The 226,357-nt window shown below is 40.0% G+C and overlaps 8 protein-coding genes across 10 annotated transcripts; 2 read left to right on the forward strand and 6 right to left on the reverse strand.

Annotated features, from left to right (window-relative positions):
* Window positions 1-5,899: 5,899 nt before the first annotated feature.
* On the reverse strand, window positions 5,900-83,173 carry rabgap1 (RAB GTPase activating protein 1). Of its 2 annotated transcripts, XM_030742169.1 has the most exons (27): window positions 83,048-83,173; window positions 73,379-73,614; window positions 71,157-71,186; window positions 69,721-69,976; window positions 69,198-69,411; window positions 68,874-69,048; window positions 64,796-64,956; window positions 63,442-63,552; window positions 62,589-62,655; window positions 62,403-62,505; window positions 61,840-62,009; window positions 61,298-61,466; window positions 59,378-59,471; window positions 57,183-57,333; window positions 34,214-34,327; window positions 31,699-31,773; window positions 30,790-30,915; window positions 30,342-30,485; window positions 29,736-29,777; window positions 28,291-28,419; window positions 25,048-25,140; window positions 22,691-22,801; window positions 22,286-22,390; window positions 18,124-18,207; window positions 12,542-12,613; window positions 9,675-9,875; window positions 5,900-8,940 (listed from the first exon to the last, which is right to left on the reverse strand). In XM_030742169.1, the coding sequence occupies exons 2-27, from the start codon at window positions 73,529-73,531 to the stop codon at window positions 8,818-8,820; spliced, it is 3,273 nt and encodes a 1,090-aa protein (XP_030598029.1). In that variant the 5' UTR covers window positions 73,532-73,614; window positions 83,048-83,173; the 3' UTR covers window positions 5,900-8,817. The 2 variants fall into 2 exon arrangements, with proteins under 2 accessions (XP_030598029.1, XP_030598030.1); XM_030742170.1 differs by lacking the exon at window positions 71,157-71,186.
* Window positions 45,099-46,503, reverse strand: LOC115789024 (probable G-protein coupled receptor 21). Its single transcript, XM_030742171.1, has one exon. It carries the CDS (start codon window positions 46,501-46,503, stop codon window positions 45,286-45,288), a length of 1,218 nt encoding a protein of 405 aa, XP_030598031.1. The 3' UTR covers window positions 45,099-45,285.
* A 1,488-nt stretch (window positions 83,174-84,661) lies between the features above and the next one.
* rc3h2 (ring finger and CCCH-type domains 2) lies at window positions 84,662-110,847 on the reverse strand. The gene is made up of 20 exons (XM_030742605.1): window positions 110,575-110,847; window positions 103,493-103,820; window positions 103,251-103,368; window positions 102,467-102,700; window positions 101,576-101,751; window positions 100,034-100,234; window positions 99,728-99,860; window positions 98,269-98,387; window positions 98,017-98,129; window positions 97,531-97,839; window positions 97,123-97,325; window positions 96,702-97,015; window positions 96,473-96,619; window positions 92,652-92,789; window positions 91,111-91,266; window positions 90,746-90,995; window positions 90,482-90,557; window positions 89,163-89,370; window positions 88,836-88,990; window positions 84,662-88,691 (listed from the first exon to the last, which is right to left on the reverse strand). Exons 2-20 carry the CDS (start codon window positions 103,721-103,723, stop codon window positions 88,550-88,552), a joined length of 3,423 nt encoding a protein of 1,140 aa, XP_030598465.1. The 5' UTR covers window positions 103,724-103,820; window positions 110,575-110,847; the 3' UTR covers window positions 84,662-88,549.
* A 4,748-nt stretch (window positions 110,848-115,595) lies between these two features.
* Window positions 115,596-117,698, reverse strand: LOC115789729 (zinc finger and BTB domain-containing protein 26-like). Its single transcript, XM_030743241.1, has 4 exons — window positions 117,542-117,698; window positions 116,901-117,215; window positions 116,293-116,573; window positions 115,596-115,911 (listed from the first exon to the last, which is right to left on the reverse strand). Exons 2-4 carry the CDS (start codon window positions 117,207-117,209, stop codon window positions 115,596-115,598), a joined length of 906 nt encoding a protein of 301 aa, XP_030599101.1. The 5' UTR covers window positions 117,210-117,215; window positions 117,542-117,698.
* A 7,962-nt stretch (window positions 117,699-125,660) lies between these two features.
* Window positions 125,661-157,697, forward strand: jak2a (Janus kinase 2a). Its single transcript, XM_030742261.1, has 24 exons — window positions 125,661-126,030; window positions 140,283-140,550; window positions 142,873-142,996; window positions 143,100-143,220; window positions 144,540-144,685; window positions 146,172-146,466; window positions 146,595-146,714; window positions 147,138-147,295; window positions 147,396-147,507; window positions 148,041-148,227; window positions 148,915-149,039; window positions 150,406-150,540; window positions 150,643-150,730; window positions 151,370-151,497; window positions 151,613-151,751; window positions 151,943-152,094; window positions 152,300-152,450; window positions 152,560-152,693; window positions 153,255-153,444; window positions 154,164-154,288; window positions 154,451-154,623; window positions 154,832-154,949; window positions 155,174-155,287; window positions 156,135-157,697. Exons 2-24 carry the CDS (start codon window positions 140,304-140,306, stop codon window positions 156,240-156,242), a joined length of 3,390 nt encoding a protein of 1,129 aa, XP_030598121.1. The 5' UTR covers window positions 125,661-126,030; window positions 140,283-140,303; the 3' UTR covers window positions 156,243-157,697.
* A 495-nt stretch (window positions 157,698-158,192) lies between these two features.
* rln1 (relaxin 1) lies at window positions 158,193-159,720 on the reverse strand. Its single transcript, XM_030742262.1, has 2 exons — window positions 159,239-159,720; window positions 158,193-158,788 (listed from the first exon to the last, which is right to left on the reverse strand). Exons 1-2 carry the CDS (start codon window positions 159,432-159,434, stop codon window positions 158,442-158,444), a joined length of 543 nt encoding a protein of 180 aa, XP_030598122.1. The 5' UTR covers window positions 159,435-159,720; the 3' UTR covers window positions 158,193-158,441.
* A 38,342-nt stretch (window positions 159,721-198,062) lies between these two features.
* Window positions 198,063-206,364, reverse strand: plgrkt (plasminogen receptor, C-terminal lysine transmembrane protein). 2 transcript variants are annotated; one of them, XM_030742878.1, is made up of 5 exons: window positions 206,267-206,364; window positions 205,819-205,907; window positions 199,929-200,059; window positions 199,695-199,804; window positions 198,063-199,165 (listed from the first exon to the last, which is right to left on the reverse strand). In XM_030742878.1, exons 2-5 carry the CDS (start codon window positions 205,897-205,899, stop codon window positions 199,038-199,040), a joined length of 450 nt encoding a protein of 149 aa, XP_030598738.1. In that variant the 5' UTR covers window positions 205,900-205,907; window positions 206,267-206,364; the 3' UTR covers window positions 198,063-199,037. The 2 variants fall into 2 exon arrangements, with proteins under 2 accessions (XP_030598738.1, XP_030598739.1); XM_030742879.1 differs by having other exon boundaries at window positions 205,819-205,950; window positions 206,267-206,340.
* A 4,615-nt stretch (window positions 206,365-210,979) lies between these two features.
* On the forward strand, window positions 210,980-218,312 carry LOC115789730 (programmed cell death 1 ligand 1-like). Its single transcript, XM_030743242.1, is given in 12 exon segments — window positions 210,980-211,063; window positions 211,863-211,923; window positions 212,107-212,363; window positions 212,686-212,782; window positions 213,108-213,374; window positions 214,603-214,713; window positions 216,070-216,138; window positions 216,266-216,316; window positions 216,428-216,449; window positions 216,493-216,525; window positions 217,645-217,878; window positions 217,880-218,312. Coding segments are annotated over 11 exon segments (1,431 nt in total). The 5' UTR covers window positions 210,980-211,063; window positions 211,863-211,868; the 3' UTR covers window positions 218,115-218,312.
* The last annotated feature ends 8,045 nt before the right edge of the window (window positions 218,313-226,357 follow it).

Below are 226,357 nucleotides of genomic sequence, written 5' to 3' on the forward strand. Positions count from 1 at the left end.
TCTGTATGCAAGGTGCAGACTCACACACTGTGGAGTGATAAATGACCTTGGACTGCTGACAACTTTTGGGGATGGCCTGTATTGTATTTCAGCTGGTAACAAGAAACGGCAATATGCTCGCAAATCAGATTAATTGGACAGCACTCATTCCTCTCCTCCTGACAGAGGACGTCAGTGCCTGTTTATAGATGACAACATTGCTGGTGAAGCTTTAACAAGGCCAGCAAACAGCTAAAGCCAACACAACATCAAATATCAGATCTACTGTACATTTAGAGGAGCTATTTTATGTGAATGCCACAGTAACACATTTAAATGCACACAATTATACCTTACCTGCCAAGGTAAACGATCTGAAATTAGTTTGTTTTACCATCTCTGACATTTATAAATCTCCATTTTTCTCAATCTATTTCCCAAATGTGAGCTCAGTGCACCGCAGAGAAAATCAAGTACGGATACAAAGGTGCAGATTTGGTGGATTTACCTACTGAGACTGATGTGGGAAGGAACAGAGCCCATCTGATAAACTCATGAATGTTTTTGAAAGGAAGTTCTCATTATTTTCCCTCAACAATCCAAATTGGACTCAAAAACCATGATAATCAAATGTCATGGCTCTCAGTTTCCCCCGAGAATAACCTCAGGCTTAATTGTTCATTAAGAAGGAAAAGATAGCAGAGTAATTGGCCACAGCAGAGATGTGTGAAATTTTCACCGAAGCAAATATGTTTCCCGAAGCGGTGGAGGGTTTACGTTGTTCACACCCCTCACCTGAGCAAATGAGGTAGCAGAGATGAGACTAACAAGATTCGATGCTCGGGATTTTCTCCTTTTCACCTGTAAATATCCAAACATTCCCACATCATCCATGAAGCAGGAGGGTTAGTGTTAAATGGAAGAAATGAGATCCTAACTCAGTGGGAATAATTGCTCATACCTTGTTCGATGTAAACACCACAATGTAAACAAATAAAAGTTACAGATGAAAGGCACAGTTTGAACCCCTGAAACCCCTCATCTGTTCATCAAAATTAACATGCAAATCATTACTCCATGCATTAAAAAATATATAAATTCCGCCCTCCTCCCTCCTTGCCTGCAGGTGTTACCTGCTGAAGCTAAACAAAACTGTTAGAACTCATTGGGGGGCTTTTATTTTACATAATAACACAACACACTGCCACCAACTCTACTAACTGTATATTCAGTTTCCAAATATATGCGACTTGTATGTGATCTCCTGTGTGAACTGCAAACGAACCTAAAAGTGTCCCGCATGCACAGTAAAGGACGCAATAAGGTCCCAGATAGCGAGCACGCTCAGTGTTTGCGGAAGTAAACATGGATCAGGACGCAGAATAGTGATGTTTGTCGAGTGTCAATGACGTACAGGTCAGATGAATGCGACGTGGCCGTACAGACACAGGTCACATTTGAAAAGATCAGATACATATCAGATTTGGGACCACATATCCAAGTGGCCTGGGTCGCATTTGAAAAAATCAGATCTGTGTTGTTCAGATACAGGTCACATAAGGGCAAAAAAAATTGGTCACTTCAGGCTGCAGTGTGAACGTAGCCAAAGTGGGGGTTAGCGGATGCTGAGGCACATAGTGCACAGAGGTCACCAATGTTATGCAGAGTCATTCACTGCAGACAAAAGTGAATACTTCTGGCAATATAGTGACTCTGCTACCCTTGACATAACCTAATAACAGTGCCCTGGATATAACAATCCAAAAAACAAGTTACAGTCATTTTCACATATTTATTAACTCTCTGAAGCAGACTGTGCTGCAGAGCTCAGCCAGTGTTCCCTCTTTTCCCTGTTCAGAGATTTGCAGATGTGGGTAAAAGAGAGTGCAAATGCTGCTCTGCATAAAAGTCTGTCATCAAAGCAGACTGTTTTCAAGGTCTGACATGTAGGATTCTGCTGTAATGGAACATTTATTTATTAGTTTTTAAAATTTACAGCATTTTGTGCAGTTTAAATTCGAAATGATTTCTATTACATATTAACATTTCTATTATGCACTGAAATTAAGTGATCGAGAGGTTGTTCACACCGCCCCTCTTAGGCACATTCTCTCAGAGACAAACACAGTTTCATCCCTGACTCAAACATTGACGACGACTGAAGCCCAAGACACCATATATCAGTGCTCTCAGTTGCATTTTAGTTTGTTGCTGGGTGCCGGTTGTTTACAGTCCTGTATGCAGGACAGAAAAAGGAGGGGCGAAAGGTGTGAAGCAGATTGTGTAATGCTGACATTTGTTACCTCCAGCAGCTCCAGGTATGCTACTGGCTTTCCAACTTTTCATGCCTGCTTCTTTGCAATCTGCAGCTGCAGAGCCAAGATCCCCATTGCCGTCATCACTAAAGGTGCTAATTTATTGCCTAGATCTAAGTTATAAACACTCCGAATGATATATGTAAGACCGCCAGTTCAACCTGTGCACATTGCACATATCACACACTGAAGCCAAGGCAGAAAATAGCTCATGCCTGACACAGATAACAATGCACCCATCATTATGAGGCATGTTTTCCGAGGGAGAAGATGAACGATAGAACTGGAGCCAAAGTGAGTACAAGCGACAAAGAGCTTTTCATGCATCTCGAGGGAAAAAGCTTGTTTAAGTCTGACAGATAGGCTGTTTTCACAAGACATAATTAGCCAGCAGAAACAGGTTTATTTTCATCTTTAAAACTCTCAGAACCTCCCGAGAGGACACGAAGAGAAGTCTCATTATATCAACATCATGGGCCTCTTTTATTTCTCTCTTCTTCTCAGCTTCAATACGAGACACTGGAGACGAAAATGACATGTAAGCCTTTATTTTAATGTTTTGTCCCCCCGCCGCCCCACCTCAAGAGACTGATAGAAGAGCAAAATACTAAGACGTTTTAGGTTTTAAGCTTTAATTTGTCTTGTGGCTTCTTTAAAGCTTTAAAAGTAAATTATTCCTTTCTTATTAAAAGCGATGGAAGGAAGATGTTGAATGTGGGCAAGCAGGGTCATAGTAGCATAAAAGCCACCAAAAGGCACCAAAAGGCACCAACAGCACAAACGCAGTGGAGAGGTCCAGTTTAGTGACCCCAGTTAGTGGAGGTGAGGACTAGAAAACATACTAAACTGCCAAAAATATTCTGTCATCTGTCTTCACACACATATGAACTTGAGTGACATCCCATTCTTAATCCATAGGGATTAATATGATGTCGGCCCACCCTTTGCAGCTATAACAGCTTCAGCTCTACTGGGAAGGCTTTCCACAAGGTTTAGGAGTGTGTTTATGGAAATTTTGGGCCATTCTTCCAGAAGTGCATTTGGGAGGTTGGATGAGAAGCTTGCAGTCTCTGCCCTAATTCATCCCAAAGGTGTTCCATCAGGTTGAGGTCAGGACTCTGTGCAGGCCAGTCAAGTTCTTCCACACCAAACTCACTCATCCATGTCTTTATGGACCTGCTTTGTGCACTGGTGTGCAGTCATGTTGGAACATGAAGGGACCATCCCCAAATTGTTCCCACAAAGTTGGAAGCACGAAATTGGGGGGAAAAAAGTTTTGGTATGCTGAAGCATTAAGAGTTCCTTTCACTGGAACTAAGGGGCCGAGCCCAACTCCTGAAAAACAACCCCACATCATAATCCCCCCCGTCCACCAGACTTTACACTTTGCACAATGCAGTCAGACAAGCACTGTTCCCCTGGCAACCACCAAACCCGGACTCATCCATTAGACTGCCAGACAGACAAGTGTGATTCGTCAAACTCCAGAGAACACGTCTCCACTGAGTCCAGTGGTGGTGTGATTTACACCACTGCATCCAACGGTTTGCATTCTGCTTGGTGATATAAGGCTTGGATGCAGCTGCTCGGCAATGGAAACCCGTTCCATGAAGCTCTCTACGCACTGAGGTAATGTGAAAGCCACATGAAGTTTGGAGATCTGTAGCAATTGACTCTGCAGAAAGTTGGTGACCTCCACACACTTTGCACCTCAGCATCCGGTGACCCCACTCTGTCATTTTATGTGGCCTTTACATTGCTGTCATTCCCAATCATTTCCACTTTGTTAAAATACCACTAACAGTTGACTGAGGAATATTTAATAGTGAGGAAATTTCACAGCTGGACTTGTTGCAGAGATGACATCCTATCACGGTACCACACTGGAATTCACTGAGCTCCTGAGAGCGACCCATTCTTTCATAAATGTTTGTAGCAGCAGTCTGCATGGCTAGGTGCTTGGTTTTATACACCTGTGACCATGGAAGGAACACCTGAATTCAATCATTTGGATGAGTGAGTGAATACTTTGGCAATACAGTGAGTGTGTATGTGAAAACCTGCAGATCAAAGTGGCCACACCATTAACTGCAGGTAGAAGAATGAGTGGAATGATTTTTTTAAATCCACAGATTCCAAAAATGTTCTGTATATAAGGCTGTAAATATGCTTAAGCTTTTTAGCATGCCAGACTTTGGGGATTGACTGGTTTTTGGAGCCCTGGGACCACTAGAGGAATTGCCCATTGTCCCATTTTGTCCATTTTTTAATTAACATTTGAAACAAAGGTCAGCAAAATAACGGACTAAAAAATCACAACAAAAATCAGAGTTAAAATTGTTCATGTTTCCCTAAAAATTTTTTGAGCATATATACTCAAATGATGGTGTTTTTTTTCTATGGGTCCATCTTATGGTCTCTCAAAATCTCTACATTCACAATTTCGATGTCATAATTTTTGATCTATTATCTATTCAGCCTGTCTTTCCAATAAATGACAGTAATCTTCCAACAGATCTCTTCTTAGTGAAACATGAAGTTTAAAATCCCCCTTTCAGTTATTTATAGAAAATAATTTGGGAATGTTTCCCTCTCTATCTAAAATGAAAGATGAAAATGCTTTTTTTCATTTACAGAACCAGTCCTAACAGGTAACAGCTCTGGGTCCAGATCCTGGACAAGCCCCCATTATGTTAGCCTAGCTCAAAAAGCTGCAATACAAGAAAGAATGACAAATGCCATTTATCAAGAAAAGACTAAATAAAAGTGCAAACAAAAGGGTCTCGGGTGAGAGAGTAAGAGTAAAAGAGTGAGCTGAGCAAGAGACTGCTAAAATCATTTAAGTCTTGAAAACAGACTCAAGGCGCCTGTAAAGACACAGAACACACACAAGCCTCATTTACTCATTCACACATGCTCAAGGGCTTTTAACCTCAATCAAACCACTGACTTTTCAATTAGTGGATGACCTGCTCTACCTCCTGATCCACAGCTGCCCCCACTAACCAAACTGTAGCAATGACAGAGTGACCATAACATACCATCACTTGAAGACTTAAATATTTATATATTTTCTGTCAGTGTACAAGTTAGAAAATTTTGACACGCATGAAAGTTAATCAGAGGGGGAAGGCGATACTTTTAACTGCCTTTTTAAGATATTCGGCTCACAGTCACATAAAACAAAGATGCAGCAGTTTCTCTCATTTGGAGTTCAACTTGAGTGCAGATAGTATTTGATACTTTTGCTTAATGATTATAAATGTTCACTAAATTTGTTTTCTGATCATCTTGTTTCAGCTCCTCTTACTATACAAACACAATTACTCTGTGGCACCCCTATGATCACAGCCCCATCTTAATCTTTCTAAAATCATAAAGATTTTCAATATACAAAATAATGGCCACAAACTGAACGTAGCACCCAGGATAAAGTGTTTTTTTTTTTTTCCACATCATTAACAGTTGACATTTCAAACCACAAAATCATAAGACTTTAACACTTTACCACTGTGCTCCTGGAAGTTTTCCTGTTTTTCTTTTTATGTTTTGTTTTTAATTAAAGATGAAAAATAATAGAAAGAGACCCAGATATTCTTCTGTTGATAGCTTTATATTGAAATTCATGAAGTATACACAATGCATTCTACACTATTACAATTTGCACATGTTGATAATGTTTTTGTCGTTGGATGATAAAGCTACGTTTTGGCATTTAATTAACCAAACAGCAGTCTGACTGAAAAGCTTGGAGCAAAAAAGGCCCAAAAACAAACAAATAAAACGTTAAAACATTGTTGTGGATTAAACGGTAACACGGCAGCAGGTGGGTGGGTACAAGTAGGCAACATTAGTTATAGTTATCGAGTAGAAAATCATAAACAAAAACTCCATATTTATTTATTTTTAATGTTCCTTATGTACAACCAGTGCCTTCAGAAGAATGGCCCTTAGTTTATTTCAACCTCATGCAGACTCCTCCTCTGACATCACTAGAATACAGCCAATCAGATTCCATCTCTCAAGTTAGAATTTATACAATTTTACAGTAACAGTTTGAACTTTTCCTCCGTTTTCTCAGTCTTATGTAGTAAATTATGAATAGAAACTGGAATATTTATGAGCTCCCTTTTTTGTTAGCTAAATATGAAAACACACACAAGCACTTTATTACATCTGACACCCCCTGCCCCCATGGACTGATGATTCTGGTGTAACTCCTGTGATACTGCCTCACACTTCAGCCGATGTCTTCATGTGTGTGGCCTTCCTGCCCTTAAATTCACAACAGTGCGTGTCCACATTCAGTCGCCACCTTAACGTTTAAGTCTCCTCAGCACTAACGTCTGTTTCTGGATGATGAATGCTCCGAGGCATGCACTCATCGAGGTGTCGGGAAACGTTTCACCGGGATTTTGCTCTGCGCTGGTTTGATAACATTCATCAATTCCTGCAGATTTTCTCTGAGCTGTGAGATTTCTGTGTTATGGTTATCCAGCTCCACCTCATCCCAAAAGGTGCACCTACTGAGTCGAGCGCAGGCATCTGGAAAAAGTACACGGTTGTCCAGGAGCCATCTTTAGGTGATGCTTTGTCACGTGGCCTGGAATGACCGCAGCAATGGTTTTGTACACTCTGGCATTCATGTGACTCTAAGCCAGTAAAGCCATCTAATCACCAGATCCTTCCTCTGACTCAGAGGATAAAGGACTTCATACCAGAGTCTGAATTCTCCATCAGCATACAACAACACAAACTTTTAATTTCATGCATCATTAAGCACCCAGTTTTGGTGATCTGATGTATTATCTGAAAGTCGCCAGCATCATAAACTCTTTCTGCACTGTGCTGTTCACTGCTCTCACCTGCATCCTTGTGGCCTTCCTGTTCGTTTTTGGCCTGACCTCTCTCGCCAATAGGGCATGACTTCAGCTGCCGACTGCACTCTTTTTCTTTCTTCCTATCCCACCTTTCATATTTTTCTGACCTTCTACAGATATTTGCAGTGCATGGGTGACTAATTTTAACAAGCAGGCGTGTCTCATAAATTTTTTTTTTCCTCCTTTCTATCTGCATTTTTGTTCAGTGTTTCTGGTTTAGTGACAAAACTAACCCCACAGACGTGATTGAAATGTGTCTGCCATGCTGCTCAACATTTGATTAAATATGACCCCGCCAGTCAAGGTAAAAGGTCAATAACTGGAGAGCGGCTGGAGCCAGGGGAGGAGGGAGGCGGGGCTTAAAGGTGGGTTTCAGTGCAGTAGGAATTCAAATGTTCTGTGCTTTCCAATCAGGCTTTACACTTCCCCTAAGCAGTGCATAAGCTTTCTGGCAAACATTGCATCACTCTGGGTTTCAGCTATCCTCACACCCTCACAGTATACTTATGCAGCACACACAGAGGTTTGTATGGTTTTGAACGTTTCTTTGCGCTGGGTGATCCAAACCAAACAAACCTCAACTCAAGCCTATAATCTTATGTCTGAGATTTGACATGAGGAAAGTTAAGCTGTTGGTTAATATTACATCAGCTTTGATCATAAATTACATAAATCATACCAACCACCTTTATCAACCTTCAGATCAAGGCTTTGTCAGCAAACCTCTCTTTAGCATCATTCATATATACATGTGAACATTAAAGCAGACTAGACGAACAGCTTGCATGCATGCGGGCACTCACAACCTTAGTGCTTTTTCTTTCCCATGGGCTTTCGCACACTTTCTCACTGTCTTTGAAACACAGTTTACACGTGATTTCAGTCAAATATTTATCCGTTCAAACATCACCACAGTCAAAACAAACAAAAAAAAATAGCAAAATAACATGTGCTCTTACACTCACACATACGTTTCCCCTTTATATAAGCACATTTCACAACATACATAGAAAAACAAAACAAAAACAGGGAATTGTTCAACGTAAATTAGAAAAAGCTCATTTTTGAAAAGGCATCTATTAGCTCTCGTACCTAAAACAGAACATTTACAGGGACTGGTAGTTTTGTGCCAGTAGTTTTAGACGGGAAGCGCATACAGAGCGGCAAGGAAGGACGGAGTGTTTTCTTCTCTATCCCGTAAGGACAGTGACAGTTCTGATGTCCTTACCTTCCTTCTGTGGGTCTTTAATATCAGCAGTACAAAGACAGAAATAATTATGCATTTCTCTCTTTTTTTTTTTTAAACAGTTGTCTTTATGTGACTGGTGGAAGCACACGGTCTCTGTGGGGCAGAGAGTGGTACTGTTGTTCATCTCATGTTTTCAACCCCTTCTCATCAGCGTTGGTTGGCTGCAGTCATTCGGGATTTGTGCTGGGCAGATTAGATCAGGACGGGGGAAACACGACAACATTGTTGATAAGAGGAACACAGTCTGCAGTCAAGTGATCCTGGGATTTAATTAATGTTCATGTCAAAGTTATGGCCCGGTGGGTTACGTTAGAGGTCCAGAGGTTTCAGCGTGATGAGTTGCACTGAGTTTCAGACATGGCCGGTTAAAACTGGGTGGATAGGGAATGTTAGGTTAGGTGGTCTCCTTGCCCTGCGTACCAGTGACGGTTTTGATGGAGCTGAGCGTGCGGTTGAACCAGGTCTTCTTGGCAGCCTGCACCTCATTGAGAGCCAGACCCAGGTGGTGCTCCAGGTCCTGAATGAAGAAGAGATACAATTTACAGCCTGAAAAAAAGCAGCCTGCAGCTTTGAGTCCAATATGAAATCCTCAACCTTCCTCATCATCACAGTAAACCTCTCACAGAGCACTTGGTTGCAGTCAGAAACTTTAATGCATTTTTTCCCCTTAAGCCTCTATTAGAAACAAAACCTCAAATTTTTTACTGTGCTCACAAAGATATTTTAAAACACTTAACACAGCTGTGTTTCAAAGCAATGCTCTGTTCTAATTCCATTACACATTAATGCTGATTCAGAGCCTGTGATCACAGCACTGTCCTCAATTAGTAAATTAAATCAAGCCATTGCATAAAGCTCACTGTTTCTATAACTATATGTTCTTGAAAGAAAAAGTCCTGCTTTCATTTGTTTGGCCTCTCCTGCAGGTCTGTTGCTGTTGTGCCTGCTCAGGGGTGATAAAGTAATTAGAGCAGAAAGGTGGCCTCCTTTTTTCCTTTCTATTCAGGTGGCAAACTATTTTACATAAAAGCTGGTAGCCCAACTTTTATGAAACATCCCATGTCAGAATAATGAGTGGCCGACACTTAACCTCTTAAAAGCCAGCAGTGTCCTCTAAACATAATGAAATGTTTTAAAGGCTGTTAAAATCCAGGTACACTATGATTCTGTATAACCACTTTAGTGTTTGCTCTCTTCCTGATTTTCTTAGCTTTTTAGTTTTATAGAGTAAAAATTCATGTGTTAGTGTACCTGGATTTTGCACTCAGCCTCCACCAGCTGCAGTTTGGTCTGAGCTAGTTCCAGCTCCATCTCCCTCAGCTGGTTTTTCAGAGTCTCCTTCTCTTCATCCGTCTCCTCAGCTCCCCCGGCAGATGCTGTGGTCACAGCGACCCGTACCCGGCCTTCTTTGTTGAAAAGACTGCTGCATTTCTCGCAGCCTTCAACTTTAGCCTACATACGAGAGGAAGAAAGAAACAAATAGAACGGGTTAGAGGACACTTCCAGCTGGAGAAAGAGAAGGAGTGAGATAAAGAAAACTTTAACAGAACAGGAGAATATCCAAAATATTTTTTTCTTCTTAAAAGCAGTAAAGATGCTTTTATAAAGAAAAATGAAGCCAAAAATAGCACGCTCTCGAATCACCACCTAGGCTGTGTCCAAAAGCTAGTAAAACCCTACAGACTCCCATGTTGAACAGATTTACAACCTGCTACAAAAACATGTCCCCTTACAGAATAACTGCAGGAGGACGATTTTTTAAAAAATAATTCACCTTTTACATTCATCAAGGTTTAAAGTCATGGGCGGGGCCATTTTGACTGACAGGTGGCTGTAGCAGGTAGCTTTCTCCTAGGCTTCATGTCCACCAATTCAAATCCCTCCATTTGGAACAATCAAATATCAGATAAATTACAGGTCTTGTTGTGCTGCTGATTGTACCGTACAGCCACTCAATGAAATTCATGTATTTATTTGTTACCTAGCACAACTTATCTGTGTGTGTGCAATGTGCCCCTACTGCCTATAGGTGCAATTTGCTAGCCTAGCTGATAACTCCACCCTCTTATTCAAATATAGTAACTTCTAAATCAAAAAAGAAAACAGGATGCTGACAGGCATAAAATCTAAGTTAAGGTTAAAAATCACGACTTGCAGAGCAGCAGCTGATGTAACACTGATAATGTTCTTGTTTTATATACCAACTATGGAACAAATAAAGCTCTGTTCAGTCAGCTTAGCTCATTAATGCATTCACCTTGATGTGTACTCTGTTCTGTTAGGGCTGTACTCTGTTTAGTAAATCAGCTTGTTTTGGGGTCCCCATGTATGTGAAGTGCCCTAATAGGGTACATAACATGTTTCGGCAGCAGGAGAAAATCAGTGGCAATTTGACTGATACACAGCAAAGTCAGAAACTTTCTTTATTCCTTAAATTCCTTGTTTTTGCTGAAGGAGTATGAAGTCTGCTCGAGCAGATGAACTCAAGTAAGAGTATTATTTACTTGATTTGCTCTTTCTAAGTTTGGCTCAGGACAACCAGACTAGTAGGGCGACTCCTCTGAGATTATTCTAAACAGATTAGTGCCTGAGTTAGCACCAGCATGCAGCACTGTCTCCAGGCCTTTACAATCAAGGCTGTGTGTCTTAGGAACAGCCGCCGACTAAGGCACTCGGTGGAGACATTTCCTAAAAATGAATATTTCATTAGAATATTTAATTTGGATTTAACTGTTGCCGGAGTTTTAAGCTGAATAGCAATTATATGTAACGCTTCCAGTCTCATTGTTGCAGAAGTGGCCTTAGTGAAGCAGCAGAGTGCTTGAGCTGTGATTGTTACTCTTGTCACTTCAAATCCAATTTTAGTGAGTCGCTGTCAGTCTGTTACTTAAAATATCTAAATCAAACTGTTGTAACTTACATTTATACGTCATGCACTGCACATCTGTGTGCAGCTACAGCAGTTGCTGACTGTTAATGGAATAGCTGCACCATTACTAGCAAAGAAAAAAATGCACAAGAGCAAACTGCACAGATTTACCTCCACACAGGCAGTGAGGTCCTGCTGCAACCTTTACTTGACTTGACTTTGGTGCACTAAACATTTTGTGAGCTTTCTGCCCAAACTGCCCTTTTCTTACAGCAGCTGCTGTTTGAACACTTTACTGCCTGAAGTCAGGTATCGAGCCACAGCTCCTTGGCCTAACTCGTTACTCGTCCCACAAAAGACTTAATTTCACTGTTTTTCAGGGCAAAAATTTTCCATCCATTTTTTATTTTATACTGTTTTCATTTTATACTGTAAGTTTACCTGGAGGTGACAGGAGGATTTTGACACTGATTATGTGCATCAATCCAGATACTTAGTGGAAGGCTGTTTATCTCTGTTCTCCATATTTAGAAAGGAGCTATGATGTACCAAAGTGTTTTCACAGGTATTACTGGGGTCGGCCAATTTGGGTGCTTATTAAAGGTATCAGGAGACTTTGAAAAGAAGACGAGTCAGCATGAGGATGCTCCTCTGATCTTGCTCTGGTGACTTGTCGGATGAGTTAATCAATAATTAATGTGAAGGCTAGAGTGGACCTCTGTGCTGGGGTGCCAAGGTAACAAGAGTTGATACAAATTTAAAACATAATTGATCAGAAAAGCAACATGTTATGTATTTTCATTACATTTTATAGCTCATTTTGCATGTGGCCAACTTTATGCCATTGATAATATATACACAGGTGGAGCATTGCTATTGCTAAGAATCACAGCAACATTTTCACTCCTCACTTAATAACTACTTGAAGGAGATACACATATACAGCAAATTCCCATGTTTATCATTAACTGCTTAATTATAAATCCTATAATTTTGTGTGGCTATGGCTCAGATGGTCAAATGGGCTGTCCACTAATCAGAAGAATGGCAGTTCAATCCTATGCTGAGGAGTCTTTAAGCCAGACACTGAGCCTTGAGTTGAACCCCGATGACAGGTGAGCACTGTGGATGGCAGCCAGTGGTGTAATGAGAGGTAAAAATTGTAATGCACTTTGTAAACCGCTAAGGTCAAAAGGTTAAGCCTGGTTTTTAATCAGTTACGTTGTGTGGGTGGGTGTGTAAAACTCACCCGGATTTTCTCGAGTTCTCCTCGCGTAGCTGTCTGTTGTTTCTCTAGTCGTTCGCTCAGCTGGGAGCAGATCTACGGGGAACAGATCGACAGTCTGGTTTGTTCACCTGCTATGCAGCTATAAGTTAACCTTGATCAGCAGTTCAGTCATAGCAACTTTTTTCAATTTACATGAAAACATTGTTGCAGCCAATACCAGTGCTTTTAACTGGACATAGTTAATTAGACATCTTAGCCTACAGGAACAAGAGGGAACAATAACATAAAAATAGCAGTGGTCCTCACTATCACATAATATAACACACTAAGCTGCACAGACATACCTTCACTTGGCTCGTGTGTCTGAATAGATAAACAGTTCTTATAAACAGTAACAGAATATCTGAACTTAAAGTCGAGCTTCATCTTCTCTGGTGCTCCTTTGTTAGTTTTGTCCTGAAAAAAAAAACATTAAACCAGCACTGCAACAAAAGAGCTGTGCCCAAAACAAAAACAACCCCCCCCCCTCCAACAAAGTTTACATTTGGCACAATGCAGCCAGACAAGTACCATTCTCCAGGCAACCAACAAATCCAGACTCATCCATCGGATCGCCAGAAGGAGTGTGATTCATCACTCCAGAGAACACATCTCCACTGCTCTAGAGTCCAGTGGCGGCATGCTTTCACACCACTGCATCCAATGCTTTGCATTATGCTTGGTGATGTAAGGCCTGGATGCAGCTGCTCAGCCATGGAAACCCATTTCATGAATATCTCCATGCGCTGTTCTTGAGCTAATCTGAAGGCCACATGAAGTTCGGAGGTCTGTAGCGACTGACTCTGCAGAAAGTTGGCGACCTCTGCGCACTATGCACCTCAGCATCCGCTGACCTAGCGTCCACTTTGGAAGTGATTGGGAACGACTACAAATACCACTAACAGTTGACTGTGGAATATTTAGTAGAAGCAGTTTGAATGCCCATGTGCTTGGTTTTATACACTTGTGGTCATGGAAGTGATTGGAACACCTGAACTTAATGATTTGGATGGGTGAGCGAATACTATTGGTAACATAGTGTATATTAAAATCTCATTTTCCCATTCCAACAGCTACAAGCATGGTGAGACACACACACACAAATTTTTCCTGTAGCTTGCAGGTGAACAGAGAAATCTACTTTTACTCTCATTCTCTGTCTTATATACAGTATAGTGGTGCCCCTCACCTTTTTTAGAGCAGTATATATACATTTTCACTACATGTATAATGCATTTATCTTTCAGCCTTTATTTGATGCCATCTATCTTTACTATATACACCTTTCCTCTTGTCCTCTTATCTCTTTTTTGAGCTTTTGACTGCACTCATAGTGTTTTACTCTCCCTGCATCCTTTTTTAAATTGTGCAGCATCTGCTTCTTTTTTTTTTTTTTTTTTTTTTTTTTAACTCAAGCTGCTCAGCCTCAAGCTACTCTGTCTTCAATCCCCACGTTGGAAGCAGGCATTTTACTCTCCTTCGGTTTTTTTTTTTTTCCTATAATTAGAAGGAGGACTCTAACAGGGACATGGTGAGAGGGACAATATGTTCTGATGGGATTTCAAGCCTGTGAAAGATGGGGTACTTGTCAATCTTAGGGCAAGAAATCATTATCACTGTACCATCTGCAAGCAAGCAGTAAATGATTATTTTGCTCATTTAAATTCAGGATGACCAGGGTAGTCATTTTCTCCATCCTTGTTATGAGTCTTTTCTGCACCACTGTGTCATAGTAATAATGGATTTTGCACTTTTCTCTGAAGGCTCAAGACCCAGAGGGCATTTTTAAAAAAATGTTTTTATATTCAATTTATCCCTACAAAACAATCTCAGTCTTATTTATTTTAAATATTTTCACTTAATAATTTATTCGCCCCCCTGTAGTAACTTCAATGCCTGAGGCAGACTTTGCTTTCTTTCTATTGAATAATGCAGGTAAACAATACGTATACTTACAATGCAAGAAGTGCAAAAACACGCAGCTTTAATTACTTCATCATATTTTAACTAGAAGCAGATAATTGTGATGATACGCCCAATTAAAAAAATATCTTGGAGATCATTTATTTTGGGCTATGTCCAGAATTAAAACAGGTTAAAACCTTTAAAAGTAAATAAGAACAGATTTATTTACTTATTTATTATTATTGATTTTATTTAGCCAAAATTGACCAAAACGCTGTACGCACCATGAGACACGCAATCAGAAATAGAAATAAAAAAATAAATAAAGTAATGCTAACAGGCTCTGAGACACAAAAGCACTGGCACATGTTGCTTTACCTGGACAGCATCCAGCTAGCTTGCATCTATCTACATAAGCTCCAGTCCTAGAGAGGGGATTACAATGCAGCACTTGACACTGTTTTTAGCTTCACCATTAACAGACGCGTCTTTGTCCTCATGTGCTAGAGGGGCAATTAGCACGCAATGCTTTTTTGACTATATTTACACACACACACACACACACACACACCCCTCGGCATCCACAGCCAGCGAAATAGCAAATTGCTACATGAAGAATAATTTGAGTTATCTAGCTTGTAAACAACGCAGGCTATTTTGGGGAATTCCTCAACATGTCAATCCCAGCGGATTGAATGGTGCCATCCTCCCTCTGCTCTCCCCTCCACAGACTTTATTCATTTTCTCCCTCTCTCCATCAATCACCCCATTCCTTCCTGTCACACTTCAGTCTGCTCAGCACAGCTCTCAGCCGCATGCCAGCACACAAATACACACAAAAACCATCAGGTCCTGTCTCCTCTCCTCTACGACACCTTCGGTAACCAGTTTTCACATCTGCCGTCAACGTCAGTCGGCTGTTAATATTTTTAGTCTCAGGTGAAGTTGAGGTCTGTTCCTAAATTAGTCTTCTTTCTATTTCTGTTTTCCTGCACAGAGAGGGATAGGAGTCGGTCTGTTGCATAATGTCCCTGCGCTGATGGTAATAGCACTTGATCTGGGTGAGTTTATATTTAAGCACGAAGTGACAGGATGAGATCCGAAGAGGAATTCAGACAGACGGAACTTAAAATATGCTTACAGACTAAGCCATCAAAGGCTCGGGGTTCAGTTAAGGAACATTTCTGCTTCAAAAACAAGATAAATTAAGGAAAACAGAGCGCTCTTAAAAAGTATATTATTTTTAAATATTTATGAGTGGTCCTGCCACAATAATGGCTCGATCAAAGCTTAGATATGAATAGACGGGCCAAATAAGGAAAGATAAGTGGTGAAAAGGGTCTCAAACGCTTACTTTCAAGGGATTCAGAACTCAGGATGAGGCACATGAAATGCACATCAATTCTCACAAAAAACAAAAAAAACAAACATAACTATAACCCAAATTTGATCAAATGTCCTGTAGTCTGTATGAGGCTGCTGATGCTACTTGAAAAGAGTAAAAAGCAGAATCCTATCAATAATGACAGCCAGGAATATGAAGAGTCAACAAGAAACCAGAGTGGCTTTAATTTGCATTGTGCTGCGAGGTATAAATTAACTAAAACGTGACAAACATTCAAGCACTGGCTCAAAGTTATGTGAAGACTGCCAACTGCTGGCAGCTTATGCTCTCTGAATTTTTATCCCATCCTTATGAATTATTCCTTTTTGGGTCACTCTGAGTCTTCACTGGATTTCAGCCCACAAACATTTAACCCTTAAATGCTTTCATCAGTTTTCTAACACTTTTCCATTCCTTGGAATTAGATAAGATTATACTATATTGTGTAATACCAGTGATCTTTCCAGATGATAGAAATATAGATAACAAGAAACATGTTTTGGACCTGATTAGCAGTTAGTGAGACCACCTCCGCTGTATTGTGTGTAAAGGGCCAACTTGCATTCTTAAGATCCAGCATATGTAAAACAGTGAAAAAATTCTGGATGCTGCAGTTTTGATTTGTAGACCATGTGTAAAGTCCATCCCTCCCAGAGTGGCAGTGTGTTACTGTGCCAACCCCAGATGTGCAATACAAAATTCTCCAACTATATGTGAAGTATGTGTGATTACAATGCTCCTGTCTGTATCTTATTCTAAAATTTCTCATTTATTTCTTTAATGGAATCTCCTATTAGTTCATACATTCCTTATTTTTGTATTTCCCAGCTGGTACACAATACACTCACTGGCCACATTATTAGGTACATCTGTGCAACTACTCATTAATACAAATTTCCTCATCAGCCAATCACGTGGCAGTAACTCAATGCATTTAGGCCCACAGACATGGTCAAGATGCCCTGCTGAAGTTCAAGCCAATTTAAGTGACTTTGAATGTGGTATGGTTGTTGATGTTAGGTTGGTCTGAGTATTTCAGAAACGGCTGATCTTCTGGGATTTTCCCCCACAACCATCTTTAGGGTTTACAGAGAATGGTCCGAAAAAAGAAAATATCCAGTGATCAGCAGTTCTCTGGACAAAAAAGCCTTGTTGATGTCAGAGGAGCTTGGAGCTCATAAGAAAGCAACTGTAACTCAAATAACCATTCGTACAGCCAAGATATACAGAAGAGCATCTCTGAGTGTCCAGCACACTGAACCATAAAGCATACGGGCTACAGCAGCAGAAGACCACACTGGATGCTTCTCCTGTCAGCTAAGAACGGGAAACTGAGACTACGTATAATATTCACAGGTTCCCCAAAATTGGACAACATGAAATCGGAAAAATGTTGCCTGGTCTGATGAGTCTTGATTTCTGCTGCAACATTTGAATGGTAGGATTAGAATCTGTAAACAACATGAAAGCATGGCTCCATCCTGCTTCTATCAACAGTTCAGCCTGGCAGTGGTGGAGTAATGGTGTGGAGGATATTTTCTTGGCACACTTTGGGCCTCTTAGTACCAACTGAGCATAATTTAAACACCACAGTCTATCTGAATATCGCTGCTGACCATGTACATCCTTTTATGACCACAGTGTGCTAATTTTTAATGGTTGCTTCCAGCAGAATAACACGCCATGCCACAAAATAGAAATCATTTCTAACTGGTTTCTTGAACATATCAATGGGTTCACTGCACTCAAATGGCCTCCAGAGCCGCCAGATCCCATTCACCTTTGGGATGTGGTGAAACAGGAGATTCAAATCATAGATGTGCAACTGATAAATCTGCAGCAGCTGTGTCAATATGGAGCAAAATCTCTGAGGAATGTTTCCAGAACCTTGATTACTCTATGCCCCCAAAATTTAAGGCAGGTCTGGGGGCAAAACGGGGTCCAACCCAGTACTAGCAACACAGACCTAATTAAGTGGCTGATGAGTGTATATACACACTTACCTAAATATATCAATAAAGTATACAAATAAAAATGATCTTTTTTGTATCCCTGTGCTGGATGGTGTGTTGAGCACACTTTTTATGCTCCTGTCTGTGATGGTGGGATGTCTCAGGGGTGTCTCGTTTCACAGTTTTTTGCTTCCCTAAAATAAACTTTCCTATGCATGAAAGTGGAAGTTATCAAGACTGTTGTTAGAAATGTTAATGTAAATATATGTGACTTTTGCACACAGCAAATTCAAAAGTAAAAGTTTCAGGTGTATAGTACATACCTGCTTATATTCTCCAATAATGGACCCATTCTTCTTAATTTCGGATTCAGACTTATCGAGCTCTCGCCTGCACATCTCCTTTAGCTGTAGGAAAAAACAAAACAAAAAAAAAAACCACACATACAGACACAGTTAGGCTGTTACATGGTACAGAAACCAAGGACAGAAGCAGGGCCCCAGAGACTCCGTGACTGCCATGAAACGTAAAGAAGACATGGAAAGGTACTGACAGACTTGAAGCTCATGGCCTCTATGCAACCTCTACTCAGGCACATGAAATCACTCAGCGTTCCACCTACAAACTCAACAACACAGCAGACATTTGGAGGACAACGCTAAACACACATGGGAACAGAGGACAGCAGATCTGTCCACTCCATCAAAGAGAATCTTCACTGAACCTGAGAAAATAAAAATCAAAGTCTGACTGACGACCTTTGACATCTGAGGTTTGACTATAGTGGAATGTGTGAAAAAGAGACAAAAGAAAAAAGTAGATTATATATTTTTCTTACTGAAACTGTTATTTAATTTTTGTAGTCATAGATACAGAAGATGACTTGGTCAGATTAACATTCAAACTGATTTTCTACTAACTATTATTAAATATGAACAGTGCTGAAAGTAAAGATTTATAGTACAAAACATTAATATTCCCAAAACATTAGTTTCTACTTCTATCCTACTCCTTGGTAGGCACATAATACTGTCAATCTGCATGTGTAACTCGGCTAGCAAGGTGTTTGACAGTTCAACAGGGAATTATTTGCATTATTTTGAATTTGTGTGGAAAAAGAAAAAAAGAACCACAAATGAAATGCAAATATTGTTCAAGTCACAATAAGGGTCTGTCAGCTGCAAAGAGCTCTATTTTAAATTTGATTAAGGGCAACTGCAAACCAACACTAGTGGCCTATTAAGGAGGAAAAGATACCAGTGCTAAAGCTTCAAAACAGCAATAGCTACCTGTTTGGTTTGGCTAATGCTAGAACTACAATATCAATGCTTTGTGAGGTAAAGAAGAGTCACGCCTTTTGGACAATCAAAGTAGTCAAAGAAATTGACTACTAGCAAGTGCTATAGCATAATGGATTACTTTTTATTAGCAGTAATTTTGTAATTCAAGAACTTACTTTTAAATGTAATGCCACCTAGCACTGTATAAGACTATTATACTGTCCTGTGAAAAAGAAAGTTTTCATAGGGCTCTATGCAGTCATGTGGAGAAACCAAGTACACCCCATGATTCAGTAGCTTGTAAAACCACCTGTAGCAGCAATAACTTGAAGTAATAATTTTCTATATGCCTTTATGAGTCTCATTGTTATGGAGGAGTTTTGGCCAACTCCACTTTAAAACATCACTTTAGTTCATTGAGATTTGCAGGCATTTGTTTACAGGCAGCTCTCTTAAAATCCTGCCACAACATTTCAGTCAGGCTGAGGTCTGGACTGGGCCATTGCAGCACCTTGATTCCTTTCTTTTTCAGCCATTCTGTTGCAGAGTTGATGCTGTGCTTGGCATCACTGTCCTGCCACATGACCTAGATTCAGCCAAGCTTTAGCTGTCAGACAGATGGTCTCACATTTGATTTTACAATACTTTGGTATACAGAGGAGTTCATGGCTGACTCGGTGACTACAAGGTACCCAGGTCCTGTGGCTGCAAAACAAACCCAAATCATCACCCCTCCACTGCCATGCTTCACAGTTGGTTTGAGGTGTTTGTGCTGATATGAATGTATAGAGTCCTGTGAAAACGTTTTTCACATAACTGTAAGCAAGATATGCTGCTACAGGTGCAGCTGGATAGTGTAATAGTACATTACTGTCTTTGGAACAATGGATCGGGGGGTTCCAGTAAGGGTCTCCAGGCTAGACCTCCCATGCTTCCCAAGCCTACCTTGGAATATGAATGAGAAAGATATAACCGAAGCCATACAGTACCAGCTTGGATGTGGCCTGGATTAACAAGGCCAAAGTCAGGTGTTAAGGAACCAGGGCATTCTGACAATAAGTGGTCTACTGGAACAAGGATACAGAGTAAGTGGCCACAAGATATGAATCAAGAACCATTGGATTGCTACTACACATCTAATCCCAGTGAAAAGGTTACATGAAGAGGATGTGGGACCTATGGACTCTTCAACACTCAACATCCAGAATGATATCGAAAAAACTCGTAGCTCAGTGTTCCAACATCCACAAAAGGAACTGCAATTGCAACTAGAGATTGAATGTAAAACATAAATGCAACAGCAAGGGGGAGCCAGGACATCAGGTCAGGAGGGAGATATCACCATCCCCACACTCCAAGATTGGGTACCAAGCCTCAGAACAAGGCAGCACGGAGGGAAGTTAGCCAGCTATCAGAGCTGCAGAAATGTGTGATGAAGAAACAGGTGCCTAAGAAAAACATCAAGCTGTCCATACTTGAAGCTTTAGAAACTGCCAAGCAAAGACTCAGAGCCTTGTCTAACCACTTGAAGAGATATACCAGAGAGACAGAAGCCAGGGAAACAATGTGAGAACAATACCCATCCCGAGGCTGAAGATAGAGCCATACTGGAAGAGCATATGGGAGAAGGATACAACACGCAACACCAATGCTCAGTGGCTAGTGGATCTAAGAGTACACCACAGTGACCTCCCTGAACAGGCTCCAGTAATCATCACAGTGGCAGATATCCAAGAGTCTCATATATGAAGGGTTGGACAGCACCAGGCCCTGACATGATACACACCTACTGGCTAAAGAAGTAGACTGCACTCCATGAGTGTCTGGCAGCCCAAATGAACCAGCTGCTAAAGGCTAAGGAACACACCGAATGGCTGACAGAAGTCTGGACAACGATGTGGAAGGTGAAGGTACCAGTGGTCCCCGTGGTAATCAGAACACTCGGGAGCAGTGACCCCCAAACTGGCAGAGTGGCTCCAGCAGGTTCCAGGAACAACGTCTGAGATCTCTGTCCAGAAGAGTGCAGTCCTAGGAACAGCTAAGATACTGCGCAGGACACTCAAGCTCCCAGGCCTCTGGTAGAGGAGGCATTGCTCTGATGTTCTGTGCACCAACTATTGTGCTGTGCCACAATAACAAGCACTGTTTTTTTTTTTTGTTTTGTTTTTTACAAAAAGTATATTTTTTAAGTCCAAGTATAATATTAATCACTTAAAGATATTTCTCTAACTGAAAATAGAGACAATTAAGTGCATTGTGTGGCTGTGGCTCAGGAGGCAGAGCAGGACATCTACTAATTGGAAGGTTGGTGGTTCAGTTCCTGGCTGCTCCAGTCTGCATGCCAAAGTATCCTTGGGCAAGATACTTAAGTGTGTGAATGTTAGACAGAAAGCACTTTGAAAGAGAAAACAGTGCTTGTATGAATGCGTGTGTGAATGGGTAAATGCAAACGTGTTGTATAAAGCGCTTTAAATGCTCAGCTAGAGTAGAAAAGTGCTATATAAGTACTAGTCCATTTAACATTTACCAGACAGACCAACTGCATGTAGAAAGGTCAGCCAGTTTTTCTGTATGAAGAGCAAATATACAGGCAGAAGGACATGTACAAACAGATGCCTGTGCTGAACATTTCCCATGAGTCTGACGGGGATGTAAAGGCATCAGGTATGTCAGGGCTTAATTCATCACATAATGGCTGTTTTGTAAAGATTTGAGGTGAGAAAAAAAAAACTGGCCTCATGCTCACTATAAGCTGTACTTCTAGCTCAGGAAAGTATAAATTGCAGTCTTGTTTTAAAGAACAACAACCCTACACAGGCTGTCACACTCTCCAAATGACAGAGACAGATAACTTCATTGATTGAGTGTAAATCAGCTGATGCAGCTTTTCATTTGAATTAAAACCAGCACAGTCCTGGGCCTGCCCATAATATAAACTGCTTGGTCATAACCTGTCACATTAATATTTTGACCTGGTCTCCCCCTTGGCCCCAGACCAGAAAGTTTAAGCAGCATCTTTAACCTGAGACTTTCTGTTTCAACAGTGATTTCCTGGTCATTTCAAGGAAAGACATACACCTTGGACTTCATGAACGGTTTTCCTTCTGACTTAGTTTCACTCTAGAAGAAAGTGCCTTACTATTATTATTATTATTATTATTATTATTATTATTATTATTATTATTATTATACTGTATGCTCTAACCTGTGCAGACTCTTCCTCCAGTCGTCTCTTCTCGTCCTCTGACTCAATCAGTTTCTGTTTCGTCAGCAGCAACTCTTTATTTAGGGCATCTGCTTTCTCCTCGGCCTGATACAGACATACACAGACACACAAAAAACACCATAACCCAGTGCTGAATAGGTCAATGACAGTCAGACTTGGCCTACTTTCTTCTTAGTTTTCTCTCTGGCAACTCTCTTTTTTAAAGAAACTTTTAAAAAAATTATTAGTTTCTGTTAAAAAAAAAAATGCTATCACTGTGCTTCTTTTGATTTCAGCTCTTGCAAAATTGCCTTCACGTATTGCTTTTTGTTACATGTGACCACTGACAGTTTAACAACCACCCCACCCATTCTCACACACAAATATAGTTTTTCTTTGACTTACATTGTCAAGGTCTTTGCGCAGGGCTATCTTGCTGCTAACTAGTTCATGTGCCAAGTCGTCGTTCTCCTGCTCCAGACGCATGTTGGCCTCTTGCAAACGCCGATTCTCCCGCTAGATGAACAAAAGAGAAAAAGAGGGAGAGAGGAGAAGAAAAAAAAAAGAACAGGCTTTAGTGGGGGAAAAAAAAAAAAAAATCACAAAGCAAGACAGAAATTTTAAGTTCGAAACGAGAAAGAATGTAACAGCAAAACAGACGAGATTCTGAACACGGAGAAGTGAAGATCCATGAAACAGGAAGGAAAGCGAAAAGATAGCTGAGCAAGGAAATCGAGTCAAGTATGATTGTGCAAACATCTCTTACGGTTCAGTAGTTTCCAGAGCAATGCAACAACACACATATGCAACTGAGAGTATAAAGGTTCACTGCGATCAGGTGAGAATGTAACTGCAAAGTAATGTTTAATGTAATGTTTAACGAGACATAACCTGTTTGTACATCATTAACAGCAATCTACAGCTGTACTGGGAAAAAAAGTAGGAACACTCAGGATTCAGCACAATTTATTCCCTTTTCATCCGTTAGTCTCTTAGTCACCTGTTTTTTCACCTTTATTAAAATATTTGATGTCTATATATAAATCCTGCCCTATTTGGACATGGAATTACATATGCTTGCATATAAAATGTGGAATACATGAATAAATCAATAATTCCAGCTCACCTTTTATTGACACTACTATGCCGATTTTAATAAATAGACTCAAACTGATGTAAACTTCCGATGTTACGTTGAGTGTATAAAATCCTCTTATACTGCAAAAACAGAAACACCCCAAGGTCAAGACGTGTCTTTTGACGGACACACAAAAAAATAGGGGATGGATGATCTTGTGGTGTACAAAACTGACTTGTTACCCTTGAAATGATGCCATGTACAGGTTTATGGCTTTCGGGGGAATTTGTAGTTTTTGTTTTCTGAAGGACTGCCAAGGTCTGCATCAAATATAGATTTACTTTGTCACGGAATATGGTGTCTAATTTACAACTGTGGTAATCATGGAGACAAAACATAATCCATAATTTACATACTGTGAATACTGAAATAGTTAAAACCAGCCAATCAAATCATATTACCATATAAAAATACAGACAACAATACAAAAATAAGTTAAGAAAGATCTGCATCAACCTAAGTCATGCTTTGTAGTATGAAAAACTTTTTTTTAATAATTATTATTTATACAACTGAAAGGTTTTGTAAAAAACACAACAAAATTCATTTAGTAGACCACCACAAACACATTTAAATACTAATGACAACAGCTAAATGATAAAAGCATGGAACAATGATTCAAAAGAGGAAATTTTGCTGAGTTGGAGCTCATACTCAGACACTGAATAGATGCCTCAGATTAATATATTACAATGATCAATGTGAACAAATGTAAACCTGCCAAGTCATTTAAAAAAAAAAAAACTATCCCAGACTCATTCTTTCCTTCTGATTTTACTATACACAACCTCTGTCTATGTGCGTGTGTGTGTGTGTGTGTGTGTGTGTGTGTGTGTGTGTGTGTGTGTGTGTGTTTGCTTGGCCACTCATTTCTCCTACACAAATCAGGATACACAGGTACCTTACAGGTATCTTAGGCCCCTGAAGGTTCTTATCTATATCAACTATTATCAATGTGATTAAGCATATCAGTTTGCCAACAAGAGAAACAGGCCAAACAACACTGCAGCATGGGCATGTATAGATACTTTCAGTTGCTCCCTTATTTCCCATGGGGTTGCCACAGCAGATGGATAATCATAATCCTATTTGATTTGGCACAGAGTTCACTCCAGATGCCCCACCTGACGTAACCCTCCAAGGCAAATATGTTAACCACTACACCACAGAGCCAAAGCATGGGTGACGTACTGGTGCAATAAATACACAGAGCCAAAAGAAAATTAATGGTTCTCTGTATTTGGCAGTGCAGAAAGATCAAAACATTTTGGGGAAAGATGAGAGTGACACGTGACACAAAGCTAATACCTTTTGTTTTTGGAACAGGTTTTTGGGCCCCTTTTTTAAATAAAGATTTGGCCCTAAGAGGAAGTCCATGAGAACAATAGTTAATTGTGAACCATGCAGGTTTTTTGTTTGTTTTTTTTTTTTTAATTAATGCACTGTGCTGGCCCTTTTTATCTAGAGAAGGGAGAATGTGAAAGAAAAATATAGTTCTTCTTTTTTTTTTTTTAAATGGGCTGTGTGGGCGACTAAATTGGTCCAACCTTTAGAAGATGTAGTGCTTCAACAAGAAAAGAATTTAAAATGTTCCAGATCTTGGTTTTTTTGAAAACCCAAGTACCTCATATCTCTCGATGGGGGCCTCCTGTTGCTCCTGCTGCTCCCGTATGGTGTGGTACTCTTTTTCATATTTCTTCAGTTTCTTCTGGCTGATCTGTTGAGCAGCAAGATCAGAAAAACAAATGAAGAAAGGAAATATATCTAGCTCACTAAGCTTTGGCTGATGCATTTAATATGACCGCCAGTGGAGAGTTTTTCTAGTCTTTTGCAAACAAAGACAAGATTTTTCATCCTTACTCTTAACACAGCATACGATTGAGAAGCTGTATGATTAAAACGTATGATGTAAGCATGATTAAAAATTGATGTCAGCACAGTTTAAAGTAACTCACCACCATTATTTAAAAAATATATAGCAAAAAGAAAGTGACTTTGAATGTGCACGGTTGTTGGTGCCAGACGGGCTGGCTGAGTATTTCAGACACTGTTGAGCTACTGGGATTTACTGGATTGTGTTATTCAAGTGGAATTTAGGGCATTCATACTACTGATCAGTCTTACTGTGAATTCTGTGTGGCTGACACCGAGCATGACAGAGAGAACTGCACCTACATCTACAATCTAAGATGGACCTGGGCATTGTATGGTCCTCGGGCCACATATTGGATAAATTAGACAAACTGGAAGGCATTACAACCGACAAATGTCAGACTTTTGAAGTGGATGCAATCACAGACAGTTTATTGCTCTTTTGAAAGAGCGTGAAACTGAACATGGTGACATAGGCTACCACGAAGCTAATCAAGTTTCTTAGCGTGGGAAAGTGCTAAGAAGAGTATAAGACCTGAGAGCACACATTCAAGACTTCTGTGAGGAGAAAGGAAAGGTCATTCCAGAGCTCTCAGATACACATGGAAGGCAGATTTTGCATTTGCTGTTGAAGTGACTGTCCATCCAGAGACTCCAGATGAAGTAATTAAACTATTAGCTAAATAACAATAGCACTCTGTTAAAAGTCTTGGAAATTTTGCAAAAACACACAAATTTTGTTCACAATTGTTTTGGGAATGTGAATTAAATAGTGATAAATTGGTGGTATTTTTTTTTACTATGCCTATTACATATTTTCATTGCCTAACTGTAACATCGACTCTTACCAATAACAATTTATAAACAGATAAAATTAACATTGAACAGAACTGCGTTCAGCTCATTGATCCAGCCCTCCACAACAGTTCCAGTTTCTCAGGCGTGGGCAATTAATTGGGAAAAGTAATTGCCCACCCCTGATCTAAGACATCCAGTCTGTGGATTTTCAGTGCACCTCATTAAGATTTCACAACCAATGCACTGCAGTGTGCACGTCTTCTATGCATTTCCATGTTGTAATCTCAACATTCATCACCTAATGATGTTGGAAGAACTGGGGTTGCATGACCTTCATGCTGTTTATTTAAGCATTCAGTATGTGTCTTTCTGCAGTTCCCTTAGTATGTTTGGTTGCACACTGTGGACCACAAATGGAAAACAGGAAAAAAGGAAGAAAAGTACAGGAGGTCATTCAGGGCAGCAGTTCTCTAATGCATCTCATCTTTTATTGCTTTTTTAAAAAAAATCTTTTCTCTCACAGCTTTGACAGACAGTTGGTTCTCCAGAAGCTCCTAATTAGAATGCCAATTAGGAATGTGGAGCATCCACGAAACTCCCAAGTTCAAAGTATTTTATGAGCATAAAATATTTCTTGCTTTAAAAGACTTGGATCAACTACAAATTACAGCACAGCAGTATGAAAGCTAATATTACATGTAGCTGCAAAAAAGATACCTATGCATACATGCTCATCTGTGCTAGGTCAAAAGCAGAGAGCAAAAAAGTAGGCATCAGAAATTTTAAAAAGTGCTCACAGGAAAAAATTCACACTTTTATGGTTTTCATTTAAATTCCTGGGGTAATTTGCATATACCAGCTTTCGAAGTCAAAAGGTTGGCAGACAAGAAGGTGAAGTAGGTATAACAACTGCACACTGAGACAACATGAATGACCTGGTTTGACCCTGAGATTATCTCCTGAATACATTTTAGGAACTGGCTGTAGATTATAAGTGTTTGTCTCTTATTGACTTTAAAAATCTAAAAACGATAATGACCTTTGACTGCAGTTAAGAAATAAATGGTTTAAAGCCTCCCAACTACTAAAACTCACAAAGATACTTAGCACTGCCGTAACTAGAATGTAAGTTATGTAGATAAGATAAATATTACTATTAAAATTTTATATTATAAATATTTTTTACACCTACTTTACCCTCCAAATAAAACAAAAAAGAATGAATATGTGACATGGATACCACAGTGCTGTTGCTGCACTTGGAAAAAGATCAAATCTGGGGTAAAATTGCTAATATAATTTAAACCCATAACAATTTGTAGTCCAATCAGAAGCCAGTATCAGTCATTTCAGGTTAGTTAGTGATACAGTGAGTTATTCCCCCACAGTGCTATCCAAGCTACAGACTGTGACTCAGATTTAATTTCCAGTAAAATCATTACAGTAATCAGTGACATCAATTTGCAAAATGATTCCTCTGAATTATTTTCTCTTGCCAAATAACACGCTTGGTACAGAGAATCCCTAAAGAAAAAAAAAAAAGAAGTACAGATGAGCATAATAATCAAAGAAAGCATAGAAGTCAAATTAGCCAAAAGTAGCATAAACTAGTGGTTATGATTTAAATTCAGAAGCCATGCCTCTGAATTATTACCAATGGATTTTTCTTTGCTGAAGATCACTGCGTGATCTCTCTGCTGCCCAGCTGTCTGACAACCAAAAACCTCAAATCCCGTGGCCTGCTGGCTCCTTTACAGCAGCTGGCTCCTTTACAGCAGCTGGCTCCTTTACAGAGTCTGTATTAATAAATATCTCTGTCCAAAGTTACCTTGAAAGTCAGGTCCTTTAAACTAGGCCAGACTGTTCAAAACAGGTCAGCACACAGGTGTGAGTGTGTCTGAGATATTGAAGGAGATACATGTGTGTTCGTTTTATCTGTTAGGTTTGGGGTAAAGTTCAACAGTGACACCTACTGGTATTTGAGCAGCACTGCTTGAAAAAGTCCTTCACATTTTTGCCTAATGATCAAGTATCATCACTCCTTTGCTATATATTGTTTAGCATTTCACAGCTCAACTGAGTTTGAAGTTTTCTTTGTACTTTTAAGGAAATTAACTTCAGTATATTCATTGTTTATACAAAATATGACAACAATGCTGTGCAGGTATAAGTACTGCACGCTCTGCTTTAAACTAACCTTCATGCTACAGGCCAGCTCCATCAGTTTCTTTGCGTTTTCCTCAGAGCGGTACCTCTTCGGAACTGGGACACGAAAGAATTTGAGAGCACCCTCGAAGTCTGTTTGGATCAGATCATCTTTTGATGTCTGGGGGGGGGGGAAGCAGAGAAAGGTAAATTAGACATAACTTTACAGTACCAAAGCCAAGACAGCCTGTCAAGAAAAGATTCATTTCCTTTTTTGTTAAATGAAGAAATATAAATCTTAAGACAATGTTCTGGGTTTGGTTAGGAACATATGAACGATAAGATAAAGACCAGATCTGTGACAAAGACTATAAATCTATACCAAAATAAAAGTTGCTCCAAATATTTCTTTTTTTATGGATGGAACTGTGCTTCTCCAGCAAAACGTGCCCTTAACAAAAAGCATGTGCACTGCTTTTGGCACAGAACAGTGGGGTAAGACTGCATATGTCTCACATGTGCAAACTTTTTCCAAAGTCTGAGCTTCCGTTGGCACAACCTCTCCATTTCTGTTTCCACTCAAGCGGTCTGTGTGTGTTTGTGTGTGTGTAATGCTACAGTCACACTAGGAAATACAGTGATTGGAGACTACGGCGCGACCAAATTTCCTGCAACCGTGTGCAATGAACTTGTGATCTTCTTACTTTTGAAAAACAGCTGCAGACACAGGGACCGGGTCTGCAACCACTCGCAGTCAGCTGCCATCTTCAGTGCAACTTTGGTGCATGTAGATGGCAATAAAGCAGCAATACGACAGAGTCAACCTGCTACTGGTTTGCAACTGAATGGGGTCAATTCTATGCAATCTGTATTTGTCATAATACAGCAAAATTGCAAATTTGTTGCCATCTGTTGCTGTCTACATACACAGAAATTCACATTGACTACTTAAATATAGAGTCCAGCCAGAACCTCGTCAATTTGAAATTAAAATTTTTAAACAGAAGCAGTGTAGTTGCTGCAGAACAGTGATTTAACAGCAAAATGACAAAGGTGCTTGGCAACTTTTCTTTTTTATAGGAATATAACCAAAATCTAACCAGCTGGCAACCAGCTGAGTCAAGTCTCACGTTGCAAAGCGACACGTAACAGACAACTTGCGCTCACTGGTGCAGACTGACTCAGACTGATTGTAATGTGTTGGCAATCTGTGTTTATAAATTGGACAAAACTTATTTTCAAACCTTCGCCAATCTGCCTGAGAGTGACTGCGTCAGACTGAGTAGGACTGCAACTGTTTAAAGACAGGTTGGCCAGACGTTGCGGGTGCTGCACGCTCAGCCTCTGAACAGTTAGTACTGCTTGCAATCAGTCGCCAAAGGCACAAAAGCAATCAACAGGCAACCACAGAATTTTCCTTGTCACGAGGATGTTGCCGTCCTATTTTTACTCTAGTGTGACTGAGCCATAAAATCATTTTTGTTGAAGCTTTCTTACCTTTAGAAGTGCCAAGGCTACATTGAAGATTACACTAATGCCCTGAAAAAAAGGTCAGTGTATTAATTAGTTACTGTTGCTCGATATATTGATCTTGAACTGACTGACAAAAATCAAGACACAGAAGCTTTTTTAGATTCTTAAAAATATAAAATAGCCAAAATGAATTTATAATAAAACCCCATATTTTACTTTTACCACATTTAATCATGTGGATAAGCACACTTTCTGCTACTCTTCTTCACAGATGATCTGTTAAAGCTGTCTTTATATCACTCCACAGGATCTGAAGACAGATGCTCAGTTTGGACCACTAAGCTGGAAGGTCAAACTTTACCATGTGTGTGTGATCTGAAGCAGGGCTCCCTGGGTCTGTTCAAAAAATTCCTAAATCTTGAACCATGTCCCAGATCCTGCTGCTTCATTGCAGCATCACAGGAATGACATAATTCAGCTGATTAATGAAACAAGGGTAGTCCTATATTTAGAGTTTCATTCCCAGGCCAAAAAAAAAACAAACAAAAAAAAAACATCTTGGTGTGATGAGTTAATAAGTCATTACCTCTGTGAATTGCAGCCACTAAAGTTTGTGTTTTTATTACGAACCTCACACAGCAGCAGGTCAATTATATGGAAGACCATGTAGAGAGGGAACTTGGCCGTGAAGAGAGTGAGGAACCACTGGGAGGCGTACATGTGAGCCTCCAGGCCCACATTCAGGAAATGGTTGTACAGGTCTGGTATATATTCCTGGAAAAGACGGGTTGAAAGCAAGAAAACCAATAAAGGAACGAGAGGAGATGGGGTTAGGTACGCAGATTGAAGAATGTGGAGGAGAAAAAAAAGATGTAATAAAGAAAAAAGTATATGGGGAAAGAAGAAGAGGAGCAAGTGGGGATTTCAATGCACATCAGGCTTAATAAGGTCACTGAGCGAAGACAGAGCTGCTGATTAGACGCCAAGTAACAAATGTTGGTCTTTTTATATTACATATAATAGTGTATATAATAGTATAAATAAAAAAAGTTTAGATCTGCAAATGCAATACACAAACCTGCATAAGTCTCTCAAGCTGAAAGAACTTGCAATGAAGATCTTCAAAGTTCTGCTTGAAAAGATCCCTGAGCCCATAATCAAACATTATCTTCACCAAGACACTGAATGCTTGCTCCTCGGGCATCTAAAGAAAACCAAGAGATTTATTAACCAGAGCCTTATGCCAGTTCATACCCCCATAACAAGTGTTTCATATGAAGCTAACTGCTAAGCTAAGTTAATTTTACACCTCTTTAAAAAAAATGGGCAATGTTTCTACACTAGGTGGCACTGTAGGCATTTCTCTGGACCATAGGGGAGCTTTAAAACGAGCTCCATTAAGGTTTCAGATGATCAATGTGATGATATTGCACAACATTAAAGCCACTGACAGATTAAGTAAACAACACCATCACAGGACTGTGCCGAGTTCTGCCATTAAAACTTTCCCCAGAGACATCCACGTGTAGGTTACTGTGACATATACTCCCAAACACAAGATGTTGACCTGGAATCCAAACATCTTAGAGCCCAATGAGCATATCCCAGTGTAGGATATGCTTGATGCCAGACAGCACAGCCCATCCCCAGAGGAGACCTATTTATTCCCCAAAGGGTCAGAGCTGTTTTGGCAGTACAAAGGGGGATCTACTCAATATCAGGCAGGTGGTTTAATGTTGTGGTGTACATGCCACAAACTAATAAAATCTCTCAGATTTCCTTTTATAAGTACTTACTGGCCGAGTTCTGAGAGGCATTAAACATTAGATTAAAGATGATAAATTAAGCCAATTAAGCCAATCCTCTTAATTTATCTGAAGGCTGAAGGATATCTATGCCAAAGGATTTAAAACAGTTCTGCTCAGCTCTTGACACTTTTGGAAATGCTTGGATTTTCTTTCTGGACATTGCTGATATGTAAACTCACGTGTAGCAGCAGCACAGCGGCCAAGAAGGACTGTCCCTGGCAGTACCCAATCTCCTCATCGTAAACAGAATAAGCCTGACGTGGGGACAAAAAAACAAAACAAAAAAAGATTAAGCTATATATTGAGTTATTTGAATACAAATGCATGCACATTTTTCCTAAAGACCAACACTGAAAAAAAAATTGTAAAAGTTGATATTATACTGCATTTAACAGATAGGAAGAACATTTTCTGTATATTTATATGTTTACAATAAACAGAAAAACATATACAACACATAACAGAGGAGAAAATGAATTAAACATTTGTTTGGGGGGTTTTAAATCACGCTCGACAGGCTTGTTTGGTTACAAAGAGCTTAAACTACAGTATGCAGCACAAGCAGAAAGTCACTGCTGGTCATTTATTTAGAAATCCTGAGCAGTAATGCATATGGTTAGGCATCATGTGTATGAATAACAATGAACAGGACCTAAAGAAATGGAGTCTAACTGGACAAATTCAGAACAGAACAGAAAAGCAAGAAAAAAAAAAAAGGTTTGAGAGAAACACTGGTATAAATGTAATGGATTAGATCGCTGAGGGAGCTGGGGAGAAAAATCAAGTGAAAGGGCTGTAGTGGCCTACTGAGCTACAAACACAAATTATGAGCATGAATCAAACGGACAAACTGTGGACCAATCCATACACACAGGAGAGGGAGGGCCCACTGAATTATTTAAACACACCTGAGGAGGTGGTTGTCTGGGAAGAGATGGATGCCCTCACATGAGTTATACATAATAAATGAAATTAAACTGAAAACTGCAAACACACTGCAGTCAGGACATTCCTGACTAATTATGAAGCTACAGCTTTAGATATATGTATGCATACTATTGATGCATATGTTCATATTCAATGAGAAAGAGCGCACAAATGTTTGATGACCAAACACCAAAGTTTTGAATCGAACGCACATCAAAGCGCGCGTTCGATCCGAAACTTGTTTTGCTCTTCAAAACAGGCGGAGACTCTTATAAACTCACTGAACCACCCAGTAACCCAGTGGCAGCGTTAATTAATGAGCGGTTGATTTTAGTGTTGGCAACTTCCACTACTGCTCTACAGACCTACTGTAGAGCCAGTCATTTACATAGTAATTATATCGTATTCCAGAGAAACGTGACTCAGTTTCACATGGAGATTATTTTTATTTCTAAATCATTTCTGGTGTCAACAAAGAAAATGACTGCTAACAAACCAGCTGTTTATTTCTCACCTGTAATGTTACAAATCTATGTCAGGACCAAACCGTCTACCAACCACTGAACCTACTGTAACCACCTGAGAGACACAATTTACTGTGTTAATTAACTACATGAGGGATTGCTTGTACTGTATGTGATGGCCAAATGTCCAAATCAGCCTATTAAGCTGGCTTTTACCAGTGACCATTTCCAGTCATTTGTGCCACATCAGTTTTGTGGCTACATGTTGAAACAGACTGTGATAAAGATTTTATACTGTTAGATAATTCTATCCTTTTTATCCCTCTGGCACAGAGAGGTAATAAATAGCATAGTATCATAGCAAAAATGTTATTTTCAGCATCGGCTATCAGCAACATTGTTACTGTAAACATCTGCATTGGTATAAGTCCAGACTTTCACAGCTTGTGTCTCCTTAGGATAAGAATTTTAACTTAATACAATTCAAGTTTATTGAGCATAGCAGTTGCCTCATGGTGCTTTACACTGTAACAACAGTGTTAGAGAGAAAACCAACAATCAGATGATCCACAAAGAGCAGCACTTGGCAACAGTGGGAAGGAAAAACTCCCTTTTAACAGGAAGAAACGTCTTCCTGTTAAAAGGGAGTAGCCATCTGGGGCAGCCATTTGCTCTGACCAGTTGTGGATGAGGGAAAAGGGAAAAGGAAAAAAAGAAAGCATAGGGAGACAGGACGAAATGAGGGAGAAAGAAACACAGCAGAGGTGTATAAAAACCTGGGATTTGAAAAGAGGTGAGTGAAGAAGGAAAGAAAAAAAACAACAAAAAAATTCAGGCACACAAATACTACAAATGCTGCCTTTTAAAAGCAGCAAAGTAACTGGCAGATACATTTTAAATGCAAACATACTGGATCACCCTCAGGAGTGCGTATGGAATACATTTAGACTGCTAACTAATACCAAAGTTTAACATTAATAATAAGTAGCAGTTATTTTAATTATCTGTACTTGAACCACTGGCCTGACATCCTTGAAGAGCGCTGTGTACTCCTACCACTATTGTTCTTGACCCAGTTTAGCGCTCCCTATCTTTTCTTTATTATGTGCATTTTGTGCGGTAAATTTACATGGCGGGAGTCGATGTGGGAGAGAGTGCTGCCCATTTGTTGCTGCATTTCTGCTATCATTTGGTCGCAGCGGCTTTGTGCACTGTGTGAATCCATTTTAATGATTGTCTGGATAATGCCCACTACTGACTTCAGAGGAAAATTAACCTCCTTCTTATGTGTTAAGTGTCTCACCTTGCAGATCTTATAGAGGGAGTCTTGTCCATCTCCTCCAGTGTCTTTGAAGTAGTCATGAGCTGGGAATGTCCTGTTAATGTCCCTGGTGATGGCACTGTCCTGAGGAGACTCCTAAAAGTAAAACAAGAGACATGAGAAAGAGGTTAAAATAGATTGAAAGAAGGTGGAGGGAGAGAGGCAGAGTGAAATTGAGTAACTACAACATCCAAAGACATTTTTATTATTGGGGAAAAAAAGGATCCACGGAGACCCAGCAGTGGTCAGTGCTGTAGAGTATGTGCTGGCCTCACACATTACTGAGATTTACAGTATGGGGAGGGAATAAGAACTGGTAGGACAGAGTGTTCCCTTCTACCGTACAGATTGCCCACAGCTCTGTGTCTTTTGTCTGTATCTGCCAACCCCATTTCTAATCAACTGCAGAACATGTGTACTTCTTCTTATACATAACACCAGCACTACTCACTGACAGTATGTATGTAAACCACAGGCACAGGACACAAAACACAGAGATTGTGATTTACTCAGTAAACATGCTCAGTGAAACAAATAATACCCTAACAACAATTTCTAACAACATGAACAATTTTATATGTAACAGTTACATATAAAGAAAACTGTTTATAAATAAACAATTTAGCTTTAACCAAAAGTGGAAACTTAACATTAATTTAATTTGTGACATGACGCTTGTAACTACATACATTTCAATTCTAAGATTAAATTCTTGGTTTGCTGACCTACTTCACAGTGATGTCAATGGTCATTTGAGAAGAAAATAAACTGAGACTGAAATACTTTACTACAACTATAAACTAAATTTAACAACAGCATCAAGTCTAAGACATATTGTCAGTAGAGAGGAATAGATGGACGGCTTTAACAGACAGCGATTACCGTGCAAACTTCCATCTGCACTGAAGATTTTGCTATCTTAATGGTGTGACTGTAAGAAAATTTAAAAAAAAGTCTACAGGCTTAGAGTTAGTGAAATACTAATTCTATCATGCTATTGTAGTATTATGGAGTTCATGTAGTATTATGGAGTTGGTCTTTGAACTATTCAGTTCAAAGACCAACAGTTTGGACAAATTCACATTTTTTATCCAGATAATTTTGCTAGAAGAATTCAGAGGGCCACCAAAAAGATTCTACTTTATAATGAACTGGACTAGAACAACTTTCATAGGAAGTTTACATAACTGGTAACTGTTTCACTAGAGGAAAATGCAAGGGAGATCAAAAACACGAACATGAATATATGTACATAATTTTCATGAACCATATAGCAGCCCTGGTACATTTCACCAACGGACTAACTTTGCCCCCCTGTAATTCATCCCCTTGCACGGCTGAAGAAAAACAAAAAGAAACAAGATTATTCAGGGTCAGAATTCAAACACAGAAGTATAGGAGCAGTCTGGCAGTAACATACATCATGTCAAAAAGAAAGTTTTTGAAAAAAGAAGAAAAGAAGAAGTCCACCCTTACTGCTTCAAGAGAAATTAAGATGGTAAATAGCAGCCAGGTGCTGCTATTCAAATGCACTTGATTAATCAATCATCAACGAGTGTGAGCACCTCTATAAAAGCAGACGTTTTGGCAGTTTTATATATATTAATATATATATTATATATTATATATATTATATATATATATAATATATATAATATATATATATATATATATATATATATATATATATTATATATATATAGATATATATATATATATATATATATATATATATATATATATATATATATATTATATATATATATATAATATATTATATATATTATATATAATATATTATATATATTATATATATATATATATATATATATATATATATATATATATATATATATATACAGTCCTGTGAAAAAAGTTTCCACAGGACTGTATGTGCCTGGGGAAACACATTTCTTTGTCATATCCCTCCACACATACAGATCAGTGTATACTCTAAACTAGCACTGCTTTGCAAAGATTAATCACCACTTTATTCATTATTCATGATCAGTGTATTTCAGAGTCACAGCCTCTAAATAACAAATTTAACTCTGTAGCTCTCTATTTGTCGCACAACGAATCAAACACCCTTTAAAAGATAGCTTCATATAGCTTCTGTGAGCAAAATAAGTATAAAGATGAGACTGTACTGGGTGATGTTCACTGAACTTTGCGGTCTGGTGCTGGGTCCCCTCTCTCACGCCATCAGTGGATAATGAGGTCGTCAGCATGATCAAAGAGGGGCAGTCTTTCAGTCAGCGGTGAGAAGCTATAATGTCTCAGCCAAAATCGTGTTAAATTAACACGTTATTGTGAGACTCCATTCATCCATGTAGGAAAATGTTTCCATCACATGCCGGGAATTCAGAAACTACACCTAGAGCCTTTCACCACTGCTGAAGTAAGGTTACTTTTGCAGGACTAAACCTTTATTAATCCCTCCAGGGGATCGAATTCTGTCCAAGCAAATAATCCTGTAGCCCCCATCAGCAAAGTAGACATAAACTTAACCCATATATTAAAATAAAACCCTTCATTTAAATCACTAGCGTTTTCAAACTGCTCTCGTTCCCTTTGTAGCTAATTATACCTTCTTGGTCACTTTGTTACTGTACCCATCAAGTCCCTCCTTTTTCCGAGGTTTCTGTTCCAACTTCCACAAAGGAAGAGAGTGAAACAAAAATAATGCAAGTATGAGAAGAAATGCAGGAAGAAAGGCATATTTAAACAAAGCAAGCTAATGGGGATTAGAGACCAACAACAGTGGTCCACTCCACAACCTACACCACACCCTGAAACACACCGACTGTGTGTATACATGTATGGCAATTTTTGTACAGACTGATGTGAATTTTAGACCTTGGGAATGAAGACATTATGTCATCCACTTTCTGCTTTGCCTTTAAAAGACTGTTTGAGGGTTATTAATTAATTTTAAGGTTAAGGTTAGAATTATGCTGAGATGAGGGTTAGGGTAAGGATTAAGCAATTAGTTGTGATGGTTAGGCTTGGAACATTAAGGGATTAAGTCAGTGAGGGAAACTGATATAACTAGATACACTTAAAGAGTAATTTTGGTCACTACAGTTTGTTTTTTGGTTGTTACACAGATGGTGTTATTTGAATTATACTGTACCTCTCCTGTAATATAACATATACAGTAACAATCTAATGATCTGATATTGTTCACTTTTAAAAACATCCTAACATCCCCACCAGCTACTTTATTACGTAAACCTTGCTAGCACAAGGTTGGGCCCCCTTTTGCCCCCAGAACTGCCTTAGTTTGCTGCCTTAGAGATTCAACAAGGTGCTGGAAACATTCTTCAGAGCTTTTCGTCCATACTGTCATGACACCATCACACAGTTGCTGCGGATTCGTCCTGTTCCACCACATCCCAAAGGTGCTCTGTTGGATTATGATCTGGTGACTCTGGAGGCCATTTGAGTGCAGTGACCTCACGATCATGTTCAAGAAACCAGTTTGAGATGATCTGAGCTCTGTGATGTGATGCGTTATCCTGATGGAAGCAGCCATCAGAAGATGGATACACTGTGGTCATAAAGGGATGGACTTGCTCAGCAATAGCACTAAGGGGTACAAAGTATGCCAAGAAAATATCGCACACACCATTACACCACCGCCACCAGCCTGAACTCCCATTTGGCAACACAAACTGAGACTCGTCAGAACAGGGAATGTTTTTCGAATTTTCTATTATCCAATTTGACAAACCTGTGCGAAATGTTCTTAACCAACAGGAGTGGCACCCAGTGTGGTCTTCTGCTGCTCTAGCCCATCTGCTTCAATGTGCATTGCGCACTCAGAGATGCTCTTCCGCATATCTTGGCTGTACAAGTGTTTTTTTGTGTTACTGTTGCCTTCCTATAAGCTGTCTTGCCATTCTCCTATGTCAGAGGCAGTTCTCTGGCATTTTTACCTAGAGAACTGCCGCTCTCTTTTTCAAACCATTCTCTGTAAACTCTAGAGATTGCAGTGTGGGAAAATCCCAGTAGATCAACAGTTTCTGAAAGACTCAAACCAGCCTGTGTGGCACCAACCAACCATGCCACATTCAAAGTCACTTAAATCTCCTTTGTTCCCCAGTCTCAATGGTCAGTTTAAACTTTAGCAGGTCATCTTGACCATGTCTGCATGCCTAAATATAATGAGTTTCTGTCATGTGACTAGCTAATTAGTTATTTGTGTTAATAAAAAGTTGAACAGGAGTAGTACTAATAAAGTGTTCTAAACTTGGAAAGACCTTGCCATAAAGCACATCAGCAAAATCCAAATTGATTAAACATTTAGCCTCATGGCTATTATAAACAAATAAATACAAACATCCCTTATGCCCCAGAAATCTGTTTATCCAAAGAGAAAACCAGTGATACTGTTGATTTTAGAGTGCACACTGCACCCAGTGTGATGGGCACATTACACCGAATTACAATCTCTCAGTGAACGATAATCATCCATGTTTATACAGGTACCACTTAGCCATACTTATCTTAAGTGTTGAGAGCATGCACAAAGACTTCTGACATAATGGCCAATTAGCTTCCTCCCTGTCTGTCAGCTCAGTTAAAGCAAAGTTTAGAATTAGAGTAGCGTGAGAGGAAGAAAACATATTCAGTGTCTCAAGATAATGTACGGAAGCACGAGAGGAAGTTAACGGGAAAAAAAAAAAAAACAGAAGAGTACAAAGAGAGAGAGAGATAAATTACATCTGTACTTGGGATGAAGCTATTCAAAAAATTATTAATAGAATCAGAGTACTACAGTGGGTTGTTGGGGGCTAAATCAAAACTATTTTTCTTTAGGTTTGAGCCTGATGGATTTTTAAGGCCAATACCAATACTGATATTTAGTGATTAAAAAAAAAAAAAAAAATCTGATATTCACATATATAAGTCGATAAATTTTTTTCTTTCAGACAAAATATAAACAGAGTTTGCTAAAATTTGTTATGTTTTGTTATTTGTTTACTTGTTTACACTCTGCCCGACTCTGCTTGGATACATGTGGGGGAGTTGCAGAGTGCCCTCTGGTGGACAAACTGTACAACATCAACACTTATAACCTGGTTGAAGGGTGTTTCTACAGTCTCTTCCTTCCTCTTTAAATGTTCATTTATTGACCGTTGTAAATGCTGATACCAACAGACTGGCAAATAGCCAATATTGGCTGAAAATATGTGCCCCCAGTTGGTCGGTCTCTATTTTAGACCACCCCTTCCCAATAAAAAGGACCTCTTATGCTAATTTCCGGCTTTGCTCTGCACAATTCACAACATAAAATAATTCTTATTCATCTTACACTGGGCCTCTGTGCAGTTCCTCCCTGATGCCCGTTCTAAAAATAAATAAATATTTAGCTTCCTTTCCTCTCGCTTTAAGCCAACTTTCCTCAGATGGGAGCTGTGTGTTCTGTGATGACCTCATCAAGATAGCCACTCTCACTGACATCATACAGTTCCCAGATCAGAAACACTGTCTGAAAACAACTGTTATCTGTCTCACGCAATGGGGTTGCACATACTTCTGACCTAACTTTTTGAAACTTTGACCATGTTTAATATTAGCATTGTAACTGTATGTATTTATAGTGAAAATAAGAAAAATATTGCTTCCCTTTTGAAGCAGCACCAATTCTCTGAGGCGGACTCAGCAGATAGGTTATTCTAAAATTCTTGGAGGACCTGCCACAATTATTTATTCATTAGCATTTAGGCGGTTCCAGGCACCTAACCTGAGACAGCCTTTCCTGTAGAAAGTTCCCTCTAGCACACCAGTCTGTTTCTGTTTAAATGTCTTCCCAAACATTAGAGATGCATCAAAGCACTTTCTACTGTCTGTAAAAAATACTGCTGGGGATGTTTTTTAAAAAACGTCTATAAAATGAATAAAGTCAAGGAACAAAACACTTTCTGACAGAACACCAATAAAATCTCTTTACTGGGGGGGTGAGTCAAAAATGGCAGCTCTACAGTGCAAGTATGCGTGCCTGCGTGTGTGCACTCGCATGTAAAGCTTGGAGTAAAGTGCTAGAGTAGAGCTTCTGTGAGAATGCTGAATAGCTAACTCTCTATTGTTTATGTCCCCCATTTTCTCTGACTCAACACAATAGCTGACATGTCATTCTGTTATTCTTTCTCTGCTCCTTAAAGGACCCTTTTGAGACACCGAGAGAACATGGGGTGATATTTATCAAGCCTGCCATAGACATTGCTGCCTCAACTAAATAACCCAAGGTGCCAAATTTTGATTATTTAACTGGATTGAAATGTAATTTATAACAGAAATGGTGAATCTTTTTAATGTCATGTAAGCTTTTTTTCTTTAAAAACAAAACAATGTAAATATAACCGAGTTGAATTCAGTCACTCCTCCTCTTTTCTTTGTAATAACTGGTAACTGATGCATGCTTAGGCTACCCACAGTGCAGTTTCCTCACCTTAGCATCAGCCATAATTAAATCTTAATAGTCTGTCTCATGCCCTAGTTTCTGTGCCATTTATGCACTGGTTTTACTGCCTCAGCACAAGGAGAGCAGGCGAAATATGCATCTCATCAGAGTAGGAATGACAAAAGGAGAAGTAATGTTTTACATCAATATCACTGGTGTGCAAATTCCGCTGAATAATTGCAAGCAGAAATGCGGTGCTGCTGGAGAGATCTGGTAAATGTATCTGACTAGTGGAAAAAGTTGAGAAACCAACAACAAAATTAAAAATTTAACCTTGATACTCCTTATTTTGAAGGTTTGGTTAGTTTAGATTCTGTTGAATAGCCTGTGATATCACCACATTTATTTGCTCAGATACACAATATGTACGCCTTAAAAAAACAACGCAGGTCACAAAGCATCGTGTGAATGAGAAGACTCATAAGAAGACAGCAATATGTTTGTTTAAAAACCATTTACATTATCCCAACATTCACAATCAATGAAAGCAAACATCTCACAAAAATCTCATCACAAATTCAACACCTTTGGGCACATGAGATATTGTACATTTTGCCATTTTTTTAAATTGAAGTGGTTCTATTTTCTCAATCTAAGGCTTACAAAGGCCCCACTGTAATTATGTGCATTTTTCAGTGTTCGTTGTGGGCAAGCGTGAAAAATCTCGTGTTTAAACGCTTTCCAGAGTACAGCTCACTTACGGTGTTCAGGCTCCTCTTGTGTATTTGAAATAATCAGCTGCTCAGCTGCCATTAATGATATTGCCTGTTTAGACTAAGGCTGGGCGATAAAATGATCTTGATCGATTCGGGGGGGAAAAATACCTTCCACAACAATGACGATAACAGATGAGTAATTTATGAAGGAAAAAAAATGTGTTCTGAATTTGGGTCAGCCATAATTTCCCTATCAGACTACCAGAGGGTAAAATAGATGACAAATGTAGGGCCGAATGAAGGAAAACAAAAATACCAAGCTAGCTCAAAGAGACTCCAAAAGCACTACCAAGATCAGTAAATTCTGGTAAAGAGACATTTATGAACTGGAAATCAACAATTCATCTTTTCAACCATCTCAAAAAGTAGCTGTACTCCTCACTAAATACTGTATAAAGAGACCAAGTTGGATAACCTAACATGCTAACACTATCTTTGCCTTTTCAGTCATAGCTAAATATTGTCTGATTCCTCTCACAGAAACATTGTTTGTCACTTTATAATTTACTTTTTTCCCATAAACAATTAGTTTAGAGCCTCACAAAAAACAATTAAGAAAATCTAATCCTCACAGAAAAAAAGTGAATTACACTTTTATCCATTAAAGTCAAATGAAGTATGCGACTTCATTAGGACAAAGGACAAAGAAGCGGCATACTCTTAAAGACATTTCAATTTATTCAAATGTGCTCACAGATTACAGTCAAAGAGAGGGGCATAAGAGTACGGATGTTAGGGGTCATTTTTAGTCTTCCTTCTTTGCATCAACTGCATATATTTTTATGACTTTTCTGAGTTTGCTAATCAATCTGTTGCAGGTGTAGTATGTGCTCATTTACTATTGTGCCCACCAACAATTCTTTTCCTCTCTCATAGAAAAATGCTGCATTTGAGCTACAAATGACTTCCTAGACCAGCTGTAGCAGCCACATTTCCTCCTGTTCTCTAAAATCCTACCCGGCACCGCATAGTTGTTCCTCACAGTCACCAGTGTCATGTCCTTGAGAACGTGAAGGTGATTGTTTTCCCACAAGACAAAATGAATGTGTGTACATGTCCACTAATGTGTCACCATGACGTGGTATAACACTTTCAAAAGACGCTTTGGCCTAAATCTTACACGTTGAAATTTAAGAAGCTGTACCTTTAAGATTTATATCTTTTAACCTAGCGAACTTTTTACCTCAAATTTAAAGGCATCAGTCTTTACAAACAGTTGTTACAACAGAAATACCAAAAAAAAAAAAAAAAACTGTATCTTTATAAAGACATAATTTCAGTCTTTTTAAATCAGAAAGCATGCTGCTAAACCTACCTAGATTGTGCAACATTTATCACTTTACAAGAGAACAGGAAAAAAAAAAGGAGTGGAAAATAAATTTGTATAATGTGACAATCAGACATTCAATACGGCAATTCTGTACACTGACAACTGTCCAGAGTGTGAAACAAAAACAGGAAAGATTACGATATTTGGCATTGCTTCACAGATTACAGTATTTAAAGACAACGTGTGAATCTAACTACCATCACCAAAATATCATACTCACATACACTCACAATGCACAGGGAAACACTTGAGGGAAGTGCAGCTAATAAAGCAAAAAGCAGGCAGGATAGCTTCAATAGCACCCCTGCTAGAAAATTTTAAACAGTCCAAATTCAGCCAATGGTCGCATCATGACACTTCTGTAAACTCACACACACACACACACACACACACACACACACACACACACACACACACACACACACACACACACACACACACACACACACACACACACACACGAATGAATACATGCAAAATAAATAAAATAAAATAACAGTTCTCAGTCACGTTTTCACTCCTGGTTATTTTTCGGCTTTACAGAATAGAGTAACAATGAACTTGTGAAGAAGAGCTTAAATATAAGTTGTAATTATATTTCACAACACGTGTGGTTCAGATTATTCCACAGTGAATGTGGATTCAACACGTTTCATCTCTGTACACGTGACAGTCTGTGCCCTCCAAAAACAGCCGTGTGTTTATAAACTGAGCCCTCTCTAGCTGTTAGAGGAAATAATTTCCCAACAGTTCAAATTCATGTTTATATCAAGGCAATGATACATCTCAGTATACTGAGAAACAGTCATATTCATGCACATAAAGAATCACCGATCAAACCCACTGCAGTGGACCTCCCAAACAAACATTGGATAAAACCTACTAAGCATTTATCTTCATACGCTGGAGATCAGGAAAAATATCATAATCCAAGAATACCTTCTGAACTCTCTTTGGTAGATTAGATGAAGTGTATAAAGCTAGAATTTCTGCACCTAAACAAACATGTGACATAGATCAACGTAAAAGTATTTTTTCACAAATTTAGAGCTTAGGACAGTATGTACACTTGGATTCATTGGCAGAAGATAATGAAAACAGTCCCTCTTCTTGTTGCCGCACAGAGGTAAGCCTGCTGGCAGAGTGAAAGGGCTATTTGTCTGTTCGGATTGCATGTGATCCCTGTTTGTGTGCGTACACGTGTACTACTGTAGTTCCTAAATGCAGGCACAGTAATGCAGTCACAATACAGCATACGCACAAGTTTGTTTAAAAAAAAAAAAAAAAAAAAGTCATTTTGTGAACTTTGGGGGTTCACCTTGCAGCAGTGAAAAATTTTGATGGTTGAATACTTCCAGCATTTCAGTCAGTTGGTGTCAGTTATCTATCAAAAATCTTTAAGGTGTGCTACAAGAATCACTGTAGGTCATTAGTAACAGCCCAAAGGAATCTTTTAGTTCCTTAAAAAAAAAAAAATAAGGTTCCTGGAGTTCAGGGTATTGTGGTTGGGAATATAGGTATTTTTACCTCTGATCCAAAAAAAAAGAAAAAAAAAAAATTTAAGTAGCCCAAAGATGTACCAATAATTAGTATAAAATAAGTGCAAAAATACATCCTTCCTCGGCCTTTCGTTGCTCTGGAAACACAAAATCACATTTGCTACATAATCATAACAAAGGTGCAATGAAATAAAGATTTTTAAAATATTACTTGAAAGAGAATTACACTAAGAATTACATTTGCATTTTGTCAGGTTAACAGTCATATGCCAAAGCTGGGCAGCATACCACATTACAAAGAACGGGTGCAGTGTGCAAACCCACAACTTATTTAAAGACCATCAATAAATAGGCTAATCTAAAATTCAAAGTTCATGAATAGATGTCTTGAGGCAAACAAATCATAGTAGTAGTAGCAAATACAAAAAAAGAGAAAGAAAGAATAAACCATAATTAAAGAGCTGGCTATTGTCAGTTAGCTTCAGTACATCATTCCTTAATCACAGCATTCACTTGTTGTGCGCTGCATTCAACATTCTTTGTATGATGATGATCTGGCAAAGGAAGTGAAATCACATTATTTCACAAACAGCAGATTTAGTTTTTCAATACAGCTTTCTATTACGGTTTTTATTATAATAATTTAAAGATTCACTTTAAAAAAAAAAAAAAAAAAGGAACATTGCTAGAAAAACACTTCCTCAAGTGTTTTTCCTTCTCCAAAGACCTTCAGATACTTTTTGTCCTTTTTCTCCCCCCACACCCTCCACCTATCACGCCTGTACTTGACCAATTTAAAACACTATGAAGATACTTTTTTTTAAAATTTTCATAGCTTTACTCTTGACTCGTTCTTTGTATTTGCCAGCTATGGCTTGTGCAGAGAGGACGCCTGTGTAACCTCTGACTGCAACAGAAACAGCAGAGGCGTGATCAACACCTTGTTCCATCTCTTTGCAGCGCATTTTAGCAGCATTTTACAGCAATCACTTCAGGCGTTTCTTACATGTTCAAATGCCAATTTGGCAAAATTGTTTGCACTACACATGACATGTTGTACCAATTCTCATTTCCCCATGACCATATCCATAACCCTGCCCTGCACATCCCTTTTCAGCAGAACCAAAAAAAGCCTTTTTGGGGTTTCTAACCCCAAAGTCACTGCCGCCACGCTGTAAACAGAAGGAGCAGAGGCGTTTGAGGCCCTTCCTGAAGGCAGAGTTGGAGAGGCTATAAATGAGGCAGTTACAGAAGCTGTTACTGATAGCCAGCCATGTGGTAAGGAATGATGCTGCAGGGTGGTGGTAGATCCCTCCACTCTCCAACAGAAAGTAGAGAATGTAGGGCAACCAGAGGATATAAAACACACTGGTAATGCGAAACAACACCATAGCATAACGCTTGTCTGGGTATGCTGATGTGGACTGCTGATAATGTGGCTGGGACAAGTGTGGCAAATGTCCTTGTTCTATTGTACCCTTGTCCTTAACCACAGATCCAGCTGCAATTCTTGGGCCCTGCAGCTGTTGAGGTCGATAACGCGCATGGCGCTCGCTGATCTCCCGGGTGTGCTGTCGGCAGATTTTGAAGATGTTGGCGTAGGTGAAGCAGACAGTTAGAGCAGCTGGGGCGTAGAGCAGTGCAACAATAAAGGCTGTAAAAGCTGGACGCGTCCTCCACTCAACTGCACACCACTCCACAACATCGCCATGATAACCGGGTTTCCCCCATCCGAGAAAAGATGGGAGAAACACCAGAGCAGAGTAAAGCCATATCAGCACAATACAGCACCGCACTCGCCAAGGCGTCACTAGGGATGCATAAGTCAGAGGCCGTGTGATGGCGATGTAGCGGTCTACACTCACACATGCTAAAGACGCCATTGAAACTGACTTTAAAACTGACACCATGTACCCAAACACCTGGCAGGTGAGTTTGGGATCGAAGCTCTGGAGATGATGGAGTAGGGACAGGGAGGGGAAAAGGCAGCTGACTCCCACCAGCAGATCAGCATATGCCATAGTCTGGATGAAAGCACTGGTGGTGTGCTGGCTAAGCAAAGGGGCACAGTGAAATACAAAAATCACCACCAGATTACCAGAAATAATGAGAACAGTCAGGAGAAGTATGATAGAAACTTCAAGGAGGCAGGTGGTGAACATTTGGGAATAACCTATCTCAAGTAAGCAGAAAGGAGCAGACGCGTTTGACGAGTCAGCAGAACTCTGGTTCAGTGGATCCAGTGAGGAATTCATCATCTTGGGTGGGAATATATGTCCGAAGAGCTCTTCAAGGATGCACTAAATCCTAGAAGCCACTACTTTGCCCGGTAGCTGGGTAGATCTCAAAGAAGCTGTGTGGTTTCAGTTCAAATGCAACGCTCCATGCTGCACTTCCATGACGAGACTGCTGGCGTTCAACATTTCAAATGAATTAAATGACATACACAAAATATGGATATTCCTTTTTTTTTTTTTTTTTCCTCTTTCGGTACAGCAAAATTCCCAGCTGAAGGCACAAAGAGGAGCAAAGAGACAAAAATTTCGACTTTTAAGGAATTCCAGTCCGAGTTATGATTGAAATGCCTCCACTCCCTATAAAGTCTGAGATGTCATCAACATCTGCTGCAGCTGCAGAAATCCCAGACTGAATCTCTCTCTTTTCTGTCTATAGTCCACAGAGTCACAGACGGCGCTTCCACTGAGGAGACATTACTGTTTAATGCGCTGCATACATAATTTACATGAAAGATTGAGGATCATGTTTATTCAGTCCATTAACCTGTTTATCTTTTTTTTCCCCCCCTCTTTCTTATCCTTCAGGTCTGATTTCTTGCTGCCGTTCCTGGCTCTCTTCTTGCTCTTGCCTCAGTTTCTGTCTAGTCCTTCGCAGAAAGATCACAGAAGAATGCCGTGAGCTGAGAGGTTGAAGAAGGTGTGCGAGGTGACTGATATTCAAAACATACACACACCCACCTCAGCAGCTATTTCTGTTAGGAAGAGCATCACCTTTGTCTGAAGTGGAAATCAGGCAGGCATACCGATGCTGGGAGAACCCCCAGTGTTCATTTATCCTCCTTTGCTGTCCCTTTCTCACACTCCTCGCTCTCTCTGCCCCTCTCTACAGAAACAGTGGCACTGAGGCACCACCCCCTTCCCAGTGGTTCCAGCCAATGATCAACCGCGAAGACACGAGGCTGCCTCCTTCCCCTGCCCTCCCACTCCTCCCCATTTTTTTTTTTGTGCCAGTGTTTCTCATAATCACCCCAAGACTTAAACATGATGTTTCACACTGCTAAAATTAGAAACATTCACTGTAACACAGAACTTGTGAATTTGACTTTTAAAATCTCTCATTCCCCCCAAAACAGGGATACTCTGGCTGTAACACTGCGACCAGTCTCTTTCTGCAGACAAGTGGACAGCATTTGTAAAGTACTGCTGTAAGTACAACAATAGCCACGCTTTAGTACAGCACACAGGAAATATTTCTATTATTAATCTAATAGCAGTCCACACAGAAAAGAACAGCCAGTCCCCTATAGTTGAAATACGGCTGTACAGGAAGTGCACATGTTAAAGCAGGGTTTAAAATCTGCTGTTACAAAGAAAAGACAGAGGACAGAACTGTGTTAGGCTGAGTTAAAAGGATAGTTACTTAACATTCAACATTTATTATTATTATGATTATTAGTAGCAGTAGTAGTATCATCAAGTTCACCAGAGAAGCTGTATCTCAACCAGCTATCTTCTAGCTTATGTTTATATCTGCATTATGTGCAATAATATAACGCAGCAAGTAATTCCATAATCAACAACTGAGTATGACTTCTGGTGCAAGATGCAAAAGTACAAGAAACCGAATGAAGCAATTCAACAGTGAAGTTTATATAAGAGGAAAAAAACAGAGTAATGCTAAAATACACATTTACAAAAGGCTAATTTGATTGTGGAAAGCCAGTGTGGGAAAAAGAAGTTCAAAAAACGAAAACGTGGAACGTACCACATCGTACCAGAAAATTTTTGTTATGCAACCACATATAACAGTTCTGATTTTTAATCACGTACTTGAACATAAGACTACTAAACTGTTTACACACACACAGGAAACAAAAAACAACAACTTTACTCTGTAACAACCCCAAACGAGCTTCAGCTGTGATACAGGTGTATTTCCTGCCTTTACAGCTGAGAAGAAAATACGGCAAAGATATAAAACGTGTCTTAACAGTCAAGAGAAGAAAAGATTTCCTTACACCAAACAAGCAACGACTCATAATTGGTTTAAAAAGAAATTTCAAGTTTCCAAGAGGCAACTGGCACCATGATATGGATGTTTAAAACTCATGGCACAGGAGTAAAGTATTAGCACTGGCTCTAACAATAAGGACTGCAACTCAAATGCACTCCCAAGTCAACCAAAGCTCAGAATAGTTTCTGGAAAGTCTTAATGACCACCAAAGTTATTAGATTAGACTGTCGTTAGAAGCAGTGGCAGCAGAGAAACAAACATCATAATTTGGAAATTTCTGCACATAAGGGAGAGGGCTCACAAGAAACTCCAGATAACCTCCTGAAGTCATAAAGGTCACAGGTCAAATCCTATTATCCTAAAATACTGACTTTCAGAGATGAATTATTTTGCTCATGATGCTTTTTTGAAATAAATGTATTAATGTATAAATGTATCAGAAAGCTTAAAATTATGTTCTGAAAGGCTACTTTTGCTTATAATAATTTTGATTAGAAAACTGGAATCGAATGAATGCTTAATGTTATTTCAGATTTAATGTTCATGTTTTACAACAAAAATGGGGCTTATTAGTACATTGAAATTAAAATTCTATCATTGGGTTTAACAGTGATGTTTGTTTGTACTAAATAATTGAATTCTTAAGTCATCTATACTAAAAACTGAGAATGTATAATGTCAAAAATCTCATGGTAAAAAAAAAAAAAAAAAAACTAAATTTGGCAAGTTAATGACAACAATCATCATAATAAAACCTTTACAATATTAATACATTAGTAAGAAAAAAACATTAAAAAAAAACACCTGTATATGTGAACATATACAGGTGTATATGTATATGTTCACATATTTATTTATGTGACACAGAAAAGCAAAAACATGTCCAACTCTCCTGGATCCACATAAATAAAAAGTGTCAACTATGTTTTGTGGCTAAAAGACAGGAGAGAGAGAAGTACAGAAAATCTACAGTGCTACATGGCAACAACTTAATTTCTTGTCACATTTTTCAGGCCGTATTCATACTGTACACATTTCTGAATGTTTGCACCTTGAGTGAAACTTTGCCTGTGAATTTGTGCGTCTCCTGATTCTGCATACACGAGCAGTGAGTTATTTTAAACCACATAATATGAGGATTAAATCGAATTACTCAATATAGTGCACTAAATTTAGCAGCTTCGTTAGGTAGTAATTACTGTCATATCTAGCCCAGCATTGTCAACATCCTATTCCTAATGGCTTTCTGAAGACTGCAGACTTTGCCTCGTGGTTGGCAATTTAGTGTAGCGTGATGGAGACCCAAACATACCCACACAGTCTCACACACACACACACACCAGCCTGCACCTTTCTCCCCCGCAATCCAGACACACTCCCATGCTTTCACGCACCTCTTCTGCTCACCACACGAGGAGCTAAAAATAGACGACAGTACGACTAAGGGGCTGGAAGGAGGAGTGGAAGGGGAGGGAAAAGATGAGGATGGAAGTCAAAAGAAAACACAAAGCTTAATAAAGATGAGAGGAGGAAGAGGTGGAGGAGAAAGATATGCAAAACAGCAAAAAGCTAAGAGCTGTAAATATGAGTACAATATAGTGTCCTGTGGTGTGCAAGCTAAGCACATCTCAGTCCTGTCAGCTGTCTATATGATGACGCCTCCCTGCTTAGCAACCACCCAAGGACAGCTGTTCAGCAGCTGACACACACCTGACAACAACCCAAACTATGTGCAGTCTGATACCTGAGACCAAGACAAAAAAAAAACTGACAATAACAGTCCATAATGATAAAAACAACATAAGAACACATTACTAATAACTATAATTTGGCTTAGATTATGTCATAATCATTTATTTGTATTGCAGGATTTTTCCTCCATACATGCAATTTTCACTTATTTATTTCATGTATTTATTTCAAACAATAATAACAAAACAAATAAACAAATAGGAAGAAAACCACTTAAACAGAAGCCTAGCAACAATCTGCTCCTTAAATTAAACACAGCAAACAACACTGTGATATCATGTCATTCCATCAGCAGTTCCTATCATCATCATTTGAACAGGTATTTGTGGGGGTCTGGTAAGTGAATTATACTGTGGATATTTAAAATGAAATAGATTCATATTAAGTCTAAAACCCAGTGCAGTCTGTCCAGAACAAATACACTGCCAACATGAAGCACCAAACATCCATTCTTCCAAAAAAAAAAAAAAAAAAAAGATTGTGGATGTGATCTTTTAGTCTCCTCTGACAGGTTTACTAGCCTCAGGTTGCTCAATTGGCTCCAGTTTATGCTGCAAAGTTTCCCTTGTGACACCCATTCAGAGCAGTGCCTCATCTCCTTCCTCATCTCTGCTATTGCTGCAGTAAGTCTACCCAGGTTAGAGAAAAACAAAGACTTCATGGCATGAATCGCTGCCAGGATGATGCCCACTTCTCCACTTTCATCCGCTCCTGGGCTCCATTCGACTTCTTCCGTGTAGTTGCTAGCTCGTTAAGCTAAACTGTTAGCACCCAGTTTTCTGTTTTCTTTTTTCCTTGTTTGTCTTGCCAAGAGCGATTCTGAACCAGGCAAATTCCAGTATTGCTGTAGGCAGCTTTATGTAATTATGCAATTAACACCTAATGTTGCTAGTGATCAAGGCAACATTTTGTATTTCTTTAAAAGAAATAAGACCACGTCTCCAGAATGCCAGCTTGTCTTCCGACTTAGCCTCTGGCAGTAACCGCTGGTTTAGCCAGGTTTCTGGGCCAAGATTTTCATTTTTGTCCATCAGTCATTGTTCAGGAATGCAGATAAATGAAAATAAATAAAAGCTTAAATCTAATTCCGGTGGTCTCAAGATTCCATTTCAGCAGAAGTCCAGCCTCATTTGCTCTCCACAGAGACCGTTTACCTACATACAGCCAAAGCTTGCTCAAATATGACTGGTCAACAGCACTAGGACTACAAGCTAACTAAAAAGGGAAACCAAAAAGTTTCTGATTCCAAACATTGGGAGTCTTGATATATATCCATATGCAGAACCTGTTTAAAGAGATTACCTAACTTCCTTTTGAATATAATATGGCATCTTAGCTTTTTGTTAATAAAAGAACAGCGCATCAGGATACATCAACATCAACTCGATCATCTCTTTCCCCCATAAAGACAACATTTGACAACAACTCTAACTGGCATCCGAGGGGGAAAGAGTTAACTGATTTAAGCATAAGGAAAGAGCGGTGTATTACACATTAGACACAAACACTGCAGAAACCAAAATAGATTCACAAAAAACTGAAAAATGCTTTAATCAGACTTTCTGAACCTTCTGGGGTTTGCTGTGTAAGTATTTCAGTTTCTGCCAACAACAAGTCGGAACACCATAAACCTATGGGACAGAGATGCATACAGTCACACAGAAAAAAGAAGAGGCAGATCTGCTAGGATGACAGGACAGCAGGAGAGGAAAGAGAAAAAGGCACGATGACAGTGTGACAAATCACAAATGAGGATCCAGGCAAAGAAGATGCAGGGAGACACATGACTTGACATGAGCACAAACAGGTCTGGGTAGAAGCCAGAGAGTGTCAGAGTCAGGTGTACACAAATACAAATGATTATAAAGACACATAAACAAAGAGGCAGGCAGACAGGTCATTATGTGGGTCGAGCAGAGACATTCAGGCAGACAGGTAGTTAGACGTGCTTGTTTGGCTCTCCACAGGAGGCTGCTGCAGCAGGTCTGAGGATCACTGCCTAAGTTTATGAATGCTTGAAGGAAATTTTGCCCATTTTGTCCACCTGAGAGAAGGTTTACAAGATGGCAGTGAGACCTGCTGTGATCTACGGTTTGGCACTGACTGGAGGCAGCAGATTCGAACATGTTAAGAATTCACTGCAAGTGACCAGAATGGACTGGATTGGAAATGAGTATATCAGAGGGACAGCTCTGGTCTGGTCACTCAGATGGTTTGGACATGTGCAGAGCAGAGACAGTGTGTGTGTGTGTGTGTGTGTGTGTGTGTGTGTGTGTGTGTGTGTGTGTGTGTGTGTGTATTATATATGACAAGGGATGTTGACTATGAAGCTGCCAGGCAACAGAAAAAGAAGAAGAGGAATCAGCAGGGATTTTAACACAAAAACATTGTTAGGGTTTACAAGGAATAATCTGAAAAACACGTTTAATGAGCGACTGCCATCTGTCCAAAACTAGCTTGTTATAATAGAAGAGGTCACAGAAGAAGAGCCATTCTGGCTTAAGCTGATAGAAAGAGTGCCTACTCAAACTGTGCTTTTACAAAATAAGGCATGAGCCACGAAGCATTTCTGTTAACATGAAATGGCACAATTGGAAACTCAGTCCCTCTGCCAACACATTTATAACTCTTGGACTCGACGTCGTGTGGGAATTTATTACACAATTACCCCAATAGCTGTTTATTAACCACAATAGTAACCCCAATAACTGTTTATTAAAACCAAGTTATGCAGAAGATCATCTCTAAATGCACAACACCTTGAACCTTGAAGCGGGATGGGGCAAAGCAGCACAAGACCACACCGGGTGCTACTCCAGTCAACTAAGAGCAAGAAATGAAATGGGCACAAGCTTACCTAAACTGGACAATGGAAGACTGGAAAAAGTTATCTGATCTAATGCATCTCAATGCATCATTTCAGACTGGTCCACATCACTGTTATCAAGACAAATCCATGCATCCACTTTCTTCCAGCTTTCAGGGTCACAGAGGGCGGTGGGGAGCTGGAGCCTATCCCAGCTGCCATAGGGCGAGAGAGGCAGAGCACACCCTGGACAGGCTGCCAGCCTGTCAATAGGGCTAACACAGAGAGACAGACAACCAATTCATCCTCACATTCACACCTACGGCCAATTTAGAATTACCAATTAACCCCACCAACTGTGAGAGAAAGCCAAAGTACTCAGAGAGAAGCCATGCAGACATGGGGAGAGCATGCAAACTCCGTGCAGAAAGGCCCCGGCCAGATGGTGGATTCAAACCCAGGACCTTCTCGCTGTGAGACAACCGTACTAACCAAATACAGTCTATGAGAAAATGCTGGAAACACAATTTAATTGCATACAAAATAATAATTTCAGTTTTTACCATAAGACTTTGGCTTACTGCATAAAATGAAAAATACAATATGTTACGCTATAATGTGGTGGCACTGTTTCAGCCCTTCAGCGTAATAACAGCTCACACTCTGCCAATATACGTCACGCTGTCTTTCGTAACATCCTCCTGATTAAAATCATCTGGCAGTGAACCTGAGTGCTGCTAAACCCAATTATTCATTTACCAGACTTAGTTAACTCTGTCAGTGATTGGCTTCTACTCACTATAATTTATGGTGCTAATGCAAAATATAATGAGTTTACTGTACCACTGTGGAGTTCTAACTAACCCTCATACGGGGGGGAATTCACTGGACCTCATTACAGAAGTAACAGGGTAAATTTCTAAGACTGCTTTCCTCAATACCCTGCTTTCACATAATGTGGACGAACACCAAGTTCAGATGAGGTTAGGGAACAAAAGATGGAACCAGCGAGGACATAATGTGAAGACAGAGCAACAAAGCATAAAGAGATACACATAAACAAACTGAATACCAAACGCACACTGAGAAAATTAGGAGCTGGCACATGACTGTGGGATGTATAAAATTATAAATCATGAGCCAAAAGACATCAAAGAATGAATGAACCTCAGGAATACATGTGACAATAACAGCAACATGAATTCCCTTCCTAATTTTTATATACAATGCAGAGTCCCATTATGCAACACATTTCAATAACTGCATAATTTGTGAGATACTGTATTTAAAAAAAAAAATGTTTTCTTTTTAAAGCGTTCTTTAAAGTGTTCTTGTGTAATTCACAGAGTTTGAAGAAGTCTAAATAAAACATAAATCCTCTGACAGTCACATATGACTGCATGTATTCCCCTCACATTTCAGTGGACTCATGGAAAACCCTGGAATGCTGTACTGCTTGCGTAATAAATTCCAACACAACAGCTATCAATATGTTGATCGGTTGTTGAGATTCCAATCATACCATTCATGTTAACATAAATGCAGCATGGTTCATGCATTACTTTCTAAAAGCTCTGTTTGTGTAGAAGCTCTTTACTTATCGTTTACCCACCTTCCATTTACCTAGCTAGAGCAAAAGTACAGAAAATACTTACAGGTGGCAGTAGGGATAGTAGAAAGGGAAAAGGTGGGTTACAAAAAGTAAAGTCAGAGGGGAAAGAAGGACAGGGGGAGGGACGGCAGGATGCAAGGCCAACATCTTGTCACCACCTGGGACCCAATTCACTGCCCATGGATTGCTGCCTTTACATAACAGCAGCAGACAAAGCTGGGGTTAAAAAAAAAATGACATAAACTAAGGCACTGTTGTCAGTGCACAAAGAGGTAACCACGTAAAGATAAAGCCACTAAGAAATGCCACCCCCTGCCAGCTCACAGCCAGTTTCCCACCACTAGCAGCCCGCCTGTCTTCTCCTGGGGTGCATCTACTTTCCATTACTGCTGCGCTGCATTTACCTCGGAAGTCGTAGATACGAGTGACATCGCTTCCGAGTTGAGCGCGTTCCAGTAACAAAGTTGAAAAAGAAAGGGAAAACAGGATTTGTTTTCCTCCGTAGCAAGCCAGAGCCATTCGAACATCCCTAGAAAAGCGTTGCTGCAGCCTGTTCACAGATGGAGACTGCTCAGTGCTCTGCGTATGGCTTTTTTACAAATACACTATTGCCACAATAATACAACACACAACAGTGGCAGCACAGATTACATGTTCTGCAGTTTTACTAATGTTGATGTTATGGATTGTTAAGTCAGGGTTGGTGGGGCTGCTCTGTCTTTCCCAGTTGGAAGTCTGAAGGAGCCAGTTGAGGTGGTTTGGGGATCTGACTAGGATATTTCCTGGGCACTTCCTGGGTGAGGTGTTCCGGGCACGTCCTACTGGGAGGAGGCTACTGGGAGTTTTAAAAATGTAAAACAGATGGATAAAACTTTATAGTTGTTTGACCTTTTTGACATTTTGTATCGCAAATCACCAAAACTGTTGCTAGCAAACATTCCTTCATTCATTCATGTTAAATCAAATCTACTAAACAAATATGTAAAAATTAAAAAAAGAAAAAAAAATCTTCCACACAATCTTCCTCACACTGTCCAAGAGCAGATGTGGTAGTTATGTCTGATATTGGTACTACTTTTTTTATGTATTGCTTGCTGAGATGTTTGATTTGTGACTTTTTCTATAAGGTTACAGTTTAATATTTTTATTTATTTATCCTGTCACAGCCCGACTCAAGGGAAGGACAAAACTGGAGAAGGCCACGCATCATAGTAACAATAAGTGCTTATTTAACTTAAAAGAACTGACATAACCAAAGATATGTCAATCAGTAGTGTGTGCAATGCCTGGGTGTGTGATACAAAATAATTAAAAGAACCAAAACCCCAAGGAGAGCCCTTCAAGTCTGATGCTGGCAGTTTGAGTACAAAACAGCCCGTTCCCCTTACAGTACGACCTCTCCAATGAGGAACCAGTCCAGAACTCACAGGGTGTCACAATCCTATAAATGCCTTTAAACCACACTACTGCGCAAAGGTCTTGAGCTGCCCCTTGTTTCTTTATATTTTGCTTCCAAGGAGCCAGACTTTGTTGTTTTGTTTTCTTTAACACATCTTGAGCAATAATTCTCCAGATTTTCTGTAGATCTTGTTTGTTTGTTAAGCCACTTTAAAAAGGAGGGTTAAATTACCTCTGAACCTTCCACACACGCTCACACAGACAGACTACACATGCACACTGTGGTTCTCTGACAACCTGACACTAAAAGGCTAGCTGAATGCTGAACCTATATAACCACTGCAGATGTCAAGAAACGAGACACACTGGCAGAGGAAATAAAACGCCCAAGATGCAATCAGACGAAACAGTCTATATGTAGCTTAAGGTAAATTTCTACCTCATACAGGCTCAAAACTTCATTATGTTTTCCTGCTTTTGATGTTTTCCATGAATTCTGAAAACAACACAGCTAATTTCTTAACATACGATTCCCTTTTTAAAATGTTTCATATGCAGTTACAGAGTGTAGATATTGTGCGTCTGTTAGTAAAGGTCCCCATTAACAAATGAGAAATGTTTTCTCGAAGAGAGAGAGCGAGATAGGTGTATATACACACATAACACAAAGCGTTATCATCTTGTTTGATCTACAGGGCAAGGGTGGTTATCATCACAAGGTTGAAGCACATGAGAGAGAAACTTATGACACTGGGGCATTGGTGGCCTGTGGGGTGTACTTTCAAACTCCTAAAATTTAAAAACGACTACAGCAAAAGAGGAAAACAGTAACACATTATCTGGAAGCACAAACCAAAAACAAAATAAATCAACTAAATGTTTTCATTTAAAAGATCAAGACATAATATTTTGGACCGCATTAAGAAATCTTAACAGAAAGGACAAACTGGTACAGGTAAAAGTCTATCTTAGTAACTGTCGAAGAAATCCTCAGAGGGAACGGCTCACTGAGGAGTCCTGACTGACCGTGTTGAAGGACAGCTTTTTTACAGTAATTACTATGTCACCTGAATTACAGGTGTTTTCTAATCATCAGCAATACTTTTATGAGGTCTTACCTTTGTAATGAGAGTACGGTACTCTTCTACCAAGTGGTCATTGTTATGGCAGCCTGCCAGGAGCTGCCAAACCTCGCCACGGAGTGCTTCAGGAATGCCGCTCCGCACCAAAGCTGGCAGCTGTCTGGGACGCACTGATAAGTTCATATGCCTACCGTGGAGGAAAAAAATATTAGTTTACCAAATATATACTCAAATAAAAGTATTAGTATACAGATTAGTATTAGTAAAGTGTGGAAAACCCTCATCATATTTAGCAATCTTATGCTTGCACCTGCCTACAGTATCCCCAAAACAAAGTTTTTAATGGCCCTTAAAAGTGATCCAGCATCATCTCTACTGACGGCTAGCTGGGCCAAGGAGTTGTATATGAAAGACAGGGAAGAGGGTTACTGATCGACTGATTTAATGTCAGAAATCTAAATTTAAACATGATGAACTGATACCACTGACTGGCCCTCATGCTCCCCTGACCTAAATCCAAGAGAACACCTCTGGGACTTTATGTTTCAGTCCATCTGAAGTCGCCAGTTTGCACCTCAGTCTGTTCAGGAACTCAGTGATGCCCCGGTCCAGATGTGGGAGGAGATCCCCGGGACACCATCTGTTGTCTCATTAGGAGCGTGCCCTGACGTTGTCAGGCATGCATACAAGCATGTGGGAGCCATTCAGACTACTGAGTAACATTTTGCGTTGCTGCAATGAAATATCAGCAAAATGGACTAGCCTGCCGGCATCATTGTTTCACTTGGATTTTCAGGGTGTCTGAATTTGGCTCTCTGTAGGTTGATAATTTTCTTTTCCATCAAACGATGTGGCTTCCTTTCATTCCTAACACATTACCCATCCATATAAGTATAGATATCAAGCATAATTTTTTCCCCATTAAGATCTGATGTGTTTTCAAAGTGTTTCTTTAATCTTACTGAGCCATGAACGAGCAAATTTTGTACAGTAAATGCATGACACTTTACTTAAATTATTTTTTAATGTTTCCCTCTTTTATTTTATCCCCATCTTATTTTATCATAGTGAGAAAGCAGACAATAAAAGACAATAATCCAACAGGAAAACAGCAATTTTTGTTTCCTTCTTTATTTTCACATTTAAGGTCTGCCGAAAATGATACACATGTATCATGCATGTAGAGTCCAATTAGAGTTAGAGATCCAGAGAAAAGGAGAAGGCAAACTTGGAGGCACAGCTGTACCTAGACGCTAACTATCGCCTGACTGAAGCTGACAGAAAATCCCCGAATCCCTGATGATTCTCTCACTTTGCCCCTTTCTTAATTCATCCCTCTCTATTTTTCTGGGTTTGTTTTGTTTATTTGTCCCGGGCGTCAGGTTATGCAATACGTGGCATTTCTACTGAGACTAAGAAGGGAAACTGTGTACATGTGTGTGCATGCATGTGAGAGTGCATGTGATGTAAGTAATGCCAGGCCTGGTCCTCAGGGCATAAGATTGTAAAGGGCTCTCTGTGATTTGCTTCTCTGTGCTCCATTCCACAATGCCACAAAACACACACACACACACACACACACACACACACACACACACACACACACACACACACACACACACACACACACACACACACACACACACACACACACACACAGAACACGCAAAGGAAGCCTAGTGTTATGACCTGTTAGTCTTATGATTCCTCTCTTTATTTAGGCATTGTTTTTATCAGCCAAGAGACGCAAACACATAAAAAAAATTAATCGCTTTAATGATCCAACAGTTGGTAATTCTCAAAGGGGCATCATAAAACCCAAATCTACAAAAGTAAAGATTTGGAATATTAAGATATTAACTATAAAGTAGAAATACTATGTACTATAACAATTTAAAGTACATTTTACTGTTGCACTAAAAAATACACAAGAACAGACAGGGACAAAGCTGAAGCTGCACGCGCGAGTGCGTGCATGTGCGTGCATGTGTGTGTGTGTGTGTGTGTGTGTGTTAAATTTACAGCCAATGAAAGTTTCATGTAGTTTCTGTTCTGCTCATCATAAGCTTTTGATTAAAAACGAATTCAGTACTTGAAGAAAGAAATCATCTTAATAAGCTGCTTATCAACAACTGCTGCCTGCTGCTCCGTCTTTCACATAGATTACACTACATCTGAGCACAATGACTTCAGCAGTGATGGAAGAAGAGGACGAAGGGAAAAAACCTTACCACTTGGATAACAAATCTCCCCAGGTCTCCAGAATCTTCTCTGCACATTCCTTTGAAACATCACCGGACCCACTAAGTAAGGGCTCGTCATTATCTGTGCAGACACAGAGGAAAAAAGGTGATTCATTTTTGTAAAGCAGCCATGTCCTTCGCTTCTTAAACATTTACCAACGTAAGTACAAATCACCAAATGATGGTGCTTAAGTTGTACAACCCTGTTTCTAAAAAAACAAAAATGCAATTATTGTCAGCAAATCATTTAAACCCTACATTTAAGCGCTAAAATACAGCATAACTGACAAATGGTGCTTTTTTTAAGGATTTATGCTTTTAAAAAACAGTTTGAGGAACAAGGGACACCAACTTCCGTAGTTTTGAAAGCAAAATTTTTCCTCATTCTTACTAAGTCTTATAATTTACGTGGCTCAGCAGTTCAGATCCTCCTTTTTCATATTGTCACCTTGTTAAAATAATGGCCTTTTGTTCAGGTTTTTCAAAAAGACAAAAAAACTGAATGAAACATTGAAAATATGATGATTTAGGCAAAAATAAAACTTTTGTTAAAAAATTACTTTATGTTAACAAGGTGACAAAAAGGAAAAATGGTTTCACTGTGTGACAGATCTGGACTGCACTCAGGTCAGTTTAGCATCAGGACTCTTACTACAAATCCAAGCAGTTTGAATATGTGCCAACATAGATTGGTGATGTCTTACTGAAAAAAAGCAAGGCTTTTCCATAAAAAGACATAATCTGAAAAGCAGCATATATTATTCCAAAACCTGTAATTAGCAACTGTGCTAATGCACACCTATCCCAGAGGCTACTTTTAGCACTGTGTGCTAATAACAAGCCTGATGATCATCTCCTCTGTAGCCTGGAGGAGGAGGAGGTGTCCATGACTGCCAAGAAGAGTTTCAAATTTTGATTTGATAGCCCACAACAATTTTCCACTTTGCAACAGTGCGTATTACAGTACACGAGACCCAGAGAAACAACATTTCCAACAATTTAATATTGGATCTCAGCCCGGCCCCTTGTACACAGATATTTCTATTGATTCTCCGAAACTTTTAAAGATACTACTTGTTGTAGATGATGCAACACAATTCTTAGCATTTTTATTTCTATATTTTTGAAACATGTAGCTGGCATCAACATCAAAATAAGAAATTCATCTTCAAATAACAATTTAACTAATGGACTAGTGCTGACTTATGCTAATCAGTTTTTCATGATTGTTCTGAAGTGTATCTACGCTGAATAAAAACACTTTTGTCTAAAAGGGTGTAAGTCACATTTATGTGTATTTTATGTATCTAAAAATGGCTTTGTTAAATATGTTAAGGGCAACAAGGTAGCATCACAGCTAAACAGATGGTGGTGTGGGGTCAAGTGAAGCTACAGTACCAAAAAGTTCTGTAACATCACAATTAATCGCTCGCAGTCTCAGTCTGAAACTTTATCACTTTAACTGCTTTGAGTCATATCCTGAAAATGATTAAACACTAAGCATTTTGGAAGTATGTGGGCTACAAACAGCTGGGCGGTATGTTGGTAAGCTAGGTAGTAGACCCGTTATTGCATGCTGGAGGTGCCAGCATCTAGAAGAGGCCGGGCCTGACAAAGAGTAGCAGAACGACCCTTAATGAAGTTAATGTTGTTATATAGTTTAGCTGGACCAGTTTATTCTGACTTTTGCACAGTGATATTTGTTAATAACACTTTTCTATGGTCTATACTGTATATAGAGAGAGAGCATTTGCAAAATAAAAAAGTTAATTCTATTTGTATTCATTTATTTATTTCTTTTAAATTGTAAAACACTTTGGTTTTAAATGTACTATATAAATAAAATGTATTTACTTGCTTTTATAAAGCAAAGATGAATTAGCAAAAAAAAAGTAAGCATCCAATCACCTTCCTCTTCATCATCCTCAGGTGGGGAAGGGACGATACTGCCAGGCCCAGCTGGCAGGATACTGGGACTGGCTGTGGTCTTCCTTTTTTCTCTCTCGGTCTCACTTTCCAAACTCACCACCTCATAGAGTGTGTCAGAGGCAGGGCTCTTACGCTCTTTACGCTCCATCTGAAATAAGAAGATGTGTTTAACCACAGCTGTGGTGTAGAGAGGGACTCGCTTCAAAAACTTGGTCCCAGCAGGTGCAACTTCTGTGAAATTATGACAAGACTGAGAAGATTAACTGTCCTTTGAATGCACAAAATTTGCATATCAGTGACTCATACAACTACATTCATCTTTCTTTTTCCTTATCATCCTCTGACTGGCTGCTAAAACATTGGTTACTTATTCTCTTTTTTCATATATTACTTAGTAATGACAAAAATCCAACATATATTAAATGAAAATATTGCTCTCTGCCGCTGCAGGTCACAGCTGACATCTAGTCGCCTGGCTTAAATTAAACACAAATGGAAAATTGTTCCATGATTCAACAAACCTGCCGCAGTTTAAGGTAGAAGGTCTCAGTGTAGCTACGCTTGCTGAAGGGCCAGAACAGTCTGTCATTTGGGGAGCACACTCTGACCCTCGTCTCCAGCAGAAAACGGACCGGCTCCTCCACCTCTGTAATCACCAGGTCCACTGCTGTTGTCATGTACATGAATTTATCTAGAAAAACGAGTGAAACTTACTGACTGACTTTCATTTTCCATTTACAAGTAATAAATCCACTCCACTCCAAAAGTATTGAAACAGTGAGGCCTGTCCCTTTAAACCCAAATGTTTTCAGTCTACAGCAAAAAAATGCTTTTCAAAGGGAATGTATATCAAAAGCAATTATTATTAAATATTTATTATAACCTTCATTTCACCACAAGCAGCTTCTCTACAGCTTGGCTTGGGAAAGTTCTGACAATACTGCCACACTCAAATACTTCTGTCATATACTGATGTGAAAAATGAGTGAATAAACAACCAGTAAGCCAATAAATGAAGGAAGTAATAACTAGAGAAAACTATTTATGCTTTATATAAATCTTAGACTGATTTTTTGGCTCTTACCTTTAGGCGTCTCCTCATTCACAGCCTGGAACTGAGGCGTGTTGGGGTTCCAACTTCCTGTGATGATGTAAGACTTCCCGTCTGAGCTCTTTCCCATTGACTCCTGAGGGGGCAAAAGTCGCAAGAAGTTAGCAAACACACAGAAACACACACCCACACACACACACAAGTGAAAAAGTGACCCACCAGGTCTAGCAAGTGCATGTCACTGTTCTTCACATTTTTCCCAGGGCTGAGCAGGAGTCCAAAACACCTGAGGAAAACATGCACATATACACGATGTGATGGCAAAGAATGAAAAAGGTGCTACGAAGAGGATTACATAAGAAAGAAAAGGAGAAAAGAAAAGCACTACAAGAGCACAAAATGAGGCACAGGACAATAAATCTCTGAAAAAAGAAGAAAAAAAAAAAAACTGTAAAAAGATCACGCTACCAATAACAGCTTCCTGAACTGATCCTCTAACACAGACCAGAGCACAAAGAATGATAAACATGGCACTAAAATCCTCACCTTCACTGGGTTCACAAATCAATAACAAATCATGGTGAGAATGGAAGTCTGCAAGAAGGTAATGAAGTGTTTAAATTTCAACTGATTTATTAAAGGGTGGAAAATGAGGAGACTCGGAGACGGGCTGCCCTCGATCACTGCCTAACAACTGTCCCTGACACAGGTCGACACACGGATGTGAAGGTGTTCACTGCTGTGTGTTTATCATTACAGAGTGATTTACTTCTTAAGAATGTCTGGTCAAAGTTTTAAGGTGACCCATACCATCTGTATAAAATGAGGAGATAGTGGTCAGGCTGACTCATGTGTACTCATGTCCCCTGAACTTTTATGGTCACTTACATTCACACTTAGATGGTTTCTAACTCCTTTTTATCAAGTTGAGAAACATCAGAGATGTTCTCTCAACTAATTCAAAACAACTTCAAACAAAAGGACCTTGAATACTTTTGAACACATTGTCATCATTTATGAGAAATGTTGATTTATCTGACCACTGCATCTTATTATTAATTCTTTATTTTACCTCTCAATAGCCAGTTCCTTATTAGAGGTTTGCTGAACATAAATCACGATTTTCTTGTCCAGGCCTGCACGCAGCTTGAAGCTCTGCTTGTCCTTGTCTTTTGCCACAGCACTAAATGTGGGAAAAGAAGAAGAATTTTTATCCAAATTCCTGACAGAAAAATAGATATAAATTTTGGGGGAAAAAACAGGCATATTCAGGCAAATCATGTAGCAGACACAGTGTCAAATTTGACAGCAGTACAGTAAGGCAGATTTACTAACAGTTAAACCTTTACATTAGATAATTACAGAGTGACCACAAGCTGTATCTATACTGCTCTGCAGTTTTTTCTTGCTTATAAAATAACTCAAAATGACAGGTGCTTTTTTTGACTGACTCAAAAAAATATTAAGATTAAGTTTAAAATCTTTCAAACACGCTCTGCTTCTTTTCCTGCTCTGATTTCTGAGCAGGAAAAGAAGCAGGTTTTAGACAGAAACATTAATCAAAACTGCCCAAGCCCTCACTGGCAAATTCCTGAGGAAACACTGAAGAATGTTAAGTAAGCGGAGTATGGAAGAAAAGACATGAATCAGTTGGAAATCAACTGCAAATATTTAAAACATGCTGTGAATTTCAGGCAGTGCACATATCATAAAATACCTCTATGCAGATTTAATGGTTACACAGATCTTAGTACACTAACGACAGACACTCTGACTCCAGATTGATGGGCCTTTCATTGTTACAGATAGGCAACTTTACACAGCTTCTATAGCGGCTTGATAATTAAATTTTATCGAGGAAAAACAAAAATGTGCCATGTGCTGCTGTATGGAAAAGCCACTGGAACACTAAAAATACGCTAATAAAGAGGGAATACAAGCCGGCTAAAAATATTCACAAGCATATTTTTGTTTGTTTTATTTTGTTTTCCAAATAAGCCGAGTCTTAGGCTGTTTGTCATCACACAGAAGTGGCTTGGGAATATGGGAATAGAAGATAAAAACAATCTGGGAAGAAAGACTGATAAAAAAAAAACAAAAACAGGAAATTTCTGGTGTCTTATCTGTGGTAAAAGGTGTGTTTTCTTTTGTTTTTTAAAATCAAGGTTCCTTTAACCAGTTAGGTGACGTGTCACCCAAAAAAGTGCTAACTTGATCCTTAACATTAGGGATGCATGTTCCTGTATTTATATGCATCACACATGTATTTTGGTTAGTAAAATATTTTACACCCTAAATCAAATTCAATGATGTTTCTATATATTTCCCAGCTGTTAAAAAAAAATAATCGACAGCTGAAGTTGCCTTATACGACGGGTTTCGTGCTCTAAAAATTGGAACACATGATGACTGAATGTGAGTCCCACCTGAAAGTACCCTTCCCATCATCCTCCTTGATCTCCAGGCTGACAGTAAAGGTAAACAAGTCACTGTCAGGGGTGAGAGGAGGAGCCTGCTGAGACGACAGAACTGCCTTCTTAGCTGACCGCCGAAAGGCTGTGGCAAAGCTGTACAGTATCCTACTCACCTGTGGGAGAAAAGTAAACACACACAATGAATATCCCAAAAGCCGCTGTAATGTGAAGGTCTTCTAACATAGATATACAATTTAATATTCAGAGTTTGAAAAAAAAAAACAGTATAAAGACAAGGTAATAGTTTCAGAGGGAAAAAAAGAAAGCGTTAAAGAGAAACAATACTAACAAGCTTAATTTTCCAGCCAATAATTTGTGTTTCCTGTGCTGTAAACATAGACAATCAGCGGGAATAGTTTTAGTGGTGTGGAATCTGTCCAGTCACATGTATGAGAAGTCCTTTGTTCACTACATCAGCTTTGTTCAGTAGAGAACATTCTTTATAAGCATCTGTTAATTTGACCATTTTAGTAGCACTGGCAGCATACATTTATTAAAACTATTTTTCTGTTCTAATCCCCGTCCCTCCTCCGACAAAGTAATAGTGGAAATCCAACAGAAGGCATCCAATGATGAGATATTAAAAGGCTAAATCCTCCTGTGTGTTTGTTTGAAGTTTAACAGCTCCTGTAGCAAAAATATTCCATGGACCATAATGATGAGTTTTGCAAATCAATTTATAACATTATGTAATGAGGTTTTTTTTTTTCCCCCTGGTTTTTGCTTGATGTTCTGTCTCTCTCCATTAAAATGAAATTAACATAAAAATTAAGAGACTGCTTATTTCTTTGGAAGTGAGCAAACTGACAAATTTAGCAGGGGACTCAAATAATTATTTCCCCCCACTGTATAAGCATAAACCAATCACTGAGGAACAGAAGAGACCTTCAACACATTAACCATTCTGAATTACAGTACCAGTCAAAAGTTTGGACGCTTGGACTGTATATTTAGCTTTGAGTGTGGAAGTGCTGTTCCTGTTAACATAAAGCAAGTCCTACCAGAAGTTTGCCAAGTCTCAAGAGGAGCAGAACTGGAGGGACAGCTTCAGACTGCCAAGTGTGAAAACACAAGGTGGTAATAATTTATTTAACATCTCTAAATGTGCTTTTCCGCTAAGGAGACTAAATGTATGGGTTTCACAGTGAGCAAAACAGGGTATGCTTTTTTTTTTTTTGTTTGTTTTCCAATTATTACTAAACAGATGTGTGGGTGATAATAAACAGAACTCTCCCCTAACTAGAGGACCACAGCAAAGTGGTTTTGGATCATTTCTAATTTGGGTAAACAGCACCGTTTTTGAGGGGGGTTAGTGACTGAGAGACGGTGTGGGGGAGACTGCTGCTATCAATAAATAACAATGCTCTTCTGCTTTTTCACAAGACCAGAGTACAAAGCAGCTTCTAACCTCTCCTACAGAAAGCCTTTGTTTTATTCCTGGTATAGCAGAAGGATGTTTGGGGTTTGCAGAAGGTTTATTTATTGAGCAACAACACTGGACTGGATGTAAGTGATGGGGGATGAGTAGAGCTAGATGGGGGGTTACCCCCTGTATTGATAGAATTACTACATCTAACACAATGGGACTTTTGTTCTATGCTGTTTAAAACTGATCAGCTTTCAATGTCTCCAATAGGATTTTTTTTTTTCCTTCATGTGCAGCATGAAGAAGCTGCAGTTGTTCTGCAGAATTGATCATGCAGACAGACTTTAGCCTGATCCTGAGTGCTTGTTGAATAAACCCACACAAGCTAAAATAGCATTAAGGTATTACCATCTAATAACACCTTTTCTCTGCAAAAAAAAAAAAAAAGTGTCAAAAACAAAAGAGTAACTAATTTACACTTTATCACAACAACTGGAGATTCATTCAAAGGGTCTGTCTCTGCTCGCCGCTCAAACTTGTGAAAATCAATTACATAAGACTTTTGGACTCAATCTTTATCTAAAAAAAAATGCAGCCTTTCAAGATGTGGTGCATACTAAATGCCTTGTTATAGTGTTTTTATTTCCATCCAGGATGTTTTTTTTCACACTTGGCAGCTTTCTCTTTATGCGTGTACTTTATGTGTGGCACGAAGCTTTGAGACGTTTTTAAAACTGATGTCACGGTAAAAATCAGCTTCAGTGGCCAACTTGGGTTTCTCTTTGATGCGCTTAAGTTTGTTAGGAGCCTCGAATACTTATGTAAAATGAATCTATGGAAGCTGAACTGCTGTGAAATACATAGCAACAGATATACATCTCTGGATGGGAGCAGCAAGTTTATTAGTCCAGTGGGTTTGAGACTCAGGAGGGCTCTGCATCGCCATCAGTGTCAGAAGAGTGGAAAGTGTTACAAACTAGCCTCTGGGCCAGAATGGGAGGTCTGGCACAAAGGGGGCAGAGAAGAACTGAGGAATTGTTGTTCTTTATGTATGAACAATGTTTTTTGTAGCTTTCACCAAGCTAAATTCAAGACTGTTTAGCGCCCACATCGACACTGGCAAAAAGACATGATAGCATATTATATAATATAATATGCATGGTGGTCAATTTTAGAAATGTCAGAGTCAGGAAACATGTTCAAAAGTACAGAACATCTACAAAACATATATAAAACAGATATCCAAAATGCAGAAGTTAAAGAGGTCTTAAGAGTTGTTTACTGTGAAGTTGAGGCTGATGTGAGGAATATGACAAGAGCAGCTTTTTCCTAAAGAAAGAAGCAACCAATGGGCTGAGTCTAAGTCTGAGGCTACAGTCTAATAACACGAATGGGAGGCCAAAAAAAAAAAAAACACTGTAGACTGTTTGTTGCTATGGCACTGGAAGGAAGACAAGGGTGGTGCAAGATGAAGCTTGTGAAAAAGAGAAGAAACAGACAAAGATATCCAGTAAATGCTTTTTTTTAAATTTTGGATGTGAATTTGTGTGAGTTTATATGCATTAGTGTTTTAGTGCGTATGTGTATTACAGATGAGAATCTTGGAAACTGGATCACAGGATGAGGTGTCTGGGGGCTCGCTGTGACATTGAAGAAGGCTGCTTTCATGACGAAGAAATCAGGTCACTGAACATTGAAAGCAGGGCTTTAACCCAGTTTCATGAGTGGGTACCTTCTTCTTTTACATTTCTGCTGAACCCTACTGCATACACCAATCAACCATTAACACAACTGAGAGGTAAAGTGAATTCCATTGGTCATGTTTCAAACACATAAACAATATTGCCATACAGTAAGAAGTAATAGCACGGTCTAAGAGCAGGGTCATACCCCAGCCAATGCAAAAAAAACTGGAAAAAAAAATGCTTAAGAATGACTCAAATAACATTGCACAGAGGTCAAGACTTTGAGCAAACCCCCAAATTCTCCACTGATTGAGCTCCTGTGGGATGCACTGAGCTCGAGCGACAATGGCCCACAGGACCCAAAGAAACTAGTGTCTCAGTGCCACAGCAGGACACCCCCAGGGATCCCACGTCCATAACTCGAGGGGTGCTACACAAGGATGTAGGCAATGTTATGAAGACTTCCATTTTAATGTTGTGGCTGATGGGTGTTTAAGTAATGCCAATTCATCTACCCTTTACTTAGGGTTTGGACACTGTTTATGTGTTGTGCAAGCAGTCTGCACTGCAAGGAATGATCCCTAGGGATCTTTGGAAATACTCCAACACTGACATCAAACCCTGAGGGACAGGCTACAAGGAGATCGAGAATAGAAGACAAGGTCAACAAGAAAACACTGCCAACCCATATGTATGCACATGTATTTGTACTTGAAGAGTACAAAAGTGTGACGAGAAGAGAGCTTTTACTACCCTCTTTTGTTCACTAACTGAATAGCAATTACATTGCCTGTAAACTTTTTTACTTTGGTTTTGTATTTTCTGTCAAAATGTGGGTTTCTTAATGCATTTTCATGTGTATTCCTATTTATATGTGGCTCTGCTGCTGTTTTTAAGACCTTGGCATAGAAAGAAAATAAATAAATAAAAAAGAGTGCTTTGTATACCATATATTGCCATTAACAATTAATTAGCTCACCGCCTCTTGGATTTGACAGCGGAAAACATGGATCCTGAAGATCTCAGCATTGTAGTGGCTCTCAGTGAAGGCAAAGCAGTCACTCTCCGGTGTGCCATCATGGCCTCGTACACAGAACAAAATCTTATAGATAGGGTAGTTGGCAATCTCTGTATTGTTGTGTGGATCCAACAACCTGTTAGAATAACAGTAAAATTACTGCTGTTTGATGTCTTAAAAGCAATTTTTGGACAAATGCGTTTGTGACATGCAAGCACTGAGTGTTCAATGCATAGAACTGGAACCAATCCACATAACTGACCAAATATCCATATGTCTCCCTACCTGACAGTTCCCTCAGAGACACCTGGCACAGACACTGTGACATCCAGGGGGAGTTGGCACTGCCCTCTGAGGATACTCATCATACGAAGGGCCTCCACCTCACTCCGGGGGGCATTGACCGAGGCACATCCTAGATATGTCAGCTGGCTGAACACAACACTGTCCTCATCTGGGATAGGGCTACCAGGACTACCTTCTGATGATGATTCATCTGCTGCAGTGAAGAATATAAATAACGGAGGTGAAACACAAGGATAATATTATGGCATCCATTATAATTTTACAGTTGTAAATTCTTGTCTGAGAGGCACCTGAAAAGAAAGAATATAAGAGGAGCTTGATGTAGACAGCTGAGAAAAACAATAAAATTAATCAGTAAAATTCAAGGCAAGCAAGAAGAAACTGGCAACAGTCCTCATGCTCTAGAATATAACAAAAGAAATGAGGACACAGGATGGCTTAAAACATATGATTTAGAAATCTGGGTATAAACATGATATAACTTGATCTCATCCTGATTTACCTCTGTAGGACCTCTCATTCAGCTCACTCTCTTGGCCTGTCTGAACAGGAAGCACCATCTCCAGCTTGGGTGGGGGTTCACTCAGAGGGTCAGTGCCTGGGGGTACAGGTGACACTGTGGTATAAAGGAGATGATCGCCCCTACCAAGATTGTCCATCCTTGTTTCTCCTCCGAGCCCAGCGTCGGCCACTGATGGGTCCATGAGGACATCTTCTAACTCCCTTTGGAGCTGCTGCTCGCTTCCATTGCCTACAATCTGATGCACACACCGAGGTGTACAAACACGTGCACACACGCACGCACGCACGCACGCACACACACACGCACGCACACACGCATGCACGCACACACGCACGCACGCACGCACGCACACACGCACGCACGCACGCACGCACACACACACACACACACACAGAGAGAGAGCGAGAGAGCGAGAGAGAGAGAAAGAGAGAGAAGCATGCACACAACCACAAAAGAAAGCACAGAAAAATAACTAATTTAGACCCAAAATCAAATGCATTACAATTGTGTCTTGCAGTGTGCAGAAACATGCAGTTGTTTTGCCCCTAACAGAGATTTATTAAGTCATGTTGGCCATTAAAGCTTTATCTTATTTATATTTCATCTAATACATTAGTAATTAGTAGTTTAGTAAGTTTGGGTGGGCGTACAAGTATCAAGACCCTAGAGTCATGCCAACACTGATTATAAATGAAAATACCAACTGCAGCTTGGAGCTTGGCCAATCGGCACAAAGTGAGGCAAATCCCCCCTTTGCCTGCCTGCTGTGGCAGCGGTCTAAAGTTGGGTAAGAAAAGGAGATGAGCCTGAAGGAGGCACTGCTCTACTGAGCATTAAAGGATAACAAAGGTGATATATGCGATTACTTAATGGGTGAACACTGAGATAATATTTTTCCAAGGAGATATAACTAGACAAAAATAATTTATGTCCTTGGCATAGAAGAATAAGGTAGTATGTCCAGTGCTGCTGGACTTAATTATCTTTGCAGGATGGATCCTACAACCGCAGCATCAGAGCCAATTGCCCTAGTGTTATAGGACTATTAGCATGACTTTAAAAAATAAATTCTTTGACAAAACAAGTGTAAGCCTGCTATCAATTATATAGTTACATTCACACTTCTGACATTATTTTGACACTATGCAGCCAGTGGGCCTTTATAGGAAGTGCTAAAAGCCTGGGAAGCTGTTGGGTAACTACAGCCTACAGTCTATTTCTACCATTATTGAATCCACAGTATTAAAGAGCTAAGGCCATCGCTCAGCAGACGGCAAAAATACAGAAAGCACAAATAATCACAGACAAAATCACCACTGAATCACATCACAGGAAGATGGAGGAGAAATATATACAAAAGCAAGAGAGAAAGCGAGAAGAGAAGGAAAGGAAAGACAGCGAGAGGAAAGACTGACCTTAAAGCTGACCCCTTCCTCAGAAATCACCTGCATAACAAACAACAAGTTTAGACACACTGACTCCTCTGCTGACTGGATGGGCTGACTGAGAGGGAAATGTGCACAAGAAAGTGTCGGCAAAAAACCAAAACATGATATCGTGATGACCGTGTGCCTGTGGATGGAGTGATTTCAACACTATATACTGAGAACACAAGATGCGTGTCACGTACTGCTTTTTATCCATCTGACAGTAGGACAGACAATGGCAAACTAGGCAGCACAAAAACTCAACTTTGTTGTCTATAAAAATAACTGTGATGCTTTAACAGATACTGGTCTCATGAAATCTGAAAACTTATTTTTATCTCCAGAGACAGAAAATGACAGAAAGTCAAAGTCTAACATCTTTCTAGGCGACGGCTATGCAACGTCCATGCTCTGCTGGCGCCATCTTCTGGTGCCTGTACAGCATAACTTTCCTTTACAAACAAACAGGTATAGGAGTGACATAAACTAACAGACATAATGTGAACATGTGAGCCAGCTACTTGAGTCAATCCATTAATAAGAAATATGTGATAACAAGTAAAGTAAGAGACACATGGACAAAATGTTTCCTGTGAAGAGATAGAGTGGGGGAGGCAAGGAGAGGTAACCTAAACCCATCAGGGACACACACAGGATAGCGGCCGGTAGTCACAATTATTCCCTCAAAAGTCTTCATACTGTGAGACGAGCCATACCCACACGACAGTGCGCCAATTTTTTTTTTCCCCAACAGTGGGCCAAAGCAAGGTTAAAGCTCCATCACCACAGTATCTGGATATCATTCAAACTTGAGCAGTGAATTCAGTCACAGAAAACATACTGCATGCCAGCCACACTATAGCACAATATCATATTATGCATACAAACAGACGTAGCTGACTGACAGCAGCTGGGAGATGGTTTCCCAAAGTTAAGCAGGATCCAGCTTATTGACACTCAATAACAACAATATCTGACTTTTTCCTTGAGCCGTTTGATTTGTGGATGCAGGAATGACATCCTTCATCTCCCACTTTTCCTTCCAGCCTAAAAAGCAGTGGGGAAACTAGATAATTTACTCTCAGTTTATATGGATGTGCATAAATCATCAAAGGCTTTAGCATTATGAGTGGCAGACACAAGCACAATACACCAAGACCAACTGTGACCAACTGTGAGCAAAAAAGGCAAAGTGAGAATGAGGAAGCAAAACGGGAAATGTTGATTTATGGTTAAGAACGGGAAAATAACAAACACTGTTAGATGTTTAAAAAAAAAAAAAAGATGTCTCTTAAGGATGAAAATAATATGTTTGCGGTTTTTAATGTTTAATGTTACACTGCTAACAAATAGATAAAGATGAATAAGCATCAAAGTGTTTTGGTAAATCATGGGTTGTGAGATGCATCCTTAAATCAGATTGAATTAAAGGGGCCTTATAATCACACAAATTAGCCTGCAGGACATCCTACCTGGCTTCCTACTTGATAGTGTATATATAGTTCATCATTCTTATGTGATCTGGCCAGATTGACTATTATCATTACTGACTCTACTAATAGTCAAAAGCACTTTGGGACTGGATTTATTGGTCATTCCATTAATTTGCTTTAACTTGTTTTAAGCAGCAATCTATTCCACGTGGTCATATGAGACTTAAAGTTTCTGTTTCTCTACATCATAGCTGTAAAACTGGTGCAGTTTTGCCATTGAAACTATGCCATACCCCATCATTTTGATGCCGTGCTGAAAAACTGTACTCAACAAAAACAAGATTTTGACCTTAGATTGTGACACTTGGAGTAGATTTAAAATTGATTTGGTTCCAGTTTTTAACAGAGCATAACTGTGTTTTTCAGCCCTGAAAAGTTCATTTGGCAAAATCCTGTACGTTTGAAATTATGAAGGCTCAAAAACACTGTAAATATGAGGTGCCTTAGAAAGCCCAATATTCAGAACCACCTCTATGCACCTTGAGACCCTCTAACTCTAAATTTTAACAGTATGAAAGTAAACTTTGCAAGCATTTATTAAATATGCTAAATAATAATGTTATTATTAAAAGAAAAAATTAACTGAGGCACAGACTGATTTTTCATTGAAAGACTCTTATGCCTGGTGCACCTAATCTCCAACAAGACTAGCACAGCTCTGAGGCACCCCTTCTCTACTTTGCACTTCCATTCATACCTATACCCAGCCAACCTTACCTTCAGTCCTGTCTTTTCGTCATCACTACCATTATTAGTTGAGGAGGGTGTCTCGTCCCCCAGCCGGGACACGAGGACAAAGTCCTCACTGTTGAGAGTGGACACTGAGTCCGAAGACACGCTAATCTTCCCCACCGAGCCCTTGTCATCCATGGCTGCCGCTGTTAAATTCAGCCACGCTGCTCATGAATGGAAGACGGAAGGCGGAAGTGGTGGGAGATGATGAGCAAAATCCCCTAGAAAAACATAAATCAAAGAAAGAAGCAGAAAACAGTCATGATGAGATGAAATCCATGAAAAGCATCTTATAAAAAGCCAAGTGGAACCTTAGCTGTCGGTCTAAAAATGGTAAACGTACTTATGATTCACTTTTAGAGGTCTTTTTGAACACCTCAAGGAAAGTTTGAGAGATTTTTACTGAGAGAGAGGGATCATAAGCACAAAATAAAGGGTGCAGATCCAAGTCTAGTTCAAGTGAAGGTGATAGACAAGAGCATAAAATGAAGCCGCAATGAAACCAGAAAGATCAGAGAAAATGCATCTGTGGGTCATTTGGAGCAATTTTGTAAGCTTCAACAGAATAAAGTAGAATTGTTTGTGAAATAGCTTGATGTGATGCAAAGCCATGCTGATGCAAATGAAAGTGAGGAAGTAAGGAATAAGTCAGCTTGCTACAACAATCCATCTAATCCATGTTCCCTTTGCAAAGTGTAAACTGTGGTTTCACACTACTGAATCACATGTACACAAAAATACATTAAATACCTTCAGCCACAAAATAATCTAACTGCATTGCACACTCTGCTGAATACAACACAGTTACACCAGCAGGGCTCCACAACCACAAATAACTTCTTTGGTCCCTGCTGGTAAATTATGACCACAGGATGCCACTGTGTAGGTTCGCACTAAGATAAGAATTAGTATTAGACTATGGAAATTCAAGTAAAGCTCTATCTTTAGACATGAGGTAACTTCTAATCAACAGAGGTGTCAGCAAATGACCATAAACATTCATGGCTGTTTCCTCTCACCGCTCCTCCCTTTCCTTTTCCCTCTTTTACTTCTCCTTTCTCCTCATCACTCACCCTGCAATCTATTTTTCTCAACATTTTGCTGAGTCCTCAATTTTTTTTTTTTAAAGGTTTCAGTTGTTGGTCCTTCCCTGTCATTGACTTACACCTGTCTATTCAAAGCAGGTTTAACAATGGGGAAGTACATGGAAAAGGGTCAAAGCAGTTAATAATGTGGATTACAAGAGATAAAATTGCCCCACTGACCCAAAATAAACTTCTATATTAGTGGTTACATGGTTTTGTTGCTTTTTTTTGGGTTGACCATTTAAGACCCTGCTGTAAAGAGATGCATCATATACAAGTGGTGCTTATCAGTGCAGACTGACAGATTGATCTGCATTTATAAAATAGACAGCAATTATTGGCAAACCGTCACCAATCTGTCTGAGTGTCAGTCTGAGTTAGACCGTTTGGAGGAAGGTTGCCTCCCAACAGGCAATTTGTGCAATCGCCAAGAGTTGGTCAACCTCTTGGTAGTGGCAACTACTTGCAATCAGTTACCAAATGTGACAAAAAAATCAATGCAGCTACCAGGCAATTGATTTTTCCTGGTTGCAAGGAGGTTGTTGTCCTATTTTTACATTAGTGAACAGTTTTGGTGACTGCCACCCTGCGTAAAACAAAGACCGTCGGCTGACAGAGAATTATGACAACCTTTAGTGGATACATATCTTGAGTAATGTCAAGCAAGTAGACACAATGCTTCATCCACTTTGTAATGAGGAACTGCCACAATATAAATCACAGACAGTACCAGTCAAAAGTTTTGATATAATACGCAAACATACTATAGAGAAGATTTAATGATAACTTTCAGTCCACCAGCATGGGTGTTGTTGCTTACATTGCCTAACAGGTAACAGGAGTGCATGTGTGTCTATAGACTGTGCTTGAGTGACAGCTTATTTATTTTGCTGATAGCTTTGTTGCACTTTGCAGGGCAGGTCAGTTTAAACCATTATCACAGCTTTTATTTCATGCACAGTTTGTTGATTTTCTAATCCCAGCATATTTCAATGGACCTTAATAAGACAAGTTATTAACTGTGTGCACAACTGGCGCTTTTAACCTAAAGCAGAATTAATACAGGTTTCTGCTGTATGAGATTTCATTGTCGTTTTCTGTGCTGTGATGTTTAGTCTAGCAGCTATCTTGTTCCATGTGAAATAATATTAATCGTAGGGAGAATCTGACAAAAACAAATACCAGTCCAAAAGAAAACTCAGCATCGGACTCAGCAGCATTCGAAGAAGGTCATTTGCATCAATTCTTAGTCTCTTTCATGTCTGCAGGCTTTTAATCTTGAGGAGACTTTACAGATGTTTACACTATTTTGGCTCAAAGACAGCTGCTTTCTATTTTTAGCACACTTACCCTTTGCATGTGAGAGAGAGAGCCTGCAACTAATGCACATAAAAGGATGTTCAGCTGAACAGGTAAAACAATATTAAATCATTCCATTCATCTGGTTCTTTATTCCTTTTTTAATTTAATTTTCAGATTTTAACTTCATTTTTCAGACTGTTTTTATAATGATTATTTATGTAAAGATGGCTAAAAGCAACTCAGACTGTATAAAAAAATGGCTATAACTACAGTGACATCACTCTTTCGTTTCTGAAGTCCTGTTATGAAGCCTCAAGTTGAGCGTTTTCACCTTGGTCATCTTGGTGTTTTGAAACGGGATGTGAGGAGCGAGGCGGACCTGTGAAACTGTATTTTCACTTGTCTGCTAGAAGTCATTACCTGGATATTCCTCATTCCTGAAACTCTTTCATAGTGTCTACGGTCAAGCCTTCTGCATGCTGGACCACGAAGTGCGTTTTCTGCTTTTCTTAAGGAACAGTCGGGGACTGTTTTGATTGCAGGGAGCACGGTGGTGTGGTGGTTAGCATCTAGAAGGTCTGGGTTCGATTCCACCTTGGCCCGGGCCTCTCTGTGTGGAGTTTGCATGTTCTCCCCATGTCTGCGTAGGTCTCCCAAAGACATGCAGTTAGTGGGGTTAGATTAATTGGTCACACTAAATTGCCCATAGGTGTGAATGGTTGTTTGTCTCTCTGTGTTAGCCCCCCTACGCTGGCAACCTGTACAGGGTCTACCCTTCCTCTCGCCCGATGTCAGCTGGGTTAGGCTCCACCGAACCTGAACGGGATAAGTGGAAGAGGATGGATGGATGGATTTTTTGATTGCTTGATACTACGACTTTGAGTTTTAGTTGAGAAAGACAGCAGTTAGACGAAACATTTTTGTTTTAAGTAGCAAAGACAGCAACCTCTACCAACCTTTGAAGTTAAAACTACGAACACACACCCATACATACAGGAAATTTAAAAAAAAACCTTTTGTGCTGGCTGACACATACCCTACAAAACACACAGGCAGCTCTATTATGAACACAAATAGGCGCTCACTCAGAACCACGTGCATGCACACACAAACCTAATACTCTGACTAGCGGGCAGCTCCAAAGACTTATAATGGTTGCCTTGTCGCACCAGTTTCCTTTCTAGCCTCAGCAACAGATCTCTGCCTGCTCCTGCCAAGATACACTGTTCCTTATCAGCCTTTTCAGTGCCTTGGTGCACTTCCAAAAAGACATACAATCACTGCCAGTCAGTCAGGATACTGACCATTAAAATTATCTGGGTTCTAAAAAGGTCTTAAATTGAAGGTCATTTCTAAGCCATTCAGTGTATTTAGCAAATTTAAACTAATTTGTTCAGTTGGCTTTAATTTTTGTCATGTCATGACTGTATGCCCATGGCTTTCTTTGTTTTGAGTAGAAGGATGAAGAGAAGAGATCCAGAGATAAACAACTGAGACCCTGGATCCAAAAAGACATACATACAACATCTTAATGTTCCTCATATCGTAATGTTCATTTATGATATCATAATTCCAATTTTAATCTCTCACAATGGTAAAGAATCGTTTCAAATATTCCATCCATTCATCTATTTTCTTCCGCTTATCCTTTTCAGGATCTTGGGAGCTGGAGCCTATCCCAGCTGTCGCAGAGAGAGAGGCAGGGTACATTTGGAAAGATCACCAGCCTGTTGCAGCTAACACAGAGAGACAGACAACTGTTCACACTCACATTCATGGGCAGTTTAGAACCACCAGTTAACCTAACCCCACTAACTGCATGTCTTTGGACTGTGGGAGGAAACCGGAGTACCTGGAGAAAAGCCACACAAACAGGGAGAACATGCAAACTGAAAAGTCCCAGCCAAGGTGGATTCGAACCCACGTCCTACTTGCTGTGAGGCAGCAGTGCTAACCACCTTTCAAATATTCCTGTATCCCAAACAGAACAGTTACTCACTTATAAGTTTGTTCAAGCCCCGCCTCTGGTAAAAATTGAATGAAAAGCCATTTATAACAAGGACACATTATTAGCAAGGCTACACGGATGATGACTATTAATGACTAAACAATCAAATACAGTATTTGAACTGCTTCAGCATTATTTCATAGGTTCATATGGATATGAAATGGCAACAGCTCTTCCAAAACTATTGAACTTGGTTCAACATGAATATTGTGCATTTCAATGAGATGCTACAAGTGTGAAGTTACATTTTGTCTGTTAAGGACAAAATTAAATTAAGCAGGGCTGCAACTCTCTATTATTTTAGTAATCGAGTAATCGGATAAGAAATACTCGTCTTATTAACGGTTCATCTGCATATTTTAACTTACTTAGCTTACTTAGCTTAATGTTGTAATGCTTTTTATTCACACATGTCCCCCAACCGGGGGGTTTCCCATCATTACCGAACAATTGCTAGTGCTAATAGTGGCGCCTGCTAGCAAACTGTGGTGATAGCGATCTGTTCCGGTAGCAAACATATGAAATTCTCAGTACAGTGAGCACAACACACACACACACACACACACACACACACACACACACACACACACACACACACACACACACACACACACGGCTGTAGAGAGCAGTGGAGGCATGGAAAAATGTTGGTGTTGGTGAAAATACTCTGTGTTAAAGGGTCGTTTTCCCAAATGACGGAAAGTGATGGAGAACTTTAATGCTGCTAATGTGAATGAAATGCTCGCACTTACATGGAGTCACTTGAGCTGCAGCATTTAAACGAAGCACCAAAGCAACACATTTGTGTCAAGGATTTTTTTTTATTTTTTTTTTTTATAATTGAATTATTCGAGTTACTCGAGGAATCGTTGCGGCCCTAAAACGAAGCTCACATTTAATGATAAGATGAAGTCAGGTCCATTTTGAATGTTTTCTTTCAAGATTACTACCCAAACTGACTGATAATTTATCAACTATAAATCAACACAAAGCAATAACAGTAGTTAGGTAGTGTAGTGTGTATCACCTTTAATGGCTTACACACAGTAGTTGTTTTTTGTTTTTTTAAATTAATGATTGTTTAACTGTTTTAAGTTGAAAACAGGAGCACAGTATCTGAATCTGTAACAGGCAAGTCTTATGTCAGTCCATGTGTAAAAATATGTACACTAGAAATGCATGCCTGCTTTTTTTGTTTTGTTTTGGGGTTTTTTGCGCTTCCTACTGCTATCCAGCTGAACGGGCTGTTCTGGGCTGCCAGCTGGGCCCTGTGTGCACCTCATGAGGGAGAGGAAGACACAGCCAGACACAGCCAGAGCATTCAGGCTTGCAACACAGCCCTTTTCAACCCGCCTCACAGCACTGATTTCAGCCAGGCAGAGAGGAAAAGGAACAGAAGAGCTCACCTACTATGACGAGAGTATAACAGTACAGTTCAAAATCAAAGCAATACAAACAGAAACAGTATTTTATTTGCACTGTGTGAGCATCTAATTACCATCTTCATTCAGATCCACTGAGCAGAGGCCCCTAGTTCGATAACAACATATGAATACTCTCAAAAAACTCACACTCAACAACAAAATGATCTCACATGACAGAATTAAAAACGCCAGGCCTGCAAACAGAGCACTGATTCCAACCGTGAAAGCTGCAGCAGTGATGTGGCTATTCACAGATATTTATCTAGCGGTGGTGTCTCTCTGAAAAACAGGGGTATGGCTTTTAAAGGAAACCTGACACTCATCTGTATGTGTGCACAAAACGTGCATGCAACAACAGTTATGTGTGACTAAAGAAAGTGGAACTGAAAGTGGCTCATAGCCAGATATTAAATTAGGGAGGCCACATTAAAACAAAAGAATTTTAATTTAATTTAATAATTTATTTAAATAACTGAACACAAGTTCTTAATTTTGCATTCCTCCTTTGGTCAGTGACGAAGCTGCATCTGTCCAAAATAAAATATGTACGTTTACTTGTTATAAGTTAGTTGCAGCACATGGTGCTTATCAAGAAGCACCAAGACGTCAACTGTTCACATAGCTGTATGGCAGCAAATAGTTGTGAAATAGTTGAGCCCAAACATAAAATACTCAAAACAGCCTCACTCAGAGACAGGAGCTGAAACTCACAATGAAGCCTGCAAATGGTCTGTGTGTAAAAATAGAGAGGTTGGTACAAGCCTTACAAGACAAGCAGCTGAAATGTCAAGATTGAAACCTGTGTTTAACAAGCAACAGAACTTTCTGTTTTCAGGTGACTTAGTGCTGACTGCTATTTCTGGATCACACAGCTAAAAAATGTGTGTGTTTGTTTAACATCAAAAAAAATCCCTCTCTTATTCACTGAGTACCAAGGGGGGGGGACACTCTCGTAAGCGGTTATGAGAGGTCAGCAAGGTGTATCCAATGTTCTCTTGCAAGCGGCATAGATCTGCATACTGATCTGAGCTCTCGGTCTGTGGCTGTGGATGAGATGTTGTTATCTCTAGCTACAGGGTCTGAGGGCGTGGAAGTGGACTGAACAGTGTGTGGATCCTAATTTATTCAGTCTGTCCCTGCTGGGCAGCTAATACTAACCAGCTGTCTGCAGATATCAGGCTGATGTCTTCTCAACACAAGCAGCCCACATGATTGAATGAGCCCACTTTTAGTTTCTGCTCAGTCTGTGTTCATTGTTGATGTTGTGCGCACCTTGGTGATGAGACAGATTTCATTAAAGTATCAGAAGTGATTTATGCAGTGCTGGTATTTATCTAATGCAACTGAGTGATTAAGAATCAAATAAAAATCAGCTGCAGCCGTACACAGCAGAGCTGGCTTATTATTATTATTATTAGGCTTTACAGCAGTCTGCAGACATGCATTCACCAATGAAATGCTTCACTCACAGTTAATAAGAAACCATCTAAATGGAGGACTGAACTATAAGGTAATCCACTAATCAGAACCACTGGATCAGTCCACATATTGAAGTATCTTTGGGGAAGGTACTGAACCCCTAATTGCCCCTGATGCATCCATCAGTGTGACGCAAACAAGCTCAATAACTCCATAAAGCTCTTAAACTTTCAAGTTCAGCTCAAGGCCGATGCAGGCCTGACTAATCCTTCCAAAAACATTGTTTCCTCCAAACGAAACCATTTTTAAACACCCGGGAACTTTTAAACTCCTATGGATTGTCATCTCCTTCTTTAATCCCCACACAGTCGTCTCGTCATCTCGTCCACAGCAACTGCACTGACACACTAATCCACAACAGTTGGTGTCCTCACCATTCAGTCACCATCAGTTCTCCAAAAACAGGTGTGTGTGAGAGGTGTTGCTGGCATTTCAGTCGAAAGCTGGATATGGAAAGAAGAAATTCTACCAGCAGTAATAGAGAGAGGCACTAATGTCTTGGTGAACCTTTTTTTTTTTTTCTTTAGATAACACATCAGAGAAGTATGCAGGCCCAACTTCAGCGCCTCCTTTAAGTTGTTCCTTAAGTCAGCATAGTATTATGCTGATTAATATTAGTAAATTGACAAACACAAATCATTGATTGTGAGGAATGAAGTGGTTCCTGATATTCTTCACACTGCATAATTTAACTATCATGAGAATCACCATATAGTGGTCTGTTTATCTGATAAATAAATTACTTTGTCATGCATAAGAACCTGTAGTAATGCTGCAGCATTAAGACTGCACAGTAGTAACAGTATTCAATTGTGTAATGTGGAGGAAAATACATCATGCACAGTATAGGACTTCCCTAAGGTATAGCTGTAAATGTATTGGCCTTCCTCCTTTTCTAATATAGTTGCTAATGGTACAGCAAATATTTGCATAAAGTCAAATTCAGGTATTTGGTGTTTGTTTTTGTTTTTTTGTCCACATGCGAATGTGCTAACTGCATTATCTGCAACAAGCCTTGCTTTGTAATACTGGAGTTTCAGGAAATGGAAATGGAACAAACAGCTGACTGACAGAAACTGCTCAAGCTCACAGACTGTAGTCGCTGGCATTAAAGTGAGAGGAATACAGAATATAACTTTTGCTAAGCTTGTGTTTGCAAACCTTGTCTCATTGAACAACTGACAAAGCTGTGCAATGTTAACATACATGACAGAACAAGGGGGAAGCTGTAACACAAATATTCAAGCATACTGAAATCAGAATCGGAAGGTAATTTAAAAGGCTGAAGGCAACTGTTTTGCAAAATAAGGCATTAACAAAATATTATTCATGTATTTGACCAACTAGTTTTGTTTTAAGGTTGAGTTTTGGTAGCATGTTTGACGGTTACTGAGTCCTGCAGGGCCGACTGCATAATATGTGAATGATTGAAAACATTAACATCGAGTTCATTCAGACAAGACTTCACAGCCTTCCTGGTTACTTCCTTGGCACATGACAATAACAGGACAGCAAATACTTGCAGGACATTCTGTATTAGCTGCTATAGCTGACGATCTTTTTCAAACAATCAAGCATAGGAGGCTCCTTAAAAGAAGCCTGAGCACAAATCTAAATCGCCGGTGATCTTATGAAGCTACCCACTCACACATATATATGCCTTTTCTACATGCTTGACAATTTGAACTTTATTTATGAAGTCCACAGTGCATTTAATAACAAACCTAAGGACTGATCTGATAATCAGTGCACTGACAGGCATAATACATGCGCATATTCTGCACTAACCACTGCATCCACTACACACGCCTGGCACGCTTAGCATGCACAGTAATTGGCTCTTCCATGTTGATACACGAAAACCAGCTACCTGTCAGTGTAAGCTACTAAACCACACCTGGCTCCAGCATATTACTGAGCAAATACCAATCTCTTTTTCTCGATAAAAATGTGCGAAGCTCGCTAGCTCCAGTGTTCACTTATTGCTCCAGTTAGCCCTCACCAACCTGCCTAACGTTAGCTAACACAGCTACAGCAGTTATCGCCTCAAAGTCACACCAAAATGTTTAATCACACAGTGAACATTTTCCCCCAAACACTTCCGTGAGCATAACACATTCAGTGCAAACTCTTATGTAAATGCGTTGCAAACAACTTTGATAGAAATGCGCTGCCTGGCCCTGCGATGGACAGTGTTCATATAGGCCATTACAGTATTATGGCTGGATAGCTAACGCCTGCTAGCCATACTACTCTGGCACTTCCAACCAAAAAACGGGTATATTTCTTCCTAACCAAGAGGACAGCCACACTCAGCCTCGAGGATAAATGCGTGCGCAAGTGCAAAACAGCTTACCTTTGTTCCCACTGTTATTTTTATTCCAACGGTGGCTGGCACGACATTGCACTTCCCAAATAACATCAGCAGCCAACAGCATCCAGCCGAGCTGTAAACACAAGCCCAACCAACCCGCTGACAACCGCACTGCGCATGCGCCTGTCAATGCTCCTCCGTCCGTGCAGAGAAGAGGCACCGGTCACAGCGCAGCATTTCATGATAATTTTAAATAGCAGGTCTAGTGTCGTTGGGGCCAAGCAGGAGTCGGTTCTCTAAATAAAGGCAGTTGTAAGTCCTGTAAGTGTCTGTGCTGAAGGTTTTTTTTATGGTTTATAGGTTTTCATATCTATATGATATCTGATGTCAGGTGAGAAGTTGGGTGTAATTATTAAATATTCAAGGTGTGCAACTACACACGCTGTTGCTTTGTTCTTGGATTCCGCCAGCTTGTAACACTTTAATGTTTAATGCTTTTCGCGAAAAGACAAACAGGTGTTTCATAGAAGTCTTAAGTCTGAGTGAAGTTCACAAGTTTGCAGCCCGGCTAAGCTTTCGGTGGGAAGACTGATCCTGTTGCTATAGGTTTTCCATCTTTATTCTTTTCCTTGGTGATCTGAACACATCTGCACTTATGCTGACCAAATCGATCCTTTAACAATGGTTCAACAATTAAATAGCTGATCCAATCATAAAATATTTATAATGTTCTCTCTCTTGCACGTCAGTATTTTTTTTTTTAAATGTAGTTCATGTACATCTTGTTCATTTCCAAAAGACGTCCTTGAATCAGCCACCAATCCACTGCCATCAGTTACAAGAAACACACCTATTGTTCTCATTGTGTTGGTGCCATGCTGGCTCTTCCTGCCCAGCCTGTTGTTTCACGAGGAACATGCAAGGTAACACAAAGCATAATTCTCCATTTAAATATACTGAAAACCAGGTCACCACATCACACACACTCTTAGAAAGGTTGTTAGGAAGTAAGAGATTTATAATTACCACTGTACAATAACACTGATTACATCTTGTTGAAGTCCACTCAGAGAAAATTTACTGACACTTTTAGCATCCCCTTTAATTTGGCCTAATTAGATTTAAATGCACTGCAACAACCACACAGGAAGAAATGTGTTTGAAGCAACATGGATGTAGCATGTGGATGTTTTACTAAAATAGACAATAAGTGGCCAGCATAGCAGTGCATAAGTACTGTTGCCTCACAGCAAGAAGGTTGTGGGTTTGAATCCAGGTTGGAGCCTTCCAGTGTGGAGTTTGCATGCTCTCCCCTTGTCTGTGTGGTTTCTCTCAGAGTACTCCAGCTTCCTTCCACAGTCCAAAGACGTGCATGGGGCTAGGTTAACTGGTGATGCTACAGTAAATGGACTTTAGGTGTGAACGTGAATGTGAATGGTTGTCGGTCTCTCTGTGACAGACTGGCATCCTGCCCAGGGTGTACCCTACTTCTCTACCTGTGACAGTTCCAGCCCCTCTGTCGTACAACCCACAGAACCCAAAGGATTCGCTGTCAGGTCAGAGCTGTTAGCTGATTGGTGTAAATACACTGCAGTGTCTAATGTCATAATAAGAAAACTCAAAACAAGAATCACACAAACGGTACTGTTTGTTGGTTTATTATAGCATGCAATTTCATGTGCTGAAATCTTCCTTTTCATAACTTAATGTCTCAGTGCAACACAGAAGCAGTCTGCCGCTGGGCCAAGCTGTCTGTAAGTCATTGTAACACATTTGAACAAGCCAGAAAATGCACCAGAAGAATCAGTCAGTAAAACAAAACTCAAACAGTTTCATACATTATTAAGAGCACATAAATCATCACCACCATAGGTTAGACTTTACTCCAGCCCTGCATTACTGCACAGTTAGTAAAAGGGAAACCTTTCACAAAGTGATATTTCCAAGGAAATAAATGGAATACATAACAGTATTATTCACCTTGGGGACCTTTTGGATATACTGTCTCTTAAGGATTGTGTTTTCCTCATTCTGAAACATTACACAACTGCCCCAATGACTTAAACATTTAACTCTATCTGATTATCACAGGTCGTATAAATGAGCATCTATACTAAAAGTCCATCTAATGATGGTGCCAGACTGTATACAATGACGGATGTGTACCATCTCTTAATAGTTTACATTTCAATCGAACAATAGATTCGCAAATAAAATGTCTAATACAGACATGAATAGTCAGAAAACATCAGTTCATATGTTTCACAATCAACAAACAGGCTTTACCCCCCCCCATATAATATAGAATAATGAGACACTCTTTTCTAATAAAAAACATTTTTAGCAAACTCTCATATTCAAAAGAAGCAGACTTAGAATATACCAAGAAGAAAAAAAAATATCACAACAACCAAATGTGGTTATAACAATAATAATAATAATATAATCTCTATTAAACAATAATTGATTTTCATGAGCAAGCAATTAAAATGCTGCAAGCAAACTTCAGCACTTGACGTGGCCACACAGTGGGCATGTGCAGAACTCTTACAGCGCTGGGTGTGTTGTATCACAACTACAGAATTGTCATTACTCCTCTGCCATCACAAGAGGGATTAGATTGCATGCATGACGCAGGATGCAGGGAGGACAAAGGTGGAGGGAGTGAAGGGAAGCGGGAAGGGGCACTCACTGGGAGTGACGGGGGAAATCAGTGCAGTGCAGTGCAGTTAGCCACTACAGCAGTGCTCCGGACACTTTAAAGGAAGCAGGGAGTATCACTTTGACATTACTTCAATACTCACAATACTGTTTTTACATACAGTAGTGCCCAGCCCTTTCTCATGTGAACACAAATAGCAAAGCCAATACCAATACCGAGAGGCAAAGAAAACACTGGCAAAGTAAACATTGGCAAATAATATAATCTGTGTTAACACTTTAATCCATGTATGCTTTGGGTGAAAGGGTCAGCTATGGGCAAGTGAAATCCAGGTAAATACATCCACAGAATATTCAAAGTGATGGATATAGAAAAAGCCAGAGTGGCGGAGCAAATTAAGACTTCCCTGAGCAATTCAAAACAGACACGGGTCCACTAGCCCCCCCTAATGGAACGAAGCACAACTACGAGAGAAGTATCTCACTCCTCAAGTTGACAGAGCCTCTCCCTCCTCGCACAGTTTACAGGGGAGGAATATTAATTTCAGGGACTGATTGTACTGTACCCAACATGGCACTTGACATTATTATGTTGTACTTCAAAGGTGAAGTTGTAAACAGATGCAGAGTGACAGTAGGTAGCTGAGCTGATTTAATAACTGTCTGGAAGCAGCTAAATCCCTGTGCCCGCCCTTGGCTTTCACAATCAGACAAAACGAAAATAAAATAAATTAAAATAAAAAGAATATCACATCAAGTCGCAATTAAATGTCTTGTCCAATTTTTCAACTCCCTTGGCTCTCTCTTTTTTTTTTATTTCTATAAAATAATAATTGTTTTTCAAATAGGTACAGTAGCCTGGGTAAGAGAAAATTAAAGCAGGAGCTTGAAACACTAGAAAAATCTGTTAGCCCTCCCCTCCTGATTCTGCATAAATCTCATAAGATTTAGAATTAGATGTAAACAAACCTCAAAACTTTATATCCTGTATATATAAGGTGGGTTCACGTTTTTACGCTATTAAGTCACTAAGAAAACGTCACTCATGACAAGAAGCCTCATGTTTATAAAAGGAGTGAGGCACCGCAGGGCTGTATGGAAATCACCCATATGAAACAAAGCCACAGAGAAACAGCAGACAGCAACGTGACACAGATAAACACACCAGACAACAGGGGTCAGTCTAACGTGATGTAAAATGCGAGCAATAAAACAAGAGTGACAAAGATCCTGATACAAAATACCCCAACAAACAACTTCACAGAAGTTAGTTAAATGAAACTAACCAAAACTTTTCAAAAAGTAAAACAAAGCTTTAGCCTGAACAGGCGCACAAAGCCATCTTTCTCTGACCTTTAAACATGCAGAGCCTGTAAATATTGTTTACACAGCACACCAAAAAAAAGAAAAACAGACAAACAAACAAGCAAACCTGACGGGACTGGAAATCACACATCGTGGGCGTTTTTTCAAATGTGGTTCGTTTTTCAGATCACACCTGTGTCCAATGATACCTCTGAAATGAGCAGGAACCAAAGTCGCTGTAGAGCGCATGCTTTGCTTTAGACCACACTAAGGAGAGAAAGGCCACTGTATTGCGTGAATGGCAGTCACATGTCAGCGTGACACTCTTTAACTTACTATGAGTAGTTGATCAGTACCACTGCAGGCACACAAAGATGAAAGTGGTTTTTTTTAAGTTAACTCGGCTTGTAGAGAAATGGATTCGTTTTTTTTCTACCTGCTCCTCGAACTAGAAAGTCTGTTCCAAAAATAAAACAAAGAAGAACAACTTTTTTCTCTTCTTTATGCATCTATAAAGCTGTTAAATCATGGATTTTTTTTTAAAAAACTGACCTCCGGTGATTTGAAAGTTTATGACTGTGGTATTGTGTCTCTGATCCCATGACAGGAGTGGAATTCAAAGGCCAACAGATCATAAAAGATCATATGACACAAAAAACAGAGGCTTGATTCACTATCAGCACTTTTTTTCAAAGACCTATGCTGTTCTTTAACTTTCTCAAAAGGATGGCGTGCCCTTCCTATTTTTGGTCTCAGTATAAGTACCATCTATTTATTAACCATTTAGGGAAAACTTGAAATGAAATGTCAGTATGAAACATAAGGCTGCTCAGAGAAGGCATTTCTTATAGCCTAACAAGACATGGAAAAAAAAATCATTGTCAGATAGCTTAAAATAATGGGACAAATAATCCCACTGTTTACCCTTTAACAAAGTTATGTGGGCCTTGACTATAAACCAGTGCCTGTTTTGACACATTTGGAAACACATTTTCCAAGGCACAAGCTAAAAGCAAATTACACACAGCAAATTACTGTCAAAGCATTAAATGTATAGGAAAGGCATAAATAAATGGAGGGTCTGCTGCAGCAAATGACTTCTGTTTAATTTCCTGTGTACCTAAATTCAGTACTGGGAGAAAGGGTCTCAGTAAACTTGGCAAAACTGAAGAACATTCATTTACCATATTGTCACCCATAAACTTTTGCTATCATGTTGTTTGCTATCAAATAACATGAAAAAAATACTAATGAATTCAATCCTAAGTGACCAATCAGATCTGAGCTCTCAAACCCTCCTCCGAGATGTGACCAGCCTTAGAGCAGCAAACATGGACAAGTTCAGCATCTACTGTAAGGGAAAATTGGTCATTTAGCTTCCTAACCATAAACAGTGAAGTCTCTGATAACTAGTACAGTATGTTTACTCTTGACCTTGCAGCGTGCCTGTTGACCCATATCTGTCAAAGTTTCATTTAGGCATATGATTCATGTAAATGAAGGCTGGAATTAAATGGTTTTCCATTCAACCACGATGTGGCACTCGGCTGTAGCTCTACGCAGGTCAGTGACTGACTTTTAGCTTCCATTGAGCAGCATCTCTGGCCCTGGTATTTCAGGGCAAGCCCGGGTGGAAGTGTCACCCAATCGAGGAGGTCCAGCCTGGAGCTTCCCGATGCCCAGACCTCCTGATACCAACCCTGCGGGAGACAGAGACTTCCTGCAAAACCAGAGAGAGGAAGGATGTAAGACAGGAAGAGAGGGAGGGAAGAAAGGAGCAAGAACACAGGCAGCGTGTCACTTAAGTCAAAAATGACTCAGACTGGGGGCAATCCTGTGAACAGTGATTACCATGGTAATTCACCTGAAGGCCATCTTTTTCAACAGGTGAGCATCCATCTTTTCTGACTCTGTTTGTGGGCGCTCCTCTACAGAAGATGAGAGAAGGGTAGACGAGCGTGGAGGTGGAAGGAGACGGGAAGCATCCTGAGACTGCGGGGTGACCAAATCTAACGACTCCTGTGAGGCAAAGATGATAGAAAAATAAATGATAAAGCACCTCAATGTATTATAATTAGACTGTTCTGTTTTTTACTTGAGAGTGCTCCCAGTTCAGAGTTGGATAAATTAAACTCCAGCCTCCAAAACATCAAACTAGATATAGAGTCTGCGTATACACAATCATACTGACCTGAGACTTTATCTCCTGCTGGTCTGAATCTTCCATGTCTAGAGCACGCAGTTCAAGCTCAATGTCTCGATCTGGATCTGGCTCGCTCTCAGCTCGGTCCTGATCCTGACTAAAGGCGGTCTGGTGAGCTTGCAGATCAGACACAATTTTCTCTCCACTGCCTACTGAAGTTCGACGGCCATGCAGCTCTGATGCACAAAGCTGCTCACTGAAGCAAGCACAGACAGTCACAGGTCTTTTTTTTTTTTTTACAAAGATTATTATGTGTCATGTACAGTAATGTGAAAAATAAAGTTTTCACAGGCCTTTAGCAGCATTAACTTAAAGTAATTGTTTTCTGTATGAATTTATTACTCTTTCGCATCATTGTGGAGGAATTTTGCCCCACTCTTCTTTTATAGCATTGCTTCAGCTCATTGAGGTTTTCAGGTATTTGTTTATGCACAGCTTTCTTAAGGTCCCGCCACAGCATTTCAATCAGGTTGATGTCTGGACTTTGGTCCATTTCAACATTTTGATTCTTTTCTTTTTCAGCCTTCTTTTGTAGATGTGCTGCTGTGCTTGGGATCATTTTCTTGTTGTATGACTCGGTCTGGGCAAAACTTCAGCTGTCAGACAGATGGCCTCACATCTGAGTCTAGAATACTTTGAAATACAGAGGAGTTCACAGTCGACTCAATGACTGTAAGGTGCTCAGGTCGTGTGGCTGCAAAACAAACCCAAATAATCAGCCCTCCACCACTTGCTTGACAGTTGGTATGAGGTCTTTGTGCTGATATGCTGCGTTTGCTTTTTGCCAAATGCAGTGCTGTGCATTCTGGCCAAACATCTCCATATCTCCTCTCATTTGTCCAAAGGAAATTGTTCCAGAAGTCTTGTGGTTTGTTCAGATTAAACAAACTGAGGTCTGTAGAGTCTGAGAGGTAAGTCTTGGGTTTTTTGCAGCTTCCCTGATCATTGCGCTGTCTGACCTTGGGGTGAATTTGCTGGGATGAGCACTCCAAGTCAGACCATGGACCATTGTGTTAACACACACCTGAATGCTCCAGACCAGCAAACTGTCTAAACATCTGCTTTTATAGAGGTGCTCCAACTTGCTGATGATCAGTTAATTGAGTGCATTAGATTATCAGTACCTGGCTGCTTCTTACTCTCTTAACTCCTTTGGAAGCAGTAAGGGTGTACTTAGTTTTTCACAGGACTGCATAGAGTCTTGTGAAAATGTTCTTTTTCACGTGACTGTATTCAAAATCAGCTAGAAGCTAGGGGGGGGGGGGGGGGGGGGGGGGGGGGTTGCAATTTGAATGTGAATGTTTTACCTTTCCAGGAAACTGGAGTGGCTGGAAGAGTCTGATCCTCTGGAGCTCCACCTGTAGTCATGGTGAGGGTTGTAATCTGTGAGATAATGAAGAATTATAAAGTAAAACTTTTGTACAAACAATGATATTAAAAAAAAAAATGTAAATAAAACATTAGCATGGTTTAAGATCAATTGTGATTTCATCTTATTTTTAAATGTCTCTTAAAAGAAGATACTCTTCTTTCCTTTCTTCTTTTCTTATTTCTTTTTTGTCCCTCCTCACCTTTGAAGTTGATGGGTGTGGTACTGGCACTCCCTTGGCAAGCCGTGGCTTGGACAGGGTCGGTGGTATGGTAGCCTGTGCGGGACGCCCTGGAAATGGCACCCCACTTAGAGATAATGGGCCCCTCACTAAAGGGAATGATTGGGTCTTCATCTTTCAGGCGACGGTAGTTGTCCAGTGAATGCAGCCATCGCTTCCCGACACCACTGTCCCCAACGCCACCAACTCCACCATCGTTACTGTCCAACTCCTGCGTGAGGTAAACATAGGCACGTTCAGAAAGAGATCACACACATCTACACAAAGCCAAAGATTCTGTGTATTTAAATGAAAATTCTGTCTCTTATATGTGTGAAGAGCCTTACTGAACGATCAGAGCAGGTGTGAGATGAGGCGTGTGCGAGCGTTTCAGGCTCAAAGGGGCTGAGGCAGGGGCCACAGGACCACGGAGAGTAGTGCGCTAAACTTTCATCACCTCTGAACCTGCACCCCACACACTGACCTCCACTATTTTCCACATGCTGAAAGAGAAAAAAACAGGTAAAAATGATGGTGAAATGACGGTAGGTTATATCTGTCTAATATTAAAATTTGTTTGATAATCTGAAACATGTAAGTGTGACAAATTCCCCGTTTGGTTAAATACTGCCATCTTGTCAAAGTGGCTGGTGTCTCAGATTTATGCACAAGGTGTCCTGTGGCGCCGGTGCTGTGACACATCTGGTTATGGTGATAAACAACTCGTCACAAACACATTCTTGTTAAGGACCCATTTAAAAGCCCTAGGTAGCCTTAAGCCTCATTTTTAAATGTGAGCTACAAACACTGTAGAAAAGCATATTTTAACACAAACCTCAATCTTATACTAAACCTGGCAACTGAGAGCAAAATGAGTGAAAACAAAGTGCAAAACACAAAGGACAGAAACCCCTGTTGCTGGCAAGGAAACTGGTAAACGAAAACCACAGCCACCCTTTTTGCTGCCTTATATGGTTGCTGTCGCTCCCTAAACAGGACCGTTATCCCCCAGCATACAATACTGCTGCAGCCGGTGTGTCAAAGAACCCTTTGTTCATACTGTAGCTCAGTAACCTGACAGGACGGTAGTATTTAACACCCTGGGATGAGAGTGTGTTGGTCATCCCTGTGACAGATTGGCTCCAGTTCCTTCAAGACCCCGCACAAAGTAAGTATGTATATAAAGAAATTAATGTCTGTAATATATGAGGCTCATACTCTAACCCACCAGCCTAAAGGTAAGTCAGTAATTGGAATTTATGCACTTGCTGCCAGTGCAACAATCACTGTGGCAACAAAGCATCTTAAATATAACCCGCCAGTCTTTTTGCTTTGCTTATTCTAGTTATGCAGTGTCTTCAAAATCTTACTGAAGGTGTCAAATAAGCAATTAAGAAGTTGTAGTGTTGTGATGTACTTAATAAGTGCTCGATTTAATCATGGATGTTTTCACAAAGAGATATCTGCCAAACTGTTAAACAAAGCTTTACTCAGCTGAATGCCTGAGTCACTGCTTGGTGAAGTCTTGCCTTCCATTTCTCTCTCTCTCTCTCTCTCTCACACACACACGCCACAATCGTGCATTGCTATGGTATCTTCCTCCACAGTTGCTAAGCAACAATCTCTCACTTAAATAGCATTGGACACAGCTGAAGTGTAAGCTTTTGGGATAGGAATTAAAAAAACAACATAATTTAAAACTGTTAAACTACATAAGCAATTCACCCGTCGTAGCTTCAGCCACCTGGAGTGAGCGCGTTAAAAAATAATTAATAGGACGAAGGTAGTTTTAATTGTCATGCTGATAAATAACCCTAAAAATGCAGTGTGTGTGTGTGTGTGTGTGCATATGAGGATAAATGGGCATCTCTCTTATTTGTTTTGCTACCTCTGTTCCAAAATCAATTGTGAAGATGGGAGAAGACTGGGAGGGCCTGTTGGCATTGTGATGATGGTGATGATGAGCCCACTGTTCCTGCTTTCTTCTGAACAGATCCTCATAACCTAGAGCAACACGTCCATAGTCCTGAGGAGGGAACAGTGGGCAAGAGGGGAAACATCAGAAGAGACATTACAGCACAATTACAATAATACTATGAATAATAACACATCTGAACCCATTAACAGTTTAGTACTATTTAGTGCCATTCAGGACCAAGCAGTAGTGTTGACAGAGCCCTTGCAGTCTGTAAATAACTAGACAATATAATTCAGTGTCCTCATTTAGACGGTGTCAGAGAAGTGTTCATAGTGGTGGTTTTATTGTAGTTGTATTACTTCTCCTCACAATATGTATATGCAAGGAGGGTTACTGCATTGAATTGCACTAAGTGGATTCCTTGTTTCTCTTGGAGCAGGCTTACAGTAGTGCTTAACAATTCAATGTTGGATGGGATCATTTTTGTCTGTTACTTGCAGATTCTTTATTATTATTTTTTTTTTTACACTGGATTTCCTCATTTACACTTACATTTGAGCAATTAATTCCGCAAATATGCCCTACATCACAAGTCTTGTTATTTATAACAAGTAAAGAAGCCACACACAGCACACACTGTCGCTAAAATGCGCTGTACCACTGCAGCAATATTGCTGGTAATGCTATACGACAATGTGAGAAGGAGACAAGTGAGTGGGAGAAGCAGAGACATATTTGGGTGAGAAGTGGGAGGACTATAAAGGAGGTTGAAGCTCCATACCGCAGCTCTGTGACTGAAGGGGAAGGTAGAGGTGAGATTATATGTGGGTGTAAAAAGAGTAAGAGGAGGCAAGGAGATGTTGCTGAAAAGAATGCAGCAATAAATCTGTTCAGTGTAAGACCGACCACCACCAATTAATATAGGTGGTATAATGTTATACACTGGATCTATCAATTACCTGTTATTTTCCTCAGCAGAAAACACTATTTTTAGTTACAGTATGACTCAGTCAATTCTCTCTCTTATTGTATGCCTACAAATCAATAATTCAAATACATCTCTTTCTCTCTCTTTTTTTTTTTAAGAGTTACGCACTTTAAATGACCTAAGTGGGAAATGATGCCGTCAGCGCTGGAATAAATGCCATGGCCCTCTCTCTAAGTGTCACACTGTAACTAAGTGGGATGCTATTGTTAAAACAATTTTTTTTCTAGCTAATTAGAAGTGAGTATTGCCCTCAGCCATGCTTAAGATTCTGATAAAGGCCCAAACGCCAAAAACTGCAGTTCCTCAAATGGCCACTTGGGGCTGGATCCAAAAGTGTGTCGATTCCAAGAGATGCCCATGTTAAATATTTCCAGTTTGGTTCTATAATTTATTTCCCCCCCTCCATGACAGCTATACAGGCGATGGGATATGGGGTGTTGGGGGCAAGATTTCTTTATGAGTCCTCATTTAAAGTGTTTTAAGGATTAAAGTTGCATATTAGCGGCGTGGCTGCTTTGAGTGACAACTAGGTGCTGACTAGCCTTTACCTCAGCTAATTCAAAATCAATAAACTGAAGCTCAAACGTGTTTGGGGTGTTGATAACTTTTTTAGAGCATCGTTATCTGACAGATACCATGACTTCCTGTGTGGTTAACAGTACTAACAGCCTATACAAGAAGCCCATGCTTCACTTTTGGTGACTAAATTCTCACATGTGATGTGTCTGAATGTGTGACATGATGCAGTGACTACAGTGATTAGTGGACAACTTCTCAACCTCAACCACAGAGGGATCACTTAGCGCTGAGGTGCATGAGGCGTAAAAGTCACCAAAGCTCTGCTGACTCAATAACTGCTCCAAACCTCCTGGGGGATTACTATCAGCTCAAAAACTGTGCACTGGGAGCTTCGTGATATCGGTTTCTTGTAAGTGTAATGTGTAGGTGACCCAGCAGTACTCTTGTCCATATAGTGTAACTATAGGAGCTTGCTGATATAACTTGCACTGGCTTTGTATGAGGTAAGACCTATTTTTAGCCAGTTGGAATGATTTTAGCATTTTATTAGCAGGTCTTGGTTAAAGAGCCCTTCAGTATAATACATTACGCTATGTCTCTTTTGGCATTTCTGGATCCAAATAAAAAAAAAAAGAGGAAAAATAATAACTGACTTCACAGTGGCTACATCCAATTTTTCTGTGGTTGTTTCTAGGGATGCGCCGATCCGATATTCAGTATCGGTATCGGTCCGATACTGGCCTAAATTCCTGGATCGGATATCGGAAAGAAATAAAAAAACGTAATCCGATACATTAAATAACGTTTCGCTCTCATTAGCTGCATTACAGGGCTCAGTCGTCTTCTTCTTCTTTTGGGTTTGCGGTTGACCAAACCAGCTTAGAGCTGCATTACCGCCACCTACTGGAATGGAGTGGGGGATCAGGAATTAGAAAACAACCCCCTCAGATCCTCCGTCTCTGCGACGGATTCCCTTTGACACTGAGCGATCATCGCTGACATGTTTTTCCGCCTCCACCGCTCTCTGCCTTGTTTGTATGTTGTGCTCGCTGTGCTGAGAATCAGCTGTTATTTTTTTCTCTACTTCAGCTCCCGGACATACTGCTAGCGAGCGCAGCTATTAGCACTAGTGACCGTCCGGTACCGGAAGAACCCCTTCCCCGTCAAAATATTTTTGATACTTTAATCCCTGATTTGTGACTAAATATAGACCTGCAGTAGAAACGTATTTAGGAGAATGCTTGTAAATATAAAGCATTACAAGATTGCGCTCACGCAGCCCCTAGTTTTTCACGTGAACACTGATGACGCAACAGCAGCAGTCAGCTGATTTACGTGCAGTCTGTCTGCACAAGCAAAGAGGCGGAGCCGGCGCGCTCAGATGGAGCAGAAGGAAATGTTTTTCTAGTGTCCAAAAGAAGCCTTTTCGTCCCTGTAACCTCCATTAAACCTTTACTGGGAAACAGTTGGAGATCCTTCATCAACCACCTGATCAGTAAGTGAAGAAAACTTTGTAGCTGCTCCATCCACCCTGTTTCTTTCACACAGGGAAAAACTGCAGTACGGAAGTTAAAATATGCAGATGAACTGTTAATATGAAAAAAAGTATTTCTTATCCAGTTACTTGGGTAATCAATATAAATAGAATAATTGCTAAAATAATCGATAGTTGCAGCCCTAATGAAATTTGCAACAAGCATCACCTTCTCACACAGAAGCAGCAGGATTCAGGTGATAGTTATTGTTGTAAGTAAGTAAAGTTTATTTATATAGCGTTTTTCACAGACAGAAAAGCGCTGTACAATAATTAAAACACAATATCACTCCCCCACCCCCAGAAAACACTATGTTAAAAACATAATAACATTACCATATTAAAAGAAAAAGAATAAAAATAAAGTCAGAAACCAGAAACCTGGTTAAACAGAAAAGTTTTCAACTATTATTTAAATGATGCCACAGAGTCAACTAAATGGAGCTGGAGTGGTAAACAGTTCCAGATCTGGAACTGTTTACCACTCCAGCTCCATTTAGAGCTTTGGTACCACTGCCTGAAAAGCTCTGCCCGCCCTGGTCCTTAGTCTTGTATGTGGGACAACTAAAAGACTTTGATTTTGTTGTGTGAGAGACTGTTGACTTTTTTTTTTTTTTTTTTAATGTTTTTAAATGCCTGGATCAATTTTAAATATCGGATTTATATCGGTATCGGCCGATATCCAAATGTAAAATATCGTTATCGGACATAAAAAAGTGGTATCGTGCCATCCCTAGTTGTTTCACATACCCTGTGTAGCCCTGCATGATGTTCGGCTCCAGAACAGTAGTTGCTGTCTAGAGAGTTGAACCTCTCCCTGAGTGGAGGCTGGTAGACAGAGGAATGCAGCACCTCTGGAGGCAGTGAGTTACTCCTGGCATCCTCTCTGTGGTACAGCTGCAAAAGTAACCATCATCATTATCAACAAAGTTGCAGAATGATCACATTTTATGGTAATCAGAAAGTCGAGACTGCTCACCTGAGGCCTCCATACTCTCCTGCTGTCATAAAGGGGAGCATAAACTCCATGGGCAGGGCCCAAGGGCCCATACTGAGGCTGCCCTGGATGGGTATGGAACGTAGGAGGTCCCATTCGATCTCTAGGCGGGTGTGGTGGGTATCCCGAGGAAGAAGAAGAAGAAGGTGGGTGTGGTGTTTGAGGGTCATTTGGGTAAGAAGACGGAGGGCCAATGGAAGGTGGCAATGAGGATTCTGGGACATTGGACGATCTAAGGAACCGAGCCATACAAGGTTTGTGAGGAGGATGAAGAGTTGATGGGTAGTAGGAACCTGCTGGAGAGTAGGAGGAGAGAAGAAACACAGAAGCTTTGAGCACTTTTCAACTATTGCACAGCAGTATTTTAGCAGCTCATTTAAACTTCATTTAAAACCAGACTCACAGGTTGGCTGATAGTGGGGCGTGTCATATGTAGAATGGGGCTCCTGGTAGTACAGCTCGGATGCCTGAGAGGGATGGGGTGGACGCAGAAGAAACTGACCATGTTTGGGTATAGGAGCACCACCATCAGCCCGTCCGACTGTGGCCAAGGGAGACATCACTGATGAGTGGCTCACTGGAGTCCTGGGAGGAGAGAGAGGCTTCCTAATGAACAGAATGATAACACAGACAAGAGTTAGCACATGATTCAGGCTGACTTGGAGATTCAAATGGTTCAAGAGTTTTCACTTCTAATTATTCTCTACGACACATAAATGGCTTTGTTACACTTGAAGCAATAATAACATTGATCATGGAGTTAAATGACAACAACAAAAGATGATGTGAACAGGTGAAGAAACAGCCTTACTGTTCTGTAGACCCAGATGTGGTTTTGTTGGAGCTTGACACATTTGCCCCACTGGTTCCATTTAGCACAGCTCTCTTAGGTTCCTCCTTCACATCAACCCCTCTGGAGATGAGCTGGGGGTGTGTCAGGCTGGGAACTCCCTCTGCCATGGTCGCTGAGTTGTCCCCAGTGCCTTTAAGCCCCTGCCCAACTCCTCCAGACACATCAGTGTGAATACTACCCTCCATGGTGAATTTTTTATTCATAGCACCTTGCGCTAAAGGGAACGGATGACCCACACTGCTGCTCTTCTTGTTCCTCAGTCTAAATCTGTAGAATAAAGGACGCAAGGTAGGAATAATCACTACAATGGGGAAAATGTCAGAGGTGCTCAAAAAAAGAAAGTCTTAGCAATATTTAACCCACTATAGTGACAAAACTAGAAGATCAGCATTCTTGTTTTACAAATTTTGGAGAGAAAGGGAAGTTGTGTGGTGGCACACTCACTTCTCCAACTCATCCTGCGTGTGCGCAAACGTACAGCTGGTTCCCCGGGGACAGCCTCCCTGCTGACGCAGATCTCGGCACATGCTGGTCTTATACTTGCTGTTTGCCTGAGGCTGCAAAATGCATAGACCCAACAATTATACTAATGCATGTATGTAATTGGTAAACCTACAAATATTAAGTTAATGATCTTTTGCAAATGTGCAGCACATCCCATCTCATGTATTGTTGTCTGTTTTACAAATGGGATACCTGCGGAGTGTCGTGGCTCTTCTTGCTGAAGTTCTGTATGAATTCCACCAGACCATGAACCACCAGCTTTACAGCCAGCATCACGCTTTCTAGCTCTTCCCATGATGGCGCGGGAGCATCTGCACATAGATCGACAACACGTGGTTTGCTAAGTAGTGTTTTATTCCTAGAAGGCCTCAAAAATTTAATCTGTTACAGGAAGCCAGAGTAGAGTTTGACTGAGAAATTTGGAGCATAGCCCTCTGAAAAAATAGAACAAACCACTGAGACCCTGATGCCATTAAGCTTGGGTAAACCTCTCTATCTGGAGTTACCACCATCTTTTTGGATGTTGCTACACATTTATCTACATTAATACAGTCTGCTAACTAATGATAGGAGGAATGCTAGAGCTAAATGCTCACACAATGCAATGTCATGGTAATGTTTACAGCCTTCATCAGCTTAGCTTCGCGTCATAGCATGCTAAGATTTGTTAATTAACACTAAACATGAAGTACAGCTGAAGGTCATGGGATTGTTTTGGCTGTAAAGCAGTTTCTCTTAGAGGTTGCACAGCAGCAACGCTGCAGAGGGATAGCATCCTACATGACACCAAAGGAAGTATAGCCGCGTGCATGTATAATATATTGTCTGATGATTTGTCATATTGTTGGAAGAAGGTTTAAGAGAGACACAGTGCGGTGCAGTTTCTCTGTGCTGAGGGAATATTTAAAAGTCAAATAGACATCAAACACTTCATCAGTGTTGTTTTGATTATTAAATGTTTAACACACGAGATAAATCATAACTTTTCTTCTGTCTTGCACTTGCAATTTGCATTTTGGTAGGTAAGTGCCACTTTTTCTTCACTTAACAATCTTTGTGAAATCCTTATTAATTAGACCCAAATGAATATTGTTAAACCAGCTGTTCTCTGTGAGGCAGGCCCCACCGATGAGGCACTGAGTTACTGTGGGTGAGGTTGATGGGGATGACTAGGGGAAAAAATATGAAGTGAATTAATGAACAAAAATATATACTTAAAAAGAAATACAAAAATGTCATTACTCTAGGCATAATAAACAAAGTTAGAGAGGCAAGGCTGAGATGTTTGGGCATGTGCAGGGGAAGGATACTGGATATATTATACAATAATTTTGAATATGGAGCTGCAAAGCTGGAGGAAAAGAGGAAGACCACAGAGAAGATTCATGGATGTTGTGAAGGAGGACGTGCAGAGTGTTGGTGTGGCAGAGGAGGATGCTAGGAATAGAGTGAGATGGAGGCAGATGATCCGTTGTGGTGACCCTTAAAGGGAACAGCCAAAAGATGAAAGGAAAATAAACAAGTGTTTCCCGACGTTATCATGCTTGGATCGTACTTTCTTGTTAATAAATTATACTAACTGTGGGGTGTGGGGAACGTCGGGAAAGGCAGATAAAGCTTGAGATCCACAGCGTTAAACTAAGGGAAGTACCTGGGTTGTGGTCGATGTTGGCTAATAGTTCTAGGTGTGGTCTAAGGCTTGTGAGGTTGGCAGGGTCTCCTGTCCTCTGCAAGACAATTGTCAGCTCCTGAATGCTCTTTGCAAATGACTCGGGGGACTGTAACTAGAGCAGATGAAAGAAGACGAGAGTCAGTTTTCAAAGACATTGTTGTATTTTTCCTTTGCTTCTGTTCCCCAGACGCTTGTTATAAACACCATTTGAAATTTTAAAAGCAAATTCACACAGTCTGGACGAAAGAGAGTTAACAGTGGCAACCCTATGAAACTTAACGGTACCTTGTCAATGATGGACTGCATATGTGACTTGTGGACCAGATCTCCGTACAACAGAGAGGACCACTGCTCAGGTGAGATTCGCAGGCCCGCTTCCATCGCAATGTGGACGATCTGAGCGTCATGTTCCCTCCTCAGAGCCTCGTATGTGCGAAACTCCTCCTTGAGCTGCATCAGTGAGGAGTCCTCATCACGCTTTGTCACCTAATGATGAAGATGGATCATTGAGAGACGGCGGGAGAGACAGAGGAGTGAGAAGAAGAGACAAAGACACAGATGACTTTTGGCTCCAATACGATTAAACAGATGAAAAATCAAACCCTAGCATGATTTCAAAATAAAGCTTCATGCACTCTTGTTTATATTATACATACAGTACATACTGTATCACAAAATAGTATTTATGTTTGCATGTTCAGAAAATATAATATTAAGGCTACCACTATCATTTTGGGCCAACAACGGAATCAACTTGTTATAACGCATTTATATGCTACATAACTTCTTTGGAACAACGTCACAATTGTGCCTGTTTTAAATTCCCGTTAGTGCAAATAAAATACATTTAATTCTGGGAAACCTCAAATACTGAGGGCTGTGTTTGCAATTAGCTTTGTAACTGTAACAGAGCAGTCACTTTGTCAATATGTGGTGTCTTCAGACTCAAAAACTCAAATTCAGATCACACAAGGGGACTCTCCCCTTCTCAGAATCTGCCCTATGAGTAATCATCATAAGACACCGACGCACTCACCGCCAGCTGTTTACAAATATAAAACACAATCATATTTCACGAACAGTCGAGCTCTTGATGCTTTGTCTTTACTCCTTCATCTATCTTTCTATCGTTTATCTTTCTGTGTATCTCTGTGATGTCTTTCTCTGTCCTGCAAGGCGGGGTGACAAGAGCAAATATAGACTGCAATTACATCACAAGCAGATAGCTGGCATGTCTGCCCTGCCAGCGATGTCTGTCATCAAATAACAGGCATAAAAATACACACCGACACACACACGCGAAAATATATTTACAGAAGCTCACCTTCTTAATAAAGAACTGGCCTTTTATGAATTAATAGTACCAGTATTTAAGGTGTGAGAATGCATACTGTGATTTATTGGAGCACGCTCATTTGAAGATCAATCCACAGGTGAAAGGGAGTTTTGCAAAGCTTTCTCAGACACTATGACTAATTTTAAGACAATCATCATTTTTTATTTTTTTCTGGAAAACATTGTACTGACGAGAATGTCAGATCTGGAAAGTACCTATATAACCCATGACATGAAGGGGATATTAATCTCAAAATTTTCAATAAAGAAATCTGTGGTCATACATGAGAATCTATTTAGGTACCCTCCATTCATGAGGTCATTTATGTGGGCTTTGGGATAGCACCAAACTGAGGTACTTTTGAAAGGTTTTACACAGAATAAATTCAGTGATCTCTGGTTTGCTTGTTTCATTCATTTAAATGCAGAACTTGTCAGTGCAGCTTGTTTACATGCTATTGTATGTCTATAGCTTATTCATATTGTCTGTACCTTGAAGCAGGAAGCCCTGTAGAGCAGCTGCACAACGTGGCCTATGCTGGTTTTGGAGGCCTGGGGGAACCGAGCTTCAAGCTTCTGGACTACAAACAAAACCAGCACTTTCCTAGACAGAGCTGAACCATCCTCCAGAGCCAGTAAGACAAGCTTCAGTGCATCTTCTTGCATAGCTGATGAGGAAGAGTTGGAGAGTTACACAGGGATAGAGAGATTGACAAAAAGGTGGCCAAGGAAGGGGGAAGTCAGAATGAAAGTAGCAGTATATGAAGAGGAAGTGGGGAGAAAAGAGAGAACTCTTCAGCACACATTCAGTGACAGGGGAGCATGCATATGCATGTCACCACTGCAAACAATACATCTTCGATTTCTTTTTACACTGTTCAAAGTTAGACTAAACAAAGGGTTTTGGAGGTGTCCTCAGACTTACAAATGAACTCATTCTGTTATCATGATGAGAAAATCTTTCCCAGTCAGAATCTGCCCTATGAGTAATCATCACAGGACACCAGGTTCCAGCACCAGCTTTGATGAGACAGTTTGAACAGTTCTGGACACAATGAGTCCAGTTACTTGAAAAAAGATGTCAGGGTGACAGAATTTTGAAGTTTAACAGTATGAATCACTGCTTAACTTCATTCCTCTTTAATCTGTGCCACATTCATTGACATATTTCAGGTCAGTAAAGTTAAAGTGAACTCTTTAACTGTATTGCCTCAGTTCGCAACAGATGTATAGTGATGGTTACAAGGCAATATGCGCATTTAAGCTTAAGTATGCCTCACAACACATTAAAAGTAGCTGTAATTTAACTGTGAGTCAGAAACTGCCTTGCCTCACAGGTATGAGTAAACTGATATATTTATGCCAAAAGTCATGCACACTCACCAGGTCCCAGAAACTGGCACCCCCGTGCCCTCACCGCAGCCCAGAGGTTTGCAGAGAGCTGCTGGGGGTTCTGGTGCTGCAGTATGAGCTCAGTGACTGTCCGTTCCCCCAGAGACCGGCCTGCCCGAACCGCCCGCACACGCCCCTCCTCCTCCACAAGCTGGCAGTTCACCAAGGTCACCAGCTTCCTCTGCATGGGCCTGCTCAGCACACTCGGGCTCAGGTTTGCCACACCTGAATTAAGTGACAGCACTGGAGTTGAAGTCATTGTCTCTAAAGCCAACTAATAATTAAAGCATTTGCTTTAGTTATCAGATATTTAATGATATCTAATATTATCTTTATTCTCCTACAAAAAACAAACAAGCAAAAAAAAAAACAGCAGAGCAGCTTTCTTCTGTAGGTGGATTTAAAGGCCATTTTAAAAAGGGTTCATCATGCATCTAACCTCCAACCAAATCCTTGGTTTTCCTTCTTAGCAAACCAGATATAACACTTTATTAGCAAAATGATGAATGCAACCCCAATTCCCTAAACCGGAACTGTACGAACAAAGAACTGGCTTGTTTCAGTAATAAAATCTTTTTTATATGGTCGCTTAGAGAATTGAATGTTCCTTCAGTCTCATAAAAGCACAGAAGCTTCCAGCAACATGAGAAGTGTGAGAAGTAACAATGCCAAGTTACGCAGGCAACCCAACTGCAGCCCCCGCACACTAAACATAAGGAGCTTAATTCTTTTTCACAACTGCCCAAATGTACCATACAAAGCACATATACAGTACCTTTTGCTCCGCTGATAGGCTTTAGGTAGAGAGCCAGCTCTTCTACACACATCCTGCAAACCTCATAGTGTTCAACCTCTGCTGCACTGCTCAGACTCACAGGTTGAACCTCGGGGACCTAATATCATACCAAACACACACACATGGCAGATATTTAAACACATGAAGTTTCAAGTCTTTCCCAGTGTGACAGCATCACAATCACTCATCTAAACAGGATTTCTCTCTTTTTGTTGCCTCACCTGAGCGCCGACCAGCTGCAGCAGGGCGCAGTTGACGGGCAGCAGGTCGATGTCGGTGCTGATCGGTGTCTGATCAAAGGGACAGGCCTTGCGGTGCAGTTTATGTAGGCAGGTCTTACACACCGTGTGGGAGCATCCCAGACTGATGGGCTGGTGGCCGCTGCTGTCAAACTCATTGTAGCAGATGGGACAGGACAGGAACTCTGTCCACTGGGCTGCCTGCACTGGCATCCTGCCACCACACCACCGAGACAGGCGACGCCGAGCTCAGGTGGAATGCATGTCAACGACCCCGACAACAGCACCTGTTCGCCAGTGCCAACGATGACTGTGAGGAACAGGACATAAAGAGGTGCATTAACAATTTAAGGAACAATTAACTTGCTCTTAATCGCCTTGATTTAACTCTGATTGATTTAGTCATCAACAGTTGAAGCTGTGAAGCATTCATAACTGGATCTAAGCACATAATAAAAAAAAGTGCCAGGCTGTTGCTTCGTCTCACTTGTTGCAAACAATGGCACCGTATATCTCATTTGAACTGATGTGCATACACGGAAGCAGGGTTAGTGTTTAAGTTTTATTTTGCAAAGCAGAAAGGCACCCCCTCTTGTGTCATAAAAGTCAGATATTTATTTGCTCTAATGTGGGCAATAAAAGTGCGCACACACTCTTAAAAGAAGTAGCTGCCAAATTCCCCAACACACACTGCAATAAATGACACCTCCTCAGTGTGAACACAGTTTCAAGTCCAAGTCTATAATTCACTCTGTACTCATTACCAAAGTAACAAAAAGCCAGTCAAACACATGATAACATTAACGGCAAGTAGAAAACAGAATTTAATAGAGTTATTTGTGAACCGTAGCCTGTTATGAGAGTGCGAGAGGTACGATTATTTCTTAGTAGAGAAACCAAAAATAAATGTTTGACATTAACTTGAGAGCGAGATCAGGCGTGCAGAGTCTTCCCGGCTTGATTTTTATAGCATGCTGAACCTTCTGTTGTCTTATATGAACATCAGCATGCAGACAACTGATAAACACAGACAGTTATGCACGTTCAGCTGAATGGTACCAGAATCCTGTGTTGGTGAAAAATTATGAAACATACTCTTTATTCCATGTGAAATGGTCCCAAACATCTTTTACAACTGACTTTATTATTATTATTTATTTTTTTGTGTGCACAATTTCTAAGGCTACACTTATAGACATGGAGTATCATGAAAAGTTAAAGCACCAGATAGACTGAGGAAGCAAACAATTATCCTAGCATGATCAATAATGTTTATTTTAAAAAGCATTTTTTACGTGACTTAATTATACATTTTTACAAATATTTTAAATAACAAAATGCAGGTTTTTTGGAAATAAACTGAAAGCCTGTGATACTGTGGTAAAATATGCTTTATATAATGCTGTTTAACATTCTGGTGTTAATAAAATACTGCTGTGAGTCACTGAGAGAGAATTTACTCACTGTGTACAGCATGAGAGGGTATTGTTTTTTTTTTTAATTAATAATGGATGTTTACGGGATGCAAGGGCGTAGGAACGAGTTTATTATTGGGGGTGACACATATTGGAAACCTGACAGATCCGTAAATACTCTGAGATGGGACAAATGCGCCTGTCTCCAATATTGGGGGGACACACGTCCCCCCATCCCCGTCCCCGTCCCCGGTTCCTACGCCTATGACCGGATAAAGTGATGGTTTTATTTTTCTGTTGCTTTTTTCTGTGTCATTATATTACATGGATGTGTTATTTATATGTAGTATAGTTAGTATATTTCAGTGATGTTACGACTAATCTGAAACTACAATTAAAAACATCCTATCAGTATATGATTCCCTTGCCCAAAACATCCATGCACTCATCTGTTTTGTTTTTTCTTTCATGGTAAGGTCACTAGAGCCAAGCTAAGGAGGAGAGGTGGGGTAGACCCTGGACAGGTGGCCAGTCCATCACAGAGCTGACAGGCAGGGAATCAACTGACAGGCACACATGCAAATTACTTATTATTTATCTAAAAGCCTTATGACTAAGCCTCTATACATAGCTGGGTATTGACCTCTTGCACGCTATCTGATGCATCATCCCATTGACCAAAACCTTTCATAAAATAGACACAGCCATTAAAAAAAAAAAAAAAAACACGATCCTTTTGTCTCTATTATGCAAAATGTTTTGGACACTGCCTCCAGACAGTGAGCACCTGTTGCTTTCATAGTCTGTTACATCTGCTCAAAGTACAGTAATCACCAAAATAACAACAGCTGGCACTCTCACAGCGAAGCTTCCACAAAAAAAAAAAAAACTAAAGATAATCTCCTCAAACGGATTTGTAGACACAGCAAAACAGCTTCAACACGCACATAACGATTGAAAGAGACGGAGATTAGAGAGAACGGTTAACCGGCAAGACCGGTTTTTATTTGCGCGTGCAGCTCCACCATACACCAGACTAACCGAGAAGTATTAGCCAAACAGTGGTCTGTCAGCCAGGAAGAACCGCTAGATTTTTTTTAAGCTTGATGAAAAGCAAGTGACACAATGAGAACGTTCCAGCAGATAAAGCGGAAAAGAAAGCATCACCGTGCGCATTACGCACGTGTTGTATTCCACATCAAATAGCAAATATACACAAAACGTCGCCACAAACTGCATAGCCATATAAAATCATATTAGATACATGGCAGCGTGCAAGATATACTGCAAAACAAGACATACGCACCTTCCAAACGCTCCACGGCTCGCCTCGGTGGCGCTCTCTCCTTGGCCGCGTGGACAGCTCCGCACTGTCCTCGCGCGTCATATTTCCTTCCGCGAGAAACCCAAATATAACACCGCTTACAGCTATTGTAGCCCACAAACTGCTGAACTAAAGTCTGAGGAAGAGTGAGGTAACACTCATGTGATGAACCGGCTTCTGGGGGCTTTTTTGGAAAACCAAGAAGGTGGGGAGTTTTACCCCGGCGCGTGAGTCGGATGAACTCTTCCTGTGAGTGCCTCGCAGATAAGGGAGTGGTGCAACCTCTGGGGGGCAACTGTTAACCGTGATTCACTGGCTGTAGTCACGTTGACAGCCACCTGTTCTTGTTCTGACAAACTGCAACACACCTCATTTTACAAACGGAGTAAAATAAGCCTGGCCTAATCCACAGCACAGCTAACCTTGTCAGTGCCCGAGTGTCCCTGCACAGATTGCACAATACAAGTCTACGCTATCACAACACTATTGAATCAATAAGCATGAGCACTTTACATCACAAGAGGAGCAAAAATATCACCACATACACAAGATTTTCATTTCTTGCATGAATGGATCACTGCTGCATTAAGGCAAGCATGCCACATGCACACACACACACACACACACACACACACACACACACACACACACAAAGCCCACACAGTCATGAATACTTCCAGTCTTGTGACAGAAAGAAGTGGGTGTGCATACAGTAGACCACAACTTCCTCAACGAGGTCCTCTCCTTTTCTGATTACTCTAAAAAAAAGAGGGAAATTAACCTATGAGCAATGATATTTGTTTGTTTTGCTCATAGCCAAAGTTTAACTTGAGTTGTCACTTGAGCATGTGACATTTTGACTGTGCATTAAATGTATAATTTTAAGAGGATGATAAATGTGAGAGTGCTTTTGGAGGCTAAAGCATTTTTTTTTTTTTTGGTCATGGGGGCAGCTGAGCTACCCACTCTGCTGAGCTGAGGATGAGAAGTACATTGTGTCTTTACAGCCAACAGTTGGCGAGCTATCATCTGGCTCTGAGTCCTCGCTTGGCCCCCTCTGGGTGGGGGAGGGCATCTGGAGTTTCCTTTGGCATGTCTCAGAGAGAGAGACACACACACACAGAAAAAGACTGTCTTTAGAGAGAGAACTTGAGGTAATACTTCTACAGCAGCCATTTAGCTCATCACATTTCTAGGGTACTTGCACTTTGCTTTAGGCTTAGAAAGACAGCTATGATTGGATTAAGCTTGGATTAACACACAGTTGATGCTCTTGCAAAACATCATGCCACATAACTACAGCGTTGTGAGTAATGCACATTTATGATGCCATTTTGCTGCACACTAGCACATAGCGGTAAAAATGCTCAAGCCTTTGTCACAGTGGTTTTTCTTACAAACTGAGACCTAGGTGTTGCTGCTGAAAATGGCAGCACATTTTAAAAGGAAGAGCAGAAGGAAGGAGCAAGCGGCAGACAGCCAATGAGAACACACCCGCTAGCCACCAGGATTAGGGCATAGCTGGAGTAAGAGCTTACGGGCAAGTAGTAACAATGGACGGGTGAATCTGATATGCAGGCTTCACACCTTACGCGTGCGTCTGTTGCTGCCAGGGATTCCTGAATGTGTTGGGTCATGATGTTTTTAACTTTGACTCCAACTTAAGTATTTCTGTAGGCCCAGTGGAGTGAGGTGGCACCCCCTCTATCTGCAGAGAGAGACCTTTCAGGGACAGCAATACTGTTCTGTGTTATAAGAAGCAAATAATGCATGGTGTGCAAAGCAAAATATTAGTATTTCTTTTGTTATTATTTGAAGGCAACCATCACATCAGCTTATGCAAAATTGGAAAACACGTTTAAACCTGTTATGCTGTGTTTAGAAAATCCAGTTTTAAATCAGTTCTGACAGCTGTAACTTTTTACAGGCCTGCGTGTGGCTTTATAGCCCAAGATGCTCTGTAATGTCCCTAAACCAATTTCTGACATGATGTATTTAGATGCATGTCATCCGCTTTTCTGTCAGTTCATGTTTCCTGTATCTAGGATCCACCATACAATACTATCACTACAAGTCTGCAGTAATTCATCACAATATCTGTCTAACATGAAAAGAAAAAATACCCCCAAAATGGCAAAAAGCAGTAATTATCTATTTATTCACTGCACTGTGGTGTTAATGTCTGTGTGTATTATGACTGTTGCTGAATAAGGCACCACAGTCAGTCACAGCAAGAGGGTCACAGGTTCAAACTCTGCACTTTTTTTTTTTTTGGAGTGTGTGTGTGTGTGTCTGTGGAGTTTGGATGTTTTCTCCACACAGGGCTTCCTCTGGGACCTCCGGCTTCTCCCGCCATTGAAAAACATTCTAGATGCTGCTATGAAGGCCAAGGACGTTCTCACAAAACAGATCGCTGATCTCAAGAGTTTCACTTCCTTGGTTAAACTGGCCTTCCTACACTGTGCCTCATTTTCTTCTCTTTCACCAAAAATTAATTAACCTGGCAGGCGACCACTTTTTAATCCCACATGTTGTAAATATCGATATAGTATCTGGCACCAGTGCATCAATAACGTATTGCAAGATTAAGTGGTACGATATATTGCTGAATCAATATAAACCAAAGGAATGTAAAGTAGGAAAGTAGGTGCAACAACATGCACATAACATGTTACCATAACAGCGCTAGAGACACAGATTTACACCTCACAACACCTCAGATGATAATCATTAAAGTCTCGATCTGTGAGTTCAAAAGCACATTTTGATCATCATCACAGCTCCAGCGTATTCATATGAAATCTGCCTGTGAAATCTGTCCACACAGGATTTGAAGGAAAAAAAAAAAAAAAAGTTGAAATATTTCTCAATACTCACAATTTCCATCACTCTGTAAACGTGCCAGTGACCTATTAAATTCACCCTCACAAATACCACAGCCAGACTTTTACCATCCACTCATTTGTAGATCCGTCAACACAGGGAACAAAGAAGCACAACAAGACTGAAACTTTACACCCACCATACCAAAAAAAAACACACACATTTTTAATGGTTAAATATTTACATTTTAAAGCTTAATGCAAAATTGTAAAATCCAAAATTGGAAAACCTCACTTCAAAGTGACAGGGTTTATATGAATGAAAACTTTCTAGTTGAGTTGTTTAGGAAGCCGCACCTCTCTGCTGTAAAGTTGAAACAATGAATGCAAGTGAGAGTCAGCAGATAAACGACAAAGAGAAAGTTAAACTTTAACACAGAAATGATGTGCTGGGTAATTGTTTGCAAGACTCTCGGTGGGCACAGAAAATCCAGTCTGCAGCACAGGAAGTACGGAACACTGATGCACTATAAAAAATATAACATAAAATCGTACAATATACTGGCATTACCCTACAAATCATTTAAATGTTTTTGTACAGCAACACTAAAAGGAGTCTTCTTAAGATATTGTTATTGATTCATTTATTGCACTTGTTTCACCGTGTCTTCTCACTTATTTTTCAGTGTACAGTGGGGTTATGTGGGCTTGTGTGATTATTTATTCATTATGACTGTCATCACAGTGTGTGGGGGTAGTGTCTGCATGGGAGGCAGGGCACTCATACATGTCACAAGCTGCTGTTTTATACACCGCACATACACTGTGCAGCATAACCTGTTTCATTTTGCCTGTGATTTGGGTTTGCTGCACCTTTTGTTAATAATGTTAGAATACAAGGTCGCTTCCAGATGCAAATCAGCAGGTTATACAGTAACCTCCCTGCAGGGCAGGCTGCTGCACGCTTAAACTTTACGATGACAGCGGCGGCAGTAAATAATATGCAACACCTGAACTTGGAAACTGCCCTGCTACGACTCGGGAGCCGCTCTCTCAGCAACAGCGTTGTTACTCCATAAATTTCATATTTGCTTGGACCCGGTCTCAGCGCACAGGAGCCAACATTGAGCAGTCTCCACCATTACAGCAGCACATCTACTTTCACGCTGCTTCATATTGCTACTGAGTGCTTCTACTCTTTCCACAAAAAAAAAAAACCTTGTTTGTGTTCGCAGTTCACTAAAGTAAGGTCACTCCATTTCAAGTACAGCCCGCCTTCTTATAATGTAACACCAGTGCCAGTGTCAGGAATGAATGCGCTAGGAGCCTAATGGTTATTACATAAATTATATAATTTTTCAGCTTACGAGCCGCGATACAATCTCTCATTTGCAAACGAGTTGAAAAAAAAAAACAAAAAAACATGTAAACAGCTCCAAGATTTGAAAGGCATTGCACACAGAAAATCTGAAAGTAGCGCGCACCTCTGGATAAGTCACTTACCTCACGCGCTACACCAGAACACCGGAACAAACATATTCATAGACATCCACATAAACATGTCTTCAAAATGATTTTTAAAAAAATCTTCATCAGTTGCAAAAGAAGCGCGGCAGAAACATCGTTTTTGATGCGACACTGACACTGCACGGCATCCCAGAGCAGTAGAGACAGGTGCCTCGGTCCGGTTTTAAGCCTCTGCCCCGCTTTTGGAGAGTACGTGACAGATACGCTCGCTCCGCTCAGGTACAGAGAGCCACACACCCTCTGCTTGGCAAACCGAAGCTGAGAGGAGATGGTGGTATTGCTCCGCCGTTGATGGTCCCTGAACTGCGCCTCATCGGACTCACCACCTACTGTGGCTGCACAAGCAGAGAGCCGCCGCGCGGCTACGCATCGTGCACACTCCTCCCCAGAGACGATTTTCCAAACGCACCACGATTCGACTTATAACGCTGGTGCGTAAGTGTCCGCGGAGCGGTGTGATGGGGATGGCACTATTTTAATGTTGTGAGCAAGGATAAAAAGATGTAAAGGGGCAAGCCGGAACAAGCCGCTTTTCGAGGCGTGGGCTGTTTGGTTTTAAAGGAACAGACCGAGAGGCAGAGTGGCAGAGGATGCGCATCGACAAGTGCGTCTGCGAAGAGGAAGTTCACACACGAAAACACAAGCAGTTCCCGCTTGCTGTTGCAACCCTCTTCATAGAAGTGGAGGGGCGAAAGAAAAAGCATGCTTTAACATAGTTGCCTTTCCCACTGTATGCAATGCTTGCAGATCCACAGCCGTGTTTCACAATGCTGAAAAGCTGAAGTAGGTCCTATGTGAATATATTAAGTATTTAATGTAGAATATGATCTATTTATATTTTTGCTGTAGACCAAAAACAGCAGTCTGTGAGAGCATGTCAATAAGTGATCAATAAGTCATCATCATAATTGTAATCCTCGTTTATAATGGGCTTAATCTTGCATATCAGTAGCATTTTAGATGCTCATTGGCCACATTGCTGTCAATGTTTATATCTGAATGGCACTGCTCTAATAACTCAGGCTTTTCCCTCAGTGAATCTGATGTTTACTGCAGGAGAGGTGAGCCTACTCATTATGATTCATACTGGAAAGCTAAATCTGTTCCAAAACACATTTTGAGCTGTAAACATGTTATCTTTCATATAGAATCAGATTTTCTTATTGGGCCCGAAAGTCCTTGTTGCACAATTTTCTGTAGGCTGAAACCTTTTACAGTAAATACTACAATTACTTTATTGTGAGAAGCAAAAGTCTTTCTGAGATGTGTTTTGGTTGATGTGCAAAAAGACAGTGGCACACTGAGGCTAAGGATGTTTGATCAAAGACATATTTGGACCCCCAAAACTCCACCTTGAACACTTTTATTTGTACATAAAGCAAAAGAAAGGAACAAAATAATGTTTAACACCTTACATTCAAACCAAACCCTAATAAAACAAAGTAGCAAAGTGCCACAGTTTTCAAGATACTGTAATAGTAATACTGTTGTATTGGAGGTATTCTCCAATTTATTAAAACTATAGGAATCTAAAATTCAACTACTTTTTTGTTGAGAAGGCTTGCAGTGCTGTGTATTTCCTAAAGGGTTGCAGAAAATGAAAGGTAAAATGAAAAAAAAAGGCTTTATTTGTATAGCACCAATTCACAGCAACAGCCATCTGAAGGTTCATTATACCATGATGTAAGGATTATACAAAATTAAAGAGAAAACCCCAATAAGCAAGCACTGAGGGGACAGTGGAGAGGAAGAACTTCATTTTACCAGGAAACCTCAGACAGAACCAGGGTAGCCACTGGGTGAAGGGAAAGAGTAGAGAAAAAAAAAAAAAGCAATCCCACATAAACAATAAAGAGGACAACCACTGACAATATGTAACAGTGGCATCAATGTCACCTGATCCAGCCCTAACTATAAGCTTTATCAATAAAGAAAGTTTTAAGCCTAATCTTAAATTTAGAAGGGGTTTCTGTCTCCAGAATCCAATCTGGGAGCTGCTTCCACAGGAGAGCACCCTGATAACTGAAGGCGCTTCCTCTAGTTCTACTTTTAGAAGTTCTAGAAACCACATATATGCCTGCAGTCCGAGAGCAAAGTGCTCCACTGGGACAATATGTTACTAGGAGGTCTTTCAGATATGATGGGGCCTCACTCAGGACTTTGTTTGCGAGAAGGTTTTCTAATTCAATCCTGGATTTAACAGGGAGCCAATAAAGAGAATCTAATAAAGAAGAAATATGATCTCTCTCCCTGTCTCTGGTCTCTGTTGGTACTCTCACTGCAGAGGTTTGGATCAGGTTTTTCAGAGTGCTTTCAAAACAACCTGATAATAATAAATTACAATAGTCCAGCAGAGGTGACAAATGCATGGACTAGTTTTTCAGCCTGACTCTGAGACAGGATGTTTCTAATTTTAGCAACATTGCACAGATTAAATAAGGCGGACATAGATATTTGTTTAAGGTGTGAGTTAAAGGACATCCTGGTCATGACTCCAAGGTTCCTCACAGTGTTACTGGAGACAAGGTAATACAGTACCATCCAAAGTAAGTTATTACAGTGGTGGTGGTGGACAGACAATCACTCACACTCACATTCATAGAAAGAAAGGCCCAGACCAAATGATGGATTTGAACCCAAGACCTTCTTTGTGTATAATATTTAACTATGCAAAATAATTCCCTCTAGGGATGGTCCAGTGTGAAATATCTTAGCATTGGGTGGATTTAATGAAAATTAATATTCATTAACAGACATTAATTGTCTCCAGGAAATGTAATTCACCTCCAACTTTTCATTTAGCGTCTCCGTGAGGATTCCATTTATGATTTTGCAGTAAAATGTGTTGAATTACATCCAATTCACTGTGGAACAAATATCCAAATCATTCCCAGAGGATGAATTATAATCAGAAAACATAAGGGCTTCTGTTGTAAGCAACAGAGTTTGCATTGTGATTGTAAAGATGTTGAATGCCTCCTCTTTATTGCTTCTTCCTTGTGCCTTAACTTGACATCCTGCCAGAATGTGGGCACGGGTGTATGAAAACCAGCTTTTCCTGGTATAGTCATGGGCATGTGATCATGGATATTGTATCATATTGTACATTTCCAATGATAAGACCAAAGAAAGTACTTTTCCTTAATATAATTACTTTTCTTAATATTATTACTCTCTTCATCCCTGTCACTGACTCTGCTGCTACTCATCCATCTTGCTTGATGCCTTCATCCTCCCTGCTATTTACCTCTTAGCTTCTCATTCATAATGGAGGTGCTCCAAAACCCACATAACATGGATTGTGTTTATGTGTGCAACGGTGTGTGCAAACACATGTGCATAGTGTATTTTGACCTACTTCATGGAGACAACACTGGATGCTGCTGAAGAGAATTTTATGATGATTTAATTGCACATAAAGATTTGCTTAAGTTCACCCGCTGTTGTTCAGCTATAACTCGTTGTTTTATGTGCATGCAAGTGGAAGGAGGTGGATACATCTCTTCATCATATCTTCAACTATATTTATGTGCATTCTCTGTCTTCCTTGGTCACACACAAACACTCATTTACATGAATTTCTAAACTGAATGCCTGCACCAAAGCCATCCATTCACTGTTTGTCTGCACACAGAGCCAGTGGGCATCTCAGACACCCACTGGCTAGGGTTCCATTCAGCAACATGAGTGGCGATGACATTTCTGGGCCAAAAGGATAGCTGAAGGATAAAAGTAGACATGTGTAGGCAAGGGATGGAGTGAGAGAGCATGGAAACCCTCTCTGCCAGGCGGGAGAGCCCACTCGTCGAGTCATGCTCAGTGAGCTGCACACAATTTCAAAGGGGTCAAATGGTGAAGCAGTTGCTTTTTTTCTGTGAGCTCACTCTACCCACTGTCTCTCAGAACACTAAAGGGTTTCATCTGCTCAAAGTTTACTCTAAAATTTGTTGCAATCATTAAAGCATGCTCAGATCATTAGTGTTATTAAACCTTACAGCTTACATAGTTACATATAGATTATTTTCTTGCTAAAGCTAAACTTGTTCTACAGGAAGCACTGGCACACATTTCACTTTGATATAACAGTTGCTAAAGCAGAGGTGTTGGGGAACCATGTGCACTTACCATCTGGGAGTGTAAACTATACATAACAATAGAGTTTGTATATTCTTTGCACACATTGACCTGATGTTACAGTTCAAAGATATAAACTCTGATTCTGTGTAATTCTGTGTGTTACAGCATTACCCCAAATGCTTTTTTTAATCACTGTAAGAATGAATAATAGTTTCACTGTTTACTCTGTGAAACAGCTGAAAATAGGTTTAGCTTAACTCTGAATATGGAAGACCTAAACTACCAATGACACACTTTGAATTTGCATATGGAAGCAGAAAAGAAATAGAGGAAAACCAAAATTCCCAAAAAGTTGTGACGCTGTCTAAAATGTAAAAAGCCAAATGTAATTTGTTGCAAAGCTCAAAAACCCATATTTTTCTTCTCAGAAAATCTGCCTCTCTAAGATCCTCTTTTTATACCCAGTCATATTACTGACCGGTTGCATAATGTTCCATTGTTAATAAAATATGGGTTTATGAGATTTGCAAATCATTGCATTCTGTTTTTATTTACATTTTGCACAGCTTTCCACCTTTTTGGGAATTGGGGTTAAAAATGAAGGGGGAGGAAAATAATGTAAAGATGAAAAAGTAACTTTAACAATGAAAAATTAATAAATACAAAAATAGATGAATAAATATCTGCAATTATTTTTAATTTGGTGCATTTAAGGATATTTTTTAATGTCATATATTTCTTTATTTAATTTGACATTGTGTTGCCTCCATGCCAGTTAGAAAAGCGTGAATTAAAACTCATGCTAACGCTTCTATTTTAATGGCAGTCTACATGCTCCTCACATTTTGCAGCCAACTCTTACCATAACCCCCCCTTAGGTGGCACCAGAGGGGTGACTTTAGTGCAAAGAGCACAGCACTTTATACTAATGGGGCCTTCTCCCCTATGTGGAGATTGAAGTGGTGTTGCAGCATGGCCTTCTGGGTAAATGTCATGTGGCACAGAGGGCACCTAAAAGGCTTGATACCAGAGTGGACGCGTATGTGAGTCAGGTTATTCTTGTGAGAAAAGACTTTTCCACAGACCAAACAGAAATACTGTCTGTGCTCTTTCAGGTGGCCCACATAGCTCTCAAAGTGCTGAAAGACTTTTTCACACTTCCTGCACAAGTATGGCTTTTGAAACACTGCGCTGTCTGAGTTATCTGCAGTAAAATGACTTTTGGACAGATGTCTTCTAGAGAGGCAAAAAAGATTGGAGTTCGTTAGCTTTTCACCTCGTTGCAGTTGACCTACCAGTGGCAGGCACTTCCTTTCCCCCTCTGGTGGATCTTCAGCTTCTTGTTCATGTTGATTTTTCGAGCTCTCTATCAGTCCTGTATTGGCTGCAGAACTGCTTGTGGTGGCTGTGGAGGAAATGTGATTGTTTGAAACTGCAGCAGGGTGTTGCTTACAGTTAAGAGTACCTGCATGAAATAATGGGTCGTTTGTCTGAAACGGCAGAATATCTCCTCCTTCTGACTTCAGGGTGTCATGACAGCATGCTGCATCTTGAAAAAACTCCATTTTATCCCTCAGTCCTTCAGTATCCAACTTGGCTTCTTGTCCCAATGTTAACCTGGAGTGTATCATGACTGTTCCAGCTTCCGTGGTATTTGCTTTCTGGAAGCTAGTGGCGGGCAGGGCCGCATCCCTTTCCTTCTGATTTTCTAAGCTGGAACTCGGCCACCTGCTGTTAAGCTGCTGGGTTTCCTTCTCCTCTGAACGTCCAGCCAGATTCAGGAAAGACATGGTGGGACTGAGGTAGTGAGAGATAGCCTGGATGCACTTCTCCACCACCTGGCTCATCTGGAGTACACTGGCTGCAGTCAAGTAGCTCACCAGCTCTCGCAGGGGGACCTGCTTAGCAGGAATAGATGAATAAATAAAGAAAAAGAACCAACAGTAAAAGAAAGGGGACTTTCATGCAAAGCTACTCTAATAGAATCTAGTAATAAAACTATGGAGCTGGAAAATTAGCATAATAGGTTCCCCCTTAAAATAATCTTCCACTTGCTCTCTTTAAATGTGCATGCCATTATGGAACTATATCCAGGACTTTTCATGATAGTACAGAAATGACTCATTATGCAGTAAAACAAACACTGCCCCTGAAAAGAGTTTCCAAGTGAGATAAATTTAGATACATGACTATATATTCTGCTCTATGATCACTAAGTGCTGCACCTCTAGGAGCCCAGTGTAACAGGACAGGAGTAGTGTCTTGGCAACATTCACGCTGGAAACAACAGCCATGCTCAGCTCTGATCGGCCTTTGTGAAGCAGGAACTGATCACGCAGGAAGTCTGAGGAGGCTGCAAGCACCACTCGGTGACCTTGGAACTGGAGAGGCTGGACAGCAGAGTCCTGCGGTGCCCCCAAGATGAGTGTGATGTCACAGAAGCGACGTTCTTCTCTCAGATCATTCATTTTGCTGAGCATGGAGTCCCCATGGTTGGGCAAACTAAACTGCAGAGTCTCAGTTGTACCTGGCATGATGGCCTGTAAGAGCATAGTTCTGTTATAATGTAAATGTAAGGGTGAGCCGGTTAGATTAATTTTAACTTTAATTTTTCATATTCTATAAGTAGGCTTTAACATGTCGCCAATGTTTTTCATTAAAATACATTTTCAAATAGGCTTCGGGCCTTATGTAGATGAGCTGGGTGAGTATATTGCACATGTGAAATTTAAAGAATGCAATATTGGTAGTAAAAGTGGATGCATTAGGCCTACATAAAGCGATTTACTGCCAAATAGCAATTCCAACACATCAAAATCACTGAATATCTAGACGAGTGCAGAGTGACACGATGATCCAACCCCACCTTGAACTGCAGGCTCGTTCCGTGATAATGGTTCCTGGGTGAGGAAGGATGCTTTGCTTGGTCGAAAACCACAAATAACTTTGAGGAAACAGTGACTCTCTATTCCTCACGACACTTTACTGCGATCACAGATGCAGGAGGATGCGATCCAGACTCCCAGTGGCTTTCTGCTGAGGAGGATCGTGGCAGCAGTGCGCGTGTGTGTGTCCGTCTGTGTGCCTGTGTGTGGGTGCGTGCGTATCCACGTTATGCAAGAGGACATGGACTAATTAACCCCGTCAGTGCCTTTAATTCAACCTGATTTTTTTTTTTTTTTTTTTAATAAAAGCAGTCCTAAAACAATGTTTCTAAACCAGAAAAACAGTTTTCACCAGCAAGAGAAACACAAAATATGCGCTTGTGCAATGCTAAAAATAAACCACATGGTGGCGATGCCGCTCATTCCACTTCCTCTTCTGATTTTTCAGGGCGCATACCTGAGAAGCCAAAGACTTTACACATTTGGGAACTGAAAATTAAACACATTTGATTTATGTTTTATTATTTTTTAATGGCCTTTTGTTACTGTCTATATATTGTGAATACCATTTGCAGCCTTGAAGCAGAGTGAACAGATGGACTGAATTAATTGTTTCAAATTACGTAGCACACCTATCGTGCTTTTCTTATTTGGTCATTTGCTTTTCTTGATATGGTCATCTCAAATATACAGCTCTAGCCTCGAGCACAGCAGATCCTCCCACCTGCTGTTCAAACCTTCTTCTTGCTGGGCAGCCAATCGTAATAAAGTTTTTCTTAAAGGGAAGGTGGCCTTAAAGGCCAACAGTGAATGAACTGAGGGGCTATGGGAGAATCTACTGTATCTCTGAATATCTAGAAAAATGTGTTGTGATCAGCTGTGAAATTTACTTGACTGCTTTCAATAATGTGCACACACAGTCTTGCATTCCAGAGGCGATAACAGTGCAAACAGACTGAAGTTGTTTATCTATGTCGACCATCTCAAGGGATAAAGAACCCGTGACTTTGAGGCTACACATAAAATGTGCATTTATTGAATTAACCCAAAGGAAAAAAAAAAACAAAACATGCATGTGGGTCAAAGCATGTGACTGGGTCAGGCCTAAAGAGCTAATAAATTCTAATTGGTTGCGGCACTGCTCTGATTTGTGCCAGAGGATAATATTTTTAACTTGTTCTTTTTAAGTGTTACACAGGTGATGAGCAAAGGGACTTCATCCAAAAACAGAGTCTTGGTAAGAGCTCCATTTGTTTTTGACTTTGTAATATCAGCCATTCATCAAATTACATTTTCTTCAGTCAGGTAAAATTTAGAGTAAGGAACTATGACCACCTGCCTAATACTGTGTTGGCCCCCCCGTTTGCTGCCAAAAAAGCCCCGACCCCTGAAGGTGTGCTGTGATATCTTGCACCAAGATGTTAGCAACAGATCCTTTAAGTCTTATGAGTTGTGAGGAGTGGCCTCCATGAATCAGACTTGTTTGTCCCACAGATGCTCACTTGAATTGCAATCTGGGGAATTTGGAGGCCCAGTCAACACCTCAAACTTCTTGTCATGCTCCTCAAACCATTCCTGAACCATTTTTGCTTTGTGACCGGGCGCATTATCCTGCTGAAAGAGGCCACAGCCATCAGGGAATACAGTTTCCATGAAAGGGTGTATAGTTGAAACCATACACTATATAAAAAGACATATGCATGTTTTTCCTCTTTCTGTTTGACATGAAATCAGAATAAACCTTTCCTGTTTTAGGTCAATTAGGATTACCAAAATTATTTATATTTGTCAAATGCCAGAATAATCAGAGAGAGAATTTTTTTAAAAGCATTTTTATTACTTTCTGCAAAGTCAAAAGTTTACATACATTTCATTAGTATTTGGTACCATTACCCTTAAACTGTATGACGTGGGTCAAATGTTTTGGATATCCTTCCACAAGCTTCTCACAGTAGTTGGTAGGAATTTGGGCCCATTACTCCTGACAGAACTGGTGTAACTGAGCCATGTTTGTAGGCCACTTTGCTCGCACCTGCCTTTTCAGTTTGCCCATAAATTTTCAATAGGATTGAGATCAGGGTTTTGTGATAACCACTCCAAAACACTGACTTTGTTATCCTTAAGCCACTTTGTAACCAGTTTGGCAGTCTGCATTGGGTCATTGTCCATTTGGAAGACCCATTTACACCCAAGCTTTAACTTCCTGGCTGATGTCTTGAGATGTTGCTTCAGTATTGCCACATAATGTTCTTTCCTCATGATACCATCTATTTTGTGAAGTGCGCCAGTCCCTCCTGCAGCAAGACAACCCCACAACAAGTTGCTGCCACCCCCGTGTTTCACAGTTGGGATGGTGTTCTCAGGACTGCAAGCTTCTCCTTTTTTCCTCCAAATGTAACTTTGGTCATTATGACCGAACAGTTCAATTTTAGTTTCGTCAGACCACAGGACATGTCTCCAAAAATTAAGGTCTTTGTTTCTGTGTGCATTTGCAAACACTAATCTGGCTTTTTTATGTTGCTTTTGGAGTAATGGCTTCTTCCTGGCAGAGTGGTCTTTCAGCCCATGTTGATACAGTACTCGTTTCACTGTGGATAAAGACACACTCTTACCATCTTCACAAGGTCTTTTGCTTTTGTTCTTGGGTTGCTGTGCACATTTTGGACCAAACCACGTTCATCGCTGAGACACAAATCCCATCTCCTTCCTGAGCAGTATGATGGCTGGACATTCCCATCTTATTTGTACTTGCATATAATTGTTTGTACAGATGAACGAGGCACCTTCAGGCATCTGGAAATTGCACCCAAGGATGAACCAGACTTGTGCAAGTTCACAATCCTCTTCCTGATATCTTAGCTGATTTCTTTAGACTTCCCATGATGTTACACAAAGAAGCAGTGTGTTTCAAGTGTGCCTTAAAATACATCCACACGTGTGTCTCTAATTAACTCAGATGTTGCCAATAAAGAAGCTTCCAAAGACATGACATCATCATATGGGCTGTCCCAAATTGTTTAAAGGCATAGTAATCTTAGTATATGTAAACTTTTGACTTTACAGAAAGTAATAAAAATGCCTTTAAAAATTCTCTCTCTCATTATTGTGGCATTTGACAAATATAAATAATTTTGGTAATCCTAATTGACCTAAAACAGGAAAGGTTTATTCTGATTTCATGTCAGACAGTGAGAAAAACATGCATATGTGTCTTTTTATATAGTGTATGTAAACTTCTGGTTTCAACTGTACATGGTCTGCAACAACAGGTAGTACATGTCCATATGGATGTCAGGACACAAGGTTTCCCAGCAGAATATTGCCCAGAGTAGACTAGGCCACGTTCTTCCATTGTTCTGTGGTCCAGTTCTGATGCTCATTGTTGGTGCTCTGACCAAGTAATCTAGCAATCACAATTAGCCCCTGTCAAACTTGCTCAAATCCTTATGCTTGCTCATTTTTCCTGCTTCTAACACATTGACTTTGAGGACAAAATGTTCCTTTGCTCCCTAATACTGTACCAGTAAAAAGTTTGGATACACTCATCGTGAGTGTATACCCCACCCACTAATAGGGGATAAAGTGATGATCTGTCATGATCCTGGGCCTTGTGCCCAGCATTTTGTGTTTCCACCCTTATGGTTCTGTTTCATTGTGTTTCTTAGTTTGCTTATTTAAATTCATAGTTTTTTTAATGTTTTGTATTTGTTAGTTATGGTTATTTATATTGATTCCCTGCTGTGGTGTGGTACTCCAGTGTCTGTCCTGTCCCTTGGTCATGTCCCTGGTCTCATGTGGTGTATGTCAAGTCCGCATTCCTGTCTCCAGCTAGTTCTTTTCTGTTTTATTTTGACAGTCTTCTCGTCCCTGTGTGTTGTGTTCTTGTGTTTGTCATTAGTATTATGTTGTTCACCTGTGTTTCCCAGCTGTGTCCACTTCCCTCATCAGCCCTCATGTATTTAAGTCCTGCGTGTCCCCTGCTTGTTGTCATGTCCTTGTCTGGGTTGTCATTGGTCTTGCTGTTACCAACTGTTCCTGCTGTGGGCATGCATGTCATGTTTCTGCCCATGTTCAAGCTAAGTTGTTAAGTTGACTCAAGTCAAAGTTTTATGTGAGCTATGATGCTGCTGGCACCCGACCAGCTCTGTTATGTGCTTTGTTCAAGCAATAAAAGCTGAAGCTTAAGTTTAATTCATGCCTCCTGAGTCCTGCATTGGGGTCCTTCTCCTTGCCTGCCACAGCAGTACATGGCATGATCAGTGTTGTTCACTTCACCTGTCAGTGGTCAGAATCTTGAGTGGTGTATTATACACTGCTTAAAAAAATAATAAAGGAGTGCTTTTATTCAGAGTATAGCATTGATTTTTTTTTGCATTCAGTTTTGGGTCAATGTCACCACTGGTAGCACGAGTCGATACCTGGACCCTACAGAGGTTGCACTGGTAGTCCAACTCCTCAGGATGGCACATCAATACATACCATTGCCAGATGTTTTGCTGTGTCTTTCAGCACAGTCTCAAGAGCATGGAGGAGATTCCAGGAGACAGACAGTTACTCTATCAGAGCTGCACAGGACTGTGGAAGGTTCTTAACCCATCCGATATCTGCATGCATGCATACAAACGTGGGGGCCACAAAAACTACTGAGTACCATTTTGAGTTGCTGCAATTAAATTTTGGCAAAGTGAACTAGCCCGATACATATTTTTTTCACTTTGATTTTCAGGGTGTCTTTGACTTCAGCCCTCTGTGGGATGATAATTTTCTTTTCCATCAAAGGATGTGTCATCCTTTTTGTTCCTAACACATTACCCAAGTCTATTCTCTGGAGCTTGAAAAAAGGTGACTGGACTTCTTTAAGTTTCTTGAAGATGTTTCATGTCTCATCCGTGAGGCGTCTTCAGTTCTCAAACCAAATAGTGGACAGTCCTAGGTATGTAAACCTTAGTGGAGGCTGTCCCCTGGAGGAGGTTGTTGACCCACTGTTGTTCATTTCAATAACCGCATGTGTGAAAAAAGGTGTGGGCCATTATAATCAGTGGTTTTGGTGAAAACAATGTGGGACTTCACCTGAAGGAAAAAGTGCATGGGGTTTGAGGCACCTAGGAAGGGAGTCCAGGATTGTATTGTAGATGGGGGATGGTTGGTGTCTTAATCCACCACCTCTGTTCAGTGATGGTTGTTCATAGTGGACATAGATGGCTTCTTTAACTTTAAATTCTTTCAGATGAGAGGTGAAACATCTTCAAGAAACTTAAAGAAGTCCAGTTGCCTTTTTTCAAGCTCCAGAGATGGCAGTGACACGGAGCATAGCTTCAGCATGATTTTTTTTTTCTTCTTTTTTTTTGTGATTTTGCTTTTATGTCTGATAAAACAAAGAATGGGGCAAACATGCCTCATTTGGACAGCATTAGACTGCATGGTAAATAGACTGATGCTTTCATTCAAAGCCCTTTTCAGGGTCCTTCATTTCCACCTATTTTATCAATGGACTGATTTGGGGCAACTTTTTTGCCCAAGGACAGGAGGAACTGTGAATTAAATTGTCTACCAGCAACTTGTCCTACCTCTTGTCCCACAGGTACCCATACTGCTGTTCAAGGTCACTGCTTCTGGTGGCTGCTTCTGGCAGGATAACATGTCATGTCACAAAGAGTCACATCATGAATATGCAGCCGATAAATCTGTAGCAAATGTGCAGAGGTGGCAAAAGTACTGACATTCTGTACTTAAGTAGAAGTACAAGTACTTATGTTAAAAAAACTTTAGTAAAAGTCGAAGTACTGGTTCAACTTCTCTACTTAAGTAAAAGTAAAAAAGTACAGGCTCTGAAATGTACTCAAAGTAAGAAAGTAAAAGTAGTTCTTTGGAGGATGTTTCTACCTGCTATTTTTGTGTAAAACAGACCGAACCTCATTATATATTATTGTAATAACATAAAATAATATTACATGAGAATACAAATGTTATTCCAATCTAAATTTTAATCCTAATGAGTGCACTCAGCTTGAAACTGTTATGTAGACACAAACTGTTAAAGGGAATTTAAACACAGCTCTGTTCTCTGTGTCCTCCATAGTAGAGGGTGACTGTGCCTCCACCTAAACACCAACATGAGGATACTCAGGGGTTACAGTGGGATTCAGAAGCTGGAGGAACCCTAAGATCAGCTGTAGTGGCTCTGCATGGGGAGAAGAATCACAGCTTTCTATTGTAGCTGCAGTAAATGATGTTGGTGTGCAGGCTGTGATCAGCTGACCTGCTGCTGCTGCTGCTCTGAGGTTTACTGCTCTGTGTGGATGAAGTGAACTCACAAAGATGTAACCCAGTATTTCACAGCTATCTGAGCTGATCTCCATCCCCTACACTGACAGCATACAGGCTGTAGAAATGTTGGATTCAGTGAATGAATCTCAGCATCAGCAGCTTTGATTCAAACTCATCTCTGCTGCACTGATGTAACCTGTAACTCTGACCATGAACACAGACACTGTGCTCCAGTCCAACACAGAGCTTTACTGTAAATACAGTACAACAAGCTAACCTATTTATTACACACTAAACTGCAGTATTTTCATACAATCTTTGAGTTACACAAAGTCAGCATACTTCAGTTTATTTTCCAGTCCTTACCTTTAATTCTAACCTCTCTTCTTCCTCTCCTGTCCTCTTTCTCCATCTCTGAGTGAACTTCTCTCTCTTTGCTCTCCCTGAAATACAGCAGCTCTTCTTTTAGCTAGCTGTGTGACAAACTGCACACACTTTGTGTGTTTGCTGATATTTGTTGAGCATTTAGAAACGTTGCATTTACCTGCCACATGTTACTCCCTTCATGCTCGCTCCTCTTCAGTAGCGCTAGCTAAGCTGTTTATGTGCCGCAGCGCAACTTACGGACTCGGTCCGGCCCGATTATAGCGCTATAAATGATACATTAATTATATGGGTTTGCGTATTTAATCCCTTTGTACGAGATCAGCCCCGATGATGGAGGATACGCCAGTACAATTGTCTCTTATGTGTTATTATTCCTCCGTTTAGGCTCAGATCGTTTGATGTTTGACGGCGCACTGATCGGAAATGCAAACTTCTCTCTGACGTGTTAAAAAGTAACGAGTCTGTTTGAAAATGTAAGAAGTAGAAAGTACAGATACTCGTGTAAAAATGTAGGGAGTAAAAGTAAAAAGTAGTCAGAAAAATAGATACTTAAGTAAAGTACAGATACCTGAAAAATCTACTTAAGTACAGTAACGAAGTATTTGTATTTCGTTACTTCCCACCTCTGCAAATGTGTGACGCTATCATGTCAAAATGGACCACAATCTCTGAGGAATGTTTCCAGCACCTTGTTGATATTACAGTATGCCATGAAGAATTAAGGCAGTTCTGAAAGCAAAGGCGGTCCAACTTAATAATAGCAAGGTGTACCTAATGAAGTGGCTGGTGGGTGTATGTCAATCACCCAGTTGGAGATAAGTTAACCCCATGACGCACTCTGTAAAAGCAGGCTAAAAAAAAAAAAAAAAAAAAAAAAAAAGTGGTGAAAATTAAAGCAGTGGTGAAAAAAAGGGAGAAAGAAAAAAGGAAAATATATTTTGAAAGAATTAAAGGCTAAATTAATAAATAAATGCATAGGAAAACTTAAATAATATAAAAAAAAATAACATAAAAGACTAAATAAATGGATAATAAATAAATTAAATAAACACTAGTGTTTATCGAGTCCGATTTTTTTTTTTTTTTTTTTGACGTTCTGGTCCTCATATATGACAAAATTGAGCTTCTAGTGATTTGCGGAAGCCTGAATGTGTAAAGCGCATTTTAATGTTGTTGCTGGGGGTGATTTTTTATGCTCAGGACCCTGCAAAGTGGCCTGAAGCTATATTGTCATATGAACTGAAATGGAGCGCAGGTATAAAGGGCCATTAAACCTAATTAATTATGCACTTTGAAACTGTGCAGCGCAGCACTTGAGTACATTTTTCTACATCAAACGCGGAAGAAGCGAAGCCACGTAAAGCCGAGGTCAGAGAGACTTAAAGCGAAAAAAAAAAAAAAAAAAAAGCGTTCAGCGGCATCCTGCTCCGCCCTTCGACCACCATCACTCGCTCACTGCCGTCAGTGTGTCCGCTCTTAGCGAGAGCTCTCTGAGCGACAATAAAGGCACTTGGAGGTGCTCTTTTTATCTAACCTAAAAACAGACATGTCCGGTTAAAAAACAGATACGGAACGCTGACCTTCAAGCTTCTCCGTGCGGAGCGTAAAACGAAGCAGGCGCAGGGAAATGTGTAAAGACCGACGGGATGGCAGCTGAAGCAGCGGATAACGGAACCACGGTACTTGTGTTGACAGCTACGGGGAATCGTTAGGCTTGTAGCTTAGCCTTAGCCCGAAGCTGACCCAGCGCTGGACTGCAGAGCAACCCGAGCGGACGGAGAGGAAGCTGAAGCGGCCTTAACACATCGGAACGAGAGTAAGTGCGAGAGAGAGATCCGGATGATGCTGATAGCTGTCATTGTTGTGTCCTGTTAACTTACAGTTAGCTCAGTAAGTTTGCTAGTAGAGCTGGGCGAAATCAGTTGGTGTGTGGCAGACTTGCTAAACTTTCAATTTTACGGAAAGTTTTGCTGAGCATGTGGCTGCCATACTTGTGTTTACATGGTAAATATGAAGCGGTAGCACAAAAGACAGAAACGGGGAATTCATAGGACCTATCCCGTTACTGAGAAAAGCAATTTACAAGTTAGACGCAGTTTATAAGGGACATCTATCTGAAGATACCGCTTACATATATCATGTCTCCAATGATTACTGATTTGGATCAGGGTTTTATTACACCTGACACACACTGTTAAACCCTTCTGCCAAAAGCAGTCCAGTATCAACCAGTATTTCCAGTTTTGAATCCATAAAGAGATAACACTTACTCAAATCTTAAGGAAAAAGCTGACATTCAGGAAGAACCCTCTGCAGAGGGCATGTTTGTTGACAGGAATAAAATCTTGAAACTGGGCGATGTCAGCTTGTTCCCGCAGTAAGTGCTGCCTTTAATTATTTAGTCATGTATTTTTTATTTTTTTTTTTTTTACCTTTGGGCATTCATGAACTAATTCACAGCAGAGCTGCATCCCAGAGTTATTACAGTTTTGTGTCCTTTAATTAGTTTCTGTTCTTGGGATTCAGGTTAGTTTCTGTTGAGGATTTGCTCATTTCACTTTTGTTTTTATGGTCTCAAAGTGTTTAGTTTTAGTTCAGTTTTTACTTGTTTCAGTCTTAGTCATAAGTGTTTTATTTATTATTAGAACATGGAGGCTATTTATCGGGAGCGTTTGTTTTAGAAGTTCAACATAAAACACTTCTTTGATGGCACCGGACTGATGGTCACACAAATGCATCATCAAGCAGGTTGTGTGTGACACATTTTGCCACATTAACAAAGACTAAAGCTAAGGTATATTTTTGTTGCATTTTAGTTACATTTTGCACTTGTACAATATCGTTTTAGCTACTTCTCATTTTTCCTCGAAAGCCTAGTCTTTATTTCAGTTAGCCTTTCATACCTAGTTTTGGATTTTACTTTCATAGGGAATACCTTCACATTAAAGTGGTGTGATCAGCGTGTCCTACTGCTCTGGAAACCGATACAGTGGAGATTTGTCCGGCTGCTTACTGCCTTCTTTCGAAGTCTCCGCTGTTTCCTTTTCGTCCACACTTTAGTGAAAAAGTTTGGCAGATCTTATTTGTTGGATATGTTTTAAACCGTAAGCATACTTTTACTCCTTTTACATCATGGAGGAGAGGCTCCTGACCCCTCAGTGATGAGAAACCATTGAGTGAAACACAATAAGAACAGGATACTTTTGCTTTCCCTACTGGTTATTTAATGGTTGCAGAAGCTGACAGCAGTAATCAGTGAGCAACATATATAAATGCAAAGCACAGAAATCAGTCAGTCTTTGCATACCATCTTATTCTGTTTTCCTCATGACAACCTGGGATTTTGCGAAGCACAGCTGCATGAAAGTTAGGGCCAAAACTCTTGAAAGCAAAAATATGTCATTAGCTTTTGCAGATGACCCATAAAGAAGGTAAATAATTAGACTCTTCTGCATGGGTGAAGAGTGTTTGGCCTGAACATGTATTTGTAACAGGCCACTCTTTTTATCTGTAAGGATCTGTGTATAATACAGACCAGTTGAACAGGACCATAAGCAGGAGCATAAACTGCATAACAGGGTGACAGGAGCATAAAAGGTCGCTTGCACCCAGTTCTTTAGTATTAGTATTAGATTCTTTCATTAGTAAACGGGGATTTCCTCGTCATTTAATCAACAGCGCTCTCAAAAACCTCAAAACAAAAAAAAAAAAAAAAAAACCCAACCTTGACTCTTGGTAGGATTTATTACAAACCTTTTGTATTACAATGCTAAATACATGATTTCAATGGATGCTTATAATACCGATGATTAATTTTGCAAGCCTGTACCCTTGAGAACAGTCACTTTCCAGTTCAAGCTTTATAATTTTTGAAATGTTTGAATCATCTGTCACCACTGATATTAATGATGATTCTGCTTCTGACTGTATACCATTTGAAGGGAACTATTGGTGAGTAAGTAAAGAGGGCTTTAGCTATCATAACCCTATCTATCTATCTATCTATCTATCTATCTATCTATCTATCTATCTATCTATCTATCTATCTATCTATCTATCTATCTATCTATCTATCTATCTATCTATCTATCTATGCTCTTATTTTACCTTCAAAACAAACATAAGTGATCCTGGTTAATGCAGTGTGTCAGTTGTACATGTAGACAGTGCTGATTCAGTTTTCAAAGTGCTCACAGACAAATTAACAGTTTTATTTACTGGAAAGTCAAAATCACACAGACATTGTTATGGGGAAAGTACATTATTCTTTCATCAGTGTGTGCAAGTTGTATCCAGGTCATGTACAAAGAAGTGCGCTATCAGTTGCTGCAGAGGAGAAAAATGAGTTGACTTGTTTAAAAACGGGGCGGTAAAGTGAGAGCTTCTTGTTGCTTCATGACACAGCTTTGCCAAAATAACCATTTTTAGGAGCTTCACATCACAAAGAGACTTGTGGCAAGATTGGAGCTGGATCCGAGGAAGAAAATACCCCACTGATGTAGGGTTTAGTGTAAAATGCAATGTGAAATTGCTCTTTTAATTCTGATCCTATTTTTGAGTAGCTTAACTGTCTTTTTCACTTGTGACTGAAAGTCTGTTCCAGCATGCTTCACAGTTAGTAACCTACTGTTTATTGTTGTTTTTAAATAATAAATAAATTCACATGATCATTTATTGCATATACATGTCAGAACATGTAAGTTTTAGAGTTTTTAGTCATTCAGCATACCATGTGTCTGTGTGTCATTACAAAGCGTTACTGAGCACTACCTTCTTTATGATTTGATGGGTTGACCATCACTGACCACCCACAGGAAACAGCATTGTTCTATTGTTGTCTATAAAGTTATGTTGGGTAAAGTTCCAGTTCACCTCTGTACCTTTCTCTGTCTCTGCTGAAGTAGTTACCATAGGTCGTATAAAAGATGGACGTAGCCACTGCAATGTCACCCACTGGTTTTAGGCTTTCAGTACTGAAGCTTTAATGAAAGCATTTGGTGTAAGAAATTAGCATATTTGAGGGAAAGGTTAGAATGCTAAGTGCTTTCATGAACTGTGTGTGTGCAACACGCAGCCCCACTTATCTGCTAATTCATGCTTAGTAACCGACTAATTAAATAGCACAAACTTCTTGGATGGGCTGTATCACACAGTAAACCATAATATTTCTCAGATAAGCCATTAAAATGTGCCAGTAGACATAGACACAGTGGAGAGGTCCAGTTCCGTGACTCCAGTTAGGAAAACTGAGGCCTAGCTGACCCCGGTCAGCTTTGGCTGCCTCTGTCCGGATGCCTGTTTGTCAAATTGGCCACACCCCTAATGCCAATATCCAGGTGGATGAGTTATTACAGAAAATTCACCCACCTTAGTGTTGTTATGAAGGGGGAAAAGCATATCATTTTGTACCAGCCCTTAAACTTGCCTTTTAATGCTTTAAATGTATGTATTTTAACACAGGAAACTATGAGCATTGGCTTCATTTTTCAGCTGCATATCTTGCCACTTGGATACCAGCTACAATCTTCCAAACAATGGCTTTTTAACATACCCCACTGGTCCTGACAGGTCTGGGAACATTTTGCCACTCTGCACTTTGAATATGGAAAACCTTGAGTAAAGATCTTAACTTAACCATGCTTATACCTACTGCTGAATTTAAAGTGCTGTTTTTGTTTGAGTGTTTTTATGTGTCATTTTACTTTGTATTTGTAGCATTTTTAATATGCAGTTTGTATGGCTGCTGCCTGGCCTTGGAATCTTGTTTAAAAGCGAGATAATAACGAGATAATAACGGTATATAGATAAATCAGGTAGGGATATACCGACCTGACTTTTTCCAGTTTTAATTCAGTATTGATACCCTACCTTTGGGCTGTCTGCAGATACCGAGTACTGATCTCATACCAGTGTTAAATGAATAAGATGTAGTCCTTAACGTGAGGCTGGGAATCATTCTTTATGTGTAAGGCAGTATAAGACTTTTAAATGTAAACGTTCTGGCTAAAACATCTTTGGTGGGTAGCAAAAATAATACTTTATTCATGTAAAATATTTGCCAAATTAGGTGCCAATCCATCTAATACTGACCCAAAAAAGCTGGATTGGATATCTGTGATAAAGCGCCGATGCCTGGTCCGAACCACTCCTGTGTTATCCTGCAGCAGCTGGCAGCAGAGCAAATGTAACACAGAGGGAGCGAACAGCAGAGGGACAGCATTTTGGAGCTATTTCACACTGTAGATCAACAGCTTCTGCTTGTATGCTTGCAAATGTTTTTAAGCTAACTGCAAACTGTGGTCAGAGTGACCCAACATGAGTGAAGAAATGTGATGATTATGATGTTTTTCTTGCTCCCTTGTTTGCTTTCATTCTCGTCATGTTCGGTCAGAGACCTTATCTAAGAAGGCAGAAGGATGTTGGTTTGGTGTAACACTTGTTGGTAAGCTTTAATTATACTTATGGTAGCATAGCGTGTAGCTGTCAACAATGCCTCCTGTCAGCTCCACATCTGTGCGTGAGGAGAGAGAGTCCCAGTCTCTTCGTCACAGTGAGAAACACATAATCTTAATTTAACAGTGGTATTCGATTGGTACTTGGTATCAGCAGCCAAGGTAACGGTCTCAGATAGGAACCAGAAAAAGCTGGATCGAGCTGTGCCTGAATTCTGTAAGAAAGCATCAGTAATGGTAATAGGATTACAGCAGGAAATTGTGTGTGAGACAGATTAGCTCAGGTTTGAGAAATCATCACATGTTTTCATCCATCAGAGTCATCTGAGCTGGGGTGGGGTGGTAAGTGATGATGCGCTGGACCTGTGAGAAGTCTCGTACACCAGTGAGGCTTGAGGAGACGCCAACATGGAAGGCATTTCAGTCTTCTCCACTCTCTTGACCACAGTTTGCATTTAAGTCAGAAACGGTTGCAAACATGACCTTTTGCTATTAGCTTCCACTATGGCATCTGAGCTCTCCCACTTGCAACTGGTGCTGACGTGAGGCATTGCAAACACAGAACAGCACAAAATTAAAATGAACAGATCAGCCTGTTGTCATCAGTACTCATCTCTCTTGCTTTCTGACATAACCTGGTATACCATCCAAACATCAGAAATTATGCCATCCATATTTTTCAGGTCATTTCTTGTTTTCATACCATTAGGAAATCATTTTTTTGCTCTCATCATTTTTTTAGGATGTTAATGATAAAACAGAGGCCAGTACTGTTTTCTTAACTGCTGGCTTGAGATTTCTTTGTGGGATGCTTCTCTAAGTTGGTGTTTTTCTTCATACATAGCAACAGAAGTAATGTTGCAGAGGTGCGCAAACTTGCAGCCCGTGGGCCGCATCTGGCCCCGCCCCCCCTTCTGGTCCACGAATTGATGTCAAAAATAACATACAGTTTGGCCCTTTAAGTTATTTTTTTGACATCTTGCTTAACCCACTTAATTGGAAGGGAAGGCAAAATGTCAAAAAAGTAACTTAAAAGGCCAAATTGTATGTTATTTTTGACATCAATTCGCGGACCGGAAGTAGGGGGTGGGGCCAGAAGCGGCCCGCGGGCCGAGTTTGGGCACCCCTGTAATATTGGTATGTATGTGTGCTGTACTTCAGTAGAAAGAAAGTATCTACTGCACTTTTTTTTTGCTTAATTTCTTTCACAAAGAATATGCGCTGCCCCTCTATGTTTTGTAGATGTTTTTGGGGAAGTGTAAACATGTTAAAACAAACACAGCTTTGCATCTATATATGGGAAGTTGGTGAACAGTGACATTATGAACTTCAGACACAACTCTGACATTGTACTTTTGTCTCAGTTGCTAATTTTATATTCCATTGTAAAACCAGGCCTTTTGGTAACATTTTCCAGTCTTTTTCCAGAGATAACAGCAGCACAGTTTACTTGAGCGGCAAACTCCGTGGAGGAGGGTAAAGTATGATAAAGTTTATTTATCTTAAATGCTCTGTTGCAGCCAAAACATTACAGACAACCTATAAAAAGTAGTTGAAATAAAGAAGAATAGCTCAAAAACATGGCAAAATGAAATGGCACGATAATGTCAAAATAACACAAAGATGGGTTCAGTGGATACAAATCAGAATATCATACAATAAAGAGTTTAATAATTAAAAATGTGAAGAAAATCAGTGATTTCTTGATTTCTGCCCTTGTGGCACTAAGTGGTGCAGCCATTTAGATGTTCACTGTGGCCACAGTCATTTAGATAAGCTCTGTGTCAGCTGATGAAGGACATGAATCAAAACTGTTAAATACAGGTATAAGAACAAATAGTTAAGATTGTTACACGGTATCTGCCACCTGAAGTTTCCAGTTAGTCCACCATTAGTGACTCCAGAGAATTATACGGCACCAACAACCCTCTGCTTGTAAAGCCAGAATAGTTTCTTTGATCAAAGCTACATATTTGTGGTGTGTGTGTGTTTGCATTTTGCACCTCTGTAAACTTTAAGAATAAACAGAGCATTTTTCTACTCAGTGAGTCAACACTCTACAACTCGTGAAATACTGCACGGCGACTGAGACGAGTACAGCTCTTTTTTTGTTTTTTTCCTTCCCCTCAACAGATCTGGGGTGGGGTGGTAACTGAGATGTTCTGGACCTGTGTGAAGCCTCATAAGCCAAAGTTAGCAAACATTCTGTTATAATGAATACAAGGACTCTGCTGTTGTTACACATTACTAAATAAGATGCACTCAGAGAGCGCAGACCTCCACCAAGGCAGCTCACAGTATTGTCGTTTTCTTGGTTCTTTTTAGACGTGCTTTAAGAAGTTTGGGAAATCTACAAGTGAGATTAGAGATGATATTTGGATTCAAACTATAATGTGATATTTAGAATCCCTAGATACCAGTTGTCATTTCTTAAATGTTGCTAATACAAACAAAGGCAGTAGACTTTTAAGCATAGTTTTAAAGATAAAATTTATGAAAGTATATGAATTTTATGGAAGTTTGACCTAATAAAAGTGTGACCTTACTTGGCCTTGAAGAACAGGTCAGAGTTAATGTGATATTTACAAGGCCCATATATCATTCCCTATATGCCTATATGTTGGCAGTACAAACAATGGCAGTAAGAAACATAGTTTTAAATAGCTCTATATAGCATTATTATTACTTTGACTTTCAGATCAATCTGACTTTGAAGGAGAGGTCAGAGGTCACATGTGAAATGATATTTTAAATCTAATATATGGTACTTTCTATATATTGACAATATTTGTCAATTTTTGACCAATAAATCATTAAGGTGACCTTGAGAACAAATTTTAATGGATTGCTGACATGACCCCACTCTGCACCCCGACAAAGTTTTATTAGAATTAGTTACAAACTCTTCGAGCTCTTGTGTTTACAGAGAGAATGACAAGCTAACGCTACCAAAAACATAACCTCCTTAGCAGAGGTAATAAGTGATTCTAACAGCTAGCTTTGACAAACTGAGTAAAGGTTTTTTTTTTTTCCCATACATCCATTTTCTTTTGCTTATCCAGTTCAAGGCTGTGGTGGGGCTGGAGCCTATCCCGGCTATCTTAGGCTGAGAGGCAGGGTACATCCTGAGACCTATTCTACGAAGCAGGATTTTTGCTTATCCAGGATTTTTAGCTTAGCTTATCCAGGTAACTTCAGGGTTAACTCTGGGTTTTCTGTACAACAAAGGTGGCTCTCTTCTTACCACGGTCCATTGCCATCGTAACTATGTTGCAGGTTCCAGATTAGAGATCAAGAACTATGAAATCACCACCTCCTGACCAATCAGTTCTCAGGAAAAAAGCGTCACTCTGACCTTTGCAGAGAAAATTGGAGGGTCTAAAGTTTTTCTGTGTCTCAAATCTTTGGTTTCTCTGATGAGCATCAGTAATAAATATAGATTCATAGACGCAACTTTATTCCTTAATTTTGTTTTGCTTTTCTGAAACCACTGATCGAAGCACAAACTGTGTGTCGTATTGTCACGGGAAAGTGCGTGCATTAATGTGGTGATTTAGGAAATGTCGTATAAATGTTGCTCTACTTGATTCTAATCTGTTGCTGTTGGAATTGCAGCTACTAGAACACAGAAAACAAGAATACCTGTTCAAATTCATTTCACTTTGATCCGCCAAGAAACTGAACCGATTTCCACATCGCTAAATCTGCAGATTTACAGTTTGCCGCCACATTCATTTTACTTGTATAATTTTATGTTATTTATAGATATGTTGAGCTTGCGTCGAAGCACAGGGTCCTGGAATCACCAGTTAACCTAACAAGCATGTCTTTGGAGTGTGGGAAGAAGCCAGAGTACCAGGAGAGAGAGAGACTTCCTCAAGCTTAATATACATTTTTGTTCATTAAATGGCCCAGAATAACACCAAAATGTTCATACTTCTACTTTACATAAGGTAATGCAGATTCTTGGTCTAAGTACATGTGGATGAGTCATGCTTACTTGCAAAATCATTTCTCAAAGGCGCCAGGAACAGCGCTGGAGTATTTAAATTATAGCCATGTGGGAAATCTTTGGCAGCATGTAGACCAAGGATGGGCAGCATTTTTTCCCCGAGTAAGCAGAGGGAAAACAAGAGCTTTCTGTTTAGAAAATGCTGACTTGTCTAGCTGTCATCCTGAGGTTCGGCAGCTCCGCCGTCATGGATTGCAGCTAGTGGCAGCAGTCCTTATGATGCTCTAAAGATGCTCTGCAAGCTGGAGGGTCTCTCTAACCCATACCTTAATCAGGTGGAGAGCAAGTTTAAGTGTCAATATTCCAACCTCACCAAGTCTGCAGAACAGAGCAAGGACAATCATCTCTAACTGTAGTCCAGACACTCAGTCTAGACACAGCTAATATTTGTTTGCTGCTGAAAGTCTGAACCTTTCCTGGCAGAATCACAGCCATGAATCTGCATTTCATTTGAAGGGGAGGGTTTTCTCTCTCAGTGATTTCACTGTGTGATGATTTATTTGCTGTGATAAAGTCATCACAGCATTTGCTCTACAGCTGTTTATACAAAACATGATTTCTTGTAACTTATTTTCACTTATGTTCTCAGTGGAGTTTTGATATTGTATTCATTTACGTTTATATTGTTATTTAGTAGTGATTATTTTGCCTGGAGTAAATTTGTGTGAATACTTTTTATGTCCCTTTTTTATTTGTGTATAATGTTTTAAAGTAGTGCAGTTGTATCTAGGTTACCAAATGTTGCAGCCACAATACACAAATCAACAAGCTAGTAGTCTACTGCCAAAGTAGCACCTAACATTTCCCCATTTTCACAGCTCAGCCGGTCCTTGCATATGTTTGTCTTCTCTCTTTTATGGACTGCAGTCATATGAACTGACCCAGAAGAATAATGTTTTTACTATCTCAGGAACTCACTATTTCATAAACATCAGGGGTAATATTTTTTTACATCCATCCATCCATTCGCTTATCCTGTTCAGGGTCGCGGGGGGGCTGGAGCCTATCCCAGCTGTCATAGGGCGAGAGGCAGGGTACACCCTGAACAGGTCGCCAGCCTGTTGCAGGGCCAACACAGAGAGACAAGCAACCTTTCACACTCACATTCATGCTCTCATTCACACCTATGGGCAATTTAGAGTAGCCAATTAACCTAACCCCAGTAAGTGCATGTCTTTGGAATGTGGGAGGAAACCGGAGTACCCGGAGGAAACCCACGCAAGCACGGGGAGAACATGCAAACTCCACCACACAGAGAGAGGGAGAGGCCTGGGCCAAAAATATTCGTTTTGACTTCACTGGTTAGAATGTGCTGGTCCAAGTTTAAGCGTCCAGGTCACTGTCCTGGCTTCAGATAAAATAACCATTGTTCTTCAATGTTTATAAGCTTCCACTAAGACACAGCCTACGCAGCACAGTCGCTGTATACAAAGAAATATGCAAAAACTAGTGGTTTGAAGGTGTAGTTAGAGCCATATAAAACATTTTAGCTAAAGGAGGATAATTAATTATGAGTTGGATTGATTAAGAGTGAGAGGAATATAAGAGCCTGTATTCTGGAGCAGTTGTCACAGAGATTAAAAAAATGATTAAATAGTCTGTGTTACATTAAAGAAAAATATAGAAATAGAAATAAACATAAATAAAAGTTTCTAATAAAGTAAGTTACAGATATATGTAGAGGGTTAGTGTTGAGGTAATGGTTAGCGTTAGGTTAGGGGACCAAGGAAAGAAGAGATAAGTGGTTTACTTAAAGACATTTACAATTAGATGAAGCTGAAAGGAGGATTGCAGAGCAAGAGGAGGCTGCAAGGACAAAAAGGAGAAAAGACAGGGTGTGGAAGAGAGCCTGAGATTAATAATAACTAATGAGTCAATGCGGAGTGGTGTAAAAACACAGAGTGAAAAGCGAAGAGCCAAGAAGAAACACTCAGTGCATCATGGGAAGCCCCCATCAGCCCAGGCCTACTGCAGCATAACTAGGGGAGGGTTCAGGGTCACCTGATCCCACCCTAACTGTAAGCTTTATGAAAAAGGAAAGTTTTAAACGTTAATCTTAAAAGTAAGAGAGGGTGTCTGTCTCTTGAGTCTGAAACTCATGACCGTAACACTGAACTGTACAACATAGCCAGTAAATATAGGTTCATCTTCTTTTAAAATCAGCTGCTGTTGGTTATTTTAATTGTCCCAAAAAATATAACCCTTTTAATCCCAATTTTGAAAAAAGCCCAGCAGTCTACTGTAGGCTGATCGAAGAGCTAGCATTAAAACCAGAAGTAAAACAGAGCGGTTATAAAGAGTCAAATATGGGTGAGCTGATAGCTCTGACCTCAACTTGTACCGAGGCCCTGATAAGACACGGCAAGGAACTGGTGCAGCTCTGCGTGTGTGTCTGCTACATGATAAACATTTTGGGTGTGTAAACAGAGCTGTGTTTTTTCTGCTCTTGTTAAACGTGTAAAAAAGAAAGTCCCCAGCTATCTAACAGTAAGAATAACATCAATAGAGACATGAAACAATTGAGGAATATTATTGCAGCATTTAATAAGCTGGAACTGTAAAAATAAAGTGTAAGTCTCCTTTATCAACGTTATGCCTCCAGCTTCCACTTAATGCAGAATAAAATAATAATTAACTATTGCTGCTGGCTTTTACTGTCAATTTGCATTGAGCCCTGGTCACGGTGAAGCAAAACCCCAGATAAATGCTGAATGTGCTGGAGGTCAGTGGCCAGAATACAAATGCTACGAGTGAACAGCACTTAATGAGTAATCTGTTAAACCCAGAGCCGCTTACAGCCCTGCTGGCACAATCTTTGCCCCAGTAATAAAATAGGGAATATCCCATTAACTGAATTTAGGTCATCTAAGATTTAAAAGTTAAATGGTAGTTTCAAAGATATTTTGAAAGTATGGTCACTCAAATATTGTGAAAACATAAATAAATACTCAGTACTCATAGTAGTGTATTGGAGGATAAATAGGCAGATCTAACGTTTTCTGTAACCATGTAGATATCCATGGCCAGACAGCAGTCAGATTCTGTCTGAATCAGGAAGGCTTATCTCAGTCAGTTGTGATGCTTACTGTACCTAACTGACTGTGTTCCAGAAATAATACGATAACTTTGTTTGCATAGCAGTTTTTCAAAAACGCAGTTACAATATGGATCATAGTTTGGATAAAAAAAACAAACAAACCCTAAAGGCCTGTATGTAATTTAAAAGCATTGGTATGAAGCAAAGTCAAAAGGAAAAAACTAAATTATAGAAATAAGTTTTCAGGAGTTGTTTAAAAGAAACCACTGAATCAGCTGATCTGATGGAAGGCTTTCCCGAGTTTCATCAGAGGGCGTTTAGACTTCATTCCTTTATAGTCAAATTATATTTTTCTTACAAAGGAACAGCTTATTTGTCAAGTGCAACCACAATGTTTTATCTCATCAGCGTGTATTTCTAATGAAGTTTACCCAAACTTGCTGGTTCTTACATGAAACCCATGTTTTTGTATTGTCTGCCAAAAATTCTTGTTTTCTTTGTTGGTTATCTCTCAGCAGCATTTGTGCAGTTTGTTTATGTCATTTTTGTCATCATCATTATACTTCCTCTTGGTTTCTAACAGTCAGTAATAACACCCTTGTTTGTGCGGGATGCTGTCAGTGTCTTGCTGATGTTGGTAATTGTTGTAGTTGAGGGTGTAGAGCTGTCATTCTTCTTCTTCTTCTTCTTCTGTCGGGGGTGGGGTGGGGTGGGGGGTATTGGAATTTCATTACGGAGAATACTATGAAAATTGGAGTCCAGAAAATACTGTTTATTTTGTGCCCTGCAGCTCATAGTTTGGAGATTAGTTCTGCTGAGAGCAGACCAATTTATGGGCTGAACGTGTTTCTCCATTGGCAGTTCATTGGCAAACCACAGGGAGCTACAGACAGCCAGTATCCAAAGTGTGGGGCTACTCTTGGTTTTCATATTTTTTTTTTCCCTGTTATTGTTTGTTCACACTTTCCCCTGTTCTTGGTGAACTCCTCTGTCACTCCCATCCCTGTTCAGGCCCACTTGTCAACCAGTCAGCATGCTTTTGGGTTTTTGAAGAACTGCATAGGAGCATCTTTGTGTAGGTTGAAAACCCCTCTCCAAAGGCTCTTCAGAGGGAAATACCTATGCAAACTGACAAATGCTTAGCATTAGTCTGTAAACTGGATTGGTCTATAGAGTGGCTCCATGATGTAGTGTTTGACATGTTTGTCTTAAATGTGAAAGATCCCTGGTTTGGGAGTAGGAGGAGATACCAACCTAGCCTCAGGGGGTTACAAGCTAATGTTTGTACTTCCAGTGCTGATCCCAAGCCCACATTGACGGGATGTTTGTTTCAGGAAGGGCATCCGGCTTAAAAATCGGTGCCAAATCAAATGTTGCTGCAACCTCTTGGGAAATAAGGGAGCAGCTGAAAGTACCTAGCACTGAACTGGTCCGCAGTTTATCTCATGTTATGGTGTTATGTTTATATAGATGTTTAAGGCTTCTGAGTGAGTCATTCCAAATAGCTGTAGCTTGAAAAAAAATGTGCCAGTGTGTGTAGTGTCAGTGCTTCACTTGTTGATTAATGCAGCCATCAGTATTCATGTTTGTGCAAATTAAAGTTAATAAATTGGGAATAAATGTTTTACTCTTTAGCTTTTTCATCTAAGTGTAAATGACTTTATTGTAAATGAATGGTTTCTTTTTTTTTTTTTTTTTATCAGGAGCTCTGCAAGCAAAGGAAGTTTCAGCTGAGATGCACAACACAGTGCTGACTATAAATATTACTGGTACAGGTTTATGCCCTCACTTAGACCCTTCCACATTGGATAATTATGACTAATTTCTAAGTAAGTTTCCTAGTCCTGCAGCCTGTCGCTCTCTTGGACAGACAGAAGTGGTGCCGATTTGTGTAATTATGTTGACCTTATGTATCTGTAAAGAATCTGTTTAGTTATTCTTTTTGCTCTTTTTATGTTCTGTGTTGGTTTTATGTAAATATTCAAGGCAGTGAATGATCTCAGTTAGGGCTGAGCCAGTTATTGAATACATAAGTTTATAAGACTTTTTTGTAAGTATATTGATGTATTTTCAAATGCAGCGAGATGATATAGAGCTGTTCAGTGTTGCATTACATAACCTGTTCCTTCCATAAAGTGTTTTTTATTGTTAAGTTTTTGCATCGCTCCTCTCTAACACTCTTTCTGCAACCACACCACCACTAACTCACTGCAACAAAGCTCTGGCCTAACAGTTAAAAATACTGCAAAGTTTGGCGGCACACGTTAACTTAATATTGCAACTGCAACAATTTTTGATTTGTAGAATTAATACTGTAAGAAGATACTGCAGGATAAACAGTGGGGCTCCCTCATGCATTTGCAGTATTAGGTGCTGGATATCAGGATATTAATAAGGACAACAGGACTGCAAAGATGCTGTTTGCACTGCTTGTAGCTGTAACTTGTGAGGTTTAATTTCCTGATATGTCTATACTGACTGAGAGCTGTTTCCTGTGTACATTAACACAGTTTTCTGACACAAAGTCAGTCCCTCCTTTCTCATTTTTAATGTCTTTCTCCATACAGGTGCATGCTTTTAAGCGGCACATGGCCTGTATTCTGCTGACAAACATGGACCCGCCCATCACAGAAAATCAGAACGGTCTCCCCCGAAACCTGGACTTGGCTACTGGACCGAAGCGGGACGTGAATGCCACCGGTCTGAGTGTCCACCGTTACTGTGAGAGGAAGGATGGAGGAGAGGGCGGGGCCAGTTATTCAGAAAGTATGCTCACGTTTCCACCTGGAGAGTATGTAGTGGAGGAACTCTGCATCTCTGCAGCGAAAGCATGTGGTGAGTCACAACAGGGTTTCAGTTCACATGTTTACCCACACATGCAGAATATGGTTTCATTTACATGTGACACTTATTTGTCGAGCAGTTTTCTGACCCTCAGCTTAAAAAAATATATATATCAAATTTTTTAAAGAAAGCAAGAGCTGCTAATCTGTAAAATACACACAATTCATAAATTTGTGTTCAAGTATTCTTCAAAACTTGGCTGGTTAGATGGTTTCTTTGTTATCAAATTTCTTTCTGTAAAAACCCATATGAATGAGCTCTAAATTGGTCACAGCGCCGTTAAGGATTGATATTTTTTATAGTCAGGAAATCTTAACTAAACTTGTACATTCTGTACAAATGCAAGTGAATTTTAATAAACTAACAAAGAGATGAATCATTGAACGATGACAGCTGATTCTTTCCAGATTGCATTTTGTAATGCAGTTTCTTAGGAGGGGGAATTTCATTCTTTTTTTTCACAAGAAACTGTTTGACTATAATTTGAAGATTTCTCCATCCCAAAACCTCTTTCAGATGATTGTGCATAATTGTGGTAGACTTGTGATATACTAATTTAACTGTCAGAATCTGTACTGGACAGCTATTTTTTAAACACAAGCCCCAGTCCTGCAGGCCTCGAGACTGGTCAGCGACCTCCTGGCAGCCACCAGTCACTACGGAAAAATATGTATTTACCAACGTGGACGACCCAGCAATTGAAAATTTGAGGTCTTGTCTGCAAATGCTGTCTACTTATATGCAGATAATCAGATTATGAAGAACTCCAAGCAAACGTACATATTCAGATCATACCTCCCATGCACAGCACACTAAAAACAAGACATGCTGTAGTTTATACAACTGACTCTTCATGTTCTTGTGAAACTAAATCAATAAAGCCCACTCCACCAGATTAGGGTATATATTTTTAAAAAGGTCATTTAATCCCCACAATAAGAAAAGCATGCCAATGTTTAAAAATTGTTCTTTAAGATAGCATTTTTTAATGCCAGAATTAGGCCACTTAGGCCAGTTTTCATTTTGTGAAACAGAACTAAGACGTTCAGGCTGCTTTCTTGTCTTCTCTTTCTAGAAAACTCAAATGAGGAAGTTGTTCCGTCTATTTTCCCCAACGCCCTTCTTCTATTTTTTTCTGCACCAATGTCCTGCAGCCTTTCTCCTGAAACTCTTAAATGAACAAGTCCTTTTTTTTTCAATCCAGTCTTTCTGTATTTCCCTACTTTTCTACTTTCTTTGTCTATTCTTAAAGATCTACTTTACCTTCTGTTTGTCTCCTAAACTGTTTCTTTCATTGTTTAATGAAAGTTGAATCCTGTCGCTCTGGGCATCTTATTGGGTGGTTTGCTACTAGCATATGATTTATCAAAGAACCAAAGAGGCTCATTTAAGTGGCTAAGGCAGGACATCTCATTCCTACCAGGGAGTCAGATATTTCTGCTTTTCATTCCTCACATAGAAATAAGTTAAAAAGTACTGGATCTTAAATACTAAGATGTTCTGCTTCATTGTTCAGTCGCCAAATAAAGACATATGAAGCCGTCAAGTCTAACATACAGTACAGTACGAAGCAGTATTTTACTCTGCAGTGTATTTTGTTACTGAAGCATTTTATGCTGTTTTTATTGTAATAAATATCGGAAAGTAGGGCTTGCCTAGACATTAACCTTGTTAGCACTTTAACTTTACTTCCCTTGTTGTGGTTGAACCCATTTCCTCAGCAGCGCTTGTGTACTCATGCTGTTGCTTCACACGTGTGAGAGCTTCCGCATGCATGATGACATTTTCTGCCCTGTAAGTGCACTTGGCAAGGCTGCAAAAATATCTTATTTATGTTATGTTCATGGGAATTTTTGCATGTCAGCATTGCAAACAGCTGTAGCCTGACCCAGAAGAATGATGTTTTTACTATCTCAGGAACTCACTATTTCATAAACATCTGGGGGAAATTTTTTTCAGATTTGGCAAAAATATTTGTTTTGACTTCACTGGTTAGAATGTGCTGGTCCAAGTTTAAGGGTCCAGGTCACTGTCCTGGCTTCCAGCATATTCATGATATAGTACATCATTACCATGAACAGCTCAACGGGGGATTTTATCAAACATTAACAAGGATGAACTAATCAGATGTGAAAAAATCATATTTTGGGCCAAATAAAGTTCTGAGCTCTTTTTATATTTTTGGGGCCTTTCTTATAACTTTTATTATGGTCTTGAGCAATAACTCTCTAGGCTTTCTAAAGGTCTTTCAAAGTTTTTCTTTGGCCACTGGCTGTTTGTTTGTTTGCCCAATATATATATTCCTCTTTTCAGGGATTGGTCCGGTGTACTGCAGCTTGTTTGGCCTAATGAGGGAAAGTGACCGGACATGGTTCGCTCCTAATCATATCTTTAAAGTGGACCACTCAGCCAGTGAGAAACTGCACTTCAGAATCAGGTAGTTAAATATTTTAATTTATTTATGTTTTTTTTAAATTTCATTAGTATGTTTTTTCAAGTTTTATTCCTTCTCCTACTCTACTGTCACCCCTGTTGTCTAGATATTATTTTCCTGGCTGGTACAACAGCAACAATTCATCCTGTGCTCATCGCTATGGTTCGTCCAGAGGGATGGAAAGCCCTGTGATGGATGACTGTGTCATGGCATACCAGTTTTTTCAGGTTAGTCTTAAAGCTGTACACCTCCTAAGGAAGGTAAGTCAGTCATTTTCTTTGTATAGAGCCATATTAATTAGGTGCATACTTAGTCTGGTGTGCAGAACAAAGAACAGGGTCTTTTTAATGCCACCACCCTGTCTTTGTCCTGTATGTGTGTGTGTGTGTGTGTGTGTGTGTGTGTGTGTGTGTGTGTGTGTGTGTGTGTGTGTGTGTGTGTGTGTTTTGGGTAACACTGTTCGACAGAAGATAAAATGCGCTTGTTTCTCTGTCTCTTTGAGTGCCAGTCTGTCTGTTCTGCCAGCCCAAGTTGAGAAAACAGGAAGTGGGGTAGTGAGAGTGTTCAAGAAGCACAAAATGGGGAACATGTCCGGGTTCTTTCTTTGTTTATGTCTGTGCACGCACACGCCTGTTTGTGTGTGCATGTTTTTAAAATAGTTTCTCAGTTTTTTTCATCCTGTCATGTTAGTTCAAACCTCACTCACAGGGGCCCTTTGTTCAGTTTTGTTTTTGTCACCAGTGTCACCAGAGGAGCTCGGCATGTTTTGGTGCGCATGTGCAACAACAAGGTTACTTATGAGTTTGTAGATGAAATGGTGAACAAAAAGGGTTGTGCATTAAAAACAATTCTAACTGTAACATAATTAGAGCTTATAATCGTAATTTCAGAAAATTGGGTTGATCATTACGATGGTAACCCTTTTGTTTATTTGTTTGTTTTCTGTTGTTGAGGCTGCCCCTCCCTCAGCCTGCTTTCTGCTGCAGATTTCTTCCTGTTAAAAGGGAGTTTTTCCTCCCCACCATCACTAAGCACTGGTTCACAGGGGATTGTCGGGTTTCTCTCTGTAATGTGCAGCATGGTTTGGTGTCTACTTTTGAAGCTTAGTGCGGCTGGGTTAGAGGCATGGGTAATTGAGTAAGTTTGACACACAGGAGATGCTGCAACTGTTGGAAAAGATGAGAAAACTGAAACTTCATCACCACTGAAGCTTTTGGTTTTTTTTTCTGAGTTGTAACCCTCATTTAGGAGTGAACTGCAGCAAGTCGAACCCTCTAGAAGTGATAGTGTAAATGGTTGTAGGGCTGTGTTAATGTCATAGTTCTGCAACTTTATATTGTGGGGTTTTGACAACATAAAGTGCCTCTATCTCTTGTTTTGAACTGGTGCTGTTTAAATACAACTAAACTGAAGAAATTATCATTCTGTATATTTACATTAATTTAGCTGCTCTGTTTAAGAGATACCTGGTTTATGTTGACCTTCCTGCTCCTAATCTGATTCCAGTCATATTTCCTTTATGCTTTGTTATCTTTTTCTTTGTCAGTGGCGTAGTGACTTCCTGAATGGCTGGGTTGATATTCCAATCAGTCACGAGGCCCAGGAGGAGTGTCTGGGCATGGCTGTGCTGGACATGATGAGGCTCGCCAAAGAGAGCGGTCAGTCAGCAGTGGACATCTACAATGATAAAAGGTAGTTATTACCAGTATTGACTAAATGTAATATCAAGATCCCGATGAACAGCATGTCATGATCTGGTTTTTTTTTTTTGATTGGTCAGTCTGCTTAAAAAGTAAACTTAAAAATTTCTTAGACGACAGCGTCTCAGGGATCTTCTGTGGCTATACTCACCTAATATCTAGCAAGACTTTCTGAATTATGTTTTTTGCACTTGTACCTGACCCTGTTGAGTCAGTCATGAGACTCATGAAGCGTTTCCTTCTTCTTTGTAAATTTTAAGATAAAGTTATTGCAATTGTTGCTGCAATTACATTGTCTGGGTAACCTAACTGTTCAGAGTTGATTTTGTCAGTTGGACCTTTGTACTAGAGAGGTATTTATTTATTTAAATTTGAATTTAATTACTCAAATTAAACATCTATATAATCAACAGAAATGCCATGATTGCAGATCAACAGAAAGACTCCAAGGCAGCGTCACAGCATGGTTTAAAGTTTTTATTTCCAAACTAGTGTTTAAGTAACAAAGGCAATCAAACAGCTAATCTATGTTTTGAGGAGTAGCGAGGCAGGTACGTTTGCAAGAAGCTCACAGTCTTTGGCATGTCTGAGTCAATGAAGCTGCAAGTTTCTCAGCTCAAACAGAAGTTAGTCTGCGAGACAAGAATCCAGTTAAACAGCCAACTGCAGTGCAGCAAACCGGGGAATTCCTGGAGAGAAGACAAATCTGGACATTTTAACTTGGAGCCTGACATTACCACTTGCAGCCAGCTGAACAATCTGGTAATGATTGAGGGAAAAGCCTGTATTTGTGTATTGTAGAGATGAAACTATAACACTCAGCTGTTCAGCCCCTGACTGTGCCTGACAGAAACCCCAGTCACACAAAAGCCTGAGGTGACCTGAGGAGAGAGAATCAAATTGATTTCCTCAATTAGTCCACGTGTGCTTTGTGAACTTTGAGAAGGCAATCGACTGTGGTCCTCGGGGTGTCTTATGGGGGTTTCTTCAAGAGTATGGTCTGTCGGACCTGTTGCTGCTTTTCATTTTCAGCTGTAGTGAGAGGTTGCTTCACATCGTTGGCAATATGTCAGACTCATTCCCAGTGGGTAATGAACTGTGCCAAGACTGCTTTCTGTCACAGCTGTGTTCACAATTTTTGTGGAGAGAATTTCTAGGTGTAGCCAAAGTGCACATGGTGTGTATGTGGTGCAGCTTATGAATAACAATATCAGAGTAGTGTGACAGACTCACAATGAGCATCGTGATAATTTCATAATGTGTGTTCATGCATTTAAATGAAATCTGTCTGTAAAATGTTTCAGTTGAAAATATTTGAGCAGCACTACGCTTGATCGCAGTGTCCATAATTGATATATAATTTCTATCTAAATAAATTATTAGTATTATTTATTATTTGTGAAGATTTCTGACTGATTTGCCTGAAAGTTAAATGACTGTTGTCTCTCTGGTTGTGATTGCTCTCTCCCTGCTTATAGCTACAAGTCCTTCCTGCCAGTGTGCATGCGAAGCCGCATCCAGGAATATAACATCTTGACCCGGAAGAGAATCCGCTATCGCTTCCGGAGGTTCATTCAGCAGTTCAGCGAATGCAAGGCCACAGTGTGTAACCTCAAGCTCAAATACCTGATGAGCCTTGAGATGCTGCTGCCCCCTCTCTACTCTGAGCGCTTCCAAGTCACCGACACCTCCTCAAATGAGGTCACCATCATTGTCATGGGAAATAAGGGCATCCAGTGGTCCAAAGGGAAAGATGAGGATGGAGCAGAGGAGGTGAGAATGAGTGCATTACATGACCTGTCATTGTTTTTTAACAAGTACGCATGCATGCCTCTTCATCAATTAAAAAAATGAAAACAAAACACAAATCACTAGTTTGAACTTTTCTTGCGCGTCTGTAGGAGCTGCAGACATACAGTGATTTCTCAGAGGTGATTGACATCAGTATCAAACAGGGCAACAAGGAAGGGTCTGCAGAGAGTCGCATAGTTACCCTCACCAGACAGGACAACCAGATAATGGTATAGTAAACACTTCTGCTATCATTGTGAAATTTTGTTTTACATGTATTTAACTTTCGTTGCTGTTGGGTTACTAGATTGCCTTTTATGGTCAGTATCAGGAATGTTATTCCTAAGTGCCTTGTGTCCTCAAGTTGCTTGTCACAGCAGCAGGATTTAAGAAGGGGCAACATCTGTTCTTATTCGCTTGATTCTACAATCAGCTCTAAGTGGTGTTTCTGCAAAGCAACACCACTAAATACTAAACGCTTTACCTTGTCACGAGTAGCATTTACTGTGCTTACTTATTTTAACTGTTTACTTAAACAAGTCTAAAAGGTATACATTTCTAACAATAAGTAAATAAGTATCATTATTATGTTTAGACTGATTTACATCTAAAATCTTTATTTCTGTATCCCTCTGCATCGTCTCACCACGAAGGAACTGGAATTTCACTCGCTCTCAGAGGCTGTGTCATTCGTGTCGTTGATCGATGGGTATTACAGACTGGTCGCCGATGCCCATCATTACCTGTGCAAAGAGTTAGCGCCGCCACGACTACTGGAGTGCATTCACAGCCACTGCCATGGCCCTGTGTCGTGAGTATCACATACATGCATAAATGCATCACATCCCATATGCACACTCAGTTATAGACAGTTCACATCAACAAAAACTTCCTGTCCTCTGTAATTGCAGGATGGACTTTACAGTCAATAAACTGCGGCGCTCTGGTAACCATCAAGGCCTGTACATGCTTCGCTGCAGCCCCAGGGACTATGACAAATACTTCATGTCGTTTGTGGTGGGGGTAAGTAGCATTAATGTTCAATCTTAATCAGTGTGAAACACAGTTTCTCACATTACTTTATGCAGAGGCCAGCGTTTAAATAAATTTTAATACTGCAATTCACTTCTTCAGCCTGTGACTGTATGCATCCAGGCAGACACAAAATAAGAAATAAGATGTTTAAAGTCACTACACTGAAAGTGCACTGCTGTTTCTGAAAGCAAACCATGTTCACAGGTTTTCAAAGACCAGACAGGCACTGTGCACCAGTCTGCACACCAGGCCCTCTTAAATATTGATCATATTTTTAGCCACAAGAGGGCGCAATAAGGCTTGGAATTTACTTGAAGGAGACAGTCTTTATCTCCCTGTAGGTCACCTTACTGTGACAGACTGGATATGTCTTCTGTGTTTTACTTTATTAACTTGTTAGGCTATTTTAAAATTGTGATAAAGAGATACACAGACATAGATACACAGGAAGCATCCTTTGTAATCAAATAATAATTACCCATTCAGAGCAACTCTTATCATTTTTTTTTTTTTATTTTCAGTATGAAACAATGGTGGACTATAAGCACTGTCAGATCACAAAGACCGAGTCGGGAGAATACATTCTGAGTGGAGCCAAGAGGAGCTTTGGTTCACTCCGGGAACTTCTGCATTGCTACCAGAAGGAGGCGCTCCGCACAGATGGGTACACATTTCAGCTGATCAGGTGCTGTCCACCCAGTCCCAAAGGTCAGTGTTCAAATCCAGAACGTGTATGCACATATACTGATTAACAAAAGAGCACCTTTAAAGTGAAATACAAACAATTCTAAGGCACAGTAAAAGCATTCCCATGTGTGTGGGCCTTAAGTAACCCGCCAGTAACCTCAAACTTGTAAATCCTGTGTCAGTAGCACTGATAAATCCTGTCTTAGCGTGCCAAAGAATTTCCTGGCATTTTTATGTCACTGTTATCTTGTTATTTTGTAAATGTTTGTGTATCAAATCTTTTGAATTCCTGCTGCAGTTGATCACCTTCAAGTTTCTGCTTTTATTAGATACCTTGAAAATGAATTGAGACCATTTGAACACAATGGAGACTGCACACTGGTGTGCATTTATTGATAGGCTGGATGTGATTAGATTGTAAGCCTTACAGCAGATCATACAAAGGTGAAGTGCGAGTGTTACGGAGAAATGTTTTGCTGATAGCGATTTAGCATATTACAGCTTCACAAAACAAAATCATGCAACTGTTTTCTTTAATGCTCACATTCATGATAAAAAATTTTGACCTGAACAACCCAGGTTTAATTTCCTATTAGATTGGTTATTTATCAGTGTCACTCACTGAAAGTGATAACCATACTCGAGCAGGTGCAGTGTGAAACTGTGATTGGGTGAAATGAAACCTTGTTTATCTCTGCCTTTCTTCAGATAAGTCCAACCTGCTGGTGTGTAGAAACAATCAGGGGTCTGAGGTTTCTCTGTCTCCCACGCTCCACAAGCACACCATCAGCCAGATGGTCTTCCACAAGATCCGAAAGGAGGACCTTGTAATTGTAAGAAACCCGTTTCTGACGCCTTTCCTTTCACTAGAAAACGTCACACAAAAAAGCATTTCTTCATCTCATTAGTTTGTATTCGTCCGCAGGATTGCACATGCTGTTTCTCGTATATACTGAATACGTCAAACAGTGCTGAAAGGCCTCTTTTCTTTGCAGTGCACAGATAAAGTTTAGATATAAAACACATAAATCTGGATAAAACCTGTGCATATTTCAGAGGCTGGAGCCTTTGTGAGTGTAAGCTTGTGTGAGTGAGAGTACCAGAGGAAAGAGGAAAGGCTTGTGGGGTCAGCCACGGTGCTACATGCAGTTTACAAAAAGACTTTCTAAAGTGATCCGTCTGCTGTATCTCAGCATCAATAGCGGTCACTGTTGTCACTGAAAGCCCAACATGTTGTTTTATCATTCATCACAGACTAAAGATATTATCTTAAGGCCTGATGATAAATCCAATTTATCTGATCTTTAGTAACTCAAAACCAGGTGGTCGATAACATTTAGCTGCCTGGGTGACAGCTCAGGCAGGAGCACATAATATTTCATTTAGTTCCTGAGCTGCGTGTGTGGAGGCTTGGAGATTTATTGGAATAGTTACTCTTCACTTCAGAAATTCTGCAAAAGATCCCAACTTTAACTATGAATTAAAAGGCAAAAATGAGAGATCTGGATAAACCTCTGAGGTGGTAATGAAAACGTTAGGTTTTCATTAAGAAATGCTACAGTGATTTGCTGTTGGTGGATAAAAATCAAAGTTTGTATCATCTTTTTCGTGTGTCATACATTTTGTTTGAGATGACAAAATACATTAAATTGCCAAAAGTAGTCACTCACCCATTCAAATGATTGAATTCAGGTGTTCCAGTCACTTCCATGGCAGTGTACCCAGGCATGCAGACTGCTTCTGCAAACAATTGTGAAAGAATGGGTGTCTGACTGCACTGTGCCAAGTGTAAAGTTTGGTGGAGGGGGGGGATTGTGGCATAGGGTTGTTTTTCAGGAGTTGGGCTCGGCCCCTTAGTTCCAGTGAAAGGAACTCTTAATGCTTCACCACACCAAGACATTTTAGGCAATTTCATGCTCCCAACTTTGTGGGAACAATTTGGGAATGGTCCTTTTTGTTCCAGCATGGTATGAATCAGAGCTGAGACTGTGTTAGTTTGTACTTTTGAGCGTGCTGTTCGAAATGATGTAAATTGCATTTTTTTATCAATATAAAGTCTGTTTTGGCTGCATGACTCTGTGTGACGCCTGTCATAAATTCTTGAGGAATTTATGAGGAGAGAATATTGGCCTGGGAATGGTTTTGAGTCAGAAAAACGATGTGGTTTTTAAAAAATAAATTGGTAAAATTGTGTTGCAGAAAGAGAGCCTGGGTCAAGGAACATTCACCAAGATCTTTTGCGGAGTGAGGAAGGAGCTGGGAGACTACGGAGAGATACATCAGATAGACGTCGTTATCAAGATCCTGGACAGGGCACATCGCAGCTATTCAGAGGTTAGATTGTTAAAGGAGAATTTGTGTGACACTGAATCTTATTGCTCAAACAAGTTAATGGGCTCAAATTAAAATTCTCCTCTCTCGTTTTCTTCCTCACAGTCATTCTTTGAAGCTGCCAGCATGATGAGCCAGCTCTCCCACAAGCACTTACTTCTCACATATGGCGTGTGTGTTTGTGGAGATGAAAGTAAGTTTGCAACACACGCACACCTCGACTGTTTAAGATCTTACGTGTGGATGAAATGAGCAGCAAAAAGTAAATTATATCAGTCAGGCGGTCAGTCTGTGAGGAATGGATACACATCGGCTCCTGGAATAGAAAAAGAGGTTGTTCACACATTAAACGAGCACCAAACAGAGTGAAACTGTGTCCCTGTGGGCTGCTGAGACAATCAAACAGAGAGGTCAGAAGGTCCCTGACCCGTCATTCAGACTGGTTTAAGCCCTTGGGATCAACAGGTCACTCAAGGGCTGCTGTAGTTGTGGTCCTTAAAGCTGCATACACGTAAAGCAGTGTATCTAGGAGCTCTCTTCTTACATGTAATGAATGGAGAAATTTGTGTGTGGGGGAGAAGTGTTCTAATGAAGAAACCTTTAAGTTTCCAAATCACAACAAGAAGTCATCTTAGAGACTTTTGCTTTACCTTCAGGACCTCTGGGTAAGCGCGGGAGTGTTACAACCCAAAACAAGCTTCAGCAAACTAGTGACTGGTTAATTTATTGTTTTATTTCACAGTTTTGGTGAAACGAGTTGTACACGGATAGAAGTAAATAAATAGATGTGTCAGTTTTAAGTGAAATGATCTCATCTTTATTTCCCTGTCAGACATGATGGTGCAGGAATATGGTAAATTTGGCTCGCTGGACACCTACCTGAAGAAGAACAAAAGCTGTGTTAACATCACCTGGAAGCTGGAGGTGGCCAAGCAGCTCGCCTGGGCAATGCACTACCTGGTAAGACTACCAGGAAAAGAGAAATTCCCACAGCCAACAAGGAAATTAACCAGTGGAGCCTTTAACTGGGACTTTCTTAATGAATTTATGTTGTCCCTGTTGTATCTGAATACAGGAGGATAAAAACCTCATTCATGGAAATGTTTGTGCCAAGAATGTTCTTTTGATCCGAGAGGAGGATCGGAAAACAGGCAGTCTGCCCTTCATCAAGCTCAGTGACCCCGGTATCAGCATCACTGTGCTGCCCAGGGAAGGTGAGAATAACAGGCTTGCACCTCACACCTGTGTGAGGTGGGAACAATGTTCACTGCACGGTTTTTCCGTGGTGTGATTGTCAGAACCTTGTCCGCGTTGCTTCCTTGTTTTCCCATCTTTGCTCTGTGTTTCTAATGTTTATTATGTTTCTGTATCTCTTTTTCTGTTTCTCTACATGTCTGATCTGTAGTACTAGTGGAGCGTATCCCATGGGTGCCCCCTGAATGCATTGAAAACCCCCAAAACCTGAGTTTAGCCACAGACAAGTGGAGCTTCGGGACCACTCTTTGGGAGATTTGCAGCGGTGGAGACAAACCTCTCAGCACGCTGGACTGCTCAAAGGTCCCAAAAAACCAAGATGCATTGATATATTTTGTGAAATATTTAAGTGTTTAATGTCCCAGTTTTATTTTTTACACTTTGGTTTTGAGACATATTGACATAAAGGTGTTTATTAGTGAAGCTTAGATTTTTACTTTTTTATTTATTTGTTTTTTTTACTGTTTTAACTTTAACTTTTTTTTTACATTTTCTTCCTTCTGTGCAGAAAAACTTGTTCTACGAGGACAGACACCAGCTGCCAGCTCCCAAATGGACAGAGCTGGCCAATCTGATAAACAGCTGTATGGACTATGAGCCTTTACATCGGCCCTCCTTCAGAGCAGTAATCAGAGATCTCAACAGCCTCTTCACACCAGGTATGAAAAGAATGGAGCCGTGTCTGTCAGAGACACCTATTACACCTATTCCATCATGCTCTGTATTTTATCCAGATGTTGCTGAAAGTCACACTGGCTCTTGTTGTAGACTATGAGCTGCTGGTGGAGAGCGACGTGGTGCCCAACAGAGCACGAGGCTTCGGCTTCCCGTGGGCTTCCGAGAACCAAGATCCATCGCAGTTCGAGGAGCGGCACCTCATCTTTCTCAAGCAGCTGGGCAAAGTGAGACGTGCACTACGTATACGCCACACATTTTTAAAGTTTGACTCTCTTTTCAGGTCCTTTGGATAATGTCTTTACAAATGCATATTCTTTGCATTTTATTTTTATATTTACTCTAACCTCTTCATCTGTTTTAACACCAATATTTGCTCATGGTAAAGTATACAGGATGAGCTCCACTGAAGGGACTTTGGTGCTAAATGAATGAATAATGGAAATGCACATTGAGAAAATGATGTTCAGTGGCAAAAATTAAAACGCCCATGACTGGTGGACCTCTTCCGCTATCGTGACGCATATTCTCGTATTTTCCAGGCAGCCTGATGAATGTCCAGAAATACTTGATGTGAAAGAAAATCATTTCTGAACAGCTTTTTTTATTCAATTATTGTTTTCCTTCTGTTATTCAATATCTCACTTATTCCATTCCAGCTGATCCAAAAGCATCATTATGTCCTAATTATTTATTATAGATGAAATCACAACTTTGTTTTCCTTTTTTTTTTTTTTTTTTTTTAAAAAAATGTGTGTGTTTCTCATCTGTTTGATCCCACACTCCAGGGGAACTTTGGCAGCGTGGAGATGTGCAGGTACGACCCCCTGCAGGACAGCACAGGGGAGGTGGTGGCTGTGAAGAAACTCCAGCACAGTACAGCTGAGCACCTGAGGGACTTTGAGCGGGAAATTGAGATCCTCAAATCACTTCAGCATGAAAACATTGTCAAATACAAAGGAGTGTGCTACAGTGCAGGTATGAACACATTGTTTGATGTCTGTGGATCATCTCCATCAGATTCAAGCCCGGCATTAGATTAGGCCACTTCAAAACCTTCGTTTTGGTTTTTTTGAGCCATTCAGAGGTGGACTTGCTGGTGTGTTTTGGATCATTGTCCTGCTGCGTAACCCACGTGCTCTTAGGCCTCGTTTATGTGAGAGCGTTCAGATGGAAACGCTGCAGTTCCCATTGCCAGGCCACAAGTCGGCAGTGTGGATATTGGAGCTTCAACCATTGTGCACATGTGGCAGTAATGACGCCAGAGAACTGATGGTTCCATCAGTTACAGCACTGTGTATGTGCAGCTAGAGATGGTCAGAAAGTCACAGTTATCAGTCTGATTCTTTATCCTCATCTCAACTCTCAATAAATTGTATTATAACAGAAACATTAAACAATATTTGTCTTATTTCAACTTTAAAATAAGATAATCTTTTTTTTTTGGTTTGTGTTTTTTGCCTTCCTGCAAAATACCATGAGCTGTTTGTTCCTTGATATGATATTACCACCCCAGCACATTTTCTAATGCATTATGCTGTTTTCCACACATTTGCTGCCTAGGGCATCAATGACCATGCCCAATGAAACAAATAAATCTGAATTATCTCAGAAAAACCACTTTAGGCGAAGCCTCTGCTCCACTACTCAAGTCATATTCTCGTTCTCTACTGAACTCAAAATCCTTCTTTCTGCAGGACGAAGAAACCTGCGGTTGATCATGGAATATCTCCCCTATGGCAGCTTGAGAGATTATCTCATCAAACACAAAGACAGATTTGATTCCAAGAAACTGTTGCACTACGCGTCACAGATCTGCAAGGTAACAGCGCTGTCTGCTGTACATTTACCTCACTGTGCCATACAGACATTCTCGCAAAGCCAATCCACGAAAACGGTTCCACGGTTCTTTCTGGAGCTGCTGTGTCCTACAAATTGCATGCTTTTTGTGCAGTATTTGTTGTAACACATGGATTCCTTGCAGGGAATGGACTACCTTAGCACCAAGCGTTACATTCACAGAGACCTGGCCACTCGAAACATTCTGGTGGAGAGTGAGATGAGGGTTAAGATCGGTGATTTTGGTCTGACCAAGGTGCTGCCTCAGGACAAAGACTACTACACCGTCAGAGAGCCTGGGGAAAGCCCCATCTTCTGGTGAGGACCACACTTAATATTTTTAAGAGCTCAAAAAGTATTTTACTCCTGTTTTAGTGTTTTAATCCGGCAACTAATCTCAAGTCGAGACTTCAAAATGTGGCCTAACTGTGGCTGCGTCCATCTTTTACACGCAGTCTGTGTATAGGCTGTGTTATATATACGCTTGTTATGTAGCGTGTATTTAAAGTGTTGTGGTGTCTTGCAGGTATGCTCCTGAGTCACTGACTGAAAGCAAGTTCTCCGTGGCTTCAGACGTTTGGAGCTTTGGGGTCGTCCTCTACGAACTCTTCACTTACAGCGACAAGAACTGCAGCCCACCAGTGGTACTCTGTTGTTTTCTAGTTTTAAGCATTTTACTTCTCATTTCTTTGTCACTTGTCTAGACTGCTCCATTAATTTGGAAAACAACCATTAGTATAATTAAGCTGTTGAGTGCCTTAAAGAATCAGTTGATTAAGCACTTCTCTGCTGCACAGTGATTTTTTTTATTTATTTGAAGCATACTACAGTTTCTAAACCAAACCAAATGTATTTTCTTCTCTTCTAGGTATTTATGAATAAGATGGGGAATGAAAAGCAGGGCCAGATGATTGTCTACCATTTGATTGACCTGCTGAAACAAGGATATAGGCTGCCTGCTCCTGATAACTGTCCTACAGCGGTCAGTGACTTTCTGCATACTTCAAAAGCTGCATGCTGTTTCTTTCTATATGTTTTAATAAAAATATCTTGTGGTTCAAGGCCAGTGCAAAGATAACTTGCTTGTAAAGTTTAACACTCTGGGTGTCACATAAGAGATTAAACTGAGGCTGCAGCCCATCTGCTTCAGGGTTCACCGTGTTGTGCTTTCAGAGATGCTCTTCTGCATACCTTGGTTGTAATGAGTTGCCTTCCTCTGACCTCTGACATCAACGAGGCATTTTCTTCCAGAGAACTGCCGCTCACTGGATATTTTCTCTTTTTCAAACCATTCTCTAAACCCTAGGGATGGTTGCGAGTATTAATACTCATGCCACGTTCAAAGTCACTTAAATCACCTTTCTTCCCCATTCTGATGCTCAGTTGGAACCTCAGCAGTTTTTATAAAAATGTGTTGCGATTCAAGGCCAATACAAATATAACGTGCTTGTAAAGTTCGACAACCTGGATCTCACATAGGAAATTCACGTGGAGTAAAGAAAGCATCACACGTCTACATGCCCGAATGCACTGAGATGCTGCTGTGTGATTGGCTGATTAGATGTTTGCGTTAATGAGCAGCTGAACAGATGTATGTAATGAAGTATCCAGTGGGTGTACACCATCTGTTTTCAACAGATTCTTTATTTTTTGTAGCACAAGTGGAACAGAGTAATGCAACAATGTACATAAAAGTTAAGTCGAGCCTTAATCTTCCATAGCTCGCCCCTGAAACTGCTTTGTTCTTCCAGAAGAATGCATCAGTTTCACTTTCTTTCTTTTGTTTTGTTAAAAGTGTGTAAATAATACTGTCCTGGTGTCCTCCTCAGATTCACAAGATTATGATGGAGTGCTGGAGCAGTGACCCGAGACAGCGGCCTACTTTCAAGACATTAATCCACAGTGTGGATACTGCACGAGACAGCGAGGATAGATGAGCAGCATCGATCCGTGAACCTTTGACCTTTAGGTGTCAGCTCGCGTGAGTCAGTCCTCGCAGACCTGAACAGAACAACAAACTGTCTGATTTACTGCAACAATTTGGAGTTGAGGTGATGGTGAGGTTCTTCTTTCTATGGTCACATGAAGTATTCACACGAACTGATGGTTGAGTACACTACAACTCAAGATTATGCCTGGTGCTTTCAGGAACATTTCACCCTGGGATGAATTCTTTGACGCATTCACGCATGTTGTGTTTTACAATTTGAAATCAAAACAGGGATTGACTTGGGGAACGCGATAAAATCAAAGATTCAGTGTTGAAGCCAGTTTTCTTTCCAAAAATGTAAAGATCAACACCGAGCAGCCGTTACTGTGTACTGTTGAAGCTGTAAAATGAGCAGACAGTTATTTTTTGCACAAGCAAAGAGACCACAGGGAAACAAAGCTCTGCCTTATTCTTCACATCACTGAGTCACCTGACACTCAGTGCACGTGCTCGTGAGCGGCTGTACTTGAATGAACAGGTTTCCTCCTGCTGACACCCAGGCAGACTGTTTTAGGGTGCCAAGCAAAGTCGACTGTTAGGAGGGGGGGCCGGCCATGAAGATCTTTATGAGAGGTTTTCAAGTTAGATTTTACTGCTACAGTGGAAGTGAGTTTTACACGTCTGCTGCATGCTGGGAACCTGTTACTGAGTCCTTGTTTCTGAGGGTCAGGCTATGATAAGTCATTGAGGTCAAAGTTTAAATTTCATGCAGCTTGGAAGAAAAAACGAAGTATCATCAACTCACAACATTAATATTCTTGTTTCAGATCAAATCAGCTGTTTCTCTGTAAATTCTCTGTAATTGATCAGGTGTGTTTTAATAATGCAGCATGAAGTTTGAAGGCTGTGCTGTTTGTCGATACCTAAAGTGAAGAATCTGAATCTCTCATTTTTGCTGCACCTGGAGGGAAAGTAATGATGGGAAGTGTCCTTATTTTCTGCAGGAGTCGTGTTGCCAGTCATGCTTTTATTTAAAAATTGATTTGATTTTTGTTCTTTGTTTCATGGCTCACGTTTTACACGATTTCTTTTTATTTGTTGACGACAGCATTTCTACTCAATTTACTTTGAAAGACAGACCATGCAGATGTATTGTTAACAGTGTGTGTGTGTGTGTGTGTGTGTGTGTGTGTGTGTGTGTGTGCGTGTGTGCGTTCTTTAACCTCTTTGTGGGCACCCTGAATATTTCTTAGATGATCCTGTTTATGATTGTCAATTTATTACAATTTTGTTCTGTTTTTTTTTTACTGCAAAATGTTTTGAAGGTATTATTTTTTCCATACAAGTATTATTGTGTATACAGTATGTGTATTCCCGTGTGCCCTTTAAATTTGATTCTTTATGAAGATTGTATCATTTTGTATCCAAAGATTTATGCAAAAGATTTATACAAAAACAAAAAGTCAAACGTTGAGCAAGTTTTTTTTTCCCTCATTTTTTTGTAGCTCGCAAGCTGCCTTTTAAGTTCTATTCTACATGTTTACACGCAAACATTTAAAGATATTAAGTGTGTACGTGAGATATTTATGCTGTTTTTTTTTTTTTTTAGTAGACACATCGTGCAATAGTAATAGCTGCATCAAAGTTAGTGTGTAAACTCCATAGACGCCAGCAGGCTTGTGAGTGATTAAGATTATTTTATTGAGGTTGAATGGGTTTTATTTGGGTGTGATCAGGTTAAAAGAACAAAAAAAAATAAAAATCCTCTCATGTGCAGGATTATCCTCGGGGTGTTTAGAGATAATCTTCAGGGTGGTTTAATGTTGTGAATAAAGCCAGCAATAAGTTCACAGCGGCCCACATTAATGACATTAATGTGCGATGTTGTGTTAGTGTGAGTGTATCTCATGAATTTAGTCAAAATATGGACAGAAAAAATATGCTGCTTCACATTTCATATAATTACAGTATTTAAAATTTATTGACAAAGATGCTGACATACAATACGTACGGCTGTTTTGAACAAAAAAATCAAACGAGACAGAATGAAGAAAACACGAAGCCGGAGGGATGTTTTTCCTGTGCAATACAACATGAGTGCAAACAGCCTAATCAACAGCAGGTGTTTTCTGTACACTGTCCATTACTGCTCAGTGGGCCCATGAACGAGCCTGCTGCCATCAGCCCACCCTCCGTGCTTCCTGCCTCAGCACAAGCGTCCGATATCATTCTTGGTGCAGCCCTGGTTACAGCACATCCCCGCCACGCCACGAGAAAAGTTCCTCTTCTTCTTGCTCGTCAGGTGCCAGTCAGCCGAACCCGGCGTCTCATCTTGCTCACCTGCAATCGTGGACAGCTGCAACTCCTCGAGAGGGGCCGGGAGACTCAACGGTTGCTGCTGCTGCCGGTCTCCTGACCCATAAAGAGCCAGGATGTCTGCCAGGGAGGCGGTGTGAAGAGGAGAGTGGTTTTCTGCAAGCTCTGCACCACGCTGCCAGGTATGCTGGCTCTCCTCCACTTTAACATCAGGGAGGGAACTCCACTGGAAAGGGTCTGGAGACAGGAAAAAAAAATAGAAATGACCTCAAAAGCAATCAGGAAATTAGTGCAGAGACATGTACTGTAGACCAGAAAAGGCAAGGAAAATAGAATAATGGAAAATCGTGCCTAAAAGAAGCTGACTGTGGTGCTGAAATTTCATACTATACATGTGTCGGGTATCATCTCCTAATGAAAACAGCCTGAACTCATTCCAAAGTGCCATTTGTCAAAATTTAATAACAGGAATTCTTTCCCAGTCCTCCACCTGTGGACACTTTACCTCATTTTCAGTCATCATCAGTTTCTCACACTCTTCCTGCTCTGGTTCTCTCATAGTTCACTGCAGGATTTTTTTTATATTTTGAAACATGCCTGCACACGATGGGCATTTTTTGTGACTAATTTCTCTAAGTAGCACACAAAAATTAAGCAACTAATTCAAGTGCAGCAGCATTAACTTACCCAAGAGCCCCTCTGTGGATCGTCTCCACCGGGAGCCGCCGCAGGTGAAGATGACCGCTCTGATGAACTCTCTCCCGCACAGTTTCACCCCATAGTCCCTCGGTACCATCAGCCTGCTCATCACATCAGCCTTCTCACAGCTGCATATGCTGCCGACACACACCACAGCCACGGCGAGAGTCAGTCTCCAGAGCATTGTTCACCTGCCCTGAAATTAAACTGCCTGGTTCGAGTTGCACCGGTGTGGGGGTCAGCGGAGTTCCACCTCAGGTCTGAGGAGTGCTGCAGGTCCTCACTTCCTTGTTTCTCTCTCAGGAGAACTGTCTTACATTCAAACTATGAAAGATGCTTCTATCAGTCTGCCTTGTGTTCTCGTCTTCTTCTCTCTTTGAGAGTGGACCTTATGTAGCCCTAGACACTAGTTCCCTCTTCAACTGGCTCAACCCCAAACCTCCTCCCTTCCTCTGTCTCACACACGCACAAGAAAACACGTCATCATCTTTCAGATTGATGACGATGACGTCCTTGCAGTTATTTCTCTTGTGCAGTCATATTAAGTTTGAGTATGTACTCATTACTCACACATTATTTCAAGACTAACGTTTAACAGTGACAGTGATTATTGTGAAAAACTTTATAAAAACGTTAAAAACATTTTGCGTATTGTAAGATTTTAAGTGTTTCTTATTTTGGCTGATATTGACACAATGTTACAAAATGAGGTAGGTCATTGGCTTTACAGCTTTGCATTCAGGGGGTTACCTTTGTCACAAAAGAGCATCTGAAACACTGAAGTTTTAAAAATATTTGTTATTGAATTTACAGCTTTTAAAAAAAAAAAAAAACTATTTGCAAACACAGAAGATAGAAACTGGACAGGTTAAAATAAACAGCTTGAATTTACAATGGACACAAGCATGCACACGCACGCACACGCACGCACGCACACACGCACACACACCTGAAAAGGATAAGCGGGAAAAAACTGAAAGCTCAGGTGTGGTTGTGGTGCCACCTATAGGTGATTCGTGCCTTTTGGCACACTAAAACTTAAACTTTATGTGACTGCTGTGTCTAACACTTACAAAATGTCTCACACTGAGCTGCTTTGGTAAAGGCCACCGCACAAGAAAGTGTGATTAATTCAATGAAGATGCTGTGAAGATTCAGTTCAGTAAGGATCACACCTTTTACAGGTGTCTCTCTCTATCTCTCTTGCTGTGTCATTTATGTGAGGTATCACAATCCCACACTGCAGTGAGGCCCAGTGTTGATAAAATATAATCCATAATATTTTACTATTTTGCATCTCCATCTTCATTGTATTAGTTTCTGTATTTGTTACATATTTCAGGCCAATCACACCTTAAACTGAAGATATTAAAGGAGACAGAGGACAGAGAGACAAACAAAGGGTGAAAGGGGAAAAGAGGCGGCCGGTCCCGTGTCAGAAACCCCGCGTCCATGCTGATGAACCTCAGCCAGATGAATCTTTTGTCTGTCGTTCATCATTTCACTCACACTCACATCTGCACACGCACAAACACGTGCGCTGCATAACAATCACTGCTGAGCATGACTGAGTGACATTCACATTAAAAAGCCCTTTATTCTCAAAAAGTGAACGTGTCAGAGATGAACGGGAAAGCGGCATGAACTCAGTGATGATGCAAAGGTTAAAAAAAAAAAAGGATACCATGACAGACTCGACGTGTCACACACTTTGATATGATTTTCTGCCAATTTTTGCCAAAGAAGTCGGTGTACCTGTACTGACCTGACCATTAATAAAGAGGTGAAAACAGAAAACGGAGAGGTGTACAATAAAGCAAGATCAGTGGGTTAGCGAGGTATGTTGAGCCCAGAGTTTTTCTGTGTCACAAAGGTGGCTCCCTTTTTACCTTGCTATATCACCATGATAACTCGTGCTGAACACATATCATGGTCAGAAGCAGGCTGCTCAGAGGTTCAGTTTAAAATCATGGGGAAGCACCACGTTTTCCCTGATTCTAATCCACACAGGCTCAGATATATGCATACACCCCACTAATATTTGGTTAAATGTCCTTTAGCAAGTTGGACCTCGAGCAAATGCTTTTGGTTGCCATCATCAAGCTTCTGGCATCGTTCTGGCTGGATATTTGACCACTCTTCTTGGCAGAATTGTTAGAGTTCATTTAAATTGGTTGGTTTCTTGACACAGACCCGGTTTTTATGCGCAGTCCACAAATTTTCAATAGGGTTGAGGTCGGCGCTTTGGCCTGCTTTATCCATTCCAAACCAATTCAGTTCAATTCAATTTTATTTATATAGCGCCAGTTCACAACAAACAGTCGCCTCAAGGTGCTTTATATTGTAAGGTAAAGACCCTACAATAATTATACACTTGGCAGGTTTGAGCCGCGGTGGCTCATGGGATGTTCCTGAGCATCCTAACCAATTTGCTCTCCCTCTGAGGGTGACAGTCGGGGTCTTCTTCTAGACACTGGCAAAGTGGTGACACATCCGAATGACTTGCACTTGCATTCAGTTGTTTGAACAAATGATCTTGGAATCTGCCGTTGTTTAGAAATGGCTCTAAGAGACCTTCCCAGCTTGCGTAGATCTACAGTTCTCCTGCTTAGATCTTTGCTGAGCTTCTTGGACTTCTCCATTGTTTTGAGTATTGGTCAATCCTAACTGATTTTTCTCATCTGAGGGTGACAGTTTGGATCTTCTTCCAGACTTTGATAGAGCAGTGACAAAACCGAATGACTTACATACAATCATTAGAACTGATGATCTTGGAATCTGCAGTTGTTTAGAAATGGCTCAAAAAGATCTTCCCAATCTGTGTAAATTTTCGCTGAGTTCCATGGATTTTCTTATTGTTCTGAGTACTGGTCAATCCAATGAGGGTTGTAGTAGAGAAAGTTGTAGTTTCTCTTTGCTGGCAAATTTAACACTTAATTTTACAGAACATTCCTTCATTAAACAAGAACTAAAAGAACTAAAGAGCACAAACATTTACTGCAAAGCTGTTTTAATAATTAGAAAGAAAACCCGTCTGATGTGATCACCTCTGTATGCTTCTATCAGACCAACCTCTAATAAATCCCTCCACTACAGCCCAGCTAGTAGTGAAGTATGTAGAGCAGGAGACTCTGTGAGCAAGTCAGATTCAATTTAACAGCGCTTTATGAGGGAGTTGGCTACATATTGACCAACTCCCAGCTTAAAATGTGTTTAACTTGTCAAGCAGGATGAACAAAGGCGAGCATGATCAGTCAGCCCTGATTCAGAGCTTGACAGTAAGCAGGAGAAATGATCTCAATCCTGGCAACAAGTCACAACAAGTCATAACAGGCCATCGGCTTGTAGTCAGTTATATGACTGGAGTAATGGTCCTATCTCAACAATATAAATGAGATCTGGAGTAATGATCCTGGTCTGCAACATTCATCAGCTGATTGTTCACCTTTGTGTTTGTGTTGCTCTCTTATGTTGATCGAGCCTCACTTGACTTCTCTTTAACCCACTCTCACATGTATACATACACAGAGACGTGGTATATGGACAGACAGGAAAAGTCATTAAAATGTGTCAGCCTGTGCTTTTTTGACTTTATTTCTACAAATTGTGGATGTGGTAAACACACAAAATGTTTGTTTTCCTCTTGTGATTGGGGAAAAAAATAGGTAGACTAATTAGCTGAACTAGGTTTGGCCACTAATGAAGGTCAGAGGTGGAGGATGGAACTGAAATAAAACTCAGGAGGTGAAAGAATAACAAACAGCACTTGTGTTAATGAAGCAAAATCAACACTTGATTTTTTAAGTAAGGTGTTACACTGACAGTGGAAACAGAGGTCAGCATATGTGGAAGTAGCCTGTGTGAACCAAACGATCAGGCTTCAGCCTGCTCTAAAGGTTCAGTTTCAGACAGTTGTTTTCTTCTTGACTCAGAATTTGTGGAGGAGGGGGATAACCTGAAATACAAAGCTCTAGTTGTGGGCACAGCAGCACAACCTGCTGTTCAAACCTTCTGTTTGTGGGGGGCAGCCAATCCGAACCTTAAAGCAGGTTATCTGAGGGCATTAAATTAATAAGCATCATCAATTTTATTCAGTACCCTAGCTTAATAAATGTAATGTAATGATTTATAATAACTTTCACAACAAGAGGCTTTCTGGTTCAAACTTCCTGATTGGCTGTGGGTTTGTGTCGAGTTTGCATGTTCTCCCTGTGCCTGTGTGGGACGCCCCTGAAGTCTTCTAGCATGAGGATGTTACAGTATGTGGACATGGATGTGATCAGGAGTCATGAAACTAACCCTTGGAATCCACTGCTGTAAACATGCTGACTACAACCACTACACCCTGTAGGAAGGAGGAAGCCACAAACTTTTCATCTCCACAGTCTGAGTGTTTCATACTCCTAGTAACAGGATTGATGACACGGCTGCTGAAAGGTCACCTCTCGTGATTGTTTCATCTGGGTCACAAAACAGGAAGTAAATCAGAGATAGAAAATATTTAATTTGAATGGAATATCCGGACTGTCACTCCAGCGAGCGAGCACATGCGTACTGCGGGGTCTCTGTCTTTCAACATAAAGCACCTCGACATGTCTTTGCATGAATTGGCATCATGAAAAACTAAATTGAATAACTGGTCAGTGCAGATCTTTTCTGCTGAGCAGCTTCACATTATTGGATAAAGTTGGACTATTTCAACTATATGAACAAAATGTTTTTAAACATTTAAAATGTGAAACATGCTGTATGTTGACATTAAGCTGCACAATTGTCACTTCAATAAGGAGAGATCATTTGGAAAAGTTGAGCATTTATTGATATAGAGAATTCAATTAATCTACATGTATTTGGCAGTTTGACTCCGATGGCCCATTGAATCAGAACGGAATCCCAGCGATGATAGGAATTAGGGCAGGATCCCAGAAACCCAGGAAAGCTGACAGGAGTGAAAACAGATCTTCCTTATTGAACTTATACTTACGCTTCATTTCTGTTGCCACCATAATCTGAACTGTTATCTGTGTACTGATGAAGACAGAGCAATGTTCTTCCTGGATTGCATTCCCTGAACACTGCTTTCCATTGTTTGTTGCATTGTGTGATGAATGCTCACTTATGCTCTCTCTGTCTTCCATGTCATCCTGTCTCTAGCATCTTCTTCTGTCAGCATGTCCTCATTCACTACATCCATGAGCCTTCTCTGTGGTCTTCTTCTTTTCCTCCTGCCAAGCAGCTCCATCTTCAGCATCCTTTGTCCAATATATCCACTCTCCCTCCTCTGAACATGTCCAAACCATCTCAGCCTAGCCTTTCTAACTTTGTCTGCAAACCACTCGACCTGAGCTGTCCCTCTGATAGCCTCATTCCTAATCCTGTCCCTTCTTTTCACCTCCAGTTTTCTAAACCATATAACATAGCTAATCTTACTTTCATCTTGAAAACCTTCTCTTTCACTCTTGCTGCTATCTTTCTGTCACAAATCACCCCTGACACTCACCTCCACCCACTCCATCCTCCCTGCACTCCCTTTGCCACTCATGTGCTGTCCATTGCTTTGGATGGTTAACCCCAGGTATTTGAATTCCTCCACCTTCATTGCGTCTGCTTCTTTACTTTCCCACTCACATGCATGTATTCTGCTTTGCTTCCACCGAATTTGATTCCTCTTCTCTGCAGTGCATACCTCCACCTATTCAGGCTCTCTCCCACCTTCTCCTTGCTTACTGCAGCTTCATTTTACAGCCTGTCCATAGTATCTTGTGAAAACAGTGTTTGTCTTTGCTGGAGCAGTTAGAGGAAATCCAGGAAAAATATATGAAATACAAGTCAAACACTGGGAGTCAACTTCAGGTCTTTTATCTGTTAACATATCATTAAATAATAAGGGAACATGCCTCACTGAGAAACTACATTTGAGTCTCTGAAAATGGGGGACTGTGTGTAAAAATGGTTGTGATTCCAAAACAGTTCATGTAACACTTCTGGCAGACCCTTTGAATTAAAGCTGAAAGTCTGAACTTCACATCACATCTTACTTCTTTGGTCAACATGACTGGAAACTGGGTACCATTTAATATTTTTGTTGATTTTCAAAAAGAAGTGTGGAGGTTTTGGATCCAGTCATTTGCCGTCTACATCAAAAACACTTCAGGCTCTTTGGATAGTATTCCATTATTTTCTGTTTCTACAGTCTGTTTGCACAGGATGACTATGGACCCATGTATGAACCCATGTGGTTACTGGACAGGCTCGGTTACCATAGATGTGTAATTCGCAACTAGACAAACATCATGTCTGCGTGTGGGAATATCAAAAGGGATGACTGAGAGTGTTTGACGCGCTGTATGTACACAAACCACAGCGGTTTTCGGTGTTGTGCCAAAAAGTGATTTCCGATTTATTTTTTTTAAAATGTATTATCTTTGCTTATATCGGTAAATAGACTGTGATGGGCAGGATTAAGGGCTTATATATAAAATGAAGAAATGACTTGTTTTGCAAATATATTCATGACTCTGCATTATTGTGGCTTCATTATAATCAATCCAGTCCTTTTTGGCTACTCTTTATAAAACTATAATGTTATATTTGTTGCAATTTCTGCAGCCCTTGTGGCAGGAGCTCTAAGGAAAAACGACATTTTTAATCTCAATGGAGCTCTCTAGGAATGCATCATTGGCCTCTCTGATAGATGGAAGTCAGAAGAGGACAGAAGAAGGAAAGAGCCAAGAAAATACTCATAACGAGCTTCTTCATGGAGTTGCTCCTACAGTTGGAACAACACCTCCAGCTGTTTATTCCAAAGCCAGAGCTTTGGCTCAGTCTGTGGGCAGAAAAAATTTTTTTATCCTGCAGACACTGATCAAGTACGGGACTGATGTTCGAATACTGGTAGTTCAAGCATACCTCATGGAAGCTGCTAAAGGTTATGCTGATGGTATTGTTAGCTATTTAATTCCATTTTTGATGCTCGCATTGAGGAAGAGATATATAATCAACCCAGTAAGAGAAGAAATTCTCATTACAACTGCATAGAATATTATTGTCTTCAGTGGCAGACATTCTAATACGAATAATAAAAATAACAATTAGTGTAGATAGAAGCTTTGCAGAATAACAAAATCCATTTCAATTGATGTATTCTAAATTTTAAGATGTAGTTTTATAGAAACCAAAACAGCAATTGCCCCAAGTACATTAACCCAACCGGTCGCGACAGATGGCTGCCCCTCCCTGAGCCTGGTTCTGTCAGAGGTTTCTTCCTGTCAAAGGGGAGTTTTTCCTTCCCACTGTTGCCAAGTGCTTGCTCATAGGGGATCACTGGATTGTTGGGCTCCTCTATAATACTGTGGGGAATCCACAGTATTATAGAGGCTTGGGGAAATTGCTGTTTTAAACTGAAGTTGCATAACTAAATTTGAAATCTAACATATTCAAAAGAGAACAGTTATTTTTTTGTCTCACTCCTCCTGGTCACATGTATTGAAATCTAAGCAAATGGCAAATGTATTTACATATTCATGGTGCAGAAGAACAAATGAAAGTGCACAGGGAACATGTTTTTAAAGGCAAAAACAGGAAGGGAAAAACCCACTAAGTAATTTTGACATGGTAACCAGAAAGAAGAGGATGGATCATGGAGAGCTGTTGTTTCTGCTTCTTCGGGATGGACCTTCAGAGTACCAGAGTATTTAAAATCCTCAGACTTTTAAATACCCCCCAGCCATGTTTCCCTCTCTCCTGTTGGTCTCCTTACCTACATTCATTGTGCTTCATCATTAAAAAACCATCCACTGTGAAATGCTGGCAGGTCTGAAGCTGAAGAATTTGTCCTTTTATTCTCCTCATAGAAAGTTTGGAGATGCTGCTCCACCTCTCAGACCACTCCTAGACAATGGTCATTTGTGAAACAGAGAGTAGAAGTCTGAGGCACTTCTCCTAGATTCTATTGACATTCTATTCTATACTACGATATTCCCTTTGAATTGAATTGACCTGCAACTGTACAAATATATACAATTTTGGGATTTGTAAAAAATATTTGTGTACACTGTATAGATGCTGGCCCTCACAGTGTTCTAGGCAATGTTTATGCAATCTTTCTGCAAGCTTGGTCCACTCATCTAGGAGGACATAGGGAACGCACAAATACACAGAGATGGCCCGAATTAGGCCCTAAGCAGAACATGATTTAGAGCCCCCACCTCCAGCCGAACCCATCGCCAACCACCCGGCTGAGCACCACCAATACTAAGTGTATATAGTCCATGCTTGATTGAAACACCCATTACTACTGATGCTGGCAGCTGATGCATTTCCAAAAAATGTGCTAAAGGGCAGAACAGTTGCAATATAACACAACAAATTTAGTCTTGTTTATTTAAATATTTATTTCTGAATTACTTGAAACTAAAACCTAGCCCTACGCCAGCTTTGTTTGAAAATCATCAATATAAAGCAGAAAAAACATGAAATGCTGATGCTCTTGATAAATAATGAATTTCACAGCAATGCAAGGGAGACACATTAAAAAAAAAAAAAATGAAAGCACCCAATCAAATTAGTTGGGTGTTTATTATTAGCTCTACATCTAGATGCAGACTGAGAACCCCAGTTGTGCACATAAACAGTCAAACAACGATCCAATGGAAAACTGAACTTTCCAGTATTTTAATGTTTGTTACCTTAACTTCACGGTCTGCAAATACCTCTCAAAACTACATCCTAAAAATTGAATCCAAAGAACAGTTTTTGATTCATTTTGCACCAAATCCTAATCCAGCAAACTCTTGGCTATGAGGGAAAGTAAGTGGTGAGAGGGTCCCTGACATACTGACCCCAACACCTGAACAAACACACACTTTTACACTCAAACACACAATACTGTAGCAGCTTGTAGCAAGTGATAAAATAGCAGGCACATGATCAAGTGGCCTTCCGGATGGGCACCAAGTTCCCTGAAAGGATATCCCAAAAGGATAACAATAAAATAAATACACCAAAACTCACTATCTATAAATATATGTAAAAATTTACAAATATATAAAAATAAAATAAAATAAAATACAGTAGCCTAAAATAGGCTGTACAAACAACTGAGCTTGTTCTTAAATGGCGACATGATGGTGACATTAGAAGAGCAGAGGCCCGTCCTGAATTCCCTAAGAAGTATTATGTACCAGAGAATAATAGGGTTCCACTGACAGCCAGACATGCCAATGTTACCCTACAGCCCATCCAGTGGTCTACAGCTCATGCATTGACATCTTTTTGGACCTCATATTAAGAAATACAGTAAAAATATAAGAAATACGAATATTAAAGTTAAACACTGGGAATCAACTTCAGATCTTTTATCTGTTAACATATCATTAAATAATAAGGGAACCGGCCTCACTTTGTCAACTGTCCAATTAATTTTGTGTCTCTGAAAATGGGGGACTGTGTATAAAAATGATTGTAATTCCAAAACAGTTAATGCAATACTTTTGGCAGACTCTTTGAATTAAAGCTGAAAGTCTGAATTTCACATCACATCTTACTTTTTTGGTCACCGTGACTGGAAATTTTATTCTGCTTGGTTTGAACTTCAGCAGATCCTCTTGACCATATTTGCATGTCTAAAGTCAATGGGTTACTGCCATTGTTGACAAAGGGTGATCAGATATTTGTGTTAACAAGTGATCGAACAGTTATATCTAATAAAATATACATTTATTATATGACTAAAAGTAATGCACAGAAAGCTATGTCTCAGAAGGTGATTTAGATTTTCTGAGGGGTCTCAGGGTTTGGGTAATTATCTGATCAGAAGCCTGGAGCCTGGAGAACCAAAGATTGGTTGGGAGGGCAATCTTTTATTTGCAGCAGTGTCTACTGTCACTATTTCTCAGTCTGTTTAGCATTTGCTTACCCATTTATATTTTACTTTAGAGCATGTATGCTTTGTGATTTTTTTTGAGCTACACAAGCGAAACACACTCTTTACTGCGATATTATTGTTGTATTATCTGTAGAAGGTGAGTGCAGGGTTCAAAAAGCTGTAAAATAACCTGAATTAAAACATAAGGCCTTTGCTCACTCTTTTTCCGCTCAGACCCACTAAAGTTCAATTACTGAACAAAAAGCACAACCCTACTATTAACAATCAAGACCCATTCTTAAATGGAAAATGAACAAAATGCTACTTGCGTCACTTCACAGCTGCCATTCGTCTTCAAGACATGCGTCACAATTATATTAACTGAATTTCAAGTAATACTTAAAATGGAGGGCATGATTCAAACACAATGGTCATTGAGTTCAACTTTGAAGTCCACAAGGCCAGAGGGTGGTAAGGATCAATTAGCTTTGACTGATGTGAACTGAAAACACTGACAAGCGGTCATTTTGGACATCTTAATGCAGGGGGAGGCAACAATGTAGCTATACAGAGATATTGTGAAATTGCTGGGGTCATTCGTACTCATTAAATCTGATGGAGGGGAAATAAATTTGAATGCTACTTTAACTAACTTATTTTAGTGTTATTTAAAGTAACAGTGACCCCCCAACCCCCACCCCCACACACACACACACACAGCAGAAACATGCATCCAACAGTCACCTATGAGTCGTCATCACGACCTAAATGTGGGTGCTCTGAAACTCAATTGCCAAACCTTTGGCATCACTGAATATTATTAGTCATCCACCACATTTACAGCTGGGAGAGCGCGAGAAAATTAAGGGGCAGATCACACAACAAACGTTTTGGGTCTAAGTTGGATAATATCATTGGTGTTATCACAGTCACACACCCCACCTGCTACTCGGCGGCTTGCAGGCAGGAATAAATCACATGAAATTGGTAAAACAAACAAAAAAAAAAAAAAGGGGAAAAACAAACCTTTGTTAAATGAAAAAACCCAAAAATAATGAGGGCAATAAAACATGTAGCCTCTGAATGGAAAAGCAAGGATTTAAACTGAAGTCTGAGAGTCTGGTGTGATTCAAGGACAGAAAAAGAGCCAGACTGACAAGACAGACAGTCATGTTCACAGGTACATTTGACTGAATATTATTAGACCCATATTTGCAGTTTGATTAAACAGATATTATATGTCCTCATTATGATATCTAATATTTCCATGAAACTGCTGCCACACAGTGAACTGAGGACTTATGGGGCTTTACTGGTATTAACCTGCTGGCAAGTAAATGTTATTTACAGTATGACATCAGCTCTTTTTAAGGATCTGTACACACAGCATGGTAACACAAAGCAAGAGAAAAATGTGTGTGCTGACACCAGCCCAGCAGCCACAATCTGATCTTCCAAAGGTAACAAAGGCGGTGAGGAGCAGCCAGGATTGCAGTCTCCACTTCTGCGTTACATTATTCTACATTATTCCTCAGGGCACTGAGCCCAAGTCCTTTGAAGGTAAATATGTTTTATGTATTTTGACATTTTCATTGCTATTAGTGCACAGAAATGTGTTCTTCATCCTGTCGGTTTGGCATTAAGGTAAATATGATGCAAAATGAAAATTAAAAAAAAAAAAAGAATCTTGTATTTAGTAATTTTCACAAACTGGCACACTTTGACTTTTGCAGTTACAGCCAAAATGCACAGTCTCGTTTTTGCTGCTGCAGCTAATAAGGAACAAGGGATTTCTGGTGTCTGCATTTATTGACTCATTAATCACAGTGCTGATTCAAGAAATAATATGGGGAGTTCTGATCTTCCACAGATATAGTTATATATATGATATCATCCGGATGCGACATATCCGTTAGAATATAAGATTTATACATCACAAAGATCACATAACTGGCCAAGTGGCATAGAAGGATTGACAGAAAACTGTGTATAGTTAAAGACCTCTCTGGAAGGATGTCTCTTGGTAGCCACATCACTGGCCACTTTGCTGTGTACCATCCTGCAGGAGTCATTGAGCTAGTTTCATCGTGCAAATGTGTAACATTTGATTTAGTCTGGTGGCCTTCCACCCAGGCTGGCTGACTCTCCAGGTTTGTCATCTCCTCATCACTCATCAGGCATCAGGACGTCAAATATTTTTGGTGGTGGAGAAACTGAGGACCCTGGTCGCAGAAAGCAGGTTCAACAAACTCTGTGAACTGAAAACACTGACTTTGTCATTTCAATTTCTGTAGCCGCGAAATCAAGTGCGCAGAACCTTAGGGACATCAAACGTGCACATTGTGAACTTTCCCTGCGCTGTGATAGATTGTAAATTGCAGTAAAATAATGCAGGCGCAAGCAGCAATCTAGTCGGTGCGGAGTCCACACACACACACACACACACACACACACACACACACACACACACACACACGCACACACACACGCAACGCACCATCCGCATCCTCTCAACATTTACTGTGTTCATGTGTGCAGATCACTTATTCATGCACTTATAAAATACAAGACTTCTATGACATAACTTGCCGACTGTCTTTAAATGGGACAGGAGGAGGGGAGGTGAAGGAGCGCAGGGGCGCCTAATCAGCGCCGCACCTCTGTTATTGATCATGTCATATGCACAGCTGTTAAATACAGAAAATGCAACTAGAGAAATATTTTCCCACATCGTTTTGGCGCCCCCCTCTTGAGCGGCGCCCCTATGCATTGCATATAGTGCATACCTCCTTTTTGCGCCACTGTCCCTGCTGCAGCTTCAGGGATGGAAATCAGAGCAGGTCTCCACTGCTGTGTTCGCAGCTGCGCTTTTTGCTCATAAACTGGACACACTGTGCAGTTTATGCAGCGTTTTTCTGCATATGAAGTGCAGAAATTCACAAATTAGCAAATTTTCATCAGCTTGAAATATTCTCATTTTTCCTGATGTTAATTTTGAAGAACAATATAATTTTATATTTTATTTAATGTGTTGACGGAAAAGTTGCTGTATTCTGACCATTCAAATCATATTACTGATTAAAAGAATTCTGTTCGGCCCGCGACTCAGACTGTGGCTTCAATTTTGGCCCTTAAAATGATTGAGTTTGACACCCCTGTTCTAACCTTTCTCAAGGTGAACAGTTTTGTTCTTGACAAACACACAGCGCCTGCTGGCCGTGTCACCGCAGGGCCCCTAGCACATGACTTAGTGGGACACACAAATGATGCAATCTCAGTTGCAGCTGTTTACTGTGTAAATGTTGTGCAGTGATTTCACAGAACTTGTAAATAACGTAAACTAGCAATCATAATCAATATAAATATAATAATAGAATAGCATCTCCTATCCACACATATTTTCCATTGTGAACGTTTGGTGCCAACTCTGCACGTGAGGAGCCAGTGAGATGCAGCCTCTGAAAAGATGTTCTACCTACACACTCACCCTCTATTAATGTCTTCATTTTGGCCCCAGATGGCAGAGAGCAGATGGCAGTCCCAACGCCAAGAAATCATCAAAAATAAAAACCTTTTGGAGAGATGTTATTACAATGTTTTCAAGATCATTTTCAATGAATGCCTAATTTTTTTTTTTCTCACTTAAGGTAAGCACAAATATAATCATCATGTTAAGTATATAATATTATAATGATAATATTAAGCAATATTTTCATGCAACAACTTAGGAAAAGGAACTGTTAAAAGTCTGTAACGATATTGTTACCAACTTATCCCTTTTTCAGAAGATAAAATCAATGAATTATCTTGGTCAAACTCGCTTTTGAACTATAAAGTCATCATTTTTATTTAATGAAATTACTATAAACATTTTTTATAATAATTTTTGCTATGTGTTTAGCTAACTGTTGTACTTCTGTATAGGTTTCCAAAAGATAGTGCTAAGAGGAGAGACTGGGAGGTTGCTCTGAGAAAAGAAGGGTTTTCTGCCAGTTCGTCTTCAGCGCTCTGCAGCGCGCATTTCAGACCTGAGGACTTTGACAGACCAGGTCCAAATCCAAATCCAAATGTATTTATAAAGCACATTTAAAATAACAGAGTTAACCAAAGGGCTGTACATAATAAAATAAAATAATACACCAAACACACACACACACATCTACAATATAAAAAAAACAATACAACAGCTCAGAGAGATAGCTCTCACTCTGATTTAAAGGCCAAAGAATAAAACTAAGTTTTAAGGCGCACTTTAAAAACATGCACAGTAGAAGCTGACCTAACATAAAGGGGCAACTAGTTCCATAGCTTGTCTCTGGATGAGTGATCTGGAACGATCGTTGAATCTAATCTAAGTAGCTGGTCTGCAGATCTCAGTGACCTACAGGGAATATAAGGGAGTTAGGAGTTCAGTGAAGTATGATGGGGCCCATTTAGAGATTTAAAAACAAACAATAAGATCTTAAAATCAATCCTAAAATGTACCGGAGGCCATCACAGGGGAGATGTGCTCAGTTTTAGGAGTTCTAGTAAGAAGGCGAGCGGCTGCATTCTGGACCAATTGAAGGCGTGAAAGAGAGGACTGGTTTATACCAACGTACAGGGTGTTACAGTAGTCAAGTCTAGTAGAAATTAAAGCGTGTATAACTCTTTCAAAATTACTAAAAGATAAGAAGTGCTTGACCTTAGAAAGGAGCCTGAGTTGGTAAAAGCCTGATCTCACCACATAGTTGATCTGTTTCTCCAGCTTTAGATCACAGTCTATTTTCACACCAAGGCTATTTACCACGGGCCTCACATAAGGATCAAGTGGGCCCAGGTCCAATTTCGCAGTACTGCTTGAACTACTGGGTCTGAGGATCATGACCTCAGTCTTGCTTTCGTTAAAATGTAAAAAATTTAAAGCCATCCAGGCTTTAATGTCATTAAGACATTCATTTAATATTTTTAGAGAGCTGCCATCGTTTCCTCTCAGGGGCAGATAGATTTGGGAATCATCAGCGTAGAAGTGGAAGGAGATAAGCTATTTTTTTTAAATCGATCCTATAGGGGAAGTAGAAATAAAGAAAAAAGGATCGGCCCCAAAACAGAACCCTGTGGAACTCCACATAAAAGCACGGCAGATGAAGAAGTTGAGCCTCCAAAACTGACTCTAAAACTTCTCTCAGACAGGTATGACTTAAACCACTTCAAAGCTATGCCTTTTACCCCCACACAGTGCTTAAGGCGAGAAATGAGAATACTGTGGTCAACAGTGTCAAAGGCAGCTGTGAGATATAAAAGCATTAAAATAACAGAATCCCCAGAGTCTGTAGCCAATAAAACATCATTAAAAACTCTTAAAAGAGCTGATTCTGTCTGCCTTAAAACCAGGTCAGACAGTGAGGATCAGCGATGGGGCTGTTCCTTCTGTCTTCAGTTTCCCAGCTCGCCTCCAAAAGGTATGTGTGTTACTATAGACTGGAAGATAAACGGATGCCATTCTATGCCACATTTTCTTTTCTGAGTGTGAAGGAATTGATTATGTATTTTGTAAAGTCAAGTTAACTTTATTTGCATAGCACATTTCAGCAACAAGGCTGTTCAAAGTACTTTACATGATAAAAAATATACTACAATCAACAAAAAGGAAACATTACATTACAGTGGCAAAAAAAAATTTGTTATCCAGACCCAAATTAATCTGTGTTTCAGTTATCATTGATCAAAGGCAAAAAGCAAAGTGTGCAGTGTTCTAGAGGAACTTAGAGGGAAGTCGAGCTGAAAGACAAGCTTGATTCGTACTCCGGTAAAATGAAAAAACCAACATGTAGAAAATCTACACCAAGTGGAATTATGCTTTGCTGTCTGATTAAACTTTCATTTTATTTCAACTGTCCTTAATAATGACCTTATGCTAACTGAATTTCAGATCTTCCTGTAGACCTCCTGTCAAAAAACAGCCATAAGTACACCAAAGACCAGCAGAGGAAACCGAAGAGCTGCCATCCCCTTTAGCAAACACTTCTGCAATTGTGCATGAACACAGTTCTCTCCCAACTTGCTTTGGTGCCCTTGTTGACAATGCCCTTGTCTACATCTCTGGGTTTGTGGTTCTGCAAATTTTAAAGAAGCTGTTGTGTGATGTGTGCCTGGTAGCTTGGTCCCTGATGCTGTACCTGCATCACTTGATCAGAGCTACCACTTACTCCAACTAAAAAACAAAAGGGGGGCTAATGGTTCCATCTGAGGGGACTTTGAGGGTAATCAGATCAGCTGAGTGTGTCATTCACCAGTCTGTGTCCGGCAAGCTCTCAACTGGTCCAATTTTGTATGGGCTGATGTTGGAGCTGAGGATGTGTTTGGTCTAGGTGAGCACATTCAGGAAACACAGTGTGGAATTGATAACTATCACTATGTGCTGATGTCACTTGTTGTTTCTGTGTTCCACAATCTCAGACTGCACCACATCGCCAAACTAAAAACCATGCAATTACAGAGCGGCAACAGTAGGAAAAAAAATGTGCAAAACCATTCTTTTTAACAGATTTTAGTGGTCTTACTTAAACAGAAAAATGTATATAGTGTACACAACCTGTGTGTATGTGTGGTGTTTAAAATGATTTTTGTTGCCTCCAAATGGCCAAAAAATAAATGAAAATAAGATGTTTCTTTCTTGTGTGTGGAGGGGGGTTAATCCACATTTATTGTTATTCAGATATTATTAAAGTGTAACATACACTGTTTTTTTTGCACTACTTTACAGCTGATGAAACGTGAATTACTGATGTGTGGGATCAATAAAGTTATTGTACTAAACTAAGAAGCTTTAAAACATTGTTTTTGGTACCTGTTTCCCATTAACTTTAATGTGTGTGTGTGTGTGTGTGCGTGTGTGTGTGTGTGCGCGCGCGCGCGCGTGCGTGTGTGAATTAAATAAGCTGGGGCATTAACTTAAAATTCACCATTAAAATTTGCTTTAAAATCCTATTTGTATTAGTTCACAGCACAGCTTTGCCTCCTCCAATATGGCGGACACACAGTTACGCCACATCAGCGGGCCAACCCAGTCAACGAGGCGTCTACGTATACACATACTTACAACATACTAGGGATGCGCCGATCCGATATTCAGTATCGGTATCGGTCCGATACTGGCCTAAATTACTGGATCGGATATCGGAAAGAAATAAAAAAATGTAATCCGATACATTAAATAACGTTTCGCTCACATTAGCTGCATTACAGGGCTCAGTCGTCTTCTTCTTCTTGTGGGTTTGCGGTTGACCAAACCAGCTTAGAGCTGCATTACTGCCACCTACTGGAATGGAGTGGGGGATCAGGAGTTAGAAAACAACCCCCTCAGATCCTCCGTCGCTGCGACGGATTCCCTTTGACACTGAGCGATCATCGCTGACATGTTTTTCCGCCTCCACCGCTCTCTGCCTTGTTTGTATGTTGTGCTCGCTGTGCTGAGAATCAGCTGTTATTTTTTTCTCTACTTCAGCTCCCGGACATACTGCTAGCGAGCGCAGCTATTAGCACTAGTGACCGTCCGGTACCGGAAGAACCCCTTCCCCGTCAAAATATTTTTGATACTTTAATCCCTGATTTGTGACTAAATATAGACCTGCAGTAGAAACGTATTTAGGAGAATGCTTGTAAATATAAAGCATTACAAGATTGCGCTCACGCAGCCCCTAGTTTTTCAAGTGAACACTGATGACGCAACAGCAGCAGTCAGCTGATTTACGTGCAGTCTGTCTGCACAAGCGGAAAGAGGCGGAGCCGGCGCGCTCAGATGGAGCAGAAGGAAATGTTTTGCTAGTGCCCAAAAGAAGCCTTTTCGTCCCTGTAACCTCCATTAAACCTTTACTGGGAAACAGTTGGAGATCCTTCATCAACCACCTGATCAGTAAGTGAAGAAAACTTTGTAGCTGCTCCATCCACCCTGTTTGTTTCACACAGGGAAAAACTGCAGTACGGAAGTTAAAATATGCAGATGAACTGTTAATATGAAAAAAGTATTTCTTATCCAGTTACTTGGGTAATCAATATAAATAAAATACACAATTGCTAAAATAATCGATAGTTGCAGCCCTAATGAAATTTGCAACATGCCATAAGCATCACCTTCTCACACAGAAGCAGCAGGATTCAGGTGATAGTTATTGTTGTAAGTAAAGTTTATTTATATAGCGTTTTTCACAGACAGAAAAGCGCTGTACAATAATTAAAACACAATATCACCCCCCCACCCCCAGAAAACACTATGTTAAAAACATAACATTACCATATTAAAAGAAAAAGAATAAAAATAAAGTCAGAAACCAGAAAGCCTGGTTAAACAGAAAAGTTTTCAACTATTTTTCAAATGATGCCACAGAGTCAGCTAAATGGAGCTGGAGTGGTAAACAGTTCCAGAGCTTTGGTACCACTGCCTAAAAAGTTCTGCCCGCCCTGGTCCTTAGTCTTGTATGTGGGACAACTAAAAGACTTTGATTTTGTTGTGTGAGAGACTGTTGACTTCTTTTTTTAAATTTTTTTATGTTTTTAAATGCCTGGATCAATTTTAAATATCGGATTGGTATCGGTATCGGCCGATATCCAAATGTAAAATATCGGTTTCGGTATCGGACATAAAAAAGTGGTATCGTGCCATCCCTACAACATACCAATTAAAACTAAACCCATGTATCTTGGGATTAACATTGTGAAAAACCAGATAGATTGATGCTTTGGAAACTTTAATTTGATTATTGATAAGACAAGGAAAAAGCTCAATCAGTGGATTCAAAGAGATTTTTCACTGAAAGGTCGAATTCTGCTGACAAAGGCAGAAGGCCTGTCTTGCCTAATATATGCAGCTGCTCCTCCGGCTGTCGACAAACAGCTCTGTGAGGCCATCGATAAGTTTTTATTCAACTTTATGTGGAAAAACAAGACCCATTATGTTAAAAAAAATGTGTGATTATGAACACTTCTGATTCTGGTGGATTCAATTTTCTTGATTTTACTACCCTCAACAATACCTTTAAAATAAATTGGATAAAGCAGTTTTTACACAATCCCACATCTATCTGGAACTTTATACCTAAGCATATTTTTTCTGCCATTGGAGGCCTTCAATATGTTCTATTATGTGATTATAAAATAGAAAAACTTCCCCTCATCCTGTCAAACTTCCATAAGCAAATGCTGCTGGCATGGTCATTAATCTATAAACATAATTTCTCTCCACATAGATGCTTCATCTGGAATAATCAGTTTATTAGATACAAAAACAAATCCTTGTTCTTTAATTTGTGGTTTGATAATAACATAATCTTAGATTATTAGAATTTGTGATTGTAATGGATGCTGTAGCCTCTGGTATTTTAACGCTATTAAGAGGAGGTGAAAAACCCACTTGTGTATCTTCTCTTGATCCCACTTTAACTTCAGTGGGCCATATTTGCGTTTCTATTGCATCCAAAAACAACAACCGTAATATTAGATCACTATTTCAAAAAGATATCACCACTACTCCCACAGTGACTCAGTACTGGTCTGGTATGGTCAGTGATCTGAATTGGGGTAATGTGTGGAATCTTTCTTACAGATATTTGCTGACAAACAAAGTGAGGGAAGTGTCTTATAAGCTAATTAATAGATATTATTCGGCCAAGCATTACTTGTTGAAGTTTAAGAAAGATATTTGTGTGAACTGTTCTTTGTGTGAAACTGAACCTGAAACTGTAAAACACTTGTTCTGGCAATGTCACTTTACCGCCACCTTCTGGTCAGAAGTAATCCATTTCATTAAGACGAAGATAGACTCAGAATTTTCTTTAAGTTGGAACAATGTGTTGTTTGGCTTCCACAATGTCAAAAGTAAAAAACAAAAAGAATTATACATTATAAATCTGATAATAATTACAGGGAAATATCATGTACATAAAGAAAAATTTAGTCACTCAAAGCCCTCTGTTTTATTATTTCAAATGGAAACTGAACAATACATAAATAGTATTTCGGATTCAACTAATAAGAAAGCTATTAAAACCTATAATTTGTGCTCCTTATTTGACATTTTTTTGTAAACCCCCTGAATAATGTTTATTACTTTTCTTCTGCTCAAATGTATATTAATAACTTTGTATGTTGAATATATTTCAATAAAAATTAAATGTATTAATGTCTATGGTGGACACAGCATTGCGGCATATTGATCACGTGACAGTTTGAACCCGGAAATGGTATTTACGTCATCAATAACCAGATTGGGACAGTGAAGGGGAGACCCCACCAGAGCAAAGGCTCCTGGGAGTGTTCATGCTGGTGTTTATGTGTTACACTGTTATCAGTTATTCCGGCTATGTTGTGTCGGTCTCTCATTATTATTAATTTGAAATGTGAATTACACACGTTGTCTGGTATTGAGTGTGGCTGGTAACGGGCCACCGTGACTGAGATGGCTGTGGCCGCTACTGGCCTTGAGCCACCGTTGCTGTTTACGGCCAGGTCAAACATATGGTTTCTTTTTTAGACCCCTGCTGTGGGATTCTTCCTACGGCACCTTTTCAAAAAGGCCAAAAGTAAGGTAACACAACAAAGCCATCATCATAATCGGAACAAAATTAGGTTTACATTAATATTTAACTTTAAATATTTGCTAAAAATACACACTAAATGTTGACATTTACTGAGATGAGCTCAGCCAGAGTGAAAGAAAACATTTTTGTGTGTAGGTAGTCAATAATAAAATTAAATGGCTAAATGGAAAGACAACAATCACACACTAATTACAACCCATTAAATTTGTCTTCAGGAGAAGCAGACAAAATCCAAGACGAAGAGGACAGACGATTTTTTTCAGTTTCCTTTTTTATGTCTTATGTAAATATATTTTGAATTTTAAATAAATTGCAATTTTAAAGTTCTGCTCTTTCAATTCAGTTTTCTTTATATAGGAAGCAAATACACATCAGAATCAGAAGGTTTTATTGCCATATGGGTGAACAGGTTCACAGCATTAGGAACACTTGTTCACCACAGTGCTCGCCATGTTGACCCAATGGCACAGTTGTGACAGTGGACAGCAGCTGGAGTGACTGGAGCATCCATTCACTCCTAACACATTACCCAGGCCATATCAGTATAGATATCCAGCATGATTTTTTGTTCTCATTGAGATCTGATGTGGTTTCAAAGTGTTCCTTAAATTTTTTAAGGAGTGTGTATATAAAATTAATAAACAAAGATATTATAACATAAAATGTATACTACTTTCTAATACTGGACAAGCCTCAGTCTTATAAAACCTAAAAAAAAAAAACCCCAGAAAATTTCTTGGGAAAATGCCACATAGAGAGATGTCTCTAAGAGCAAAGTAACGGATACAGCGTGTATGCATATGGAAGTATATCTGCAACCAAGTTCTTACCTTGACACAGGGTAGCATGGTTATATTGAGTATGTCTTCATACTTGGTGCACTTCCACAGAAAAGACGAAAACCCAGTGGCATCCTGTTTCTGTCTGATTTAAACATGGAGAGAAGAAAAGCAGAGCGAGAGAAAAGAGGAATAGAAGGCAAAGGAGGAGAATAGAAATTGAGGAAAGAAACAGAAAAGGATGAGCAGAGAAGAAAGGGAAGAGAAATGGAGCAGAAAAGATAGAATAGAGGGAGATAAGCAGATGAGCAGGAGGAAGAAAGATCAAAAAGAAGGATAGATCCCTCAATAATTGTACTGAGCACGTGGTGCAGTAACATGGGATGAGAAGCAGCGGGAAACAGGGATGGAAGCAGTCGACAGGCAGGCGAGAGGGAGAGACTTACCTGCACGGCGTACCTGGACATTTTATTTATAATAATAATAATAATAATTTTATTTAAGAGACAGCGATTAATAATAATTAATGACTAAATGCAGAGTGGAGTATAAACAAAGTAAATAAGGTGAATGAAAATAAACTCTGCCAGCAGCAGGAGCGAAATAACTGAGCTCAGGCTGACCTTTAGATGACCTCAGAGAAGCTCGGTGGTTAAAGCTTAAAGGTGCATTACCGCCACCTGCTGGACTGGACTGAGAGGAGCCTGAAAGAGGATCAGTATGTTTCTGATACCAGGATTGGATCCTAAACCATTTATTACTTAAATTAGACTCAGTACAGCAAAAAATCTTCCAAACAATCTCCTATTTTTTTTTTTTTTTTGACAAAGCCAACACAGAAAACAACTATGGTGCCACCTGGGAACTATAGGACTATATGACTATAAGACTATAAGACTAAGACTTTATGGTTCCGATATAAAAAAAAAAGTCCAAGAAAGCTGAAGAAAATAAAATCATCAGTGAAATTATGATCTTCTCCAAAAAGTTGTCAAATGATGAAAAAATACATTTAGCCACTTTACAAAATAAGCTGGATGAAATTTACAAAAATTGGGCAGGAGCCTTTATAAGATCGAGATTACAATGGTTAGAAGAGGGTGAGAGTAGCTCCTCTTATTTTTTTCAGTTGGAAAAGCTGAGTACAATACACTTCAAGAGTCAAACACAGAAGGGCAAGTATCCTCTGACCCAAAAATGATTGGGTCAGAGGATACTGCTCTTTTTACAGTACATTTTATGCTCTCAATCACCCAAATGGAAACCCAGAACATTTCTTGAATTCTGTTAATACACAACATATATTTGATTCTGAATGTGAGAGTTGCGATTCTAATCCAGCAATTAATGAAATATTTTTTTCTATAAATCATTTAAAAAATAACAAATCCCCTGGGTCAGATGGGTTAACACGGGAAGTCTACAAGCAACTTGGTGATCAGCTTGCTCCTTTTCTCGCCAAAGTTTTCTCAGAGAGCACTGAAAAAGGCACCCTCCTGCCTACTTTAAATCAAGGGATTATTACCCTCATACCTAAGCCCAAAAAAGACAATTACTCATTGATAACTGGTGTCCTATATGTCTCTTAAATAGTGATTATAAAATTCTGGCATTAGTATTTGCAAAAAGACTTAAATCAGTACTAAATACAGTTATTGGAGAAACACAATCTGGATTCATGCAAAATAGACACTGTCATGTTGTGAGGAACGACACCAGAGATCGCAGTCAAGGAGGAGCCTCCATCTTTTATTCCACCATAGCCACGTCTCACAACAACCCCAAAACCAACAACTTCTTCTCCTTGTCTGACTCTCTTCAGTTCCTAGTGCCCCCAGTGGCCATACAACCGAACTACCGTAACTCTAGATATACATCAGAAACTAATATCATGACATCTCCCCCTTTTCAAAGTTGAACATAGCAAGATCCCTAACCTCAACAAATTAGCTCACCATCTTAAACGGTCCATTTCTCTAACGTCAATTACTTGCTCTTTACCGTTTTTTTTTTGTTTTTTTTTAAAGGGATGTCACATTTCTTTCAAGCCTAACAACACTTAACTGTTTCTTTCGAACATAACGGCTCAGTTTCCAGAAGAACAGCTTTACACACAACATAACTTTTCTGTTCCATTTTTTTTTTTATGTGAGATGATGCGGGACATCACAGGGGTAGACTGCCCTCAGCCCCAATAGGGATTATTATGCCCTTTTGAACTTTTTAGTCTCTGAATCTAAGAGGCAGTTTTACTTCACGGCCCCTGGATGTCGTTCTCACAGGAGTAGACGGTGGAAGGGGAGGCCCTGGGGAAGGGCCTGCTGCTGACCGGTTCATCAGTGGTTCCGATGGAGTAGCCACATCCATAGCTGGGGGTCTGCAGTCCTGCTGTAGCACTGTGGGCTCAGTGCTATGTTGCTCTGCAGGAGTTTCTGTCCCAGGAACCACCTGAAGGTGACGCCTGTTGCGACGCGCCACGTTCCCGTTAGCCATCTCCACCAGGTAGGATCTCGGCTCCTTGGATCTGCTGATGACCTTGGCAGGTGTTGTCCACCCTTTTTCCCCATCAAGCTTCACTGTAACGTTTTGACCAGGGTGAATTTGAGGAAGTGTACGTGCTGAATGTCTACGGTTGTAGAAGAATCTGTAAGAATCTTTTGCCGTGGCATCCTTTAGGTAGACTTGATTTGGGTTGACTGGGCTTGCCATTAGTCTCTTTTCCAGGACAGGAACAGTAGTACGGATTTGTCGGCCTGTCATGAGTTGTGCTGGACTGGCACCTGTTGCCATCGTTGGTGTGGAGCGATAGCTCATAAGGGCTAAGCAGGGGTCAGGCTGTTTGAGGATGTATTTGGCAGTCTGGACGGCCCTTTCTGCAGCTCCATTAGATTGGGGGTAATGGGGGCTGGAGGTTATGTGAGTGAACCCATATTTCTGTTTGAACTCTTGGAACTCTGCCGATGTAAATTGCGTCCCATTGTCACTGACCAGTTCAAGCGGGATGCCCCATCTCACAAACATGTGTTTGAGCTTGTTGATGACCTGATTGCTGGAACTGGTGGTGAGGGAAGCAATTTCGATGTCTCTGGAATAATAATCAACAGCAACAAGATATGTCTTACCCTCCAACACAAACAGGTCAGCCCCAATTCTCTGCCATGGACCATTAGGTAGGGAAGTAGTCACCAGTGGTTCTCGTCTCTGTGTAGGTCTGTGCTCCCTGCAAAAATCACATGACCTCACTTTATTCATGATCTGTGCTCCAATCTTCGGCCACCACACTGTCAACTTAGCTCGTTCCCGACACTTTGTGAGGCCCTGGTGCCCTTCATGCAGCTGGTCCAGGACACCAGCTCGGAGCGCTGTTGGAACCACAATACGGTCGTCATAAAGGACCAACCCATTCGACTCTGATAGGTGACTCCTGGCTGCATGGTATCCATGCAGTGGTGTGCCCTCCGCCATGTTGCACGGCCACCCCTTTCTGACGAACATGATTACCTTTTGAAGTTCAACATCCTTTTGTGTGGTCCGGCGGATTTCCTCCAGCTTGGGTGACTTAATTGGTTTGCTAGCCACCATAGTGTTGACATATGCCTTTACCTGTGTTTCGGTTTCCGGCACGTGACTGTTTTCCAATGGGTTTCTAGAAAGTGTGTCAGCGACAACGAGCTGCTTACCAGGAACATGTTCTGCCGTGACACTGAATCTCATAAGACGCATAAGTAGTCTCTGGCATCTTAGTGGTGTTTTGTCAAGGTCGTATGAGTTAATCAATGGCACCAGTGGCTTGTGGTCGGTTTGTAATCTGACATGGCCCATCCCTTGGATGTAGCGGGCGAAACGTTCACAGGCCCAGACACACGCCAGACACTCCTTTTCGATCTGTGAATACCTCTTCTCCGCATCAGTGAGTGTGCGTGAGCAAAAGGCAACGGGCCGCAGCTCTCCATCATGGTCTTGTAACAGGGCAGCACCGAGGCCATAGCTGCTGGCGTCAGCGCTGACCACTGTTGGTATGTTGGCATCATAGTAGCAAAGGGCTGGTGCTGCTATGAGCATTGCTTTGGCCTTGTTGAACGCTCGCTCCTGGGGCTCACCCCAAACCCATACAGTCTCTTTCCTGAGCAAGTTAGTCAGTGGATACAGCACAGTGGACAGGCCTGGCAGAAATTTTCCAACATAGTTAACTAGTCCAAGCACTTGCCGCAGCTGCTCCACGTTTGAAGGGCGGGGCATCTTGGCAATAGCGTCCACTTTGCTCTCATCAGGCTTCACACCATCTGTGCTAATTATGTGTCCAAAGAACTGCAGTTCAGTTTTCCCAAAGTGGCACTTGGCTCTATTCAGCCTGAGACCCGACGCTTTGACTGCCTGCAAAACCACCTCCAGACGGTGATCATGCTGCTCCTTAGTAGATCCATAAACCAGGATGTCGTCCATCACAACAAAGGTCCCCTCCAGATCTTTGAGCAGATTACCCATCAGCCGTTGGAAGATCTCAGGAGCTGATGTAATCCCGAACGGCAGGCGTTTGAAGCAAAAACGGCCCATTGGGGTGATGAATGTGGTCAGTCTTTGGCAGCTGGGGTCCAACGGAATTTGCCAGAACCCACTAGAGGCATCCAGAGTGGAGAAAACCTTGGCCTTGGCCAGCTTAGGTGTTATGTCATCTAGTGTAGGCAAAATGTAACGTTCACGTTTCACTCCCTTGTTCAAGCGCTTTAAATCTACGCACACTCTGACCTCTTCCTTGTTGCGTTTTGGAACAGGCACCATTGGGGCACATCAGTCTGTCGGTTCAGTAACCTCCTCAATAATCCCCAGACTGAGCATGCGCTTCAGCTCCTTCTCAACTTTAGGGAGGAGGGGAAAAGGAACTCTGCGTGGCGTACTGACACTGTAGGGAATTGCCTCCTCAGTCAGCTCGATTTTAACGGGATCGCAGTTCAGTAGTCCTATTTCCCCAAACACATCTCCTGGGATATAATCACTACCAATAGCATTGACTCGTTTGACCAGTCCCATGCGCCTTGCCACTGTCCTGCCCAATAGGTTACCGACAAACTGTCCTTTAATAACTGTAATCCAGTACTGGTATCTCTGACCTTTGTATGAAGTGGTGGCGAGGAACTTGCCCACGCATCTGACCTTCCCACCTGGGCTGTACACTGTTGATCTGGACTTGCTCAGTTTTGGTTTTTGCTGTAGATTGTTAAAGGTAGCTTCTGTCATAACCGTGGTATCTGCACCAGTGTCGATTTTAAAATCCACCAGGCTGCCATTCACCAGTAGTTCAATGTCCCATTCAGTATCTGAATCTGGCTCCTCAATGACATTTGACTTTACCATTGCTCTTAGGAACAGTTCGCCAATAAAAAACGAATCCTCATCTGAATCCATAACAGCTTCGGCTCTTACTTCCTTTAGCATTTTAGTTTTACATGCAGCCTCGAAATGTCCCATCTTGTTGCACTTTCTGCATCTTTTGTTTCGGGCCGGGCAGTTTTCTTTTTTGTCATGCATCCTATTGCATCTCTGGCAGTTCTGTTTATTTTCGCTATATTTCTGTGCTTGTGGCTGCCGTGGTTTGTCATAGTTTCTCTTTGTGCTGCTGAACTGTTTCTGTCTCACCTCATTCACTGTAGTTTCCACGCGCTCTGCACTTTGCTGCTTCACCTGTTCGCTCTGACGTGCAAGCTGGATGGCTTTCTCCAGAGTCAGGTCCGCCTCTAATTGGAGCCTTTGGGAAATCTCTTTATCTATTATTCCGATGACGATCCGGTCCCGAATCTGTTCGTCCTTCCCCGCACCAAACTCGCAGTGCTGCGCGAGCTCGTATAGGCTCCGCACGAAAGCTTCCACTGTCTCTCCGGCCCGCTGACTCCTTTTGTGAAAACAGGCGCTGTGCTGTCCTCGCTTTTGAGTTTCCTGTTTTTCACCAGCTAGACAGCCAGATAACGATGCTCCAATAAAGAAACTTCTCTTTCCGTTTTTTTTGCTGCTTTATTGAAGAATGGCCTCTGACCATTGTCCACTTTCGACCATCGTAAAAGAACAAATCTTGTCCAAAACAACAACGTTTCACGATTGATATTAGCCTAATTCACGAACATTCGGCATTACATTCCGCCATCTTGAATCTGTCTACTTCCTGTATTTTTGTAACCACAAACAATGCTACAAAACAACCACTGGAGGGAGTTCTAGGGCAATTTTACAAAAAGTGCACACGGTGTAACTTATAACTTACAAAAGCCAGAACACTCCCCGCCTGGTACAATACAATTGTGCCACTACAATTAACATTTCTAATAAACATTTTACACTGTTTACAGTTATAGCACTCTTAATTTTCCTCTGACAAAAGCAAAACTATGTCAGCAATGGGTCTTAAAAACACTTTTTCATTTCCATCTTTCACAGTTTTTACTTCTGCTTTTCGAACCTTATTATCCTTACTCTCAAATGTTCTTACAACCTTTCCCATGGACCAGTTGTTTCTGTGTGTGAGAGCATCTTTCAATAACACAATGTCACCAACTTTAATGTTCGGTTTATCATCAGTCCATTTTCTCCGTTGCTGTAGAGTCGATAGGTATTCACTTTTCCATTGTTTCCAAAAACAGTCTGCCAGACACTGTACTTGTTTCCATTGCTTTGAGTAGAGGTCTGGTGGTGCAAAGCTTCCTGTTGGTGCAGATAATGCATTGGTCTTCTGGGTGAGAAGCATTGCCGGTGTGAGAAGGTTTGGTTTGTCTGGATCTGTTGAGATTGGTACAAGTGGTCTTGCGTTCATTATTGCCATTACTTCTGCCATGAATGTACTCAACACTTCATGTGTGAGTTGGATATGTGCGGCCTTCAAAAGAATCCCATCCAGGATGCGCCTCGCAACTCCAATGAGTCGCTCCCATGATCCTCCCATGTGTGAAGAGTGTGGGGAGTTGAACAGCCATGTGCATCCTTTCTCCAGCAGGTAAGCATTCAGTTCTGTGTCCTTGTGATCAATTTGCAGCTCATTACATGCTCCAATAAAATTAGTCCCTCTATCAGAGCGAAGCATTTGAGCAGGACCACGGATGCAAAAGAATCTTCTTAGAGCATTGATGAAACTTGACGTCGACATTGATTCAATGAGCTCAATGTGCACTGCTCTTGTGGACATGCAGGAGAAAAGTACAGCCCAGCGTTTACTGTCTGCACTCCCTCCTCTGGTGCGACGTGTGGTGACTGTCCAGGGCCCAAAGACGTCCAGTCCAACACTAGTGAATGGTGGCATGGGTGTCAGCCTATCAATGGGTAAATCTGCCATCTTTTGAGTCTGCATTTGCCCTCTGAGTTTTCGACAAAGAATACATTTGTGAATGACAGAAGAAATGAGCCGTTTACTGCCAATAATCCAAAAGCTAGCTCCTCTAAGTGCTCCTTCTGTTATGAGGCGCCCTTGATGCGCTACTTTTTCATGATAGTATCTAATAAGAAGGACAGCTATATGATGAGCCTTTGGAATAATGAGTGGGTGTTTCTCCTCTTTTGTTAGGTCAGCAGGTGCCAAGCGTCCTCCTATTCTGAGGAGTCCATCTTCATCAATGACAGGGTTCAACTTTTGGAGACAACTTTGTTTTGGAAGTGGCTGATTTGCTTTCATGCACCTGTACTCCTCTTTGAATGTTTCACTCTGTACTGCGCGAATGATAAACTTGGCTGCTTTGGACACTTCCTCTGCAGTGTTACTATCACGAAAACACATCCAGCCTTTACTTTCTGTGTCTGTTTTCTTGAATGATGCTGCCACACGTTTTAGTGATGCGACAGTGCAACACAATCTCATCCAATGAGAAAATCTTTCAAAACGACATGGCTCTAGCTGTGCTACTGAGGTTTTGGTAACGAGGGTTTTTACATCAGGTCTGATCTCTGCATCTGCGTCAGGGTTGATGAGAGTAAAACTATCACAATGTGATGGCTCTATGTCATGTTGTGCCAAAAAAGAAGGACCACTAAACCAGTTTGTGGAAGCTAATGTGGAAGCTGCAATTGGTCTAGTGGCTATGTCTGCTGGATTGTCACTAGTGGATATGTGAAACCACTGTGTTGGATGTGTGGTCTTCCTGATTCTAATCACTCGGTTAGCCACGTAAGTGTAGAATCTCTTTGTGTTGTTATGTATGTAACCAAGGACGATTTTGCTATCTGTGAAAAATCTGATAGTGTTTACTTCAATGTCCATCTCATCTTTAATGAGTTCGTACATCTCCACAGCTAAAACTGCTGCACATAACTCCAATCTAGGAACAGTATGAGCTGGTTGGGGGGCTACTTTGGACTTGCCCATGATGAACCCTGTGTGCCACTGATCTTTGCTATCTAGAGCTCTTAGATAGGCTACTGCTCCTATGGCCATGGTTGAGGCATCTGAAAATATGCACAATTCTTTCTTCACAGCAGCGGCCTGAGAGAACGGTAGGTAAGCCCTTGGTATTTGTAGCTGCTCAAGATCTTTCAGTGAATTTCTCCATTTATTCCATCCATCTTCTCTTTCTGCGGGAAGTGGTTCATCCCAATCCTTCTGCTCTGTGGATAGGTCACGAAGAAGAGCTTTTCCCTGCATTGTGATGGGTGAAACAAAACCTAGTGGGTCATATAAACTGTTAACGATGGCCAAGACACCTCTCCTGGTGAATGGCTTTTGCTCAGTGGTTACATGAAAAGTAAAACAGTCACTTTTAGGATCCCACAGCACCCCCAAGCTCCTTTGCAGGGGTATGTTGTCCAGCTTCAAATCCAGGTCTTTTAGATCCTTGGCTCTTTCAACAGCAGGGAATGCTTCCACTACCTTGTGGTCATTACAAGCTATTTTGTGTAGCTTTAAATTTGACTGAGCCAGCATGTTTTGTGCATTCGTGAGTATCTCAACAGCTTCTTCTCCTGTTGCTGTGGATGCAAAGCCGTCATCAACATAAAAATGTCTCATTATGAATTGCTTTGCCTCATGTCCATACTCTTCTTCTCCCTCGACTGCAGCACGCCTCATACAGTAAATAGCCACAGCTGGGGACGGACTGTTCCCAAAGACATGAACCTTCATTCTGTAGTCACAAATGCCTTTGCTAGTATCGTTATTCTCATACCAAAGGAATCTCAAATAATCCCTATGATCTTCTCTCACTTCAAAACAAAACATTTGTTGCACATCAGCTGAAAATGCTACAGGCTCTTTTCTAAAACGCATAAGGACACCTAGTAAAGTGTTGTTTAGGTCGGGTCCACTTAATAAGACTTTGTTAAGGGACAGTCCTTCGAACTCTGCACTTGAGTCAAAAACTACTCTCAGTTGGTCAGGTTTTTGTGGGTGGTACACACCAAAGGATGGTAAGTACCAGTGTTCTTTGTCTGAGTCCAAAGGTGGAGCGACCTCTGCGTGGTCATTGTCCAGCATGTTTTGGATAAACTCTGTGTATTGTCTTTTCATCCTGGGGTTCCTGTCCAGTGTTTTTCTGAGGGACTGGAGGCGTTTGAGCGCTTGCTCTCTGTTACTTGGAAGCTCTGGTCTAGGAGAGCGGAATGGCAAAGGTGCCACCCAGCTATTCCTCTCATTTTGATACACTTCCTTTTCCATAATGTCAATAAAGTTTTTATCCTCTGCTGACAGTGCTGGTTTGTCATCATCTTTTGTCCTATTAAACACTGTTTGAATGTTATTCATGTTTTCACTGTCCTTTTGGGGGGCAGATATGGTGTTAAGCTGGTAGTTGCAACCACTTGACTCTTTGATTTGAAACATGTTAGGGCATGGGCAGAGGTAAGAAGCACGTCCATTCTGAAGAACATGTGTTTTGAGCACATTCACATTAAGCGGTTTATGCGTCTTCCCCATGCAAGCTTCCCCAACTATAACCCAGCCTAAGTCTAATCGCTGTGCATAAGGTGCACCATATGGCCCATTGATTCTCGCTCTGACTTTATGGACTTGTATAATGTCTCTCCCCAAGAGCAAAAGAATAGGTACTCGTTTTTCCACAGGTGGCACCTTCTCAGCTATCTTCTGTAAGTGTGGGAACTTCATAGCAACTTGTGGAGATGGAATCTCTCTTCTGTCATCCGGAATCATGCCACACTCAATCAGGTTTGGGAGTGGGAGCTTTACTCTACCATCTATTGACTCAATCATAAAGTTTAATGCTGTTCTGCCAACGTTATCTGACAGTCCTGAGCATGTCCTGAGCTTGTAAGTGTCTGAGTGTGTCTTAATCTTAAAAAGCTCAAAAAACTGAGACTTAGCTAGTGACTTGTTACTTTGTTCGTCAAGCACTGCGTACATCTTCCTTGCCTGTTCTCTTTTCCCATCTGGATAGACTAATACAGGACTTATTTTTGAACATGAATATGGGATGTCTACATCGCCACACACTTCTGTGCATTTAGAAATGACTGAGACGCTTTCACTAGTTTGCGTCTCCCCGCCATTCTCTTTCTCAGCTTCAGAGCTTTCAGCTGGTGCAAGAGGTGGACCTGGATGTAGCGCTGCTAAATGTCTGTCGCTGCCACAGTCCATACACTTTATTTGCACACTGCAGTCCCTTGCTAGATGCTGAGTAGAGCCACAGCATTTAAAACAGATTCTGTTCTCTTTTAAAAAAGACTTGCGCTCATCTATGGGTTTCGCTCTGAAACTTTTGCACTTCTTAAGTGGATGAGGTTTCTTATGTATAGGACAAAGCTTATCAGGGCTTTCTATAGGTTTACTGTAACTAGTTTGAGCTGAACTGGTATCTGTTTTGTGTACACTAATCACTTGCCTGTTGTTGCCTTTGAAGCTCTTCTCTTTTTTGATGCTTGCGTTGGCAGGAGGTGTGATGACAAAACTTGGGTCATTTTTTATTTGGCTTGTTGTCTTACAAACCCCGAAAAGACACTGAAAGGGGGAAAGGTAACTTTGTGTTCTTCTTTGTACTTTGCCCCTGTTGCAATCCATTTTTCCTGTAGTCCATAGGGCAACTTCTCCACGATGGGATTGACTCCACGAGCCGTGTCCAAATATGAGAGGCCTGGTAGGTATCCTCCATCTTTTGCACATTCAATTTCCTGCAGAATGTCACCCAGCTCTCTTAACTTTGCATTATCTCTGTTGTTGAGTTTGGGAAACTGTTCAGTCTTTTTTAACAGTGCATTTTCCACTACTTCAGGAGAACCATAACACTCCTCGAGTCTTTGCCACACAAGCTCCAGTGCTGCAGTTGGATTAAAGACGTGGACTGAGCGGATTCTCTGTGCCTGCTGACCAGACTCAGCTCCAAGCCATTTGACTATTAAATCTAGCTCTTCTTGGGCTGTAACATGCAAGTCTTTAATAGCATTTTGAAATGATGCCTTCCAAGCCCAGTAGTTCTCTGGCTGGTCGTCAAACTGCAAAAGTCCTGTACTTAACATTTCCCTCCGTGTGAGGTACTTCGCAATCTCCTGTACACCCTGTGTCTCTATAGCTGCTTGAGGAGTGCCAAATGGATACAGTTTGGGTGGACTCAGTCTTTCTCTGTGTTGTGCTAGGTGCTCCACTTTAACCTTATTCTCTTCTGCACTGTGTGAGCTGTGATAATCTATTTCTGCATTCATGGCCTTTTCACATTGTTCACGTGCAGCCTTGTGACAGGCGAGAGGATCTACTTGCAATGTGAATCCTTCAACACAAATATCTGAGTGTTTTTGTACATACTCTGCAGTACGCTGTTCCGGGCTGGTGGATGGTCCCACTAATGGATAGTCCTGTTCAATTTTTGAGAGTCCCTCCTCCTCTTCATAAACTGCAACTTCTGCTTCTGCAGCCGCAACAGCCTTCTGAGAACTCAAAATATGCAAATTAGCCTCAAGTTCAGTTTTCTGCTTCATTATGGCTGCCTCCTTTTCCGAATAAGCCAGTTGTGCACGTGCAGCCTCCACTTTTGCTCGTGCTTTTAATGCTGCAGAACTTGTCGATGAACGTTTGGATGAATGTGAGCGTGCAGACTTACAGCGTGTGTCTGTGTTGCTTGCATTGTCCTTGTTCTCCATGTCATCTGCTTTACCTGAATGTAGACTCATGGTTGCTGCGCTATATATCTCCTTGTGGTTGTTGCCTGCTGCGCTGATGTTCTTTTACTGTGCTGTCCTTGCTTTTGAGTTTCCTGTTTTTCACCAGCTAGACAGCCAGATAACGATGCTCCAATAAAGAAACTTCTCTTTCCGTTTTTTTTGCTGCTTTATTGAAGAATGGCCTCTGACCATTGTCCACTTTCGACCATCGTAAAAGAACAAATCTTGTCCAAAACAACAACGTTTCACGATTGATATTAGCCTAATTCACGAACATTCGGCATTACATTCCGCCATCTTGAATCTGTCTACTTCCTGTATTTTTGTAACCACAAACAATGCTACAAAACAACCACTGGAGGGAGTTCTAGGGCAATTTTACAAAAAGTGCACACGGTGTAACTTATAACTTACAAAAGCCAGAACAGGCGCGGTCATGGATGACGTTTCTTTTCGGAACAAAGTGTTCATCAAACTTCTGTATCACTCGAGCGAACTCATACTCTGGATGTGGCATGGCCTCTGTTGCAGCGGGAAACATGAAAGAGCCATAAATAGGTTCGGCATCCCTCCCCATAGAGTACAGGAGCGAATTTACCTGCACTTCGCCGCTCTCCTTGTTGAGTTTCGACGCGACTCTGAAACGGGAGAATCTCTGCCGCCATATCGGCCACTCCGCAGGCTGCGTAAAATCAAACGGCTCCGGAGGTCCAAACTTTGCCATCGTGCTCTCCGAGTAGGCGTAAAGTCCTTAGTTCTGACATCATGTCATGTTGTGAGGAACGACACCAGAGATCGCAGTCAAGGAGGAGCCTCCATCTTTTATTCCACCATAGCCACGTCTCACAACAACCCCAAAACCAACAACTTCTTCTCCTTGTCTGACTCTCTTCAGTTCCTAGTGCCCCCAGTGGCCATACAACCGAACTACCGTAACTCTAGATATACAATAGAAACTAATATCATGACAGACACATTTCCAATAATATATGGCTCATCCTTGATATACATTTCTGCAAATCAGTTGAAAGGTATTTATGTTTTTGGTAAAGAAATCCGAATTAGTCAGTTAGCTGACGATGCTACTCTTTTTTTAAGCGATAGCAGTCAAGTTTCCCCTGCTTAAAGCTTAATCCAAACTTTTTCTGACATATCAGGGTTTCACTTGAATATAAACAAATGTGAACTTCTGCCAGTTAAAGAATGCACTTTACAATCTGTCTGTAATACTCCTGTTAAAAAAAAGTGTCACTTTTTTAGGCATAATTATCTCTAAGAACAATTTGGAAACATGTTCATTAAATTTTGCTCCCTTAATTAATAAAATTTTAAAAAATGCCATAATTTATGGCTCCAAAGAGATCTGAGCCTTAGAGGACGAATATTATTATCTAAAGCAGAGGGAATATCACGACTTACCTATTCTGCGTTCTCCTTGCATTTAGACAATCAAACTCTTAAATCTTTTGACCAAATGTTATTCAAATTCTTATGGAAAAATCACTTACATTACTTAAGAAAATCTGTGGTAATGAACGCTTATGAAAAAGGAGAATTAAATTTTCTGGATTTCACAACTTTAAATAATACATTCAAAGTGAACTGGTTAAAGCTCAATTTCCTTCTCCTCTGTAATTATAATGTAGAGAAAACACCAGTAAAACTCTGTGCATTTCACAAACAAGCACTTATTTCATGGGCACTCATATATAAACAACTTTTCTCTTCATAATTTCTTTATCTGGAATAACCAATATATCATTTACAAAAACAAATCACTTTAAAAAACATTTTTTTTACCCTAATTGGTTTAACAATAAAATCCTTCTGGTGGGTCAGTTATTTAACAAAAATGGGTGTTTACTCAGTTACAATGAGTTCAACCTCAAGTATAACTTCGATGTAACTCCTAAAGAGTACGATACTGTGTTTGATGCTGTAACTAATGAACTATGTGAAGTAGAAATAGAAATAATGTTGTTGATGAAGATAAGTCCTTGTTAAATGTAACTGACACCACTATTGGTAAAGTTTGCTTTTTTGCTCCTTGTAAGAATAACAAAATTATTTGTGCTCTATTTCAACAAGATATTGTCTCTGTACCTTCAGCTGTTTTCTACTGGAAAAACTTTGTCCCTGATTCACTGTGGAAAAAAGTATGGACACTTCATCAGAAACTATTGATAAACAACAAAATGAAGAGATGTCTCCTTTAGTAGAATTTATCCTACTAATCCATACACGATGAAATATATTAAACAATAGACCCCAACTGTAAGTTCTGTAAAGAACATTCAGAAGCAATTTGTTCTGGAATTGTCATATCACAAGAAAATTTTGGAAAGAATGTAATAACTTTAAAAATTGTAATACTGTTACTAAAGTTTCACTAAGGTATGAGCATATTATTTTTGGTTTTCATGGAAAGAATACACATGCAAACAAAAGACTGAAATCTAATAATATTATATTTGGCAAATTTCCTATCCACAAATGTAGATTTTCATCATCTTCACCCTTTTTTTTTTTTTTTTTTTTATAGTTTTGGTTAAGGAAATAGAACTGTATTTATCCACTATTTACAAGAGTACAAACAAAAAAGCTGTAAACACATATGAATGTTGCAAGTCACTGAATGTTTTTAATTTATCAGAATTTCTGTAATATCTGCTTTTTGTTTTTGTAACAATGTATTTACTGTAGAAGCCTATACCCCTGGCATATTTTATTTCACTTCCTGTGCTCTGTTCCTCATTTTCTCTTTGTATTTGTTAACAAGTTATTTCATCAATAAAAGAAAAATGTTTCTGAAAGCAGGGACAGAAACATTTCTGATAGAAACTGTTGGGACTGTGTGAGGTCCTGAGGACTGAGGCCAGGGTTCATACACCTTTTCCAGGATCGAATTCAAGCACTTTTGAAGCACTTTCAAGGTCCATTTTCAAGTTTTCCAACACATTAAGAGGTCATTCACAAGTCTGAATATATCAGAATGTTTAGATGGTATTAATTTGCCCAACCACATGTCCTTAGCCTCCCCCTGTAGGTTAAGATTGTGCCTAAAAATTCCTTCTGCATTTCAGGCAGCCGTTCTTCTTTACAGAATGATTATAATCAGCGTTAAATTGACTCCTGCAGTTTCCCCCCAGTGCCTCTAGCAGATTTCTCTAAATCCTTAGAGTTTACAGATAAGCACAAAAAGGCTACTTACCCCATGCTTTCAGTTCCAGAGAGCATGTGTCATATGTAGGGTCCTTATTCCTGCAGCCTGTCTCACAGAGCTCATGACTACAGATGTGAGGTGACATTTTTTTAAGTGGTAAGACACAGTAAGATAAGGAATATTCAACTTTATGTCATTATTTTATTGCCAAAATGACGCAGAAATACTCACCCTGCGCTGCACTGTGTTCAGAAACGGGTTTCTGGAAGACACAGAGGTTCACAGAGCAGCACAGCTTTAGCCTGTTTTAAAACATTTCTGACCAAATTTATTCATCCAAAAACGCTAGCTAAAACCTACCCTGGCAATCATGGATGTCAGTTTAAATCCTTTTAAACTGCTGTCATTCAAAAAAATTAATATTTCAGGGCCACAACTGCTTGGAGAGCGAGCAGTTGCATCTGGGGAGGCTCAGCATTTAAAGTGCTGTGTGACTTCCTTTGGGAACCCCCACATCTGTGATGAGAAATGGGTTATGAATGAAGAAAGTGAGCTGCTGTCAACATGGTTGCTGAAGTTTACGCTCAACTTAGGAGGAGACAGCTGTGACCAGTTCACAAACTGAAATGTCCTTGCCCTGTAGCCTCAAATTCACACAGATGTGAAGTGATATCAACCAAAAACTGTCCACCTGTTTCTCATTTTCTAAAAAAGAGAAAACTGTGTTGTCTTCTGACTTCTTAGCTCTGCCAAAAAAGACACTGCTTCCCTCCTAATGGACCAAAAACACTCTTAACACCCTCTCTTTGCTGAGCCATCTCACATAGTTGTGCAGCAAAAGATCATCAGCATTGGCATCATCTTCTCTGAGAAATTCCCCAAGCATGCAATGCTGGTAGGAAGTGGATCATTTTTGAGAGAGCCATTTGTTCCTTATTTTTCTCTCCCTTAATCTGTCTCACCCATCTCAGTCATCTGTCTCTCTCTCCCTTTGTTTTCTCTACATGTATCACTACCTTTCCCTTTCTTTCCATCTTCTTTTCACACGCACCTTTCCTCTAAGTCTCATCTGTCTGCTCTGCAGAGTCGCAGTGCTTACAGCCTGGAATGCATAGACTTGATTGGTTGAATGGTCCCCAATGAAAAGACTGCAGAGTATTGCAGTTATAACACAGTTTCTTGTGTTGTGCATTCATGAATCTGTAAACGTTCATTCTTTTGTCAGGTTAAGTTGCAAATGTTTCCTCCATATGGCTCATTAATAGATTATTTCCTGTATTCTCGTGCTGCTCATGTTTGAATGTTGGTTTAATTGCAGGATCCATACCCTGTGACAGTAATTATATCCAGTCTCATTAAAAACACGCACAGAGACTATCCAACTCTGTAACTGCTGCTGCTGGCTGTGTTGGTGTCAAACACCTGCTGTGGATGCCATTGTGCGGCCTACAGAGACTTCTTGTGGACATTTTGAGGACTTGCTTGAACTGAGTGGTTGACCATCCATCCCAGCAGAGGGTGATGTTATTGTTGCTATAGTTACTGAGAAATTTTTCATAGTTTAGTTTCTCTCCATGTTTATTTGTTTGGCTTCCTGCCATAATAAAGGCTCACTGTTTGTTGCTTTTTGTCTGCCTGTGTCTTGGGCCTACATTTAGGTCTTCATCTTCCACACACACCACACGGCCAGCTTCACATGCAGTGACAAATTCAGCAGACTGACCATGTTTGGATATTTAATTGGGGTGGGAGGGGGGATATGTCTGAACGTGACATTGTGAGAAATGCTTTTACCCTGTGGATGACCACATTATTTACTACATCTGTCAGACCTGCCACAAGGTGAGGGTCACATCATGGACAAGTGTGTTTCAAGTACACTTCAGAAAGCGACTTGGCGATCAGGGACCTATTCCAGACAGCAGGGTTAGCTAAAAGCTCTGGGTTTGTTAACCCTGAGATGAAGGAAACTTCCAGAAAGAGAGCAACTTCAACTCTGAGTCAGTTACTGGGGTAACAGAGTGTCTCTGACTCCTCCCCTCCTGCTGCACCTGAACCACCTGACACTCCGATTCATTTCCTCATTCATAAAAAAGCGATCAAAGGAGCGAATCCATTTGGAGACGTTTATGTTTCTGAGTAACATGAACACTTTCACAGTCGTTCACTCATCAACAGGAGGAGGATCCAAGGTGCAGACCGGCTAAGGCCCAGGTCCAGTTCAGGCTCCAGTCATTTCCCAGATCATTCAGTCTGGATCTGTTCAGAATGGCTTCAATTGGCTGCATTCTTTAATTAAATGTCTCATCATCCCAAAACTGTACTGAAATATTTAAAACCTATAAAGCTGAAACATTCATTATAACATGTTTGCCTTTATTGGTAAAACTTTACATTGATCACAGATTTGGAAAGCTGCCCTGCAAGTTTTCAGCTAAATATGAAACTATGACTGAACTCTGACCTTTAACAGTAACATCTCTGCTGTGGCAGTCAGAGAACTATCATCTATCAGTGAAGCTGATCTTAGATCAGATTAGAAACTGTTAAACTGGGAAACATTTAAGCAGTTTCTCATTTTCATCCAGGAATGGCAGATATAATGAAATTTTCCATTACAAAATGGATAAAGTGAGGTGGTTATTCCATCAACAGATTAAATAATAATTCTGGAAAATATTAAACAATTAAATTGGCATAAACTGAACGGTCAAACAGTTTTTTAAAATTTTCATTGAAATCTAATGTCTTTTACTCTTACATGTTATTTATATTCTATTTATGCATTTTGCACACTCTGGACACCTTTGTGGCAAAACTTTACACACAAACACTGTTATTAAATCATTGTACATCAACTTTTAATCAAGTTCAGACCTACTCAAAACTACCAATAAATAGTTTTCAGGATTTTAACCCTTTAAATGACAGTTTAGCCACTGAATTACTTAAAAAAAAAAAAAAAAAAAAAAAAGAGTAGGCAGATTGGTGATTAGAATCTTGGATATGTCAGAGTTAGCAACAAAATTGTTTTGATTGCAGTATTATTTTTAATGCGGTGCCAGATACTCCCTCTGAACACCTTTGTGGCCAAAAACGCCCCATTGACTTCCACTGAAACCACATTTTCTTCAAATCTCACTGCAGTTGTGCAACATATGGTCAATATGACCCCAATTATGGGAGTTCTAGGTAGAAATAGTGTCTTGTAATTTTAATAAAATATTTTGATAATATACACAAACTTAGGAAAAATCAGGTCCATGCCAACAAAGATATACTCTAAAATAAAAAAATGTTCAAAATGACTGCTTTGGGCGTTCTAGTGCCATCATCATTTGTCCAAAAAGGAGGAAAGGCTGCTTTTAGCACGGCGGGCCTTTTCTACACTCTCAAAGGTTGGAGTTTGATGAGGCAAGTCCAGACGGTCATGTTCATTGTCCATGATATTCTCAGCTTCGCCTAAAGACATAATAGAAAAACACATTTAACAGGTTGTAATAAGTGTCACATTTATTTTTATCATTTTGCTTTTTTTCATTTTTAATAATATGTATGTAGCAAGTCCACAGTAACTAAATAAACCGCTAAAAAAAGTGCAATAAACCACAAAGAAATTGTAAATCTGTATAACTTTAAATCCTTTCAAACCACACAAAATTTATTGTGTTCATGACTTCAATTCTCATTTTTATGAACTACAGCAAAAATGAAAATAAAAGGCTCATTGTGCAAAATTTGCAAAAAGGCAACATTTGCATCAAAATAAACTATTTCCAATAGTGCAGTCAAAGTTGCAGGTGTCCCACGAACTTATGTACAGAAAGGCACAAAAATGAGTGAGTCCACGTTCAGTTTGTGTTCTGTTTCAGTTTTCACTAAGTAAAATAATCTTCTGAAACCAAAGCAATGAAGTGATGGATAATGGATAATACTTGATAAGAATTTATTAATATATGATGATGATGATGCTGATACTGTGTAGCCTTACCTCTCATGCGATAAATAAGAGTTCCATATGCACTGTCCATCTGGTAGACAAATATGAAACTGAGAGGTATGATAGGAGCCAGCATGCCTGGATTCTTCCTTTTTATAGCTCTAAAGAGAAACAGTGATACAGAGAAGACAACATGTAATAAAAAAAGATTAATAAAAGCACAAGACGGGAAAGTGAATCTGTGTGTGTGTGTCAGATCATCTCTATGAAGTGGTACAATCTCACCCTGCAGTGAGTCCCACTGTGGCCACTGCAAAGAAACTGCCAAAGTAATTCAGAAACTCTCTGGACCAAGCGATCTGCATCGCCATCTGCCTCTCTCTCATCTGGTTTTGCATCAGGATCTGACGCTCCATCTACACACACACACACACACACACACACACACACACACACACACACACACACACACACACACACACACACACACACACACCGAGGGAGAGAAGAAAGAACACAAGAGGCTTCATCAGACACAACAGGTCTTTAAAGACAAATATGGACACCATCTTGAGCTTCAGTGTACTTTATAATAAAATATTTTATTACTACAAAACATTGAAGTACTGGTGTCAGTACTCTCGTCAGACCATAAACATTTTGTCCTGAAGGCGTTTGGCTTGTCCATGTGGACAACTGCAGATTTCAGTTGAGCTTAAAGGTGCTGATTTTGGGGCAGGGGTGACAGGTTGTGCCTTCTTCCAGACCTTGGCAAAGTTGTGACACTACTGAATTAAAATAACTACTGATTACTGACTATTCATTCAGTTTGTTTGACTTATTTTGACTGTATTGACTGAAAACTATTGATTTAGACTGTGACTGTATTGATTTATATTTTTTTGTTTCCTTTCATTTAAAAATATTGTTTTTTCTTGTTTTATTATAGATAATTTTCTGTGTACATTTAATTGCTTATATCAAAAATGTTCTACTGTGCTTACTCTGTGGTGAGAGTCAGACTAGTGGACAGCCTGAGTAACTGCAGGATATAAACTAATATAAATAATTGTAAACTCGAGTGTCCAGTTTCATAAAGAGAAATAAATCTTATATGATCATTGATAAAGTGTGAATAAGCATAGTCAAAATATGTAACTCTGCCTGCCTTGCATACCTGCTGGCCCACGCCCTGGGGGAGCTTTCCTTTTTTCCTCTTTGCTGAACTCTTTGTTTAACAGAACAGCTGGCATCAACTCTGCTCTGTTCTGTGATTTTTTTCCTAAAGTTTTTGATTATAATTGGAAACTAGAAACCTGGAGAGTTATCTTATCAGCCTGAAATGGGAGGAAAACTCTAGTTAAATTTATGACCTGACAGTCTTCTCGTGTCAGAAGAGCATAACTACTTTCTGAAAGTGTGCACTTCTACTTTGTAGGTGAGGGTGGACCGAGATCGCCCACTGATTCCAAATTTCAGCGGTGAGGGGAAAAGTGTCATTATGTACACCATAAACATTCCCACATTTTACATTAAATTTTATATTTTTGCCTTTGCTCAACATCCTTACTTTGTTCTCATGTATAATTTGCATTAACATTACTTCTGTATTTCATACATATATGGTAAATGTTAAATGGACTAGTTATTATATAGCACCTTTCTACTCTAGGTGAGCACTCAAAGCCTTTATACAACATGTTTGCATTTACCCATTCATACAAGCACTTCCCTCTACAGCTAAATGCTTTCTATCTAACATTCACACACACTCATACTCCGACGGCTGCATTGAAGAGCAACTTGGGGTTCAGTATCTTGCCCAAAGATACTTTGGCATGTAGACTGGAGCAGTCAGGGATCGAACCACCGACCTTCTGATTAGTAGACGACCTGCTCTACCTGAAATTATTAATCAGTTCGTTTTTTTTAATGAGTTTAAAGATATCACCATAAGCACCCAAAGACTTACAACTCAAAAAAAAAAAAAAGAAAAAAAAAAAAAAAAAGCCCCTGAAATCTGTGATCAGGTGAGAATACAGGTTGAACTTCTATGTACGCTTTGAGAAGTTTCTTTGGGCATTTTGATGAGTCATGAAACTAACCCTGGAATCCACTGTTGTAAACATGCTGACTACAACCACTACACTCTCCAGAAAGGAGGAAGCCACAAACGTTTCATCTCCACAGTCTGAGTGTTTCATATTCCTGACATCGACTCCTGGTTTTCTTTCAGCTGAACAGAAATTATAGGAGTGACTTCTGTGATCACCAGTGTTTGTTCCTTTAAAGCCGCGATCCACTGAAACTACTGAGTAACAGTGAACTTATGGGTATCTCATTAAAATTAGACAAATTGTTGTGAATGAGTCAGGAATGCAATGATGTAAAGAGAAGCAAAGGGGAAATTATCCATCCTTTCACATGGTCTGCAGGAGCGGGAAATATGTACCGACAGGATTGATGACACGGCTGCCGAAAGTTTGCCTCTCGTGATAGTTTCACCGGGGTCACAAAACAGGAAGTAAATCAGAGATAGAGGATGTTTAATTTGAATGGAATATACTGACTGTCACTCCAGCAAGCGAGCACATGTATACTGCGGGGTCTCTGTCTTACAACATAAAGCACCTCGACATGTCTTTGCATGAACTGGCATCATGAAAAACTAAATAATAATACCGTATTTTCCGGAGTATAAGTCGCACTTTTTTTCATAGTTTGGCTGGGGGTGCGACCTATACTCCGGAGCGACGTATATGTGACATTTATAACACATGAACCAAAATACTCCAGCCACTTGACATCTCCGTGAACTGCAGCTTTAAGGCAGTCTTGCGTAACCTGTGGGCGCAGTGGATGATGGATGGAGAGCACAGCTTAACGGCAACTGGGAGAATGCGCCACCCAACTTTCCTGGAAGTCATTGGATGGATCAAGAAAACATGGGCTTCAGTGACAAACCATCCTGTTGGGATTCAGAAAGGCTGGAATAATTGGAACTGCAGCTGACGACGAGTCTGACTAACGCGACACAGAAGAGGAAGCGGCGCTTCGTCTACGGAGTGTGCGGAATTGTTTAGAAGTGACACCGAGGATGAAGAATTCAATGGATTGATGGTTTGGTTAACTTGTTAGCATGTTCTTTATGCTATGGTTATCTGAATAACTTAATGTTACGTTAACATACCGAACACGTGTTCGTTGTGCGTCATGTAGCTGAATGTGCTACGTTAGCATAACGTAGGCGTAACCGTGTTCGTCCTGTTCTTTAATCCATTATTATTTTAAATTGCCTTTCAAGATGGAATTTCTGCTCTGGGTCTCGGATTCTATCAACCCCCCCCCCATTTTTTCTGAAAATGGGGATCTGTGTATAAAAATGGTTGTAGTCCTTAAACAGTTAATGGAATAGTTTGTCAGACCCTTTGAATTAAAGCTGAAAGTCTGAACTTCAATCACATCTTAATTTTTTGGTCAATGTGACTGGAAACTAAAAATTTATATTTCTTCTGATTTTTTTTGTATTAATATCAAATGAAACATCAGTGTGTTTCTCTATGAAACATTCACTTTTTAAAAATATGTATTTAAACTTCTTAAATGTTCAATGTTGTCTGAATGAAAGCCACAACAAAAGAACTGATTGGAAAAAAAAATGTGAAAAATTCTCATGAGAATTACTAAACAAGATTATATAATAAAATAGATGGTGCTGTGTTTACATTTCAGCTGCCAAAAAAAAAGTCCAGAGGTTTTATATCCAGTCATGTCTGCACAGGATGACTATGAACCCATGAATGATAAATGGGGTTAATAGACAGGCTCTGTTACCATAGATGTGTAATTCCACACTAGACAAACATCACGTCTGTGTGTGGGAATATCAAAAGGGATGACTGAGAGCTTTTATTTTGGCAAGACTGGACAAGCAGCAGACTGAGACAAAATGAATGAAGACAAAGTGAAAAAAGAAGATAGGAGCTGATCTACTCTGAAGGTGACAAAGTCAGAGAAACACCAGACTGAAACCAAGCGGGAAATTTACTGACATTTATGAAGGCTGCATGCATAAACACAAAGCAGGACACTACTTAGAAAACAGATACACATGAATCATCACAGTCTACGTACTGGAAAGAAGCAGATGCAACATGTGAGAAAGAAAAGCACCGCAAATATGTTCACATGGCAAACAGGTGCAGCAGGTCCTGATAACTAATTACAAAGGATTTTATGTTAGGGTTTTTTTTTTTGTGGATTAGGGTTTTTTACGTGTTTACAAACTTTGTATGCCCTCATTCTGTTAAAACTGATTTCTCTTATTGTTTAATTCACACTGTCCAAAATCTGAGTGAGAAAAACAGGAAAATGTTCCTAATTCCACCTAAGTAAAGAAATGATTTAAAGAGAAGAAATGAAGGGATTTATAGAAAATCTAACCAATGACTAGATTGTAATTCTATTCCGACATTGTCGGGGGATTATAATCAGGCATATAAGAAAGCATCTTGTAGTTGCAGTCATTTGTAGGGGAAAGTTTCAGAAAGCCTATGTTGTCTTTACTCTTATAAAAACAGCAGTACTGTCATCTGAGCCCAACGGTGCGTCTCCACTGATGGAGATGCACCATTGGGCATCCTATCCACCCATCCACCTTGACTGATGTGAACTGAAAACAGACAAGCGGTCATTTTGGACATCTTAATGCAGGGGGAGGCAACAGTGGAGCTTTATAGGAATACAGTGAAATTACTCATTAAATCTGGTGGAGGGGAAATACACAGAGAGACAGACAACCATTCACACTTACGGGCAATTTAGAGTGACCAGTTAACCTAACCCCAGTAACTGCCTGTCTTTGGACCGTGGGAGGAAACCGGAGTACCTGGAGGAAACCCACGCAGACACGGGGAGAACATGCAAACTCCACACAGAGAGGCCCGGGTGAAGGTGGAATCGAACCCTTCTAGATGTCATTGTAACTGTGAGGCAGTAGTGCTAACCACCATGCCACCGTGCTGCCCTAAAATTAAAATAAAATTATTTCAGTGTTATTTAAAGTAACAGTGACCCCACCTGCAAACCTTAAAATCTTACAACCCCGGACCTCACCACCGAAGTGGGGGGCATGAAAAGATTTCATGTGATGAAAAGGTTTGAGACCCACGGCACTACAGCAACGCAGAAACATGCATCCAACAGTCACCTATGAGTCATCATCATGACCCAAATAAGAGCGCTCTGAAATTCAATTGCAAAACCTTTGACATCACTGAATATTATTAGTTGTCATCGACCACATTTACAGATGGGAGAGCACGAGGAAATTCAGGGGCAGACCACACAACAAACGTTTTGGGTCTAAGTTGGATAAAAATAAATAAATAAATAAATAAAAGAGAGGGGGGAAAAAACAATCCTTAGTTTAAATGAAAAAACCCCATAATAATGAGGGCAATAAAACATGTGGTCTCTGAATGGAAAAGCAAGGATTTGAACTGAAGTCTGAGAGTCTGGTGTGATTCAAGAATAGAAAACCATATTTGCTGTTTGGCAGTTTGATTAAACAGATATTATGTGTCTTCATTATGTCATCTGATATTGTGCTTTAATGTGGTGCAAACACACAACTGTTTAAAAAAATATAAGTAATAAACTTCCCACAAAACTGCTGCCACACCTTTGGACTTATGGGCTTAAGGATTCAGCCTTTACTGGTATTAACCTGCTGGAAAGTAAATGTATTTACAGCATGGGTGTGTTCTTCTTAATGTTTTATTAATGATTGGGGGATAGTAACTGTTCATGTACATGTAGTCCACCAATACAATGTGTGTGTCATCGCATGAAAACTCATCGCCTAGCTTCACTACCAACCATCCCACCACCACCCACACACACTCTCTGTGCAATGATCTAGGTACTTAAGAATCTGCTTACCACTGCTCATATTTACCTGTACATTTAAGTTTAAATTGTAAAATATAATGCAATTCAGATAAAAGAACCTGACGGACAAACCTACTGCAGCATAAACCGTTTACATGTGGATGCAGCAATAATAAGATGAAAATACTCAGTGGGTACTTTCATTTTTATGCATTAAACTTCTTTTTAAACTTGACAGCAGAGGTCAGAGGTAATGTGTGTGAGTGCGTGCACTTTCCTTTACCTGCAGCCGTGAATTGTGAAGCATGAATTCTTGCTGCTTTTTTAAATTGTCCTCCATGGATCTGGACAGTAGGAGGCCCATGGCGGTTTCTGTGAATCAGGACATGCAGTTATTCAAAGATGCGCCGCTTTGCTGTCAACACAAGAGCAAACAAAATACTAGATTTTGGGTTTGAAGCAACCTGCTTCAAACTAAATTTGTTTCAGCATGCTGTGACCTTGTCAGTCCTTCACTGTTAACTTAAGCTTTAGCTGGAAGCTAATTTAGTGTTTTTGTTGGGCTCCGTTAACGGTAAACGACTTCACGTCTCTTCCTATTTGCAGCTTTTTCTGTTCAGTTAGAGAAAAACGACACGGGCTAATTTATTTAACCTAAATGAAAATGCTTCCCGTATAAAGTTTAATATCTAATGGTAAGTTGGACAACTTAAAATAAAAGCTTTACATACCTAAGACACTTGGAAGACTGTAGCTAAATGCAAAGTGTACTCAAGGGTATGTCACTGTCAAAATAAAAGCTACGCGCTTCCTTAAAAGGAAATGACATTTTACTTCCGTGTAACTTTCAAAATAAAAACGACTTATTTTATTTTTTTGCGCACGCGCGCTCGCTCTCTCTCCACACACACACACACACACACATAGGATAACGGAATAGAAACCGATTCAAACACTCAGCAAAAAAAAAAAAAAAATATATATATATATATATATATATATATATATATATATATATATATATATATATATATATATATATAGACAGATATATATATATATATATATATATATATATATATATATATATATATATATATATATATATATATATATATATATATATATATATATATAGATAGATAGATAGATAGATAGATAGATAGATAGATAGATAGATAGATAGATAGATAGACAAGATTTTTAAACTTAAAAAGCACAAGGGAACATCAGTTAAGCTGACACTGGTTAACTCAATTTTATACAAATCCAATTAAAATAAAAATACAAAAGAATAAAAATGAAGACATAAATTGAAGAGAATGACAAGCATCTGAAACTAAACTGAACTGTAAACGAACTAAAAATAAAAACTAGTGAAAATGACGACTTTGTCAAACAGCAAACAGAGGAAAGCAGAGTGTATGCTGAAGGCTAATGAGAGTTAGTTGAGAAATGGCTCCCTCTGTTGGTCTTATTCCCTTAAACTGTAATATTGCATAAGAGTTTTGATCGGAAGAATTTCGAGGAATGAACAGATTGATTTAAGCTACTTTAATTCAAGGTCATTAGTTAAAAAAGACAAACTCTTTCAAGCGACACCAGACAACACACATAGCAAAACTGCATGTTTTATGACACCACCAACAACAATCATAATAATAATTGTAATAGTAGTAGCCTAGTAGGACTCACTGTCAAAATAAAGAGAGTCTTTTTAATTTATTCCTCTTTATTGTATTTGAAGAACTTAGTAGTAACTTCACACTAGTAGCTGTATTTAAATAGAAAACATTTGGCAAAATAACATCAAATATGAAAGCAGCTGTGGTGGATTTAGATGAATTCTGAAACTCTTCCTCTCCTAGAAGTGAAACAGAAGTTAAACTGCTATATAAAATTTCATGTAAGTCCTGTCTGGACTCTTAACAACCTGAGCCCTCAGGTGTGACACGATCCTACCAGACATTTGTGGGAGAATTAGCATCCCATGCTGCTTTTTTTTTTTTTTTTCCTTTGGGAAATTAATGAACCAAAAGTAAAATGGGCTGGACCTATGTGATAGTTTCATGCTGCAGTGACTCATATCAAGCCAAGCTATCATGTACATTGCATTACAATGGTAGCGGGAACTTCTCATCTTTCACCTTCCCGGCAACTTTACATGACAAACACTAACTTAAATAAACCATGTAGAGAGACATCACATAGAGGAGTCACAAAATCTCTGTGTAAAGTACTTGTATGAGCAGTGGACTTCTTATTATGTCTGTGTATTTAGCATTTTTAAAGCCATCATTTATTTAGAAAAAAAAAAATCTAAAGGAAAAACAAATTGAGCTGAAAAAAAAATGCCATGTCACTGCATTAAATACCCCTGCCCCACCAACACCATGACTTTGTCTTAGTACTTTCTACAGACTTTACAAAAAAAAAAAAGGAGCCCATTCCACAAATCCTTCCTGCCCTGACACGTATTTTATCTGTTTAACTTCCATAAGTGGAAAAAGACATGACTGGCATAATAAACTCCACACACAGTTGAGATTTCCATTTTAGCTAGGAGGCAAACACATGGGAAACCCAGAAATGTTTTATATTGCCCCGTCATACAGGTTGGTACAGGACGATGTCTGGCAGAGATCAGCGGATAACTCTGTTGTATATTCCACCTGGCTGGCAACAGGTAAAAATTCCCTCAAAGTTTATTCATTCAACTCCAGCTTTCCAGCTTTCAACACGACATGCTGACTTGTTGTGTAAACGCGAGTTTTTACATTGTGTGTTTGCTGATTTGAATGGTACTTTTTACAAACACATTTACATACCAAATGAAAATTCCACAGTAGCGACTGCTTTGTCAAATAGATCTGACTTAAACTCAGTCGGTCAAACTCTGTTTTGTTTATATTTACTCCTTAATATTGCACTACAGCTTCACTTTATATGCAGTACTAACGATCAGAATAACCATTATTTTAGGGTGGCACAGTGGTGTAGTAGTTCGGACTGTCCTCTCATAACAAGAAGATCCTGGGTTTGAATCCTGTGTGGATTTTGCATGCCCCCCCCCCCCCATGCCTGCACGAGTTCTCTTTGGGTATTCCTACTTCCTCCAACAGTCCAAAGACGTGCTGGTTAAGGTAACTGCTGATTCTGAAATTGGCCGTGGATATACAGTGGGGAAATCATTGTTTGTTTCCCTGTTTAATTTGTAAGCTTGCTTGCTTACAAAGAAATGAGCAGTCTCTAATTTTTATGGTATTTTCATTTTCATGAAAACCAAAAGTCAAGAAAAAAACACAGTACACAAAAGTTATAGATTGAGTGAAATAAGTATTTGATCCCCTACAACTCAGCTAGAATTCTGGCTCCCACAGATTGGCTGTGTGCCCATGTGGCACTCAGGTCAATTACAGATACTTCTGATCGCAGCTCCTTATGTGTATAAAGCACACCATTAAAATCTGTAGCTCTGAAGAATACCGTTAGTAATTCATTAATGGACTGAAATCTTTCAGTGCCCACAAAGTCCCCCTGCTCAAAAAGGTACATTTACAAACGTATCTGAAGTTTGCCAGTGAAGCTCTCAGTGATTCAGAGAAGGCTTGGGAGAAAGTGCTGTGGTCAGATTAAACCAAAATTAAGCTCTCTGGCATCGACTCAACTCATCATGCTTGGAGGAAGAGAAACGCCGAGTATGATCCAAAGAACACCATGCTCACAGTCAAGCATGGAGGTGGAAACATTATGCTTTGGGGCTGTTTTTCTGCTAAGGGCTTCACCACGTTGAGGGGCCAATGGACGGGGACCATGTGCTGTAAAATCCAGGACAAGAACCTCCTTCCCTCAGCCAGAATACTGAAGATGGGTCATGGATGGGTCTTCCAGCATAAAAAATGAACCAAATCTTATCACCAAGGCAACAAAGGAGAGGCTAAAGATGGGCACAGTCTCCAGACCTCCGTCCTATAGAAAATCTAAAGGGAGCTGAAGCTTCATGTTGCCAAGCAGCAGCCAAGAAACCTAAAAGATTCAGAGTTTCTGTAAAGAGGAATGGGCCAAAATCTCCCCCTGAGATGTGTACAAACCTGGTGACCAACTACAAGAAACATCTTACCAACAAGGATTTCTCCACCAAGTACTGAGTCTAGTTTTGCTCGGGAATCAAATACTCGTGTCATGCAAATCAGTTTATAACTTTTATTTTTTTTCTGGATTTTTCTGGTTGGTATTTGGGCTCTCTCCATTAAAACAAAACTACTGTAAAAATTAGAGACTGTTCATTTCTTTGTAAGTGAGCAAACTTACAAATTCAGCAGGGGATCAAATAATTATTTCCCCCACAATAAATGTTAGCTCTGTAATAGACTGGCGCCTGTCCAGGATGTACCCCACTTCTGGCCTAATAACAAGTGGATGGATGTAATGATTGGTTGGATGGCTGGCTGGCTGGCTGGCTGGCTGGCTGGCTGGGTGGGTGGATGGATGGATGGATGGATGGATGGATGGATGGATGGATGGATGGATGGATGGATGGATGGAGTCTGAGTCCCACACTTATCTTTAAAAGAGTTATAAGACTCTACTAATAACTGTAGTTTTCTGCCATATTACATGATATTAGACTACACTGGATACTTTAAAAGGGTAATGAATATGGCAAACATGAGTTAAGTCTAATACAGTCATACTTACTCATTACTTACCATCAACAATGTAATATTGTGATGTTGTAGAGGGGAAAACCATAGGTATTGACCCAGTAGTGGTAGGATTTAGACAGGAAGGATGAAGCGATAATAAATTACTAATAAAAAAGACAGTGTGCTATTAATAAGCACACTGGCTTGTTTTATTAAATTGTCCTCCCAGCGAAAATAACCATTACAAGTGACAGGCCGCTATATTATTAGATTTTACCTACACTAATATTTACAGTAACTGTTCAGATTAGGTAATGCTTCGCTCGTATCAAAATTTCCCAATAAATGACACCATAGTTTGGGAGAGAAAAAAACGCGAGGATTCCTGACCGCAGAGACAGAAACAGTGGGCAAAAATACCGAGCCAGCATTGGTTTCAGATACCTGTGACGTTTATTGACCCAATTTGAAGTTTCTAGACGCCTCTAATGTGCTCTAATATATATTTACTGCTCAGTAACGTTTGAGCCAGTTTATTTGAGGGGGATCACTGTCGCACACACAACGCTGCTTCTTTCCTTACAGTAAGTCCAGTCTGCTTCCGCGAGAGCACAGCGCACGGTTACATCTCGAGCCGTCTACGATTTCCACGAATTGAACGCCGTAATTTCGCCGGAGATGAAATTAATGAATACAGTAACTGTTTTTTTCTCACAGAGAAGAATAAGCGGGTAGAATACACAGGGTGTTTTTTTTTTTTTTTTAAGAGTGGGCGTTCCTGGTTGTTTTAAAAGAGACGCGCAGAGACTCCAGATCACATCGTAGCTGAAGGAAGAAGGAAATAACTAATGAACACACAACCAGCTGGTGCCTGACCTGCAGGTAAGGACATATTACTGACTGCATCTACCTCTCACATATATATATATAAAATATATATATAAAATAAGCACTTTTTATTTTGAAAGTATTTATATAATTTATATTTTTGGTGAGTGTTTGAATCTGTTTCTATTCAGTTATCTAATCTTTGTACGGCTACAAGTAAACTAATTTTTTTTTTTTGCCCGACTTACATGTGTAAACTTACTCTCAGGTTTCAATTATTATGCTAGCAGATAGGTGAATGAGCTAAGAAAACAGTGTTGTGCAGAATTGAAGTGATCATTCACCTTGCAGAGGAAATCCCAGAGAAAATGACTATTTATATCCTGATTACTCACCGACTGACAACACACTAAACAACTTCAAATAAAGATGCTCTTGTTCATACTTGAAATTGCTGATAAGCTGTTGGGTTTTTTCCACATTGAAGCCTGATGATTTTAGAATTCCAGATAAATTGAGAGATGCAGATGTTTTGTGTTCTTAGGCGCACTGGTGTGGGAGGATGCTGGGGTTAAAGTATGTTGGCAGGGCTCCAGTGAAAAGGCAAAAACTTCCTTGTATTATCCCCCCCATTATAAAATATAAAGAACCAAGAGGGAAGTACTTCTTTTGAAGCTGAGTCATGCTAGATTGGGATTAACATGTGATATTGTGTCATACAGCTTTGCTCAAATTGAGACGTAAACAAGGTCAAATTGCACATTTGGTTTTGATCAGTAAAGTGACTCATATTTCCAGTCATCGCCTAAATAATGCCAACATCTGTAAATAATCCCTTTTGTTTCATCCTCAGATTTCAATGGACTGGCCCCTTCTTGTAGTTTTCCAAGTGTTACTTCAGCCCTCTCTCTCAGGTGGGTAGTAAATACATTTTTGAATATTTAGAGGCACAAACAGGATAATAATTACACATATGATACTTGAAGCACTTACAGCTGCAGAGAGATTTTATATAATAAATATAGGATGTTGTGTGTTCATGATTGCACTGCAATTTTGCCTTCATCTTGGCATCACTTTGTGTCACTTCCCTGCAGTCTTGTTTACTGTGGAGGCAGAGCAAAGCCAGTACATGTCAGAGTTTGAAGGAAGTGTTGTGATGGGCTGCAAGTTCAATCCCAAACCGTCCTATCCTCATTCTGACCTGAACGTGACCTGGCACTGGATTACCTCCAGCTCAGTTGAGGACGTGATCCGGCTGGACAATGGAGTGGAGCACTCAACATCTCCAAAGTATCAGGGACGAGTGCGGCTTCTGACTGAGGAGCTGAAGGAAGGCTGGGCTAAGCTAAAGGTAATTCCTGGCAGTGATCTTCTCAGACTTACATAATATGTGTGGGACAGGTTATTGACTAATTCCTATGAACTTTCCCCTGACTGTTATGATAAGTATGCTTAAACTTGCCAGCTTATCTTTGAAAATTACTCTTATGATGGTTACCCATAGTGTATCACAGGATGCTTTACTGGAACTACTCAGTGGTGTGTACTAACATATACACAGCTATTTTTTACACCACAGTACAGAATAAGAACCCATAGCAGAGGGAGGGATAGTGCTACAGCTTCGTCTTGGTTTCATAACATAGGACTTGTCCTCTTTTGTCATTTTGCAGATGTCCAGGCTCCAGATCAGTGATGCTGGGACGTACCAGTGTGTGGTTCATTCAGCAGATGGCGCTGACTATAAAACTATAACCTTGTCTGTTGAAGGTGAGAACTGAGTCTGTCACACTGTAAGCAAGTTACCTTTTTTTTTTTTTTAGGTTTTTAGTGGAAGGCCACACAAGCTTTGTTCCCAGAATGCTCTTATAATTGCCCAGAGCGCATGGTCATTTCTGGGCAGTTAAAGTATCACTCAAACTGAAAGTGAAACTAAGACCAGTATTACTCAATTACTCACTTTTGTAAAAAGAAAAGAATAAAAACTTTTGACTTACTCAAAAAATGCATCATAAGCCATTATCAATATATTATAAGATCTCTTAATATACCGTCAAACTTCTGTTATAGTAGAACTTCTTTCTTTCTCCTCTAGCATCTTATAAACTAGTAACTAAACACATTGAGAGGGCTGCAGAGGGCAATGAGGTGCTGATAACCTGCCAGTCTGAGGGATACCCCGAGGCTCCTGTTGAGTGGCGGAATGGACAGCTGAAGAGATTCAATCCCAACACCACTGTTGAATCAACAGCAGACCAGCTTTTTAAGATCACCAGTCAGATAAAAGTCAGCTCATCAGAAAAAAACAACTACACATGCACATTTACAAAGGATGGCCTCTCTGCAACATTTCATATTCCAGGTAAGTTTTCATGGTTTCATTTCTAGCCATGATAGCTTGACATGATGGCAAAAAGTGGTCCTGCAGTAGTGGCAATACCACAAAGATGCTTTTGAGTGCTTAGGCGGGTATTTACCTGTCCTTCTGAATGCGCATGTGAGAGGTAGATGCAGTGTATTTGAGATCAAAATGAGGGCTGCATTTGAAGATGGCCGTGGTTCGAGAACTCTTTGGCATTGTGGCCATGGACAGTACTCAAAATATTTAACTGGAGAGGAGATGCAACATAATCCCAGCTTTTTCAATTTCAAACTTTAATATCATGTCACTAATCATCACACTGTACTCTTTTTGGAGCAAAAAACTTGGGTGGGGGGTGGATGTTCAACGCTAACACAGGAAATATGCTTTCATAACCCGTGTTCCTGTCACTACCTACTGCTGCTTCTTGTTATTGTCATAATTTCATTTTGGTATATGTTGGCTTTTATCAGCCTACACCAAATTTCCAGCAGAGATTAGATATATGAAGATTTCACCACTTTTTTTTAAAAACCGCTTTCCTAGAATTACGTGTTTCCTATGTGGTTCTGTGAAGTTGATGGGTGGCGTTTGACTCTGAATATCTAAACTGTTTGTGTGTAGGGGTACTGAGACAGCAGTTTTTCAAATGTGCAGCTCCTTCTTGACTGTGTGTAGACTGCTCATGGTTTTCACACCAATATAGAAAACAATATTGAAAAAAGCAGTTATTGAAACTGTTTCAGTTTGAATATGCTTTGTATGTGTTTTTCTGTTTGATGAAAAGTGCCCACATTTTCCCACATAGCATTATTGTAGTATGAAGAATTGTTACAGCATATTGTATAGTGTATGGCAAAAATGTAAAAGGCTCCAGTTTCATGAGTAAATCTTAGTATTTGCTATGGGAGGAAGTGGGAAATGCATTTCTGTATATATAAACTGTTTTAATGCTAAATTAAGAGAGACGTATTGTTAATGCAAAAATTAAAAAAAAAAAAAAAAAAAGTAAAATATGTCAGGGTTGCATGACCAGATTCCAATCAACAATTGCATAAGCATAATGGGGCGTAATAGCTGCAGAAAGGTTTCGTACTTGACCAGTAAAGGGGAAGTTTGTGGTCATTTGCCTTTGGTATGTTTGGTTATTTCCAGAGTTTCTAAAATTGTTAAAGCCAAGACTTTACCACCAAACACTAATCCCACAATGTTTTGATGCTTTTTACAGATGAACTACCGTCTCCTCATGTAAAAAACGATGCTCTCATCGTTTTATTGAGCATAGTCGTGATAATGATTTTCATCGGTGTCGGAGTGTTCACCTATCGACGACGAAAAGGTAACCAGTCACTCAGTTCGGCACAGATCCAGCATTGTACTGCAGAAGGAAATGTTGGGCATTTGCATATGAGAAAATGCAAACATGGCAAAACAATGCATCGTAATTGCAAATAAACTTGTGGCACTGATTGCAGCAGCATGCATAAGAAATGAATGTTTGTAGATTTGCATATAAACAACAGTTATACCAAACAACAGAAACTGTGCAAGATATATAAGAAAAAATTGATTAAATACTGCAGCAAATAATCCCTGCAAAACCTGTAATGCAACATGAGGGCGGGGTTAATGCAAGTCTAGATTTCCCTGTGGCACAAAAACCTGACAGAATATTTATCGCCTCACTGCAAGCACACCCTCTGGTTTCATTTTAGGCATTTAGGTAAGAACTTTATAACAACACTATTATAACTGTGTCCAACCAGAACTGGAACTCTGCAGTCTCACCCCAAAGAATTTACAGATATGCAGAATTCATTACTCAACATTGCAAATGTATCTTTTCTTGTGTCAAAGGCATGGCAGCTCTGACTCTGTGTCTTGAACAAAAAAAAAAAACAAAACAAAAAAAGAAAAGCAGCCCAATGATTCCCATGAACGCTGTTGACACTTTAGGTCACACAGGCACAGAAAAGAGGAAGTATCAGTGAAACGTTTCATCAGGTTCTTGTCTGATTTGGCACTTTAATGCCTGTGATTTGAATTTTGCTGGAAATTCATCAGCATGTGACCGGCAAGGTATTTTTACTTCATGTGACCATGACTTAGCTTTTTACAGACTAATGTCTGGTAACTATCGGACCAACTTTATGTGGGAAACACCCCGTTTGGTTTTGGTTTATGTACAAGGGGAATTCAAAGCTAATTCTAACTGCATGGGTGGTTTTTCAGCACGCGTTTATATTATTATCCAAACACCTCACTCAGTTCACTGGTAGACTTATCACACACATTTCCACAAATGAATGTGTGAATATGATAAGAAGTTTTGCTTCAGTTACAGAAACGTTATCAAGAAGGCAACGAACTTTATTGCAGTGCTTTCATAAGAACATACTGGATACATATCATATGATTTACAAGAGAAAATAGTGGATATGTTGCTGAATAATTGAAAAGGTGAAATAACTTCAAAGGCAAAACATTAAAATCAGAATTGTTTATAACACGTCGTACCGCATCACTACACATATGGAAGCATAGCAACATTCTGTCAAACATAAAGCAAATTAAAGACTGTATGATGTTCCAAACCAAACCCAATGACTTCCATCATTCTGTGTATCCACACTTAAAGACTACATCGATTACTGTACCAGTGCACTGCATTAAAATGCAGGGTTTTTTGTTATAGGAGTCAGCTCTCCCAGCACTCACAGCACCAGGAACCTCCTGGAAAGGCCTGCTCCCACAGCTGCTTCCTGTGAGTTTAACAGTTTTACTTTTATTACGGTTTTACTGCTGAATCCAAGTGCTAAGTGCTTCAGTACCTTTGGAAATGTTCCTGCCCGCTGTGTTATATTTCTAACAATGCTGTTTCTTGCTGTTAGGTCAGAAAAGAGATGACAACTATGAGAACAAGATAACTATTTGTAATGAAGGTAAGTAGCTCATCAAATTGAGAAGTATAGTTTACATGATTTATGTTCCACTAAAAAAAAAAAAAAAAAAATCTTCAGCAAATGACTGATTGGATTTCTTGTTGTCTTCAGGTCACACAGAGGAAAATCTGGGGTTGTGTGTGAACCAACCTGAGAATACAGCGTGGGGCTTTCAGTGCGGAGGAGCTACCTCATAGGCTGCATAACAAGTGAGTCATAAATGCATTTCCAAAGCGATTGCAAAAATAGCGGATGATGCACTTTTGTAATGTCATTTCCCATACATGGAACAAAAAAAATAATTCTTCTTTCCGGAAAATCACATACAATGAATCTTCTGTTCATTCATCTGCAACCGAGCAGGATTTTGGTGCGCTGTGTGGCATCCCACACGGAATAACATTAGGCCCCATAATCATCTCATAGTATATATGAACTCCCTAAAGCCAACAAAGTGAATCTATTTGCGGGCTACTTTTGTTCTACTAGTTGCTGGTGCTTGTTAGTAGTAATGCAATCCTCGATGAATCTACAGTAATAGACAGCATATTTGAAATATAATGAGATGATATTTTTTAGGGGTCTGAATGAAGAAAAGGTTATGGTTGCAAGGTGTTTACTGTTTGGAATTAAATAAAATCTGTGCGGTATATTCATCCAAAACTTATATTACTTACAGTTTTAACTTTGAAAAAAATATCATGTTGAGTTTAAACAGTCCATGTGGCAGTTAAAAACATAGGTACATCTGTACCATAAAATACAAAAAGGTCATGGCAAGGCTTTTTTATTTTTGTTGTTCCTTTTTTTTTCACAAACTACATTTGTGTTTGTGCACAATACTTCCACTCATTTAATGCTAATTTATGATAGCCATAATAATATCAGTGGACGGTCAGTCCATCCAAGACCGCAGTCCTGATCACAGATACAGCGGTCAGTGAGAGAGAGCTGGTGACCCAACTGTAGAAGCATTTTTTTTTTTTTTACGTAGTCTTTCAATGGACCAGAACAAATGCAAATGTCATTATGCAAAAGTTAATTGAGAAGTAAAAAATAAAAAATATCAGGCACTCTGTAATAGGCACAGGGTTTTGAAAAATTAATTAAACCCCAGACACACTACAGTAAACTAGGACTTCTCTATTCCTGAAAACAAGAGTCAGCAGGATGAAAAGAACAGATATAGGTAAAATGTCACTATTGTCATTGCTGGTTCTTATGAAAGTCTATGTTGACACAGGCCCTCTCTAACTTCCAAGTAATTGGTACATTTGTTTGGGCTTATGCTGAGTTTACAATCTGAATCTTGCTTCTTTTATTCTCAGTGATGGCCACCCTGTGGATCTCCTCGCTTTACTCCCGGAAGCTGATGAGACACTTTTCTTTGAGGGACCTCCAGGAAGCAGGAAAACAACTGTAGCCCACATCCTGATCTCATCCTGGACTGAAGGGCCCACACACGCCCTCTCTAACTTCCTCGATCTCAGCGGACTTCATCTTCTCTTATATGTTGACTGCAGCACTTTGAAGCGTGACTTGTTTCAGGAGATAAGAACTCAGCAAGATATCAACAGAAGAACTGAAGACAGTCTTAAACAGGACCAGCCAGGCTCTGCTCATGTTGGATGGTTACAAAGAAGGGAACCAGTCTCTTGATTCATTGCGGACGTTTTTACATGAAAAAGTAGGTTGCAGGGTGCTGGTCATGGCCAGCCCAGGAGACTGCCCTGTGCTTAAGCAAACAGTTGGGACTGAAGGAATTCGAAAGCTCCAAATGCAAACAGCAAAGTACTGAGTTTAAAAAAAGTTTCTGACCAACAAAAACTGTATATGTGTAAAATATTTAACAACTTAGGTTTTATGTGTGTGTGTGTGTGCATGAAAAAGAGAGAGTGAGAGAGAGAGAGAGAGAGAGAGACATGTTTACATTTTTTGAGCCCAAATATGCTGCACAGTATATTGAATTCAGTGATACAAATAATGATTTTGTATTCTTTATTGTCCTGATTGTCACTTTGATTACAGATATAATGTGCAATCAATTTTCTTTTCTTTTTTTCCTTTTTTAAAAGAAAGAAAGTACATCATGATTACTAGAAAAGCTGCACAGTAAGAACTGTAATCAGAAATTGTAGCATCTGTGAAGCTCCAAAGAGTGACTTAGGCTGTGCTTAAACTCTCTTTCTTTCAGTACGTGTAACAGTTCTAACACAGCAGGTTTCTGTTTTAGTGGTGTAAGTGCATGAGAAAGAGAAAGGTCAGGGTTAGGGACATCAGCTAGACTGCAAGCAAAGCAGCAGCAGCTTCTCTCTGGTGCTAAGAGTAAGAGGAAGCAACTCTTACAGTGTTCTGGGCAAGAGAGATCGCTTATTCCGGTAACACTGAATTTAAAAAAATGGGTCATTTTTAAAAATTTTTTATTTTGGTAGGTTCTTCATTTTCTGGAAAAGCTTGCATCTTGACCGAGGTTCAGTTGGCACTGAGCCATTAATTTGTCCAGGTTAACTGTGCACATTGTCCTCCAGCCCTAGTCTGTTACACTGGTCATCTTTAAAATGGGCATTATCAACTTTTGCTAAATTAATGATTGTGTGGTTTTTGCTATAGCTAGTGGCAAAAAAAAAAAAAAAAAAAATGCTACAGTCAGCAGTAATGTCTTTATGTAGTTATGTCTTTTAAGAAATGCATAGAAAGACACAAACATTTGTCTGATAAATAGAGAAGTGAAAGGCAGCATGGTTTTGAAAAGAGAATCATATTCAAATAATTTGGTTTACTGTAGTTTACACGGTTTCCCCGTAGATGTATGATTAGCACTGCAACAAAATAGATGGGAAAATATTCTGCCAAACTAGTTTGTGAGGTTTAAATAAATACAGAACTGGAATGTGATTAACAAAACAGGGACCTCCGTTAGTCGCTGCAGGACAGATGTGTTTGAAGAAAACTAAGAAGGAGTTTGAAACCTCTAAGACTTGTCCTACTGTTGTTGTTGGCTTGATTGAATAATTAGGCAAGAAGAACATCGGTCGGGGAGGTGTCTGAGGTGCAATCCTTCTAGAAGCCATTCCTCTCATTTAGCATCCATATTGTAACACTTCTGGGCAGTTATCTGGGCAAGTGTTTTGAAGCCTCACTCTAAATAAATGATGACACAGAACCTGTTTACAACCTGACTTTTCCCCACTTTCCCGTGTTTCACCTCACTATATACACACACTTCTACTACACATGTTACACCACGTTACATCACATTAGGTTCATTATAGGCTGGGACGCAGTAGGCTAAATAAAAAACAGTAAGTACACTTACGTATGTCTTTGCTATATAACGAGCGCCACAACCACACAGCTGAAACTGCATCTCCGTTGCATGCCTCAGTGCAAAAAAATTACGGGCTCAGGTTTTCTTATTTTCCCCCCATCTGGCAGTTGGTTGGCTCTTTTTCTGTGTGGGATTATCTGAGTGCCACATCTCGCTTGCTCTCTCTCGTATCCACAGAAGTCCGGTAGAAATAGAAGAACCTGCTGGAAAGAGCACCATCTCAGCAGCACTTTGTTTTTGTTTTTTGGTAGAAGGTCAAGATAGATGTCTGAAGTTTGTCAAATGGCATTTAAAACACTCTTGAGAACCAGATAAAACTTTTTTCTAAGACCAAAATTAAAATATTTGTGCAGAACTTCCAACACCGTACCAGGCCCTGCTCATCACCTGGCTAATACCATTCCAATCGTAAGGCACGGTGGAGGCTGCATCATGTTATAGGGTTGCTTCTCAGTAGAAAGGACAGTGCTAATGGGTGGAAATGAGAAAGAGCAGAGTGGATGCAACCTGTTCAGCCATCTGCTTATCTTTCAACACAAGTCTCTGACTGTTTTAGAGTATTTGACCCAAAGCCCAAACCTTTACCCCCAGAGAACAAACAAAAACATTGACATGCCCACCTCCACGCTTTGCCCTTGCACAGTTTGGTTTCAATTCTTCACCATTTTTTTTTCCAGTACACACTTCATTTAGTTCTGTGTGGAAAATAGCACACAACTCCAGAGATAGCCATCTTTTCTTAAGCAAATATAATCCCAGCTAACTCCTGGAGTTTATAAAAAACATTCTTCTGTATAACTCCCTCTTTATAGCCATACTCGCTGATCCCAGTGGAGCTAATTAACTCTGATTAATCTTTGAAGTCATCTTTTCACTTTTCTTTTGACAGTATATCCACTATGAAGGATGGTAGTGATTTTTTTGTTCGTGTTTTTGCATATTCTCTGTGCAAATAATTATTTTTCTTTCAGCTTTTCTCTGTGCTCACTTCATGTTTCTGCCACTTTTGAAACTAACCAGTTCCACTGTAATTTACCGTGGATTTTCTTTTATTTTATGTGTGTTTCACTCCACAAACAGATCAAGTACAGGCAGATAGCAGAGAATCCACACATACTGATGTAAGGGCGAGTCTTCTGTAAGAAGCTGAGGGGTACTGAGGGGGATCTTGGAGGCTGAGGTTGCGGTTCCCTGGATAAATCCGACAGTTTGATTGGGGCACAGGAATCATCCAAAGAGAAGCTGCTTTAATGCAAAATCAGGGGGCAATTTAAGCTGGAAATTTGCATAACAATAACACAAATCATTACTTACCATCAGAACCTATCCAATCCTTATGTTATTGAAGTTACTATGACTAATTGATGACAATATTGTCAGGCTACAGATATTTAATTAAGACAAAGGGAGGAATCTGAATCACAGCCCTCTGTGGGCAACATTTTCTGCAAAATCTGAACAGCTGAATAAGTCTGAATCTTACAATATCCTGTTCAAAATGATTCATCTGCTAACTCAGCTCTGTCTGAGCCACGATATGATCATGAAAAACATTTTAGCATGTTTGTGTGTGTGCAAACTCAGCAGTTTGCACACACACAGCTGCATAAAGACATTGAGAGGCTTTTGGTTCTACTTGCAGTTTTCATCATCAGCTGATCTCTGTGCAGAAATGAGACTAAAAACCAGAAACCAGACTGTAACACTGTAAAGAGTTACAGTAAAGAGTAAAGAGTAACTTGGCTACCTGCAATACATCTACAGCCTTCATGTCTTGCACTGGCCAGCTGTTCTTCAGTGAGCCATCCATTAGTGCTGCAAATGAATGATTTTTGCAGTAGATTGCATCCCATGAACCTCAGCAAATCATGTTTATAGGATTCACTCAAATATTTTTCTCCCAAAATTTTGCAATGTGAAAGGGAAAATCCTACATACGCAATAAGGCCAGCTGCAAAAAACTGTTGCCATGCCATATCAATGAACTTCTTTAGAAAAGCCAGACAGCAGGAAGTAAGGTAACTTTGTGGAGAGGAAGACTCAAAATGACTCAAAATGCATCAGGGAGATAACGCAAACAAAACACGGATTTTAATTGCTGATTAAATAAATCCAAAAACACAAAGTCCAAATAAACCCACATAATCCAAAAAGGATTATATGGGTCCTTTCCTAGGAGACTAGGAACTGAGCAGCACAAGAGGGAACAGAAACAGTCAATGTGCTAAATGTGAAAGGGAGGACTGGTTTATATATAACTTATACTTTGGGCTAATTGGGAACAAAAAACAAGAGGGGAGCAAGATGGAGGTGAAGACAATCAGACACTCAGGAAATCAGAACTGAAAAACAGCACTAGAGACAACTAACTATTAAAATAAAACAGGAATCAATCTCAAAGATATGCACTAAACACAGACAGCAGAGAGGAAACAAACTAATACAGGGGGAACAGTGGGGAGGAATGAGACAGAAACCAAAAAAGTCCCAGTCCCAAAAATGATAAAGCCAAAGCAGGAAGTCAAAACCTAAACTAAAGCAGCAGTAAAGAAACAGAAAGCAACATAAACCAAGACTCCAAACCACAAAAACAACAAATCCCAGAGACCATCACAGACAGGAGTTTTTCAAAGCCAAAAGAGGGTTTTGCCCTGACAGTAAATAACAGTAAATATGCCCCAATAGTTGAATAATTATTAGACTTATTTTCTGTGTGATCAGAAACACAAATCCAAATAAACGCCAAATTTAGGTACATCTTTAAACAACACAACATTTGCTAACAAGTTAGCTGCTTGCAGAAATACATGTGGCAATACAATGTCAGTGTTGTTTTCATACCTTGTCAAATTGCCCCAACCATAAAGAATACTGCTTTAAATACCTGTTATTACTGTTTGTGTATTACAGTAGCAATTGTATTATACTGCCGCTATCTCTTCTTCTAGGCCATAAATATTATATTGCTGCTCAACAATCAGTAACTTTTGTGGTTGACATAAATTCATAATAGCGTTGACATCCTTGTATTTTATGATATTTTATGTATTATTAGATAAAAAGCAAACTTAAAATATTGAATTTAAGGATGGTACCTGCACACTGTACTTTTGCAGTTACTGAAAAATAATAAATGTTGACTGGACTGGACAGCAAACACACCTACAATTATTACACATCATCATATTTTATTACCGTGTTTTGATCAGCAGCTGCCTGGAAATAATCCAGAATCTTAATCACTGAGTCAGAATCTGCTCGCTCATTGTGTTGGTAAGCCTCAGACTCTCTGCTTCCCGCAGCACATTCATAAATACATCCTTTATTCTTTAGTTTTTATCATTGTGCCTTTACTTTGTCCACAGGAACTGCTGGAAATTTCATTACGTTTGCCTCCGACAGGCCTTCATCAGTCAGCATGAAGTGAAGAGGAGGGGAAGCACTCAGACCCATAAAAAGTGTCACTGATTTGTCTTGTTACATTTTATTCTTCAGGAAGTGTGTTCCCATTTACAGTCAGTGTTTTCTCACACACAGTAAGTTTCTCTACTGACTCCCATCAAAAGATTCATCCATAAATCCATAAAGTCTCATTCTTCAAGACACATAACAGCATTTAATCAAAGCAGTCTGATCACATTTTCACAAATGCCAGGGTTCAGGTTCATTTAGTCAAAATGCCTTTGCCACTTTTTCATATTTTACTGTTCTTAAGAAATCTGAATTTATGGGAAGTGTGTTGCGATATTTTGGAGAAGGTTACTATTTGACATACACCCCTGGACAGACGAGAAGTGGTTAATGATGCAAGGGGGGGTTCTTCTGAGTGTTAACAAAATGTTTTTTTCCTCCACCACACAAACCGAGCTGATACGTGCTCTCCACCAGCTAGAAGCCTCCCTCCACATCGACTCTTGTATTTTATGGCTTTATGTCGGGATGATGTTTTCTTAAAGACTTTTAGCTTTAATTAAGCTGAACACAGAGTGCAAATCAAAACTAAGTAACAGAGTACTTACTGGGTATTTACTTTTATGGGATTTCTGCTTATTTAATCAGTGTTTACAAGCACATTGGTCCATCTATTAAAATTTAATTACTGTAGAATCCTTAAGTACCTGCTGTGGTAATTAAAAAAAAAAGTCCCTGTTAAAATGCCAGGTTTCTGTAAAAAAAAAAAAAAAAAAAAAAAAAAAAAAAAATATATATATATATATATATATATATAATCTCAGAACTTCTTCCACAGTTAATGTGTCCTATAACCTATACAGTTCAATTGAAAAACAAACCAAAATCTATTAGTTTACTTTCTAGCAGGAGTTGACTTTAACTTAGTTGCAGCAAAAGCCACAGGCTGCAAAGAGCTTACTAAAGCATTAAAGGGATTAGTCAGGAGAAGGATACAAAATAATTTCCCTGGCACGAGCTATTCCATGGAACACAAAAAGTATGGTCATCAGTAACTGTAAAAAACATGGCACATTACCAAGAACTGGAAAAGCCCCTCCCAAACTGATGAAAACACAAGAAGAAAACTGGGGAGGGAGGTTGCCAAGAGGCCTACAGCAACATTAAAAGAGCTGCAGGAATTTCTGGCAAGAACTGGTCACATTCTACACGTGACAACAATCTTCATATTCTTCATATACAGCTGGGCTGCAGGACAGAGTGGCAGGATGGAGAAAAACATCAGAGTCAGGCTAAATGTAGCAGCAGAACTTTGTGTCTATAATTCCAAAAGGTATGTTTGGCATGAAAACAACACCAAACATCGCCAAACGAACATCATACTTATGCTGAAGCATGGTGGTGGCTGCTTTTCTTCAGCTGGAACTGAGGCTTCAGTCGAGGTGGGGCGAATTGTGACACAAAACCTTCAGGCAGAAAGCTGATGCTGAAAAGAAGTTGGCTTTTTTATCAAAAACACCTGTGTGGTGACCTGAGGAGGGCTGTGCACTGGGGATGCCGTCGCAATCTGACAGATTTGGAGCACTTCTTAAAGTAAAAGAGGACAAATGCTGCAAAGTTAAGATGTGGCATGCTGATAGACTACATCCCCAAACTGACTAAATGCTTTATTAAAAATCCAAATGTGCCTCAACAAAGTGTTAATTTAGGGTGTGTATATTTATGCAAACAGATAATCGTAATTTACTTTTATTCTCCCCCTCCATAAAAGTTATTGTTTTTTAAATTAAGCTATAAGTCACATTATAGGTGGAGAAATTACTCACTTTTCTATCCTTTTCTATCCACTGTACATGACAGTTTCACTAGATGGTGCCCTTGTACTTCTCATGGAGGCTCATGGTGAGAGGTGTGGACGCGGTCTGTTAATGAAGCCGTGAAATTAGATTTACTTATGTGGCTAATCTTGGTTTCAAAGGGTCACAGAGAAGGAAAACACAAGCAGAAGACAGAAAAAAGCAATATTTGCTGGCATTTTATAAGCGGGGAATGATTTTATAGCTTCTTTTCTCCTGTCTTATCGCCACAGCTGTTAGATAGGTGTTCTGGCTCAAAGCGATTTATCTCCTCAGAGAGCCTGATGTTTGCCAGAAACATGCAGAGACTGACTTAATGACAGTCATCGATCAAACTGTTGTCACTGTAAGTGTAATACTCATGCACTGAATTCCATGGAAAGGACCACAAAAATATCAAAATAGGGCATAAACATTTGAGTACAACTGTTAAAAGTTTGTTTTTATGCCTTTAGGTTCCATGCAAAGAAAACGCTCTTTGAAAACGAGGCAAATTTACTGAAAAGTCATCACTTGCTGATAATACTACAGATCCATTGCTTCATCCAGCTGTCCTAGAAAATTCTCATCACTGAGTCAATCCAAGAAAAAAAGCCTCGCCCCGAAACCAAACTTCCCAGCTCTGCCGAAGCTACACTCCACATCACAACCTCCCGCCTCACGACAGAGCCACAAACCGCACACTCAAAACGAGAGTTAACCCCCATCAAAAAGTATGATCTCCTTCATGTGTGCCCCCCCTTCCCCCCCGCACTTCCTCCCTCAGTGTCAAGCTCTCAGACCAGCAAAGCTTCATCATTTGGTAATTAATATTCTAGGAAAGAGGGGAGCATCAGGAAACAATTATTCAATAATGTATGAATGTAAATGCACACTGCCTCTACACAAAAACACACACACACACACACACATGTGTGCACGAGCACATATACATCACTGTGATCGACTCTTCCTCTATTCCAAGATCAGATTACCTTCATACATTTAATACAACTGGAGTGAAAGCAATGAATGTGCTGGCTTACACACAAACGCTCAGATTCGGCTGTAATGGGTGTTCTCATGCAGACACAAAAATCCAGCACGGAGCAGGTTTTAGAAGCTCTCCTAAGCTGATCAGCTTTGTTTGTAAATGTGCTGCTGCATCTTCGTTTATCACGTTAAAAACACGCACAAAAAAGGTCAGTTCAGCACGGTGTGCTTCAGGCCTGTGCAGCTTCCCCAGGACCAGGATCAATGTATACACTGTGGTGGGGTCATAGAATTAAAATCTCCATCAGAAGAAAAAATTTGGATAAATATGGTATAATATGGCAAGATGGCAAGCAGGAACACAATATACTTGCAGCTACTTATAGTCCTGGACATTAGGGAGGCCCAAAGAATAAACATAAATATGTATTTTAAAAACAAATAATTTAGACATTTGAAGTTGAAAGTTGTCAC

The sequence above is a fragment of the Archocentrus centrarchus genome, chromosome 12 (genome assembly GCF_007364275.1).
Source record: "Archocentrus centrarchus isolate MPI-CPG fArcCen1 chromosome 12, fArcCen1, whole genome shotgun sequence".
Classification (NCBI taxonomy): Eukaryota; Metazoa; Chordata; class Actinopteri; order Cichliformes; family Cichlidae; genus Archocentrus; species Archocentrus centrarchus.

Excerpts from the sequence above, each read along its gene's own strand:
- LOC115789024 (XM_030742171.1), bottom strand. The coding sequence starts at position 46,503 with ATGATGAATTCCTCACTGGATCCACTGAACCAGAGTTCTGCTGACTCG.
- rc3h2 (XM_030742605.1), bottom strand. The coding sequence starts at position 103,723 with ATGCCAGTGCAGGCAGCCCAGTGGACAGAGTTCCTGTCCTGTCCCATC. Across the intron at positions 98,388-99,727 it reads CAACATCGACCACAACCCAG|ATGCTCCCGCGCCATCATGG; the intron begins GTACTTCCCTTA and ends ATCTATGTGCAG. Across the intron at positions 97,326-97,530 it reads ACATCTGGGTCTACAGAACA|GAAGCCTCTCTCTCCTCCCA; the intron begins GTAAGGCTGTTT and ends TCTGTTCATTAG.
- rabgap1 (XM_030742169.1), bottom strand. The coding sequence starts at position 73,531 with ATGGATGACAAGGGCTCGGTGGGGAAGATTAGCGTGTCTTCGGACTCA. Across the intron at positions 71,187-73,378 it reads ACGAAAAGACAGGACTGAAG|GTGATTTCTGAGGAAGGGGT; the intron begins GTAAGGTTGGCT and ends TTTGTTATGCAG. Across the intron at positions 62,506-62,588 it reads ACATGCACTTGCTAGACCTG|GAGTCAATGGGAAAGAGCTC; the intron begins GTGGGTCACTTT and ends TTGCCCCCTCAG.
- LOC115789729 (XM_030743241.1), bottom strand. The coding sequence starts at position 117,209 with ATGCCAGGTACAACTGAGACTCTGCAGTTTAGTTTGCCCAACCATGGG. Across the intron at positions 116,574-116,900 it reads GTTACACTGGGCTCCTAGAG|GTCCCCCTGCGAGAGCTGGT; the intron begins GTGCAGCACTTA and ends CCTGCTAAGCAG. Across the intron at positions 115,912-116,292 it reads ACAGTCATGATACACTCCAG|AAGACATCTGTCCAAAAGTC; the intron begins GTTAACATTGGG and ends TTGCCTCTCTAG.
- jak2a (XM_030742261.1), top strand. The coding sequence starts at position 140,304 with ATGGCCTGTATTCTGCTGACAAACATGGACCCGCCCATCACAGAAAAT. Across the intron at positions 153,445-154,163 it reads AGGAGTGTGCTACAGTGCAG|GACGAAGAAACCTGCGGTTG; the intron begins GTATGAACACAT and ends TTCTTTCTGCAG. Across the intron at positions 154,950-155,173 it reads AGAACTGCAGCCCACCAGTG|GTATTTATGAATAAGATGGG; the intron begins GTACTCTGTTGT and ends CTTCTCTTCTAG.
- plgrkt (XM_030742878.1), bottom strand. The coding sequence starts at position 205,899 with ATGGGCCTCCTACTGTCCAGATCCATGGAGGACAATTTAAAAAAGCAG. Across the intron at positions 199,805-199,928 it reads ACAGTGGGACTCACTGCAGG|AGCTATAAAAAGGAAGAATC; the intron begins GTGAGATTGTAC and ends GTTTCTCTTTAG. Across the intron at positions 199,166-199,694 it reads TCTTATTTATCGCATGAGAG|GCGAAGCTGAGAATATCATG; the intron begins GTAAGGCTACAC and ends TTATGTCTTTAG.
- rln1 (XM_030742262.1), bottom strand. The coding sequence starts at position 159,434 with ATGCTCTGGAGACTGACTCTCGCCGTGGCTGTGGTGTGTGTCGGCAGC. Across the intron at positions 158,789-159,238 it reads ATCCACAGAGGGGCTCTTGG|ACCCTTTCCAGTGGAGTTCC; the intron begins GTAAGTTAATGC and ends TCCTGTCTCCAG.